Source organism: Giraffa tippelskirchi, chromosome 13 (assembly GCF_054371585.1).
Source record: "Giraffa tippelskirchi isolate mGirTip1 chromosome 13, T2T-mGirTip1v1.2.pri, whole genome shotgun sequence".
Taxonomy (NCBI): domain Eukaryota; kingdom Metazoa; phylum Chordata; class Mammalia; order Artiodactyla; family Giraffidae; genus Giraffa; species Giraffa tippelskirchi.
In genome coordinates, this window is record NC_137287.1 from 3,495,648 (window position 1) to 3,778,870 (window position 283,223).

Genomic DNA, 283,223 nt, shown 5'->3' on the forward strand with positions numbered 1-283,223 from the left:
TCACCACCACCACGACTTTTTGGGAGAGAGGGGACTGAGAGAGGGGTATTTTATTTTTATTCTTAGCGTGCGTGTCTAAAACTTTAATTTTTCGGTTTCTTTGGCTGTGCTGGGTTTTCATGGCCCCACGCAGGCTTTCTCTAGCTGGCGGCGAGAGGGGACCCACTGCTTGTTTCCGTGTGCGGGCTTCTCCTGGCGGTGCCTTCCCTTGCCGCAGAGCATGGGCTGCAGACACGAGGACTTCAGTAGCTGCGGCTCCCGGGCTTCGTTGTTCCACGGCATCCGGGATCCTCCCAGACCAGGGATTGAACCTGCGTCCCCTGCATTGGCAGACGGATGCTTATCCACTGCACCACCAGGGAAGCCCTGTCTAAAACTTTTTATTATGGGAATGTCCAAATATTTATTCAAGTAGAGACTCGGGAGTTCCCTAGAGGTCCAATGTTTGGGACTCTCCACTTGCCCTGCCAAGGACCTGGGTTTGATCCCCGGTCAGAACCAGGCTTAGTGGGCCAAAAATAAAAAGAGAGAGACTCACATAGGTCATCCCCACGTACCCACCACCCTGTCTGCAATAGTTTAAGGCAAAACCCAGGCAGCGTGTCATTTCATAGGGAATGTTTTGTCGCGGCTTGTGGGATCTTACTTCCCCAACTAGGGATTGAACCCGGGCCCTCGGTGGTGAAATCACCGAGTCCTGACCACTGGGCCACCAGGAAAGTCCCTTCTCCTGTGACTTCTGTGGGGGGACGCACGGGGGATGGGACAGTCCCCGCCTGTGCGTTGTGGGTAGGCACAGAAATTCTCCGAGGCTGTTGGATGGGGAGGAGTCCGAGTTTCTGGCTCAGAGAACCCTCACTCGGGGACCTGGGCTCTGGGCAGCCGAGCAGCCCCTCCTGGTGGCCTTGTTTCCCTTCCCCAGACCAGGTAGGAGGGCGCCCGGTGGCCAGCCCGGGAGCAGCTCAGGCCCGGCCCCAGCCAAGCACGTCCGTCCTCCCCAGGCCATGCCCTCGTTCCGGGCAGCTCAGGTGGCACCTGGGTTCCCGGGGGGCCCAGGGACACAGCGTCCGCGTTCCTGTCCTTCCCCAGAGGGACCCGAGGTGGAGCCTGCAGACAGGACCGTGTGGCCGCGTGGGACACAGAGGTTCCCTTTGTAACTGAAACTCAGGGAAGGCGAGAGGGCAGAACGTGGGTGCGGAGCAGACAAGCAGTTTTGAAAATGCTCTTTGGCTAAACTGACCTAAGATTTTCTTGCTACATTGACATTTCAGCAATAACTAATAAGAATAATTAAAAAAAAAACAAAAAACGACTGATTCACGTTCTTGTACAGCGGAAAGTAACACCACATCGTAAAGCAATTCTCCTTCAATTTAAAAAAATCCCGTAATAAACCATAATGGAAAAGACTATTTAAAAAAAAGAACGTATATATATATATATATATATATATATGTATGATCGAATCTCTTTGCTGTACAACAGGAACCAACAACATTGTAAATCAACTATACTTGAATTAAAAAAACAAAACCTCTGAGATGCTTTCCTTTCTCCTCATCTAAGGGGCTTCCCTGGTGGCTCAGTGGTAAAGAGTCTGTCTGCAATGTAGGAGATGCTGGGTCGGGAAGATCCCCTGGAGAAGGGCATGGCAACCCACTCCAGTATTCTTCCCTCGAGAATCGCATGGACAAGGAGCCTGGCGGGCTATAGTCCGTGGGGTTGCAAAGAGTCGGACACGACTGAGTGACTAAACAACAACAAATAGGCTTGAAACCCACTGGAGTGTGGGTTTACACAATTTTGTAAAGCTATTATCCTCCAATTTAAAAATATTCTGGGTTTGCTTGTCTTTGAAGTTCAAGGAGAGGAAAACAGTCTAATAGCAGTTATGCAGGCAGTGGGGCGGGAGTGGAGGGAGGTGAAGGACAAAGGCCTTTTCAGGTTTGGGGATATTTGAACTATGTGAATGTATTGTCTATTCAGAAAAAATTAAATAATAATCACTTAGCTCCACAGCTGTTGAAATTAACCTCAATTCTTCATATATTGACCCCTCCCCGCTCCTCCCACCCCCAGTCTCAGGACTAACCTGATTCCCCAATGCCTCAGGCTCTATTCTGTTCATTTGACCCGCCTGCCCTTGTCCATGGGGCAATCCAAGGTCCCCTTTCCACGTCCCATCCTCCGCATTGGTCTATCTGATGTTATTCAGCAAATTGGCACAAGGCTTGTGCTCCTGGCCAAGTGATCCTAAAGCTGTGCTCCACCATCGCTCTGACTATACGACTAGGCTCCTGGGAATTCCTGGGGACCTTAGCGGGCTGGAGAGAGTCTGGCCCGTCTGTGTCCCCAGGACCAGCTGGCGTTTATGAGCACCGACCACATGCCAGGCACTGTCATCTAGGTGCCTGGTGTGTGGAGTCACCAACCTGTCCCCATCTGCCCAAGACCTATCTGGTTCGAAAACAGTGCCACGTCCCAGGAAGCCGTAGGTCCCGTTCACATGTGCTGGCTCCTGTCCTCTTGGGTTCTCTCCTGGGGCAGATGCTATCATGATGCCCGTTTTAGAGATGGAAAAACTGAGGACCAGGATGCCCATGTGACTGCAGGAAGCCCAGTGCAAGAAGCCAGGGCTACCACCCAGCCGGGCTCTCCAGTATTTCCAGCCATCAAAAGCATAACCTGGGAAGGCCCAGACCTGCTCCCACCCCTGGCCTGAGAGGCAGGAGCCCCCAGTTCCAGCCCCACAGCAGGCGTGTCTCAGCAGATCCCAGTCCTCGCTGTCAGCACGGGACTGCTGCCCCCAGCTTTCAGTTATTCAGCATCCTCTCTATGAGCCATGGTACATGGCCAGAGAGTTGGCCCTAACTAGAGATTCTTGGGGACAGCAATGGGTTCTGAGGATGGCCATGGACAGGGTCTGAGCTCCAAGTCCTCAGGGACCTTCAGACCACCCTGAGATGAGGGATCTGCATCTCTTCTACAAAAGACGAAACAGGCTCAGAGAAGTTAAGTAACTTGCCTACAGTCACACAGCCAGGGAGACCCTGGGTTTCAAGCCTATTTGTCCTTGTTTAGTCACTAAAGTTGTATCCGACTCTTTGCGACCTCATGGACTGTAGCCTGCCAGGCTCCCCTGTCCATGGGATTCTCCAGGCAAGAATATTGGAGTGGGTTCCCAATTCCTCCTCCAGGGGATCTTGCCGACCCAGGGATCGAACCCACAGACTCGGGTTCGCCTGCATTGGCAGGGAAGCACCTATCAGGTCAGGTCAGGTCAGTCGCTCAGTCGTGTCCGACTCTTTGCGACCCCATGAATCGCAGCACGCCAGGCCTCCCTGTTGAAGCTGAAACTCCAATACTTTGGCCACTTCATGCGAAGGGTTGACTCATTGGAAAAGACCCTAATGCTGGGAAGCACCTATCAGATGACCTCAAAATGAGAAACTTGGTTTTTCAGCTCACCAGAGCTTTGTGGGAGGGGGTGCTATGGGCAGTGGCTGTCTGGGGCTCAAGGCCCTGCCAGTTAACCTACCTGACCTACAATAACGGAAGGTAACACAGAATTACCCTGGAAGATAAAATCCTCTGGAGGAGGCTCCCTGGGGGGAGGCAGCAGTGCAGACCAACCAGCCGGGAGCTAGTTCAGTGGCCTCTGCCTTTAGCCTTGAGACCTTGTGGGCAGCTTGTGGTCACGCTGGCATTCCAGGGGCTTGCCTGGCATGTGGGGAATGTCCCAGCAAAACTCTTGGCCTTTGGAGATGCTCAGAAAAGGGAAGTGCTCCTCTACTGGGTGGGGGTGGGGATGGGCATCTGTAAGAAATAACCCCTCCTGGGTACCAGGCTCAGAGTCCAGTGCAGTGGGACCTGGGGGTGGGTACAGAGTGGGAGGTGTGCTGGCCCCTGGAGCTGGAGACCCGGGTTGCCCCCCTTAGGGCTGTGCTTCCTGAGTCCTAGCACATCTCTTACCTGCTCCAGAAAAGGGCTCACTACTCACTCTATAGCGAAGAACAGGGATGTCTGGCGCGCTGCAGCCTATGGGGTCTCAAAGACTTGGACACGACCGAGTGATTGAACAGCAACTCGTTCTATGCCTGTGAACCTCACCAGAACCTGTGACCTCTGCAGCCTAGGGATGGGAACGCCATCACTACCCCGGAGACCGATTTGGGCCAGTGGGACTGGGTGCCTGGACCCCCGGGGAGGGAGGGTGCCTTTCCAAGCAGTGTTCTGCAGGGGACGCTTCGGGGAACCACAGACCCCGCTTTGGAGGCTGCACAGCCTGGGTTGGGTGAGTTGGGGTCGGCAGACCCCTTTCCAACTGCTGGCCGGCGCCCACCCTTCCGCCCACAGGCACTTGAAAGGTCCCCTCTGCTCCTTCAAGGCTCTGCGCTAAGTCCACCTCCTCTAGGAGCCTCCGGAGCGCTCCGCTAGTACTGATGAGCTCCGTGGTTTCCGAGGTCTCTAATCCACAGCCTCAAATCTGACTCGGGCCTTCCTGCCGACTGGGCTTGGGGTTGGCGGGGAGGCCTCCGAGGGGTCTCCTGCTCTGAGCGAGCCCTCAGGCTGCGGCGCCGCGAGGGTGGGGCTTTGGTATTGGGGGTAAGGGGGCGGTGGCCCCAAGTGGGGGAGACTGCAGAGGCCGGCGGTGCAGAAGGAGGGGCCGCTGCGAGCGCAGCCTCCGCCCGCGCCCCTCCGGGCGCCCGGCGCCACTCGGCTCGCTGGCTCGGCCCGCGCGCCCCCAGCTCGGCGAGCCCCGGGGCGGGGCGGGGCGGGGGCGGGGCCTGGTGGCGCTGACGTCACCCTGCCTATAAAGGGGCTCGGGCGCCGCGAGCCGGCTTTGTAAAGCTGCTGCTAAGGGTGTGCGCAGGGCTGCGGTCGCCGCCGAACAAAGGAGCAGGGCGCAGCCGCCGGGACCCGCCACCGACCGCCCGGGCCGCGCCGGCCCGCCGCCAGCTGCCACCATGACCGCCAACGGCACGGCCGAGGCCCTGCAGATCCAGTTCGGGCTCATCAACTGCAGCAACAAGTACCTGACGGCCGAGACGTTCGGGTTCAAGGTGAACGCCTCGGCCAGCAGCCTGAAGAAGAAGCAGATCTGGACGCTGGAGCAGCCGCCCGACGAGGCGGGCAGCGCCGCCGTGTGCCTCCGCAGCCACCTGGGCCGCTACCTGGCGGCCGACAAGGACGGCAACGTGACCTGCGAGCACGAGGCGCCCAGCGCCGACTGCCGCTTTCTCATCGTGGCGCACGACGACGGCCGCTGGTCGCTGCAGTCCGAGGCGCACCGGCGCTACTTCGGCGGCACCGAGGACCGCCTGTCGTGCTTCGCTCAGACCGTGTCGCCGACCGAGAAGTGGAGCGTGCACATCGCTATGCACCCGCAGGTCAACATCTACAGCCTGGCCCGCAAGCGCTACGCGCACCTGGGCGCGCGGCCGGCCGACGAGATCTCGGTGGACCGCGACGTGCCCTGGGGCGTCGACTCGCTCATCACGCTGGCCTTCCAGGACCAGCGCTACAGCTTGCAGACGGCCGACCACCGCTTCCTGCGCCACGACGGGCGCCTGGTGGCGCACCCTGAGCCCGCCACCGGCTACACGTTGGAGTTCCGCTCCGGCAAGGTGGCCTTCCGCGACTGCGAGGGCCGCTACCTGGCGCCGTCGGGGCCCAGCGGCACGCTCAAGGCGGGCAAGGCCACCAAGGTGGGCAAGGACGAGCTCTTCGCCCTGGAGCAGAGCTGCGCCCAGGTCGTGCTGCAGGCGGCCAACGAGAGGAACGTGTCCACGCGCCAGGGTGAGTGGGGACGCCGTCCCTCGCCTCTTCCGGGCCTTGCACAAAGCGCACCCCACCCCACCCCCGTCCCCACGGCCCCCCGCCCTTCCTCGCCCGCGGCAATCTCGAGCGACGCCCGGTGCGCCCCCGCTGGGCGCGCAGGCCACCCCACCCGGCCGCGGGGCGTGCGCTCCGACCCCGAGGAAGGGGCGAGGGGTGGGGCTTTGCCCATCCTTGGGGGCCGTGGCGCGGCCCCCACTCCGCCTTGGGGTTGGGGCTCCCTAGGCCGCGCTTAGGCCCCGCCTCGGGTCCCAGCCTCGCACCCCCTGCCCAATCTGGGTCTTCCCGACTCGTGCGGATCTCTGGGCTCCGTGGGCCCAGCCCTTGGGGAGGGGATGCCCCTCGCCTGGTGCCTCGTGCCCTTCCCCCCGTTAGCGGGTCTTCAGTTCCAGGGCGGAGCGAGGGGTCGCCACCGGCGCAGGGCGCGCCCGCGCTTCCTAAGGGCCGCCTTTCGCGGGCGGGATGGGGGGCGGGTGCCTTTGGTCTCGGCAGGGTGCGTGTCCACCTCCCCTGAGTCTGGGCCTCTCTCCACCCCGTCTGCTGGGAGGGGTTGGCCTCTGCTGGAGGGGGGCGCCCCGAGTGTCTGCCCTTCCCCCCAGCCCCTCCTCCCGCGTCCGCCCCGCGCTCGAGGCCGCGGCCTTTGTGAGCAGGGGGCGGGCTCCTCGACAGGGCCCTCCCTCGCCCCCTTTGTCCTGCTCGGTCTCTGCGGATGAGAAAACCAGATGAGGCTGGGCGGGGAGGGAGTCGGCTTTCTGCGGGTCCCCCCCTGCTGGGAACCCCCCGCGCCGCATTCCCCACCCCCAGGCCGGGTGCTCCGTTCGAAGCCGCCCCAGGAGGCGGCCTCCCTGCTCGAGCCCAGGTCCAGGACGGCGTGGCGGGGATGGCGGCCCGCCAGGCACCCCGCCCTGCGGCTCCTGGCCGGTGCGCTCTCCTTCGCTGGTGCCCGGAGAGCGGTCTCAGCGTGAGCCGGGAGACCCCAGCCAGGCACCTTCGGAAAGCCCCCTCCCACCTCGAGTAAACCCACCCCCTAAGACTCCAGCCTGGAACAGCTGGCTGCAACTCGACGCGTCCTTTCCCGGGGACCCCCGCTGGCCTGGCCATTTCCTACCGGCCTGCGCGCCAGAATGAGCCCCCACTTTCCCGTCTCAGATTCTCCCCCAGGCGGCTTCTCTTCCTTCTGGCGCCCTGGCCCCTCCTTTGGTCAAAAAGTCAGTCTGTTCCTTCCCTCGGGGGGAATCTCTAGATGTCTTGCTCCCCCCAGGCAGGAAGTTGGACCCGGGCCTCTGGAGATAGCTGGGTGGGAACCCCAAGCAATGGGCCCCCTTCCTTCTGATGACCACCCTCCTGACTGCACTCTGCCCAGAAGGTTGCAGCCCCATGGCGGCTCCCACCCGAGGTTGCAGGCTGCAGACTGAAGTGGGCCAAGCTTCTTCCATCCTGCAGATAGGCGGGTTTAGGCCCAGAGAGGAGAAGCTCTGTGCCCAAGGTCACACAGCAAGTATGCAGCAGGTAGAACTGGGTTTGGGTCCAGAAAGGGCACTAATCTGGACCCCCTGATGCCTCCTCCCAGCCTCTGGGGACCACAGGGCCTCCCCTATCCCGTCTCACACAGCACTCGGAGGGGCAGGACTCCATGTACTCCGCAAACGCTGAACCCCTAGCGAGTGAGGCATGCTGAGGCCTGAGTGGTGAGTAACTGGGCATGTCCTGGAGCCTTCCCTGCTGGGTGCTGTGTCCTCATTGGGACGTGAGCCACATCTTGGGCAACAGAGGTGTCTGGGACTCCAGGAGGTCCATGAGGGCCCCAGGTTAGATGGGTCCTTTTCTGGGGAGAACATTTGACCTGACCTGAGGATGAACAGAAGGTGGGATGTATCAGGTGTGGGGGACAGTGTTGCGGTTACAGAGCACAGCTTGTGCAAAGGCCCCGAGGCAGAGAGGAGCAGAAAGCCCAGTGCTGGCCAAGAAGCAGCTTGTGAGGTTGGTCCACGGGACTGGATCAGCCACCAGGGCTGCAGGACCCGGAGTGGGTGCTCATCAATGAAGGATGCTCCGTGCTTGCCAGCTGCGTCCTGCCCCTTCCCTGGGAAAGATGTGGCAGGAGCCCCCCGGGGTCAGGAAGGGGCAGAGAGGGCCTGGGGTATTTTTGGCTGGTACCGGGCAGTGAGCCTGGACAGACACCCTCTGCTTTGAGTGAGGCTCACCGTGGGTGTCATGCTGTGATTCAGGCCGATGGGGCAGGAGGAGCCGCGGAAATTGCAGCAGCAGGGGAGCTGCGGGCTCATCTGTGTGTTTAAAGAGGAGGGAGCTTTGGGGGTCAAGATTGGGGCTGCCTTGGCCTCAGGTTTTGGGGTCCGTTCTGACGTCGGGTCTCCCTGGCGGGATGGAGGGTGACGGGGGCCCGGGGCCTCGCGGGGTTGGGGGGCGTGCCTGCAGAGGCCATTTTGGACAGGCCTGCGTGGCAGGGAGGCGGGGGCGGCTCCTCCAGACACATGTTGGGGCGGCTCCTCCAGACACATGTTGGGAAACGCCGGCCAGGAAGGAGGAGCCTCCTGGGTTTTGCTAGCGGGGGATGTGAGTCATCCCAGCAGCTAGGGCCCGGTGCGGGTGGGGTGCTTCCTGCTGAAGCTGCAAACTGCTCTCCGGCCTCAGTCTCCCCATCTGTCAAGGGCTCCACCTGGGCATGTTCTTTTTGGCCAGACCGTATTTCTGGGAGGAGGTCATCGCAGCCACCGTTAGAGGCAGGGTCAGCCACCAGGGCGTGGGGGTCCTGAGAGCTGCTGTGACAAGGCAGATGCCACATGTCCACCCCAGGTCCTGGGAAGTGGGGTCGCCAAATGAGCTGTATTCATGCTCCTTTGGCACCTCCCTGCTCTGGGCTCCGCTTCTCTGGCGGCTCAGATGGTAAGATATCCGCCTGTAGTGCAGAAGACCTGGGTTTGATCCCTGTGTCAGGAAGATCCCCTGGAGAAGGGCATAGCTCCCCACTCCGGTATTCTTGCCTAAAGAATCCCATGGACAGAGGAGCCTGGTGGGCTACAGTCCATGGGGGGTTGCAAAGAGTTGGACATGATTGAGCAACTAACACCTACACACACTGCCCTGGGCTCCAGCCAGACCCTGGGCAGAGCCTCACCACAGTTCCCACCTGATCTCATAGCCCCTTTGTCTCTGGCCAGCTGTGCCCTGGGGACTCCGTGCTCAGGAAGTGCCCAGCCCCAGCCGCTAGAAGGTAAGGCTGGCTGGCTGAGGAAGGGCTGGATGAGCCGGACTTTGCAGGGTGTGTACAAGTTCTCTTGATAAGGCAGGTCATGTTGGCCCCAGAGAACAGCTCATATAAGAATGGAGTAGGGATTTCAGGTGGTCAGGTAGTGGCAAGAGTTGACAGCAAGGAGGTGAGGCCACAGAAGTTTCTGGGTTCCCTCCCTTAAACTGAATGGGGGTAGTGGAGAGCGCCTGATTTTCAACCAGCTAGGGGATTTGGGGACTGCTAAGGCTGAGGGGGGATGAGACCATGGAGTGTGCTGCAGGCAGGGCTGTGCAGGATGGCCCCGGGGCTAGAGACTGGGAAAGCCATGATGGGTGGGGGGCGGGGCCTGGCGTCTCCGGGGTGGGGGATGTGCCCGTGGGCCCTGGTGAGCCTCTGCATCCCTCTCCTTACTTCCCGGGGCTCCAATGGGCCTGTGACTCAGGCTTTCTGTGCTGCTGTTGATGAAAAGAAAAATCCCAAAGAAAACCCTGTTCCCATAGTAACTCAGCTCTAATTAGAGACTCCCAAGGCCAAGTGGGGCCTTTCCCGTCGGGGCAGGGCCTTGGAGCCAGGAGGGGTCCCCCTGTATGGAGTGGACACTCCCCCTATCCCCTCCTGTTGGGAGCAGAAGACCCCGTGTCTACTTGGCATCGGGCCCCTCCATGCTTTCAATCTCCTGGCAGAACGGAGAGACACCAAGCCCAACTGACAGAGAGGGAAACTGAGGCTGGGGGGTGTGGTGCTCACGCAAGGCGCCTGGCCCCCGCTTTGAGTACCTTGCTCGCTGGCCTAGGCCTGTTGATCACACCAGTTCCAGGACTGGATGCAGCCAGGCTGGACGGGGTCTGAGTGGCTGAGCAAACGGCGGTGGTCGTGTGGCCCCGGGCAGGGACCCACTGCTGCAGAGTCTTGCTTTGTCCCTCACCTCCCCCCAGTGGTGGGAGGGGAGTTGCTGGGAGGAGCAGGGGCGCAGAGCTGGCTGAGCGCTCAGGACCTGAAGTCTGGAGAAGGGCCCCCTGGGCGTGTCTGGCCCTAGCCTGGTGCCCACCCTGTGTCCCTGCAGGGCCGTGTACCAGCAGGTAGGCTGGCAAGCGTGGGAGGGCTGACTGCCATTCACGGCCTTCCCCTGCCCCCTGCCCTTCTCCCTGGGGAGCACCCCCTTGCCTTTTCTGCTGTTGAGGTGTGCCTGGTGGGGCTTCTCCCCTGTTCTTTCCTTGGTATCAGCCGGCCTCTCATGCGTGGGGCGTGTGGTGCCCCGTGGCGTGGCAGGTGGGGTGGGGCAGGCTGGCTGGACGGGTCTGAGCCAGGAGGGACCCCAGGTCTGAGCCAGGAGGGATCCCAGCCCCGCGTGCTGGGTGTGGCCCCAGGACGGCCCACCTCTTGGGGACTGGGAATGCTAGCAGGCCCAGCCTTTGCTGCTCTGCAGGGGTGTTGTGGTGGATGGCGGGTAGACAGCTGATCCCTGACACTGGGGCTCAGGGGATCCCGGGGAGCTGGGGGGTCGAGCCCAGGTGTGGTGAGGGTCTGTTCAGGGTGAGCCGTGGAGGCTGTGGCCACCAGTCCAGAGAGGAGAGGGAGGGTTGGGGGACAGGGCTTGGCAGGAGGCCTGAGTTTGCCCCCTTCTCCTCCTGAGAGCCCAGGACCCCCAGCTTTCTCTCTGGGTGACCTTGGGCAGGGGCACTATTTCTCTGTCCCCCTCTCTCTTGTGAGGCAGGGTGGCGCTGATGTGGGACACGTGGTGGGCGCAGGGCTGACACATGTCAGGCCCTCTGGGTGGTGCCTAGAGAACCAAGAAGAGGTCCTGGGTGGGGGGCAGGGCACCCAGCCCCCAGGCTTTGCCACCCACCAGCCTCATCTCATCTGAAGGGGCACCTGCCACCGGCCCCAGCTTCATAAAGGCCTTGAGGCCCACCTCACCCGATACTGAGGCTGTTAGACCCACGGTGCTTGGGGACGTTAACTTGTGGTTGTGACCAAAGGTCGTATTTCAGGTTTTAGCTGGAGGAGTCCACACGGGTGTGCAAAAGCGATGGGGCTGCAGCTTGTGGGAACAAAACCCCGAAGCCACCCCCTTTGCAGACGATTTCAGGATGTGGACACGTGTGAAGGTGTTAGGCAGGTCATGTGCAAATCGCAATCTGCCACCTGCATGCACTTTAAGGTCAAGAAAACGGGTGTGTGAATGCAGGGGAAATGGTTCGGAGGCTGTGGTCGCCCAGCGTTCACAGAGGCTCTCCGGGGGTGCGGTGGGCATGGGGGTGTGTGTGTGACTTTGCTTTTAGAGGAGTTTTTTAGATTTCCTGAAAGGAACGTGTGCAATTGCTCTTTGAACTTTTACACGTACACAGAAGCAGGAGGGAACAATGAACCACCGCATAGCAATCCCCCTGCTGCCATATTCTGCCATACCAGCTCCCTGGGCCTCCATTCATTGTTTTTGGTGGTACTTCCTGCAGATCCCTAACATCTGGGCATTTCTTTTTTGCCTGTGTCTCTAGAAACAGCAAGGCATTCTCTTACATACTGACAACATGATTCGCAGTAATTAACCCTTCCCCTCTAACCCCAGGCCACATTCAGATTCTCCCGGTCGGCTCTACAGTATCTTCTTGCATCTGGTTTGTTGCAGAGTTTTTCGTCTGTGATCAGAGAGAGGGATGTGTAAGCGGACCTGGCCGGCTTTGGTCCTTGACTGGTCCTGCCCAGGGTCCTGGGTTCTCCCTCTGAGGTGGAGGCTGAGGGGTCTGAGCTATGCGGTGGGTTCTCAGTAGCCCCCCCGCCCCCCACTGTACTGGTGTGAGGGCAGGGCTGAGGGTCAGCCAGAACTGGAGGGTGTGGGGGTCCCTGGTCCTAGCTGGAGGCTCTCCCCGCAGGTATGGACCTGTCAGCCAATCAGGACGAAGAGACCGACCAAGAGACCTTCCAACTGGAGATCGACCGCGACACCAAAAAATGCGCCTTCCGCACGCACTCGGGCAAGTACTGGACGCTGACGACCACCGGGGGCGTGCAGTCCACCGCCTCCACCAAGTGAGTGCCCGCTGCGCGCGCTCGCCCAGACCGGCCCTTCCTGGCGGGGCCACCTCTCCTGACCCCGTCCCTCCACCCTGCCCCAGGGACGCCAGATGCTACTTTGACATCGAGTGGCGTGATCGGAGGATTGTTCTGCGTGCGTGCAATGGCAAGTTCGTGACGGCCAAGAAGAACGGCCAGCTGGCGGCCTCCGTGGAGACGGCAGGTAGCCACCTTGGGCATACCTCAAGCCCCAGTTCCCTGGGGGCGGGGTCTCACTATGCCATGGTCACTTACCAACCCCACCCGAAGCCCACCCTGTGCCGGGCATCCTCCCAGACTGCCCCCATCCCGCCTCCCCCAGGGCTGGCCTGCTGTGTGACCTCAGGCTTCTGCTGTCCCTCTCTGAACCACACCCTGGGCATCGCACCCCCCGCCCCGACCCCCGCGAGGCTCACTGCCTTTCCCACCTCCTGGGACAGGGGACTCAGAGCTCTTCCTCATGAAGCTGATCAACCGGCCCATCATCGTGTTCCGCGGGGAGCACGGCTTCATCGGCTGCCGCAAGGTCACAGGCACTCTGGACGCCAACCGCTCCAACTATGATGTCTTCCAGCTGGAGTTCCGAGATGGCGCCTACAACATCAAAGGCAGGTTCCCCTGTGGGCAGGGCTGGGCGGGGCCCCCGGGTCCGGGGGAGGGGCCAGTGTTGGGCACAGGGGGCACCTCCGCGCCCCACTTGACGCTCTGACATGGCTTGGGCCGTTCCAGGCCCCACGTGGCCACCAGGAGCTCAAGCTGGGGGGAGCCCCTTCCTTCCACTCTCGTGGTTACAGGAGGGAGAGCACAGCAGACAGAGCTAGGGAGCGAGACAGGATTCTCGGAAGGGTCGGCAGGGGCGCCGTCACACACTTGAGCTGTGGGTGGGAGGCGGCCGGGAGGGGCTCCATGCATCCAGGCGGGTGGACAGAACAGACCCCAGCCCCACTCTGGGAGCCGTGATTGGAGGGCGGGGCCTGACAGGTCCCCCCGACTCCCTTCCAGACTCCACGGGCAAGTACTGGATGGTGGGCAGTGACTGGTCTGTGACCAGCAGCAGCGACGCCCCCGTGGACTTCTTCCTGGAGTTCTGCGACTACAACAAGGTGGCCATCAAGGCGGGCGGGCACTACCTGAAGGGGGACCATGCGGGGGTCCTGAAGGCCTGCGCCGACACCATTGACCCCACCACGCTGTGGGAGTACTAGGCCCCGCGCCCGCCGCCCCCTCCCTGCCCAGACCCCCCCGCCCCCCGCTAACTCTCTTCTCCAGGGGGGCTCCGCTGCGGGTGGCGAGCCCCTTGCCTTTCAAACTGGAAACCCAGAGGAAATGGTGCCCTCACCGGTCGTCCCCCCGGCCCCCCCCCGCCCCGGGCAGGTGGGTGCTCTGAGCCGGCCCTCGGAGGGCTGTCCCGGCCCTCTGCCCTCTCCTCCGCGCCCTGGGCGGGGCTGGAACTTCTCTCTCCTGACCTCAGACGACTCTGAGCCTTATTTCCCCAAAGAGGCCGAGGAGGAGCAGGCGTGCTGGGAGGCCCTCCCGAGCCCCCGCCCCCCGGAATGGTGGGGTGCGTAACTGGAATCTCCTGTCCCCTCCTGAGCCTCCTCCCACCCCGCCCCCAGGAGCCACGCTCTTGCCTCAGGCCTGTCGGTGGCCCCCCTTGCGTCAGGACAGGTGGGGCCTGGCTCCTACCCCTGCACACCCTGCTGTGGCCTGGGGACCCTGCCCGTCTGTCTTTGCTTTTCCTCTGGCCTGACTGGAAGCAGAAAATGACCAAATCAGTATTTTTTTTTTTTAATGAAATGTTATTGCTGGAGGAGCCCCAGGCAAGCCTGGTTGTAGCCATGAGTGGTCTTCAGGGGGTCTTGAGACGGCCTCTCCGGGCCTTACCGCCCTCTCCTCCCACTAGTGGTGGGGCAGGCCGGGCGCCTCCCGAAATCCAAACTCGCCCACCTTCCCAGGGGCTTTCTCCCGCCCCGCCCTCCCGAGTGCCCGCCCCAGGCCTGGGTCGCACCTGGTGGTGCTGGGCCCCTCACCGCCTCAGCCAGGGCCCCTGGGCTCGGTGCTCCCCCTCTGACCGGCGGAACGAAGCTGGGCGTGGCCCTCAGCCGGGAGCCCCCTGGAAGCCCCGCCCCCCCCCGCCCCTGGCTCCCAGCCCCACCCCTGCCGGCTCCCCCCCTTCCGGTTAGTGTCCACCATGCATCTCACTCTGGGTGTCTTGGTCTTTTATTTTTTGTAAGTGTCATTTGTATAACTCTAAATGCCCATGATAGTAGCTTCAGACTGGAAAGAGCAAAATAAAATAACGCAAGTCTGCAGCCCTGAGGCTGTGTGTGTGTGTGCGTGTGTGCGCGCGTGCGTGCGTGCGTGCGTGCGCTGGGATGAAGGCAGTCGGGAGGGGTGGGCCCCGGAACCCAACTCTTGCACTTTTAGGGGTTAGAAGTCAAGCCCACACAAACCAGCACACCTGGGCAGGTGTGCCTTGATTACAGCGTGGAGGCCTGGGTCGCCCCCTTTCCATACTGAAGAGGCCTCCTGTGCGTCCATCCACACCCCCAGACCGCAGGCTGGCACAGAGGTGGGGACTGGCCCTGAGAGGAGTCAGCTGGGTGGACTAGGCTTGCGGTCCAGGGTGGGTGCCTGGGTCAGAAGACGCCCGCGCCCAGCTTGCGGAGGGACAGAGCTACTTCTCTGTCTGGCAGATAGCCCAGGAAGTTTCCAGCCTTGAGGGGTCACCTGGGTCCCGAGTCCACCCTGCCCTTCTTGGTCCCTGGCAGACCACGTGGCCAGCCCTGTGGGGACCTCCAGAGAGACAGGCGCTGGGCGGGCCCTCCTTAGCAGTCCGTCTTGTTACCCAGAGCCTGCCTCTTCCCATCTTACAGAGGGGCAGACTGAGGCTCAGAGCAGCAAGGCGCAGCCTTGAGGGTGGAATGGGGTGCCCCACTGGTGTCCAACAGGCAGGCGGCGACTGAAGACGGACTTGGGCCTGCGTCCGTCTCGCGGGGACAGAGGGGGCCTGAGCGGTCAGCGGAAGCGCTGATTGGCTGCCGATGACGAAACTGGGATGCCTGCGCTGTGATTGGTGGTCCCTGGGGGCGGGAGTCTCGAGATTGACAAGGACAGATGGCGGCCACAAAGGGATGGTGAGCTCCCAGCGGGGTCCTGGCGACCAACCCCCACCACCGTTCAAGCCAGGCTGGAAGCCAGAGAAGTCTCTGACTTGCAAGGAGCAGATGAGGATTCCGGAGCCAAGCTCTTACAGACCACTGGGGCGGGGGTCCCCAGTTGGGCAGTGGAGCGAGGTGGAGGTGTTCCCCGCGGTGCCCGGGGAGGGGGCTGCCCAGAGGCGGAATGACCTGTCCTGGAGCGATTCCAGGGACCCCTGCCCGCATCCTCTGAGCCAGGCCCAGGGGCTGATTCTAAATTCCACGCATTCTGCAAAAATGAGCACCGGCTGCGCGCGCGTTCCAGGGGCTGTTCCCTGCCCCCCATCTTCTCCGCAAACGAGGTGCAAAGTCTGGTGGGGGAGGCGATCACACCTAGGGAGGAGGGGGACCTAACCCAGTACCTGGGACGGGAAGAGCGGCCAGGCCAGGGAACCGCGCAAGCAAAGGTCGGGTGGGAGGAACCAGGGCAGGAGTTAGGGCCAGGGCCTGGCTGGGTCCCGAGGAGGAGTGGATCTGCTCGAGTGAGGCCGTTGTCTCCAGGCCCCGTGGAGGCAATAGGATGCTATGGGAAGGAGGCAGACACTCCCGTGGCGCACAGGAGCAAAGTGGGGACCTCCAGATTCACTCCTGCGCACCCGGGCTCCCTGGGCTCCCTATGTCTTGATCGGAAGGTGTTGGCCCCTCCCTCCCAACCCCCCTCGCGCCTCCGCCCCCCATCAGAACTGGCTCTGGGGCCCCACGTCAGATTCCAGGGCAAAGGATGCAGTTCTTTCTTCAACCAGAAGCACGTTTGCCTCCTCAGCAATTTCCAGTTCACAGGTCCCCGATCACAGGGCCCTGCACACACAGGCACACGGGCTTGTGCACACGAGTGGGTGTGTGCACACAGGAACACATGCAGGCACATACAAGAGCCCAGTGCAGACAACACAGGTGCACACAGACACAGAATGCACACCCAACACAGACCAGCCCCCACTCAGCCCACAGTTTGCCACCCTCTGTCCCTGGGGACGCCTTGCCCCGGGGGTTCTCCCAGACCCTGACTGGCAGCTCCTCCCACTTCCAGCTGGGTGGGGAGCCAGCAGGACCCCACAGTTCTGAGGGTGGGTCCCCCCAAGGCTGCTGTGGAGGACGAGCAGGAGTCCAGCCTCCCATTGCTCAGATGGGGAAACGGAGGCCTAGAGGGTGCCCAGCGAGTCTGGGCAGGTGCAGCTGGTGCTCCAAGCTACTCCACTGGAGTTGATTGTGAGCCCAAAAGAAGAACATGCAGCTGAACTTGTAAGGAAGGAAAAAGCAAGGAGAGGTGAGCTTTCTTCCCTTCTGTGAGTCTTCCCTGGCAGGGGCAGGACTGCCCAAGGCTGGGTGGGGCAGCTGGGGGGCAGCTGCGGTCCCCAAGAGGCAGCCCGGCCACAAAAAACTGGGACTTTTTTTTCACATCCTTTTGGGGTGGGACTTCCAGCCCCGCTGGGGGCTCCAGCCCCGGGAAGACGCAGGTGGGTCCTTCAGAGCTTCCCAGGGGCATCTCCACAGGACACTTCAAGCCCAGTCCCCCTGCACTCCCCAGCGCAGCCTCTTCCCCTGTTCATCTCTGGGGAGACCTCGTTGGTGGACACCCCAGACCTAGCTGGGCCCCTCTTCTTCCAGGGACACAGTGGCTTCAGCCAGGATTGGGGAGGGGGCTAAAACTCACACTGAAGTGTAAGGGGGCGGACACTACAAAGAGACCCCCATCCCTCTGGGCTCCCTGGGGCCCCTCTGGGCTCAGTTTCCCTCCTTCCGGGGATGGGACAGCAAGACTGACGGAGGAGGGGCTCTGAGACCCCTGGGGCAGCAAGAGGAGAAGGGGACAGATGGGGGCTCCCGGCAGAAGGAGGCCCAGAGAAGGGGCCCGGCCTGCCCACAGGGGTGAGGCGGGGCTGAGCAATTGGCCTGAAGCCCCAGCCCATTCGTGTGGGCCCCTGAGCTTAACCAAGAGGAGGCTGATCCTCCCTGAGGTGTGAATAATTAAGACCAAAGCTGCAGGAGGTGGGGGAGAGGACCCTGCACTCCTCTCCCTGCCCCCACCCCCACCAAACAGGGATGACCTCCAGAAGGGGAGGGAGACACACCTGCCAGGAACCTGGGACTGGGCAGGCTGCTCTGAAAGAGCTTTGATCCCTATCACAATTGTTGCTTTAAGAATTAAGAGGAGCCAGCAAGCAAGGGAATCTGGTTCGTTTGTTCTCACTTCCCCTTGCTGCAGCAGTGGCCCCAGTAAAGAAAGCCTTGCCTGAAAAAAAAGAATTAAGAGAATAGGAGGCTTTCCTGGTGGTCCAGTGGCCAAGACTCTGCACTCCCAGTACAGGGGGCCCGGTTTCAACCCTTGGTCAGAGAACTAGATTCCCCATGCCACGAGTTAAGAGTTTGCATGCCGTGCTAATAGATCCTGAACGCCGAAATGAAGATTGAAGTTCCCACACGCTGAACGAAGACCCCATGCAGCCAAAGAAATAAATACTAAAAAAAAAAAACCCAAAACTTTAAAAAATGTGTGGCATGTATGTGTATGTACACACACATACATGCAATGGAATACTGCTCAGTCATAAAAAGGAATGAAATTTTGCCTTTTATGACAACATGGGTGGATCTAGAGGGTATGTTGCTAAGTGAAGTAAGTCAAAGACAAAGATTGTAGTAACAAGACAAGAACAGACTCACAGACACAGGAACAAACAGGCGGTGGCCAGAATGGAGGACTTGGGGGGGATGAGCGAGTGAAATCGGTGAAGGGGACTTAGAGGTACAGACAGCCGGTTACAAAATGAATAATAGTTCACCACGATGCAATGCACGACATAGGGGGTATAAATACTGTAACAGCTCTGTAAGGTGGGGGACACATGGTAACTAGACTTATCCTGGTAGCAACTGTAACATACAGTACATCTCTGTGTAACACACACTATGTATATGTGTAGCGTATACTAGGTTGTGCAGGTGAAACCAACATAACAGTGTGAGTCGGTGATGCTTCAGTAAAGAACCGACAAACCTAACATGTATGTCCAGGCACTGCAAGTCATGTGCTCAGTTCCCCCAGAGACAAATGGATACAAGCGTTCAGGCCAAAGTGGCTTCTTTGGGAGGTGACCCCAGGATGGGGAGAGGAGGGGACGAGAAGGAAGGCAAAGCAGCACCGTGGGCACTGGGCTCCGAACCCCGCTGGGCGGCTCCGGAGACCAGGGCGAGCACTGCAGACAGAGCCGTCCCTGATGAGCACCTCCCCATCGTGGCGGGCTGCCTTCCAGAGCTGAGGTTCACAGGCAGCGCCCCTGTGACGGGGGAGCCGAGGGGATGTGTTATGCCCTTATTATCATGACACCCACTGTATTTATTTTATTCCAATTAATTAACTAAATAACTTTTAATCGTGGTAAAATACATGAGCATAAAGGGGGCTTTCCTGGTGGCTCAGGGGTCAAGAATCTGCTTGCCAATGCAGGAGACGTAGGTTCAATCACTGGGTTGGGAAGATCTCCTGGAGAAGGAAATGGCAACCCACTTCAGTATCCTTGCCTAGCAAATCCTGTGGACGGAGGAGCCCAGGGGCTACAGTCCATGGGGTCGCCAACGAGTCGGACACGAGTTAGCAACCAAACAACACCACCAGCCTAAAATCTACCATCTTAACCGTTCCCAGTGGTTCAGTAGTGCTACCTTTATCCACATTGTTGGGCCATCATCAAATCACCACCATCATCTCCAGAACTCTCTCCACCTTGTGAAACGGATGCTCTGTCCCGGTTGAACACTGACTCCCTGTCTCCCAGCTCCTGGCCCCCACCCTTATACGGTCTGTCTCCATGAAAGTGATACTCGGGACCTCATCCAAGTGGAGTCCTACAGGGCGCATCCTTTTGTGGTGACCTTGTTTCACTTAGCATAATGGTCCCAAGGTTCACCCATGCGGTAGCAAGTGCCGCAATTTATTTTTTAAGGCTGAACACTGGGACTTCCCTGGTGGTCCAATGGTTAAGAATTTGCTTTGTAATGCAAGGGACACAGTTTCAATCCCTGGTCCAGGAATATCCCACATGCTGCGGGGCAACTAAGCCCGTGTACCTTAACTAAAGAGTAGCCCCTACTTGCTCCAACTGGAGAAAAGCCCAGCCCGAGCAGCAATGAAGACTCAGCACAGCCAAAAAAAAAAAAGACTGAATCCTGTTCGGTTGTATTGATATGCCACATCCGTCAATGGGCGTTTTGGTGGCTTCCGTTTATTGGCTATTGTGAGTAATGCTGCTGTGAACATAAGCAAGTGTACAAGACCCTGCTTTCCATGCTTTTGGGTATAGACCCGGAAGTGGACCTGCTGGGTCATGTGGCCATTCCAATTTTAAGGTTCTGAGGAACTGCCATAATGTTTTCCATAGCGGCTGCACCATTTTCACTCCCAGCAGGGGTGTACGAGGGTTGTGTTTTAGTTTCTGACCCACAGAGCATCAGATGTGTCCACTGCTCCCTCCTCCCCTTGCTGCCACCTAACAGATGCCGTTTGCCTTATCTGCGCAGACAGACCTCCCTCTGTCCTGTCGTGTAGCCCTGCCACATCCCGTCTTATCTACCTCGGCCCCTGCTCACCGACCTTCACATCCTATCTTACACGTCATGACTGGCACGGACGCTGCTGAATGGAACAACGGTGGCAGGAGCCTGTTTACAAGTCCCTGGGGTAGATCCCTGGAAGGATAATTCCTGGGTCACTTGACATTCTGATCGATGCGGTCTGATGGCCTCCCCCAAAGACCTTCCCCAAAGCCCCTGCCCAGCAGAGGATGAGTTTTCTTTACACCCTCCCCAACCTGGATGGAATCGCTCTTGAAGCTTCCGGCCAAGCCAAGAGATGAGGAGCAGGGTGCAGTGCCTTGGGGAGTCTGTGCTCCCTGGGAGCACAGGGGTCTGCCCTGGGGTCTCCTGCCTGCTGGGTTTCCTTCTTCCCCGAAGCACCACGGGCCGATTTGAGGGGTGTAAATAAAAGCCTCCCGCACCTCCCAGGGCTCCAGATGACGTCTCATCAAAGCGCTGGTAACCAGGGAGGCCCTGGGTCCCTGCGGCTCCCAAGGTGCCCGTGGGGGCTCAGAAGTGGCTGGGGCACGGCCAGTCCCCCCACTCACCTGGCCCAAGGGTGAGGCCCCCTCCTCACAAAGGCCGTCGTCCCTGAGGCTGTAGGGTGGGCCCCCTCTGGCCCTCTCCTCTTTTCTCTTGTGTTTCCGTTGCTGTCTTCAAGTTCAGTAACATATTTTTTGACCCCCTGCAGCATCTAATCTGTCATGAATTTCACCCGAGGTATTTTTAAAAATATAAAACATTGCATAGTTTCATCTTTATTAATTTTTAAAATTAATCCGTTTTGGCTGTGCCGGGTCTTCGTTGACCCCGTGCGGGCTTTACTCTAGTTGAGGCGAGAGGGGGCTATTCTTTGCCGCAGAGCTCAGGCTTCTCCTTGCGGTGGCTTCTCTTGTTGCGGAGCTCAGGCTCCAGGGCGCGGGCCCAGCAGCTGTGGCTCACGGGCTTAACTGCTCCATGGCCTGTGGGATCTCCCCCGACCAGGGATCAAACCTGTGTCTCTTGGCTCTCCTGCACTGGCGGGTGGGTCTGCCACTTTCTTTACCACGAGCGCCACCTGGGAAGCCCTTCCTTCCTTTATGACCAAATACCATCCTGAGGTCTGGATAGACCCCATTTTGTTTGTCCCTTCATCAGACGGTGGACATTTGATTTGGATGGTTTCCACTTTTTAGCTGTTTAGCTGTTTATGAATAATGAGAAATTATCGTTGTATGAAACACATTCTAGGCAAACATCTCCGTAGACTTATAACTCCAGCTCTTGATACCTGGGCCATTAGGACACCTGTGAAACCCCAACCCATTAGGGCGAGGAGGGCGTTTCAGGCTACCCAGCCAGCCTCTCACCCACCCCTGCCCCGGAGCTCACAGATGGGGAAACTGACACTCCAGCTGGCAGGTGATTTGCCCTTTCCAGTTCAAAGAACACTCACTCACAAACCAGTCGATCCTAAAGGAAATCAACCCTGAATATTCACTGGAGGGACTGACGCTGAAGCTGAGGCTCCAATACTTTGACCATCTGATTTGAAGAACCGATTCACTGGAAAAGATCCTGATGCTGGGAAAGATTGAGGGCAGGAGAAGGGAGTGGCAGAGGATGAGATGGCTGGATGGCATCACCGATTCAATAGACATGAGTCTGAGTGAACTCTGGGACATGGTGAAGGACAGGGAAGCCTGGAAGTGGAGCCTGGCAGGGGAGCCTGGCGTGCTGCAGTCCGTGGGGTCACAGAGTTGGACATGACTTGGCGACTGAACAACAGCCACAAAGATCAATGAAGGTAAAAAAAAAAAAAAAAAGATCAATGAAGGTGAGCTTTGTGTGGCTCCTGTGGGTCAGAGTGTGCCTTCACACACACAGTCTCATTGGGTGCCCGACCTCCCCCTTCTGAGGTGGCTCTTTTTATCCTCATTTCACAGATTTCTTCTTCCAGCAGTTATTTCCTGAACACTCCAGACTGTGAACTGGTGCTGGAGATGGTGAGCTGGGCAGAACGGTGCTCCTAGAATCTCAGGGAGGCACGAGCTACGGAAAATCTTCCGAAGGTAGGGTATGAATCCAAGACGGCCAGCGCCTCAGGAGAAGAGAGGTCTATGTCTCAGAGGCAGGAAACGGCAGAGCTGGGTAGGAACGCCCAGCTTCGAGGTCGCCCTGGGCTTCCTTTTTGGCCTTACTCCCCATCAGGAGGGAGAGGAAGGAGATGTCTGTGGGGGCGGTGTGGGCGCCCCGAGGGCTGAGGCTGGGAGCAGGCTGGGCCCCCAGGGGGCCTGGGACAGGGCAGCCGGGCAGGCCTCCAGCAGGTCACAGAGAACTGCCTCTGCCCGCAGAGCGTCCTTCCCTTGAGCTGCGGGCACGTCTCCACCTTCCAGACACACTGACCCTCCTAACTGTTGCTTGTCCACCCGTGAGGTCCAGCTGCCTTTGAAGATAAGGGCGGGGACACCTGGTGAAGGCGCGTTTCAGAGCCCTAACTGGGCTGTGCTAGTGGTCACTCCGCTTGTGCTCCAATTTGTATTTTCTATTTGTTTTTACATCATGTGTGTTTTGGGTAATTTGGGATCGCTCAGTTGCGTTCGACTCTTTGCAACCCCATGGATTACAGAGCCCATGGAATTCTCCAGGCCAGGATACTGGAGTAGGTAGGCGTTCCCTTCTCCAGGGGATCTTCCCAACCCAGGGATTGAACCCAGGTCTCCCTCATTGCGGGCGGATTCTTTACCAGCTGAGCCACAAGGAAGCCAGTATTTTGGGTACGTGGCCTTAAACTTGGTAGAAAGGAGGAAAAAGGGAGAGACAGAGAGAGAAACCGAGTAACAGAGAGGACAGTCACTCGAGAAGGCTGCAGCCACTGTGCCCCAAGAGGCGCCTCTTCCAGCTGAAAGGGGAGCTGCGCACAGTGGGGGCAGGGACAAGGCTTGTTTTGGGGTGCGTGGGCCGAGGTGGTTGATGAGCACTGAACCTTGGAGAGCCCTTGACAGCCCCCGCCCGCCGTGCCGGGGGAAGCGGGGGCCACCTCGGGGCTGCCGTCTCAGCCAAGCCGCAGGCGGGCTCAGAGCTGTGAGCTGTCCGCGGGCCGGCAGCGCGGACGGGGTGAGACCTGCCGCGGCGGTTTCCAGCCGCTGTGCTCATCGGTTCGTTCGCTGCTCGGGGCGGTTTCCTGTGGCTGCAGCGGCAGGGGCAGCTGCTCCTGGGGTGGGAGGAGCTCGGCTGGGCCCTGCTGGGGGGCTTGCAGGGAAGGAGGAGGGACAGCTCCCAGGAACCAGAGGCCTGAGACGGGGCTCGGCCCAGAGCTCCTCTCCTTTCCCCTCCTCCCCCGTCGCCGCTCCCTGATTTCTTCCGGCTTCCAGGCTGCCCTCCGCTGCCTTGTAAGCGAGCCCCGCTGGTCCCCAGCCTCAGGCTTTCTGGACCCGTCTGCAGGAGAGCCTCCTGGACAACGCTGGGTGCTGGGCGGCACACCTCCCCCAGGCCTTCACTTGCCCTGGACGCCCCCAGGATCCCCCAGTTACCCCCACCCCGCACCCCAACCCCCGCCCCAGGTCCCTTAGGACCCTCTTCCCTCCTCCCTCACGTGCTACGGCCTCCACTAGTCCCCAAGCTCTGTAGGCCCAACACTGATGCGCGGATTGAAAATACAGAGCCCCTGTAGACCGACCCCCTGCTCCCGTGATGAAGAGGAGGGGTGAGCCTGGGCCTTTCTGTGGCCTCTTGCCTGGAGGCTCCTCCACGTCACCTCCCCAGCCCCTGGCAGCTCCTGCTGTGTCCGCTGTTCCCATGGTCTGGTATTTTAGTGGCATGTCTTTTTGTCACCCGTGCTGGGGAGCCTGAGAGCCCAAGACCACCCAGTTGGGTGGCACCTTCCTGAAGCCCAGGGCAGGCCAGTCCCACTTTAGTGGCATGTGCACAGGTGCCCACTGGGTGCAGGGCCCAGGGCATGGTCTCCATGCCACAATGGTTTTAACTGGCACCTTCTAAGGCCAAGTCCAGCCCGGCCCAGCCCAGCCCAGCCAGGGATCAATCTTTGCCAAAAATGTGCTGATCCTGACCAAGGGGGATGACACAGATGGGGTTTAGACATGACCATTACCCACCAGGGGTCACGGAACAGAAGGCCAGCCAGCTGGGCACGACCAGCCTCCAGGAGAGAGACTTTAGTAAGTCCAAAGAGAACAAGAACAGAACCTGTAGCAAGAGGTTATAAAAGAGGGAGCTAATTAAAAGCCACCTTCAGGAAGCCCTTGCTCGTACCTGTTCCTGCTCCTGGTAGACAGAAAATCCGCACATCTGGTTTACTAGTTTTCTGAACTACATCATGTATATCATAGGAAAAAACACACTGGAAGGAAACGCATCAAAACCAACACAATACTGCGTATCAACTAGACTTCAATACCTAACCCCACCGCCCACCCCCTGCCCCAACCTTGACTCACAGCTCTGCTGCTACTGTGACATCAAAGGGAGTGTCCACTGAGGTGGTGTGTGTGGTGCAGGACATGGAAAACACCCAGATTTTCCTTAATGGGGGAATGGCTGGATCACTTGTGGCAAATCCATACACAGAAATACCACGGAAAGCATAAAAGGCACAGGTTAGAGCTATCTGGACCCACAGACCTGGAGGGGACACAATGATGGCAAAGAGAAAGTGAATTGCAGCCAAAGGTATGAAACCACTTTTGTGATGACAGAGGCTGGCAGCACTGATAAGCAGGTGCCTGTGGAGGCGTGCTGGAGGGTGAGGGGGTGAAGAGGGAGGAATGTGACTCTGGTTACCTGGAGGATGGGAAAGAGACAACTGCGGATTGGGAGAGAAAGCATGACATATCTACCGATGGGAACTGTAGAGCAGTCTAGGACATTGCTGCAAACATGTAAATATGGAACATGTACAGGAACGAGAACTAGATGGCATAAGTGAAGTTTAAAAAGACACCAATTTAAAAGCTGGGAATGCAAATTAAGTTTTGTTTAGCATTTACTTCAGTACGCCTTTTTCAGACATGCAAAAAAAAAGACGTCATTCAGTAAAAAGTTGTGAATGCAGACGAGGATAGCGTGGTCTATCGACACTCTGAACTGGATTTGAGCCCAAGCGTGCAGTGTCCGCCCAAGACCCAGTGGCCTCCAGGCCTGGCAGGCGTGGCAAGCTAAGGAAGGGGCCGTACCCGTGGCTCCTCTGTCTTATCAAGACGGGCCTCCTCTCTTGAGTGAGGTTTCTCCCTTCTGCATCCACCTCCCAGGCCGAGTCAGCGGCCTGCCTGCAGAGACCTGGAAGATGGACTGACCACGCTTTGTCAAATGCTATTCTGTGCTGAAAAAACAATCATTGACTAGCCCGGTGGTCCAGTGGCTAAGGCGCCACGCTTGGTCCCAATGTAGGAGGCCTGGGTCCAGCCCCCGGTCAGGGAACAAGAATCCACATGCCACAACTGAGCCCCGGGGCAGCCAAATACATAGTAAAACTGGACAAAAGTACCCCGTGCCCCACCTGACCGGGGTTAGTGTGATGGGTCGCCAGACCTCCTTCCTGGGCAGGCCCACCCCTCAGGGTTGCTCTGGAATCAGATCCTGCAGCTCTTGGGCGGCCTCCCGACCTCCGCTCTGGGAGAACAGTTAGGTGAGGCATTATCCGTCCTAGGAACCTAGGAATCTGCGGGCTTTCTGTCCGAGCAGCCCTGTAACCGTGGGGGGTCGTGGGGGCCTGCCTGATCCTGCCGTGCGCGGAGAAAGGAAACCAGAGAGCAGTCTGCACAAACATCTATTTACAAAAAAACCAAGTTACATATGATACAGGCTTTTTACACACAGTAGTTTAAACAATTATGTATTTTTACTACCAGAAAGAAAAAAAAAATGTAATAAACTAATCACTTTTGCTGTTTTTATACAATGTGACTGGTCATGCACGCTTGTTTTAAAACCTTTCGCTAAGTGCAAATACTAGACTCCTCTCTCCAGTTTTAAGGCAAGAACAGGACTGCTGCTGGGCAGGCTTTCGCTCTGGGGAGCAAGCCCAGCGGCCCGGAGGGGAAGGTGCCGGCTGCCTCTGGGACTGCTGTCCCCAGACAGGGGCTCATCTCTGCAGGTGTCCTGGCGTTAGTGTCTTGAGGCCACTGTCTGTCTTGTCAGATGAGGATGTCCCATCCGCCCCCCGCCCCCCCCCAGGATAGACCGCTTCTCCAGGAGACCGAGACCCAGGTGCTGCCTCTGGGACACAGGGACACCCACAGGCTCATTTAGCAGACATGTGGGGACTTAACGCTTGGTGATGGTGCTATGTCCGCTGACCTGCCAGCCACTCCACACCCCGGCTGGAGGAGGAACACTGGAAATTGGGTGCCCTTGGCTCAGAGAGGAAAGAGTGGTTCTCTAGCTGCCCTGTGTGGCCAAGAACTGGCAGAACTCGTCTCAAAAGATGAGCCTTGAGATTGGCCTCGAGGGACCATCATTCTGGTCTCCCTGTGCCAGGAGACCTCTACATGCCAGGTCCTAGGGCAGTCGCCGGACCACAGTGTCAGGGTGTCACATGACACCTGCCTGAGGTCTGCCCTTGCCTCTGCCCCAGGCCCTCCGTGGAGCCTGGCTCCCCCACTGGATGATGCATTGGGTCAGAGACCTAGAAGGTTCCGGCGGGCTGGGGTGAGACTGTCACTAGTTGGGCAGGCAGACGCCTGGGGTCGCCCTTTCCATCTGGTAGGATACCTGTGGGTAGTTCACGGCTCTCAGAGACCCTCCTGTGGGGAAGCGGGGGAACGTGCCTTCCAGGTACGGGAAGAAACCCTGTGGCTGCACCCCGAGGGGCAGGGACGGGGAGTCAGGCAGGGAGGGCCTCCTGGCAGCAGAGGGTTGGTGTGGCCTCTCCTCAGGCACTCGCCCCCCTCAAGCCCAAGGAATCCCCTATCTGCAAAGCCCAAACCCAGAGAAAACAGCAAGGATGGGCAACTCGGCTCACCACGTCTCCAGTTTAATCTCTGAAAAACAGCTGAGGCTGGTGGCAGAGGGCGACCAGACATGGAGCGTGTCCCCTGCACCGAGGTCTGTGTGTGCTCCGGGAGCCCACACCCATCAGAGTATCACCAAGAGAACGGAGGCCAACACCAGGGGCCGCAGCTCCACACGCAGGCTAGAGTGTGGTGACATGCTGCAAAGCGCATGCCCGGGTGCCACGAGACACCCGGCTGGGGCTGGACAGCAAAACGCCACAGGCAGCGTGGCGGGGGCTCCCAAACAAGCCCACAGCTGGACTCTCCTGACTTCAGGACAGGTCCCCTGCCCCTGGGGACAGCCAGTGCCCCCGCCACACCTTCGGGGAGAACCTGGGGGGTGGCAAACGTGGCTCCTAGGAGAGCCACCAGGCTCTGTCACAGCTACCTCAGAAAGGCCTTGTGTTTGGCGAAGATTTCGGGACTCCCCACCATCAACTACCAGACATGGGGTAGGTAATAAGAATTGAGGGAAACTCGAGTAGGCCACGGCAAACTGAAAACTGAGTAAACAGCACACGTTTCTTCAGATAAACCACAAACATCCCATTGCGTGAAATGGCTCTCTGGGGTCTCATCTGAGAGGGCCAAAGAGGGAAGGAGACCCTGGAACTCCCATGGCAGAGGGGGCCTGGAGGACACACTCCACAGCCTGCCCCTAAGCGGTGCACCCAGGCCTGTGGACATTGCTCAGTCACCCCCTCATTGGGAGCAACTGGTCAGGGTGGCGGGGCACACCTCACGCTGGGCTGGCCTCGGAGTGGGCGACGGGAGAACCAGGCCCTCCAGACCCAGGTCCAGTCTCGCGGCTCTCGAAACTGCGCTGTTACTTCACTTTATTATGGGCCACACTGCTGCGGTGAGGAAGGCTTACACGGTTTTTAACTGACCGACTTTCGTCTGCCAGGGGCTGGGGATGGAGGCAAACATTTCCCTGCATCTACTCCTGCAGGGATATGAGTGACAGACGGGTGCCCTGTGGCCAGGGCCCCCACCTTGCAGCTAGAACGGCAGGACTCTTCAGGAAGAGGGCTTCACTGCCCCTGATCTCTGCCCAGCGAGTACCAGACCAATCCTCATGGGCACCCACAGGGTACCACCACCTGCTGGTCACTCTTGAAGGAGCGGTGGCCCTTCTCAGGAAGAAATCCCACCCACCCTCCCGAGAGCCAAGTCCACCACCCCTTCTTGGCAGGCCCAGCACAGCCATTGGCCTGGGTGGGGGTGGGAAGAAGCATCTACATCCAGCCTCCACTGCCAGGAGCTCAGCAGGGCTCCCTGGAGGGGCAGGGCCCAGGCGTCAGAAGCGATGCCGAGGCTGGGGGCCAAAGTGCATGGGCAGGTTGTGCTCCAGGGGCACGTGGATGGGGGCAAATTCGTAGTTAACACGCATGTTGGGCAGGGGCGGCACGTAGGGCGCCGGGATGGGGCCCATGTTGAGGGGGAAGTTGTTGAACATGGGCCGGACGGGCGGCAGGGGGAAGGGCGGGTGCACAAAGGCGTAGGGGGCCATCTGCGGCTGGTGCAGGTTCTGGGGCACCAGCCTCAGCAGGGCCTCGGTCCTCTGCACCTTCTCGGGAGGCTTCTCCAAGGGGGGCCCGATGCGTTTGAAGGTGTTCTCTGAAAAGGAGGCGGGATTTAGTCGAGAGAAGAGTTAACCCCACTGTGTGCAGAACTGCTGGGGACCCAGCAGAACTGCAGGCTAAGTGCCTGGAGCAGGAGGTCAGGCCAGGCACCGCCGACCTTCCTTCTTCCCAGTGGACACAGGAAGGGTGGCCAGGCCAAAATAAGGCCAACTGAAGTCCCCAAAGCAGCATGCACGCACGGGTGCAGCCCCCTGCCCAGCAGTCACCAAGGACAAAACCACACGTACCTGTGAGCATCAGAGCCCACAGGGGTCTCCTGAGGGGAAGGTGGCTCATATCAGCTCTGAACAGGTGGAGCTGGTGTGGGAGCATCTCTTTTAGAGCCAAGGCCTGGGTGGCCACTTACAGGAGCTCCGTACCCTTCCTCCAACCTCAGAGGGACCTCCTGTCTTTTTCAGTTGGCTTTGGCTCCTGTTTGCTTCCTAAGTTCAATCTCACCAGCTGGGACCTACCTCCCAGCCTTCACAGGGCTGCTAACACTGCCTCTAAACTCTCAGGACCTTTCCCAGAGGCAGCTGGACCTGTGGGTGGGGTAGACTGGGGCCTGCCTGAGGGACAGCCCTCCCTGGGGGTCCCTGGTAGGTAGAGGGCCGAGATTCCCACAGCAGCAAGCAGTGGGCGTCCTTTCCTCCCTGTGGATACGGACTGCTTGGGCGCAGGGCCTGTCCTGGGGAGAACTTGCCTCCATTCTTTCTTTTCTGTTCCTCTTCGGCCTCCTTTTGGATTTCCTCAATTAGCTTCTCGTCATCTTCCTAGAAGAAAAGCAAATGATGACAAGTTTGCTCTCAGCCAGCTCCATGCAGGGCTCAGGCCCTGCTGGGACACACAGGAGGCCATGGGTCTGCACAACCCTTGTTCCCAGGTCTCCAAGAGCTTTCTTCCTTGATCGCCAGATGGTGCTCCAGTGAGGCTGGGACAGAGAGCGGGCCTGGGCAGGGCAGATGGCCATCTAGGGGCCGGGTTGAGAGCCTGCTCCGTTCACTCAGCTGAGGGTTAAGATCTTGGTGGAGGGCTGATAACCCAAGGGCTTGGGATGGGCTGAGTCTGGAGTGGACAGGGCCCGAGGAGCTTTAGATCTTGAGTCTACAAGCCCTGAGCACAGAAACCCTTCTGCACAAAGCACACAAGTCTTGCCGACTCCCTGAACTGGGCCAGACAAATGACCATGCCAGCCTGCTGACCCTGAAGCTGGCTCTCAGCTTCTAGTCAGCGGTGGGCGACAGACAGAGCAACCCCCTGCCCACAGAGCACTGGCTGGGCCATGAGGAAGGCACAGCAGTTTAGGAACAACTCCCCGCCAGACTCAAGCTCGGGAGGCCTGCCTCACTAAGGGGCGACTCAGATGTGGATGGAACCAGCCTGGGGACAGGAGCCGAAGAGGGCTCTGGGCACAGGCAGACACGTGGGCTTCACCAGGGACGCTCTGGGGTCCCTGCCACGCACGGTTCCCCCACCTCCAGCTGCCCCAGGCCTATCCTGTGCAACGCGCTGGGGTTCGACCCGCTCCTCGGCAGCCCTGCAGAAGGGCTGGGGCTGAGAGGACACTCACTGGACTGAACACCCATCAGCACAGTGCAGGTCTTTGCTGCTAGCCACAGGGCTGCCACTGCACCGGCATGGCCACGGGACTCACGCCCACCCCGGGAACTGGGGCTGGACGAGGAGCAGAGTGGACGCTGCAGTCCCAGCCTGACCAAATTGAGTGACAGGCAGGCGTGCTCTGTCTCCTGGGGTTCAGCAGCAGCCTCTCCAAGAGTCCAGGGCAGTCAGGCTGGGAAGGAGTAAGGAGAAGGGCAGGGGTGCCCAATATGGGGCGGGGAAGTCCGCTGGAATTGAGCGCTGCCCCAGATGAGGCACGAGACAAGGCCTGGTGTGGTCTGGGCTGGAAAACTCGTCAGTGGTTAACTGATTTTTCACGCCAACTGGATGCTGCCTGGCTGACATCACCCGTCGAACTTCGGGGATGTGAATGGAGGCGATGTGAAGAACACCTGGAACCCTCGGACCAGAGGAGAGCTTGGAAGTCTCACCGTGGAGCTGGGCCGTGGGCAGTTTACTAAGGTCACAGCCAAGATGGTCACTTGTGACTTCAAACAGTTTCAGCCCTGCCATGATCCCGGAGCTACAAGGGTCACTTCCTCGGTGTGCATCTGACACCTACTCTACAAAAATCTAAGACGTGGCCACCCAGCCTCTTTGCAAACACCCCAGGTGAGGAACCGTACTGCCCCGAGTAACACAGCAGGTGTTGGTGGACGCAGACTAAAGGTCTCCATGTGAAGGTCAAGATAAATTCTACTTATCTAGGCTACGCGCTGGCCAACACCTGCATTTTGTTGCCAGTGGCCAGCCTAGGAAGAAAGATTAAGAAAAGAGTCATCTAGAAGAATGGAACGTGGGAGAACTGTTGCTCTGCCCTGCACTGAGAGGCCTGGGCCCGCACATCCCTGAACACCCGAGTCTCTTCTGTGAAACTGGCTGCTGTAAGGACTGCATGCGCTTAGTGTGTAAAAGACCCAGCACAGAGCAAGCGCTCCTCATCAACAGGAGGAGAGCCGGCAAAAACGCCAGGGATAAAGGTTTCAGAAAGATGGAAAGTTTCAGAAAACCCCTAGAGAGCTACTTTGATGGTTCCCTGCCCCTGTCGTCTGACTTGAAAACGTGGCAGGTGTAGGAATTCTTTCAGTCAGTAATGTGTACTGAGCGTGCTGGATGCACGGCTCAGAATAAGGGAGACCTGGCCCCTTCCCCAGGGAGCTTATATGGTTGTGCTGCGAACAGTTCCAGCTGGCATTCCATTGTGGTCTTCTCCGTGGGCTTCAAGAGGACTTTCACAGCACTGCAGACCAGCCCGAGCCCACCCCCTCTTCCTCCTCAGACTCTCACTTGTCAGGGTAAATGAAGAATGAGGGGTGCTTTCTGAGGAGAGACCCCAGGTCTCTTACAGCACTGTAAATGGTATGGACGTGCAGGGCACCTGCCACATGTTTATCAACACCAAGTCTCCTGTGATAAATCCGAATGCTCCTGGTACAAGTTCGCCCCTGAATAAATAAATAAATGGTGTGAGGCACTTGCATAGTGAGTGTGAGCCGAGCTTCCTGAGACAGGTCTGCCAGCTCCGGACGACAGGACGGCCGGGCCACGCGCTGGCCGGGACTGCTGGGCCGGCACTGGGAGCTCCACAGGAGCTGCCGCGAGGCTGAGCTCGGTGCCGTCTGGGAGCCACCTGGAGCCTCCTTCCTTCCTACCTTTGCTCCGGTCACTCTCCTGATTGCTAAGTGGACTCAGGACCGTTTGTCCTCAAGTTCTGGCATTCCCTGGTTGGAGAGTGCTCTTAAGAGTCTAAATACAGTCTGTATTTCACCAGAAAATGCCAGCACTCAACTATTTTGAGCAGTGATTGTTATCATAAATAACGAGTAAATTGTCAGTTATACCTAGAACATGGGTTAGGTGTTTCAGATTTCAACTTTTTCCAACTGGTTGGAGTCACAGGGCACTATGTTTAGAAACTAAGAACTAAAACACTTTTCAGTATTTTTTTTTAAAGAAAAAAATTACGTTTTCAGCCAAATATGTTAGACTCTAAGGCAGAAGATTTTTCACTTCATCTGGGGTGGAATTCCCTTCCATAAGCACTTTCCCTTGGGCCCTTAAAATTCCTCACGAGTTAAGACAGGCTGAATTGTACACTTCAAAAACGTACTTTATACATATTTTACCACAACTTAAAAAATTAATAATGTTAAAGAAGAGAGAAGGCAGGTTTGGGGTTGATTCCGAGATAACACATGAAGACTGGCCCTCATCAGAACACTCCTGGGTTTGGGTAAGCGGCACGTGGGGCTACTGAGGCTTTTCTAGGGGTGAGCTCCCTTGGGAAACACTCCAGGCACCCCAAGTGTTGTCATTCAGTCATTAAGGACAGTGGTGAAGAAGGCTTGACCTTCTGCAGAGCTAGGGCACACCTAGGCTGCTGGAGACTGGGAACAATGGGAGGGAAAGATGCTGAGGGGGCCGGGGGTGGGTGGGCTGGATCACAGAATGAACTGTCCTTCAGCCCCCACAGGGGCTGAGTCACTGACAGGAAATCCAGTGGGATGGAGGGCTCGCTCGCTCCCCCCCCCCCAACTAGGGAATTTTATCTTAAACAGCATTGGCTTCCTAACAGAAAAGCAGTTGGCATGATGGAAGAACTTGAGGCTCCACACACCTTGGCCTGGAGACCCCTCTGGTAGACCCAGCACGACCCAAGCTGGGGTCTAATCATTTCCATAGCAGGTTTACTGTGAGAAGTAAATGACCTCACCTTTATAAAGTGCCAAGCACAGTGACATAAGAACATTAACACTTACTGAGTGCTTACTATGTATCAGCCCCTGTGCTAAGCACTTCACAAACATTTCTTAACGCGAAAAGTTTGGTACTACTGAGTAATCCCCATACTACAAATAAGGAAACTGAGGCACACACTGTCAGTTTTGAATCCAGACCTTGCAATCTCAAACCCTCTCAAGAGCTCTTGAGAGCTCTCAAGCACTTAAACCACCCGTGTTTGAACAAAAGCTTCTGGAACACTGGGACTGGAGGCAGTGTGACTGCCTGCCCTAAGAACTGTCAGAGGTGACTATTTTTAGGCCCTGCTTTGTTCTACAAAGAGTGTATCTTGCCCTCTTTGAAATATAAGAGAGTTCCTTCTCTTTGGGATGGACACAACTCTGAAATCTTCTTTCTCTACTAAATAAAAGAACGGAACAGGGCAAAATAAAATACCTCTATTCAAGGTGGTGAACAGCCAGTACAGCAGGGAGGGAGACCCTTCCCTGAAAATTCTGATTTTTCTTGAGGTCTGCTCACCCAGGAGTGCCTGTGACACCACTTGAAACATCAGATCTCTGACTGGCCTCTGAGACCCTCTCACCCACAGCAGAAGCTGGGAGCTCAGGGAACCCACAAGCCAGGAACCGAACGTGCAGGCCAGGCTCCATCACCAAGGCCACAGGACTCACTAGCTCATGGTAACAGAGTCGCTTATCGCTCCTGACCAGGGTGCTGTTTCAGGCCATCTCCGCATGTCCTTGCCTTGCTGACACGGTTCCTCATGAGGCCACCAAGTTACCTGTATACCTTGGGGTCCCATGGGATTTTCTCCCTATGCCACAAAAGGCCAGGGTTTTGATTCTCACACACATTAAAGCCATCTTGGGAAAAAGAGTTTAAAAAAACACAAGTAAATCTCACCAAGTTATCTCAGCAGAGAACACCTAGGAAGAGTTTGGCCTAATTCCCTCTGGCTGTTTCTGTATCCATATCTCACTTGCAAAACCTGAGGTTCCCAGTGCTGCACACTCGGATTCCACTTGGCTATGTGTGCGCTGCTCTCGCTCACACACGCCTGCACACCACGTGTCTCTCCCGGCCACGAGGAAACAGGCTCTGCAATGCAGTTACAGGCTGAAGGTCACCACGTAAGTGGTGAGGAGTGAGACCGGGACCAGGGTGCCCCTCCTGGGCTTCCTGTCCCCAGGGGGCCTGGGCAGGTCTGGACTCTGCAGGCAGGCGGGGGCTGAAGCCTTGGGAGTGAGCGTCAGCGCCGCTCTGACTGCTCCGCCCAACTGGGGGTGGAGGCTGAACCGCGCCGCCTCGAGACCTGAGTGCCCCTCCACACCCTGACTGTCAGTGGGGAACTGTGGGAGGAACAGACCGCTCTGCCCAGATCACCACACTTGACACCTCGACAGGCCCTAGTGAGAGGCTATCTAAGGCAACATGCCCACCCCAGCATTCCTCTCTGTGGCCTTTGGCTCAGGGCTTAATGATGGACCCTACAGGCCTTCTCTGCCTTCTTTCTGCCCCCTCCTAACCTTGGTGAAACCTTTCAAACAGATCCACAAAATGGGCACATAAGCAAGTCTCAGACTGAGTGTAACGAAACAGCAGGCTTGAGTAAAGTGACTCTACAGCATTTCCATCACTACTCATGGCCACACTGGGAGGGGAACCCAGACGCCCCCCCGCCCCTGCCCCACATGCAATGAGAATGCAATGAGAACAGGGAAGAGAACACGTCTGGTGCTCGTGGTGGGCCAGCACACCTCAAACAAGGTGCTGAGGACAAAGGATCAAAGCAGAGAGGGACACGGCGTTTCAACGCCCAGCAGATCTGGAAGAACACTTTATATAAAGAAACGGAGCGGCTGCATCTTAACAGGGGGAGGGTTTTGTTTCCTTCCGCTGAATTCCTCTGAGCTCAGCAAGATACAGAAATGCTGGCCTAACCCGGAAGACTCTGACGCGCCTGCCTCACATGGTGGGTGGGGAGTGAGGCGAGCGAGAGCATTCGGGGGCTGGCAGTGGGCGGCCTCTCCCAACACCAACTCAGCATGCTGGCAGCTGGCAGGAAGTGAGGGAGAAAACCAGAGAGGCTTTCATGAAGAAAAACAACCCCAAGCCCCAACTCCTTAAAATGTGTCCCCCAGCAATGAAGCCCTACAGCTCTCCCCATGGAGCAGGGTCTGGATGGGAGAAAATGGAGAGAACCTGCAACTGGTTAAAGGGAAGAAGAGAAGGTTTCCACCCATCAGATATTGACAACAACTGCCACCACAGGCTGGAGGTTCGTCAAGTAGATGTCTGAGCACTTAGTGCGAAGCTGTTCTTGTGAAGCTTTTAAACTCATTTAACTTTTTTTCCCCTTAAAGAGGGGACTGAGAATTATATGTCAACTGCTGCTCCCCTCCTGCCATTTTGGGAGTGAGGCTGGGGCTGGGATCCAGGTCATGTGTGGCCACAGCTGTTGTTAATAAACTTGCAATGATTTCATAAAAGACTTCCAAAGAGCTGAGGATTTAGTTTCAAATTATTCCCAGATCGGCTGCAGATCGCCAAGCAACACCAGACCCTAACCCCCCAGCGCCAGCTGTCCCCCTGCAACAGGAAATTGGGGGGAGGAGGGTGCAGTGCATCCAGGCACCACGTGCTGTGCAGCTGGGGTCTGGAAAGGCAGGGAGGGGGCGCGGAGGAGGCCCGGACAGTGCGCCGGGGAGGAGAGAAGGCTGGACGGCTCTCGGCTGGTTCTGTGAAGACCTCCTTGGGTCAAAGAGGCCTGGAACCCAAACCTCTCTGTCGAGCGCTCCCTGGCTGGAACCTGGAGGCGCATGGAATGTGGCCATGCTGTAACTCCTGTCAGGCTCAAGTGCGCAGCCTGGGGCCTGCTGGCGGGTGCTGAACATGACCCAGGCCAACAGGCCGTGTCGAATGGACTGAGCCACACTGCTAGCCTCCTTGGTGCCGTCCTCGGGTCACCTCAAAACTGACTGGGGACACTGTCGAGGCCCCTTTCTACATGTGCAACTTGCTCACTGAGGGCCTACCCCTCTATGGAGGCCTGCCTGCTTCGCTGGGCTCAGGGACCTGTGGGCAGCTACTGGCCAGCTCCTGTACTTGTGACCTCTCTCGCTCCAGAGCGCGGAGACTTTGGGACTGGAAGGAGCTAACATCTGCCTGAAGACCTGAGCTTGCATCCTGGTTTTAACAAGTGACCCGAATCCTGTTCCTCATCTGTAGGATAAGAAAGTGTTCCCGCCCCCATGATGTAACAGCAACAACAGTATTTAGACATGAGGTTCACCTTACCATCTTGTTTCTTCTACAGAAGAAAAGTTTTAAAAGTTAAGGAAAAAAACACTGAAACTAAAAATGAGTTATCGACCTAAAGTCTGGAATATCTTTCTGAAGATATTCCCTAAAAGGCTCTCCACCTTTCACTCCTCAGCCCTGACACACTTTTACTTCCTCTTCTTTTCCCGGCCACTCAAACCAAAGTCTCCAAGAAGCCCGGTGCCCTCAGTGCCCCTGACCCGTCAGGAAGACAGATGCTGTCCAGGCTGGGTGCTGCTGGAGCCAACTGAGGGCAGAGGGCCGGTGGGTAGCTCTGTTTAAGATGTGGAGAGGACAGAAGACCTGAAATCAACACAGGCCACTTTTTTTATTTTTTAATCTGGCTGCACCACACAGCTTGCAGGATCTTTTGTTCCCCAACCAGCGAGTGAAGCCGGGCCCTTGGCAGTGGGAATATGGAGCTCTACCTACTGAGGATGCCCCATGCCACACTTTACTGACTACAATCTTCTGCAAGTTTCCACATTTACACAACTGGGATGATACAGCTGCCTTCGAGCAAAGTCACAGAATTAAATATATTAACACATATTAATGTCAGGTTCAATCCACTGCAGGTTTAGGAAAAATAAATAAAGTCTCCTGACCAAATGGCTAGGCGATAATGGTGCCAAATTGTAAACTGGTTGTAAAAGCCCTAGGGTTTTACTTGAACTGAACATGCCTCAAATTCTTATATTTAAAAAACAAAGAAGTTGTAGAGAACAATTCTCTGCAGTTTTGGGTAGCCAAAACCCAAGATAAAACCAACTTTGTTTTGTATTTAAAGAGAAAATGCTCTTATGAATTTTGTCCCACTTCTAGAATCCAGCCTGCCAGGTGACTGCTCTGAACACGGCTTCTAACAGTAAGGTGTAACTTGTTAACCCCATTAGGTTACCACTCATGGACAAGAAAAAAGCACATTTGGGTCCAGTAAAGTCCCAGGGCAACCCATCCCCCACTGCAAAATAATGTCTATTCATTTACAGGTTGTGATTTGGCTGTGCATTCTGACCCCTAAACTAGAAAACTGTGGTTTGTTGTGACTGGCTTGCTTCTGTTACTTTTTTCCTTCCTAAAAAGACAACTTGTTTTACAAGACTCTTGGTTGAATGTTTTGAGCTTATTTTCAACAACTAACAGATAACTGACAGCTCTCTAATATGGAGTTAGTTCAGTTCCCAAGCAATCCGTAGTCATTAAGGACAGAAACTCAACTTCCCTCCAAACCACGAAGGGGTAACTCCCTCACGGACAATGCGAGCTTCTTCCTGGCCCTGCTGGTTGATTAAGCCGGAGAGCAGGGTGGACGACAGGGCATCCTTTGTTTCCCTGAACTTCTGAATGGCTTTGTGTTCCCAGAAGCCCTAACAGATGCTGGGCTGGAATTCAATCGGTCTCCTGGTGAGAATCAAGGAGACGGGGCTGATCCCAGTTTTGATGGGAACAGGACAAGTGGAACAAAATCTCTGGCTGTGGCTGCCCGAGCAAATCGCAGGGATTTGTGTTGGCCTGACCTTCCTTTCAAACTTTATTTTGAGCAAATACAGAACCTTTCTCAGGGTAGAAGGCACCACAAGAAAACGCAGGGCAGTTGCATGCTGTGGCGCCCAAACACGGCAACAGGAGGAAACCTTCATAATCACATCCACGTGTGGGGAGAAAAGAGGTGGCGGGAGAAGCAAGAATGAGAAGGAGCAGAAAGGAAAGCTGGGCTGAGAGGAGGCTAGACCGCCGGCCGCTCACCCTCCTGCACGCGGCCACTCCCACGCTGCTCTTTGTTTCCGGAGAGGAGCCTAGGAAATGCTTCCTAAGAGCTCCAGCTGAAGAAAAAGACCTGATTTCTTCACCAAGTTCCTAGAGATGCTCAGGCACCCAGCTGCTGGCTGGCTGGGACCCAGGAAGCGAGTCAGTGAACGGCCAGGTCCGGGGAGGGGGGTTTTGCTACAAGGCAGCGTGGGGCACTCTGGAGAGCACATCCTACTGCGCCCGCACCTCCCCCCGCTCAACCACCAACAGGAGGGTGACGGTCTCGCTCCAAAGTCACCCCTTAAGTTGATTACTTCCTCAGCGACAGGAGGGTAGGCTCGCTAAGGGTCTTGCTGGGTCACGGGGCTGTAGAGTGAGGACCGTTCCCGGGTTCCTCAGCCTAGTTTTCCACCCGGGAAGGGGACTATTCCTGACGTGCAGATACGGGATTTTCAAGAGTACTCAGTGCTTTTCTGAACCTGTGGGGAGCTCTGAGGAAGAGGCCGCCAGCCTGGTTTGCCGTGGCTTTCAATAGGGGCTGGCCCAACACCCCAGCACCTTTTCTTACTAGGGATGCTGGAGATGTTCTACATCAGGGTAAAGACTGGTAGCTAGCAAGACTTTCATCTTGGACTTATAAAGTCCTAGCTTGAACTAGGACTGTTTTAGATTTGGATTAATGGTCAATCTTTAAAAACTGGAAGATTTCACATTAAAATACAGATTTCTAACCTCTCTGGGGAAACAGAAGCCATGGTAACACTGAGCACAGTCTCATCTGGCAACGAACTATGGGGGCCAAGTAGCAGCCCCGTAGATGGTGTCCGTCTCTCTCTGCGCCACAGCCCCCACATCCTGCTGTCCCGCAGTCCTGGCCTAGTCAACATTCACCATCGTTTACGTTCCTGCCCCTGGGCTAACTTGGGTCCATGACCCCATCTACTCGCTATTTGTGTTCATGGAAGTCTTTCCACGTTTTCCTTTTTCCCTCTCTCCACGTTGTTATAGACAGATACACTGCATCATCACTTTTTACAGCTATATGCCGTACTGGGCCATCCACCACTGTACTCAGTCAGGAGGGAGAGAGAAACATCTGTTATGTCTAAGCCACTGTTATTTCTGGGCTTTCTCTTACCCACATCCAAATTGATCTTTATTACTATAGGGGTATTTACTGATTTCTAAGTCAGTCATATTACTCTTTACATATTAACAATATACGTATCTACATAAGTTATGTGTGACAACTATTTCCTTCAGTTTTTCATATATCTTTGTTTATGGTGTCTTTTGTCAAAGAGGATTTATGTTTTCTCAGCTTGGCCTTGAGGCAGCGCTAAGGAGGACCTTGCCTTCTCCAAGACTATAAAAGTCATCTCTCCTTTGTTTTCTCGAAGCATTTTCAGATGGCTTGTTCAGTGCCCTCCAAACAGCTACTGAATGTTTCCCTCTCCACATAGCAGCCAGCATAACCTTTAAAACTTAAACTAGGCCGAGTCACTTGTGTCCTTCGGGCCTGTGACAGCTCCTGCCACTTGGTGAGACCTGCGGGCTGCTTCAGCACCCACCTCTCTCACCTCCCTCCCCTCGTTCACCACCTGCAAGCCACACTGGCCTTTCTGTTCCACAAACAGGCTGGATTTGTTTTACTCCTTCAGCCTGCTCGCTTCTCCTCTGCCTGCAGGTCTCACTGCAGACGCTGCCTCTCAGAGGTCTGCCGAGATGCCTTCCCGCTCCGGCACCTATCACTCTCCATCACATTGCTCTCGCTCTTCCTGCAACTTAGTAAGACTGTAAACTCCATGAAGACTAGTCCTAGCAACACTGAGTAGTTACAAATGAAAGAATGGATGAATCTATCATTTCTCTAAGGATATGAATGAAAATTTTATCACTTCAAATTCTTATGGGGCTGTTCCTGTCTCTGCTGTCTCCCTTTGATCTATCTGCCTATTCGTGCATTAGTCTACATGATTTTGATTAGTGCAGCTTCATAGTAAAAATTAAGTCTCATTTTCAAAATTACAGGTAATTTTTTGACAAAAAAATCCTACTGAATTTACACGAGAATTGCAGTCAACTTCTAGGTGACTTTGGACATGTGTGAAGTGAAAGTCGCTCAGTCATGTCCGACTCTTTGCGACCCCATGGACTATACAGTCCATGGAATTCTCTAGGTCAGAATACTGGAGTAGCCAGTAGCCTTTTCCTTCTCCAAGGGACCTTCCCAACCCAGGGACTGAACCCAGGTCTCTGGCATTGCAGGCAGATTCTTTACCAGCTGAGCCACAAGGGAAGCCCAAGTATACTGGAGTGGGTAGCTTTTCCCCTTCTCCAGGGGATCTTCCCAACCCAGGAATCGAACCAGGGTCTCCTGCGTTGCAGGCGGATTCTTTATCAACTGAGCTATCAGGGAAGCCCTTTATACAAGGTAAATGCTATAGCAATAGTTGCTGGCATTTGGCAAATTCAAGTTTTGCTTTTTGGAACTTTCTGGAAACTTTTTTTCCTTGAATATTTTTGATACATGGTTGGCTGAATCCATAGATGTGGAACCTGTAGATATGAACGGCTGACTGCATTTGTCTGTCATCCAAAGACATCATATAGTAAAAATTGTATAAATAGCTATTAATACTGAACCATCTTTGAACATCTGGAACAATCTTTCTTGGTCATGGTTTCTATTTGGTGATATTTTATTTATATTCATAAGTGAGATAAATCTGTAGCTTTCTTTTTCAGGGTTACCTCTGAGAGGTTTTGGTATCAGCATTTGGCTGGCTTTGTACAAATACATGTAAGACATTCCTTTTCGATGCTCAAAAATATTTTGAATGGCATACAAAATTTTATTCCCTAAAGGATTAAAAGAATTCACTTATAAACTATAAGGGAATGCTGCTTTCTGCAGAGTAGCTTTCAGCTACTTTTTCAGTTTCCGTGTATTGTTATCAGTCTGTGCAGCTCCGTATCTTTTCATGGGTCAAAATGTACTAGGTATGTGTAAAACCTCTTTTTGTTGTATTATAGTATTGATGCCTTCCCCCTAACAAAGTGACAGGCAGCTGTTCATTCACTTACAGTGGGGTCGGTCCAGAGAGAGCATCGTGAACACTCCTGGCAGGGGGCTCCTGGGGAGCGAGGATGCTGGCAGAAGTGGTCGTAGCCACTGATGGACACTCGACAGAGGTAGCACATTTGGGCACCACAGCGGCAGGACATGCGGTTGCAGCCTTCGGATTTGATGAGGCCGGTCCCACACTTGTGGCATTTCCTAATGCGGGCGGCAGTCATTTTTTCTTCACTTAAAAAAAAAAGAAAACATGATTATAGATAGCAGGGAATATGAAAGAAAAATATTATGGCTGTTAAAGTATTTCTTTTCACAGATAATGACTGCTTGGCTCGTCTGGTGACATTCAAAGGGTGAAAAGAATCTATGTTTTGGAGTTACAGAACTGGCTTTGCTTTTTCAGTTGTATGACTCTGAGTAAATTATTTACCTGCCTGGAGACTCAGTTTCCTCATTTTCATAGTGTTTTAAAAGAGGATTACAGACAAGATACAAAGCACCCTGGGGAACAGTGCCTGGCACCAGGTGTTTAGAAAATGATTATTCTGTTTGTTATAGGAGTCCCTAACAGGCTTAAAATAGAGAGAAAGAAAACTCAGGGTTTTCCTATAGAATGTTTTTTATATACACAAAGCTGGATAATGGAGAGCCAGTAAACCTTAGTTATAGACACACCTTATATTTTTAAATACCTGACACAGGGCCAGGGTAGACATACCTGGGGGCCAGCCAATAGCCACTCTATGACTTCTTCCTGTTGGCAGAGCCCGTCTCCTCTGACAAACTGGCATGTTGGAATCCTATATTCCCAGGTCTCTTGCAGCTAGGCTATGGGCATGCATATGACTCAATCATGGCAAATGGGAAGCTTGAAGGGAGGCTATTTGCTTCCAGAGGCACTTTAACTGATATCTACAGTCAAAATGACAGGTCTTGGCTCTTTTTCAATAGCCGGCACTGCTGAATTAGTTACTTCTAACGGTACTGTTCCTAACTCTAAAATAACACGGGCCAACTTTGCCTACAATGTTCATGCTGTCTGTCTTCCTCTGCTGCGCTGAATTCCTGAAGGTAAGAGGGCAGAGGCTGTGCTGCCTGTACGCAGGTGGCATGAAGAAATATGGTCCTGATGGGAAGGAGCCAAAGGTGTCCCTGCTGAGACCAAGTAGAGCACCAAGGAGCCCAAGGGTGCAGAGCCCTGAAGGACTCATCCCGTTGCTCGAGCACATCTCTCCTCTCCAAGTATGAACCCAGGGTGTTAACCAGGGAACTGCTTCAGTGTAAGGACTGTAACCGTCTGGGGATGAGCTCTGATCCATTCTCTCCCTCCCAAAGCTGAGATAATGCAACTTTCTTCCTTCCACCACTCCCAGCTTTTCTGCTAATTAAGAAGGAGTAGCCAGGTGAGTGTGGGGCAGGCAAGTGTTTTTAACCACTGATGTTCAGAAGACTATTGTGGTATGCTCCTCAAAAGCCAGATCCTGTGTTTAAAAATAGAAAAATGCATTAGAAAACTGGCTGCTATTCACTGAGGTCTAATTTCTGAATGGTCCAAAATGAAGGCAGAACTCTGGCTTGAAAAGAATTTAAATCCAGTTCAAGTTACAGAAGAACTAATGAGTTCTCAGTTTTGCTGAATAGGAAACAAGGTCAAGGAGACAAGGTTTTAAAAAAGTGAATTTATTACTGTCAATACTGTATACATGTTCATGATTTCAGTGAGCTCAGCAACTGTGAACACATTTCTCAATCCTCCATGGTAAGACTCACAAGGTTCTGATGAAAAGGCTTGCCATCTGAAAAGCTGTGACCACAACACAACTGCCATTTTCTATACAGCAGGAGCTTTCTGTGTAAGCACGCCCTGGAGACTGAGGGCTGGCCTTAAGCCGCTGCACTCTGGTGGCCTGGGCCTGGCTCACTTCTTACCTGGGCAGCTCCTCAGGCTCCAGTGTGGGAGAGGAGTGGCTCAAGAGTACACTGTCCTTTCTAGGAGGAAAGCACAGGCCTGCTGTGCTCACCAAGCTGTGAGCCATCAATGTGCAATAATACTGGGTGTGGTGGGGGGAAGTCAAGGCAGTTCTAAATGGATAAATGGATGGAGGAATATAAAGAACACATACAACTCAACATTGTTGTAATGTTCAAACAGCTGTTCATATTGTAGGAATATTTATTCAAATCCGTTTCTGCAAAAGAACAGTAGTAGATGCGGCCAGAATGACCTTGTCCCAGAAAAGGACTGCTCTTAAGGGATGTGGTGACCACCTATCCGGTAATGTAAAAGTGGAAAATGGCGCTGGGGAGAAATCATAGTTGGCTTTTTTGGGAGGAGGGTGATTTGGCAAGTCAATCTAAACTAGGCAGGAAGCAAACAGGCCCACAGGATGTGATCGTTTGCAGGAAAGGAAGTGAGGCCTGAGCTGCAGCTGTGTGTGCTGACCTTGTGTCCAAACAGGAAGGCCCACTGCCCCCCCGCCCCCCAACCAATCGAGTTCGTGATCCTGTGCTTTTCTGTTCTCACCACTGCTGAAGTACGCTGGGAGCACCTTCTGGGCACTGTCTATTTCTGGTGGCACATGCTATCTGAAATCTTAAGCGGCTTTCCTTCATGAGCATGTGTATGTACTTTGTGGTGATGATTTACCCAGGTTAAGGCATACATTCAGGGACAGTCAGTGTATTCCCAGTGCTGCACACCCATCACCCTTATCTGGTTCCAGAACACTTTCATCACCCTCCACGGAGGCGCGGGACCTACGGAGCAGTCCCTCTCCCCAACCCCCTTTCCACTGCAACCCTTAATGTGCTTTCTGTCTCTAATGGGTTTGCCTATTCTGCACAGAGGCAAATATTCATATGCCCATGAGTACTTTATATACATGGAATCACATCAGATGTGGCCTTCTGAGCCTGGCTTCTTCCATTTAGCCTGTTTTGAAAGCTCATCCATGGTGTAGCCAAGTATCTTCATTCCCTTTCTATGGCTGAGTAATACTCTACTCTATGGACATAATACACTTTGTGGACCATTCATCAGCTGGTGGACGTTCGGGCTGTTTCCTTCATTTGGCTAACACAAATAGTGCTGCTACCAACATTTTTGTACAAGTTTTGCTGGAACACCTGCCTCATCTCATACCACTTATTATGCTCTATGTTATGATTCAGCAATAAACTGCTCGTTACGCCCTGTGTGTACCCTGCTGTTGCTTACTTCTGACAGTAAGTGACTGGGGGTTCCTTAGCTTTCTGGTCCACGGCATTACGGCTATGGGGGGCGGGCAGCAGAGATGAAGTAGAAGCCCCTGGAGCACCCTCTCCCCACAAAAAGTGACACCCGATTCCTGTGAGCATCTTTGAGACTGGCGCCACCATCAAAACTTCAAAGACGCAGGGCTGTTGATTCCCAACATACCTCCTTTACTCCTCTGACTGGCCTGTACCGAGGAATGGGTCCTGGAGGACACTGCACCCCTACAGGCCTGATCAGGTGCTAGCTCTCACTGCAGCTGCTGTTCCAGGTGTCACCAGAGCAAACAAACAGAACCTCTGGCAACTAGTATGCAGCTATTGATCCGGAAAATGCTTTTATTTTCTGTCCAATAAGCTGAGAACACCAGAAGCAGTTGGCAAGGACCTTGATCATCTGTCACCCAACAGATAACACACTGGACCACTATTCTAATGACACGCAACTAGAACCCAGGGAACAGAAAGCAGCAGGCACTCTAGTATACATTAATATGGTGTATGTGTGCCAGACGATGGGAGATAAATCCCTTTAAACTACAGATATCTCTAATCTCCATGAATCTCTGGTGGTCTGGAGGTCAGGTGTGTATATAGCAGGCTATTATTCCTCCCAAAGCTAACCACACATTGCTGTATTTTGTATTCCCACCATGAAGAAAGAAGTCAGACATCTGGGAGGCCTTTCTGGGTTTTGGAATTAACATGTATCACATCTGGATATGTGGTTCTGATCCATTTACTGCTGAGACAAAAGGCCAGGTTTAAGCAGGGCCTAAACCAAGAGAAGGAAATGGCAACCCACTCCAATGTTCTTGCTTGGAGAATCCCAGGGACGGCAGAGCCTGGTGGGCTGCTGTCTATGGGGTCGCACAGAGTCGGACAAGACTGGAGTGACTTAGCAGCAGCAACAAACCAAGAGAGGCCTTCCAAGCTACGTTCCAAGTGTCCACAGCAGACTAACATCCTGAATGGAGCTGGTAGCAGGAACTGACAGGAGAGTCAGAATGGGGCCTGTGCTTTCAAAAAGTAACCAACTCTGGGAATTCTCTGGGGGTCCAGAGGTTAGGACTCGGTACTTTTACTGCGGGAGCCTGGGTGAATACTGGTTGGGGAACTAAGATCCTGAAAGCCACACAGTGGGACCAAAAAAAAAAGTAACCAACTCTTCTAAGAAACACCTCTGGGTCTGTGACTGAGTCTTGGAGTCCACATGCCCGATCAGGGGGCCATCAAACACCAGCTTACTGAGCTGGGCAAAACTGCATCACCAAGTGCACGTAGAATACACACCACCAGGCCCGAGCAGGCCTGGAATGCAAGAAAGTGTCTGTCTATGTGCTTTGTCACATTTATAAGTCAGGGCCTTCTACTTAAAAAACACCGACAAAGAGCTAATACTTATGGAAAACTTCATGTGGCAAGAACCATCATGGATGCTTTAATCTGCACAACTCTACAAGTAGATATGATTATGCTCTATACCTTACAGATAAGAAAATTTTTTAAATTAATTTAATTGGAGGATAATTACTTTACAACATTGTGGTGGTTTTTTCCACACATCAACATGAATCGGCCACAGATATACATGTGTCCCCGCTCCTGAACCCCCTCCCACCTCCCTCCCCATCCCATCCCATCCCATCCCTCTGGGCTGTCCCAGAGCACTGGCTTTGGGTGCTTGCTTCATGCGTCGAACTTGCCCTGGTCAACAGATAAGGAAATTTTTAGGCACAGAAAGATTGAAAAATTTGCTCCAGGCTCTTAACTACAGGTAACCCCAATCTGATCTCATGACTCCTTAAGAGCAGAGTAAGCTTATCTCTGGTCAGACAAAGATGGAATGATGGACAAAGGAATCAGCGAGACATGAGAAGAATTCCACCGCCCTTGGCTGGCTTTGAAGACAGAGGAAGAAGGCCCTGAGCCAAGGAATGTGAGAGCTTCCAGAAGCAGAGAATAAACTTCTACTCACTGCTGCTGAGAAAATGGGAACCTCAGTCCTATAACCCCAAAGAACTGTATCCAGTCACCTGGATAATTCAGGATATTTTTCTCAAGTTCAATAACCTTACATTTGGAAAGTCCCTTTTGCCATGTAAAGTAACATATCCACAGGTTTACAGATTCCACAAATTAAGGAGACATGGGACACTTCTGAGGAACATTATTCTACCTACTAAACTTGTGGCAAACAGCAAAGCCAGGGCGCTGCTTGCCTGGATCCCAGCTCCTGCTCTGCCAGTCACTCCTGTGTAAGCACCTTTACTTGGGCTCTCTGTGCCTCGGTTGTTGTCATTCGTAAAATTAGGATAACAGTACCCACCTCTGGGGGAGACTTGGAGACTGTTAACCGCCCTAAACAGCCATTTCCCACTTCATTTTCTTGGTTACAAAACCCACTCCTTACCCTTCAAATTTAAGCTGGACCAAAAAATCAGCCAGTTAAAGACTACATATGGAGTCTACATATGGGGCCCGACTGTGACCACGTGGCTCAGTCTAGACCAATAGGGTATGAGCAGAAATGATGCCTCTCTCTCCTTTCCTATGGGCTGGAGTGGAAATATGGTTGCAACCTCGTCACAAACATGGAGGTGAGAACACTCCTCTAGGGAATGACGAAGTGATGAGATAAAGGCAGTGAGGTTTCTGAATGACCTCATGGGACAGATGTGCCCTATCTGCCTGGCAGGGCTGGACTGTTATGCAAGAGAAACAGATGTCTGTATTACGTAAGTCAATGCATTTAAAGTTAGTATCTGTTAAGTGCCCCGATACGTAAGGAGTGCTATACAGTAATGGTTCTGACTGAGTTGCATCCTAGAGGTTGTAATGGGGTTAGGTTGCTTCCTTGAGCTTATTCTAGACTGAAGTAGCTTGTTTTTTCACACAGCATTTACTGCCCGCCATCCCCCGCCCAAAAGACAGGTTAATGGGGGAGTTGAAAATCAGTCAGTAGGCTTCCCAAACCATGTTACTCACATAGACGTTCGGTACTTGATGTCATCTTTTTCAGCCAGCTCCTCACAAGTGAGGCCGTTGTGCTCTTTCCAGAGTCCTTGACACTTCCTACAGGTTTCCTGGGAATAAAGGAGAGACACAAAGACAGCTCTTGGTGAAGAAACACCATATAAGTTTCCATTCAACAACAGGGAATGTGAAACAAGCTTCACTTGGCTTGAATTCTTTTGGAGGATCGCTCTCCCTTTCAGCAGGGATATTTCTTAAGACATCTCTCAACAGAAGAAGTAAGAATCATTAGAAGGAACCATGGGGAAATTTTTCGCTCTTTAGATCAAAATAAAGCACTGCTCCCATCACCCAATTTGTATAAAGGCTTTCTAAAAATTCCAAGAGTCACCTGAAAAAACCACAGAGGGATAGATTTATGTGGTCTTGGGCTTTTAAAATTAAAATGCTGTGAGCTGTTTGAGGGCTGGTTCCACCCACTATTCCAGCACTGGTCTGACAGAGACCACTTGTGTTAAACTGAACCGGAGGACAGTCTAGATTAGGATCACTAGGGGTCGTTAAGGGAGATGTCCCCTCAGCCACCCCTCACTCAAAAAACATGGCTATCATCCTTCACAGCTTAACTTTATTTATAAATATAAATTTTAAAAAGTATTACTTTTTATTCTAGGACCCTTCATAGTTTACAAAATATTCTCATATATGCTGGAAACCATCTCACATCAATAACAAGAATTTAAAGAAACATGAATCCAATGTAATTTCCATAAATGGAAATCACCACCCTAATAAGTACAATGAAGGAAAAGATGGTGTTATCAGCTTTGTTTGGCCTGGGGGCCAGTGAAGGCTTGAGGAAGTGGAGCCTGAGATTAGGAAGATGAGTCAAAGAAAGCAAAAGGAGAATAGCGTTCCAGACAGAGGAACAGTAAGAGAAAGACGCTGGCAGATGAAGCTGGGTAAGTTTGGTTCCTGTAGCTGGACTGCAGATACTGAAAATAGGCCTGGCAAGGCCCACTGAAGCCTGTCCATGTGAGGCTTTGTAGGACATGATTATTGGTCTGACTTTTATCCTAAGAGTGCTAGGAGGCATCAAAAGGTGACAAGCATGGAAGTGACACGAGCAGGTTGCTGATTTTAAAAGATGATTCTGTGTAGGAGCATTTCTACATCAAAAAAGGTGGTGGTGGGAGAATACGGTGATCTACAAAAATCAACCTGAAAGGGTCCCAAGAATTGGTAGGACTGATTATCCTGAGTGGCTGGAAAGCGGGCTGTAGGCTAACTGCATCATATATTATACAAATGCACTACCTAATTAAAACATAAAAGTTTAAAAGAGAAACAGAATGGACTGCATGAGGAATGGAGAACCTGAATAACTCTTCCTCATGAAAAGGCTTCAATCAATGGGATGGGGTGGCGGTGGGGTTGAGAGGAGCTGGTCAGAGACTGTCTGTTAAATGCCGTTGCTTCCAAAAGGTCCTGATGCTCTCTGGTCTACTACCTACATCTGTCAGCAAACAGAAGCTAAGTCAGTAGTGACTTCATTATTATACACCCAAACACAAAGCAGCACAAAGTCCATTTTTAAAAGACCTTGTGCCTGACTATTCTAGGAAACAGGAGGATAAACAACAGCTGGAGAACAGAGGAGCTGGTATCTAGACCCTAACCTTCAAAACAATACCGACCTAGCCACCCACCAGGAATAACAGCTCGAAAACAATGCATAGCATTGAGAGAGTGCCTTCCAGCATTCCTGGTGACCCAGTTATTAATTCATGGGACCTTCTTCACAGGGAAGAACCCATCTTCTAGGTGAGGCACAGGTCCACAACAGTAAGGTGACCCAGTCAAGCCGACTCAGCTGTGAGTGAAGGGTCACCGTGAAGCCACTGCTCACTTCCAATGTCACAGTGGCTTCCCTGTGGGTCCACGTGTGGATTTTCAGGCATGTACTTCTCGCTGAAGGGATCAGGGGCCCCAACGAATAAAATGAAATGTCTTTTGAAGAGACTGCTGCTGCTGCTAAGTCGCTTCAGTCGTGTCCAACTCTGTGCGACCCCATAGACGGCAGCCCACCAGGCTCCGCCGTCCCTGGGATTCTCCAGGCAAGAACACTGGAGTGGGTTGCCATTTCCTTCTCCAGTGCATGAAAGGGAAAAGGGAAAGTGAAGTTGCTCAGTCGTGTCCGACTCTTGGCGACCCCATGGACTGCAGCCCACCAGGCTCCTCCGTCCATGGGATTCTCCAGGCAAGAGTACTGGAGTGGGGTGCCACTGCCTTCTCCAATTGAAGAGACTAGAAACCCACAATTAAAATATGACAAGCAAATGGCAGGCTGGGTGAGTTTTACATTTGGAGCTTTCTCTGTGTTGTTTCTTGACAACATACCCTCTCTTCTAAGCACAGTGTGCATTTGACTAAGAGGTAATCCTCTCCTCTCAAGTACAGCTAGGCTTTGCTCCTAAATGCAACGAATGCTTAAACACTATTAGAAGGAATGTTCTGGAACATTTCTAACATGAAGATAAGTCAATTCTTCAAAGTAAGGTTAATGAAAGTCCCCAGGACCATTTGGAAGGCAGAGTATATGGTTGACAAGGAACTTCAAAACACGAGGGACGTGCACATCCTGGCTCTCAAATCTAATCAGGGAGGCTGTCCATCACCTTTGTGCATTTTCAGACCAGGAGGAAGCAGCTGAGTTCATCACCATCCCAAATACACACAGAAGTCAGTTCCTTCCTTTTTGATGAGGAAGGCATGCACATACTGGTTACCTCGTTAAGGAGCAGCTAGCAGTCCGTGTTCCTCATGGTATCAGAGAGATTTCTGGTTAAGTTTTCATGCTGCCCTTTAGCACTCAAGATGCATCAAGGTGATCTGCCTATTCATTAAGGTCTCAACTTCGCACTACAAAGAAAGCGCTCGATGGCTTCTCTTCATCCATTTTCTGTTGCTTAAATGTTTAATGGGTAAAGCAGAAGATCACGTTTAGTTTCAGATGACCCTGTCAGGGAGCTGACATTTCTTTATAGAAACAGGTTCCTCAAAGGCTAGTGGATGGTGTCCCAGGTCATCATCTACACACAGCAGGGCCTCCTGCTGCTGGCAGAGAACCTGAGAGAGACAAGGCTGTCGAGGATCCAATCACCAGACTCAGCGCTCTGTGCTCGCCCCCCTCCCCAGCCTGCTCTAAAGTCTCTGGGCCCTTGTGTACTCTGCATCTTACCTGCCTGACTCCAGCTTTGTCTCAGAAGCAGAACAGAGTATAAGCTGCTCCCTTACTTCTGAACTGTTCCTCCAGGGAAACTTCCAGAGTTACTCTCCAGGGGAGAGATGTCACAGGCCTAAGATATGGGGCATGGGGCTGTGGCCAATTCAAACAGAATCTCTGAATTCCAAGTCTCTGCTCTACCATCTCAGGTACTCAAAAAATGATGGGGCTGTAAATCCTCAGAACTCTTAAATAAAAGATGAGGCTCAGGCATGTGACCATTCACAAATGCTTAGCATACTCTGGAAGCCACAGGGCTGTGGGCATTCAGGCCACATGTGTCTTCCAGTTGTTGAAGTCACCGGTTCTCCCCACCTCAAGACCCAAACGACACATGGATATTAGCAAAATCCACTAAGAGTTTCACAGTAAGACAGAAAAACAGACAATGAGATGGATGCTGGAACCCCTGGGAATCAATAAAACTTGGCAAAGTCAAAGCTCAGGCACAATCAGTGGGCTTTCCTTCCTATCACTAAGGGAATTTGAGAAGTTCTATTTTCTCTATGGTTGGATACATGAGCAAACCAAGGACAGCACAGTGGAGGTAAGTGTAACAGTACACACATGTGTGCGTGCACACACACAGGCACACGAGAGACAGCAGAGTAGGGGGAGGGGCTAAGTCGGACAAGGATTCTTTGAGGAGCTGGCATCTTCATGGGACTGAATAAAACCAGTATCATGAGTGGAGAGAACATACAGGCAACCAATATCCCATTTGGACTGACATCTCTCAGTGAAGAGTCTTTCCCAGCTACAACAGCCATCAAAGTATGTAAAATGTAGAACCAGGGACTTCCCTGGTGGTCCAGTGGTTAGGACCCCAAGCTTTCACTTTTGAGGCCATGGGTTCAATCTCTGGTCAGGGAACTAAGATCCCATAAGCTGCACAGCATGGCAGAAAAAGAAAAAAAAAAAAAAATGTAGAACCAGACTTTTAAACATTTCAACTATCAAACATACTCAATGTGCTAATATTTTAATGAGCACGAAAGGTTTTCATATCATTAAATAAAAAACTTTTTTAAAGTAAAATTATTTACAAGTATTTATTTTATCCTACCCTTTAAAATTTTCTATATTTATGTATATTTTGCAGTGTATGTTACAACAGTAGTACAAACACGTAACTTATAAAACACACACTCAGGGGGGGAATTCTGCTGTATACATTTTTTTTTCCTCCAATAGAGAGAGCAATCACAAAGTCGTACATCTGCTGCTCTAGAGATCGCACAGTCATGGAAGAAGGGAACTAGACAGGGCAGCAACCTGCCTGGGCTTGCGTTTCCAAAAGCTCTGATGGACTGAAGAGGCTGAGACAAGAGGCAGGAAGACAGTTAAGCAGAAACTGGACGAGTCTGCGGGACCGGGTTGCTGGAAACATGGACTTGGATCAAGTGTTGCAGAAGGAGAAGCAGATCTGAGTGAGGGTGGGAGGTAGAGGTGAGAACACAAGTTTAATTTTAGACTAGCTTATTTATTCACTCTCAATATGTGCTGAATTTTTATCATTTGTCAAGGGCTATATCAGATGCTGGGGATATAGCAATAAGCAAGTCAGACTCAGTGCCTAACTTCTTGGGGTTTATGTTCTGGTGAAGAAAACATTAAAAGAACAGGATATATAGCTACAACTGCGGTAGGAACACTTCAGAGGAAACGCACTGGGGGCTGTAGAGCAGCAGAGCGAAGAGTCAGCCCAGGGACCGGGAAGCAGCAGGAAAGCCTCTCTGAGGATCCAGTGCTGAAGCCGAGCCCTCAGGGATGAGCAGAGAGAGCCGGATTTGGGGGAAGGGTGTTCCAGGCAGAGGGAAGAGGCGGGGTGAGGGCTCTGGCATGGGGTGGGGGATGGCCTGTCTCATCTGAGGGGTACAGGGAGCTGGTATCAGCTGGAGCCCAAGGGGGAGAGCTGAGAGTGGACAGTGGTCAATCCTGCTGCAGCTGCTGAAGCAGGAGGGAGGCATTTAGAGAGCCAGGCTGATGGGGGGGAAGCGCAATGATCTAATTTACATTTTTTTTTTTTAAACATATATTTTATTTATTTAGGCTATTTTATTTATTTATTTAGGTTGAGCCAGCTGTCAATTGTGGCATGTGGGATCTAGTTCCCTAGTCAGGGATCGAACCTGTGCCCCCTGCATTATGAGCACAGAGTCTTATCCACTGGGCCACCAGGGAAGTCCCTAATTTACATTTTTGAAAGACCATTTTGGCTGCTCATGGTGGAGGGAGGGATGCCTTGCTAGGCAGCAGGACCTTGCAGGGACACCCCCTCCAACACACACAGAAGAAGGGCCCTATAAACAACTTGGAGAACAAGCCCTAGAGTCTGGATTCAGTTCTGGGCCTAACCTCTTCCACAGCCCTCTGCAACTCTGTTCTTGAACCCAGCAGGGCCAGCGATGAGCCGGCAGCAGTGAGGCTGACCTGTGACTGGCAAATGGCTACATGCCTATCATTTCTGGTCAGGAACAGGAGGGTCAGTTTTCCTACATGATTTCAGAAAGGGACTTTACTTTAAAAAGCAGCTTGTTTTTTCAGCTTTGGCTCTTTAGATGAGTTTCTCATTGAAATGTCATCTATATGGTAGGGAGCATCTTTAAAAAGCATCTTGAACTCAGATATCCCACTCAAGGTTTCCCTGGCTCAAGGTTTCAGACTTATACATCTTCCGGTACAGGCTGTTCACATACACATTTTATTCAGTCTTCACAGCAATACTGCTTGGCCGTTATCCTCATTTTTGTTGTTGTTGTTGTTAAGTAAATGAGAAAAGGAAGGCTCAGAGAGGCAAATTAACTTGTCTATAAGGTTACAGAGCTATGGATGCAAGTCTGCGCAAATGTATTTCTACTTCCCACTCTACTCTCACTGCTTCCTGGTATGGTGTTGAGAGCAAGAACAGGTCACTGTTCCCTGGAAACCCAAGGGCATGAGGGTATGAGACAAGCCCTGAGGTTACAATGGGCATCTTATGTAGGGAAACCACAGAGGAAAGGTCAGTGAGGTCATGTAGAACCCTGGGCATCAGGGCACCGAGGTGTGGACACCCAGCTGCAGCTGCACAGGATGCCTGCTTCCCCCATTTCCTGGAGAGTTGGGAAGGACCCATGAAGGGGCAAGATGGACCAGGAGGAGACCTGAGGACACGATTTCTTAATAATAATGATAGGAATCCGCGAACCACAGAGCAATCCCGGACTGGACACATGTGAGGAAGCAGCTGTTCTGCCACTTTCCGCCAGCTGCATGTCTGAAAGTGTGCCTTTGGATTCCTATTAGATGTACACACATGAAGCTTCCACACCAGAACCAACTACCGATGACCTGGTCCTTCCCTCAACTAGCCCCAGGGCCTTTCCTTGCAAATACTTGCCACTCACTTCCCCAAAGGTGGCCAGGATCAGGATAGGTGAAGACCTGCTAGTGACAATGGCTGAGATCATCAGCATCACCAGCACTGCTCTGGAGCAGTCTGCAAAGGAGTAAGGACACCTCCCCTTTCCCCCTTCGCCTGAGATCTGCCACGTGGACCAGGCACTGTTCTCAGCAATCCACCGGTGAACAAATGAAGTCCCTGCCCTCCTAGAGTCTACATTCTGGGGGGGTGGGAGCGGGTGGACCACCAAACGGATAAAATGTCCACTCTGTCAGAAGACAAGGAACATCCGGGGAACTAAAGCCAGGTGAGGGGCAGGAATGCGGGGAGGTGTGCACAGGCGGCGCTGCAGCTCACAGCTGAATGGCATCTGCTGGAGGAGGGGGAGCAGGGCGGTGCAGGAGAGACGCTGAGACAGGCTGCCGTCCAGGCTGCGCCTGCTCCGAGCCAGCACTCGGGCTAGCACGCTGGCCTCCTGCCAGGGCTCCACGCCTGACACTTCAGCCTCGCAAAGCTCTGCGAGGCGTCCTTTCTCTGCTGGCAACACCTACTCATCAGCTCTCATTTCAAACAGTGGGGGTTCCGGGAAACCCAACTGACTAAGTCAGAAGCTGGTACTTTTTCTCTGCACTCCTAGAGCCCTTGGCTCCAACGCTATTACAGCACCTTTAATAGTGTCTCATGGTTATCTGATTACATCACATCTCCAAGGAGCCAGGCGCTACTTGAAGGCATAGTCTATGCCCTGCTAATCACTACAGACAGGCTTACAGTGGAGGGTTCATCTATTCAAAAAATGTTATCCCTTGAGTGCCTGTTATGTGCCACATGGGGATACACTGGTGACTAAGCCAGAAAAAATGCCTGATTGAAAGGAGCCTATAATCTTTCATACTATGTCTCAATTATCCTCAGATTTCTAGGGCCTTGCACTAGGTCTGACACACACAAGGGGCTGAATGGATGAAAAATTACAGAGATGATGGTGGGCAAGACAAAGCATATTCCTCTTCATAAAGAGTTACAAATGTAGCTAGCCCTACCCTGTTCTAGGGGCTTCTGCATTTTACGTGGGAAAAGGCACCCAAAACCTCCAAGTAAACTGATCCCTTCCCAAAAGAACCCTATCACATCTTTTTCTTTAAAATTACACAAAACGTGGCGATGGTTTTACGACAAAGTCAAGTTACGTGTGGGACAACTTCAAGTTAGTCCATTAAAGTTAATGCCTTAAGGATATGGGTTATGCTTTCTCCACTGCATTACTTTCTTTGCTCCTTAAAACCTTTCCCCAACCTAATGCACAAAACTTAACAGATAAATAAGATATTCTTGGTCAATTTTCTCCTATAGCTTCAATATGTGGAAATGGATCTCTCTTCATTTCCAATTAAAGGAGCTTCACCAAGTACACTGCCTGTGAGAGCCTCTAGTTTAGAGGGATTAGAACTCAAATCACAGTCAGTCAGGCTCTTCCCTTCTCCCACCCAGGGGGTCTGGAAGGTCAGTGACCACCTGAGGTCAGATCACAGGTTCCTCCTGCCCACCCCTCATCCCAACAAGACAAGTCCAGCCTGCCTGGGCCTACTTTTCTTAAGGATGAACAAAATTCAAACATTAATTCTTCTGGAGATGTCTTGTAATTACTGGATTACATCATGCCTCTACAAGAAGCTAAGCTCTTCTAGGAGATTTCTCTCTATCCTTCAAATTAAATAATCTCTCTGAGACAGAAGAACCTTTTGATTTTTAAATGTAGAAATTCAAATCTGGGTGTGGCCAGGCAACAGCTCTGGGCAACATTACTGCAGAATGGGCTTCTCTGGGGAAGATTCCATAGTGTTCTTGCTTTTTGATGGACACATACACACACACAAAACAACGGGAATTTTAAAAAATGTGTGCACTGGATGCACACCCTACCACTTCTATGCAGAGAAGGAGATTCTGAAAAAAGAAGTTTCCAAATCTCATTCCTGCAGCTTAGAAGGAAGCCAAACACTCCTTTCCTTCGTATTCACCAAGATCAGGTGACGGACAAATCAGAACAGGAGGTTCCTAGCTGGTTTCTGTGCTGACGCTGCCCCCTAGAGACAGAGAGCTGTAAAGGCACGGAGACCCACAGAGAGCTGGGCTGCTCGGGAGAGCGCTGGGTGTGCTCAGTTGGGTCCGACTCTTTGCAACCCCGTGGGTGGTAATCCACCAAGCTCCTCTGTTCGTGGGATTTTCCAGACCAGAATACTGGAGTGGGGTTGCCAATTTCTTCTCCAGGGGATCTTCCCTAGGAGAGGGTAACTCTGAGACACTGACTAGGAAAGCCCATCATACCAAGGCCATGGTTGCCTGCTTTTCACTACACTACGCAGCCAGGGGTTCTAAGAGACAGTGGGATGTAATGTAAATGTAAATTATTCCCGGGTGTCCAGGAATAACATAAGTCCAATTTTACCTTTATTGAAATAACCACAGAAATACCAATTTCCTCATAGTATTAACAGTTATTCAAATACGACTTTCTCTAGAATGTCCACTTAACAGAACCGTGGGGACAATATAAGCAACACCCATGGCGGTGCCAGCAGGTGCGTACTAATATACTCTGATGACTGCTCTCGGTACTGGGGAATAAGATGGACAAACACAAGTCGCCCACCTTTCCAGAAGTTGCTGAGGGAAAGGTCACGTATGTCACGTAAGTGAAGCGCACAGTGAGACAGGACTGTGGGTGCTCGGGAGGAAGTACAGTGCTGGGCTGCAGAGAGGGGCACTGTTCATGATTTGAAAGTGGGTGGTGGGGGAAGGCTTCTCTGAGAAGGTGTGTTTAAGCAAAGACCTAAGAGAGGAAAAGAAAGTCGACTTTGTGATATCTGGGGGAAGAAATTCCAGGCCATGGGAACAGCAAGGAGGGAGGTGGAAAAGCCAGTGAGCTGAAAGAAGGGCGGGGTGTCTGGGGCCTGTGAGGCCGTGATCAGGACTCTGGCACGCACCCAGAGTGAACAGGTTAAAGCAGGTTCTCTGTAAAAGGACTTAGATGCATGAAGTCCTCAAGCCCCCTCCACTGGCCCCCCTTCCCTGGCAAGCTCACAGGTCGTGGAGCCACACCTCCACCTGGGCCCCAGGTCTCTCGGGCCTCGTGCTGTGCTCACAGCTTTGAAAGGGCGGGAGGGCAGAGGCTGTGACTAAGCCCTGCCCAAAGGGCTCTGCTCACCGTAGACGTGAAACACAAGGCAAGTCTGGGGAACAAGCTCCTTACAGCTATGATTCCTACAACTATGGACTAGAGTCCATTGGTGGGTTATGAAATTATTTTAGTAAAATACAGTAAGTGGATTTTAAAAAAACAAAAACTAGAACAGAAAAGATACGAGAGTGCATTCCATATGCCAGGTATTTATTTCATAAAACTATTGCTTTGGTTATATGTATACGTGTTTTATGTATGCATTGATTTTATGGTAAAACATATTCCTACTATAAGTCACAGTCAAAACAATCTGAAAGCCATCAACTTAGGATTCAGTCGGTCATCCATCCATTCAAACACCAAGAAGTTTCTTTAGAGGATTACTTACAGATGCACTGTCAGCCAGAAAAGCAGAGAAACCAGGCCCCGCCACGCAGGCCTGAGTCGGGATGAAGGCCGCCTGGGCACCGCCCCCCTGTGCCTGGTCCAGCAGCAGGAGGGGAGGTGTGTGCAGCTGGGGTACGAGACCAGGCAGAGGAGGCGCCAGGAGGTCTGAGCACAGGAGGAAGGAGGGGCCTCAGGCGCAGGTGGCTCAGTGGAAGCGCTGAGTCTAAGGCGGGTGCAGTTCCAGGGGGCACTCTGTACAGCTGGCAGTGGTCCCAGCACCAGGGCCAGTGCTCAGGGTTCACAACACCCTTGGTGGACACTGGGCGGGATGGCTCACGAAGGTCTGTGACCCCAGCCTTCCATCTGAGGAGCAAGAGTCTCCACAGAGGGAGGCCCTGCAGGCCCCTCACAGGGGCCTGTGTCCTCAGAAGGCGGCCTGGCTGCTCCCTGGGCCTGTACCGCCCCCTCCTTCCCACCCCCCAGAGGTTCACACCCTAGCAGAGGAGCCCGTGAGGTGAACAGAATTACAATAAAGTGAAAAGTCATCCCCCAGAGGCCTGGACTGACAGCTGGGCTGCACAGGTCAGTCAGGCTCTCTAAGGCCGGGAAGCCAACCTTCTCAGGTGTTACACCTGACAGAAGAGAATGCAGACAAATACATGCTCTTTCGTGAGGGAGGATTTCCTAAACACACCCCCAACAGTGCACACTACCAAGGCAAGCTGAGTGAACGGAGCAGTTTCATCCTAAGGAGACACTGCAGACAGGGTAACAGATGCGTGACTGACTAGGAGAAGATATCTGGCGCACTTAAAACTGAAAGCAGATTAATATCTTGAGCGTACAGAGAACCAGCAAAAATGGGGAAGTAAAAAAAGTAAGAAATCTGATATAAAAATGGGTTAAAGATATGGGAAGAGAGGAAGGCAATTTTAAAAGTTACCAAAGATAGATGACCAACAGGCACATGAAAAGATGCTCAACATCACTAACTAGAGGAATGCAGATCAAAATTACAAGAGGTATCACCTCACACTGGTCAGAATGACCATCATCAAAAAGTCTACGAATAATAAACGGTGGAGAGGGTGTGGACAAAAGGGAACCTTCCTACATTGTTGGAGGGAAGGTAAATGGATACAGTCTCTATGGAGAACAGGATGGGGGTTTCTCAAAAGACTAAAAAAATAGTTATCATATGATCCAGCAATCTCACTCTTGGGCATATATCCAGAAAAGACAAAAACTTTTAATTTGAAAACACACACGCACCCCCAAGGTTCACAGCAGCACTCTTCACAAAAGCCAAGACATGGAAGCAAGCTAAACGTCCGCGGACAGACGGGCGGTCCAGGAAGGAGTGCTGCAGACATACCCTAGGGAAGACCACTCAGCCGTAAAAAGAATGAAATAATGCCATTTGCGACAACATGGATGAAAAGTGCCATTTTCACTTTTTAACCATCTGGGATGAACTTCTTAACAGTGAAGAGGACACAATTCACCCTTTTGTTATAACTCGCACTATCGTCTCAGTGTACGCCAGGTGCTCTGAGCTGCTACCAGCAAAGCCGCAGGCGTCCACCACAGCCGTCCCTCCCCTACCCGAGGGCTGCTGGGCCCCTGGAGTCCTCATGTCTGTTTTGGCCAGATGGTTTCTTCCCTTCCTGCTGTTTCTATGACTGCCCCCACATACTCCTCCTTTCTCCCCTTCTATGGTTAAGGAGTTGAAGACTAGATAACGAAGCATTTTAGAACCGGGTCTCACATAAAAACAGACTGATCTGAAGGTCAATCTCCAGGGTGAGCCCTGGAGGACAGAGCACAGCAGGCTGGGATGTTAACTATCTTGGAGGCTTCAAAGGCTATTCTGATTAGCTCCTGCCACTATTTCAGTATGGAAGTTGAAAAAAGGCAGCTGTGAGAAATTCTTCTCAAAAACGGTAATGATTATGAAATCTGCCCTGGCTTGACCTTACGGCCCTTTGCCAGCCTACTGAGCCAACACGGTATGGCGAGTGGTACCCTCTGTCCCCAGAGAGAGGTGCGAGGAGCTGCAGGGGGACCAGGTCAACCCCCTGACTGTGTTCAGTCTCCCCGAGGGTGGGGCTTCCAGCCCATACAGACCAGCACCCATCTTTAGATACCAGGGTGAAGGAGAAAAGTTCCCACATCTTCTCGTTTTACCAGATGACTAGCTTCTCTGACCAGGACATATTTAGTCAGTTCTCATTAACAGGCTTTCTCACAAAACCCAACCCATGAGATTAGTGCAGGAGGAGAACAGGCAGGTTACAGCCTTTTTAGATCTGGTGTGCAGGTCTCATCATACCCATCTTAATATGTTAGGATCCATGGTTTATGAGAAGTCCGTGTACTCTTATGAAACTCTTGTCAAGAAAACAAGACCTAAAGAGACAGACATTACAGAGACGAAGTATCTACAATTGTAATAGCAAACGCCATGTTTCCTGACGGGATTAATCACGTGGAGTCTGGATTTATCTATATTCCTGTATTTGATGAACTAGAAAATGGGAACATTGTTGTAATCATGCTGTTTTCCCCCCAGGACTCAAGGGGAATGGAATTATTCCTGAAAAACACATAACAGATTTAGATTTTATGTGGTGGATTTGGAGAGTTTTTGGTGGTATGGTTTGAACTTGTTAGGCTAGGAGCTTGGGGAGTGTTGGGGCTGGAGTCCAGATGTGGAAGGCTCTGGCACGCAGAAGGAATTTAAGACAGCCTGGATGAGGTCACCCCGGGCAAGTGGGGACACACATGAAGGGGCACAGGTCAGAGTCCCGGGGTGCTCCAGGGGTGGCGTGCAGGGCAGAGAGGGGAGACAGGAAGCTTCTGGGGTTTCTTCAATGGGAAGATGATGGATGAAAGAGAGTGGGTAAGACCGCTGTGCCTGAGGGACTGGCAGTCATTCTTCTGGGCTAGCTGACAACATCACACCCAGCTCTCTCTGCCGGAGCAGCGACACACATCCTACTTGCATTTCTCTCTGGTGAAGTCTTGCACAATTCATGACAGAATTTCTGGCATCCTGTAGCCCTACAGGGATAGGAATCCAAAGCCCTGCTAGCGTCAGGCTTCCTGGAACCAAGATCTGGCTCAACTCTGAGCCCCATTCACCACTAGGTAACACTCAGATAATTCCTGGCTCACATTTTGTTCGTTATTGATGGCTTAGAACTGCATCATTCACATAACGTAAGACCCCTCGTTGGTAGCAGCTTCCTGGAACTACAAACTTTAGCTCCGATTTACAGCAAAGGAACTCCTAGTGGATACCCACAGCGGTGTGTCAGCACCGCCTCCCAGCACAGCTGGGCTGAAGGCAGGCAGTCAGGCCTCTGAGTGCGTGAGGAAGGAGGAGCAGCCTCCACAGAGCTGTTACAACTGGCAGTCACAGCTCCTATAACCATTTCTGATAACGAGATTGGTAATGATTTCTGGAAAACCTGAGAGGAGAACAGGTTCCTGGAGGGGTGGCGGGGGTTGGGGTGGGAACGGCCAGAGAGAGCATCAGAGCAGGACAGGGAGCAACAACTTCCGTGCTGACTCCTTCCAGGGGCCGCCGCCTCCCCGCACGCCTGCATGGGCTCTGCGCGTCGGCATCTGTCCATTTTCTTGCTCACCTCTCTGCTGATCCCTCAATCCCACTCTTTCTCCCGTGACGTTCACGTCCCCTTGCAGAACTGGACTTTTATAAGAAGCAGAGGTCACACATGAGCCTTCCCCTGTAGAGGCTGCGGTCCTGTCCCCTTGAACGTGGCCCCCACTCACTCATTTTTGCACCCCTCGGGACAATGAAGTCTCTCTAGTTTCCTTTTTCTTCCTTTTCCCTGAGACACACACACAGATTTGCTCTATTGGAGAGATTTTATGGCTTACCATGCTGGGTGGACAGACTGGAGGAAAAAAAATGACATATTCCTGTTATTTCAGAAACTCCAGTAAAAAAGAAAATGATTTGGTTTCAGGTACACTTCCAGGCTGGTAACCGGAAAGTCCCATTGGATTTTCCTCCACATTTAAAACTCAAGGCCCGCCCCACCTGGTGCCCCAGGTGAAAGGAATAAAGATAACAGTGTAGCAGAGGGTCTGGAGAATAAAAGGAAGCATTTGTTGCTATTTCCTGCTATTCTCTTCTCAAAGATGACCGCTCTTCAGATCTCCCTGCGGGAGCACAAGGATTCAACAAGAGAATGCCGAATGCCGAATGCCGAATGCCGCAGCTCAGCTCCAGCGGGCGCCTGGCCAGCAGAGGCTCTCCGAGTGCTGACCTCCCCAGTGGGGCTCCCCTTCTCCCTGCTCCTCCCCCTCGGCCATGTGTGTGCCAAGGCCCTGGTGATAGGAGCGCCAGCGCAGCCTGATGTTCCTCAGGGCTTGTTTTCTACATCGGCACAGAGTTCAGTGCAGTCGCTCAGTCGTGTCTGGGCCTTTGCGACCCCATGGACTGCAGCACGCCAGGCTTCCCTGTCCATCACCAACTCCTGGAGCTTGCTCAAAGTCATGTCCATTGAGTCAGTGATGCCATCCAACCATCTCATCCTCTGTCGTCCCCTTCTCCTCCCACCTTCAACCTTTCCCAGCATCAGGGTCTTTTCCAGTGAGTCAGTTCTTCGCATCAGGTGGCCAAAGTATTGGAGCTTCAGCTTCAGCGTCAGTCCTTCCAAAGAATATTCAGAACTGATTTCCTTGAGGATGGACTGGTTGGATCTCCTTGCAGTCCAAGGGACTCTCAAAGAGTCTTCTCCAACACCACAGTTTAAAAGCATCAATTCTTCGGTGCTCAGTTTTCTTTATATTGTCCAACTCGCACATCCATACATGACTACTGGAAAAACCATAGCTTTTACTAGACGGACCTTTGTTGTCAAAGTATTCTCTCTGCTTTTTAATATGCTGTCTAGTTTGGTCATAGCTTTTCTTCCCAGGAACAAGCATCTTTTCATTTCACAGCTTCAGTTACCATCTGCAGTGATTGTGGAGCCCAAAGTCACAGCACATAGTGCCCTGTGGGTATGTCTCTCTCTTTTTTCGCTCCTAAGGTTTGCAGGGCAGATTCTATGCTGACATCATCCACTTAAAAAATTTATTAAGTACCCACTGAGAGCCAAGCAGAGGGCCAAGTAACATCAGTAGTGCTTGAAGTTATCAACCTGTGTGCTCTCTTCAGGCTTCACACACTGGGCCTAAACTCTCCTCTGTGGACCCTGCAGTACTCTGCCTGCGCCCTGACCACAAAGCTCTTTTCTTCAGATTTCGGGGCCTTCCTTCTTCACTGCCGAGGGAGAGGATGCCATTTATAAACATCTCGTGTGCCCACAGCCATACAGTCAGCTCCTGGAAAAGGGATGGGAATCAAAGGCACCACATACTCACAAAGGTTTTTGGAATGATTTTCCTCCAAAGAACCCAGAGTTTTCCCAAATTCTGTACATCCTAAAGAGACAGAAGGCTCACTGTTTTCCTGAAAAGGAAGGAGCAAACAGTGGTAAACAAATGAAAGGGCGCCGTCACCTCTGATCTTCACGGGCACTTTCACCTTCCCTCTTCCTGTTCTGCTATCAACCAGGAGGTGCGATCAGGGCTGCTTGATTCGGTTGAAGCAGGTTAAGAAAACCAAGAGGGACGTGGCTTGCTGATGTGCTGCCGGTGCTGGAAGGAAGGCTCTCTCCTCAAACTTGACTGGAGGCAGTTATACCGCTTTCCTTTACTGGGTCACACAGCAGGCTTGCAGAGAGGATCCGCTGCCGAGCTAGGCGTTTCTCATATTCTCATTAAAAACAACCAAACAGACCCCTCCTCAGAGTAAATAGCTCGGGTGGGCTTTCAACCTTTCCCTCCTTGCTCTTAAGTGTGACAGAAAGGAAGGCCTCTCTTGGGCTCAAGCAACATGACTGAGGACAAGCATCAGAAAGAGGAGGAAGAAACGTCCCTCGACACGGGCATGATGAAAAATGCAAGTGGAAGAGTTCCAGCTCGCAAGGCATCGGAACAGGAAAACAAGACCTGTCTCAATACAGAAACAATTGGCGCTGTCTCCCTCCCCATGCTGCATGCCCTCCACACCCCCACTTCACGTGCTTTGGCCACTCCGGTTACGGAGTGAATTCTTTCAAATATTTCTGTTACAGCAAACAGTAAAACACTATGTATTTGTTAGCACGCTAACCATCTAATGTCTCCTGGCACTATTACCCTTAGACCCCTACTGACATGCCCACTCGTCCTCTCCCTTAGGAACAAGGGCAGTCTAACCAAGGATTTTTAGTTCAGTGGGACAGAGTACTGTAAAGGACATCGGAGAACATTCTCATGCAGACAAGTGGCTGCAGCTCGTCTCCTCAGGGGATGGTTACCCACTTGCTCCTCGGAGGAGCAGCAGCAGTCTTTCCTGTGAGCATGTTAGAAAGGCAGAACTTCGGGCTCCACTCTAGACTTCCTAAGCAGATCGGCGTTTGACAGGGTTACTAAGTGATGCGAATGCACATTAAAGTTTGACAAGGCCGGGCCTCTCCTGACACGGGTCTTGGTTTTGCTGATTTTTTTGATACTTCGGCTCAGACAAGAAAGTATCAGGTAATCTGAGTTCTTCAGGAGATCAATTTTCACCACTGACAATTTTTAGGGAAGCTGACTATATATTTTTATTTTTTTAATATGAATGTATTTATTTTAATTGGAGTCTAATTACTTTACAATGTTGTATTGGTTTTGCCATACACTGACATGAATCCACCACGGGTGTACATGTGTTCCCCATCCTAAACCCCCCTCCCACCTCCCTCCCCATCCCATCCCTCTGGATACATTATCCATTCTTTTCAACATGGCTAGGAGACTAGCAGAGTATACTCAAATGCTCATAAAACTATCACTTTGTCTTGCTTCAAGTTAAAGGCCATCAAAATATTTAACAGCAGGGGACAAAGAAGCAAGAGAGAGTGAGGTGACAGAAGGGGCCAATAGTGAAATCTACAATTCTTTATGTCTGTAAATCAAGATCTAAAATGATCAGATTTGCTAAATATTCTGTTGAAGACGAGATGGCGAGCAGTGCATTTTGGGAAGCACCGTGCAAACAATGCTGGTGCAGGATCCTCAGGGCTGCATATAAACCATCTGCATCGAGCACACACTCGCCTGGCCACAACCATCTGCATCGAGCACACACTCGCCTGGCCACAAAGGCTGCCTGCTAGTGCACAGAAGGACCCAGCCAGCGGCAGGCAGGGCTCGCGTGATGCCATGTAGAGGATGCCGCCCAGAAGGGACATTCAGAGCCAGGGGTGAGCGCGGAGCTGACCACTGATGAAGACAAACGGCCCTTCACTTTCTTGCTTACTTATTCTTGGACTAAGATGTTCAGCGCAGTTAGTCACTCAAGTATAAAACAAACCTTAGGATACCACTTTCTGAAACACTATGAAAAAGTGTTTGATCAGGGAGAAGTTAACACTGTGTCCTAACCACCACCCCCACTGTTTCATTTGTTTTCTTCATGCCGAAGGTGACCTCGGCAAGCAAAAGTGCAACTAAGGTGTTGAAATGGGCCTCGTAACACAGTACGTTGCAAATGTGACTTCCCTCTCAACTTTTTCAAGCTGTCTTTAGCTTTTATCCACGGCTCCAACTCTCAGTTCCAGTTACGTGGCATATCGAGGGGGAACCTGTACTGCTGGCCATAAGGAGCCTGTCCACAGCCTTCCCTGAAGGCAAGACGAGCCCAGCCCAGGAAGGGAGAGCGGAAGGTCACCCAGTAGGACCCATGTCCCTCACCCCCCCTTTATGCCCCTTCCCTTGAAAGGCTACAGCGACTGTGTGAACACCTGGCCCTGCAGAGAGCTGCCAGAGTGGTAGCCTGCACTGGTGTTGCATCTTTGTTTTTCATCCTTAATTCCTTCCGTACAGCAACCACTCAAAACAACAGCAGATGGACAACAGGATAAACCTCACCAGAAGCCATGTGCCTTTTGTCACGTTTCCCAAGCTCTGCTCCACTCACTCGGGCTCAGCAGTAACCGCCCCGTGTGCCCGGGTAAAGGCTGGACAACCCGGAAACACAGGGGGCGCCCTGCTCAGGCTCTGACGGACCCGTGTGTGGCTTCCTGTGAGCTCAGTCATAACCACTCCAGTTTTATGCGGCTTGCTCAACTGAATCACACGGGCTAAAAAAGACACATTTTTGGGGGGCAGCTATTATGGACTGAATTCTGTTTCCTCCTACATTCAGAAGTTGAAGTCCTGACTCCCAGTAGCTCAGAATCTATCTAGAGAAGGCCTTCAGAGTGGAGATCAGGCTGAAATGAGGCCCTCGGGGCAGACCCTAAGCCAGCCTGACTGCAGTCCTCACAGGAGAAGGGTGTGTGGACACAGGGACAGCAGCGATGTGTCCACAGTGGAAAGGCCCTGTGAGGACACAGGGAGGAGGCGGCATCTGCAAGCCAAGCAGAGAGGCAGAGAAGAAACCAAACGTGCCAACACCTTGGTCCTGATCTTTTGTTACGGTAACACTAGCAAATTAACAGAGTGGCTTTCAATGGTGATCAAACATTAGACTGTGGTGGATCCAGAGAGGTTCTGACCTTTGTGCACAAACCGCTGCCCTCCGACCTTCTTCATACACGTTGAGACTCTCAGTCACGCTTTTGGGGGACAGAAGGGAACAGGCTGTGGAGACTGGGACTAAGTCACAGAAAACCGAGAGTGCCACCAATTTATTTTCCATTCAGATGAACACGTGGCTTCCTAGAAGTAGGGCCTCTAAGTACCTGTTGGCTTTGGAGGAGTAACAATCCTTTTTTCTTGGCCATGCTGCATGCCTTGAACGACCTCAGTTCCCCAACCAGGGACTGAACCTGAGTGGCAGCCTGCTCTGGTGCTGTCAGTATCTTTGTTTTTCATTCTTAATTCCTTCCTTATAGTAACCACTCAAAACAGTAAAGGGCCCCCTCAGTGAAAGCACCAAGTCCCAACCACTGCACCACCAGGGAAGCCTCAACAATCGTGTAGTTGTATCGGTTACTTCTGTCTTTACTAATGATCTCACTTCGCAAAATGGTCAAGTTGAAGAGTTATGTTCGCTGAACTTAGAAAGAAGGAGCAAAGCAACCAGCCTCGGAATATACTACCTCCCAAGGCAATGTATGAGGTGAGCGCTTGTGCTGCTGACCAATTTCAACAGAAGAAAGACGTGCAGGAAAGGAGCCGGGTGAGGCCACCCTGAGCCAGGGCCATTCACGGAAGGCCTCCTAAGGTGCATCTGAAGAGCCATGGGGACTGTGGAGGTTTAAAACAGGGAGACATGGCCAGGTTTGTTCTGTATGACGATCGCTCCAGTGCAGGTATGGAGCTTGAGACCAGAAGCAGAAGACTTGTGAGGAGGCTCCTGTGTTGATCCAGCCAACAGCACAGGGTGGAGGAGGGCAGTGGGGAAAACCTGGTGACAGGCTGCAAGGAGAGCTGGGAAGGTGTTCTAGACAGGAAGTAAGAGGGCCTTTGTGCATGGGGTCCTCTCTCTGGATTCTATCTGACCTCTGGGGATCTCTTGGTCAGAAAATCTACAGGACAGCTGAGACTTCCTGGGCCTCAGCCCAAGAAGCGACATTTATAGGTCTGTTCTGTCTTAAGAGAGACACGGTGTGTGGGGGGGTACCTATAGGCCTCCACCCACTTGCAATGGGACGGGGACATGCACGCACGGTGTGGGTGTCCACTCTGCTCTGCCTGGGCTCCCTGAGACCAGTCTCCTGAACAGTCTGCGCTGAGAGAGATGCCTTCTCGCCAACACCAACCTCCACGTGCGGGCAGCACTGCATTTGGTGCCTGCCTTACCTGAGTGGGGGAAGCAGGTTGAAGTCAGAGAGGTTACTGAGATTCTCCTGTGGAGCGCCAGAGTATACAAGGGCCTCTGCCTGCTTACCTGCCTATCTACCTACTGACTGCCTGACTATATATGGAAATCCACGTGGAAAGGATCCACAGAGCAGGGTGGGCTGGAGAGGGCTTTGTGGAGACAGCTGGACAAGAAGGGAAGAGAATGGTCCAGGGGGAGGTTCAGGTAAAGGCATGTGTATGAACAGAGGCAGGTGGGTGGGGGACCTGGTCTGGCTTGTGAGAAGTCAGGAGGAAGAGGCTGGACTTTTCTTTTGAAAGAGTGTCAAAGGCCCAGGCTCTAGAAGCGCTGCATGTTCTAACTGGGTGACCAGAGGAACAGCAAGGCTGGCAACACTACAAGGCAGACTTCGAGGAGGAACAGAGGCAGGGGCTGAGTGCAGGAGGCCAAGGCTACAGACCACAGACAAAGTCCGGATCAAGTGAAATGGGGAGAGAAAAGATTCTGAAGAAATTCTTCCATATGGCTAGGTTTAGAGGAAAAAAAAGAAACCCTAATAACCCTAAGTCATCACAGGCTACGAGAAAAATCTGCCCGACAAGGAAGACTGTTCAAAGAAAGGCTGACACCCACTTGCAGGAGCACAAAGAAGGGAGCCTTGAACGCAGTGTGGCTGTAAGATGGCTCATGTCTGAACACGGTAGCTTCATATGAACAGCAGAACTCCCACAATTTAATTGAAAGGTGAGAATTTTAAAATAATAGCGCCTCTTGAACACTTGGCTATGGCACCGCTTATGAAGCAGCTGCTACGTGCTAGTTACCGCACCGGGTTCTTCCCGGCCATCAGCTTGTCAATCCCGGGCCCCTGCACGGATGTGGGGGAGTCACAGAAAAGGAGCTGAGGCTCCTGCGAGGGAAGTGGCTTTTCTGGGCTCTACCTCCGTGGATGGAGGAGAGAAGCAGGCCCGCACAGATCATAAAGCGCACAGCACCACCTCTATCTCAAAGAAATTCCTTTTCCCCCAGCTTCATACCTTAAAAATCTATGCAAACTTAAACACAAAACAAAGCTGACAAGAAAAGTGTTTGATAGCAGGTGCAAAAAATGAGTACGACTCCAAGACAGAATCACTCCTGACAGAGTGACTCCTGTCAGAATCACTGCTGCGGAATCTCCCAGCAGCAGCTGCAGCACAGCCAGTGAGCCACTTCCCGGCAGCCTTCATCCACACAGCACGTCTGTGTGGAACAAAACACAGTCTGCTGCAGGCCTTCTGCCTCAGTCCCGTCTGCATGGCCACCACAGCATCAACGGTGCTCTGGGAGCCCAAAGAACACCCCGGACGCCCCGAGAGGGCACAAAGGAACAGGTGCACAATCAGGACGGACAGGCTTGTGCCGGAAAAAGCTGGTCTAACCTAAGTCCTTATTCTTATGGAAGAAGGGCACTTCAGGCCTAACAGCCAGGGAAAATAAAAGACCCACAACAGTATACTGGGAGAGCCAGGCGGCACAGAAAAGCCTCTAGCCTTCCTTGCGCTCTGGTTCAAAGTACTTCCCCTCCCGCTATTGTCCTGCGCTAGTATTCCAAGGCTGACCTTGGGTCTGTGGCAGGTGTGCACCCAGCTGGGATGATCCAAAGTGGACCAGTGAATGCCGGATATACTCTCATTTGAGGCCCATGTTTCCGGGGTAGGGGTTATTGTTTCTTAAAGACAAAGCCAGACAAAAGCAAGCCCAAACAAAGCAGATTCTGCGCAAAGATCTTCCTAAGAAAACCTAACTAGCAGGCTAGTCTAAATAAATCACTGACACCTCTCTCTCTCATACACACACATGCGTGGAGCCCACCTGCCCAAGTTTCAGGACACTCTGATGTTACCTAGATGGTGTAAGAAGCTAAAAACGATCTTATTTTGTATTGGTATTATTTCCTAACTGTCAAAGTGTTCATTTCAGGGCAAACATGTATTATTCAGAGACATACTATTAATCTGGCTCGGGGGTGAGGGAAGGAATGAAAATAAGATCCAGGCCATGACTCAAAGGTCCACATGCAGGGAGTTCCCCAGCCGTCCAGTGGAACGTCCTGCTCTCACTGCCAAGGGCCCAGGTTTGATCCCCAGTCAGGAAACTAAGATCCCACATGCTGCGTGGCATGTCCGGAAAAAAAGAAAGGTCCATATACAATTTTTGGTCGATTATACCAACAACAAGCACTTATAAAGACACTGTTCTAAGCACTTGTCGCTACACCTCCAATCAGGATCCAATAACCAGTCTGGAATCTGGCCACTCAATTGCTAACACTGAGGGCTAAGAGCCCAGTAGCTTCATCCTCTTCTGGGTGTGTCTGGTCACCTCATTCCGCACTCACTGTCCACAGTCCCGGAGAGTTGTTCAGGACTTCCCAGGAAAGGGTCAGCCCAGGGGGAGGGTCACTCATGCAGAGGCCATGCAGGTCACTGAAGCAGAAACCAATACAAATCAGAGCAGGGAGAAGCAGCACTGTGAAGGGGTTAGATAAACCGCTTCCCGTTCCCTTCCGGGTTCCTGCAGGAGCCAGTGGGTTCCTCTTTTACACACAATGGCACACCACACAATCCTCTGCCCCACCCTCAGAGCAAGACTACACGTGTTCCCGACTATCAGGTCACCGGATTCTGCATCGGTACTTCTGAAATTACTGGCTCTATCCTGATACCAAAGCTGCTTAGGTTTCCTCCCAAGTTCAGAGATGGGCCCGCCAGTTTGGGCTGGCCTCCGGGAGGCCAGAATCTAGGCTTTATCTGTGAGGCTCGGTGGCCCTCTGCTGGCTGCCTGCTGTAATTGTTAGTTCCTCACCAGACCAGTGAGAAAATGGCCCTCAAAAACCTTCTCAATTCACTGACAAGGCTTTAGATTTACTGAAAACATCCACATGCACAAAAAATATGCAATACAATTTTGTGTCATCTGAGCTTGTGCAGCGTAAATACTGTTATCCACATTTCATAAGCAGGATCTACAGAACATTAAGGCTTGAGCTCAGGAAGGGAACTCATATGTGGCCAAGGATCTGCCCGATATGCCCTGAGGAGCAGCACTGCAGCCCTCAGCAAGGCATACAGTTCATCTCCTTCTGCAGCTGAGCAAAGGGAGAAGCAGACAGGCTTCCCACACAACCTGCTGGTCAAGAAACTGGCTCTGGGCAGATCTGGATGGTCTGCCCAGGCCATTCACTCAGTGGTGACGGTAGGCTAGTGGCGGCTCACCTCCCAACTTTAGTCTCCTCGTCTAAGAAGGGGCCATGACAGAGTTACAGGACTGAATGAGATGCTGCCCTTGCAGCACCCAACAGTTGACTAATCAATGTTTCAGCTGCCGCCTGGCCATCGCAAACTTCACAACTGTCACAGCCTGGCCTCCGGGCTTCCTGCCCTCCCAGCACAGCTTCAGGAAAACCCCGGAGCAATAACAGGAGTTGGAGAGGCCCCTCACAGAGAAGGCGCAGAGCCTACTGCCGGTCACCAGGTTACAGGCAAGAGATGGCTTCTCTCACTTGAAAGGTAAAGGGAAACGGGGAAGACAGAGTAACGAGTACATAAAAGAACCGAAACCGAGGTCTGCAGCCAGTGTTGGGGAGACAGACGATGACACAGGTGAGCGGAGGAGGAGCCCCTGGAAATGACACGGGTGATGTGGCTGGTTCCCAGTTATCTTCCAGTAACCATGACCAGAATTGGAATGGCCCTTGAAAAGCAACAGGGAAATTTACGGGAGCCACAAGTATAGCTTATTGAAAAGATTACTGAGTAAAGTTGCCAAATCTAAGAGTAGGAGAAGTGAGAAACAGTGCAATGAATAACAGTAACAGCTAACATTCATCGAGCGCCTATGGACTAAACACCTTACTTATATCAAGTCATTCAGTCCTTAGAGCCAATCTCCTAGGAGGGGGCTATTCTCCTCCCTATTCTTCACAGTAGGGGAAACTGAGCCCAAGGGTGAGGCGGGCTGTGTAAGGCCACAGACTAGTTAGTGGAGGGGCTGGGATGTGAACACAGACACTGCTATTCCAGTTGCCCCGATGAAGGGTGCCAAACTAACAGCCTGCTTTGCCACCGACTAGTGGCTGTAGGCAAATTCTTTAGGCCCAGAATGGTGCGGCACAGAGAATATACTACATCAACAAATGGCGTTTATCAACACACTGAAGAGACGTATTTGTTGGAAGAGATCATCAGGAAACCAGAACCTGGGAGAGGCCTCCCAGTTTCGGAGAGCTAACCGGAGACTCCCTGGACAAATCAAAGTGCCTCCTGTTCCCAGGAGCTGTGGTCTTCACCAGACACAGTTATCTGATAAGGCCTTAGCTCCAGGCGCTGGGGCAACAGACCACAGAATCAAACCACTGAAGTCAAGCAAGTGAAAGAACATTCCTGTCCTGGAATCTGCAGGGGAATGTGCTGTTGCAGGATACAATTTAAAAAAAAAAAGAAAGGAGAAAAGCCACTGAAAGAATCAGAGTATTTGTGTGAGTGTGTGCATTTTAAACAACCTGTCTCATGGGACCAGGAATAGGAGTGTATTTAGAACGGCCCGTGGTAAGACAGAATCTGAGCAGCTAGATCACCACATGAAGAGCTAGCCCTCCCATGGCACTGGGGTCCACACAGCGGGCTGGCCCACTCACACCCCACTTCCACTGTCACAGCCCGAGCCCCGGGCAGGGAGCACAGCGGCTCCACCGTCACCCCGAGGACGACAGCAGCTGCTCAGACTGCACCGCATCGGCTGTGGCCGAGCTGCATCCCTGCGCCGTCCCCTACTGCCCTCCCTGCCTTCAATCGCTTCTCACCCGCACACCTTTTTACCAACTGCTGCTGGAATAATCTTCTGAAAAACTTGATTTGATCACATCACCCCTATTTCCCACCCTGGATGGACTTCCTACTGTCACTAGGAAGAAGCCCACACTCTTCCACAGGGACTGTCCCCTTCCCTAGCTGGCTCATCACCTGCCACCGGCCCAGCCCTCCCTCAGAAACACACCTTAAATATGCTGCGTTCTCTTCTGGGAGGCCTCTCCCCACCCCTCTGCCCTCGCTTCCCAGCAGCCTTCCAGGTCCAATCCTGAAGTCCCTTCTAGAACGTGTGCTCCACTCTCCCGGCTCCCCACTCCCCCTGCAGCCCACAGGCTCTCAGGCTCCCCTGCGGTAGACAGAGTTGGGCAGGACCTGCAGGCAGGCTCCGCGGGGCCTGGCTCTACTCCAGCTCTGATGGCTTCTCTAGGCAACATGCCTGTGTTCACCATTTCTACCCGGAGGTCTAAAAGGCATTACAGACCTGCGTGAAACATGGATTTTGATCCCCTTCTCTCCCCGAGAGCTATGCTTAGTCCCTTCTGTATCACTGAGGGACACCACCACCCATGAGCTGCTCAAGGATAAAACCCCGGATCCTTTTTCTTCACCCCCCACACTCACGCCACCAGCCAGTCCTCTCTCTCGTGTGTCCAGAGTCACCGCTGGGCTGGCCTGTGGAAGGAGCTTGGATTCTGGTTCTTCTCATCCCCGAGGGCCCCAGCCTGGCTCCCGCACGCAGCCTGCCTGCCCACCACACACACAGGCCTCACTGCTCTGCCCCTCCCCTGGACGGTCCTCCCCGACTCCTCTAACCTCTCCCCCGCACCTCAGTTCGGCCGGTTCTCCCCAGCCCTCTGTTCCCCAGGTTGGGCACTCTCCTAGAACATGTGGACTGTAACCAAAGTGTGTGTGGCCACACTGGGGCACTGAGAGCCAGCTCAGCCATGACCAGTGCTCTAGATGTTTCCTGCTACCACGCCTAAAGCAAACCCTATCTTTGCCGTTTAGGAGATCTACTATTATCTGAATTCTAATCCTGTTTTATCTCCCACTGTTTATCTAGAGTATTTTAGGAAAACACACAAACTATTGTTAGCTTAACTCTGAAACAGAAAAGCCATCTTTGGCTTCAAACAAGTGTCACATTTCATAGCTCGGATTACTAAGTCCAATGGCTTCCCCGGTGGCTCAGACCCTGAAGAATCTGCCTGAAAGCGGGAGACCCCTGGAGGAAGACCCCCTGGAGAAGGAAATGGCTACCCACTCTAGTGTTCTTGTCTGGAGAATCCCATGGACAGAGGAGCCTGGCAGGTTACAGTCCATGGGGTTTCGAAGAGTTGGACAAGACTGAGCGACTAAGACTTTCAATTCCACAACGGCTTTTAAGCCTCTGAAAGGAAAACCGCTAGCCCTGCTCCAGTGCACGTCTCTTTAAGTGGCCAGGAAGCCTCCTCAGCGCCAAGGGCAGGCGTTCCCTTCCCTCCTCCCCAAGCCCCCCAACTGACCGTGTCCAGGACCGTTCTGTCCTTTCCCTCAGCAAGCATCAGGAACAAATCCTGCGTGTCGACCTGTGGCAGTCTTCTGTCTGGCGCACGGGTCCAGGCCTCACTGGTCACAAGTGACACCTGCCACGGACAGCACTGCCCAGCTCTGGCCCTCACTCCCTGGCCCTGGCACCCAATCCGATGCCACCACTCCATCCTGATTTTACAAATGGGTAACAGATCTAGGACAGGAAAGGAAAACACCAACTTCAAAAGCGAGTTCAGAGCTGAGACAGAATATGTGTGGCCTCAAAGGATGGTCTCCCAGGATTCTTCTAAAGGATGCTACTGAGGTGACTAAGGGAGACAAACTTCCTGAGGCAACAGCAGCCACAAGGGAACATGTCTGCCCCCCTCATGATGATGGCTTCAGATGCACACCCCTTTGCAGTGGTTCCTCTCCTGCTGCTTCTTTACCCCAGAAGCTGCTCTCCTCATGGCAGGACAATCAAGAAACGCCTGCACTAAAATGCTGGCACAACTGTCCACTCAGAGGAGGACAGTGAGACCAGAGTGGGTGCCCGGCTGACAGAAGTGTGTGTGTGTGCCCCCTGGTTTCCTGAACTGCGAAGTTGGTAGATTCTGTATCTATGTGCTGGCCCACACTTGCTTCTGCTCAAATCTGGACTCCCCAAATTCCTGTTCTGTCTCGAAATTCTCTGGATTTCAAGTGAAATCCTCCCCTCAAACCCGGGGCCTGAGCCCTGGCTGCGGAGCGGAAGAGGAGGGAGGGACACTAGTGCAGCTATTCCAATGGGCTCCCAAGCAGCCTGTGTGCGACAGGTACCTCACAAATAGGAAGGAAAAACAGAGCTTTTACTTTTGTACCTCCTTTAACAAATCGAATGATGTGCCTCATTAGAAGGAAAAGTGGGCACTGCTTTTCATCCACAGACTCTGGCTGCGTGGGGAGGGCCCTCACCCCGCAGCCTGCGCACCAGGCGGCCAGGGTACTGAGGTGAGTCCGCCCCTGGTGAAGCCAGCCTCTGCTGGCCAGGCCTCCGCCAGCCCTCCACCAGTTGCTCAGGCCACACTCTGCTGCTTACAGGAGGAGCCAGACAGAGCAGAAAGAGAGGTGCGGCTTCGGGGGCTGGGCTCTGGGTTCAGGCACCAGGGACGCTCCCCCTGTCACCCCCCACTGCAGATGTGCAGATTAGGGGAGAGGGGGTGGGAAGGGGGGCCCACTGGCAGAGGTGGCTCGAGAGGGAACAGGATCCAGTGCACCTGAACAGCTGCTGCCCCTCTGCCCTGCTGGGTCCCGGGCCTCCTCTGCCTCCAGAACTAGATGGATAAATGTGACTGAAGTTAGGAGAGGGCGACTCCCTCCCACTGACCCGTCTCTTTTGTGGGCCTGGGCCTACTCTTCTCCTTCAGGCAGGCCACCAAGGTTGAAGGAACCAGGGTGCAAGAGAGGATTTTTAAGTCTGGGAGAGCATGGCTGCAGAAACTGTTCTGTTACTGCATTTTCCTGGACACAAGGGAGGCACATTAAACATTATTACTTTGAAAATGCAGCCAGATACAAGATGAATCTCATACAGGCAAATTCTATCACTTTTCTTCTTTCCACCCAAAATGAAAAGGACAAAGCGATGAGCTGAAAATGAGAGGGGAGGGTGTATAGTGGGAGGGAAATAAAAAACCAAACGCTGAACCTGACAGAAATCATAGTTGAGCCACTCTCCCCTCACAGTCATATCCAAATGGCAAGTCACCAAGGCTGCAAACGTCTATCCCAGGAGTAATTAAATCAAATTAATCTTAGGAAAAGAGCTTTAAATGTTCAAAGCCCCATTAATTCTCATGACTTGCAATTAAATATGTACGTTAAGAAGGCTTGGACAAAAGCAAAACATTTTCCAATGTGAATTCTTTCTGTTCATAGACAGCATTATAATGTGTTCTAATTACTGATCTTGCAGAAAACTATGTAAAAAATTTAGTGAAGCACACACTGTAAACCCACGGCACGAAGAATGCAGATGTGATCTCAGTCCATACTGAGCTTTAGAAAAATGTGTCTTGATAAACATCTTCACTTTTAAGGCTCCGCAGAAGTCATTCAATGATAATCTCCACTTGGCTTTTTAACTCTCCCTGATCCTTGCCCCCTCTGCTCCTGAGGCGCGGCCCTCAAATGCATCTTGGAAAAGCCCTTGGCTTCTGCTGCGCTGGGATCTACTTTATTTCCTTGTTCGTGTCAAGCTCTCAGGGTTAACCTTCTCTTAGATCATCAACCATGAAAGAGCCAGGTCGCCCCGACACGCTGTGTGTCTTGAAGGGAAAGTATCCAATCCTGCATTTCCAAAACGGGGTGTACTCGTCGAAAACCTCAAGAACACTACTGCTGCCACGTGGCCTCTCAACAGCTCTTGACACTCCTTTGTCAAAGTGCTCTCGCCTCACAGAACTTCCTTGCTTCTCACAACCTCAGTACTTCAAAGGAGGTGGAAAAGGAATTACTTGTCCATTTTTCTGATGAGAAGAGTCAGAGTAAATGATCTGCTGACAGTCAGACAGTAAGCAGTTTAGAGTCTGACTGTTATCAGTTTTCTGATTATGTGCTACTGGTCAGGATCGCCAGTGCCTCCAGTTAAGCCTGTCACAAGGAAGACCATAACCCCCACAAAAAACTCTGCTCCCATGATTTGTCTACACTGCTTGGTTCTGTTAGTTATCAATTATTTTTTTTAAAGCAATGTGAGTTGGTGTTATGGACTGAATGTTTGTGTGTCCCCATATAATTCACACATTGCAATCCTAATTCCAACGTGATGGCATTAGGAGGTAGGACCTCCGAAGGCCCTTGAGGGTGGAACGCTCATGGATGGGATTCATTACAAGGAGAGGCAGGAGAACTTGCTTCCTCTGCTCTTCCTCATGTCATGATATACAGAGAAGAGGGCCCTCATTCGAACTGAATCTGCCAGGGCCTTGATCTTCAGACTTTCCAACCTCCAGAATTCTGTGAAGTAAATGTCTGTTGGTTAAGCCACCCAGTCTGTGGTGATGTGTCAGAGCAGCCTGAGTGACGATGGCGGAGTTTGGAACATTTATGGACAAAGTTTTCAAAGACAGGGATGTTTGTGCTGAAGTAATTCTACCTACAGAAGATCTTAAAAGATGAAAGCAGAAGCCCTGATTATTTCAACTGGATCCACGATCATGGTCAACTGAATGTATCTGTCAGGACTATCAGGTTCCAAATCAAAACCTAGAAATTAAAGGAAGAGGCAGAGCTTTCAGACGCGAAGGAAAGGGTCTACTCACATGTGTCTAAGTTTTGGACAAAGATAATGTGGAGAGACTGTCACAGTGACACCAGTGGATCTAACTGACATTTTAAAGTGTCTTCTAGTCCAAAAGTCTGTGTGAGGCTCCTCTGCCGCTTGAAAGACTCTGAGGTAAGTAGATCTCATTCCAGGAGAAATCCAAGTGATTCAGCAATATCATTTCAGAGAAAATTAAGTAAAGAAATCAAATGCCCCAACTGTGGTGTTGGAGAAGACTTTTGAGAGTCCCTTGGACTGCAAGGAGATCCAGTCAGTCCATCCTAAAAGAGATCAATCCTGGGTGTTCATTGGAAGGACTGATGTTGAAGCTGAAACTCCAATACTTTGGCCACCTTATGAGAAGAGTTGACTCATTGGAAAAGACCCTGATGCTGGGTAGGATTGGGGGCGGGAGGAGAAGGGGACGACAGAGGATGAGATGGTTGGATGGCATCACCGACTCGATGGACATGGGTTTGGGTGGACTCCGGGAGTTGGTGATGGACAGAGAGGCCTGGCGTGCTGCGATTCATGGGGTCACAAAGAGTTGGACACAACTGAGCAACTGAACTGAACTGAAATGAGGAAGAATTCGTAACAGCAAAAATCTCGTCTTTTGTTTATTTCCTAAGTCTGAGGGGAGGGAGAAGATAAATGAACCTACCTACATTGTCAAGATTAAGGGTGCTGTCTTGGAATTTTACTAACATCCCTTCCTTCAATCCTCAGATAGCCCAGAGTGTCATCATATGCGCTCACATGTGAGGAAACCAAGTCACTAACAGAATGAAGGACCTGCCTAGATCATGTAGGTCATGCCCAGAACTCTCACTAGCACTTCAGTTCAGATGAAAAAGATGGCATTTTACTACCTAAACAGCACAAAGTCCTGCCAGGTTTTCCTGAAAGAGTCACGAGAGTAAACAGAAGACACTCCTGCTCTGAGTCCTGGATTCCTCCAGCTGACCTGCGAGGACATCAGGCTTTCTATCATGCTGTTAAAGTACAGAACCGTATAAAACCGAAATCATTCAACAAAGATTGTCTTCTTTCAATTATTTTTATCATCTATTGAGGGAACAAGCAGAATAAGAAGGTATGAAAAGTACAAGTAGACAGTAAACAAAGTAGGGTAAAAACTGTATGTAATACAACACACTCATATATTCAGAAATGAAAGAGAAAGAGAAGCAGGAGCTAGCTGACTGGTTCATTCCAAACAGACTGAAGATCAGGGGAAAAAGTGTTCAGCTAAAACTCAGAATTCCATCCTGGAGTAGTTTTTGTTTTTTAAATCTCTGTGGACAATGGTTAAAGAAAAAAAATACACGTACGTGCTGAGAAACACAAAAAGGCATAATGAGTGAAAGCCTGACTTTTAGCCCAGAAAAAAAGCTTAAATTGCACCCATTTACCTTGCTTTTTGTACCCGACAGTGTACTTCTTGAAGAGATTTCCTGATCCGTACTAATAGGTCTTTCCTTATTTTAATTTTTTGGAATGGGTTGCAAAATTTTGTTGCTCACTCTTTCTAGGGGTGGGCCAACTCTCAATTTATCTATCTTTATTATCAACAAAAGGGTTGCTTTTGATAAAGTATGACTCAGGCTCCTAAATGAAGATAACAGCCAACATTACTATGCAAATCACCACCTTTTAATCTTTTTTTCCCCCCCCTGCTCTGCAAGGCTGGCAGGATCTTAGTTCCCTGACCAAGGATTGAACTCAGGCCCTGGCAGTAAAAGTGCTGAGTCCTCATCACTGGACTGCCAGGGAACTCCCAGATTATTGCTTCTTAAAGTAAAAACTGAAGAGACTCCAAAATCAAGAGTTGATTGAGAGAAGAGAAAAACAAGTGAAAACATTTTAAGAACTGGATTAAAGAAACAACCCTTCTTCCTCAAGTGGGTCTGTCGAGGCTCCATTCTTCATGAAAGGGCAAAAGTCAAGACCTTAAGACAAAACTGAGTTCCTAGGAGGCAGCCCGACCAACAGGACCCCGAGGGCCCACCGGGGGAGCCAGGGCCGGGGAGGGGGAAGGGGTGCCTGCCCTCCCCTTCGGCCGCTTCAGCATCTTGCTGGTGTGTGTGACATGGGAAAAGCCACGGGACTCACTTTCAGTTTTGAGAATCATGACTCACTCTCCCTACATGCTCTCAATGCTGGCCATATTTATAGTATATAAAAGAAAAGAGAGGCAGCCCATGCGACAGAGAACATAGAAGCCCACATCCTTTCAGTTCTACCATCAAATGATTACCAATTCCTCCCCTTCCTGAAGCCGTTTTCTTTTCAGGAGAAGTATAAGCTTTGTGTCCTCTCAAAATGGTTTTTCCTGCTTTTCAACAATTAAAAAATATTATTTCAAAGCAGTTTTTCTTTTCCCCTGGACTCAACTCAGGGCTGTAATTCCATGATAGCACTCTTCGGTAAAATAACTTAGACGTAAAGAGTTCAAGAAAATGAGGGGGCAGGTAACCCATGTAACCCATGTTTGCAGAGTTCAACCGCATCACGGTTTACTAGTATCTTTAAAGTCCCTTTCTACTTCCTGTTCCAAGAGGACATGGTCAGTGTTCTTCAGAACATGGACAGGCTTTTGATTAGAGATCAGTTTGCTAAGGTTCCCCAGGTAACATTAAAGGTGGCTCCAGCAGCATGAAGTTCTCTCCGTGAAGCAACCACGGGAGGACATGCCGCCCTTGCCTCTCAGAAGCCACTACACCAGCTCAAAGGGGCCTGTCCACCGAGCATGTCCTCCACGTGGGCAGGGCGGCTGTTCCTATCACCTGCTCCACAGGGAGGAAGGGCGCTCACTCCGACAGGGTGCGGGTGTGTCGGGAGTGGGGAGAGACACCTCCCCACTGGGGTGATGCTCTGCCGCCCAGTAGTTTGTATGTTAGGTAAGCGCATGTGCTCACTGCCAGCTCACGTCTTCCAACACCACAGATGTATCTCACTTGCCGTGGAGTGCGGGTCTGGGGGCTGGTGGAGACTTGACTCAGGCAAGCAAACCAGGGCCCAGAGGGGAAGGGCTGATGCCAGCACATGTCTCCGCACCCCCTACAATGCCTCTTCTGCCACCTGAACGCAGTCCCATCTGGCTCACACCGCAGAGCGCAAAGAACCTGGCTTCAAAGGGGTTGCTCTGCCATAATGAGTTCTGGATGTTCCTAAGTTCTGAGAGAAATGAACCCTGTTCTCTGACCCTGTGCACAGTGAGACTGGGGTGACCCATCGATGAGGTGTGAAGAGCACCTCCCCACCAGCTGACAGGGTCTCTGCTGGGTCGGCTTCTGGTGAAGACCCATCTCTCCCCTGAACAAACAAGCACAGACTCCAAGCAATTCTGCCTGACAGCAGTATTTTATTGTTACGACACCGTCTCGTGACCCACTTTACTCCCTGCTCCTTACTTCTCGGTTATAAGCAGTAATTAGTAATGTCAGTGTTCTGGCTGGATTGCTCCAGGCCTATTAATAATGCACGAGCAGAACAGGATGAATGCATAAGTGTACAACAGAGGTTTCAAGGTTAAAAGCAGTAATGGAGAGAGCTGGAGAGAGGCAGGTTGTGTTGGTAGAAGAGGAAGGCGTGTGTGTGTGTGTGTGTGTGTGTGTGTGAGAGAGAGAGAGAGAGAAGAGAGAGAGAGAGAAAGAGAGGGAAGGAGGGAGGGAGGGAGAGGGAGGGAGGAAGAGAAGCGAGGAGGGAGGAGAGGTGATGGGGAGTCAGTTTTAAATCTGTTTTCTAAAACGCCCAGCTTCCCCCTAGGGGCAGTGTGTACGGTGAAGCATAACTTCCCAGGGCCCTTCATCAAGCCGGGCACCGCCTCTCCTCTCCTCGAGTGGACACAGGCCTCTGACTGCCGGTGGGGAGGGTGTCAGCGTTAGGTCTCAGGCACTGAAGAGCTGCTAGTGTATGAAATTGCGGTCAGAGGAAACTGTACCCGTATCTTTCAAATATATTTTTGGTGTTTTAAATGACTTCTCTTATAAAAGGCAGTGTTTGTTCGTTCAGCCGAACTAGTACCTTCCCACTGAAGCCTTATAGGAAAGTCAAGACAAGCGATGCTGGGCCCTCCTCGGTGCACGGGACAGAAGATGATGTTATAGCTGCTTCCCCATCTCTGCAAGTCTCCATCCCAACAATACAACATCCAGCATTCCCACACAGAGCTTTGTATCAGAACTGAGTGATAGCAAATAAGCCTGCAAATCAGGCCTAGGCAAGGATGAGTCTGGCTATTTGAAAAATATCTGCCTGGGAGATGGGGGCGGGGCCCTGAAGCAAAGCAGACAGTCATATGTGACTCCTGCGCTGTTTGAATCTACTTGACCTTCTAAGTAGAGACAGCCCTTCACTTGTCCCTCACCAACCAAAACTGAACTGCTTTACTTACTAGGAAAGTAACAACTTTATCTGCTGGTTTCACAACCAAAACCAGACATTTTAAAAGCTGGTCACAGTGATGCTTGGGTGAATCAGATCCCATCCTTACTTGTTAGTCAGAAATAGTCTCTGTGGGAAAAGGAAGCAGTTGGAAGCAGTCTTGAATCATAATTACTGAAAGCTGTATTTATACCCATGGGGCTCTGACTTCTGCGCCAAGGTTTTCTCACTGTGCTGGAAACGGGGCTCCTGCAGAAAGGCCAGTGAGAAGAAAGGCAGAACTGTCAGAGTTCTAGCTCTTTCCACTGGCTACAAAGTTGCATCACCTCACCTACAACCTGAGGCAAAAAGCTCCCCTTCTGAGGGTGCTGAAGTCAGCCCTCCTAGGGATCCAGGAAGAAGGTCGATAGGTTTGAAAGTGGGCAAGCATATTTTCAAAATGATGTTTATCATTTTTTCCCCCTCAAGTTCCCTAAAAGCAAAAAAAAAAAAATCCTTTTGTTTTAGAAGTTCAGAGATGACTAGGTTGATGAAAACAAGTGCAAGTATTTTTTAACTGGAAAAGTAACACACGCATAGTACTTCCCCTCTTCCCTTCAGAGAAACCCTTCCCCAAAGCAATTCCTTGCAACCAATTTCTTATCTATCCTTGCACACAGAGCTTCTGCACATGACCACATACAACTCCTCCTCCTCCTCCCATTTGAGATCCAAATATAAGCATACAATATCCACTGTTCTACCCTTTGCTTTTTCTTTTTTAAACTTAATGCGTCTTGGTGATGGCTTCAGATGGGCCCAAGCAGACCCATGTTACCCCCCACAATGCCGTGGTGTCCTGGCTCACAAGTCAGATCTGGTCTGTTGCCTCTTGTTGTAAACATGATCTTAATTAGATCACAGTCCTGTTCCTGTTCACTTGTTCACGTACGGTCTATGGCTATGTGCAAGCTACAAAGGCAAAGCTGAGCATCTGTGATTGATCCAAAATTCCTAAAATATTTAATATTTACTATCTTGCCCTTTATATATATAAAAAAAGCCTGCCCACCTCTGGTGTATGTCCTTGTATGAATATCCACATGTGGCCTGTTCTGTTTCCTGTTGATGAACACCAAGTGGAAAATGGGTGTCGTTAAGAATAAAACTGAACTGTAAGTGCTGGGAGGCACTAAGGAAGAGGAGGAGGAAAGAGCAGGAACTAGCTGGAAGAAGCTGGCATGAAGAAGCAGGCTTAAAGAGGGAACTTCAGGGTAAGCCATAACCTCCCAAAGTGTTACTTCTTCTTTTTAGAGGAAGGAAGAGGCAAACTGCAGGTCTCTTGATAAAAGGAAATTCCCCTTCGCTGTATCAAAGCTACTCCCTGTGTTCATGCTTTTCTCAGTTAGGCAAGGCTGCCTGAAGCATACTCTGACCAAATTAGGAAGCGAGCAGGCTGATGTCTCCAAGCCGGTCACCACACGGCCAGGACTCCCAGGCATGCGTAGACAGAGATGGATGGCGAAGGGGAGACTCAGTCCGAGAGAGAAGTGCTGCTTGCCTGAGAAATCAGCCTTTTCACAAGTACACTTACTAAGAATTAGTAATTGTTCTTGAAGATGAAATCCACTTCCTGCTTCTCACAAAAAAACAAGGGCTTCCAAGGTTTCTAGAAGGAAAGACAGTGTGAGATGCAGAGTAGAGAGGAATTCTGTGCGGATTTGTTCCGTTTACTCCAAGGGCAGTGAAGATCATGAGAGGCATCAAGGAAAAACATATCAACTAGCTCTCTGGTAGATTAATAGGATACTCAATTTTACACTACTGAGAAAAAAAGAACTTAGGAAGGTCATACTAAGAAAGAATTGTGTAAATTTCCATTTGAAGACCTGACTACTCAACTGCGTTACCTCCTGGAAGGACAAGGTTTTAAACTAGTCGTAGGCTTCCTAACGAGGTCGGGGGTCAAGGGATACGATACTGAATCGTTCACACTGAGCTTGTTTCTGCCACCTCCATTCAATGACATTCTCCTTCAGGAATGACTTCTGAGTTAACCTCTGGTTCTGAGCCAATGACCTCAGAATCTACTCTGACCACCAGCACTATCTGGGCAATAAAATTAACCTTGAAAATCCTCACTTTCCTCCCAAATTTTCAGATCAGCACGATTTTTGGACATGATTTTTATTCCCTTAGGAATGTGCTCAGCTCAGTCTCGGCATTCGTTATGGAATCAGATGTGCAGTTAGAGTTAAGGTATGTTTAAATGATCAAACAAACCTCAGTTCTCCTTTACAGGAAAATCTTTAAGGGAGGCAGGCTAGAAGATGCGGGCTAGAAGGTGCTCTTGGCTCAGCCTGAGCACCTGCTCTTTCCAGGGCAGCGGCCGCTCCCCTTGGAGAAGGCAATCTGCACGGGTGGTCATGCCCTGGCGCAGGGCTCCTGCTCAAACACTGCCTTCTGTGCTGCCGCTCAGTTTGTGTTGAGCTGGCATCCGGGTCCTTTGCCAGGTTGTATGGGGCAGGAAATTCGCAGTCAGTATCTCTGGAGTGCTCCGCATGTTGTCAAAACTGCTAAACGTTTGCTTTCCATCTACCCTTTACCAACTCTGCACAATTAATTACAATCACCTAAAGGATCCATGAATTTTACTTATGAATTTAAGGGATCCATGAGTTAACACTATACAGCACAGGTATTTTTCGGAAACCCTGGTTGACTGACATACAAACCCACCAATCAGGAACTGTGTTTCTGTTAGTCAAGATTTCTGCGACTCACCTGAGTCAAACTGTGCACGAGTGGACCGCTGAGGGCACAGAGAGATCAGAGCGGCCCCTGACAAGGAGCTCACATGTGACTCAAAGACGACAGTTTGAGCGCTTCCTCAAGCTGTGTAAACCCCTTGTTTCACCTGCACAATGAAGATGCCCAGGCTGTATGACTCCCCTCTCCCCCCTTATAAATCCAGCGTCTACAGTTACAGATGGAGAGAAGCTAATGCCAGTAAGAGAGTCGCCTGCGTACGCTCAGCGCTGTCCCCCCAAAAGGGCCTGGACGACACCCTTGTGCCCCAGCAGACGCATGTGAGTGCTGATGGCACCCAGGCGGTTGGCAGGCCCTCCCCGCCCTGCTCCCTGCGACGGAAGCTGCTGCTCGGCAGCCTGGCCTCCGCAGGGACGTGGGCCGCGCCTCCCGTGGCGCGGTCCTCTCCCAGCTCGTCTTCTGCTTTCTCACTGCAGTGCAGAAGGCACACGGCTCTACGCGAGCTTCACTGCCCTTTTATGGTAGAAAAATGAACTGCCTGCCCAGCAGTGGAGCTAAGAGATGACAGAACGGAAAGTTGTCATTTGTTGTGGTTTTGGCAGCAAGCAAGTGTTCTCCTCTCAGCCACCCTTGGATGGACAGTGCATGCCCGGCATTCGGCGAGGGAAAAGCAAAGCCCCAGCCACACGGCTCCCCAATGAGGGCCTAGCCTGCACAGTGATATATTTACTGAGGAATGGCATCAAGCCTCATTTTCATGAAAATGCACCTTTTACAAAACAAGGCATCAAAAGGTTTGTGTTTGTAAGCGGAGGAGTCCCAGAAAACACGGTTCCAATCAGATCACATCTGAGGAACAGACCTCACTTCCTTGTACAGCGAGGACATGGGCCTGGAGCTGGGCAGCAAGGTGACCTCACTCTGGAGGAGGGGCTGTGGCTCTCATTGCAGCCCAGCCCAACCTGGTCCCTGTCTCCTGGATGGCAAGGGGGACAGGGGAGGCGCCACAAGCCCAAGATAAACACAGCTCCTGGGAAAACACACCGAAATCCAAGTCCCTGTGGTAATAAACAGCAGTTGGTACCACAGGGCCGTAAATAGTTTGCATTTCTGTCAGGAGGCCCACAGGAAAAAAGCAGGCCTCCCAGCAGCTGGGAAAACATGCTGCAAGAGGAAAATTTGGCAAATCTCTGTATGTACATCAGAGTTAGGGAAATTAGGCCCATCTGAGTGAGAAATTAAGCTTAATCCAACATGCTTTCGGCTGGAAAACAAGTCTTTTTAAACGTGTGGGGAAAAAACTCTGATGGTTACGTGGTTTCTTCCATGTTTAAAAAGCACCCAGGACTAAAAAAAGCAAACACGCTGGTGTGGAGCCACCGCAGAGCAGCAGCAGCTGAAGGACGCGCCTGGCCTCTCGTCGAGCTCCCTCCCCCGCACCCCTTCAACCCACCCACGGGGGGCTGCAGGGGGGAGCCTCCCGGCCGATCCCGATCCGACAGCCCCGGGCAGGCGCCTCCACCGTCACTCCTGACCGTTGCTGCCCCGCCCCTGCAGCCCCCGATCAGCCCTCAGAAGACCACGTTTCTTCAGGCCAATCCAACCCCACTGAGACCTTCTGGAGAAGGAAATCACACAAGTGCTCGAGGCACCACGTAAAACAAACTGGCTTCAGGACTGAAGGGACTGTTAACTGAGGGCCAGGCGAGCGCCGTGCGACCCCAGGTCTTGGGTCACCAGGTCACTAGAAATGACCCTTTATGATAACAACACTGACAAGACTTCCCAGCTCCCCTCACATTCTGTACCTCATCTCTCCCCACTTCGCACTCCCTCCTTCATGGCGCTCAAGGTCCACCCTTCTTGCACTGTGATCACACTGTCCTAACATCAGGGCTGTCAACAGCTCCCTGGAGTGCCCAGGACCAGATCCACTGTCCTCACTCTGCCCTGCGAAGCCCTCGGTCAATCTGGGGTCTACTTCTCTTCCTGGTCCACGTCCTCCTGCTCCGTCACACCGTCTGCTGGCTAACCACTCATGCTGCTTCGCTCACGTCAGAGGCCCGGTCCCCTGCTCCAGACCCCGCTCCTGCACAAGGGTTTCCTGACAGTGTGCTCTCCCGACCCTGAGAGCAGCCACCGTCACATCTGCCTGTCCTCACAGGGCTGGCCTCCCCTGCTCAGACCGCAGGCAGGGCTGTGGCTGCCCCCTTTGCGTTTCTTCAGGCCCAGCAGCGCTCAGTCAGTATCTGAATGACCAGATCTGACCAGAGCAGTGACGGCCCACCTGCCCTGCCACAAGTCTAGGCGGAGGGGGTGGCCAGCGAACATGTTCAGAGAAGAGGGAAAAAACGTCAGGGACGATGAGGGGCAAGACCCTGTCAGGGGCTTCTGCACGGTGACCAGACAAAAGTTTATAGCAAGGACTGAGTCCAGAGAAAGAGAGGGAAGGACCCACATGCAGGCAGAGCCCTGGAATGAAGGCTTTAGGGGCAAGGGTGCCACCTGGAAACAAAAACCCCAAGCCAGCAGAGATAAGGTCAGGTCAGAGTGGGTGCTGGCCTCAGAGAACAGGAGGCCAGAGGGCTGTGGTAACAAGACAAGGAGCAACAGAGGTTTTTAGCAGCAAAATGTGACAGAAGAGGGGAAAGGAAGGCAAAAGGACAAGCTGTTGTCAAAGACAAGAGGAAGAAACCCCTGATCTGTTTCACTTTCTTTGGGCTAAAATGTGTATCAGCTTAACTGACGTAGGGAGCTTTTGAAACTTAAAATGCTTTTTATATTCGCGCTTCTGATGGGAAATAAAACTGCAAAGTGCTTTTATGGGGCTACAGGGGTCTGATCTGAGACATGCTCTTAGCCTACTCTCTGTGAAAAGCAAATGTCTGTGCCAGTTTGAAAGTCCTCAGTATTCTAGAAACCAGAACCTCTGCACTGGAAGGACACTCAAAAGGGCATCTGGTCTCTCTCCCGGCCTCAAGGCTGGACTGGAGGTTGCAAGGCATCCCAGAGGAAGAGAATCTGTTGAGGCTGTGCCTGGGCCTCTGGCAGGGCTGTGTGCCGGGCCCCAGGACCCTGGAACCCGTTTCACTGGTTACGGGACGGTCCAGCGATCCATTCTGGATTCCTGACGGGCAGCTCAAGTCTGTTTTCCCAGGGAGGCTGGAAAACACCAGGTCTCCACCACGTGTACAGAAGAAATCTTATACCCACAGAGAAACCCCACACACGCAGCCCTCACTCCTGCTGACATTGTCCTGTTCTGTCACGAATTTTCCTCATCTCTTAAGGAAGTGACTACACCATGAAACAGAACACTTCAGTGAAGGATCTCATCCGTTTCCAAGAGTGAGGTGCCCTCAAAGCAGCAAAGCAAAGTAGGTCAGAGCACAGACACAGAAGTCAAACCCATCTAGATTTCTATTTGTTTTTCAAATTATCTTGTTATGAAAAAATGGAACTACAAACATAAATAGTAAGTGAATCCCATGTATCCATCACTGGTGTTTATAAATTACTAGCTCATGGCCAATCCTGGCTTCCCTAAACTCTGTCTGCTCTGCCACCCTCCCCCTGCTAGTACAATTTCAAAGCAAATCCCAGACTACACATCACTTCATTTGTAAATATTTCAGTTTGTATCTCTAAGAGACAAGGACTCTTAAAAAACCAACCTATCATACCAAAACCACACCTAAAACCACACAAATAATAAGAAAACCCCACATTTGATTCCTGATGTCGACACCTGCTGGCTATGTGACTTTGAGGGGACAAGGGGCAGGAGGCCCCTCAAACCCAGAAGGAGCTCTACTGGCAGGCACCAGGACTTCTGCGGTCTCAACTCTGATGCTTCTGGGGCTTCCCTGGTGGCTCAGCTGGTAAAGAATCCGCCTGCAATGTGGGAGGACCTGGGTTCGATCCCTGGGTTGGGAAGATCCCCTGGAGAAGGGAAAGGCTGCCCACTCCAGTGTCCTGGCCTGGAGAAGTCCATGGACTGTACAGTCCGCTTCCACCTCAAGGAGCCCTGACAGGACGGGCTCTGACTCTCAGCAGGGCAGGGCGCCAGCTTCGCCTGTGCTCCTCCCGCTGACCTCGGCGCACTGCCCTTGGTTTCCCAGCTCTGCTCTGAGTTACCAGGGTGACTCCCAGTCCATCTTCTCAAGGGACATTAGCATGTAATACAGACGCAGAGCACACAGCTGCCATGCGGCTTCCAAAGAGATGGCAGAGCTGGCTCCTTAGGCTGTTACACTGGAGACGAAGGGCAGTGGGTGACGTGGGTCTGGGTGGTCGATCCCACTTGGCCTCTGGGGACGAGAGAGGCCCTTCTCATTCTCAGTATGTTTGTCTCAAAGTCAGGGAGGACACCGAGGAGTAAAAGACCATTTACATTCTCAGCGGCCACACAGCAATCAGAAAATGACCTTGAATTCAACAGTAAACACAAGAAATTCCACCCAGAGGCTGCAGCCGAGGCTCCATTCTGATTTTTCCTGAACATTCCTCTCTGCTACCTCTTCCCTTGCCTACATTCCTTCTCCCTGACAGATACCCAGGAGGATACAGGGTGTTTTCATGCTTGTGTTATTACCATAGCAACAATTTCTCTTCTACCTGGAAGGCTGGAAGCCCTGCAGTGCTCTGTGCTGAGAATGTAAAGAGGGGACACTACTGCTTTGCACTCCAACACACATGCAACCCCCCTCCCTCCTCAAGGACATCACGATGAGGATCACTAAAATTAAGATGCTGACGGCTACTAACACACAATTAGTGTAAAAACAAAAAGGAGGCAAATGACTCTATAAAAAGACATTTTGTAGATTATCAATTCTTGAAGGATTTTTAACAGGCGGCCTTTTTTTTTTTTTTTTTAACATGAGATTTCTTAAGACTCTGACTCGAAATGCATCTTTTCTTTGCTGAGGCCACAGGCACAGAAAAATGCATTAAGTGATCTTAGCAAAATGTCTGAAAGCACTAAACAAGTAATGCAGTTTCCAGAAAGAGAGGCACTCTAGAGCTTCTGATGCCTTAGCGGTGTGTGAACAGAGGTAGGCTGTTAGGAGTCTGATAAGCAATGGCCAATGGTGGCCAGAAAATCCACGAAAAAGGGTCAGAGTATCTATTTAATGAAGTGTGTAAACAGACCTGTTAATCCACAGAATCTTTTTAAATACCACAGTGTATTTTAGTAAAGACCAAAACAACAATAGACAGACAAGGAGCTGTGTCCTTCTGCTAAAGGACAGTGAAAGGAAAGGCAAGCAGCCGCCATCTGCAGGCCTGCCGGCTGCACTGCTCGTGGGGGTGACGGTCAGGGCACAAAGGGCAGCGCCCTCCTATGAAGACAATTACCAATGAATGGGTCATGGAGCGAACCACAGATTGTCAAAATCTTCCCTTTGTGACTAACTCTGAGTTCTCCAGCAAAACCTACTATCTGTTTTGTCTCCAGGCCTTTCCCACACGCATCTCTTTGAATATCATTCCCTGGGATACTAATCCTTCTGAACAGGGATAAACAAAAAACTGACAAGAACCCTGAAAGGAGGGGACAGAGCAGCGGAGTGGCTGAGACACGGAGGGCAAACCCCGGGGCGGCCCGCTCTCAGGCACAGCTCTCCCCAGGGCAGACGGGGCTCTCCTCTCAACCCGAACACTGCAGGCTCACGTGACAGCAGTCATTTCTGATGGAACAGACGGGTCAGCAGAAAATTCAGCTTCAAAATCTATCCCCTCTCCATTGTGGCATGCTAGTAAGAAATGAAACTTCTGAGTACAGGATTTGAAAAATTAAGTTTTACTGTTCAGTCGCTATGTTGTGTCTGACTCTTCGCAACCCCACGGCCTGCAGCTCACCAGGCTTCTCTGTCCTCCACTGTCTCCTGGAGTTTGCTCAAACTCATGTCCATGGAGTCAGTGGTGCTGAGGTAAGTGAGGAGTCCTCCTTTGGCCCTCTGATGGGACTTTACAACTGTCCCCGGTAGGGGGACTCTGTGCTTCTGTGGTAGCAGATTCTACAAACCTGGGGGAGGAGGCGCCTCCTGTCTAGGAGTTCCTCTGCTCACCCGAGTCTGCATGGCACCTGCACACACTCTCGGCATCCTTCTCTACCTTCCCTGAGGGGCAGTGGCTGCTTTACTGACTGAGACAAGTGATGGCCAGTGGGGTAAGCACCTCAGTTACATTGTGTCGTTTAATGCGGCCCACCCACCCCCAGCCCAGGGTATAGACTTATATAGAGATACAACTGACAAGCCATTTACAAAAGCTCCATCAAACAGGTGGCAACTGTTCTCATTTTACAGATAAAGGAAATGTGGCTCAGGGAGGTCACGATGCCGAAAAGAGGAAGAGCTCCGATTAAGCAAGAGAGGTTTAAGAGCGAGACCCTCGTGTTACCCACTGCTCCAGGCTCAGCTCAGCTGCCTGGGGGACAACGCCAGGGCACCCAGCAAAGGGCTGGCCCTGGAGCAGGGCGTCGAAGAACACTTCTCGTGCAGCTGTATTCAAAAAGAACTCTCAAAACAGAGAACTCACCAATACAGCCCAGCTAAAAAAGTACTCGTCCCATGCAATGCGGACACAGGAGAAAGGAAAGGCTCTTCATCCTGAACTGAACAGGAAGCTCTGTCATCTGTCCCCTAGAAGGTGGCAACATCTTAACCATTTAAAGTGGCTTCACTAAGAAGCGGTGAATGTTCTCCGAGGGCATGACAGAGCGATGCCCATTTCCTGGGGGTGAGGAAAGTTAGCAAAAACCCAAGGCCCAGGCTGCTGCCCCGTCCTTAGGCCCTGAAGTCTACGATGACAGCTCAGCGTCTGGACCACCTTGGCTCTGAAATGCACTTCACCACCTGCTGGGAAGTCAGCAGCTGCCTTCTCAGTGTCGAGGGGAGAGATCTGAGGGGCCGCGCCAGCCCCCGCCGAGAAAGCAGAGACGGCAGCGCTGCTGGTGCCAGCTAAGCAGTCCCCTAACTTTGGACACTTCACGGGCGCTGTCCAAGACCGCCGCAAAAGCAAATACGCAGCAAAGTGAGTCACGTCAATGTTGTGATTTCTCAGTGGATATAAAAGTTATGTTGACACTACACAATGTACTATTATGTGTACAATGGCATTATATCTAAAAAAGTTATATACAGATTCAATTAAAAAATACTTTATTGCCAAAGAATGTAACCATCACCTAAGCGAGTCATAATCCTCGTGTGATAGTAATATCAAAGATCACTGATCACAGACCACCATCACAAATATAATAATAAAAGTCTGAAATAAGGCAAGAATTACCAAGATATGCCGCAGAGACACAAAGTGAGCAAATGCTGTTGGAAAAACAGCAACAGACTTGCTCAATACAGGGCTGACATAAGCCTTCCATTTGTAAAAAAACAAAACAAAACAAAACAAAACTGCAGTATCTGTGAAGTGTAATAAAATGAGGTATGACTGTATCAGAATGAAAACTATTTCTGTACAGTTGAGGGGAAGCAAAAATAAATGTTTCATTCATATTGGCATTTCAGTTTAATGCAAGCATATTTTTACCTTTCCCTATTTTGGGTACATATCTATCTCCTTTTAAAATAACTATTGCAAACAGCAGCAGAGATGGTATTTATTTAAGTTTTATTAGGGAAGGCAGAGTAGGAAGAGATAAGCAATATTTGCTTTTTGTTGCCTTTATTCTTCCTGGAAACACACAAACACACATCCCTAACTGGAAGATCTAGCTTCTCAAACACAATGTTTAAGGTGCTAAGATGTCAAGTAAAGAAGTGTGTGGATCTGAGATGCCTATGATGAACAGACTCACTATGCTATTCACTATGGGGAATTTTAAAAACTGGAAGCTGACAAAAATATTAAGACAAAAAGTTAAATCCTGAAACCTCGCTGCTGTAATGCCAGCTCTGCTCAGCGCTCAGCGGGGGATGGCTCACAGGGATGGCCTTTGGGATCCACTCTGGGCTGTGTGTGGTGGTGGCGGGGAGGCCCCACTTTGGCTTCTCAGCACCACCACTTTCCCTTGAAGGACTCGTCCTTGGATGACTCTGGGACCTACGGAAGCCTAGGGGCTCGCAAAGCATCCTTCCCGTCACACCCGCACACCGCTGCGGCCGGAGCCCCCGGGCTCGGAAGGGAGTGACACCTCGCGAGAGGTGGGGGCAGCTGGACGCCGAGGAGGAGTTCCCACCCCAGCTCGCTCTGGTGGACTTGCACCGTGCAGCGCGGACTTCCACGCCGGTAGATGAGCCCTCATCTGGTGATTTAAAAATCCTTTTGTTATCCAGACATTTGGTTCTTCTCAACATTACTCCCTGAATAAAGGTCCTCCCTAAGAGTGGGAACAAGAAGATCAGGCTTCATTCACATCTAGATAAATGTAAAGGCCTGTGCTCAGCACAGGAGTCAGCTGACTGGCTGGGCCTCAAATTACAGTGTGGCTAGTAAGTGCCAACCGTCCACTGTCACAGCTGGAGCTGCCCTGGCACTGACAGCTGGTCCAGGTTCATTTACATTCTCTCCACGCAGCCACTGAGCTACTGCAGGCGGCTGCAGATGCCTGTTTTTTAGCAACAAACTGGTTCATTGCAGATGCGAATTTTGGTGATATTTTACTGCTGTCGAGTCAGTTAACACTGAATGCTACCAAGGATAGGATGGGGCCTGGAAAGCATGAACAACGATGAGCAGAGAAGCAGCTGGCAAGTGAGAAAGCTACATAAAAACAAGGGTAAGTGACACTGGGAAAAGATGAGAGGTTCACGTTCACATTCTCGGGCTCCACTAAAAGACATCAAGCAAGGGGGTCTTCACAGTTTTTCTGATTAAAGTCTCACCACCCAGCCATCTCCCTAACAGCACCAGCTTCATGAGTATTCCTAAACCTCTACCTTGCGGCCCTGGTTACCTTTCCGGAAAGCTCTATTTACACCTCTGAGTTTATGGAGCAAAGTCATGATTCTAGACAGGCAGAAAGAGGCCCAACAGGGAAATTTGTGACTCTAAAAAATAGTCCAGAAGCATCACTTTCAACTCTCTTAATACCCTGCAGTCCCAACTCAAACACAGACACTCCAATCCACTCCTAAAAGCAGCATGTTAAACACAACCTGGTGGATTCCTTATCTGAGAACACACAGGACGCTGAGGGCCTTGACAAAGGCATTCTGTCACATCAATGAAACAAAGACTCTCTCCCCATTTCATCAAAGATACAGTGTCGTGTTCTTCGGGCTCTCAGGGGAATGATTCCAGGCATTCAAGCCCTCCCCCAGATAATGCACTCATATAAACACCTCATCTCGGAGTGACAAGCTCCTGGAAGTCTCACTGGAGTCCAGATGACTGGCAGTGACACTGCCATAGGGGAGCAGACGCCCTCAGTCTCAAAAGGGCCAAACTGGCTTGTGGCTGATTTCTTGAAGAGGAGGAATCCTCAAGGATGAATGGTTGCTTCAGCCATCTAGCTGAAGAGAAAGTACGTCATCAGGAGAACAGGTACAAGTGAAAAAGGTAACAGCATCTGCCCTAACAACAATGACATCTCTGATGTTAAATTCTGAACGAGCAGAGTGGTCTGCTTTGGTACTAAACCTAAAAGAATTCTGTCAGTTTTCCTTCCAAGACTGTTTCGCTGACACACACACTTTTGAAATGCCCAAGAGAAAACCTTCCTCATGGAGTGTTAGTGCCACCTTGTGGCGAATCTCTCCATGGCTCCTAGAGGAGGAAAATGACAACCTACTCCAGCATTCTTGCCTGGGAAATCCCATGGACAGAGGAGCCTGGTGCGCTACACTCCATGGGGTCACAGAGAGTTGGACACGACTGAGCATGCGGACATACACAGTAACATTTTACTTTAAAGTTCTCCCTTCTTTTCAAAGGACAGGTGGCAAGTTCTTGGTGAGCATTAACTGTTAACCGGCTGTCACTGCCTCCGGTTCCTTGAGAGAGCTTTCCCTTCATTTTTCACACTGGGCCAAACACAAGTCTAGAACATGAACGCTCCTGTGCGCAGGTGAGGATTACGTCCTGAAGCACACTGGAACGGACAGACTGTGCGATGCAGTCTCTTCACTGTAAAGCACTACTGAGGGATATCAAAAGTTGTGAACCACTGGAAAGATCGTTTTCAACTTAGATAGCAAGACTCTTAAGGTCATACTTTCCCCAAACTCGCCCATAAACTGCCTCCGGTGACCTAACTCCTACAGGGCCTCACTCCAGCCTCCTCGACTCCCCACACTCCATTCCTTTTTCCCCGAGGACCCCCTCCTTTCAGTGTTTCTGACTCCTGACTTCAAAACCTTCCTACAGCCTCGATCTCCCCTGTGCTCCTGACCGCAATCACGTTCCAAATAAATACTGAGCACCTGATGTGTCCCAGGCCCTGGGACAGGAGATGCAGGTTCAGTATGTCATATACTTCCACTCTCAAACCTCAATATGTCCAAAACAGAGTTGATCGCCTCTCCTAGAACCTTTTTCTAATCTATTTCCAATTCTGTGTGAATAGTATCACCATCCACTCGGAGGTTCAAACCAGAAAAATGAGTCATCCAGGTTCCTCCCCACCCCCACAGTCAAACCACCTCTTTCTAATCCTATCTCCCTACTATCTTTCCTCTTCTCCACTCCCACTGTTAGTTCTGGTTCTCATGATCTGTACCAGTCAGAATGTGCTAGGTTTGCTGCTGGAACAAACTCAAAATTCAATAGCTCAAAACAAACTTATTCCTACCTGTCTATCTTGGCAGAAGGAAAATACAGTGAAAGATATGCTCTCTCTCCTTTTGAAATTGGGGTAAAAACAATGTAACATGGACTCTACCTCGTTAAAGGTAGAGTGAAAGACTGAGGGCAGGAGGAGGGGACGACAGAGGACGAGATGGTTGGATGGCATCACCGACTCAATGGGCGTGAGTTTGAGCAGACTCCAGGAGATGGTGAAGGACAGGGAGGCCTGGCGTGCTGCCGTCCCTGGGGTCGCAAAGAGGTAGCCCCAACTTAGTGATTGGACAACGACCTCATTTACACATTTTAAGTGTACAGTTCAGTACGTTCACTACATGGGCACTGCTGTGTGGCATATCTCTAGAACTTCTGCATTTTGTGTGACTGAAATTCAGGGAACCCGTGTCTCCTGCACTGGCAGGCAGATTCCTAATCACTGGACTGCCAGGGTTGTCCTAGACTGGCCTTTTCCAGGTAAAAACCTTCACCAATCAATCAGGCAATAGATTATGGAGGACTCTCAACTTCTCTGGATGCACCTTCTCTAGACTTACGCGTGTTATTTTCCAATTGAGAGGGTTCTATTTTCGGGCGTTTGCGATCTCTTGCTCCCTCTGGTGTCTGTCTGCAGGACTGCAGGTTCTCTGGAGCTGCTGTCAGACGCTCAGCTCTTTTTTGTTCTCAGTAGCCTTTATGTGTTCTTGCCTGGAGAATCCTAGGGACGGGGAGCCTGGTGGGCTGCCACCTATGGGGTTGCACAGAGCCGGACACAACTGAAGTGACTTAGCAGCAGCAGCCTTTATGTGAGCTTCCCAGACGGCGTGGTGGGTAAACAATCTACGTGCAATGCAGGAGATGCAGGTTCAATCCCTGGGTTGGGACCATCCCCTGGAAGAGGACATGGTAACCTTCTCCAGAATTCTTGCCTGGAGAATCCCATGGACAGAGGAGACTGGCAGGCTATGGCCCACAGGGTCACCAAGAGTCAGATGCGACTGAGCAAGCAGCCCTTGGGCATATAGAGTATGGTGGGTCTCATTAGCGCTCTGAGTTGGGCAAGAGAGGAGCCAGCCCCTTGAAGAGCCCTCCACTCCCCAAAGCTGGACACTGGATATGTATGTCCCCCTGTTCGTTTCCCCTGGAGGCCAAGGCCACAGAGATGTGACGGCCTCCACCTGCTACACTCCGAGGCCTTGGGAGCGGCAGCAAGCCTCTCAGCTCTCTTCTGTTCCCAGAGGCCTCCAGGCATCTAGAGTCTGTAGGGCCCTGTCAGGGCTGAATCAAGCGAGACAGAAACCAGTCCCCTGGGCAGTAACCCAAAACACTGGAACACTGGATGCACGTTCCAGCTCTTCCCTTTTCCAAGCAGAAGCTGGGCCCTGGGGCTCTCTGCTGCCCTCTCCACACTAAGCCACGGCAAGTGGCAAAGGCGAGCGAACATCTGCTATAGTCCAGACCGCTGCCTTTGTCCTCGGTGGTCCGAAACCCGCTGCTCCCTCTTGGCCATCCTTCGACTCAGGAAAGACACAAGCCAGCCCCTTGGGGAAGTTCTCTGAGAAGTCTGAGCATAAGATGTGTGTCCCAGTCTGCGTGTCACCTCCCCAACGGGCCGTGAGGAGCTGGGTGTTTCCTCCATGTGTGCCTCATGTGCTGGGGAGGACTCTGGGGGTGAATTCTGTTAATTTCCCTACCAGCTGGCTGCACTGTCTGGAGTACAGGAGCCGTGTAACTGGTTTTGAGATTTCTCACAAGGGTCTGGTCCATGTTTTGTTAAATCACTGATTCAGGAGGGGTGGGGGGGGGGAGAGTTTGGGGCTACCTATTCCATCACCTTGCTGACATCACTTCTAAGCGTATGTTCTACCATGTTTCCTGCAAGTGACCTTTCATCCACACTCACACTGCATTGGCCCACAGAAGCTACACAGCCCTCTCCAAGTTCAGCAGGGGGTATATGTTCCTCCCACAGAGAGGAAGCAGAATATTCAGTTTTTCTGCCTAGGGTCTTAAGAGCTTGAAGGAGGCTTTTGCTGACATCCCAGGTTGGATGATCTCAGATACTCACGGGGCACTGTTTCAGACTCCCATGTACCCTGACACCTTCCTGTAACTGTCTTTGGCTTCCCAAATCATACACAAGCATTTTCACTGGCAGAGTCTTAATTTGGCATCATACCAGGAAATGTAATTTCTAGCTCAAGCTTAGCAATTCATGGAGACTCCCGAGGTGGGCAGGTGACAGCGATGTGCAGCTCTCACCTAGATCACTCAACAGCCAGACCAACATCTGCTGTTTCAGCCCCGAGCCCCTGCCTCAGGACAGTGCTGAAGGCCTGCATGCAAGGCCCTGGTCCCTCCCAGCTCGTGAGCCTGAGCCTTTCTCGTCACACTCTCAGTACCAGACGTGTCCAGGAGGGGACTGCTCCCTGGACCCGGAACATTCCACATCTTCACTCTCACTGCCACCCTTTCCTTCCTGTGGCTGCTGCCTCCTTGCTCGCTCTTAGTTCAGGCCCCCCCTTCCCAGGCACTCTAGTGGTGGACACACTGGGACCACGCAGGACAGTCAGCTCCTCTGCTTTCTTAGTTCCAAGATGCCAGAGACTACAGCCTGGGATGGGGACAAATTACTAAATGGATACATCAACTGTAAGAAAATATCTAGATTTTACACAGAAATATTAATGTTGAAAACAAAGTGAGTAATCAGTCTGTCAGTCTAGCTTCCATTTCCAACATCCACTTTCATTCCCTCACTTTCCAAAAGGGCGGGGGGTGGGGGAGATTTTAACATTCAACTCTGCTCATTCTATTTTAGGAAAATGGCTGAAAATATACTTGTCTAGCTGGATGCCAATACTATATTCCTTAAAAACTTTTAAGTGGCTTATATAAACGGTTGACAAATTTCAAAACACTCTCAGCTCACGAAGTAGGAGTCAAAGAAGAAAGACTTTCAGCAGCAAGGTGACTGGACAGCTTTGGTCTCACCCTACACGACCAGTCCATATGAGAAGAGCTGAGGAAGTCGTCTACTGGGTTTAACAGAGATGCCACCACATGGTGCCCAGTTCTGTTAATCAAAGAAATACCATGTGGACTTTGAAGGTGGCAGGATGTGTGTGCACACACATGTGGAAAGAAGTGTTTGAGCACAACAGGATGGTGAGAGCGCGCGCAGGAGAAATACTGGCACAGTGGAAAACACACACAGTTCTTCACGTTCGACAGTATCTGCCCTTGGGGAAGACGGCATAGACCAGGGATCCAGAGCTATGCGAGTCAATTCCACAGGTGGCCCCCACCTCTGAAACAAAGTCAACCACCTCACAAGGTACCAAATTCATCTGCTCTCATGCAAAGGAGAGCACTCCAATCCTTCTCAGGGGTCAGCATGCAGAGGACCAGCAGGGACTGTGCCACTAAGGCCGTCCATAATACCAAATTCAAATGTGAGTCTGGAAAAGGCATTTGCCCCCCTACCTTTCGACAGCGAGGATTGGGACAACTGAACCTCTTCACATCACTGTCCAACAGAGCAGGAAAGCTGCAGGAGGGGCACCTAGAAGCGGAACAGCAGAAGGAAGGGTGTTCAGAACACTGAGGTCTTCGTTCTAAGACGGGGTTTTCAGCTGGAGAGCCACACCTCCCTTTACTCCTTACTTTTCATTAAAACACAGACTGAGGCTCTCCTTCGTGCTGGCTCTCACCAGGAAATGCAGGGGCCATTCTGAGTCCTGCCTCAGTGCAAACCACTCAGTAAACATACCTTTCTGAGAACTCTACACACATCACCTCTCTTCTAACTCAATGCACAAGAACTATACCTAGAAGCCAGATGATTAAGAGGTGCCATGGAATGTAGGTAAAAATGTGAACAGCAGATTCTTCCATTAATAAAATTATTTTCTTATTTCAAAGTAAGAAATGCCAGAAAACCTGCGGCCAGGGCTCTGCCATAGAATCTCACTGTCAAAATGAAAGGACCCAGGCAGTCTTAGTCCTCCTAATGGGGAACGAGTTGACAGATGACATTCTCTGACTCTGAGAACTCACCTGACAAGCTCATCAGCGTAGGCTGCCGCAACCTCTTCCTCTGCTTTTCGCTCATAGTATTTATACAGGACGGTCTGCGGAAGCACCTTCTCCAGTTCACTGGCTGGGAACGAGCATGTGCAGCTGCCCTCCATGCAGCTGAGCTCTGACTAGAACGACACCGCCAGGAGAAAGAGGGGAAAAATTAACCCAAGTTTTCAGAAGCACACGCAAAAAATTTCAGTGGTTAAATGCATCTTTCAATGGAAAGAAAATAAACAGTGGTTCAGAACACAGACTCTGAGATGGTGACGGTCCCCTCTTCTTTGAGAAAGCACTCTCAAAATAAGAAAACCATGAAATAAAAACACAAAGTCCATCTCTGATTCCACCTGAGGACCTCTACCAGCCTAAACCAGAATACATGAAGATGGGAAATAGATGAGGACGGGTAAATGGCTTAGCAGACTGAAACAGGAAGTTCCAGCTCAGGTCTGAAAAGAAGGTACTCAAGATAAGCAAGCTGACTCTCCCTCTAGTTCCTGGAAAAGCTGGAGGTCCAAACCTCTCGCCTGGCAGAGGTGAGTGGGAGGAGGGGCAGGGACTGACACAATGCTACTGCACACTCCAGAGAGGATAGTACAGTGTAAACACGACTCTTCTGTGCACTGGGAAATTAAAAAGTTCCGTGACTCATTTTATTGTGATACATATTTTACTGCAGTGGCCTGGAACTGAACTTGCAATATCTTTAAGTATGCCTATATTCTGCTAATCACAACCACTCTCTTGGTAACTGCTACTCAGCCCTTGACTAAACTACAACTGATTTTAGAATAACTGATGTCAAGTGGCTTGATTATTGGTGGGGCACTTATGAAAAGCAATTGTGGTTTTCGAGTGTTCGTTAAGACAGAACAAAACTCTGAATTCTATATTGTTATGTTGGTGTAAAGAGAAATTGACTTTGCACAGAGAAATATAATCTGGCATAAAATATTATTCATTTTGATACAACCGTATAAAATCTTTTAAAATTTTTGTTAAAAAAATACTAATTTACAGCCTCATATATTCAATAAGGGCTGCAGGATTCTCTTTTGGTGTTTATCCTCCATTTTGTTTGTGAACATGAAGGTGAGTGAAGACGCTGGTGCTCCTATGAGCCAGGCATGAGAGCATGAAGAATCAAACCACTCCCTGAAAAGAAACCTACTGTGCTGAGGACCAGCATAATGACACAGATCAGAGGCTGTAGAGGAGTCACACACATCGGCATGTCTTAGCAGAGCTCCACCTCACCCCAGAAAAGGCACTTTCACGAGGCATTTACACTGGTCTATAAATGTGCCCTCCACAGACACTGTATGGACACACTGCACCATTCTTACCTTTCCAGATCCAAAGACTGCCTCTTGGGCGTATCTGATGAGACACTCTTTGCAGAATAAGTGAGCATCAGCACACTGCGTCAGCTCCTCGAATGGGAACTCCCCATAGCAGCAGCGGCACTCAATCAGCTGGCCATCCTGGAGGTGGTCAGAAACACATGAAATTCCCTATACTCAAGTACAGGGGGCAGCCATGCTTCATGTCCCCCCACCCCAAACACATTCTGAGGTGAAAAGCAATCCCTAGAAGCCATAAAACAACGATGAGCTGTTTTCTGCTGTAGAAACCTAGCTTAAGATGCCAGCACAAATATGAATACATATTAACAGCCCAAAGAAGTACGATTTTCATGTTTTTTGGGGGGTATTCTTTGGCATCATCCTTTGTATATAGTTACCATATTCATGAATTTCATTGTACTGGCAGGATTAAAACATCTGTAATCAGATGCTAACAGTCAGGAACAAGTGGCATGTAGGATCTTATCTTTTCTTTTTTTTTTTTGGGATCAAACCATTTTATTGAGGGGCTTCGGAGGAAGATCGGAAAGCTGGGAACACAGTGACATCCGACGTCCTTCTCCGAGCCATCTGCCCAGCTCCTCGGCTGCTGAAAAGGCGGATCTTATCTTAAAACGTTTCAAAAGTTGCGTTTTGCATCTTGTTATAAGACAAGAGTGCGACGGGGTTGTGTCTCAGTCCAGGTTTTATCTTAAGGGACTACTGAAGCCATATAAAGCAGCATTTCAAGCACTGTGAGTACCAGGAAACTTCCTCTTTTTATTAAGGGCAGTGACTGATCCAGTCATTAGTTCATTTCTACCATGTTAGAAACAGCCACTATGTGAGGATGGCTGATATCACACAAAATCCATCTGGTCCTGAGGTTAAACATCTCTCTTCTTTCTAACTCTCAAGTGACATGTGGATTCTAAATTTTGCTCTAAGAGTCTAACAGATTCCAGGCAACGTTTAAGAGAACCACTCTAACAATATTATCTTCCCTCCAAATTGAATCCAATTTGGAAGCAATGGTTTAATACCTGATTTTAACTTAGCTGAACCACAAACTCGGCAAGTCAACAGCAGAGGTTAAGGGAACCAATTTGTCATCAAAATGCGTAGGAAATGTGACATGAGAAAAACAGCTAATGAAAATAGCCAGAATAAAAAAGAAAAAAAAGAAAATACCCAGAATAAGTTAATTAGATGAAATTTGAATTACCTTTTGATACTGTTCTTCATTCATCTGCAGGGCAAGCAAAAAGTCTTCATGCTGAGGAACAAAAAACCAGACACACAGATGCAAATTTACTCAAGAGGCCATAAACCATTTAGCATTTACTTTCATAAACGTGAAATAACTATTAATAGTCATCTCTTCAGTTATATAGTTTACTAGTTTAAAAAGTTAACTGATAATAAATTTAAAATGCATCAGAGTGCTGCATGTAAAAAAGGAAACCTTACAAGTACTAGAACATATGGAGAAAACCATCTTAAATCTGACTCAAAATATAGAAGGAATAAAAGACTGACATAAAACACTTATGAAGAGTGTAGAATAGCATGTAAGTAAACAAAAAACTGAACGGGTAAAAACCAAGTTTGACAACATGCTTTGCTGGTACGGCTGGCAAGCAACAGGCGCTCTTCTACATTACTGGTGAGAATGCAGAAGAGTACACCCACCATGGTGGGGAATTTGGCATGATGTTAACAGTGACGCAAGTATTTATACTCTAATTCACCAATCGCACTTATAGGAAATCTATCCCAAAGTTACCCTGGGGCATAAATACGAAATGATATATGCATACAGTTATTTATCATGGCACTATCTGTAACAGCAAAAGTCTGGAAAGAAGCCTGAATGTCCAGCAAGAGGGCAACAACTGAGTCAATTCTGGTACTGCAGACAATGGCACACTAGGCAGTTTTTAAAGGAGAAAAATCTCCATGGATTGCTGTGGAGTCATCATCAGGATGCACTGCTAAGTGAAAAGGGTAAGGGCAGAACAGTGTGTACCTTTTAGGTAAGAAAGAAATATTCAAAAAATATATATATACACACACACATGCTTTTACATAAAAGAAGGCAAGATAAACAAAAAACTATAAAATGGTTATGATAAGAGATCTGACCTCGCAGATATCCTAAAGAGTCTTGGGGAACTCAGGGGTCCATGGGCCAAATTTGAGTTTCTGGTCTAGAAAATACATACAGGCACACTTCACTTTATTGCACTTTGCGGATAGTGCTCTTCAAAAAAAAAAAAAGAAAAAAAACCCCCACAAAAACTGAAGTTTTGTGACTTGCATCAAAGCAAGTCTACTGGTGCTTTTTCTCCAACAGCCATTTGTTTACTTCATGTGTCAGTGTCCCTTTGTAGCAACTCTCACAATATTTTAGACTTTTTCATTATTATTACTGTATCTGTTATGGTGATCAGTGACCTTTGATGCTACCACTGCAACTGTTTTGGGTGCCACGAACTGCGCCATAAAAGACAGCGAACTTAATCGATAAATGTCGTGTGTGTTCCGACTGCTCCACTGATGGGCCATCCCCACGCCTCTCCCTAGTCCCTGAGACACAACAATACTGAAAACAGGCTAATTAACAACCCTACAGTGGTCTCCAAGCATTCAAATGAAAGGAAGAGTGGTCCCTCTCTCACTTTAAATCAAAACCTAGAGAAAATTTAAGCTCAGTGAGGAAGGCATGTTGAAAGTCGAGACAGGCCAGAAGCTAGGCCTCTTGCACTGAACAGTTAGCCAAGTTGTAAATGCAAAGGAAAACTTCTTGAAAGAAATGTAAAGTGCTATGGCAGTAGCATGAGTGATAAGAAAGTGAAACAGCACTACTGTTGACATGAAGATACACTGGTCTGGCCAGAAGAGCAAACCAGCCACAATATTCTCTTAAACCAAAGTCCAATCCAGAGCAAGGTCCAAACTCAATTCCAAGCTATGAAGGATGAAAGACATGATGAGGAAGCTGTAGAAGAAAAGTCTGCTGTCAGCAGAGGCTGGTTCATAAAGTTTAAGGAAAGACGCCATTTCCGTAACATAAAAGTCCAAGATGAGGCAGTGGGTGCTGATGTTGTAGAAGTTGCAATAAGTTATGCAGAAGACGTAACTGACATCATGAATGAAGGTGGCCACACTAAACAACAGATTTTCAAATGTAGACAAAACAGCCTGCTATTGGAAGAAGATGCCATCAAGGACCTTTACTGATAGAGAGAAGTCAATGCCTGCTTTCAAAGGACAGGCTGCCTCTCTTGTTAGGGATTAACGCACCTGATGACGTGAAGCTGAAGCCAGTGCTCCTTTTACCGTTCCAAAAATCCTGGGGCCCTTAAGAATCAGGCTATCTCTATTCCACTTGTGTTCTATAAATGGAACAACAAAGCCTGGATGACAGCACATCTGTTTACAAGATGGTTTACTGAATAATTTAAGCTCGCTGAGAACTACTACTGAGAAAACGATTCCTTTCAAAATATTATTGCTCACTGAAATGCTCCTGGTCACCTAAGAGATCTGATGGAGAGGAACGAGATTAATGTTTTCATGCCTGCTAACACAACATCTATTTTGCATCTCATGGATCAAGGAGTAGTTTTTAACTTTCGAGACTTATTAAGAAATGCATTTTGTAAGGTTTATAAGCCATAGTGATTCCTATGAAGAATCTGGGGCAAAGTCAACTGAAAACTTCTGGAAGGGATTCACGATTCCACATGCAATAAAAAAAACATTTGTAATCTATGGGAAGACATGAAAACACCAACATTAACAGGAATTTGGAAGAAGCTGATCCCAACACTCATGGTTGACTTTAAAGAAGGAATTAATTGCAGATGTGGTATAAACAGCAAGAGACCTAGAATTAGAATCGAATAGCTGCAATCTCATTAATAAAACCTTAAAGTGTAAGGAGCTGCTTTTTACAGATGAGCCAAAAAAAAAAAGAAAGAAGCAGTTTCTTGAGATGGAAATGACTGGTGAAGATACTATGAAAATGGATGAAATGACAACAAAGGATTCAGAAAATCGCACAAACTTAGTTGATAAGGCAGCGGCAGCGTTTGAAGGGAGACTGACTCCAATTCTGAAAGTTTTACTGTGGGTAAAATGCGATCAAACAGCATAGCATGTTACAGAGAAATCATTCATGAGACGAAGAATATCGATCAATTCAGCAAACTTCATTTTTGCCACATCTTAAGAAATTTGGACAGCTACCTCAACCTTCAGCAAGCACCACTCTCATCAGTGAGAAGCCACCAAATCTGGGGCAAGACCACGCCCTCCCCACCAGTGAAAAGATTATGACTTGCTGAAAACACAGATGACGGTTAGCACTGTTCAGCAATAAAGTATTTAATTAAGGCTTGGACATTGTTTTTTTAGACATAACGCTATTGCACACTTACTAGACTACACTGTAGTGTAAAGATAACTTTTCTATGCACTGGGAAGCCAAAAAACTTTTATGATGAGCTTTACTACAATATTCATTTTACTGTACTGGTCTGCAACTGAACCCACAATATCTCTGAGGTCTGCCTGTATTAAATAACCAAATTTGTATCTTCTAGCTGACTCGCACATTTGATAGTACATTTCTGGCCTGGAGAATTCAATGGACTGTAGTCCATGGGGTCGCAGAGTCAGACACGACTGACTGACTTTGACTGTCACTTTTGGAAGAATTAAAGAGCTAAATGGCATCTGTTTTTTCCTCTCCCACTAGAGGGTGAAGAAGGTAAAACAGATGTGTTTACTAAGTGCCAATTAAAATAACGAAAATCTGATTTGTGAAACTGTGAATTTTAGTCAGTATTATTACAAAACCTAGCTTTGTTTTCCTTTTAAAAACTTTATGGCTTATTCAAATTAATCACTTAAAAGAAAAGGCAAATCTTCAAAGACAGCTTTACACTAAGCCCTACCAGCAAATCAGAATCCTAGAAACACATTCCAAACACATCTTCCTACCTCTGCCATCTCTTTGATTTTCTGCTCGTAGAACTCCTGCTCCTGCTGCACAGCTGGAAGGAGGGCACGCCGGTCATAGGACCTACAGTGTCGCCGCTTATTTTCCAGAAAGAACATCCTCTTCTCTATTTTTTTGTCACCTAGAAGATACGGGTCAAAGCAGAATCATGCAGACAACTGTTTTGCTAGGAATCCAGGCAGCCATCCCAGTCTTATGTGGCCTGGTCCCCCGCCTATTCCTACCAGGATGTTAAGTTACATGACTTTCCCATAACGTTCTTTTTGGGAAAACTGGGCTCCTAACCATTCCCAACATTCCATGCACTTTCTGACATTCTTCCTCTCCATACCCATCCCTCATTATGATCCAACTGGAAGAGCTCCCCTATTCTGTCCGTACGGCACTGTGTGTATACACCGCAATTCATTATGCCTTTACTACTGAGGACGAGGGGTTTACGGTGCGGGGTAATCATATGTCTGCAGTTCAGCGGCGCACATTAAGAGGAGCAGAACCGCTGGGTCAGCTTTAGGAAACAGTGCTGGTGTTCTGCAGTGCTTGTTCCAATTTACACTCTCCCTCTGCCAGCAATGTCGTCAGTTTTTAATCTAAGTTTTTAATCTAAGCCACCCTGGTAGGTGCACATGTGTTTTATGTATGTTTTAAAATTTTTTTGTTTTGAAAATGCAGTACCCAGATTTACAATAAGTAACACTTAGAACACAAGCTAAGAAAACGACAAATGTCAGATTTTGCAGCTGGTCTTACTTGGGCTTTGTATTTCTTTGGCTGATTTAGTAATGTACATTTTTCTAGAACACTATCCATCCCACCCAGATTTCCTATTTACTCACAAAAGCCTGTTTTTTGGTAATCTCTATACCCTGATACGTTTTTTTTATTTTTCTGCTTTTCTCTTGTTCACTCTACTTTTAAAAAACTAAAACATTTTTTCATTGACTATTTAGAAAACCAGTGTTTGGTTCTCTATTCTGTTCCATCTATCTGACTATATTTCTGCCAAGACCACCTGGTCTTAATCACTGCAGTTATGGAGTAAGTCTTGAAATCCAGCAGACTGATTTCACCCACTTTACTCTTCTTTCAAAAGATTATTTTAGCTATTCTAGTACCCTGCCTCTCCATATAAACTTCAGGATAGTTTTAGGATACCTTGCTTGTATCTGCAAAAAAAAATCTTGCTGGGATTTTGACAGAAATCATACTAGGCATGGGTATCAATTTGGAGAGGATTTATATCTTCATTGAGTCTTTCAACCCATGAACATAGTACATGTCTTCATTTATATCTTCTTTTTTTTCTGAAGAAAAAAGTGTTTTGCAGTTCTCATCATAAGTCCCATATATGCTTTGTTAGATTCACACCTAAGTATTAAGTTTTTTCAAAATGACTTTAAATGGTATTGTACTTAAAATCTTGATGTTCATATGCTCACTGAATGTTAACTGTATGTTAGCATACAGACAGATGAATACACTGGTTTTTGTAGGCTGATCTTATACCCTGCAACCTTACTGAACTTCCTTGGAGCTGTTTATATCTACAATCATGTCATCTGCTTAGGAGTAGTTTTGGAAGAATTTTCCAGTGAAACCAAGTGGGGCTGGAGATCTTTTTGAAGATTTTAAATTATGAATTCAATTTCCTTAACAGCTATGGGGTCATCCAAATTATCTATTTTATATAGGTAAGTTTATTGGTAGTTTTTTTTTTTGAGGAAACGGTCCACTTCACCTAGGCTGTCAAAATTACTGTAAAGATGTCCACAGTATTCCTCCTTGGATGTTTGTAGGGTCTACAATGAAAGCCCCTATGAAGAGTAACTCCAATTTGCATCTTCTTTTTTCTGTCAGCCTTGCTAGAGGGGACATGCTGTATTTTTACTGATGTTCCGTTTACATGCAAGTACTCCTCATGAGAGGCTATGTGGTGGTCAGCTCATAAAACAATGAAACAGGACACTGGAGGGAGAATCTGGTCTCTCCCTTTGCCAGCTGATATACAGCTCAAACAGTACTGCTTGCATGGAAAACAGCCGAAAAGGTAAAGAATGGGATTCCCGGAACAAATGAAGGAGTTGAAGCTTATGTACTTATAAACCCATTTCAAAAAAAGACTATGTATAAGTCACAGATAAAAATGTAAATCAAGTGTATTTTCTATTTCTAAACTTTCAGTGTCCTTAAAGATGATCTTGGTAAGATCAAGTTAAGAATCAGAATCTTGGGACTGCCTTGGTGGTCCAGTGCTTAAGACTCTGCACTTCTACTGCCACCAAAGGCACAGGTTTGATCCCTGCTCCAGGAACTAGGATCTCACATAATGTGCGGTGTGATCAAAAAAACAAAAACTTCAGAGGTATACCGGAAAGAATGGGCTGCAACTAATGAGGTGATGTTCACAGTGAAAAATATCAAATGCATCAAAACTGAGAGGTCTGTGACTTAAAAAGCAAGGTGGGTAAGAAGATGAAGGTTTAATGTGAGTCAATGGCAGGACATAGTTTGATTTTAAGAAGTTAAGGTGTTCTCAGGCTGTATGGTTGAAATTATAGAACCTAAATCCCAGCTGTTGCCTCGAAACAGCAGACCTCATTTGGAGTACTCTGTCCAGCCTTGTACACCCAACCTCTCAAAGAGATAAAGACAAGCTAGAGAAAGACAGAAAGAAGGGCAACTGGGAAGATGAAGAGGCAACAGATTTTAAATTCTTTCAGAGGCAAGAACTACAACCATGGCAGGAAACCTCAGGAGGTACATTCCTGGTTTGATATAAAGGAAGAATTTTCTACAAGACACAGCTGACCAAGAAGGGAGTAGACCACCTTGGGACATGATACTTCCTTTTCTCTACCACTGAACATCGGAAACAAACCCTGAACGACTACGTGTCAGTATGCCTAGTTAGGCACGCCTAGTCTAAACATGGATAAACTCAGCAGAATGAAAAACTGCCTATACACTGTGCTCACTTTCATTCTGCCACAGATCTGTGAGAACATCATGTCAGGAGAGCCCTGCTTCCCAGAGCAGCTTGGTGACCTCAAGTCAGAACTTAGGACATTTTCTTTTAGATCCTAAAGAGTTCAGAAATTCAAATACTTTCCAACTCTGTAGCTATCTCATGGATTTTCCATTTAGACACACTTGGAGTTATGAAATTAATTACAAGTGTAACAGAAAGACACATAGGAGAAAAGGGAAACATTTATGAAATAATCCACAGGAGAAGTTGAAGTGGACTCTTTTCTTGGACACAAGCAACTACGATCAAATCTTTTGCAAAATTCAGCAAGCTTACCTTTGGGAGGGTGGCAGCGAGGAGGGGAATTAGATCGGAAGTAACCTCTTCGAAAGAGCTTTCAGCAGTTATTTCATCAATATGAATGACAGAACTTAAAGTTTAAGTGGCACCTTCAGAGCTGTGTGGCTTTTGCTGTGCAGAGCCCACCCTCTCAGGTGACCATGACCCCTCTGCAGTGAGCAATCAGCACTGGTCCACTTCTTACCAAGCAGTCATAAGGTTAATTCTTGTCAGACCTTCAAGACCCATTTTCCCCTCAAGCTTAAAAATGTCCCTACACACAAATCTCTAACACTACACACAACTTTCCTTTCATGGCGTATCCTAAGCAGAAAGACGATGACAAATGCAGCCACTTCCTAAACACACCGCCGTGCCATCAAAGCAGTCACGCCGGTGACGCTCCTCAGACCGCCGTGGCAGGGCACTTTAGGCAGCCGCACCACGAGGCCCCTGTGGGTTGTGTGGGAGGGGACCACTCTGTAAACACCATCGCAACAGTCACATTTGAGCATTACCTTGTTCAAATTTGAAATCTATGTAAGAATACTGATTCATTTCTTTTCTCTTTTTTCTTTTTCCACTGGTTTCTGGCGATAGCTCCTGCCATTTTTTAATGGCGTCAGAAAAGGCCTAAAAATTGAGAAAGGGAAAGGTTACTGCTGTAAACGGGACACAAGAATACGTGAAACACAGGCAATCCCAAACCTCATTGTGACTCAGTTTCAGCCACCTTCCCTATGTGGCTTACCAGAAAAGGTAGTGGCAAAATAAGCAATAGCATTTCGTTACTTCATTTTCTCTTTCAACAACTGCTATAATGGCAAAACCAAGATGCTGACTGATAATAAAGAGATGCATGAGGAACAAACTACCAAAGGTGTCCATGAATAAGCACAGGTTAAACCATGTAACAAACGGCTACAAGTCACGTTTCACAGGCACCATGCTGCACGGCGTTTCTCTGGTCAGCAATCCCTCCTCCATTTCCCCCACGTTCTCACTGCTTTCACTCACTTCCCCACTTTGTACTCAACACTGGAGTGCAAAACGCTTGTGCCAGAGATACTCCCTTCTCTTCCACGGCTTCAGCTTCTCCCTCTTTTTATATCTTTCCGACAGGCATTTAAAGGTGATCAAGTCTCTGCTATCTTAAAAGAAAACCTTTCCTCGCAGACCTCCTTCCTCTTCCAACTACCAGCTCCGCTTTCTTCCCTCGTTTGTAGCCAAGCTTATCAAAAGAGCCGTCTGCACATACCATCACCTCGCCTCCCAGGAGCGCCAGCCCCCTCTACCTTGGCCTCTACCCCGCCTTTCCACTGGCTCACCTCCCTAACACAGGGCCAAGTCCAGTGCTTCCGCTTCGGCCCTCGCCTCCCTGGATCTCTCAGCGGTGATACCGACGTGGCCTGCCCCGCTCTCCTGACCTCCTCTTCCTCGCTGCCTGCTCCTCTGCCTAGTGTTTCCAGCTGGGAGTCCTCAAGGCAGCCCTGGCCCTCTTCTCACCTGACAGTCTCTTCAGTGCACCTCATCCAGGTTGGTGAGGTCACTTTCTATACGCTGACGCATCTCAAAATCCCTTCTCCAGTCCATTATTTCCCCCACTTTTGGTCCACTCAGCCACTCAATGAATTGTTTTTACTCTGGTATCTGAGGCCCACCCAGCATGCTGGCAGTTCTGCGCTTCCTGGACAGAATTCACTATCTTTTCCTCCAAATTAGCTCTTCTATGGGAATCCTCATCCCAGGAAACGACATCCCTGTCTTCCACGCCCTGCCCTCCCTCTCTACTGACCTCCTGCTTATGTAACACTTAGGGGTGTGATTAAATGTCACCAGAGGCCCTCCTGGAGCCTCTCAGACCACCCTCCACTTATGTAACTGGGGCCTCCAGTTATACACTCTTTCAGAATAGTTATCACAGTTGTAATTATATACTTGTGATCTGTTTCACGTTATTTCCTCCCCTAGAGTCTGAGCCTCTAGGACAGGGACTGTTACAACAGCTCATAGTGTACCTTTCGCAACATGCACAGTCTGGATCTAACACTCATTTGGTAAATAAAAGGTTACAGGGATGTGCATGTGTTATAGGAATGTTGCTAACAAATCACATTCTGAAGCTGTTTACCTTAAACAGCTGTGCATCCCTGTGATAAAATGGTAACAAAACAAGTATTTTAAGAGAGAGGATCACCCCTGAATCTTAACCTATCTCCTATCTCCCTTCCTTTTCAAAGCTCCTCAGTGTGGGAACCAGAAGGGAATTGACATTTGCTGTACACACCTCCTATAAGCTAAGCACTGCATGCAGCCCTTTTAAGTCCTTAACTTATCCCATTGAATTCTCACTGCAATCCTCTAAGGGAGGTTATTATTTACTTCACAGCAGAGGGAAGCAAGGCTACAGAGAAGGCAAACCTCAATTAAAGCGAGGACAGAACTCAGGCCAGTCTTGGAACTACAGCTCCTCCCTTTGGCGTCACTGTGTCCTCAGTCAGATTCAGTGAGACTCCGCCACGTTTCATCTTGCTACCTCTCTAGATCCCTGATCAGTGTCCCCCACAGCTATAGTGCCTCTTCCCTTGCTTTCCTTCTTTCTGGAATTCCCACTATACAAGGTATTCCTCACAAATTCTTAGGCACCAATGTTTGTACCCAGCTGCAAGACTACTAATTTATACCAAATTTTATCTACAGGTAAATACCCCACCCTCTTCTCTAAAACCCAGGAAAGGGAACAAAACAAGTTATTATGACTTGCATTTTATAAATGAGGTAACTCACAAATCAAATACCCAAAGTATTAGTTTTAACAATCAAGGATTCAGGCTGGTTTCAATTTTCAGGGTATCCGTGACAGCAGCCAAACTTCCTTTAAGGGATGACCTAAAAACACGACAACTGGCATCTGATGATGCAGAAGCTGAGAAGCAGACAGAGACTCCTCTGTGGAGCCTGGTGGAAAGGTCAAGTCCAGAGACAGGGACACGTTACCTGTATGGAGATAAAGGTGACCACTCAAGTACACGGAGAGAGAAATCAAGAAGCCTGGGTAAGACCCTGAGAATGATCACCTCACACAACAGAAGTTAAAGGATGGGTTAAAGAAGATGCCCTGTCCACCAGCATTCAGTTTCATGAGGGAAGAAACCTGTTATCTCCACGGTGACATTCCCAATGTGTGACCTATGGCAGGCACTCAGCAAACTGCCTGAAAGAAAGAGGTAGTCACATCTGTGGCAGAATTACTGAGAAAAACTAGGAGGGGAAATTTTCAATCTACTTGAACCATCGGTTAAGTATGAGTGTGTAAAGCAAGACACAGAAAGTTGTCAGGATCTCCAGGCTGGCCAAAGAGCTGGTTCATGTTTTTCTGTAAGATGGTACACAAATACCTGAATGAACTTTTTTCTGAACTCAACAAAGTAAAGAAAATTTATCTTTGTCAAAAGGCAAGGCAGGTGTGGAGAAAGCAGCAGGAGTGACGTTCTGCACGTTTAAGACCGACGAAAGGCAGAACTAGAATGAAAATACAAGCGAGAAATCAAATTGAAGTTTGATCAAAATTCTGGATGTAACCAATTTATAGGAAACAGACGTACTGTTTAATTACAATGCAGGGGTGCAGTCAGAAAAACTCAGACTGTGGAAGCCTGTAAGATAAAACAACCCAGTTTTTTCTGAACAAATAAGCAGTAAGGAAAAACAAAGGAGAGCTTGCAGATTAAGAGATTCAAGAACTCACCAGCGACACACAATAAACGTATTTTACTTGGAATTCTGTGACCAAACAAGCTGTTTAAAGATTTATGACATATTCAGAGAAATCTGAATGCTGACTCGATATCTGATGATGTTAATTTCTAAGGTATGATAATGGTATTTTGATTAGATTTTAAAATATTTTGTCTTTGCCTTTATCTTTTAAAAATTAATACTGAAATCTTATGGATGAAAAAAATGAAATGAAGCCTGGAATTTACTTCAGGTAGGGGTAGGCGGGTAGGGGTGGAAATACAAGACTGGGCAGGAGCTGGCAACTGCTGAAGGGGAGTGACAGTATGCAGGGGCTTGTTACAATACCATTTCTGCTTCTGTATGTGTCTGATGTTTACAGTAGACAGGGAGAAAAACAGCAACCCACGGAGAACTGCCTCTGCCTTCGTCAGCATGCCTTCCCTAAGCTGTCCCCATGTTTGCGACGTGCTGCAGAGAAGACATGCTACTGCTGTAACCAGGAAGCACCTCAGGGTGCGTTTTCTACCTCCCTGCCCATGTGAGTATGACTTCCTACAAGGCAGAAGTATTGTGCACCACGTGTGTCCAACAGGAAGACATTCTAAAAGGGCACATCAGATTTTAGCTTTTGTCAAACATTATTTCCCCTTAAATACCTGATGTTCATTCAAGTAGCCCAACCCATCTCTTTTCAAAATCCTGTAAAATCTTAGATTAACCACCCAAACAGACAGACACCACAAAAAATATAAAGGGCCAGACAAATGAGGAAAAGGATATGGAAGCTATGAACAAGAACTGAGCCATAAAACTCTACAATTTCCACCCAAATAATGACAAGCTGGGGGATGATCAGACCTTCAATGTGGAGAAGCATCTGCTAGCGAAGTCACTTTTACTGACCTCAGGATGGAGGCAGGGACATTTCTAATGAGGAGCAACCCACCTCGAGACCACGGGAGCTGTCTCCTGCTGCTACCCTTTTACTTTTCATCTAGGCTTCCTGGCAGCTCAGAAAATGTATAAGGCACCACAGGATCAATAAAGCTGCCACACACGGCCCTAAAGATGAAAGAGCCCCTTCTTTCTCAAGGTCATTAATTTGGAGGGGGGAAGCTCATTCATTTTTGAATGACAGTACAGACAGTCCCTCTTCAGCAGGGGGAACGAGAAGGCATTATATATCAGAAATAGAAGGCATAATCTCTGTGATGCCTTCAGAGTATTTTAAACTAAAATGAACCTGTAATTAGGAGTTTGCTGACAGTTGCCTGGATCTTATCAAGGTAAAGGTAGAAGGGGCCTAGACTCAGCACATTCACCGACGTTCACCTTCTTTCAGGTTAAGACCCAGTGGGTGTTTTAATAAGTAAAGTAACTCCACATTGGCTTGTCTTCTGGAAAGAAAAGCACACTGTTTGCTAAGAGTCAAGAGAAACCGATCTAAACGCAGGAGAGAAGAAGCAGGTCAAGGACCTGCTGGTGCCTGCTCCTCTGTGCCGGCTGTCGTCAAAGTGCCAATGTACAGTGGGCTGCACTGAATGAGGCATGTCTGCTGTCACTAGCGGCCAGCGCCCTTCTAAGATCTGGAACAGAGGCCCTTAAATGGAATCTTACTTAAGAGTCCAGAAAGAAAGAAAACCTTGAGAGCTTTCAGGAGTTGCCCACTCTCTTCTGAAGCACACCACCACTCCCTGGACAGTGCTGGGCTCCTGGCCCTTTGGACTCTACCTCATGTTAACTGGTCACTGAGCCATCTTGGGGAGGATCGTGGGACCAGCCCCAAGACAGAAGGTGCACCAGGGAGGAAGAGCGCTGGAACACACCCTTACATTCCACATTCCAGAGGGAAACTCATGTCCTTATGGTCGTAGCAGAACTTCCCTGCTTCTGTGTTTCTTTTCATTCAGCTCTTTCTGATCAGCAAATACCTCTGTCTACATATCTTCACCCTGACAAACTCCTTAGCTCTTTGCCATCATAACCCATCCCAACTTCTGCAAGCTTAACCCTTCATCCTGTTACCACGGGAGGAAGCAGTCAAGAGGTGTGACCAGAAGACTGAGTAGAGCACCTTTCGGGTGATTGCATAGTGTCCTTTGAGCTCGTGCAGGGCCCACTTGATGTCCTGACTGCTAAGCATTTTGAAGTCAGCCATCAGGAGGTCAGCAGCTTGGATGAAGCAGCGCTGGTCAAGAGGAGCCAATTTAGAATAGTCAAAAAAGTCTACTGTAGGCAACTGAAACGAGAGAGAGGCACAACATTAAAGGCCAGACAGCACATTTCCAGGGGGAGATCATTTGAAGAATTACTTACTAAAGAATAGAATAATCTGACTTGTACTAATTACTCTAAAGGAGGACACCAGCCCTGAACACAGACGAAGAAATGATGTTCAGAGAGGTTGAACAAGCTGTCTGGAGTTTGGAGACCAGTTTTGCTAGTTGGAACTATGAAAAGTATAGTTGGGGGTTTGAACACAAGTTTTTAGCCATTTTCTTTTCACAAAATGTTTAGAAAAAACTGAGTTTCTTTTTTCCCAGCTACAAAATACAGGCATACTTCAGGAATACTTAGGTTTGGTTTCAGACCACTGCAATGAAGTTAACATCACAATAAAGCGAGGCACACAAATTGTTTGGTTTCCCAACTTTTAGAAAAGTTAAAATTACACCACACTGTAGTCTAGGAAGTGTGCAACAGGGTATGTCTAAAAAACAACACACACATACCTCAATTAATTCTATAATTTATTGCTAAAAAATGCTGACCATTATTGGAGCTTTCAGCAAATCAATCTTTTCGCAATAGTAACATCAAAGGTCACTGATCACAGATCATCATAACAAATACAATAATAATAAAAAAGTCAGAAATATGGTGAGAATTACCAAAATGAAACAGAGACACAAAGTGAACAAAAGTTGTTGGAAACATGGCACTGACAGATTTGCTCAAGGCAGGGTTGCCACAAACCTTCAAAAAACAAAATAAACCTTTTGTAAAAACAAAAAACTGTGACATCTATAAAGTGCAATAAAATGAGTAATAACCATACATGAAAGAAACAGTCAAAAAGAATTTGTGGGAAGTGGAAGGATGGTGCAATAGAGACTGGTGAAGCAGTTCTGAACTATACTTTCCTTCAACCATTGAACATACTAAATGCTAGTCTGGACCACACATGAAGACAATGATTAAGATTTTTAAAAACCAAACTGTTTATATCTTGACACAGGATTTGGTTACATAGGTGTATGCACTGTATATAAACCTTACTCAAAAAGAAAAACAGATATTAAACTCTAGGCAACAATCTGCATGCTGAAGTATTTATATGGCAGAGTAATGATGTTTTTGCAATGTACTCTGAAGTGGGTTATAATACAACATAAGAGGGATGTGCTGATGGACAGAGGGATGGATATGGGACAAATTGGACACAGTAAAATGTTAGCTTTTAATAGTACTGGCTGGTGTGTATACAGGAAATCAAAAGAACGTTTTTGGCTTTACTGTGTGTTTGAAAATTTCTTTTTTTTTTTTTAATTTAATTTAATTTATTTTTTTTTAATTTCTTAATAAAATGTTAAACCCTAAGATGATACAGAGTCCTGGCCAATTCTTGATTCATCTTAGGAACTTGCTTTGTAGGATTAAAGATATGGAGGATTTGTTTAATTCCTTGTGGGAAGGGAAGATGGAATTACAACGAAACGAGTCAAATACAGAACTCAAGGTGACTCAGAGGGGGAAATCCCACTAAAATATGTATTCTGAAAAACCTATTTTCCTGGATAGTCTTAAAAAAATGTATCTTGACAAGCACTTTATTCCCTTAAAAATGATGAAAAGAGGAGAGAATTTCCAAGTAGACACTGCAAAACAAGAGCACCACTTGCCTTCATCTCATCTTGGCCGGCAAGCAGGCTGCTGCTGGGATTCATAAGGACTCTGTCTTCTCTCTTTGGATAATCTGGATTTTCCAGGAGAAAATTACAAAGTCTGTAAAAATAAATGATGTTACTGTCACACTGCTTCCAAATGCCATACTTGCTCACTGATTCAAACATAACGTATGAAAATAAAATCTCTAGTCACATTGTAATTGACCTATCAGGGAATGCAAATGTTTGCAGAAGAGAAAAACAAATGAACAAATAAGACGTTACACTGAATTTCTACTTTTACTTGCTAATGTGAAAAGCAATAAACATACCAATAACGGTAAACTCCTCTGAAATTTCTCTATTAGTTCTTACTGGTTGAACTGTATGGAACTGGAAAATTTAGATGAAAGTATCTATCATTTGTCAGGAAAACTATTAACAAATAAGGGATGGGGCAAAAGTCTGTATTCACATTCACAATTAAAAATAGTTTTCTAAGAGTTAATAAACAGAACATAAAAGACCTGTGCTAATTCATTAATACTTTTTTTTAACCCTATGGTAAATAAATCCCCATGACGATTTGAGGGATGCTCAGTTTACTGTAAGGCTGAAGGAACAGACCATGTTTGCTTAAGAAAAAACTCTCTCCATTCCAAAATCACAGCCTTGTCTCTTTAATCACTACCATGATTTCAAAAGTAAGGATAAGGAGAATAAAATAACCCATAAGATGTATCACTGCCCAGATTTACAAATTTAACTAGCAAGGCCCTTCAGCCTATAAAAACCAAAGGCGGCAACACTCTGTGCTCTTGGGACATTCCACAGCGACAAGGACAGTTAGGGGTGTGCAGCGTGAGCCACTTGAGCAGCAAGAAAGCTGCCCAGTCACAGGGCGAGTGGGGCTTCCCCTCTGCTCCAGCTCTCCTCCCTTCTCCTGCAGGCTGCCTCGAAGGTGCCCCACCATGACTCTCCCCAGGTCTTCTCCTGTCCGGGGTCAGGAATGCAGCCTCTAATTAAGACAGGTCTAGCAGAAAGCAGTCAGAGAGAAAGTGCTCACCTCCCTCTCCTCTTCTCACAGGTGCCAGTGCTCAGGGACTGAAAACTGGGGAGGCATGCCTCTCGTGCAAACCCCTCAGGGCCCTCAGCACTGGCCCAACTGCAACGCACCCTCCTCCTGCTCCAGGACCGGTCAAGCACCCCTCAACACCCTTTTCTTCATCATCACTTGCAGGAACCCCACATGCACTTTCTTGTTAAGCTCTCTTCCTATCACCATGCCTAGTTCTCTGGACTACATTCCAGAAGGCGTGAGAGGGAAAACCCCTTTCTCATATTACAGCAGTAGCAAGGGGAGACACCCTCCTCATGAATTCTGAGCACATTTCCCTTTAAAATCATGGTCACTGGTGGTGATTCTTTGTTCCAGTACAAACTGATGAGCACCACAGGTTATACAATCTCTGAAGGGTACCTGAGAATCGGTCACCATGAAGAACTCAGTATTTGTGGAGAAAGGAATGGAGTTACAAATAACCCCTCTCATGCACATCTGGACATATTATAAACCAGGTATGGAACAGCTGCTCCATTTCAACCTTAGTTGTTTGTAATGTTCAGATAAGTGCGGCTATCATAGGCCAACAAACGGGCAAAAACTAGGAATTTGGGGAAGGATAAAAAGGTCAAAGAAGAATCTTTGATAGAATAGCCATGCATGAATGAAGCCAGGTGGCTCACATGGGGTGTATGCAAGATGATCTTGGAAGAAAGCATTAAAACTCCCTGCTTCTGGTTTTTAAAATCTCATCCTTTAAAATTTTCTATTTTTATACATTTTCTAAATGCATTTTCTAAACCCATTTTAGAGGTTCTTTTCTTAGCAATTCATTTTGTATTTTCAACACTATGAAAAACTTGGAATGTCCACCTGTTGGGTATCAGAGGCTTCTTTCACTGTGAACTGTCAAAATTCATTTCCATTTTAAAATCTCCTCTACCCTCACCAACACAACTTTTCTGGAGTTAAATGACATTCAGTGGCACAGATAATTAGGAACAGAGTTTCCTTTCTACAGATATATGCTACAACCAATTACATTAATATTTACAGCCTGGGGCAAAGGCAGCTGGAGGCTTGTCAGAACTCAGGTCTGCCCACCTACTGATATTATTTCATGCTTGATCTGACCTGACAAGCTAAAGGGTTTCGAGAAAGCACTCCCACTAAGTAAGCCAGGCTAATACTTCTAGCTTTTGTTAATAGTTGTTGCTGCCTCGATCCAATTTAAGTTGCATCATATGTGGGTAAAGTCTTAGTTAAAGAGAGTAGGTTACCATCACAGGAGGTTCTCTGGGTAACAGGCTGCTCCTGCTAAAATGATCAGCTGGTTACAATTAATGGTGACAAAGACTGTACACAAAATGTTGGAGAGTCAGCCTCACAAAATATCAGCCTGCTCAACTCTGCTTTGAGCCTCCTTTCAGCCCTACATTAACAACATTTAAGTTAGTTGTGAGAATTAACAATTCAGTCTCAAAAGTCCAGGGACAAAAGGAAAACGGTATCAGGAAAATCAAACAGTAGGACTTCCGTGGTAGTACGGTGGATAAAAATCCGCCTGCCAATGCAGGGTGTATGGGTTTGATCCCTGGTCCAGGAAGACTGCACATGCCACAGGGCAGCTAAGTCCATGCGCCACAATTACTGAAGCCTGAGCACCCAAGAGCCTGTGCTCCGCAACGAGAAGTAACTACAATGAGAAGCCCAAGCACTGCAACAGAGTAGCCTCCACTTGTCACAACTAGAGGAAGTCCCTATGCAGCAACAGGGACCCAACACAATAAAAAATAAACTAATAAATAAATTATATATATATAAAAAATCAGACTGTAGGTTTGAAAGTATTCAATACAATTACTGAACATTCCCTTTCCTCTGGAATTCATAAGACTGTTTAAGGATGAATATCTGCTTCTCAGTGATGTGTAAGGGACAGTCGGTAAGTCCCAAGAGAAAAGGATGTGTGCGAGACTCTGGAGGAAGGAGGACAGAATTGTCACAGGGTCTGTCAATCTGATCATGTTTTCCTGATACTGCAGACAAGTAACCTTGTAGGTATTTAGAAAACAATATATTCCTCTACAGAATGAGAGGGAAACATTAAAGTATACTAAATTTCTCAAGGGTCACTTTAAAATTTACTAAGAGAGTCAGACACAACTGAGCGAGTGAGCACGGACCACCAGAAAGCTATTTGGAAATATGTTTCAAGCATCATGAATCTGTCTATAAGCCCTGATTCCAAACTTTTAACTTTAGGGTTTCAGGATCTAGAGTATAATTTTAAAAGAGGAAATTACTATATGGAATAATGTAGAAAAACGTTTATCAGAACATTAGCGAAACTATGAACAAGGAGAATAACAAAGAGGAGAAAAATTAACAAAGAGGAAAATTCAATAGAATAATTTTTAATTAAAGGTGATCATTAACACCATGAAGAAAACAATGAAAAGTATTTTTTACTTAACATTACTTCATTAAAAATGCAAAATTATATTTGCTCTGAAAAAAAGTATGTTTTCATTCCAAGAACTAAAAAGGTACATTAAAAAAAATCAGTTATTTTTTAGTTGAGTGGAAGTCTAGGAGATATTTTTCACTATAAAAGTGTAGTGATTTCTGGTCAATTTTGCCATGACTTTAAAACTGCTCCAAAAATCAAGTTTATTAATTTAAGAGCTCCTACTGGTCAAATTTAAGATAATCCACTATCAAAAAGAAAAATAATTATAAATTATTTAATTTATATAATTATACCTTTATGTCTACAGTAATTTAAAAAACAACCAAGTGGGGGAAAATAGCAAAATCTTCCTTACAGCAGAATATCAGATAATAATCTAGGTGGTGGATATAGGGTATTCATTTTAGTTTTCAACTTTTTATGTTCAAAAATTATAGGGGGGAAAATCTGTAACAAAAAAAAAAAGGAAGAGGGGACTATACTAGATCAAGAAGCTAAAAAGGTCAACAAATACGTTATGAAACCTTGATTCCAACCTGGCTTAAAAAACTGAAAGCAGTGGCTGCCCCTCAATGGAGGGGACAGACAGGGCTACCAATGGCACCAACAGTGCCTTGGTATGAATCAGAAAAAAGCATCTCATCTGCTAATCTCAGAAAGAGGGCCCTTCACTCTTGGTCATGGCAGCCAGCTCCCACTCACATTCCTGCTGAATTCTACGGTACATAATACAATCTTTGAATACTCTTTTGTTTAATTAAAATAATCTGTATTAAATAGTTGAAAATATAATTAAATTCAGTATCTATTGTTCTTTATAAATTTACAACTGTTCCACCTTTGCAGACTAGAAGGAGGTGAAAGAGTAGAAGCAGAAAGAGACTCGGCCGACTCTTTTGCGACCCCACAGACTGTAGCCCACCAGGCTCCTCTGTCCATAGGATATCCCAGGCAAGAATACTGGAGTGGGTTGCCATTTCCTCCTCCAGGGGATGGAGCCAGCATCTCCTGTGTCTCCTGCACTATAGGTGGATTCTTTACCCACTAAGCCACTGGGGAAGCCCCGAGCAAGACACATGTAGTATCAATGCTCAGAATTAACTAAACATCTTAATTCTATAACCATACATGATTTTAAGACCCAGAAAACAGTCTGCATACAATTAAAATTAGAACTCTTCTAACAGGATGATTAAAAAAGACATAATGCTAACTGAAATAAGCCAGCCATAAAAGGACAAATATTGTGTGATTCCACCTACATGAGGTCTCTAGAGGAGCCAAACTCAGAGACAGAAAGCAAAAACAGTGGTTGCCAGGGGCTCAGGAGAGGGACTGGGGACACAATTCCAGTTTGGGAAGATGAAAACATTCTGGAGATGGATGGTGGTGACAGCTGTGCAAAAATGTAAATATACTTAATGCCCCTGCGCTGTACACTTAAAAATGGTTGTGCATGCACATGCTAAGTCGCTTCAGTTGTGTCCAACTCTTTGGGACTCCATGGATTGCAGCCCACCAGGCTCCTCTGTCCATGGGATGCTCCAGGCAAGAATACTGGAGTGGGTTGCCATTTCCTCCTCCAGGGGATCTTGCCAACCAAGGGATCCAATCCTAGTTTCTTGAGTCTCCTGCATTGGCAGGCAGATTCTTTACCACTGAGCCATCTAGAAAGCCCTACAAATGATTAAAATGGTAAATTTTTATGTTAAGTACATTTTACAACAATAAAAAAAAAAAAGCACGGTAGTATACTTACACATTCAAATCATAGTAATTCTTCAAATGAATTATTTCCTCAACATACCCATTTGCTACATCAGGAAATCTTACTTCCTAGGAAGGAATAAATACATTATTTATATGTCACCCCCTAGAATGATTTCAAATTGCAATAAAAATCAGAGAACAAAAAGCGTACGAAATGACTAAACGCTAGAAAAGGACTATAAAGCAGGTGTGTGTCTGCCTTAAAATCCCACACTAGGTGCCCAGACTTATCTGTCTACACAGAATATGGACAAAGGTCCCTAGAGATCACCGGGTCCTCTGCCCCCATTCTATGTACTCATTTTCCTCTCTCAGTCAATACTGAGCATCTCAGCCCAAGCACAGAGCACCTAAAGATGGATATGGCACTTTCTAGTGTATATATACCCTTAAGAAGCACACGATCCCACAGACCAGATGGAAAAAACCCAGGGAAGAATGGTTACAAGACTGTTCAAAGGCAAATGGCCACCCACAAAGCCCTGCGGTTCACTTTCTTGGTCAGTGCTACCCAACACAACTTGGTATAAAGACAGAAATGCTCTATTCCGTGCTTTCCAGCATGGTGGCTGTTCAGACTCATGTGGCTATTGAGCATTTAAAATCTGACTGGTGCCATTGGAAACGAAATTTAAGTTTCATTTAAGACATTTAAATTTAAACAGCCAAATGAGGCTATCATATTGGACAGTGCAGCTCTAGGTCATCTTGTAAACCTGCTTGAAGGGTTTGAATTTGGAGTAACTCAATTCCTTTTCAAGAACTGGGGGGACCACTCTTATGACAGCACCAGGGCATCCACAACGCGCAGCTAGAACCCCAGGGGGCATAATGAGGGGGTTAAGGCTAGATTAAGGAATCCTGATTCAATTTTTGTACCTTCACTTTTTCTTCTAGTCTATAAATCTAGGAAATTAGGAAAATGAGTCCACACACACAAATAACGCTTTAGTAATAAAAAGAACCAATATATTTGGTGTGTATAATTACTTACTTATCAAAATAAAACTTACTGTCTCTTTCACCAACAGTGCAATGAGTTCCTGGTCTACGTCAGAAGCTTCTTGCCCCCAAAGGTTTTCCAAATTGGGCTCCTGAGTTTCTTGTAGTGGAAATGCTGGGCCTGGCTCTTCATCATCTATCGCTAATTGGTCTTCAAGCTCTCCCAGAGGATGGGCAGGCCGAGGAGAAGCAGGCTCTGGTCTTGCAAACGCCGGTCTTGGAAAAACTGACCCCCGGGGCTTATGCTGATACAACAGTGGGCCCAGTTCTGCTTCAGGATGCCGCTCCTGAGGTATAACCTGGCTTGGTACCTCATGGGGCTGCTGGTTCAGAGACTGGAAGTAAGGGTGGTGTAACCAGCAGTCTTCTTCGATGGCCTGGTCATCTGGGTTATCAGTTGATTCTCCGAGGTTTGATAAAAGCTCTGTCTCTGACTCTTCAGATGACTGGTTCTGAGTGTCCAAAGGATCAGCTTCTGGAAAAAGATTACCTTCTTTTAAGATAATGACTTTATGCTCTGATCTGGGGTTGATGAGGTCATTGGTTGCTTGGTTGTGACTTGGTCCAGGCTTAGGTTCTCTTTCTGTTTGGCCACTTGGCTTCATGAATCCAGAAACTCCAGGAGGCCCAAGATCTAGAAATTCACCGTAGTCATCCTCAGAATCATCCTGCGTCCCAGAACCAAACAATGAGCTGTTATACACGGGAAAATAGCCATTCGTATCTGATTCAAAGGCTGCTCTAGATTTTTTAGGCCTTTCTTCTCCCAATTTTTTGAGATCTTGCCATTGGGCAGCTGGTTTGATGAGATTGGGTCGTGATGTCTGAGGTTTGCATGTCTAAGAAAAAATGAAATTTTAATAATAACAATTCAATTTTTTTCCTGTGTCTATACCTCCTTATGTATTATATTGAGCTTCTGAGGTAGGACAGGTAAGAAAGAAAAACACCCTCCCCCATAAGACCTATTCTTCACATTTATCCTCATGTTGAAATCTGATCACACTATAGCAACTATAAGAATCAAAGCAGCCGTTCAGAGATTGAGGCCTGACTTACAGTTTGAATCATAATTTCACTTGCGACCACTAAAACAAAAATAACTGCATAGCAGAGAAAATAATGAAAGAATGACAACACAGCAGAGGAGTGAGAAATGGTCAATAAGCACATGAAAAGAATCTAAATCTCATTAGTAATTCAGCAAAAGTGTTTAATGCTGGACAGATATGGGAAAACTTACTATCACTCATTCCTGGTGAATTCAGGAGAGGAATTTGGTATTGCTTATTTTTTAAAAAATGTATATCCTTATAATCTATCAATATCACTTTTCAATATCAATCCTATACACCCTCATGTATCCAAAGGGGGCATATGTAAGGGTATTCACTGCCACACTGACTGCATCATAAAAAGAGAACACTAGAGACGTTCTTAAGTTTGTCCCTAAGCATACAGTTAAGTAAACTATTTATCTGCTTTACAAAATACTCTCCAACTCTCCCCCACTCCCACCCCAAGAGGTAGTTCTATATGTAATGAAATGGAAACTTCACCAAGAAATGTTAAGTGAAGAAAAGTTACAAAACAACACATACAGACTAATTTCTATTCTTTGAAAAAAAATGGAACACAGACATAAGCACACCATTTCTAAAAGCATTTATGTGTATACATACATACATGCATGAACCCACACATGTATGAATTCAAAGAAAAAGATTTGGAAGGATACATGCCAAACTTGTGACAACAGTTCCTCTGGGAAATCTCTGGGGCAGAAGGGGCTGGTGAAGAGAGACTAGTTTTCTCTGTATTGTATCAATTTCTATAGAGAACACACCAATGTGTTACTTGTAAATTTAAAAAGTAAAATGCCAATTTTAAGACAGCAGAATAAAGATGTCTCTGACCCTGATCTTCTCTGAAGTCACCCCAATCCAGAGAGGACAATGAGACAAAGAACTGAAAATCTCTGAATAAACCAGCACACAATTATATCTTGTGATCCCGAATCACAATATACGTGAAGAGGAGCTGATAAATGCAGTGGGAGAAGTACATCCAGATTTCAGGCAGGCAGAGAAAGCTTCAGAAAGTTCTCCAAAGCAGGTGGTATGGCCTGCAGAGGGAAAACCAATAGTCCCTTGTTTGAAACACTGGGAATCTGCACTCTGTTTGGCAGCAAGGATTTTCCGTGGAGGTTAGAATGAATGAAGACAGACGTCCCTGCTGAAGGTAGGCTGTCAGTGAGGCAGGACAGAGAGAACTTTGACCCGGGCTGCTCTGGAGGTGGCAATCATGGCTAGGCAGTAAGAAAGAAATAAGCTTACGTGCACGTAAGCATGCTTCCCCGCCCCACGCGGCCCCAACATCCTCTGTCATAGGAAGAATTCCTGCTAGCCGTGAACAGTGCCTGAGCCTCTCCCCAACATAAATACCTACAAAGAGCCAGTCCAGCAAAATTTCAAATGCATTCCAAGTTGAGCAGTAATAAAACACAACCAGCACAGAAACGACATGAGGATATCAAACCATTGAAAAAAGAAGTGGCAGATGAGTGACACGTATGATGAAATCTGTGCCACACAGTGAGTGAGATAAGGAGAGAGATGCAAGAATACAATGGAGGGTGAAATAATTAGCTATTTAACATACATGTTTTAAATCATGGTTTTGTAGAAATACAGTAGCAATCAAAAGTTGGGAGGGGAAATAAGAGAAGCTGAGGATCAAAAGATACACTTAAAGCTGATAAATCAACATGTAAGGACATATGTAAGAACAGCATCTGAAAGTATAAAAAGTACTAGAGTAACTGAAAAAAAAAAAACAAGAAACCAAGGATAAAAACCTTTCAAATCACCAGCAAGAACAGATGACCCCAATATAAATAAAACAAAACCTCAAAGATGCAGGGAGCATAGTGAAAGATCATTTTTAAAACCAATAAAAATGTAAAGCATATTAAACACTATGAGAGAACTAAAAGCAAAGTATCATAGTCAAGTTAATAAACAAAAATTAGACGAATTCACTCACTAAATTTAAGTCTCTTAATTTAAGTAGAACCACTAGGCAAAACCCAAGTATATGATCAACTACAGGCATATGTCCACAGGAAAACTTCCACATGAATGTTCATAGCAGCATCAGTTGTTAACAGTGAAAAAGTAGAAGCAACTCAAATGTCCATCAGTCAGTGAAACAACATGTGATACAGCCATGCAATGGAATAGTATTAAGCAATAAAAAAGGAACTGAAGTACCAATTCATGCTACATCATAGATGACCTTGAAAACTTATGCTAAATGAAAGAAGGACCAAATAGTATATGATTCCACTCATATAAAATGTGTAGAATAGGCAAATGTAGAGGCAGTCCATGGAATTCTCTAGGTAAGAATACTGGAGTGGGTAGCCATTTCCTTTTCCAGGGGATCTTCCTGACCCAGGGATCAAACCCGCGTCTCTTGCACTGCAGGCAGATTCTTTACCATCTGAGTCACCAGCGAAGCCCTATCAGACAGAAGTGGTTAGTTGTTCTTAGGACTGGGTCAAAGAGAAGAGAGGAGGGAAAATAATGGTTAACTCATCAAATCAAGAAAAAAGGCAAAAAATCCCACAAGTACATTAAAACAGAAAAAGAAAATTGGAGGAGCCATAGATTCAGAGTAAGTAGAGTAAATAGAAAGAACAGGCTATTTTGTTTAGTTCTATTAAATACATTAAAAAAAACCCTGAAAAGTATCAGTGAACAAAACCGATAAAAAGCAACGGAAAATCTAGACATGTCGATCACCACAGAGGAAGCTGAAACAGTTTCCAAGAATTGTCCTTCATGAAAAGAACAGCCCAAATGCCTTTAGGGCAAATCCTACCAAATCTATAAAGAATAGGTAATTCCAACATTATTTAAATACTGCTGTAAGAGTGCTCTCAGCTATTCTATTAATACTGAGTGTCCAAAGAACCAAATTCTTAACTTGAAATGTATTTCATCATGGTAAATTTCAGAAAACTCACTTCTGCCAGGATGACATCATCATCTAGGTCCTCTTCATCATGTTGCTGAGGAGCTGGGGTGACCAGCATTGGAACCCCTTCCTCATCAGAAGAGTCAGATATGGTGATGGGTCCATCTCTGAGATTGATCCAGTCTAAAAGCAGGCAAAGAACACTGTTATCAGGAGGTAGGCATCATCATATTCAGTCCTTTAATTCAACTTTGGCATGAAAAGGGTCAAATCTAAAGCCAAGTTCATGGCTACTGGAGTGTTAACTTACCTCCTCAGGCAGCACAGGCACCTAAGCATTGACGCGAGCTATTTTTCTGTGCTGATCTTTGCCGATCATGCCTTCTGGGAATCATCAGAGAAAACCTGACAATTACTGTGCTCAAGACTATCAACCTTTTCTTATACTAGACTGGAGGAGTCTGTTGATAAAATCTTCTTGACTGGCAAGTAAACAGTGAAATCAAGGCCTCCCATCTCACCTCTACTCCTCCAAGGGAATATAAAACACTGTTTTATTCAAACTGATAGGTCTGAAAAAAATCACTCAGAAACAGTAGAATTTTCACTTAATATTTGATATTAAAGTTTGCTCATCTTAGATATAAATCTTAACTATTATTTATGCAAATATATTTCAGTGATGTAGTCAAATACCCATTTAGCATCTATGACAGTAAGCAATTTAAGCTTTCTAGTTTCCTTTTTAAATACAATCAGAGTTCAACTAGCCATCTAAATGTAATAATTCTGTTCAAGGTCTCTAACTCTTTTTATTCGTTTGAAGATAGATCACATTTGATATGAATTACTGGATAACACAAACTGATAATTCCTTCATAAAGTGCTATTATTTTTCTCAAGGCTAATGCCTCATGCACTTTTATGGTATCCAACAATTTGAAAAGCAATATAAAACCAATTACTTCATTTCATCTCTGTAACAGGGCTGAGGTGATGCCAAGGGCTGCAGTTTAAAATAGGTTAAGTCCATGGAATCTAAGGTCAGACTGCCTGGATTCCAATCTCAGCTCTACCACATACTAGCTACATGATGCCATTATTTACTTCTTTAGGCACCCATTTCCTCATCATTGAAGAAAGGTTAACAATAGTGCCTACTGGAAGTAGCTGTATTAGCTTAGAAAACCCACATAAAATGCCTATTTATTATAGTCCTTGACACACAGTAAAGTTGTCTGATTCCAAGTCCAACGCTACCTACAGAGCAGACTGATTTATCTAACAGCTGACTGAACTGAGGGCCTGCAGAGGTGCACTGCAGGGGCTGGCAGGATGAATCCAAGTGACCGGCACCACTGCTTTTTGAAACCCCACTTAAATGACAGTAAAGGAACTTGTAAAAGTAAAAAAGTGAAAAATTAAAAAAGTGTCCTTTTTAGGACACAAAGAAGAAAAAAGGAAATGATAGCTAGCAAGAGATTTAAACAAAATTCTGGAAACAGCAGATTTTCAGAGGCAAGAAATCTAGGAGTGGAGAAGGCTCAAACCCACAGCCTGCAGAGGGGGCAGCTGACCAGAGGTGGCTTAATTCATGTTGCAGAATCATAGATTTCCTTGAAAAATATTCTCAATTATTTGTTCATTTCCAGCCTTTGTTCATTTCCAGTCTTTAAATGGTTATTTTAGACAATTCTAATTTTACTGTTAATTCTGGGGAGAGGATTTGCCAAGTTTCTCATTCAGCCATTCCAGAAGACCCACCCTGTGGAAGTCCATTCTGAAGAGTCCCCGACACAGAGAGTCATGAGACACCAGGCCAAGAGAGAAAACGCGTGTCACTGAAACAGCCGTAACGAGTAAGACTCTGGCTGCCTTCTGTTAACCGGCCCCTTCAATGCTGGCATACAGTCTCAGATTCTATATGCAGGAAACTGTAGGTTCCTCTGAGGAAGAACTGGCCCAGGAAAAAAAGACAGACAACAAGCCTGGGGCACCCAGCAAAAAAGTTGGTTTTAAACCTATCACCTCACAGTGAATCCCAATGGTTGACAAGATACTCCCCAAAACACCACATATAGACATGCTAGCTTTACAATACATACTTTAAAAACCTAAAGTATAACAGAACAAAGTTTATGATTCATACAAAAGGCTCACCTGTGTGACCATCACCAACATTGGTAAATACATTTCTAGCACATTAGGAGCCTAACTTCACAGATCAATTTCTGAATATATATTCTTTCGTTTCTGGCTTCCATGCAAATAACATGTCTGAGATATATCCATGATGTTGATGTTGCATTATGTAGTTTCCTCTGTATGTAATCTACTACATGAATATGTATGAACAAGTTACTTATTTTTCTGTTGACATTCGACATTTGGGCTGGTTCCAGTCTTGGCTATTTTGGATAATACTGTTATGAATATTCTTGTGTATCCATCTTGGTATACTCATTTCAGCTGGGTACATTCCATAAGTGCTGAGGCACAGGGAAACCATAAGTTCAATTTTAGTGGACAATGTCAAACAGCTTCCTAAATTGTTTGTGCCAACTTACACTACCACCAGTAGTGTAGGAACTTGAAACTTGTTTTGTACCTCAAAATGTGGTCAATTTTGGCAAACATATTAGGCGCAACATTCCTATGTCTATTATATCAAATTTGTTGATCATGTTCTTCCAATGTTCTATATTCATACAAATGTTTGTGTGTGTTTGCTCTGTTATTGAAAGAAACATGCTAAAATCTCCCATTTTGATTGTGGATTTGTCCAGTTAGCCTTTCAGTTCTGTCAATTTCCTCTTTGTATATTTTGATATCATATTACTACACATATAGAGATTACAATTGCTTTATCTTCCCAGACTCTCTAACTTTTTAAAAACTTTTATCTTTATTGACACTTCTGGCTGAATTGTGTATGTTATCTGATAATTTAGACTTACTTAAAGGCTCTGTTTTGAGGGTTACTATTTGCATAATGTATCTTCTATTCTTCTTGTACTTTTAATCTTTATTTCACCTTCATTTTTAAGCTTACCTTCACTGGGTATAGAATTTCCAGGTGAATAATATTCAGCAATTAAAAAGAAGTGAATTACTGCTACATGCAACAATATGGATGAATCAAAAAACTGCTGTGCTGAAGAATTCGGGTACAAAGAGTACATACTGTATGGTTCCATTTATATGAAACTGTGTACTGACAGAAAGCAGGTCAGGAGTTGGGTGAGAACTGCCTACAAAGGGGCATAAAGGAACTTTTCTGGATATGTTCTACATCATGACTGAGGTGGTGGTTATATGGGTATATTCATATTTCAGAAGTCACTGAACTATATATACAGTTAAAATGTGTGCGCTTATTATATGTAAATTATACCTCAATAAAGATGATTTAAAAACTTAAAAAACACTTCAGGGATGACACAATAGAAATTATTAATACAACTAATAAAAACAACTCTATGTCTAAACAAATCCTCACTATGTGTGCAAAATAAAGTTTGTTGAACAGAATAATATATGTCCAAAGTTAGGAGTTTTCCAGCATTAGTTGTTCTTAAAGAAACTTTGTTCAAGTATTTTAAGATTCAATTTAGAAAAAAAAACACCCCACAACATTAATTTGAAATGCATGTTTGGAAAATATGGAAATGATCATATATACAAATACAGCTAGGATTTAAAATCTCCTAAATAACAACAAATTATGGCTATAATCACTACCAACTTAGAATACACTATTAATAATAGCTTTAAAAAATTGGTATTTCTTGTTTTTGTAATTTGCATAGCTTAAGCAAATTTATTTTTCTCTACTTATCTGCTTAATAAAATTTGCTAAATTTTTTTTATTTATTCTTTGGCCGTGTCTCATGGCATGTAGGGCCTTGGTTCCCCAAACCTGCGCCCTCTGCAGTAGAAGCACGGAGTCCTAAACCACTAGACCACCAGGGAATTCCCTGCTCATTTTTAAATGCTCTGGAAGCTGTATATATAAAATTTATCTTTTGCTGGGAAAAAAGTCTTCATAAATACCAAGTACTATCAATAGCAAAACATAAAAAAAGGTACAACCTCTTCTATGGACTTTATACTTATTATCTTCTACTCCTCAGCGTAACTTTTTTCCTTTTAGCCTAGGTGTAACTGTGAATTAGGATCTGATAGGAAATTTCATATGCATTTAAAAATCTTAAAGAAGTGCAGGGTCCCTTCCCTTTATGAATCAATGAATTTCCCCATATTTTAAACACTGTGAAGTCAAGGAATACATGTCCTAAAATTCCCTGTAAGGGTAAACCAGAGTCTTCCGGCAAAAAAGAAGCTAGGCCTTGTATGAGGGGCCAGAAATGCATCAGCAGCACCTTAAGTACGTTCAGAACATACAGGCCTAGAGGAACTGCACTCCTCTGCGATCACCATTCCTTCAAAAACTGAGAACTACCACTGTTCCCACCCTCCTATCTCTTAAGAGTCAACCTTCTTGTCATGGAATACTCTTAAGCTTCACTCATGCCAGCAGGTACCACCATGTAACACAAAATTCTATTCTGATGAGTCCATTTAAATCTGATGTTCTGAGGTCTGAAAATGAAACATTTCTGGATTCTACATGGTGCAAAACAGATTAACTTCAAATATGATACAACAGGACTGAGGGAAAAAGCAACGATGAAAGAGAGGAAACGGGCACCCTCACCTTGTCCCCGGTGGCAGTGGAAACTGTTCAAGTGAATCACCTCTTCATTGCTGTTTCCCTCGGCCATTTTCCAGTGCAGACACACACCTATGTGCTTGCTAATATCTAAACATGGCGACCACCTATTCCAAAGGGTGTGAAAAAGAAAAAGAAAATTATTAAGAATGAAGGAGTATCAAAACCCTTCCCACATATCTAGTCAAGGTAGCACTCTCAGCTTATAAAGTGAAAATACCACGAAAAAGAAAAATTTTTTCAGTCTTTTGAATGAATAACTGAAGTTAACAGAAGAGAAAAACTAAAAATTTTTAAAAATACCTGCAAAAGAATATACAAAAGATGAACAAAGGATCAAAGAATAGATGGGCTATACATTTTTAAAAAGTGAAATTAAACCAAAAAAAAAAAATAAAAGGAAATAAAAGATTTTCTAAAAAAGTAAAATTAAAAACTCAATTACTACAACCTGTTGAATGGGAGAAAAATATTTGCAAATCATAACCCCTAATAAGGTGCTAAAATCCAGACTATGTAAAGAACTCGTACATCTCAATGGCAAAAATCACAAATAATCCAATATCCCAAGTTAAGATATTCAAACAGCTAACGGGTATATTAAAAAATGCTCAACATTACTATACATCAGTGAAAGGCAAATCAAAAACACCTCTGCCTGTTAGAATGACTATCATTCATTCAAAAAGATGAGAGATAACACTGCTAGCAGGATATGGAAAAAAAGGAAACTCTGTACACTGTTGGTGGGATTATAACTGGGACAGACACTATGGAAAAGAGTACAGAAGTTCCTCAAAATTTTAAAAATAGAACTACCACATGATCCAGCAATTCCACTTCTGGGAATATAACTGAAGGAAATGAAATCACTATTTCGAAGATATATGCACTGCCATGATCACTGCAGCACTATTTACAATAGTTAAGACATGGAAACTACCTAAGTGTCCAATGACAGATGAATGGGTAAAGAAAACGGAATAATATTCAGCTACAAAAAAGAAGGACATCCCGCTGTGACATGGATGAACTATTCTGTCTCTCCACAGAAACTGTAAAACATCACTGAGAAAAATTAAAGAGTAAATAAAGGAAGAGACATACCACACTCATGGGTTGGAATGCTTGATTATGTAAAGATGTCAGTTCTCCCCAAATTGGTGTACAACTTTAACACAGCCTTACTCAGATTTTTTGAATGGATACACACTAGGTGATTATAAAATTTACAAGAAAAAGCAAAGATCCCAGAATAAGCAAAGCATTCATAAACAAAAAGACGGAGAATTTATACTATCAGATATTAAGTCTTGTTATAAAGCTATAGTAATTAAGACAATGTGGTATTGGCAAAAAAAGACCAATGGAACAGAGTCCAGAAACAGATTTGTTCACGTGTGGACATTTATGACAAAAGTAGCCCTGCAGAGCAATGTAAAAATATGGTTGTTAAACTGTATGACACTGTACTCGAAAGCTATATTTTGGGAGGATAGGGAAAAATCAAAGAAATAGACCCCATCTTTATGCCTTAGACAAAATAATTTTTATGTGAACTGTTGATTTAAATGGTAAGGTAAAATAAACTTTCTGGAAGATAACAAAATACCTTCAAAAATCAGAGCTGGGAAAGATACCCTTTTTTAAATAATAATTTATTTATTTTAATTGGAGGCTAATTACTTTACAATATTGTGGTGGTTTTTGCCATACATTGACATGAACCAGCCATGGGTGTACATGTGGCCTCCCTGCTGAACCCCACTCCCGCCTCCCTCCCCATGGAAAGATATCTTAAACAGGATAGAAAAAGTGTTGTCCACAAAAGCAAAGACTGAAATATTGTACCTTAAAATTAAAAAAAATTCTATTCACCAAAAAATTATTAAGAGTGGTGGTCCAGTGGCTAAGACTTTGAGCTCCTTACGCAGGGGGTCCAGATTCAATTCCTGCTCAGGGAACTTCAGCTCACATGCCGCAACTAAAAGGGCCCACACGCCACAGCTAAGACCTGGAGCAGCCAAACAGATACGTTTTTTTCTTTTTTTGTAAATGGCAAGGTTAGAGAGGAAAAAAAGTCACTATCAGGGAAAAAACGAGAGTTTGCCTCTATGAAACAGTATTTGGGGGTCAAGAGGGGAGGATTATTTAAGTCTGTAGTTCGATTTTCGAGCCATTTTCTTGCTTTACTCTGATGGATATCAGAAGAATGAAAACCAAGTAAGAACCAAAGGGGGACAATTTTAACTGCTTTAACTGCTACGGCACCTTTTTAGTTCCAAGATTCTATCTGTAACCTACTGACTCAAGGTTTTTCTTCCTAAGAAAATCTGTTTTCTTTGTCTTCCTGAGAGAAACCACGTGCTTCAAAAGAGGTAGGCCCTAGACTATGTCTTCTCATTATATGATGTCTACAAAGAGACAATCAAATAATGTCAGCATTTTTCAACTTAAGATACTACAGTTTTATAGCAAGACTGTGTTTAAGTATTATGACAGAACTTTCTGGTATCTATAACTGGACAAAGGTACCTCAATGTTTAAAAATTATAAATCCAAGCATAAGCTTAGGTATCTCATCTGAAATAACAATAATATTATTTCCAAATGGCACAGTAAAAACGAAAGAGCTCTGGTGTCCAGTTTCAACTGGCTCTATTCAAGTGCTTTTCTTTCCAATACAACTTTCAAAAAGTACTTTGAACACTTAATTCCGATAGCCAAATTTCGTATTTCTTCTTTTACCACAACTAGATTCCTTCAATTTTACACTGGAAATCAAAGGAAAATGTGATTTATTTTATATCTAATTTGGTTAGACTGTCAAATTTGCAGTTAAGCAGACTACCAGTGCTGCTTTAAAAGCAAGATTCCTCATGAATGGCATGTACAGTGGCCCCCAGCTGCAGTGAGAAAAGAAGTCTGATAATGAAATTTCTACTCCTGACTAGCTTCTCTGTAAAGGTCATTTAACTCCCAGACATTCAGTCCTCTCATCTGGGCTCAGATCAGATTGTCTAAGTATGAACCCAGGTTTCACCAACTAGTCAATCAGTGACTATATATAAACTGCTTAATCTTTCAGGCTTAATTTCTTTATTCATGAAATGAGAATACAGCTGTTCTGAAACTGAGTTAAATATGTATAAAGTGTTTAGTATAGCGCCTGGCACACAGTAAGGGCCACATTATGACTATTATTACTTGTGAAATGGAAACAGCAGATGTAGAGTTTTTGTTAATAATAAAGGTTGATAATACAGCCTAACCGGGGTGGGGGTGGGGGTTATTCTCCTCTTCCAAGCTACTTTTCACTAGTACTATAACTATTCACATAAAACTTTTACCTCCTTCTTCAGGAGATTTCATTTTCCCTCTGCAAGTAAAAAGAACCTATATATGTCTTTTCACTTATTGATCAGACACCAAAGTGGAGTTCAGAAATAGGAAATGCCTTCCAGGAAAGAACAGTTCAATTATTTCTTGCCTTTAATTATAAAAATCATATACATTTATGATTATGCTTTATAGTCAAATATACCAGTTAAAGCCTCCAAATTAGAACCAAAAATTAGCATGTATTCATCAGTTCTTTACTCAGTGGAGAATTCTTTTTTTTTTAAGAATCTTACGTGGTAATATTGAAATAGTTTAAGAAAACAGGATGGTACTTCTTCTATGTTCTCTTCCACCTCCCACAACTGTCCTAATGATCTTTTTTTAAACCCTTCTCTTCCTTGTATGAATGAATCAACACACGATGAGGAAAGAGTTCACATTTTGTTTTCTCCACATGCCCTTGACTCTGTCTTATTCGTAAGTGTACTTTCAGTGTCTCACAGTTGTTGAACGAACGAGTGATTCTGAAAATATCTTCTTCTGCCAGAGACTGGAGCTGTTCATAACAGCCATATTTAAGTAGTCAAGTAACGTGGCTTACTTGACAACAACCCGTTTCTTATTCTCTTCTTCAGTTATAAAGTATCACACAATGTAGTGTAATAAAAAATTACATCATTATAGAAAATCTGGAAAACAAAGGAAGTCAGGAAAAGATGGGAATCATCCATGGTTCTCTCATACAGTTTTATTATTATCGAACCTGCATCTGCTTCCTTGTGCCCAGAGTCCTTAGGTTTGTCTTAAACGAACTATTTCCTTCCTATTCCCTTCCTATTCCTCTATTTATGTCACTTCTCCACTTTTCCTTTCATATGCTCCTAATATAATACTGCATGGTCCTGGGGTTTTGTGGTGTTGCTGCTTTCCAGAATAATCTCCAAAAATATGCCCATCACTTTTGCAACATTGATTTTGGGGTAATAAAGCAAAGGAGGGCAAAGGAGAGTCAGGCCAGGCTGGGAGAAGCTGACATGCCCAGTTTATACCAGCCCCCACAAAACCGCTTCCAAGCATATTCTTTTAAAATGTCCATAAATGATTACTGCTCTTCATTCAACTACTAGTTTCTCATCTTAATATTTAGATAGCCATTCTTTGTAATCCTGTACTAATATGTAATCAATATCAAATTAACACAAAAAAGTTGATAATGGTTATTTCTAAGCAGTAGGTTTATATTTTCGCTTCCTTAAATTTTGACTTTTCTACACTAAACTGGTATTATTTACTTAACACTTAAAGAATCTGTGTTATGCATCATGGGGAATAACAAGGAAAACCCAACATGGATCTTGCCTCACAGAACTTCATCAGTGAGAGAAAATATGCACACAATTGAGTATACTACAAAGTATAGTCTTTACTGCAATACAAAGACTATCAGTTAAGAGAGGGCAGGCAGTCAGGGAAGGCTTAGTGGAGACAGCCGTATTTAAGCTAAACTGAACGCTCTGCCAGTTCCACGGTTAGTTTCAAGACAGTAGTACTTCCATCAGGGGCTTTGGAAGCCCAGAGTGACCATGTAAGAAGTCTGACTACCCCGTTGGAGAGACCACATGGAAAGCTCTGACACTACATGGGGAGAGAAAGGCAGCTGGGCTATCTTCCAGCAGTCTCAGACAAGGCATTTGAATAAAGAAGTCATTCTGGAAGTATATCCTCCAGTCCCAGCCAGTGTGGCTGACAGCATGTGAATCAAAAAAACAAAAAAAAGTCCCAGGTGAAATCTTCCCAACTTCCTGACCCACAAAACTGCCAACAAATAAAACTGTTGTATTAAGTCACTAAGCTCAGAGGTGGTTCGCTAACAGAAAAGTGAAGCAGAGCTCTGATTTTTATTTTCTAACCCAATGGGAAGCAACGCGGAAAGTTGTGTTTTAGGAACAACGACCAAGCTGCAGTGTGTCAGACAGACTGCAGAAGATGTCTAGAGGCAGGAAAACCCAGTAAACAAGAGCCAGTGAAGCTGGAACTAAAGGTAAAAGGTAACAGCAAGCAGAAGAAGGAAAAGATTTAAGATACTAATTACAAAGGTTAGATTCAACGGGATTTTTTTTTTAAGGACACAGCACATGGCATGTGGGATTTTAGTTCCCCACCAGGGACTGAACCTGCACGCCCTACAATGGAAACTCGGAGTCTTAACCACCGGACCGCCAGCTAAGGGCAACAATGGAACTTCGTGTGTAACTGGTCATCAGGGCAAGAGGAAGCAAAGAGGCGAAGTTGACCTCGATGTTGAGATCAGATGACTGGACGATGGTGATACTATAAAGAAAGAACAATGAAGTTGGTGAGTTCAGAATAAGAAAACGCAATGCACGTTAATTTCAATATACATACAAAATGAAAGAACCAAGGTAAAATAGCATCCATAATTAGAGATGATATGCAAACAATCAGTCTGGAGTTCAAGTGGTTTCAAAGAGCTCTAAAAATTCTGTTATCAGTATCTCGTTACAATACGAAAGGTTTTAAACCAGAAATTATTCAAAATTTTCAGTGGGTAGGCTAATGAACTTAACATACAACATTAAGATTTTTTTCTCCAATTGTCAACTGAAAATTGGTTCGGAAACTGGGATGGATAAGCAAGCATATCCTCAATCCACAAGGAAGAAATCAATGTTTTCAACGATATTTTTACAGTTGAATCCTCTGTGAACTCATGACATCCTGCCCCTTCTATACCAATCCTGTCTACAAGTTATACCCCCCAATAAATTTTCATATAGCATGGAGTTTTGTTTTTGTTTTTTAAACCACAAATCTCTTCATGGCACAACCAAAATCCTCACCATGGCCTATGAAACACTGCCTCACATGACCTTGCTGACATAGCTAGCCCCACCTCATACTTCTTCCCCTATTCACCATTCTGCAGAAACCATGGCTAAGATCCTAGAAAGTGCCGTTAAACTTCAGGCTCTTCTCTCCGCCTCTCTTTGACCAAATTAACTCTATTTATTCTTCAGTTCCTCATCTTAAAATTTCACTTCTCAGAGAAAAACCTTTCCAGACTATCCCCAGTGTTTGTTCGTGTCTCTCACTCCTTCCAAGTACTACCACAATAAAATATGTAGGAAGCTATGCTTAATCTCCACCTCCTTTGCTAAAGAGTTCCAAGAAGGTAGGAAACTGAAAGTTGAAGTGTTAGTTGCTCAGTCATATCCGACTCTGCAACCTCATGGACTGTAGCCCACCAGGCTCCTCTGTTCATGGGCTTCTCCAGGCAAGAATGCTTGAGTGGGTTGCCATTTCCTTCTCCGGGGGAATCTTCCCGACCCAGGGATGGAAACCCAGTCTCCTGCATTGCAGGCAGATTCTTTACTGTCTGAGCCACCAGGGAAGCCCCAAGAAGGTAGGACTCTTGTGCAATTCATTTCCACAGCCTCAGGACACAGCACACAGCCTGGCAAAAGTAAATACGCCAGAACTTCTTGAATATTCACAGGTATAGCAGGATAATTAGGAGTATGAACTCTGGAGCCAAACTGGGTTCGAGTCCCAGCTTAGACCCTTACAAGGTAAGTTATTTTTTCAGCACCTCATTTTCTCCCTCTTGAAAATAAGGGACGACAAAAGCCATGTTATCGAGGATTCGGAGTTAATATATGGAAAATCCTTAGAACAGTATCTAGCTAAAGAAAATTATGACGTCTGTAAAGCTCTTACCACAGCCTAGAACACTGTAAATATTCATTAACACGAGCCACAGGCTGTCTCATCCACCCTATTTCAAAAACTTTCAGTCTTCCAGACTCACAGCTCAACTTCCTTTATTACACTTCTCCAAAGGGGTTGCAAGGTTTTTCTTTCTGTAGTTGCTGCGTGCCTTCAGGAGGAAACTATAAAGCCTCTAATTACGTTTACAGGGAGCTCCGAAAGTCTGGCCCCAGGCTCTCGAGCTATTTCCTTAAATCCAGCCACTTCCTACTCCCAGCGACGATAAACGACTTCTACAACAAAAAAAAACTAACGGAGCAAGGCCGTTTCTCCGCGGTCTTCCTGCAGGCCAGCGTTCTGAACGCGGCAGTGCCCTCCCCCAGCAGCGCAGGTCATCTTCTCGTGGGATGAAAAGCCTAGGGCCAGCCCCCTCCAGGCGCTCCTCACGACGTACCCCGAGCGATCACAGCGCCCTACTCGCTGAGGTCGGCACCCTGCCTTGAGAACGTCGCGGAGACCCCGCGAGGCTCTCAGCGAGCTGGGTCACGAGACCGGAGCGGCCCAAAGTTTTCGACAATCGTCCCACGCGGCATTCGAGCCACAACCCACGCGGGAACAGCGCCTTCGTTCGCCGCCCAGCACTCCGGGCACATCTGGGGGGGCGGGGGGCGCGTCCCCTGCGCTGCCCGGGGTTCGGGGAGTCCTCACGAGGGTGGGCCGCAGCGAGCGGCAGCCTCCTAGGGGAGACGCCCCTCCGGAGACGAGCCGCGAGGGCCTGGGGCCGCGCCCGCAGCTCCACCCCCACCCCCACCTCGGGGCGTCGGAGTTCAAAGTCACAGCGCTGCGCCCCCCGCGCGCTCCAGGCTGCGCTCGGCTCCACAGCCTCCGCTCCCCGGGAGGTGCTGCCGAGGAAACCCGAGTCTTGCGGCGCTTTCGAGTCCTCGCGAGGCGGACCCACCGACCGGCCCGCGAAACTTCCCGAAGTAACGGGACCCGCGGCGGGTCCGCCGGCCGCCCGTGCCTTTGTCGCTCTTGCCTGGCCGCCGGCCCCGCTGCTCCGGCCGCTCCGCGCGGCCCGGAACCTGTCCTGGGCGCTCGCGTCGGGGCAGCCGCCCGGCCCGGCCCGGCCCGGCCCGCGCCCCCCCGGGGCCCTTCACGGTCGAGCCCCCGCCCCCACCCCCGGCTTAATGGAGGCGCCCGGTGAAGACGCCACTCGCCCCACACAGCCGACCGAGGAGCCGCGGCCGATACTCACTCGCCACTCGACTCGCCGGCTCGCGAGGCAGGCTCGGGGGCTCCTGTCGCCGCGGTTTCCAGTCAGCAGGAGCAGCTGCCACGGCCCGGTCGCCGCCGCCGAGGCCGCCGCCGCGCTCCTTCCGGCCTTGCAGAGGCGTCACCGCGCGCCTGCGCACAGCGCCCCCTCCCGACTAATGACAGGAAGAACCATAGAGGCACGCAGGGGGCTAGGGAGGAGGGGTCCGGGGAGTAAGACCATAGAGAGGGACTCCTGTCCATCCCGGCTCGCCGTGGGCTGAGTCTTGACTTCGCCACTAGGCGGGAGGACGAAAGGAGCCCCGTGAGGCGTCACTATCACTCTGCGGTTTTCAGCTCCAGGGCGTGAAGCGGGTGACCGTGGAAACCTCCTGGATCTGCATTTATTTGCACCCATTGCCTTTGGCAAATCATTCAGGGAACATATTTTCAGAGGGCTTCCTGTGTGCCAGGCACTGTTCTAGGAATTGGAGCAAAAGCAGTACAAAAAGGTCCCTGTTCTCGTGAAACTTGTATTTTAGTGGGCAAGTCAATAACTGGTGAACTAACGAACCAATTCAAATACCGGCTCAGGCAGGAAGTGTTTGGAAACACGCACACACACGGATGAAAAATAAAGCAGAGAAAAGGATAGAGTGATGGGGATAATAGTTGTTTAGTCACTAAGTTGTATCCGACTCTTGTGACCCCAAGGACTGTAGTCCACCAGGCTCCTCTGTCTATGGGATTTCCCAGGCGAGCATAGTGGAGTGGGTTGCCATTTCCTTCTCCAGGGGATCTTCTTCACCCAGGGATCGAACCCACGCTTCCTGCATTGGCAGGCGGATTCTTTCCAGCTGAGCCACCAGAGAAGCTGCAATGGAGATAATAGTGTGGTCTAAATAAAGTGAGGGAGTGAGCCATGCCGACCACCTGCAGAAAGAGCTCCAAGCAAAGGGTATAGAAAGAGCAAAGCCCTGAGATTGTGAATACGCCTGGTGTGTTAGAAAAACAGGGTGATGCCACGTAGCTGCAAAGCAGTGAGACGGCCTGGTAGGGAATGGGCTTGGCAAACTGGTTAGGAGGCAAATAGTAGATGGTATTAAAATGAATTTGGATTTTATTCTAAGTATGATGGAAAGCTGCTGGGGAATTGGGGACGGGTATGAGTTGATTCGCTTGTGTTTCCCGAGAGCACTCTGGTGGCTATTTGGACACAGATTATAGAAAGATAAGAGCAGAATCAGGAAAACCAGTTAGGAAGCTATTGCAGGATTCTAGATGATAAGAGATGGTGAGTTGGATTAGCACAGTCAAGGAGGAGGTGATGAAAATGGTCAGATTAGGGATTTTTTTTTAATGTAAAAAAGATTTGTTGATGGATTGGATGTAGAGTAAGAGAGAATGAAAGGAATTGAGGATAACTAGAGGTTTTTGGCTTGTGCAGCTGGGTGAATGATGATGCCATTCACAAATATGGGAAAAATCAGGAGGAACAGATTTTGGTTGGAGAAGGGAGAAGTGAATGTTTTTTTTGCACGTTACATTGCAAACTAGACCTTCACATAGATACGTCAATAGGCAATTAGATCTATGAGTCTGTAGCTTCAGAAAGATAAGAACTCAGAGGCTGAGGACTTACATTGGGATTTACTAAGATATAGATAATATATAAAGCCTCAGGACTGGCTATACTTATACCGGGGGAATGAGTGTAGAGAGAGGAGAGAGGACAACTGAGGGAGGCCACGGTCACCTAACATTTAGGATCTGGAGGAGGATGTCAAGAAGGAAAGGGCACTAAAGGAGGAGGAAACACAGAAGAGAGCGTTACCCCAACGCTAGAGAAAGAAAATGCCCTGAGGAAAAGGGAGTTATCAACAGTGCGAAAGGCTGCTCGGAGATTCAACACAATACAACTGAATTTCATTACAACCAGAAGGAGAGCCGTTAGCTGAGAGTGAGGTCAGGGAGAGGGTCTTGGAGGTTTGTGAAAGAAAATGATGAGAGAGTGAAATAATTAGCAACGGCAAAGGGTTGCTGGTCTGGAGTTCTGGGATTATAAACTTAAAGTGAGGCCAGGTAGCAAGGAGATGGATCTTTCTCCAGCCACTTGCTTAGATACAGAGGGAAGAAAGAGATAGAGAGATAGAAGGGTGTCAAAGAGAGGGATTATTGAAGCTGAGGTCTTAGAAACTGGTGAAGTTTTGGTAATGATGAAGCCTAGGGTGTAACTATATTCTTTGCAGCCAAAGATGGAGAAGCTCTATACCATCAGCAACAAACAAGACCGGGAGCTGACTGTGGCTCAGATCATGAACTCCTTATTGCCAAATTCAGACTTAAACTGAAGAAAGTAGGGAGAACCACTAGACCATCCAGGTATTACCTAAATCAAATCCCTTATTATACAGTGGAAGTGACAAATAGATTCAAGGGATTAGATCTGATACAGTGCCTGAAGAACTATGGATGGAGGTTCGTGACACTGTACAGGAGGCAGGGATCAAGACCATCCCCAAGAAAAAGAAATGCAAAAAGGAAAAATGGTTGTCTGAGGAGGCCTTACAAATAGCTGTGAAAAGAAAAGAAGCAAAAGGCAAAGGAGAAAAGGAAAGATAGACCCATTTGAATGCAGAGTTCCGAAGAATAGCAAGGAGAGATAAGAAAGCTTTCCTTGGTGATCAATGCAAAGAAATAGAGGAAAACATTAGAATGGGAAAGACTAGAGATCTCCTCAAGAAAATTAGAGATACCAAGGGAACATTTCATGCAAAGATGGGCACAATGAAGGACAGAAATGGTATGGACCTAACAGAAGCAGAAGATATTAAGAGGAGGTAGCAAGAATACACAGAAGAACTATACAAAAAAGATCTTCACAACCCAGATAATCACGATGGTATGATCACTCACCTAGAGTCAGACATCCTGGAATGTGAAGTCAAGTGGGCCTTAGGAAGCATCACTACAAACAAAGCTAGTGGAGGGGATGGAATTCCAGTTGAGCTAGTTCAAATCCTCAAAGATGATGCTGTGAAAGTGCTGCACTCAATATGCCAGCAAATTTGGAAAACTCAGCAGTGGCCACAGGACTGGAAAAGGTCAGTTTTCATTCCAATCCCACAAAAAGGCAATGTCAAAGAATGCTCAAACTACTGCACAATTGCACTCATCTCACACGCTAGCAAAATAATGCTCAAAATTCTCCAAGCCAGGCTTTAACAGTATGTGAACCGTGAACTTCCAGATGTTCAAGCTGGTTTTAGAAAAGGCAGAGGAACCAGAGATCAAATTGCCAACATCTACTGGATCATCGAAAAAGCAAGAGAGTTCCAGAAAAACATTGACTTCTGTTTTATTTACTATGCCAAAGTCTTTGTCTGAAAGAGATCACCTGACCTGCCTCTTGAGAAATCTGTATGCAGGTCAGGAAGCAACAGTTAGAACTGGACATGGAAAAACAGACTGGTTCCAAATAGGAAAAGGAGTACATCAAGGCTGTATATTGTCACCCTGCTTATTTAACTTATATGCAGAGAAACACTGCATGAGAAACTTATATGCATGAGAAACGCTGGGCTGCATGAAGCATAAGCTGGAATCAAGATTGCTGGGAGAAATACCAATAACCTCAAATATACAGATAACACCACCCTTATGGCAGAAAGCAAAGAAGAACTAAAGAGCCTCTTCATGAAAGTGAAAGAGGAGAGTGAAAAAGTTGGCTTAAAGCTCAACATTCAGAAAACTAAGATCATGGCATCTGGTCCCATCACTTCATGGCAAATAGATGGGGAAACAGTGGAAACAGTGACTTTGTTTTTTTGGGCTCCAAAATCACTGCAGATGGTGACTGCAGCCATGAAATTAAAAGACGCTTGCTCCTTGAAAGAAAGCTTATGACCAACCGAGGCAGCATATTAAAAAGCAGAGACATTACTTTGCCAACAAAGGTCCATCTGGTCAAAGCTATGGTTTTTCCAGTAGTCATGTATGGATGTGAGAGTTGGACTATAAAGAAAGCTGTGCGCCGAAGAATTGATGCTTTTAAACTGTGGTGTGTGGAGAAGACTCTTGAGAATCCCCTGGAATGCGAGGAGATCCAACCAGTCAATTCTAAAGGAAATTAGTCCTGAATTTTCATTGGAAAGACTGATGCTGAAGCTGAAGCGCCAATACTTTGGCCACCTGATGCGAAGAGCTGACTCAGTGGAAAAGACCCTGATGCTGGGAAAGACTGAAGGCAGGAAGAGAAAGGGACGACAGAGGATGAGATGGTTGGATGGCATCACCGACTCAATGGACATGAGTTTGAGTAAACTCCAGGAGTTGGTGACAGACAGGGAGGCCTGGCGTGCTGCAGTTCATGGGGTCGCAAAGAGTTGGACACGGCTGAACGACTGAACTGAACTGAGAGTGTAACTATGAGTGTGGATTAACAGGTGAAGAAGGGGAGGGATCAGAAAGCTAAGAGCCTGGGAGTGGAGAGATAATTTAAAAGGATGTTAAATCATCAAGAAAGATGTCAGAATGGCAGGTGGAGGGCATGGAATAAGACAGGTCCTAAAATCATCAATGAATGAGAAGGAGTGACCTGCTGGCCAGCAGACAGCAGGAAAGAGAATGGCCCCTGCGTCCAAAGATTCAGTTAGTTGTCATATTTGTTGTTGTTTTTGGCTGTAGCACCTGGCTTGTGGGGTCTTAGTTCCCTGACCAGGATCGGACCCGTGCCCCTCCCGTGGAAGTGCGGAATCGTAACCACTGGACTCTCAGGGAAGCCCGATTGTTACTATTTATTTGATGCTGCGGACTCAGCCCCCACCTGCCTGAGACGACACAGGTGAGCCCCCACCCGCCCTCTCATCACCCACAAAGCAGCAGAGGTGAGAAAAGGGCACATCCCCAAATCTCAGATACTTGAGCAGCACTGCCACAAACAGTGTTCGCCTAATCTACTTGTTGCCCATTAATAATGTTTTTCTTTACACTGATTCACTTTTGTTAAAATATGTTTATTTAAGATCGACTGGGAGTCTGGGATTAGAAGATGCAAACTATTATATATAGAACGGATAAACCACAAGGGCCCACTATAGAGCACAGGGAGCTGCTTCCAGTATCCCGTGATAAACCACAATGGGAGAGAATATAAAATATCTATATACACGTATGACTGAATCATTGTGCTGTACAGTAAAAATTAACACAACATTGTAAATCAACTATTGAATATATTTTTAAAATACATATTTATGTAGAAAAGAAACAGACTCACCTCATAGACATAGAAAACAAATTTATGGTTACCAAAGTTTAGGATTAGCAGATGCAAACTACTATATATAAAATAGATGATCAACAAGGTCCTATTGTATAGCACAGGGACCTATATTCAAAATGTTATAGTAAACTGTAATGGAAAAGAACCTGAAAAAGAATATATATGCATATATAATATATATATAAAACCAAATCACTTTGCTATACACCAGAAACTAACACAATGTTGTAAATCAACCAAAATTCAATAAAAAATAGAAAGGAAACTTTATTTCACTACTATAAGTAAAAAGTCTCACTTTCTATAAGCAGAAGGTAATCAGAAAAACAGATTCCATGTTATTAAAATTTTTAAATTTATAACTAAAGTAATGACTTACAAGTAAAAGTTAAATCAACGTGCAAAATATGAAACTTAAAACATGCTTCGTTAAGAGAAGAAGTGGCTGTGGGCCGAGATCCAGGAGGGTTTGCAGGCCCTACGGGTGTGCTCTCTGGGTCATGGTGAAAGTAGTGGAATTCCCTTATTGAGACTGAGGTGATGTAAAAACCAGGGGCTCCAGTTGTGTTACAACATTATGTTCATTTCTGCTGTACAACAAAGTGATTCAGATATACATTTATATATATATGTATGCTTTTTCATATTATTTTCCATTATGATTTATCATGGGATATTGAATACAGTTCCTTGTGCAATACAGTAGAACCTTGTTGTTTATCCATTCTATATACAATAGTTTGCATCTGCTAATTACAAACTCCCCATTCTTCCCTGCCCTGCCCTGCCCCTGCTTGGCAACCATAAGTCTGTTCTCTACATCTGTGAGTCTGTTTCTGTTTCCAAGATTTGTTCATTTGTGTCACATTTTATTTATTTTCACTGAGGACGATTTACAATAATTTGCTGGGAGCACCCAGACACTAGTTTAACCAGGACTATGTCTACACAGAAGCAGGCAATAATAGGTAGCCATTCTGCGGAGCACTGTGTGCACTTGATGCTTCATTTTCTTGATGGATGGCTCGTGCCTCTCAGTTTCTCTCTGAAGGCACTCAGTCTCCTTTGTGTGATGAGAGACCTCATTTTCATGGTGTTTCTTCAAGGCTGCGAGCTGTAATTCTTGAGCACGAGCTCAGAAGGAACGCTTCTCCTCTGCCTGCTCTCTTTTTCCCAAGGCCCCACCTGCATCCCAGACCCAGCCGGCACTGAGTATCTGCCAGTTCCAAGCTGAAGCTTTGGGCCTTGCAGGGCCCAAAGGCTCCGCACACAGAGCTGCGTTTGTGCCTCCAACCCCGTCCCTGCCATCGCTGTCAGGGAAGTCCGCCGCTCCTGTGACCTTGTGTCATGTTTTAGATGATACGTATGTGCTATCGTATGGTATTTGTCGTTTTCCTCCCGACTTACTTCACTTAGTATGATAATCCCTAGGTCCATCCATGTTGCTTCAAATGGCATTATTTCATTCGTTTTTATGAATGAGTAATATTCCATTATATATATACATCACATCTTCTTTATCCACTTGTCTGTCAATAGACATTTAGCTTGTTCCCATGTCTTGGCTGCTATAAATAGTGCTGCTATGAACATAGAAGCGCGTGTATTTTTTGAATTAAAGTTTTGTCTGGATGTGCACCCAGGAGTGGGATTGTTGGATCACAGGGCAACTGTATTTTTCACTTTTTTGAGGAGCCTCCAGGCTGTTTTCTATAATGGCTGCACCAATTTACATTCCTGCCAGCAGTGTGGGAGGGCTTCCTTTCTTCCACACCCTCTCCAGCATGTTATTCATAGACTTTCGATGCTAGCCATTCTGACCAATGTGAGGTGGTACCTCAGTGTAGTTTTGATTTGCTTTTCTCTAATAATTAGCTATGACGAGCACCTTTTCACGTGTCTATGGGTCATCTGTACAAATCACGTTCCTATAAGTTACTGACCATGTCTTTAGCTTGGCTGCAATGTCATGCAGATTTACATGGTTGCTATTTTTACTTGCTTTGTATTATTTGGATTAACACTCTGAGTGGCGAGTCAAACACTCCCTCTTCACTGACCAGAATTGGCCCTTTAACTACAATAGGAAAAATTAAAATATGAAACAAAAACCATTTTGTGTGAAACTTGGTGATAACTGGCACTTAAGTTCAAAAAAAAATAGTTCTTTATACTTGCTGCCTTAAAATGCTGTCTGCCCAAAGCTCTGAAAGACTTACAGGCAGTAATACTACAAGACTACCGAGTTTTTGTAGAATGGTTACATTTGATAATAAAACTTGCCTATTTAAAAAAAGAGAGAGAGAAACGAATGGAATAGTCAGTGATCAGTCAGCAATCAAGGAATATTTGCTCCACGTTTGCAAGGCAGGGGACAGGGGTTTGATCCTCAGTCAGGGAACTAAGATCCCACAAGCCTCGGAGGAACAGAGGCCGAGTGCTGCAACTCCTGAGCCCACGGACCAGGGGCTACAGAGCCCCTGAACAGTAATGAAAGATCCCGCAGGATGCGAGGAGGATCCTGCACGCTGCAACCAAGACCTGATGCGATCAAGTAAAAAAAGAAATCAAGAAAGAAGAGGAGTCCCTGGTTTCCTTTGCTTTTCGTGTTAACCAGCACCACAAATCAGAAAGGGAAAAAGATACCTATCTATCTATCAACAGACAAAACTATTGACAACAAATGATGTTTTCTTATTTTCCTGCGAAGAAGCATGGACATTCCTATCAACTGTACTGGCTATACTTCCATGTAACAGGGCAGACGTGACACACACCAACCCTCCAAACCTTCCAGAGAGCTGTGGTACAATTTGTACATCCCTGTGAGTCATCACAGCAGTGTTCCCTTGATTTCATTATCTGGTTATAAGCAGTTAATGTGGCAGTGACCTATAAAACAATTTATACCAGCAGAGGATGGCGTTTTCTTAATTTGTGCGTCATCACTTTGTTCCCAAGAGCTGGAAGTATCACCAACAGCTTTATCTAGATGAGGCTGTGCTCATCTGGCCGTGAAGGAAATTATTCCTGAACTCTGTCTGCATTCAGAAGTAGTCATCTCCTGCCATTTGGGCCCAATGCAGTAACAGCATAATTTGTATTCAACACAATGCACCTGGTATAAGTGTACATTCCTGTGAGTTTTGACAGATTTATATGCCCATGTAACCCTCACCATAATCAAGACCATCTCCATCACCCCAAAACATTCCCTGTGCTCCTTCCTTGCCAATCCACCACCCCCATCCCTGGTGCTAGGCAACCACTTATCTGCTTTCTATCACTTTAGATTAGAATTGCTTTTCCTATAGCTTCAGATAAATGAGCTCATAAGGCGGGTACTGTTGCGTCTGGTTCCTTTTGTTCAACATAGGTTCATTTGTTGGTAATTTTATTATAGTAAAATACATATAAAATAGAATTTACCATCTTCACCATTTTTAAGTACACACTGCAGTGGTATTAAATACATTCATAATGTTGTGCAATCACTGTCAGCACCTGTCTCCATAACGTTTTTTGAAAAACCAGAATTCTATACGCATTCAACAATCACTCCCCATTCCCCCCCGCCCCTGTCCACCACCATTCTCCTTTCTGTCTCTAGGATTTTGACTACCCTCAGTACCTCACTGAAATGTGCTCAGGCAGTATTTGTCTTTTTGTGACTGATTTATTTCACTTAGCATGATGTCCTCAAGTTTTATCCATATTGTAGTAGGTGTCAGAATCTTCTTCCTTTTTAAGGCTGAATAATATCCCATTGTGTGTGTTTCCACGTTTTGCTTATCCGGTCACCTGTCAGTGGACACGCGGGTTACTTCCATGTTTTAACTATTGTGAGCAATGCAGTTGTGAACACGGGTATACAAACATCTCTTCGAGACCCTGCTTTCAACTCTTTTGGGTGTATGTTTACTATTCAGAAGTGGAATTGCTGGGTCATATGGTAATTCTGGTTTTCATTTTTGAGGAACATACTGTTTTCCACCATTTTGACATTCCCATTAACTGTGCTCAAGAGTTGCAACTTTTCCACATCTTTGCCAATATTGTTATTTACTGTTTTTTTTTAAAAATATTTCCCATTCTAAGGGAATGAGGTGGTATCTCACTGTAGCTTTGATTTGCATTTCCCTAATGTTTATGATCTTCAGCATCTTTTCATGTGCATGTTTGCTATTTGTGTATTTTCTTTGGAGAAATATCTGTTCAGTCTTTTGGCCATTTGTGAATGAATTTGTTTCTTCATTGTTGAGTGGTTTCTATATATGGTTTCTATATGTTCTGGATACTAATTCCTCATCAGATATATGATTTCTATATATTTCTCCCATTCTGTGGATTGCCTTTTTACTCCATTGATATTGTCTTTTAAATTTTGTTAAATTTATTTTTATTATATTTTATTGTTTTAATAATAATATATTGGGTCTTAGTTGTGGCAGGATCTTCACTGCAACACGCAGGCTTCTCTTTACTTGTGGCACCTGGACTGCTGCCCCAAGCCATGTGGAATCCTAGTTCCCAGATCAGGGGTTGAACCTGCATTGGAAGGTAGATTCTTAACCGCTGGACTGCCAGGAAAGTCCCTACATTAGTGTGGTTTAATTTTTGTTTCCCTAATGGTGAATTATGTTCAGCATCTTCTTTTGTACTTATTGGCCTTTTTATTTCTTTTGTGAAATTTTTGTTCAGTTTTTTTGCCCATTATTTAAATTGAGTGCTTCATCTTCTTACAGTTGAGTTATGAGAGTTTTTTATTTTCAATAAAAGTCCTTAGTATTGTGCATATTTTCTCTCAAATCTCTTGCCTTTTTGTTTACTTGATGGTGTCTTTTGAAGAATAAAAGTTTTTAGTTTTCATGTATTTCTTAAAATTTCCATTCAATTCAAACATTTTATTATTTCCCTTGTGATTTTTTAGTTGACTTGTGATTATTTAGGATTGTGTTTTAAATTTCTTTATTATTTGGAATTAAATTTCTTTATTATTATTAGGTATCTTTCTCTAATTGACTTCTAATTTAATTTTTTTGTGACTAGAGAACATATTCCACATGCTATCAACCTGAAAAAAATTTTCAAGAATTGGCCAATGATGTTATATGGCCAATGATGTGGTCTATTTTAGTGAATCCATGTACATTTGGAAAGAAAGTGTATTCTTTTGTTATTCAGTAGAATGTTCTGGACAAGTCAGAGAGGTCAGCGTTACAATATCCATCCTGACTTTCTGCCTCTTTGTTCTTCCAGTGAGAGGGAGGGGAAGTCTTGAAATTTCCAACTAAAACCTTAGGCTTGTTGACAGCATATAGCTGGATCTTGCATTTTTATCTCACCTGACAACCTTTGTCTTTTAATTCTAGTGGTTAAGCCATTTTGATTTAATATAATTATTTATACGACTGAGTCTAAATCTCCTGTCTCATATTTGTTTTCTATTTGGCTCTTTTATTCTTTGTTCCCTTTTACTGGATTTAACTGAGTAATTTTGAGATTTCCATTCTACCTCTACCGTTGGCTAATCAACTGTTCTCTCTCTATTAATCTTTTAATGATCTCATTAAGGTTTATAACATGAATACTTACCTTAGCATAACCCATCTTCTTATAATGTTATTCCCTTACGAAAAATATACTTTCATTTCCCCCTCTCCCATCTTTTATGCTTTTTTTAAAAGTCTCTATTGAATTTGTTACAATATTGCTTCTGTTTTATGTTTTGGTTTTTTGGCCACAATGCATGTGGGATCTTAGGTCCGCAATGAGGGAGTGAATCTGCACCCCCTGCCATGGGAAGGCCAAGTCTTAACAACTGGCCGCCAAAGAAGTCCCCACTTTTATTCTTTTACTTCCACACGTAATTTGAACCACAATTCTACTCTTTCCAGAATCGTGTCCTACAATTTCTGGCTGCCTGAGTTTCCCTGAGTTCTGATCTCTATCTCCTCCACTCAACAAGGCTTCTGAGTTGATTAGGTCTCCCCTCCCCACGCCTCTGGTGCAGAAATTGCTTCTGGGCAGACGTTGGGGTGGTTGTAGGCCTCGTTTCCTCTGTCACCTGTCTCTCGGGCATCCAGTCCTGTGCTCTGTGCTGTCCAACATCCGCAAACTGCTGTTTCGTATACATATATATGTATGTGTGTGTGTGTGTATCATATATAATATGCATATATATGTTATGAACCATAAGAGGTTCTTGGCATTCAAGGGATGCCATCCAAGCTCTTATAGTACCATAAGAGGTGGAAGGCTCAGCACTACTTACTTGAATCTTCTCCTGAGCAGTAATGTTTTTGAAATCACGGGGGTTTTATGGTACTTTTATTATTTGTATTCATTTTTAAATAAATGAATACAAAGTTCTGTATAGTCAAAGCTATGGTTTTTGTCCAGTAGTCATGTATGGATGTGAGAGTTTGGACCATAAAGAAGGCTGAGTGCTGAAAAACTGATGCTTTTGAACTGTGGTGTTGGAGAAGACTCTTGAGAGTCCCTTGGATGGCAAGGAGATCAAACCAGTCCATCCTAAAGGAAATCAGTCCTGAATATTCATTGGAAGGACTGATGCTGAAGCTGAAGCCACCTGAGGCGAAAAGCCGACTTATTGGAAAAGACCCTGTGATGCTGGGAAAGACAGGACAGGAGGAGAAGCGGACGACAGAGGATGAGGTGGTTGGATGGCATCACTGACTAAACGGACTTGAGTCTGCGCAAACTCCAGGAGACAGTGAAGTGCAGGGGAGCTGGTGTGCTGTGGTCCACAGGGTTGCAGTCAGACAAGACTTGGCGACTGAACAACATGCAAATATGTATCAGTTAAAATGGTTTTGTTACTGCAACTAGAGAAAGCCTGCGTGCAGCAACCAAGAGCCACTGTGCCGTGAGGGACATGCAGTGCAGCCAAGATCTTTTTAATGTTTTTGCTGAGCACAGTGATCTATGTACCTGCTTTGGAAAACCCTGAGCCAGTCTAATCTCAAAGTGTTATAACAGGTGGAAAATAGAGGGTGAGTGACATGCCCAACATCACACAGGTTGTTAATTTCAGATTCTGATCTAAAACTCTGGAGATTTTTGGGAATTCCCTGGAGGTCCAGTGGCTAGAACTTGGCACTTTTCACTGCCATGACCCATGTTCAGTCCTTGGTTGGGGAAATACGATCCTGCAAGCCACAAGGCGCAGCCAACACACACACACACACACAATTTAGGAAGTTTTTCAATTTCTAGATGATATTTACTGTACACTTTGCCTCCATTGCTTTTTCTTCTGCTTCCTCCATCTCTTCCCACATTCAGATTTGAAAAGGAAGCATCTAGGGAAAGAATCAGATTCCACAAATGCATACTGAGTGCCTACCATTTACTTAGTCATAATTCAGTTATCACATCAAATGCTATTTTTCAGACAACTTTCTTTGACAATTAGGATTAGATCAACCTCCTCTTTGAAATATTCCTTTATAGCACATTTACAATTTGTAGTCATGTATGTATACAACTAGCTGTGCTCAGCTGGTGGCTCAGTGGTAAAGAATCTGCCTGCCAATGCAGGAGACTTGGATTTGATCCCTGGTGGGGAAGATCCCCTGGAGGAGGAAATGGCAACCCACATATTCTTGCCTGGGATATCCCATGGACAGAAGAGCCGGGTGGGCTACAGTCCATGGGGTTGCAAAAGAGTTGGACCTGACTTACTGACTAAACAAAACATTTGTATCAACACTCCATTATAAATGATAAAAACAATGGATATGCACAAGGATATGAAGGCTGAGTAGTAAATGATATTTTTTTAAAGGTTTTATTTTGTTTTCATTTCTGTTTTAATCTAAAGGGTTAGATCAGTGAGCCCTTTTGCCACTGGGCTTCAAAGGATCAAAATTCTGTGATTCTGTGTTGCTATGGGGATGAGAGTACATGACACAAATGCACAGCATGTTCCGTTGCTAAGGTGATTATGAGCGTCTTCACCCTCTCAATCAGGGCCTGCTTTGTCAAAGATATTAGCCATGGGATAAAATGAGCCTAGGGCTTCAAGTGCCACGAGACAGAAGTGAAAAATCAAAGTGTGGAAAATTCCACTTGCTGGTAGACTTGGCTGGCCTCATGGTGACAGTCGGCCCCATGGATGGATGGTTACCACTGTCTGGCACACTAGCTCCTGGGTAGAAGGGGGATTGCCATTTCACAGGTGCCTGGTGGCCTGAGGCTTATTCAGAGGCTTATTCAGAAGCAAGTAGAGAGATCCAGAAAGCTTGAGTGCTCCAGAAAATGTCAGACTTGTGATGCAAAGGGGTGGAGATTGAGTCAAAGGGATCTGAGGGAAACCTCTATAGTGTTGCTAAGTCATGTCTGATTCTTTGCGACCCCATGGACTGTAGCACACCAGGCTTCCCTGTCATTCACCATGTCCCGGAGTTGCTCAAACTCATGTCCATTGAGTTGGTGATGCCATCCAACCATCTCATCCTCTATCGTTCCTTTTCCTCCCGCCCTCAGTCTTTACCAGCATCAGGGTCTTTTCCAGTCAGTCAGCTTTTCGCATCAGGTGGCCAAAGAATTGGAGTTTCAGCTTCGGCATCAGTCCTTCCAATGAATATTCAGGACTGATTTCCTTTAGGACTGACTGGTTGCAGTCCAAGGGACTCTCAAGAGTCTTCCTCAGCACCACAGTCTGAAAGCATCAATTCTTCGGCACTCAGCTTTCTTTATGGACCAACTCTTATGCTGTACGTGACTACTGGAAAAATTATAGCTTTGACTATATGAATATGATATAATGGGTTAAAAAAACACCTGCTGTAAGGAATTCCCTGGTGGTCTAGTGGTTAGGACTCTGCGCTTTCACTGCCTAGAGCATGAGTTCGATTCCTGGCAGGGGAACTAAGATCTCACAAGCCCTGAAGCACGGAAAAACATAACCCAGAAAACTCTGCTATAAACTGGCATTTAGTAATATAATCACTCGTTGTTCAGTCACTAAGTTGTGTCCGACTCTTTGCAACCCCATGGATTGTAACATACCAGGCTCCTCTGTCCATGGGATTTCCCAGGCAAAAATACTGGAGTGGGTTGCCCCTTCCTACTCCAGGGGATCTTCCCGACCCAGGGAAGCCTGGTGGCTCAGATGATAAAGAATCCGAGTTAACTATTTCTCGGGTTAACTAGTTTCTCCTGAGGGCAGACCTTGTTAAGAAAACCAGAATGCTCTGGTGTATTTAAAATGGCCATGTCTCCCCTTCCCCTGCAGGAGGTATGAGGTGATTTTTCTCCTATCTTTGCCTTGAGAAACTGGTCGAGCTCTGGAGGTAAAACTCACAGAAGTGTGGGGACCGCCCTGGAGATTCTGAGTCTCACACTTGTCCACTCTAAGCCTCCAGCAATTTATCAATTATGGCTCAGGTTTTCATACCCTGGATTGGTCCACATGGAGATTTCTGCTCTGGTAAGTTGTGATTCTCTATATTCACCTGTCTTTCCAATTTTGGGGGGCAGTTGTTTGCCCTGTGACCTCATTTTTCTGATGACTCTAAGACTGTTGATTTATCGTTAGTTTTGCTTTTTACTTGTGTGGATAGAGAGGTGACTTCTAAGCTCCTTACAGCTGCCATGTGTTTTTAATATAAACAGTTGACTTGTTGGGAACACAAGTGGGACACAATAGGCCTGGGGGAGAATTAATCCACCTCTGGAGATATTGAAGAAAACATTAACTTTAATGGAAGACAGTGCAGGTTTTAAAAGAAGGAATACAAATTTTATCTAGGCACTTGAGACCCACATGAATGGGATTTTGCAGAGTTTTCTTTGAAATTAAGAATTAAGAGATTTAGTTATTTCAGTTTTTCTAAGAGGAGATTTTATTATGGGACATTGATTTCTCTGTTGAAGCTTAATGCTAACAAGGGTTCATATTACTGAAGTCTGGGAGTTTTTTTTTTTTATAGTGTTGGCATTGTATTATTTTAACTGTGCTGTCATTGGTTAATTGTTAAATAATGTCTCAAGACCAAAAAATCAGAACATAAACAACAGAAGCAATATTGTAAAAAATTCAATAAATTATTTATTTAAACAAAGATTTACTTATTTTATTTTTTGGTCCCTTCACCATCTATTTTAAACTACTTTCCATGGAATCTTGATGTGAGAAGGTGATAGCTTTAATAGTTTTATTCTCAAAAGAAGAAAATAATAAATCTAATGTTACCTCTTTGGGGAAAAATAAGTGATAAAATTCTGGTTGTGTTGATCAATACAAAAGAGATACTAATTCTTGGAAAACTCTCTAGAAATACATCTGGAAATTTTAAATAATTCAAACTAATAGATACGGTAAATAACAGTAAAAAACTTGAATGTACTGAATTAAAAGAAGTTTGAAGGAAAAATATATTACCGAAGTCAATTAAACAGGAAGAGAAAAACAAAAGACATAAAACCCTCAAACAATTATCCTATAAAAAGTTCTGTACTCAGAAGGTTTGCAAATGAGTCTTTTCAAACTTTTTTAAGGAGATGATTTCTATTGTTTATAATTCTCTCTAGAACAAACCAAAAGCTATTAATAGAAAGCTATGTAGCTGAATCTGCAAAGGACTCAAATCCCTGATGTCCAAATCTAATACAAGAATTAGAAACAAAAGGAAAAGCAATTCCATGTTACAAAAGAATAAGATTACTTTCTCTTTTTTTTCAAAAAGAGCGTGAACTGAATCTAATGATATATTTTAAAAGTTATTATGCATTTTATTCAATAATGAAAACAGGCTGATATGAAACTTACTGTTTGAACATATTAGTAAGTACCTTAAATGATAATAATAGGTTTTTCATAATCACATCGTGACATTCCTTACCCCTAACATCCTCCTGCAATACATACATACTTACAAACACACACACACACACAGTATATGTGTCATAGAGAATATCTGTTTTAGACCAATATCATATTTGGTTTTTCAAACTCTACAGGCAATTCTAGCAACACTGTAAAATAAGTCAAGTTTATTAACACTGTTATGTAATATAGGATACCCTAAAGTTTTAAGATTTAGTAACTTTAGCAATATAAATTATAGATCATATGAAAAGCATCATTTTGTTGTACTGTTTTATTTAACTCAGTATGTCCAAAACATTGTTCCTTCAGCATATAATCATTATAAATACGCTAATGAGATATTTTCTGTTCATTTTTTTATACCAAGTCTTCAAAATTCATGGTATTTTACAATTAAAGCACATTTTAATTTAGACTTGGGCTTCCACTAGTGGTAAAGAATCTCCTGCCATGCAGGAGATGCAAGAGATGTGGGTTCGATCCCTGGGTCAGGAAGATCCCCTGGAGGAGGAAATGGCAATCCACTCCAGTATTCTGGACTAGCCACCTTTCAAATACTCAGTAGTCAGAGGTAGTTAGTGGCTACTAGTGCTGACCAGCACATAACTACACAATCACAAAGGAAAATTTTCTTCCAAAATGACCCTCCACTTGAAACATATTACACTTTTCAACAGCTCTAGGAATTGGGAAGTTCTTTCTGAAAAGCATCATTTTAAGTTTAAATTCTTCTTACTTTCACTTAGAGAATTTTGAATAATACATTTTAATGGCAAATAATGAGGGAAGCCACACAATACAGTAGCTAGTCAAAATATGCAGAATGTACAGAAAAGTATTTACCATTGACTGCATCTTTGAAAATAGATGAAGACCAACCAAATGAGGACAGCCCAGACTGTTTATTCAGAGCTTATTAGAGGAAAGGAGCATAGACTTGGATTACCGTGATGTTGAATGGTTTGCCTTGGAAACGAACCGAGATCATTCTGTTGTTTTTGAGATTTCTGTGGGCACAGGACTGGAAAAGGTCAGTTTTCACTCCAATCCCAGAGAAGGGCAATGCCAAAGAGTTTCAAACTACCATACAATTCTTCTTATTTCATATGCTAGCAAGGTAACGCTCAAAATCCTTCAAGCTAGGCTTCAGCAGTATGTGAACCGAGAACTTCCAGATGTATAATCTGGGTTTAGAAAAAGCAGAGGAACCAAAGATTAAATTGCCAACATTTGTTGGATCATAGAGAAAGCAAGGGAATTCCAGGAAAACATCTACTTCTGCTTCATTGACTACACTAAAGCCATTGACTGTATGAATCACAACAAACTGTGGAAAATTCTTAAAGAGACGAGAATACCAGACCACCTTACTTGTCACCTGAGAAACTTGTATGCAAGTCAAGAAGTAATAGAACCAGACATGGAACAATGGACTGGTTCAAAATTGGGAAAGAAGTACAACAGGCTGTATATTGTCACCCTGCCTAGTATTTAACTTACATGCAGAGTACATCATGGGAAATTCTAGATTGGATGAATCATAGCTGGAATCAAGGTTGCCAGCAGAAATACCAACGACCTCAGATATGCAGATGATACCACTCTGATGGCAGAAAATGAAGCAGAACTAAAGAGCCTCTTGATGAGGGTTAAAGAGAGAGGGAAAAAGCTGGCTTGAAACTCAACATTCAGAAAACGAAGATCATGGCATCCAGTCCCATCACTTCATGGCAAATAGATAGGGAAACAATGGAAACAGTGACAGACTTTATTTTCTTGGGCTCCAAAATCACTGCAGATGGTGACTGCAGCCATGAAATTAAAAGACGCTTGCTCCTTGGAAGAAAAGCTACGACAAACCAGGACAGCATATTAAAAGGCAAAGACATCACTATGCTGACAAAGGTCTGTGTAGTCAAAGCTATGGTTTTTCTAGTAGTCACATATGGATATGAGAATTGGACCATAAGGAAGGCTGAGTGCAGAACTGATGCTTTCTAACTGTGGTGCTGGAGAAGACTCTTGAGAGTCCCTTGGACTGGAAGAAGATCAAACCAGCCAACCCTAAAAGAAATCAACCCTTAATATTCATTAGAAGGACAGATGCTGGAGGTGAAACTCCAATACTTTGGACACCTGATGCAAAGAGCCGACTCACTGGAAAAGACCCTGATCTGGGAAAGATTTAAGGCAAAAGGAAAGATTTAAGGGCAGCAGAGGATAAAATGGTTAGATAGCAACATCAACTCAATGGACATGAATTTGAGCAAACTCCAGGAGATAATGGAGGCCAGGGGAGTCTGGCAGGCTACAGTCCATGAGGTCAGAAAGAGTCAGACAAGCCTTAGGGACTGAACATCACCAGCAGCAGCAACAAAAGCTAGGGAAACTCAGTAACTGACAAAGTCCTGGTCATTTGGAGCTGACTTCTATAAAAGTTACTACTTAGCTCCCTGGAGGTTGGCTAGAGGTAGTGGCCTGGCTTACTAGGCTTTTTATTGTAGTTCAAGGAGTTGATTTCTTGGGTAGATCATGGGGGTGGTAGGTCAGCGTTCCATTGTTTTTTTCTGGCTCGCCATGGGACAAGTGGGGTCTTACTTCCTCCACCAGGGATAGAACCTGCGCCCCCTGCATTGGCGGCAAGGAGTCTTAACCACTGGACTTGCCACGCGATATGCCTCCTCCTGCCACGCGTGCCTGCCCACGCCAGCCACCGCTGTGAGCGAAGCGCCTCACTCACGCTGACCGGAAGGGCCTTGCCGCAGAGCCTGCCGGGAATTGTAGTTCCATCCCGATCCAGAGTTGCCTACGTAGTGCAGGGGTGGAGGGGCGGGGGGCGGCTCAGATCTGCGCATTTTCGGACATCGGTGGTCTTGTGGTCTTCAGACTTGAGAGCACATCGGACCTGGCCGGTTTTGAGGTCTGCGCGGCACCTCGGACTGGTGTTTCCCTCGGCTCCTGGCTGTAGAAGGGATTCACGTGACCGAATCCACGGTTGCAAAGCCAAGCGGGCACTGGGAGGGGGTGCTCCGCGCGGGGGTCCCTCCGTCCGATGTCTTCTTAGGAGGGTCAGGGTTTCTGTCTGGTCCGAGGTAGGGGCCGCAGGCTGGCTGGGTTTCACTGTTTCTCTGATCTGCAGCCCCTCAGCCTCGCTGAGCCCACCATCCACAGGGAAGCTACTCGAGGACACGGTAGTGACAGCATTGGCCCCAAAGAGCTGGGGACTAGCTCTCCCTCGCACGGTCGCCCCTTTTTCCTGACGGTGGATTTGTTTCTGATGTTTAACTTAGAGTTTCTCTGCCTACCCAGATCCCTGAACTCCACTTGGGTGCTCAGACCTCCTGTGGGTGAGGAAAGTCTCTTCTGACACCGCCCCCACCCCAACTCCTGCGGACCCTATATCCAGCCAAGGGTAGGCGCTGAACTGTGAGGGCAATTAAGGAAGGCTATGAAATGACTGTTATTTCAGAAGTCTACAGTGTCAGTCTTTAGAGTGTCTGGCCTTGGGGGAACACCGGGTCACATCCGCGGCCAGAGACTTATGGACATGTCAGTCAGATGAACAGATAAGGGCCCCTCTGGGTGTGAGTGCCCCGATATCTCTCCTGGATGAACGGGCCCACCCCCACCTCCTTCGGAGGGAGGGAGGTTCCTACTGGGGGAGGCGGGACTAAAGATCAGACTTGAATAGGGTCTGCTAGGTGGAAAGATGCAAAAGGGTATTCCCAGATGAGGGACCAGCATGCCAAAGGTAAGAGGCTTAAACCGAGGGGGTACTGCTAGGCTGGGTGCTATGGAGGAGCCATTGCAAAAATCTTGACTAGAATTTGATTGGATCTAATGTTTCTTTGATGGGTGTATTTTTGAGTATGGATCTATTTCAGGTAAAGTTTAGTGGTTTATTTGGTTTTCTGTTGCTTTGTCAATTTGACTAATTTATATATTTTCTGGAAAGTTGTCCAATTTAATTTCAGTTTATGGCATATATTTGTAGTACTCACCTGATTAAAAGAAAACTTCAGTATATCTGTAATTGTCTCCTTTTTCATGTCCAAAAATTGTTTCTTTTTTGCCCACTCTTTTCTTGATCAGTCTTGCCTGCAGTTAGTCTTTTATTAGTTTAAAATACAAAACAATTATTTTATTAGTTGTAATAAATCCTTTCCAAGAGTTGAATTTAGTTTCTTGTTTAATTTTTCATTTGGGCACAATTTCAGAATTAAAGTCATAATAGTAGAATAGTACAAATAATTCCTAAATAGATTTCATCTAAATTCCCTAACATTTTGCCACATTCGTATAGGAGGTTCCAGAGGGATTTCAGAGCCAATTAAGGAAAAAGATGTAACCATGAATTGCAGGAGCACAATGACATTATTTGTGCATGCGTATGAGGGATAAGGGGGCCTCTTTCAGCATGAGACCACCTAGAGGCTAGGGCCCAGGGGCCATTTCCCAGAGGAGAGGAGAACAAGGGAACCCCTGGGGTATATAAAGCTACTTGCGGTCTTTATATCTTTATAGCCACTCATGGCGAAGGAGTTTGTGTAACTCAGTGAAGCGATAAGCCATGCCGTGCAGGGCCACCCGAGACAGAGGAGTTATAGTGGAGAGTTCTGACAAAACATGGTCCAGTGGAGAAGGAAATGGCAACCCACTCCAGTATTCTTGCCTGGAAATTCTCATGGACAGAGAAGCCTGGCAGGCTACAGTCCATGGAGTCGCAAAGAGTTGGACACAACTTAAGCAACTGAACAACAACCACCAGAAACTGGGTGCAGTTTCACAGGGCAGGTAAAGTGTGCAGCTTCTAAATGACTACAGATGTGCTGATGTTTATACTGTGTTTAAAACATTCACGTGTTGATATCTGAGTTTGAGGCTGCTGGTCTTTTGAGCTAGAGATCTCAGCCAGCTGTGAAGAAATAAACAACCCAGGGGCCAGTCTACAGAGGACCTCTTTGGCTAATTTATATGACAATTTGCTTTATCCTGCTTTTCCTCCCTCTTCTATATATTTGTGTATAAATACTTTAATGTGCATTTCCCCGAAACAAGGACATTCTGTCACATAACCACAATATAATCAGGAAATTAGTATTTGTGTAATGCCCTTGTCTAACCCATGGATCTTACATTTTACTAGTTGTCTGAGTAGTACCTTTTCTAGCTAAAGAAAATCTAGTATCACACATTGCAACCCCCTTCCCCCTTTGGTCCCCTTTAATCTGGAAACTTTTAAAGCATTGACATTTTTGAAGAATACAGGCCAGTTATGATTGTTCCTTAATTTAGGTTTGTCTGATGTTTTGTCATGATTAGATTCAGGTAATACATTTGGGGCAGGATTTTTTTTTAATATCTGCTTAATTATTTCTTATAAAATTTCTTCTCATACTTGTTAATTTCTTTTTTTAAACATCTTTTAAGTTTATTGTTCTTTTCTGTGCTAGCTTCCTGCATTGTATGTCATCAATTTCCATTAATTTAATGCCTATCTTAGGGCTGTAAATTTCCTTTAAATATATGTTTTTAAATATCCACCAATTTTGGTATGTAGTATTTTTGTAGTCGTTATAAATATTTCTGCATTTTTATTTTCTAATTTTATTACTTTTTGGTTTAGAGAGTAGCATCTATGCAATATTGATTTTTTAAAGGTTTGTTGAGGTTTATTATTTTTTTTTTGAGGTTTATTATTTTAGCTTAATTGTCAGTTTTATAACTATATCAGATGGCACTTTTAAAAATGCATATTCTCTAACTATTGAGTTCATTCTCTGATCCAATGTCAAGCTTTTAAATTGTTTATTCATATCATATGCTATTTTTTTTGTATCCTAGATCTTTGTTTCTAGAAGTATATACTAAAATCTTTTTGCTGGGATGACGACTTGTCAGCTTCTCCTCGTTGTGTCCAACCAGTGTTTTTGTGCATTTAACCTTCATCATGTGCCTTTGCTGGGGCGCACTGGACCCAGGATCGAGGGAGCTTCGGGTCATTGCTTTGTCTCCTTCCAGTGGGTTGTTCTTTCTAGCTTTTTGTCTGTCTCCTAATTTTTTTAATGAATGCCAGACATTGTGTGTGGGAGACTTCTGTTGGGCTGTTTCTGTGTCGGAGCTGGGAGGACAGGAGTTGTGAGTTGCGCAGAGCTGGCATTTCTTGTTGCTATGGTTATCGTGGGTCTCTGCTCTGGCTTACAGCTGGCTGGTTACTTACTGGTTTCCCACTCTGCCCACCTCCTTACAGCTGGCTGGTTACTTACTGGTTCCCCACTCTGCCCACCGCCGGCCTCCCCCCCTTGACTCTCTCCTCCTGCTGTTGCTCCCCGCCTGCTTCTTGTGCTGGCTGACCAGGGGAGGAGGGGCAGGGTACTCTTTCCCTCTCAGTCTTAGGAGGGCCCTGGGCCCTGGGGATGTGTCTCTCCCATGGAGGTAGAGTAACTGAGTTACTGGTCCTGCTCACCCCCTGGTTCAGTGCAGCAGTGGGCCCCGCCTCCAAGCAGCCAGCTCAGTAGAGTGAGGTAAGAGGTGGATTCTCGCCTTCTCCAGGGGGCCCTCCAGCTCACCCAAGCTCAGGCCAGCAGGTGAACTGGGGGGCCCAGGGAATAGGCTCCAGGGCCCTCCCCAAGGCCACCCCCTAGCCAGGCCCAGGCCTTGAGGTGGCAGGGACCCTCTCCCCCATCCCCAGCTCTGACCGAATAGCATGAGACTCAGTCTGCGAGACCTGGTCCCTGCCAACTGGGTGGCCTGAAGGCTGGCCGGGTCCTGGGCGCCTGGCGCCTTCAGTGATGACAGCTGGGCAGGGTCTGAGGACCTGGCTTCGAAGGGGCCACCCACTGAGCTCTGCCTTCTCCTTAGCCAGGACCGAGACCTCAGAGGCCGAACTTGTGCCTGGTGACCTGGCCCTTTCTTGTCAGGACAGAGAGTAACATTCGTTTGGTAGAGACATACAGGAGCATCGTTACCTGACCTCAAGAACAAAGGATGTGATGCCGAGAAGTCTGCATCAGCTAACCATGCTCCTCCCTCACCTTTCCTAGGAAAGGGCTTTGCTGAGAGCTTTTGAGGAGTTTGGGGTTTTTAAGGCATAAGCCACCCATCTCCTTGCATGGCTCTGCAATAAACCTTCCTCTGTTCCAACCTCTTGACATTTTGGGATTGTTTGCCTCATTGTGTGTTGACGGCATGAACTTGTGTTTCAGTAACAGTAGGAGGTGCCAAAAGTCTGAGCCCAGGACCTATGTCTGCCCCTCACCCATGGGGAACAGGGGTTTTTTTTTCTGCTGCTTCTTCCTCCTGCCACATGTGGTAGGTATTACCCATGATCTGGGTGCAACAAAAGGGTTTTGCTAACCCTTCCTCCAGCAACATAGGACTTCTGTTCCTCAGGAGAGAAATTTCTGGAAGGATGGGGCTTCCTGCATTCCCAGTGCCCTCCTCTGGCCCAGGGGAGACTCCGTGTGAGCTCCAGCCCCGCCCTGTGTCCCTCGTCTCTATCCGTATCACAGATCACCACCAATTCAGTGATATAGAGCAGCTCACAGTTTTGAGGCCACGTGACCCGGGGGAATGGCCATGCACTCTGCTCAGGTTTACAAGCCAAAATCAAGACGCTGGACCGGCTGGCCTCTTCTCTCGGGCTTCCGGGGAGAGTTCACTCCTGGTGTTCACAGTCAGGGGAAGTGGGTTTCTGGCGGTCTGGGCTGGAGGCCCCTCCCCCGCTGCCTGCTCTGGGCTGAGGTCCTCCCTCAGCATCTTCTCACACTCACGTCCACCTCCAAAGCCAGAGATGATGGACGGGCTCCTTCTGGGGTCCTCACTCTTCCTGGCTCCCCTCCTCTGCCCCCATCTGTTTCCAACTCAGAGATGAAGTGTCCTGCTGACATTTGCACATGAGTCTCACCATGTCATCTGTTTATTTCCAGGTTTTCTTAGTGTCTTTGCAAAGGCTTAGAATCGGACTGTAGCCAAGGCGGCTTGGTCCTGACTGCATAGTCAAGCTTGTTTCTACCCCTAGAGAGTCTCGGAGGCCGGAGCCGAGCCTCCAGCTGATGGTAAGTTCTCAGCAGGAGAGCAGAGCTTTAGTGCTCAGAACAGGCCCCAGTCCTCAAATGCCAGGCATCCCAAATTAGAATAACTCTCCTAAGAAAGGTGACCCAGGGAGCAGCCTTCTCCTTGGAAAGAGGGATCCCTTTCTTATCCCACTTGGTAGCTTAGGGCTGAAGTTGGAGGCTCACCATGTGGGGCAGCCCCCACCCCCTGAAAAGGGCCCCTAAGAGCAGCCTGGGACCCGCTTGCAGGCAGAACTGGGTGATGTCATTGCCTTAGGGGATCACCTAGGATTCGGTCTAGGGGAAGATTTCCAGGAGGAGAGGGGGTCTCCTGCCTTAGCATGTGAGAAGCATGAACTTGAAGGGAAGGGCCTCCCATGGTTCTGAGAGTGACCCCCCCACCCCCACCCCCAGCCACCGATTTCTCTCCATTCATCTGCGTTAACTTCATTCTCTGCTGTCCATCCAGCTAGATTTCTAGCTCATCATCTGATGTCACCTCCATACCTGACTTCTAGTGACCCGTAACCTTCCCTCCTAGTTGAGTCAAGGCCCAGACGTTGCTTTCTTAAACACATTTCATTTTTCCTTCTCCCGTTAAAGACAAAAGAAAATGGGCGTGCGAGAGGTATTCATAGCCGCCCAGCTTACAGAAGGCCGAGCCAGCACTAGTGCCCAGGGCTCCTGTCTGGAGCAGGCCTGGCGGGGCCCTCCTCACTACACCCTGCCCCTCCTCTCTCCACCCCTTCAGAACTTCGCATGAATTTCAGCTCCTCTGGGCACAGGACTCTGATAGGAGGTCACGGAGAGAGGACCCAGTAAGATGATACATGTAAATTTTTATGAAATACGTAAGTTTTAAACAGCGAGCACATTTTACTGTTGAAAAACTTAGAAAACAAATCCTGAGATGCGAAGGTAACCACTGTTAACATTTTGCGTGTTTTCTACAGAAGTTTTTTCTTGATGTGTTTATGAAAACCCATTCTACAATAAAGAAGCAGGAAATGGGGTAGCAGGTCACAGGCCATAGAGTGTAGAGGGTTTTTGACCTAGGCTTTTGACCCAGACTGTTCGGTCTGCCTTCCCCAGTTAGCTTCCTGGGGCTGCCATCACAAAGCACCACAAACCTAGTGGTTTACACAGCAGACACTGCATCTTGCCCAGTGCTGGAGGCCAGAGGGCCCTGCCCCGGGCCCCTCTCCAAGCTCCTGGAGGCTTGCCAGCCCTCCGTGGCATCCCTCGGTTTCTGCCGCATCATCGGACCTCCGCCTTCCTCCTCTGTGACCCGTCTGTGGATCAAATGCTATGTACCCTGCTTTTCTCCACTTGCTGGTATTGTTGGAAGATCATTCCATCTCAAATATTTATACTATTTTATGTTGATTCATAGCTTAGCATGCTTTAATTAGTATCATAATTTATCAACCATTCTCTTATTTTTCAGCACTTCAGTAGCCTCCATTTATTTAAAAAAAACCCAAAACACCCTCAGAATTCTTTATGGAGTTTCCTGTCATTCTAGAGTTTTAGTATCTCTGCAGAATTCTTGGATCAAACTCCAGTGTGTCTCTGTCCTGAGTAGGAACATACGTAGGACCAGGAGAGAGATAGGTGTGGGGTCCAGTTGATGCTTCCAGCCACAGTAAATTTGCTCTGAACCTTCGTGTTCCTGTTCCCTGGGAAAATGAGGAAAGGAGGAGGAGGGCTCAGGAGAAGCCATCAGATCTTGTCCCGTATTTGGTAAGTGGCAGAGCCTGACCAAGACCATTTCCTGTGCAGGACTCAGCACAGTTGAGCCAGGACGGGTCTCAGTAATAAAAGTGACTGTTGACAAGCTGCAGCCATGAGAGGAGAACCAAACAAAATGTAGCAGGATCCACGGATAGAACCAAGCGCCCCAGGTTAATAGGCTTCCATTGCTTGGCTGAGCAACACTGAACGGACTCTGCCTTCTGGGACCCATTCCCATTTTTTCCCTGTGAATTTCCTCAACACCCGGTGATAGAAGCTTTGGGTTAGAAGATTAGTAGGCTACAGATATTTTTAAAATAATAATTCAAAAGACATGATGATACACAAAATGCCTATTTGTCATAGAAAAGCTTAGAAAATTTATCTAAGTAAAAAGAAAAAAGTAAAAATGGTTATTATCCAACTATACAAAGCTAACTACTACTTGCATTTTGTCCTACATCATTTCAGAGATTATTCTGTGTGTGTGTGTGTGTGTGACAGAGAGAGAGAGTTCAAGATGCTTTCAACTACCTTTTTCAGTTGCCAGTATACTATCATAAATAGTCTTCTATGATTTTATTAGCTACATCATGTTTATTTCCCTTTGGCTGTGGTACATTCATTTAATTAGTCCTCTATAGTTGGATATTTAGTTATGTCTGCTTTTTTGGAGTTTTACCAAATTGTAATAAATATCTTGGCTGCTGAATCTTTGCCCAAACTCATGATTGTTCCTGCAGAATAAACTACTATGAATTAAATTTCTGGGTGATGGCGGGGGAGGGTAGTAAACTGCATGTTGATGACTGAGACGCAGAGATGTATATTCTGTTAAGCGGAAAAATAATTCAAATTCAAACCTCAAGGTCAGGTCCCCATCACATTCCAAGGTGAGGGCTTTGCTCTGATAAACGGGGTTCTTGGGAGGAGCCCCTGCCCCCCTGTGCCTGGGGTGTTAGAGCAGTTGATTCTGAGGCTGGAGGCAAGGTTGGCCTCTCATGTCCTCTCCTCCCCCGCCCCAATCTCTGCCTCCACAGGTATCTGCTTTTCTCAGACCAGCAAGGAAGGACCATGTGCCAGGTGAGTGTGGCATTTCTTTACACTGTGCTTTTCGTTTTACCATGGATTTCAGAATGCTTAAAAGAATTCATCCAGTAAAACACAGAATGCCAACAGAAATCAGGACCAGTGACAACAGGAAGGGAATGGAAGATCCAGTGGGGAGCGCAGGGTGGGCACACCACACAGGCTGCTGGAGTTACTAGCTGCCCTCTAGACTTACATCTGACATGTCTGTCACTTTGAAAAGACAGAGTCCACCCAATACATGACTTGTGTTGTCTGGGACAAGCACATCACCCTCTCAGGGAACATAAAGCTTTGCAGGGTTTTCAGACATTTATGTGATGGCTCTTTACACATCAGATGTAATAGGCAGGGTCCTCAATAACAACATTCAAATAAACGCAACACCAGATCTCCTGGTCCCCCCCGCCCTCACAGTATCAAGTACATACTAAATCAATACAGAAACTCTGTGATTATAGTGTGGGGGGAGTCAGAATACTCAGGTCTACATAAACAGCCTTGTTAGGGTTCACACTGACCTAGATAAAACACTCCATGATCCAGAGGAATGAACGAATGAGTGGTATGTTCTTCCAACTGCTGTTTGTGATAATTCTGGACACAGATAGAGCCTGAACAGCTCAAAGCTTCCGTTTTCAGCAGGGGCAGGGGAAAGATGGTCTGAGCTGTCCTGACTCCTCTCTCCGTGACTTTGACCTCACCCACTGCCCTCAACCTCACCTGTGTCCTTTCTCAGTGGCCATCCATGTCTTTCTTCACACACCACGACATCATGTATTCTATTGCCGGTCACCGTCAAATGCCTCCAGTCCTAAACAGCCTACCTTACGTAAAAGGCTCCAAGGATGCATGAAGTTGAAGTACTCTGGTCAGAGTCCCGGAAGTTACAAAGCCTGAAGCCCAGAGCTAGCTGAGGACAAAGCCAAGCTCGAGGCAGCACCCTGAGCTGTGGGAAGAGCAGGCATGACGCTGGGACTCGGAACGTGCCGCCCAGGGACCCAGACCTCGCCAGGGGTCTCCCTCATTTCAGTGACTCCTTTTCTCATACCGACTTATCCACGTGACCAGAAATAGGGCTGCCACAGCTCACATTTACAAATTCTGCCACAGAGCGAGACCAAGTCTCCTTCCTCAGTTGGAAAGATCTTTGAGAAAGGTTGGGATAGGTTCAGCTTAGTTCAAGGGCTGAGGGGCTGAGTCTGCAAAGGGGAGTTCCCAGGAGCACCAGTGCTTGGAGTGGGGGTGGGGGGCGGGGGAGGGAGGAAGATGAGACCTGGTAGATAAACATCACAGCGGTCCACACCAGGAAGACAAGCATTCACAGGTTTCTGGTTCAGGGATCTCCCTGTTAGGGTTATGTGTGATAAAAACAACAATAAAGCTTGTAAATGTATCCGCTGAGCACTTACATGCCGGTCTCTGTGTTTTTAGTATATTATTGCATGAATAAATCTGTGAGATGATATCATTAATCCCTTCCTCCATTTTACAGATGAACCAACTGAGGCTAGAGATATTAAACTCCATTAGGTGATGGAGTTGGGATCTGAATTCAGACAGACAGACAGACCTAGAACTGGGCCTTAATGATTAAACTAGTTTTATCAGCCAATAGCAAATCCCCAACGGAGGAATCCAGTAGTATTGATGTGTTCTAGACACACACTGTCCATAGTGGCTGGAGATGGAAATGATAATCCACTCCATGATTCTTGCCTGAAAAGTCCCATGGACAGGGGAGCCTGGTGGGCTACAGTCCATGGGGTGCAGAGATGACTGAGCCCACTCTCACACACAGACATGCATCATGATAGCCAGTAACCACAGGTAGATACTGAGCATTCAAAGTGTGGTTAGTGTGACTGTGGATTTGAATTTTTAAATTATATTTCAATTTAAAAACTTCAGAGTAAAATATTTTTTCAGGAAACACAACTTTGTTTTCATAGGACTACATTTCACCAAAGTGAAATTGAAAACTGTGTCTGAATTGAGATGTACTTTAAGTGGAAAATACACACCAAGTTTTGAAGATGTGGTATTTAAAAAGGATGAAAACTGGAGCTTCCCTGGTGGTCCAGTGGTTAAGACTATGCTTCCAGTGTGAGGGGCGCGGGTTCCATCCCTGGTCAGGAAACTAAGATCCCACATACCACACAGTGCAGTCAACAAATTTTAAAAATTAAAAAAAGAATGAAAACTATACCTGTGTACATGGAATCTTTTCTCTACTTTCCTCTTGTTAACACCTTAACTTTGCCCATATCTCATGGTTATGATTATAACTGTGCCTGAATTTTATTTATTCTCTCCATGATTCCCACCTCAGTGATAACAGCAATCATCTACATCAGATTGTCTTTTATAGCTCCCCTTCTTAAGTAGTGTGATGGAGACTCTCTTGCCTGCAGGAAAAAAACTTCATTTGTTGAATGATCTGATCCCTAGGCCCACCTCCCCCCCCACCCCCCTTATACACACACCTCTACACTATCATTCCCAATTTATTCCTACTTCCTACCGAATTTCCCCATTTCTTGGGCTGTGTTTCTTGATAGGAATATCCTTCCAACATCAGAACATGCTTTTTCATGATTCTGCTCACCTACAAACTCCAATGAAGCTTAACATCAGGATGTTGAATCTGGCTGCTGTCTTTGTGTCCTGTACATAAATGTCCTTCCATCATTGCCTTCAGTGTATTGTTACCATACAGCAGTCTCTTACATTCATCTCATGCCACCAGGCAACAAGCACCCTTCAATAGGAGCACTGTGGCATTCAGCTTTCAACCCCAAGCATCATGCGGAACACCAGTAACATACCTGGTCCCTCACCGATGCTTGCTCTCTAAATGGAAGGATGGATGGATGGATGGATGGATGAATAGAGATGCAGAAGGCAGATACTTTCTAATGATCTTTTTTTCTCTCCCACAAAATGCAGTACAAAGTTAGGGGCATGCTAAGCTTCCTATGTAACTTAACATGGGGAAACCTGCCCTCCGAAGGTGGTAAGATCTGTCTCCTTTACACCTTTGCCGTAATACCCTGTGCCGAGCATTCCAGATTAATCAGGAATGTGCTGTTCCAGGGGTCCTTGTCATTCAGAGACGTGGCTGTGGGCTTCACCCGTAAGGAGTGGCAGCAGCTGGACCCTACACAGAGGACCCTGTACCGGGATGTGATGCTGGAGAACTACAGCCACCTGGTCTCCGTGGGTGAGGAAGGCTTCCAGTTTCCCCACCCCTGCTTATGTCTGAGCTCCTTCCTTTCCGGTTACATAAGACCCCTTAAGTACTCAAAATGTTTGTCCTGAGGTTTCAGTCATCAACAAGTCCTGTTCTAATCTCACCTGGATTATTGGTGGATTTTCCTTCCAAGTGAAACAGCTATTCTTTGGCCGAGAGGTAAATATTCATTGTGCGGCCTGAGCCTTCTGCTTCCTTGGGTGTCCCAGATGGCTCAGCATAAAATTCTTTTTTAAAATAATCTTTTGGCCATGCCACAAGGCATGTGGGATCTTAGTTCCATAACCAGGGATCGAACCCATCTCCCTGGATAGGCAGCATGGAGTCTTGACCACTGGACTGCTAGGGAAGTCCCTCAGGATAAATCTTGTAGCTGTTTCTTGTGAACAGGATGTCAAGTCACCAAACCAGATGTGATCTCCAAGTTGGAGCAGGGGCAAGAGCCGTGGATGGAGGAGGAAGAGATCCTGAGATGGAGCTTTCTAGGTGAGAACCAGTGTGCAGGGGGACAGAAGACATGGGGTTCCAGAAGGTCACAAAGCAGAGCCTCTATTTTTTTGTTTGTTTCAGGCAACTGTGTTAAAAGCCTTGAATCTTTGCAAGCAACTGTGGACAGTTGGCCGAAGACTTTGATATGCCCAAATGATTTCTGCTACCTACACCCATCACATGTCACTGCATGATCACTTGCCTTACCATGGATTTTAGAGAAAGATATATTCTTTTAAAATTTATCCTTTTTCTACTCTGCTACCCTCTTCTAAGACCTTGCCTTCTCAGTCTTTCTCTAGAATCTTTAGGCTTACACTTGTCCCCCTGGTTATGAAACAGGCTTTCTCAAGCTCTCAGATATGTGTCGATTTGCCCTATTTTAAAGTAACTTATATTGTGCCACTCATTTTTTTTTGGCCATGATGTGTGGCATGCAGGATCTTAGTCCCTAGATCAGGGATCAAACCCACGTCCCCTTCAGTGGAAGCAGAGTCTTCACCACTGGACTGCGAGAGAATTCCTGTACCACTCATTTTTATTTTTATTTTCTCTGCTTCACTGTGAAATGCCTCAAAAATGTATTTGCTATTTTTTATATGACTTTAAATTCATGTTTCAAGACTATGCATGTATTGATAACATGTTCCCATTTTGTCTGATACATTATAACTAAAGCTTTTCCACCATCTCAGTGTATTCCCATGGGGAGAGGAGCTTTTGTTTTATTCACCCTTGTTTCTGCAGGATACACATAATGTATATCAACTAACCCCTTCTCCCTTTTAGGACAAGGATCCCTTATCAAGCATCCATTCAGGGTGTGTTTTTAATCAGGGGTGTGCACCAGAATCACTGGGGAAGCTTTAAAAATGCTCCTGACTGGTCCCAATCCAGAAAATTCTGCTGGGAAAGATCAGCCAAGGGAGTAGAAGTGTGTGTAGTAGGAATAGGATTATCATAATTTAATCTGGGCACTCAGGTTTGAAACCACAAAGTTAATCCTCCTTCCAAACACTACTCTTTTTTTTTTTAATTTATTTTACTTTTTATTTTTTCCCAAACATTTCTGAAATAGTTTAGTCCTACCATGTGCTCCTGAAGGCTCAGTTGGTAAAGAAACTGCTTGCAACGCAAGAGACCCAGGTTCCACCCCCTGGGTCGGGAAGATCCCCTGGAGAAGGGAATGGCAACCCACTCCAGTATTCTTGCCTGGAGAATCCCTTGGACAGAGGAGTCGGGTGAACTATGGTAGTCCATGGGGTGGCAAAGAGTCGGACACGGCTGAGTGACTAACACTTTCACGGTGTTCCTGGAAAGATGAACACGTCTGTGTCCATGTTTTTTTTCCTAGAAGTTTCCCAAGATGACAGGCAACAGGAACACCGAGAGGAACCTCTGAAGCAAGCTGCAGCCCCAGACAAGAAACAACTGACCCCAGAAGAGCACGACGCACGTAACACGGTTGAAAAAAACACCTCTCAGGACACAGACGTCGTCCCTTCAGAACAACAGGGCCCTCGGTGTGAGTCATGCGGCGCCGCCTTGCCGGGTAACGCGGACGTCACTGTCACTCCCAGCGCGTACCTCGCAAGGAGGAGGTTCGAGTACGATGCACAGGGGAACCTGTTTCTCTACTCCGGGGCGCGCCCACGCCAGTGTAACCGGTGCCGAGCAGCTCCAAGCCCTGCCCAAGCCCTGCACGCTGACCAAGCAACCCACAGTAACGAGGAACCCCGCAAACGCACCGCAGGCGGGAAGGGCCTCTCCCACAAGCCAGGACTCAACACCCGTCGGAGAGTCCGCAGGGCACGGCCACCCTCCAAGCGGAACGACCTGGGGGCCAGCGGTGCCCTCCGGCAAACATCCCGGAAATCACGCGAACCGGAAACGCTGCCGAAACAGGAAATGCGGTAGAAAGCTCTCGGGGGAGACGGGCCTGTGTGTCCTACAGGCCGTTCTGACTGGAGAGAAGGCTTGCAAGTGTTCCGGCGGTGAGGAGCTCTCCCACAAGTCGCGCTCATCGGACACCACAGATGTCACACGGGAGAGAAGGCCTACGGTTGCCCAGAGTGTGGGAAGTGCTTCTGCCAGAAGTTCTGCCTGATCATCCATCAGAGGACGCACACGGGAGAGAGACCCTGCCAGTGCGGCCAGGGCGGCGAGGCCTTCTCGCAGAACTCTTGCCTCCTCATCCACGAGAGGACCCATAACGGGCAGGAGGCCCTACGAGTGCTCCGCCTGCGGGAAGACCTTCGCCCAGGAGGCGAGCCTCCTCCGACTCCACAGGATTCACACCCGGGAGAAGCTGTACGGACAGGGTGAGGCAGAAGGCTTTCCTCACGAATTCCCAGCACACCGAGGAGTGAAAACCCTGTGGACTTTGTGAAAGTGGAAAACCCCCTCCCCAAGAAGTCCAGGGCCAACTGTGGCCAAAGCGTCAGACCAAAGGGAAACCGTAGCAATTTAGAGAAGCAGGAAAAGCTGATTCTTTTTTTTAATTTTTTAATCTTTTTGCCACACCGCCTTGGCATGTAGGATCTTAGTTCCCCAACCAGGGATCAAAGTCGCGTGCCCTGCATTGGAAGTGCAGAATCTTAACCACTGGACCCACCAGGGAAGTCCCGAAAAGCTTATTCTCTTAAAACTAAGGATAGAAGGTTAATGACGCTCTAGAGGGATCTGTTCTTATAGGATAAACTCAATTATAAAGTGTATCTGTATCTCATAGTAACTATGGCTGTTGAGCTCTGAAGTCAATGAATAATTTAAACCGTTAAGACAACATACTGAATAAGGCTGAATAAGGCACAGAACAAATCCCAGAGGTATGCAGGGGCTATGTTCCTGGAGATGCTACATAAAAAGAATTTTATCTTACTTATCTTTGAATTGCATTTTTATTTGAACACAACTGTGAACTTGTAGATACCATAATATGGAGGATGACATCTATCAAGACTTTCCATACTAATAACACCCTTTTGTCTTTAATATATGTTATAACTGGAACGTTCCGAATTTACTACTCAACCAGAAGTCCATACACGGTACCACATACCGTTTGGCTTTTTGCTTGCTGGCAGATATTACAGAGCACCCCTTGGATCAGGAGGCCAGCAACTGCATGACGTCCCCTCATCTCTGTCATCTAGTTCATAAGTCATGTTAAATGTGCAAGGTTGGGGCTCCTTTTTCTGGCAGTATAGTGGACCCTCTAAAGGGAAAAACGTTCCACTAAAAGAAAAGTGAGCCTTCAGATGTATTGGCTCAGATTTAACAAAAGACATGCATTAGCATGCATATATGCGTGCAGTATATATGTGTAAATATGCATATGCATATACATGCAATATATGCCTAGCTGAATAATTAGAAATATTCACACCTAGATGTACTCGATGTATATCTGTCGCGAGTTTAGCTACATTGCTCTCTGGTTTTGCTGCCTCGTCATCCATCATATTTGGTCAAGAGGCTGCAGGGGCCTTAAGCTGATAGTAGCCCCTTGAGCAAGGACACGCCCGATGGCAGCAATCGGCCACAAGCAGATATAAGTCCCTGGTGTGACTTCCTCCCGGCCCTTAGGATCAGCAGCCTGCCTCCCAGTGTCTGTGTGCCTTACGCCCCTTAGCCAGGACCCCGTGACCTCATCAGAACCCTGCTCTGTGGGTTTGAATGGACTGATCTGGTCCTAACCCAGGAACCCCAGTGCATGCCTCCTGTGGACCCTAATAAAGGCATGTGTGCCAAGTCCAGTCTGTCTGCACTCCATCTTGACTCCCCTCCAGGCATGCTGTGGACTCAGTCCAGGCTCTGTGAGTGTTAAACGTGTCTACTTCGATTTCTCTGTGGTCTGTTGTTCAACCTACTACTCCTTGTCCTGCACCCTGTGCTCCACTTAACAAGTGTTAATTTAACAAAGTCTTGACACCTGGGAACAGAAGGGTAACAGTTGACAATGGGGACAGTCTTGCAATTGGGCAGTGGAGAAATGCCTTTCAGCTGTGAGAGCTCCAGGGCTCCCCCAGGTGGGATGTTCCATCTGGGGGGCCCCCCGTGCTGCCCCTCTGATCCCCATGTACAGATGCCCCAGAATCCCCCTGGAACAGTGCTCCTGGGGGCTGGTTTGAGGGGCTGTGTGTTTCCCGCCTGTTACCGCCCCACAGAGGGTGAACTCCCCCAGTTGAGTGTTAGACTTGGGGTGTGTTTCCCCACTTGAGGCACAGACCCAGCTGTCGACTGACAGCAGAGCTGGCTTCGGTTTTCTGAAAGGTCCGATTGGGGCAGGTGAGGACTGGAGTGCTCAGCGCCCTGGAACCAGCAAGTCACCAAAGCATGGGTTCCAGGCTCCGAGGTCCCAGCTCTGGGGACCCTGCCACCTCTGCCCTGGTGGGGGTGACCCTAATCCTCTGGGGCTGATAGGACCACCCTGAGGGGAGCGGCCACCTAGGAGCCTGGCTGCCAGGGAGCCCACTGCGGACCTTTATGGTGATGTGTGTTGCTCAGTTGCTCAGTGACTCTTTGGGGCCGTAGCCCACCAGGCTCCTCTGTCCATGGGATTCTCCAGGCAAGAATACTAGAGTGGATTGCCGTTCCTTCCTCCAGGGGATCTTCCCAGGGATCAAACCTGAGTCTCTTGTGTCTCCTGCATTGGCAGGTGGATTCTTTACCACTAGTGCCACCTGGGAAGCCCTTATGGTAACATCCCTAAGGCCAAATCGTGGGTGGGGAATGGGAGTGGCAGGTAATAGAGAATTAGAAGCCGAAATCTGAAACTGGATTGCATCTTTGAAAGCTGCTAAGACAGTAAATCTTGAACATTCTCATTACTAGAAAATAAAATTCGGCAGCTACATGAAGTGATGTTAACTAGAGCTATCATGGTAATACTTTCTCAGTGTATACAAATCTCGAATCATTGTATGCCTGAAACCAATGTGACGTTATTTGTCAGTTATCTCTCAATAAATAAATAAACTGAAAATTGAAACCTGATGTGTCTCAAGATTCAAAATGTTCTGAAAGACTTTGTCCAGCAGGAGGGAGAGAAGGGGTGCTGCTACTCCACACCATGGAATTCAGCCAAAGACCCACAACGCATAACCTTCTTAAAGAGCTCAGGGGACCTCCTGTGGTCCAGCGGCTAAGACTTTGAGCTCCCAATGCAGGGGGCCAGGGTTCAAGCCCTGGTCAGGGAACTAAATCCCACATGCTGCGACTAAGACCTGGTAAAGTCAAATAAATAGATACTAAAACAAAGAATCCTGGGATGGAGGACCACCATTAGCAGATGCAGGCTGGGTCCCCACACGGACTCATCTTGGCTCCAAGGCAGCTGCAGCCACCTGTGCTCAGCATCTAGACAGCTCCAAGGCCCTTGCTGGCCGGTCAAGGACCAAGGCTTCCTCGGCGGTGGCCAACACCCTCATCTCGTGCAGCCTGGATAACAGGGCCGCTGGTGGTCCTCGGGACTAACCTGGTCCCAGGAGACACGCTGAAACCAATCAGCCGCAGACACCAGGCTGTTAGAATGGCCATCCCTCAGCATCTCTGGAGTGAGGACTTCCTCACAGCTGTGGGATCTGGGGAAGAATTGTGGGAGGGGGTTTCCTACGTGCCTAGGGTTCCTGAGCACCGGCCTCAGAGAAGCAGGAGGTAAGAATGGAGCTGGCACAGACAGATGGCCGGGACCCCCTTCCATAAGATCGTTTTTCTTTCTTTCTTTTTCAGTCTCTTCCTCATGTCCTCCTCTCTTTTTTAAACTGAAGTAAAATTGGTTTACGATGTGGTGTTTCAGGTGTATAACAATGTGATTCAGTTATAGGTCTATTTTTCAGATTCTTTTCCCTTATAGGTCATTACAGAACATTGCGTTGAGTTCCCCTGCTATACAGTAGGTCCTTGTTGGTTATCTATCTTATGTATACTAGGTGTGTATCTGTTAATCCCAAACTCCTAATTTATCCCCCCCCCATGCTTTTCCCTTTGGTAACATTAAGTTTGTTTTCTGTAATCTAGAGATGATCATACTAAGTGAAGTAAGCCAGACAGAGAAAGACAAATACAGAGCTCTTCGGGGTCTCTCTCTCCTTTTTTAAAAAACATGATTTTATTTTAAAATTGTTTTTATTTATTTACTTATTTGGCTCCATTGGGTCTTCATTGTGGCATGTGGGATCTTTAGTTGCAGCATGTGGAATCTAGTTCCCTGACCAGAGATCGAACCTGAGCTCCCTGTATGGGAAGTGTGGATCCTTAGCCACTGGACCACCAGGGAGGTCCCTGGGTCTCTTTCATAAGGGCACTAATCTGATTCATGAAGTCTTCACCCTCATGACCTCATCAGCTCTAGAGACCCCCCACTTCCTAATAACAGACTAATAATGGGGAGCAGTTTTCAACATGTGAATTACGGGGTAGGGGGGACACATGCAGTCTACAGCGGATGTGGTGATGGGACTTACTGCTGAATTATACAAGGGATTGTCATAGACGGAAAAAAGCAGCACAAAGCAGTATGAGCACAAGTGTGATAATTTGAAGCTTATGTTGGTGAATGGCTTGAACCAGTCGCAGTTCATCTCACATAAAGCAAACTCCACAGATCTTAAGGATGCATCTTGATGAAGTTTTGCACATACATACACCCATTGAATCACCACCCAAGTTGACAAATAGAATGTTGCCAGCATCCAGGCAATCTCCCTGTGCCCTCTGCCAACCCAAACCCTTCCCCCAGTTAACCACCACAATGACATCAAAAGCCACACATCAGTTTGTTGTTGGCCTTTACTTAAACGGGAGCATCCAGTATGTGTTCTTTGCATCTTGCTCCTTACACTATTACATCTGTGTTGATCTCATTTTTTGCCAATAGCAGTACTTCATTCTTTTTTGTTGTTCGTAGTAGCCCATTGCATGAACATGCCACAAGCTGGGTTTTTTTAAAACATTTTTTTGATGTACACCATTGTTTAAATTCTTTATTACGTTTTTTTTTTTTTATATAATATTGCTTCTGATTAATGTTTTGGTTTTTTGGCCACAAGGCACGTGGGATCTTAGCTCCCCAACCAGGGATCGAACCCGCACCCCCTGCAATGGAGGCGACCTCTTAACCACTGAGCTGCCAGGGCGGTCCTGCCACAAGCTGTTTGTGTCTGTTCTGTGTTCATGAACATCTGGATCATTTCCAGATTTTGTCTGTTATAAACAGTGCTGCCATAGACTTGTCCTACATGAGTACTCACTCCTTTTCAAAAGATACTCTGTGGCTACGACTCAGAGCAGTAGTTCTCAATCAGGGGTGACTTTGTCCCCAAGGCATGTTTGCCAATGTATGATGACATTTTTGATAATCACAACTTGGGTAGGGGAGTGCTGTGTGCCCCATGGGCCGAGACAAAGGATGCTGTTGAGGGCCCTACAATGCACAGGTCGGTACCCCTCTCAGAGAGATCTATCCACTCAAAATGTCCATAGAAGCAGAAGAACCAGGCTGGAGCCTGATTTTGGGGTCCTTGTCTGCTGCCTCCAGGTTGTATCCACTAGGCCTTGGGGAATCATAGATGGTTCTGGAATGTGAGGTTTCTATCCAGGAGAGGGGATTTCAGAAGAGACCCCACCTGGCATCAGCGTTAGGTGACATCAGCATGGTGGGCAGTGCCTGGCGTCCTGGGGCCCACGGCCCGCCACAGGGCGCCCTGCACGTCGCGGTTCCGCAGCGTGTAGATGGCCGGGTAGAGCAGGGGGGTGAGGTTGATGTAGACGAGTGAGACTAGCTTGTCCTCCTCCAGGGAGCGGCCGCGCAGGGGCCGGGCATACATGGCCGTGGCGCAGCCGTAGTGCAGCACGGCCACTGTCAGGTGGGACGCCACGGTGCTGAAGGCCTTGCGGCGGCCCGTGGCCCCACCAACCCCGAGGATGACCACCAGCACCCGGGTGTAGGAGAGCAGGATGAGGGCCAGCGGCAGCACCAGCAGCAGCAGGCAGGCCGCCAGCAGGACGCGCTCCTGCAGGTCCCGGTCGCCGCAGGCCAGCACCAAGACCGCCGGGAGGTCACAGAAGACGTGGTTGACCAGGCCCCCGTGGCAGAAGGGCAGCTGGAAGATGGCTGTGGTGAGGCCCAAGGCTAGGAGAGAGCCCCCCAGGCCGCAGCAGGCCAGGAGGCACCAGCAGAGCCCCGCGGTCATGAGCTGGGGGTAGTAGAGGGGGTGGCAGATGGCCAGGTAGCGGTCCAGGGCCATGGCCGCCAGCAGCAGGCACTCGGAGCCCCCCAGCGCCACAAAGAGGCCCATCTGGGCGGCGCAGGTGGAGGGGCCCACCGCCTGGCCCCCGGGCGGCAGGAGGAAGCCGGCCAGCATGGGTGGGGTCAGCACCAGCGTGTAGGCCACCTCCACGGCAGACAGGGCCCCCAGGAAGAAGTACATGGGGGTGTGCAGGGCGGCGTCCACCACAGCCAGGCCCACGATCAGCAGGTTCCCTGTCAGCGTGGCCAGGTAGAGCAGCAGGAGGAGGGCAAAGAGCAGCACCCGGAGCCCCGGGGGCCACCCTGAGAAGCCCAGGATCACGAACTCCCATGGGGCGCTCCCGTTGGATGTGGGCCAGTGACTCATTTCGGGACCTGGGCAAGAAGCAGCAGGGCCTTCTCTTCTCCTTGGCTCGTCCTATGCCGCCTTCCCTGGCCCACCCATTGCTTCCCCTTCCTGCACCCACCCTAGGGATGCAGCGCTTTCTCCCCAGCCCAGTGTTTTCCACCTCATTTCCTGCAGCCCAACATCCTCCAGGAAGTCAAGACATTCAGAGCCATGGTCCACCCTCCCTTCTGGCCTCCTACGCCCCATTGCATTTCCAGGCACCCAGGGGTCTCCTTCACCCCTGCCCACTGCCCTCTGGTTCTATCCAGACTTCTAAACCCCACACCACCCGTACCCCGGGGCCAGCCTCCCGGGTTCCAGCCTATGGTGATGACAACCCATATGTTGGGGCTGAACCCCAGACAGGAAGACTGAAGGAGCCCCTGTTTCCACCGGTTGACCCTGAGCAGCATTAACATCTCAGGTTCGCAGAGGCCCCACCTTCCTCCCTTACACAAGGTCACAGCTCCTAGATCCCTGATAAGACTTGTGTCCTCCTCTCTGACTTGCCGCAGCCTCTGTATTTTGTTGTATTTATTTTCCACTCCTTTCTCTTGGCAGGACTTGGGACAAACCCCTGGCAGTCCCCGGCCTGTTGTTTCCCTCTGACGCAGTTACAGGGGTAAAAAACGGGCAGGGAAGATGGCCCGCCCCCTCTGAGGTGTGATGAGCCTTCCTGAGCGACACATCCTGTTCTCTGACTTAAGTGAGCCCTGGATCTCTCTCACGACCCACTCCCTTCTCTTAGCAGCAGGCCCTAGGCATTCCACCAGCACTTCCAACCCAACCAGTCCTGAACTCACTGCATTACTTCAGACCCAAACTCCCCCTCCTTCTGTGGATGGAGCTGGTCCAGCACTGAAACTGGAAACCAGGAAGGCATGGCTGCTGGCTCCTGGTTCACCCTCTCCTGCTCCTTCAAGTACAACAGGGCATCGTGTCCCGCTGGGCACTACTGACAGCGTCCAGAGGCTCTTTTCTCCCTAGACTTCTGTTTTCTCTTCCCTGAATGATCCCAGCGGATCCTGCCTGGCCCTCCTGCTCTCGGCTGTGTCTTTCTAACCACTTTTTTGGTACCACCAATGGGAATGGCCCTTCGAAAGGATGGATGCCAACTCTGCCTTCTTACCTTCAGGTTTAAGTCCACAGAGTCCTCAGCACAGTGTGCCATCCAGCTTCACGTCTTGCTCATTCAGGATGCCCTGGAGTCCCAGCATCATCTTCCTAAAAAAGATGGGAGGTTCCATTCTTCCTTCAAGGAGGAACTCACGAGGCACTTCCCACGTGGGTGAAGACTACCAGCCCCCAGGCAGGCTTGGTGTCATCCCTTCATTCCATGGTTGTTATGGCAACACCACTCAATTCAGCCTCCTGGAACCAAAGATTCGAGCTGTCCTTGCTGCTGGGCCGAATGATTGTAAGTGAAGGAGTTAGTTGCTCAAGCCTCATTTGTCCCACATGTATGCCTCCATGTCCCTATCACGTCCCTAACCTGGGTTTCTGGCCCTGGAACCACAGAGAGTCAGAGGCTCCACCCATTTTCACAACAGCCACTTGCCCCAGCTTCTGCGGCCTCCTGTCCCCAAATGCTCCCGGCCATTTGAAATCCACATTGTGGTTAATCTCAGGTGGGGCCCATGCAGTCAGCCGTCTTCAAGGTCAATGTTGTTATTGTTGTTCAGTTGCTAAGTTGTGTCCGACTCTTTGTGACCCTGTGGACTGAAGCATGCCAAGATTCCCTGTCCTACACTGTCTCCTGGAGTTTGTTCAGTTTCATGTCCACTGATGAATTTGGTCCACTGATGAGTTGGTGATGCTATCTGACCATCTTATCCTCTGCCACCCTCTTCTCCTTTTGCCTTCAATGTTTCCCAGCATCAGGGTCTTTCCCAATGAGTCGTCTCTTTGTCAGGGCAATGCTCCCCACCCCCTAAAAAACCTACTAGAATCATCGTTCATCTCCCCACCCTGGTACCAAAGGTCCAGTCAGAAAAACAAATATTAATGCATAAAACAAACAAAAATGCTTATGTGTGGGATCTAGAAAAATGGTACAGATGAACCTATTTGCAAGAAATAGAGACACAGATGTAGAGAACAAATGTATGGGTGCTAACAGTGGAAGGGAGGTGGGATGATTTGAGAGATTGGGATTGACATATATTGGGATTTAATATGTATAAAACAAAAAACTGATGGGAACCTACTGTATAGCACAGGGAATTCTACTCAGTGCTCTGTGGTGATCTCAATGGGAAGGAAATCCAAAAAACTATGGATATATGTATATGTATAACTGGTTCATTTCGCTGTACAGGAGAAACTAACACAACATGTTAAAGCAACTATAACCCAATTTTTTAAAAAACAGGTCAGTTGTTCTACCATCTGAAATAGCTCAGCTGGAATCCATCACCTCCACTAGCTTTGTTCGTAGTGATGCTTCCAAAGCCCACTTGACTTCGCATTCCAGGATGTCTAGCTCTAGGTGAGTGATCACACCATTGTTGTTATCTGGGTCGTGAAGATCTTTTTTGTATAGTTCTGCTGTGTATTCTTGCCACCTCTTCTTATATCTTCTGCTTCTGTTAGGTCCATACCATTTCTGTCCTTTATTGTGCCCATCTTTGCATGAAATGTTCCTTTGGTACCTCTAATTTTCTTGAAGAGAACTCTAGTCTTTCCCACTCTATTGTTTTCCTATATTTCTTTGCGTTGATCACTGAGGAAGGCTTTCTTATCTCTCCTTGCTATTCTTTGGAACTCTGAATTCAAATGGGTATATCTTTCCTTTTCTCCTTTGCCTTTTGCTTCTCTTCTTTTCTCAGCTATTTGTAAGGCCTCCTCATTTTGCCTTTTTTACATTTCTTTTTCTTGGGGATGGTCTTGATCCCTGCCTCCTGTACAATGTCATGAATCTCCGTCCACAGTTCTTTAGGCACTCTATCAGACCTAATCCCTTGAATCTATGTGTCACTTCCATTGTCTAATCGTAAGGGATTTGATTTAGGTCACACCTGAATGGTCTAGTGGTTTTCCCTACTTTCTTCAATTTAAGTCTGAATTTGGCAAGAAGGAGTTCATGATCTGAGCCACAGTCAGATCCCAGTCTTGTTTTTGCTGACTGTATAGAACTTCTCCATCTTTGGCTGCAAAGAATATAATCAGTCTGATTTCAGTATTGACTATCTGGTGATGTCCATGTGTAGAATCTTCTCGTGTTGTTAGAAGAGGGTGTTTGCTATGACGAGTGCATCATCTTGGCAAAACTCTCGGAGAAACAATGAAAACGGTGAGATACTTTATTTTGGGGAGCTCCAAAATCACTGCAGATGATGACTGCAGCCATGAAATTAAAAGACTTTTGCTCCTTGGAAGAAAAGCTATGACCAACCTAGACAGCATATTAAAAAGCAAAGGTCTATCTAGTCAAAGCTATGGTTTTTCCAGCAGTCACATATGGATGTGAGAGTTGGACTATAAAGAAAGCTGAGCGCTGAAGAATTGATGCTTTTGAACTGTGGTGTTGGAGAAGACTCTTGAGAGCCCTTGGGACTGCAAGGAGATCCAACCAGTCCATCCTAAAGGAAATCAGTCCTGAATTTTCACTGGAAGGACTGATGCTGAAGCTGAAATCCAATATTTTGGCCACCTGATGCAAAGAAGTGACTCATTTGAAAAGACCCTGGTGCTTGGAAAGATTGAAAGCAGGAGGAGAAGGGGACAACAGAGGATGAGATGGTTGGATGGCATCACCAACTCGATGGACATGAGTTTGAGTAAGCACTGGGAGTTGGGTATGGACAGGGAGGCCTGGCGTGCTGCAGTCCATGGGGTTGCAAAGAGCTGGACATGACTGAGTGACTGAATTGATCTGAACTGTCCTGCCATCTCAACAAGAGACATATTCTTCCTTCTCTTTTCTCTCTCCATACACTCCCATTCTTAAAATGTCACCCCTTTGGAGGCTAATTCAAGCTCACCTTTCCCAAGGAGCCCTACCCGGCTGGGTCCAATCACTGCTCCAAGGCAATTACATACGTTAACAGCACAGCAGACATCTGTTGACACATATTAAACCAGCCGGTCAGGCTGATCCTCATGTGGACACTCCAGCATCCCTGAGCTCTCTCTTCATATCTAACCAGTGTTTCCTCTCCTTCTGCACTGAGGTCACTTTATAGAATCCAGACCAACAGCCAGCACGCTGTGAACCATGAAATCCATGACCATCCACTAAGCTGGTCACAACGTGTCCCTGTCTGGTTCCTCACCCTTAACGTAACAGAGTTGGACCAGATGGTCTTGAAAGTTCCTTCCTGTTCTGATACTATCTGGTTCTATCAAAAGATGAGTTTGTGCGTATGCTTTTACTCCCAAGCAGAGCTATTTTTTGAAAGACATTTTGATGTTTTAGGAATTCATAAAGAAGTTGTAAGAGGTCAGTCGAATTTAGAATCAGTAAAGGAAGCATAGTAGATGTCCATTTATGGGTCTTAGAGGGGCCTTAGGCCAGTGCACTTATCAATATCGCTTTATCTAGCTACACCCATGTGTTTGTGTGTCCATTTGCACACTTGTGTGCCAGGCAGTTTTGGACGTGTTCTGCCTCATCATTCAATTTTGGGGGGCGGTGCTCAGATAACAGAGATGTTGGGAGTGAAGAAGGAGGTCTGCTCTCTACTCCTCTGTGATGCTGCCCAAGTCACGTCTTTTCTCTGTGGCCCAAGAGTACCCCCAGGTATCAGGGTCTGGTTCCTTTGTCCTCTTGAAGCCAGGATGGTGTGAGGACACACACCAGGCTTCTCTTCTCGCTGGTGGAGAGAGCCTGGAGAGAGTTTTGAACCTTTGGGAGCACCAGCGGCCTTCCCCAACCCCAGAGAATGGTTTTCATGATGGACGGCAAGTGTCTGGCATAGCAGTCCCTGCTATAGCAGGTGTCACTGGAAAAAATAGCAGAATATCAAGACACGCTTAGTCCTGCCATTTGTTCCTGCTGCCTGCGCATCTGGCACGTTCGGCCCTGCTGAAGCACTCTGGACGGAGTGTTACCTGGAGAGGTGGGGTAAGCCGTGGAGAGAGGAGAGGCCCCGTGTGGACCGGGGCGGCAGCCCGTGCCGTGGGTCAGTACCTCTGCCGTCTGCTCTGATTCTGAGACCGGAAATGCCGGCAAGCTGGGGCCTGGGCCTCTCTTCTCCAACCCCTCGCCCCAGCTCTTCCTCCACTGTCTCCTGGAAAGTTGTCCAGAGACCCTGACCCTACCTGACTCTTCACTGGCATTGCCCCCTCCCCCCTACACCATTGCCTATAAACACAGATGGACGTGAGGGACAGCATCGAAGTCATCTCTGTGGCGGGCGCTGTTACGGCTATTGGTTGAATCCTCGTGAGGGGCAGGCTGTGTCCTCAGCCCTCAGCAGGAGCCGCATTATTTAAAATTCACGAGACCACCATGGAGCCGTAATCATCATCATTACTGCTCATTTACAGGGGAGGAAGTGAGACTCAGAGACACTGAGCTGCTGAAGGGGTCACACAGTGTCCTTTGGAATCAGGATCTGTCCCCCGGGGCTGGCTGGCTGCAGCCTGTGCTCTTAAGTGGGGGCACCCACTCTTCTTCCGGGCTCCCACCTGTTGCCCCCCCACCCCCGACACACACACACAATGAGGGTAAATAGAAAGGCACGGAAGGAGGGAGAAAACAGCAGACCCAGAGGCTGAGGCAGCTGCAGAGACGCAAGACCAGAAACGGGCAGGGCTGCACCTGCAGAGGGGCTGCCGACGGGTGAGCGGTGAAGACGTGAAGCTCGGCCGTGTCCTCAGCTCAGGGGGTTCACCAGGCTCTGGGCTCACAGAGAGAGATGCAGCAGAGAGAGAGAGAGGGAGAGACGGAGAGACAGAGACAAAGAGGAAAAAATGGGAAGAGACAGAGAGAGGGGAGAGAAAGAGAGAGGCAGAGACAGACACAGAGGGAGACAGAGACAAAGATAGAGCTGGAGACAGAGAATCTCCTACATCCCCAGCTTTCTGGACCTCAGACTCACCCCCTCACCACTGCCAGCAGGGTTTCCTCTCCACTGCAAACGTGGATTTCAGGTGGTGAATTCTAGCAGAGCTCAGCACTCGGTCCTTGCCACCTACACCCACGAGGTGCCCTCTTCCCTGGCATCCCAGAAGAAGAGAGACCAGAATGTGGAGACTGATTTAGAGGAGACACCCAGACCCCAAATTCCAGCTGCGTTCAATCCTTAGTTCCTCAGTTGGCTGGGTGCATGGCCCACCCTCTGATCCTGGAGGGGATGTGAGTCTTAGCCATGACTCCTGACAGGGAGCGATCTGGCTGGCGTCGTGCAGAAGGTGGCTTGAATTCTGGTTGGAAAAAGCACAAGTTCCAACTATCACAACGTGGACCCAGCACCCCTTTCTGGCCTCCTCTCCACCATCCTCCCCCCCAGCCACCTGCACGTGCCCCGGCCACTCCTTCCTCCCTGACCTCACGCATCCTTCTCCGTGTCAGAATGTCCCTTCCCCACCTGGAAATCTACTCATTCAAGGCCGGGATCAAACACCAGCTCCTCTGTGAATAAAAATGATGGGGTACCAGCGGAGACTGTAGAGGGGTTTTGTAGGAAGTGAGGCACCTACAGCCTCCACCTCCTCATCTTCCCTCTTCGCCCGTCATTTCAACTTCTGTTCCCAGGGACTCTCAACAAGCGAAGGGACACTTAATAGGTTTCCCAGGGCCCACTTAAGGATCTGGCTGGATCCAAAGCCCCAGGGCCTCATTAGTGATCTTCTCTGCCCGCTGGGGCACCTAAGGAGATTGATGGTCTCAGAAGGCTGGAGAGGGAATTGGGACCCGGAACTGGGGTAGTCCTGAGAGAGGCTGAAACTTCTGGGCCAAGGGGACAGGAAGCCACCACCCTGACACGATAAAGAGCCTGTCTGCTGCAAGAGCTGGGGTAAACTTGAACCCAGGGGGATGAACAGTCCAAAGCAGGTTGGCAGACAGCTCCCTGGAGAGAAGAGAGGGAGGTTCCTACTCGCTCCGTGTTTCCCCAAAGTTTGAACCAAGGGGCGGCCAGGAGACTGAAGATCTCAGGATGGGCTGACTGGTGTAACTGGTGGGGGTAGACATTTTTATCCTTATCCGCATCCTCAGCATCACCACCACCATCCTATGTTCAGCATCAGACGCTCTGGACAGCAAAATTCAGCAACACAGACTTCTTGTGTTCTCCTGCCCACTTAGACAGAAAATCACAGCATTGCAGAACACATGCTCTTCTCTCTTGCTGTTCCCAATTAACATTGAGTTACATACATTTCCCATGTTGCTACCTATTTTTATAACTATGGGTTAATTTTACTTCTTTTGTAAAATACGAAATACTTGTCTCAAATTTCAAAGGCTACATATGTGTGTGTTATTTACTCTGAGATTTTTCTGACCATTTTAACAGTCTGTATTGAATTTGTTATGTTGCTGCTTCCGTTTTATGCTTTGGTTTTTGGCCATGAGGCATGGGGCGGGGTCGTAGCTCACAGATCAGGGATGGAACCTGCATCCCTGCATTGGAGGCAGAATCTTTAACCACTGGGCACTAGGGACGTCCCTGATTTACTCTTTTTACTTGACAAAACACGAGCACTATCCCCAAACTATTATGTATATATCTTCTTTCATTTAGCAGTGTATCCTGGAAATCATCCTGTACAATCATCCTGTAAAATTTTAGTTATTGAACAAACACTTATATCGCTACTGCACAGCAACAAAGACCCAGAACAGCCAAAAATAAGTAAATGAAAATTTTAAAAAATTCTTGCCTATGTTTTCTTATTAAACATTTATGGTTTGCTTTAAAACAAACAGTTAAATGTTTAATCCATATGCAATTTATTCTTAAATTCAGGACTATAAATATAACTATTTTATTTTTACCAGATGTTAGCCATCATTTAAAATATACATTATAACTGATACATAACAGACCTACAGAAAAGTGCACAAAATGATGGCAGAGTTGAATGAATGCTCACAAAGTGATAAAACAGAATATTGCCAGAATTCCAGAAATCCTTCTTACCCCCTTCCTACTGTCACCCTCCCTCTTCCCTGAAGGAAAACAGTATTCCGGTTTTTAGCACCATATATTAGTTTTGCTTGTCTCTGAATTCTACAGGACATACTATTTTGTGTCTGACATTAAAGAAAAACTTAAAGACATATGGTTAGCTATCAGTATGCTATTTACTCATATACAACAGAGATCACAACCATGGATTGACTTCTAAGTAACTAAAAACAAAACCCAACAAGATTTAAATGAAAGAGAGAAAGGAAGGAATAAATGCTGCAGATAGTCTTGGAATGGTAAATCTTGTTTGCACATTTTTTTTCAGATACACCAATTCGCTGTAATCTAGCAAGGAGGTCAGAAAAATCTGTCATTCATTAGGTGGATTAATGAGTGGTATCAGAGAAAACAATTTCAGTGGTTTGTAGATTCACCAGAAAACCTTGAGAGTTTAGCTATGGAAAATAAGTATAAGCTGACTTTCTGTAATGTCTTATCTGCAATCAAAAATTACCCAGCATGCAAAGAAGCAGGAAAATATTATCCATAATGAGGCGAAAAATCAGTCAGAACCAATCCAGAAATAACACAGATGATAGATTTAGCATCCAAGGACATTACGACAGTTATAATAACTGTATTCCATATGTTCATGAACTAGAGGAAAAACTGGACATGTTTAGGAGAAACATGGCATATATTAAAAAGGTGAAAGACAAAACTTACAGAGGAAAAAATAACCATGTCCAACGGAAAAAATACACCAGATGAAATTAACAGCAGATTAAACAATGCAGAAGAGATTAATTGAACGTGACAATACTGAGATAGAAACTATCCAAAATGAAAAGAGAAAATAAGGACTAAATAAATTTCCAAATGTAAAAAAAAGAAAACTAAGTCCACAGATCCAAGAAGTTCAAAAAACCCCAAGCACAAGAAATATGAATAAAACAATGCAATAGCTTTAAATCAGTGACAAAATGGGACTTCCCTGGAGGTGCAGTAGTTAAGGCTCTGAGCTTCCAATGCAGGGGGCACAGGCTCAACCATTACTCAGGGAACCAAGATCCCACACGTCGCACAGTGCAGTCTAAACACCCATCAATCAGTGACAAAAGGAAAATATAAAAATATCTATAAAGATACATTATATAAAGGGTGATAAGCAGAAGAGTCACGGCCAACTATTTGTCACAAACAATGCAAGACTGAAAAGACAGTGGAACAACATCTTTAAAGTACAAAAAAATCTGTGAAAATATCTTTCAAAAAAGATGACAAAAATTTGAAATTTACTAGATGTAAAAAAAAAGCAGAAAGAATTATTACCTGCAGTAAATCTTTTAAGATGTGTTGCAATTGACGTTTGCAGAAGTATCTGTAGAGCAGAAAAAGGCTCAGCTTGACAAATAGATAAAGCGTGTGAAAATACAAGACATTTAAAGTCTATGGTCAAACCCAAAGCCAACATAATACTCAACGGTGAAAAGTTGAAAGCCTTGATGCTAAATTTTGGAACAAAGCAGGGATATTTTCTCGTTCAACACAGTACTAGAAGTCCTAGGCATAGCAATCATTTAAGAAATAAAAAGTATCCAAATGCAGGGAAGAGGTAAAATTGTCATATGCAGGTGACATGACACTCTATGAGAAAACCCTAAAGACTCCACACAAAAACTAACAGAGCTAAGAAATTAATTCAGCAGTTAGCAGGATACAAGACTGACATGTAGAAGTCTGTTGCGTTTCTTTATACCAACAATGAAATATCAGAAAGAGAAAGTAAAAAAACACCCATTTACTTAAAATACCTAGGAATAAACCTAACCAAGGAGGTGAAAGACCTACACCCCGAAAACTATAAAACACTGATAAAGAAAACTGAAGGTGGTTCAAAGAAATAAAAAGATACACCATGCTCTTGGATTGGAAGAATTAATACTGTTTAAATGGCCATGCTACCCAAAGCAATCTACAGATTTAATGCATCTCCTATCAAAATAACCCATGACACTTTCCAGAGAACTAGAACAAATAATCCTAAAATGTATATGGGACCAGAAAAGATCCAGAATTGCCAAAGCATTCCCAAGGAAAAAGAACAAAGCTGAAGGCATAACCCGCCAAGCTTTCAGACAATACTACAAAGCTACAGTAATCAATTTAATTTGTATTTAAGACACTTAACCTACCGAACATCACAGCTTAGTCTAGCCTACCTTAATATGCTCAGAACACTCACCTTAGCCTACAGTTGGGTGAAATGTTCTAACACAAAGCTTATTTTATAATAAAGTGCTGAATATCTCATGTAATTGATTGAATGCTATACTGAAAGTGAAAAACAGAACGGTGTCTGTGTCCAGAAGGGTTGTAAGTGTATCGGTCATTTACCATCATGATTGTGAATGTGTGGCTGACTGGGAGCTGTGGCTCACTGCCGCTTCCCAGCATCATGAAATAGTGTCACATTGCATATTGCTAGCCTTGGAAAAGATCAAAATTCTGCGGACCGTGTATTGCTTTCACACCACGGTAGAGTCAGAAAATGGTAAATCAAACCATGATATGTCAGGGATCATCTGTAAACCTACAATTAACATCTTAATTTAAGACAATCTAGCTTGCCGTCTATGGGGTCGCACAGAGTCGGACACGACTGATGCGACTCAGCAGCAGCAACTTGGATTACTACCAACCTAATTCGGTAGGATACAAAAACACTCTGACAACATACCAGTCTCCTCTACCACATCCTTCGTGCTATTTTTTGCCAAACAAATTACATCTGGAAGGAAATCTGTCCCTACAAATTACTGTCTCAAGTTCCATGTTCGCCTGGTGGATCCCATTGGGCCAGAGACTTTATCAGATCAGTGAGGGAGCATAGTCCTTCCAGCCCCCAGGACCAACAGACGGCTTTTGCCCAATGGGTCATGGTGGAGAGATACTGGGAAGACGCAACTCCACACTTTGACACCAGGGGGAGGAGCTCTGCGCTGTTCTCGGGGGAGGAGGCATTTCCTCCAGACGTGGAAATTACGAGACCTGGAAGGATCCCATTGCTTTAAAATGTACCTGGAGGACTTCCCTGGTGGTCCAGTGGCTAAGACTCCACGCTCCCAAAGCAGGGGGCCCGAGTTCCATCCCTGATCAGGGAACTAGATCCCACATGCCGGCAATAAGAACCTGCATTCCACAACTCTCACGCCGCAACTAAAGATCTTGCAGGTTGCAAGGGAGATTGAAGACCCCACGTGCTGCAACTAAGACCCGGAGCAGTCAAAATAAATAAGTATTTTTAAAAGTCTTGTAACAAATAAAATAAAATAATTGTATCTGGGATTAAACTGATAGGTATGACTGAGTGATAACATGGAGAGGTCAATGGCATTGACTCGAGTAATAATCGAGGTTCCCCTCTAAACCAGAGGGACATCATGCCCTCCCGGGACAAACCCCAGAACACCTTTGGTGGGTAGTTTGGCCCTATGATCAGCAGAGGCCAAATCATCTATGATAACACCTATAAAAGCTGATTAGCACACCCCTTCTTCACATGCCCAGACTTCACGCTCCCATCAGACACAGCAGCCCAAGACAACGGGGATCTGCCTTTTGCGGGAGGAGCCACTCCTGTTCCCATTTTGCAGGTGGGGAAATGGAGACCCAAAATTTGACCGGGAAGCAGTTACATCTCAGCAGAGACCATTCTGGGGGAGGACGGGAGCCAGGTGTCTGTTCCTGAACTCTCACCTTCTGCTTTACTCCTGACCTGTGCACATTCTCCAGCTGGCAGGGCTTCCTCGGGCTCCCAGTCTTCCCCACGCTTCTCAGGGGACACTGCCACTCCCTCCAACCCAGCCCTTCCTTTCCAGGGGCTCTGGAATTCTCTCCAGGGCGGATTGACCTGGGGGTCACATAGGGGTCTCTCGGGCACAGGTCTTGAGGCTGGAACTCTCGCCTCCCTCTCGGTCTTGGGGCGGGTCTATGGCATCAAGGAGAAGAGGGTTCAGTCCTTTTGAAACTGAGGGCAGTCTTCAGATCCATTAAACGATAACTTGCTTAATAAATATTCAACTGTACCCTGACTTCAGCACGCAGCTGGCTTTAACCGTTGCTACAAAACACGTGAACATCCTCCAAGCGGCCTACACAATAAGATGTTTGCCTGAGTCGCTTCTCAGGGACTTGAAGCCAGTGGTTAGAGTCGGTTGAGCCCGCGGACCCTCCACGTGGGCAGGCGCAAGCGTGCCTTCTGACGTCAGAGAGCCACACGCTCCACCGGCAGAACGAGCTGGAGCCGCCTCTGGGCTTCCAGGAAGAAGCCGGAAGCTCAGCCGCGCCTGCGCAGTACTACGACGACCGCACCTTTACCTTCTCTCCAATCGCCTTCCCCCACGTGCCTCCCCACGCCGCAGCTTTATCCCCCAAATATCCCAAGCCCCGCCCCTTCAAGCCGTTGGGTCGAGTTTTATTCTTTTCTTCCCTGGAGGCCTCGTGAATAATAACCCTTTTCTTTGCTGTACGACTCGCACGTCGCTGTTTGGCTTGTTGCGCATCCGGAAAACGAAGAACTTCCCCCAAGACTCTTTGCTACCCGAACCCTGATCCCTTTCTGGGGAGAGAGGAGCCCAGGCCCTGGGAAGTGGCAGCCCTAAAGGCCCCAGCACCGGGGGGCCTACAGCCCAGCACTCAGAGCTTGGGAGGAGGAGGAGGAGACCAGCTTGAGGCGCCCAGCGAGAATCCCTGCTCTCCAGCCCAGAGTAGCCCAGGGGGCAAAGGTTCTAGCCCCTGGAACCCAGAGGCCAGCTTGCAAACCTCATTAACGTCCATGGTCTTCAATGGCCCCTCCCTTATCACCTCCTTCGGAACCTTGCTTCATTCACAGCAGTAATTGTGTGTGTGTTTTTAATTAATTTATTTTTATTGAAAGATAATTGCTTTACAGAATTTTGCTGTTTTCTGTCAAAAAATGTGGAAGGCTTCACAAGAATTTGCGTGTCATCCTTGCGCAGGGGGCAGGCTAATCGTCTCTGTCGTCTCTGTACCCTTCCATTTTAGTATATGTGCTGCCGAAGGGAGCACTACAGCAGTAACTGTTTTAATCAAAGTGTTGTCTGTCTCCTTCTTTGGTTGCTAGCCTGCAGGACGCTCACGACTTGGGTGTCCCCAGGTCCCCAACACGGAGAGGGGGAACAGTTCCGTAAAGAAGGAACGCGAGGTGGCGGCGCAGTTCCGAGTTCTGCCGCCAGAGGGCAGGGCTGCCCTCCGGTCCCGGGACCGCGGTGGTTTCCGCCCCCGGAAGCCCGCCTTCCCTCGTGGGTTCAGTTCTCCACCGAGAATCTTTCGCACCCCTGCCCGGGGTGATCGGCGAGCCGCTCTGGAGCCTAGGCGTGCCAGTCACAGGTGACATAGTGATAGATGTCTTTTGTGAGGGGAAGAAGGACCCGAGAAGAGGGGTCCTCGGAGAGACCGGGTCGGGTCTGCTCAGTGCACGCAGCGCCTCTCCAAACTCACAAATATTATGCGTCTGGGGTGTGTGTGTGTGTGTGTGTGTATTATGCGTCTGGGGTGTGTGTGTGTGTGTGTGTGTGTATTATGCGTCTGGGGTGTGTGTGTGTGTATTATGCGTCTGGGGTGTGTGTGTGTGTGTGTGTGTGTGTATTATGCGTCTGGGGTGTGTGTGTGTGTATTATGCGTCTGGGGTGTGTGTGTGTGTGTGTGTGTGTGTATTATGCGTCTGGGGTGTGTGTGTGTGTATTATGCGTCTGGGGGTGTGTGTGTGTGTATTATGCGTCTGGGGGTGTGTGTGTGTGTGTGTGTGTGTGTGTGTGTGTGTGTGTGTGTGTGTGTGTGTGTGTGTGTGTGTGTGTGTGTGTGTGTGTGTGTGTGTGTGTGTGTGTGTGTGTGTGTGTGTGTGTGTGTGTGTGTGTGTGTGTGTGTGTGTGTGTGTGTGTGTGTGTGTGTGTGTCGCGCTCAGTCGTGTCGGACTCTTTGCAGCCCCATGGACTGTAGCCCGCAGATTCTCCAGGCAAGAATACTGGAGTGGGTTGCCACGCCCTCCTCCAGGGGATCTTCCCGACCCAGGGACTGAAACCAAATCTCTTGTATTGGCAGGAGGGTTCTTTACCAGTCCAGGTGAGCAGGGGGCAAAGGAAGTGGGAAAACATTCTGTGCTTCCTGAGAGGTCTTTCTGGAAACGAGGAGAAAGGAATCTTGCCCACAGCATAAGATTTTTTCAGATCTCAATTTATATACCATGATGGTGAAACCCACTTTTGGAAATAAAATAGTAACATCCTTGGCCTGTCCTCCTCAGATAACTGGGCATCATGCATCCCAAGTATGGTCGATGGAATTGATGGGTAGCAAAAAGTACCGCTCTAGTGAAAAAAGCATAGAGAGATTGCTGAACCCCCAACTGCACTGAAGAGCTGCTGGCCAGGGACCTAAAAATCTTTGATTGTGTACACCAGCAGGCTCATGGGGAAGACAGAGTTAGTTTTCTTTTATGAGAAGCAGAATGTACAGGTCATATTGGTATGTTTACATGGGCCAGAGTAGGATTATTTACACTGTAAATATTGAAAGGACTTCCCTGGCAGTCCCGTGGTTAAGACTCCATGCCATTACTATAGGGGACACAGGTTTGACCCCTGGTCGGGGAAGATCCTGTATGCCACACAGCCCAGGCAAAAAAGAAAAGAAAATTGTCACGCATTACCAATCAGGGTTCTGTTTATTCAGAGAATCAGTTGTTGACACTCAGCGTCATATCACGGCCACAGTGCAGGCGGGGCAACCATCACACTTCCTGTAGGGTTTGCTGCTCCATCTGGGCCCTGTTTCTTGCCACCCGAGATCTCCATCAGGCATGGTCACTCCAGGCCCCTGGCGCATCCCACCCGTGCCAGCTACAACCCTACCATTGCTGGGTCAGTTTATATTCACCCGTCTTGCCTTCTTCTGCCAGCCCCAGGCTCTCTGCCCTTTCTGGCCTCCAGCTCTGCCCCTAGCTCTTTTCCTGATGCCCAGGCATTTCCCTCCACCCACCTGAAGGCAGATGTCACTATGGGCCAGCGCCTCCGGCTTGGATGGAGTAGGGGTCTCTCTAGACAATAGTTGGGATCCCCAGAGCTGGAGTTACGGCTCCTGCTGCCCACAGGGCCCACACAGCCCCGTGGTCTGTGCCCCCCACCCTGGACCCCAGAACACAGAACAGAGCTGTCAATGAACACGTCATCGCTTTAACCTCAAAACAACTTTAATAATCCAAAAAGAAGCAAGAGAGGGTACATGTCTGTCCCTTGCCAGTGCTCTGAGGCCCACGCCCAGCCCCTGATGCTGAGCCTGGGGAAGGGGGACTCAGAAGTGGGTCTTGGGGGGTGTTCGCTGGGGTGGGGGAAGCCCCAGTCCCCCCCCCCCATAACTCTGGATGCTTCTCACAGAGCCACAGTCCTGCCGCCTGGGCTTCCGGGCTGCACCGTGGTGGCAGCCACCTCATGCCACAGGAGGACAGCCAAAGTGAGGGAGGTGGTTTGCGACTGCCCGCTGGCCTCTGTTTTCTCCAGCTTGGGGACCTGGGGAAGAACAAGCCGGCTCCAGGTGTGGCTGGAAGGGTGCCCTCCCTAGCCAGCCCCCTGGTTCTCTGTGCTGGGCAGTTCCTGGAGCGAAGCCACAGGCAGATCCCCTGGGCTTGGAGCAGGTGTGGGGAGCGGATCTCCGACGCTCCTCCAGACCTGTTCCCATCTCCCTCCCACCCCATATCTCTCCATCCTCTTGACTCTCAGGGCCGGACTAGTCCACCCTCATCCTGTCCCCTGTTCTTACCCGTCCCTGCCCCCTGCCCCACCTCCCTTCTGTCCCATCATCTCTTTATTCCTGCCCCTCATCTGTCCTGCCCAGTCGCCTCTGTCCCTCAGGCCCCTTCCCTGTATGTCGTGTCTATGTCTCTCCCTTCTTGGTGTCCCTCTGGCTCCCGCCCTTGCTGTCTGCCTCCGCCCCTCTTCCCTGTCCTCCTCTCCCCAACCCCGGTGGGAGGCTGTCGCGACCTTGGAGGAGGCTCTGCTGCAGGCTCTCCTGGATTTTGGTTTCCGGGATGGGAGCGGCAGTGGCGGCGGGGCCGGGGGCGGCCGGCAGGAGCAGCAGCAGCAGCAGGACCAGCGGGCGCCACATGGCTGGGCAGGCGGGGCGGTTAGGAGGGGGCGAGGGGTGAGTGGTCAGAGGCCCCGCCCTCTTTCACCCGCTTCCACGGGCCTGGCGCCTCACTCACACGCCTGAGCGGCTCTCCCCTGTGCAGCTGATGCGCCTCCGAGCCCAGGCAGAGCCCCACTGCCGACCACGCCCCCGCCTGGCCCCGCCCCTCGACTGTTACGCCCAACCCCAACTTGTTACGAACGCCACGCCCCCAGGACAAGGCCACGCCCCAACTGCGGAAGCCCTGGTTTCATCCATAGTGTTCAATTTTTTCGTCGTTCGAAGTGTTGTTTAGCAGGAGATTAAATCTGTTTCCTGTTACTCCACCGTCGAAGGCACAGCTGTACTGTCTCTGTTCCCACTCCACACCCTTTGCTCACAAGTCAGCGACTCAATGGCCGTTCCCCAGTCTGGAAGGAACTATTAATATAAGGGTTTTGAGTTCTTCAATGTGAGCCGGAATTTCTTTTTTGTCGTGATTACCTGTAGTGACCGGTGAGTCACCTTTTTCCCTTATAGCCCTCATATAACTTAAGTTGGGAAACCTGTGACATTATCACCACATGTCACGTGTCCCCTCTAAAGGGCTCAGGTGGTTGGACAACAAACCTGGACATAATTTGGGACGGAAGAAGGATCCGTAGGTGAATTCTTGCCCTCAGGCGTGAGTGGTCTTGCATTAAGGTCTTTTGCCCTATTTAAGAGATTTAGAGATAAGATCTGGAGTTAACGGGCTCCAAGTTGAACATGGGTAAATATGTGAAGTGGGCTTATGATGCAAGGGGTGGGTGTGACCTGGGTTGACCACATACCTAGTGCTTGAGCCCAGCAGACAAGAGGGAACAGTGAGCCAATGTGAGGGTCACACCTCCATTGGCCACACCTAACTCCTTGGTCACGCCTCCACCAGCATACAAAGCACTAATACACAGCCCACTCCATCCTGCTATGCGCGAGACCTGGGCTTGATACCTGGGTTGGGAAGATCCCCTGGAAAAGGTAATGGCAACCCACTCCAGTACTCTTGCCTGGAAAATCCCATGGACAGAGGAGCCTGGTAGGCTACAGTCTATGGGGTTGCAAAGAGTTGGACGCACTGAGCGACTTCTCTCTCACTCCATCTAATGTCATAATTCTTCATTGCTGTGCCATACTCCCAGCCAACCTTCCCCACTTCCCATGCTGAGGGTTTTTACCTTTTATGCTGTAAGGTCTTAATTAACTATATCCTTCACTCAGTGACATTTGCACTGTTAACTGCGTATTTTACGTTCGTTGAAAGGATAGCCTGAAAACTTAAATTTTTCATCACATCAAACTCACCATTGTATTTGACCTCAAGGAAAGGCCACCTCTGTGACAAGGTGATGGTTAAGATGCACCCCAAACTAAGAAATATAAAAAATACTTCACCTGAGAAAACTGGAAAGGCTTACACACTTCAGTTCTTTATTGAAGAGGTGGTCCAGACCTATTTATACGTTCCAGACCCATTTACATATGCCAAAGGGGAGCATGACAATGTATCTAATAGCCCTGTTCCTTTCCAAATATTTACTGAAAATATACATTATACTAAGCTTTAAGGTCACAGTGTAGGAAATCTTAATAGTGGCCCTTAAAAGTATTTCCTGCACTGTTATGCAAAACCTACCATTTAGTTCCTGTTATGCAGCATATTCATGTACATCTAGAAAAATATGGCTAAAAGGCTGAGCAACAAAAATGGTAGACATCTTTGATTTTTAAAAACGTTTTATGGAAGTGTAATTAATATACATACAGAAAAACACATATCTTCAGTGCACTGAACACTCAGATAGTCAGCACCTGGATTTAGAAACCAATTATCACCAGCACCAGATAAATACTCCTTGTCACAAGCCTTGGCTAAAACTGACTGCTATCCTGATTTCTAACTGCATAGACAATTTTGCCTGTTCTTACACTTTATATGGATGGGATCATAGTCTGTTTGCTTTTGTGTCTGGATCCCTTCACTCAGTGTTAGATGTGAAACTGTTATTACCTGCGCTTATTGCTCACTCATTCTCCTTGCTCCCTGGAGAAGGGAAAGGCTACCCACTCCAGTATTGTGGCCTGGAGAATTCCATGGACTGTATAGTCAGTCCATGGGCTAGCAGAGAGTTGGACATGACTGAGCGACTTTCATTTTTCTCTTTGCTTTATGGCATTCTCTGATGGAAACACCACTGACATTTAAGGTTCTATTGCACAGGTGCCTTTAAAGTTGTTTTTCACAGTTTTATGCCATGAACATTCCAGGACATGTCCTTTGGTGGACATCTACATGTACAATGGACACGTGCATGAATGACTGCTAGGCTCGAGTTAAAAGGGTAGACACACAGGTTTGGCTCCAGCTTTCCCAAATGGCTCTATCAGTGGGCTACAGCAACAGCAGTGTAGATGGGTTTCTGTTACATCCTTGCCAGAGCTTGATGCTTTTTTATGCTTTTCATTTTAACCACTGCAGAGGTGGGCAGCAGTGCCACATGGGGTTTTAAATCTGCCTTCTCCAGATTAGGAATTCCCTGGTGGCCCAGATGGTAGAGTCTGCCTGCAATGCGGGAGAACCAGGTTCAATCCCTGGGTCAGGGAGATCCCCTGAAGAAGGAAATCGCAACCCACTCCAGTACTCTTGCCTGAAAAATCCCATGGATGGAGGAGCCTGGCAGGCTTCAGTCCATGGGATTGCCAAGAGTTGGATACAACTGAAGTGACTTCACTTCACTTTTCCAGATTACTAGGAAAAGTAACATACCTTTTCATGTGTTTATTCGCAGTGCAGAGAAGTCTATTTTGTGATGTCCAAGTCTTTCGCCCATTTCTTTTTTCTTGTAGATCTGTAGGAGTTCTTTTAATTTTACATCAGGGAGTCAGTAACTGCAGCCTGTTGGCCAAATCCAGACCCCCACCAGTGTCTGCAGATAGTCTTACTGGGACATCTCTGTTCAATGTTGAGCAGTTGTAAAGGAAACCGTGCAGCCTGCAAAGTCCCAAATATGATCTGACCATCCACCGTGCGTTCTTCTACACTGGATTCTGCTGCCAGGTATCTGAGTTGCAAAGTTTATTATTTTACATTTCATACTTAAATCTGTGTCTCCATTTCAACTGGTCTATTTTCTATTAAATTATAAAACTTAATCAATAAGCCATTTATTGGAAACAATAGCCTTCCCCACATTATGACACATTATCACCTTTGCCAAAAGAGACTGAATTATGTATGGGTTTTCTGGAATCTCTATTGTTTCACTGATCAATTTGTTTACCTTTGTGCCAATACCACAGGATCGTAATTCCTATGGCTTTCTAACAGCTCTTGATATCCGGCACTATAAGTCCTCTACTTCTATCTGTTCTAGAAGATAGCTTTGACTGTTACTGGTCTTTAAATTTTTCACAAGAATTTGAGAATTCATTTCCATTAAAAAATCCTAGCATTTTAGGATCGCATTGAATATATGAATTTGGGGAAAACTGATATCTTTATAACACACCATTGACCACGGGATTCTTGCAGAAACTAATGCCTGTGGCATTAATAAGTCTCCAGTCAATAATGTGTTAAGATTGTCCTGGAAATAATTAACAGTTATATCCCACTGAATCTTCTGGAATTTTTTTTTTCTGGACCCAATTCTTGAAAATACAGTGTTAGATAATTTCCCCCCTCAGGCACGTAAGGATTTCTGTTATTACTGTAAGCGGTATTGCTTTAAACTTTTATGTTTGTTGCTCGTATATTAAAAACCAATTTTTGCATAATGACCTTGTATGCAGGGATTCTGCTCAATTTACTCAATTTTAATTATCTGAATATTCGCTAGGACTTTCCATGTACAAAAGCATGTCATCTGCAAACATAAGTTTTACTTGTAATCCTTAAGCCTTTTCATTCTTTCGCTTCCCTTGCTTCCCTGGCTAGGTCCTTCTGCACAATACTGAATAAAGCTAGGGAGAGCAGATACCACTCTTTTTTTTTATCTTGGGAGAAAAGTTCCAATATTTCACTATTCAATATGCTGTTTGTTGTAGCAGAAGATATTCTTTACCCAATAAGTGAAAGTGAAATCGCTCAGTTGTATCCGACTCTTTGTGACCCCGTGGACTGTAGCCTGCTAGGCTCCTCTGTCCATGGGCTTTTCCAGGCAAGAATACTGGAGTGGGCTGCCATTTCCTTCTCCAGGGGATCTTCCCAACCCAGAGATTGAACCCAGGTCTCCTGCATTGTAGGCAGATGCTTTTACCGTCTGAGCCACCAGGGAAGTCTAAGACCCATTTGATCACTCTTTTGTTATCTTTTTTCCAGAACCGTCTCTGTTATGTTAGCCCAGGATTCAGTCATGTGACCACTATAAACAAGTTACCAATAATCAGAATGAAATTATCATGATTGGTTTAGATCACTCAGGATTCACCCTCTGTCATGTGAAGTAATAGTAGATACCTAACTTCTTCCAGTGAGTAAAGAGGGGAGAAAGAATGCTGCATTAATCAACCAAAAATGACTGCTAGAAAGTTGCATTAATTTGTTTTTGAAATTCTGGAATAAGAGTCAGTGCAGAAAGTAATGACACCAGATTCATAACAAATAAAAGCACAGGCAGAATTTCTGGATTACATCATAGTGGCAAACTGCACACTCAAACCTGTGGGTTAAAAAACAGGAGTGGCAGGAGAGATGGGCATATTTTATAGAGTGTGAGCAGTGCAGCTGACCTTCACTGAACAGACTAGATTCCAAGTGACCTATGCATGGCTTATGAAAATAGTATTTTTAAGTCTTTTTTGCTCCAGTGCAGTTGGAAACTGTACAAAAGTCACTGGCTCCTTTGTTGATGAAGTACTCATTAAAAGCCCATTTGAAAATGCCTCAAAAGAATAGAAAATTACGGATTTTAACTATTTGGTACCTGTCAAACACCTCAACAACAATATGCCTACATTAGTACATTTTGCCAGCTTAATACTCAAATAAGAATACTGCCTTTTCACAAATTATTGAAACTGAGACTTGCATAGGATTGCATAGAATTAATATTAATCACATTTTGGAAATGTGATAGAAACTGCCATGTACATATTTAATGCCAGAGTCCTCATTATCAACTCCAGAAGATTTTAAAACTTCATTTTCTGCAATGAAGGTTTATTCAGAGCTGATAGCTTCTGATACTGTTCCTATAAACATTAGATTTTATGTCAGAAATATGGCTTTTAGTATAACAACTGCCAAGACAATGTATTTTCCACATTCATCGCTTCAAGAGATTTTGCCTCGGTATGATTCCCTGATATGTAAATACAATTGGAACCCAAAATAAATATTAAATATTTATAGAGTTTTACTCTTGTATAAACTGTCTAGTTGTCCAATGAGTTGCTGAAAGCTTTACTTTTTCTGTTTTTAGGGATTCGTCTTTGTGAAAATTCGGATTAGAATCAACCCAATGCCTAAACGCTTTTCCTCATTCAGAAACAGGAACTCTCAGTCAGTGGTATCTGACTCTCAGCTGGACTTCCCACACCCACTATGTGCAGGGGGTTTTCTAGAATGAGAACTGACTTCAGAGGAGACTTCCCATGTCAAGTACATTCAAGTTCCCTCTCCTGTGAATTCTCTGATGGCTGTTGAAGGCCGACCTGTGGTGGAATTTTTTCCCACACTCATTACATTCGTACGGCTTCTCTCCTGAATGAGTCCTGTAATGCACAGTGAGGTATGACTTCTGAGAGAAGACTTTCCCACATTCATTACATTCATAGGGCTTCTCTCCCGAATGGCTTCTGTAGTGCACAGTGAGGTTTGACATCCGAGAGAAGACTTTCCCGCACTTGCTACATTCGTAGGGTTTCTCTCCCGAGTGGATCCTGTGATGTATCGTTAGATAAGACTTCTGAGAGAAGAACTTCCCACACTCGTAACACTCGTAAGGCTTCTCTCCCGTGTGGACTCTCTGATGTCGGAAGAGGGACGAGTTATGGGAGAAGGTTTTCCCACACTCGTTGCACCCGTAGGGTTTCTCTTCCGAATGACTCCTATAATGTATGGTGTAGCACGACAGCTCAGAGAACACCTTCCCGCATATGTTACATTCATACGACTTCTCCCCTGTAGGAAGCGGCTGGTGCCCATCGAAGGCTGAGTTTTCAAGGAAGGTTTTCCCACACTCACTACATTCATAGGGCTTCTCTCCGAGATGAGTTGTGTGAAGGCTGGTGAGGTGTGAGAGCTTCCCACACTCACTGCATTGGTGGGGCTTCTCATCTGTGTGTACTTTCCGATGTCTGATAAAGGCTGAGTTGAGGTTGAAGGTTTTTCCGCACTCATTACATTCATAGGGCTTCTCTTCTAAGTGACTCCTGTAATGGATAGTGAGGTATGATACCCGAGAGAAGAACTTCCCACACTCACTGCACTGGTAGGGCTTCTCTCCTGTGTGTGTTCTCTGGTGTGTGATGAGGGTGGATTTCCGGTAGTAGGATTTCCCACATTCATTGCATTTGTAAAGCTTCTCTCCCGTGTGGGTTCTCTGGTGGTCGCTAAGAGCTGACTTGCGGGAGAAGGATTTCCCGCATTCACTACATGGATAGGGTCTTTCTCCTGAATGGTTTCTCTGGTGTAGGGTGAGATGTGTCTTTTGGCAGAACGTTTTCCCACACTCATTACATTCATAGGGCTTCTCTCCTGAATGAGTCCGCAGGTGTTGTGTGAGGTGCAACTTTTGACAGAAGGTTTTTCCACACTCATTGCATTTATATGGCTTCTCCTCTAAATGTGATCTCCGATGCACGGTGAGGGTTCCTTTTTGGCTAAAGGATTTCCCACATACGTTACATGCATAAGGTTTCTCTCCTGTGTGAGCCCTCTGATGTATAATGAATTTTGACTTTTTGCAGAAGGATTTTCCACACTCGCTGCATTCAAAGGGCTTCAAGTCCATCTGCGATCTCTGGTATATATTAAAATTTGACATCTGGATGAAGTCTGGTCCAGAATCATTCCACTCATAGTGCTTCTCCTCCATATAAGTGCTCTTATGAGTAATGAAAACGGCTTCATTGTCTAAGGCTTCTGTGCATCTATTATATTCAAAGGGTTTCTCCAAAATACTAATTTTCTGAATACTTTCTTCATTTTGAGAACAGGTTTCCCCATTTTGATGAAATTCATAGAGTTTCTCTTCATATGTTTTCCCACATTCACTACACTCATCAGGTTTCTTTCTTGCATAGCTTCCATCACTAATAATTAATTCCGAAGTAGATTCCAAAGTCTTCCCACATGAGACACAATTATGAGACATTAGATTTGAAGGAGCAAGACTTGTTTCCATGTTATATGTTTTATCAAACGCATCCTCTCTCTCCTCGCTCAGGGTTCTGTTGTTGATATAAACAGCTTGCCTTGAACATTCATCTTCATTTTCTTGGATTCTCTCTATCAGGTCACCAACTTTCCAGACTTTTTCTAAAAAAGAATAAAATTAAACAAATCTTCTGAATCCGAACACACCAAATTACAGGATGAGAGCAGTACTCAAGGGCCTACTGCAGGCTTGACTCTAGCTTTAGGGTCAATCTCCACACGTAAAACTAAGTGACCATTTACAAACATCACATCCCACCACCTCACCTGGATGACGCTGCTGCAGGAACTTGCTGTCTGCTACCCATGGCTCTTCTCCTTGCTCCAACTTGATGATCACATTGGGTTTGGTGCTGTCATACCCTGTGAATGAGAAAGAGCCAACATGGACCAGCTGCTGGGTTCTGGGTCCCTAAACAGAAGCTGCTGCCTCAGGAGCTGCAGAATAAAGTGTCTATTTTTGCACTTAATCAAAACTAGAGCCTTTCAATGGAGAAGCAAAGATACTCTACCTGGTGCTCAAAAGGAATTAAATGGTCTTATCATTGATCTCCTCAAAGTGAAGCATAAAATCCTTAAACTGGAAGCCCCCACAGAGCAGCAACTCAGAAAGCAGTTCTCCTCACCCACGGAGACGAGGTGGCTGTAGTTCTCCAGCATCACGTCCCTGTAGGTCATCTTCTCATCAGGGTCCAGCTGCTGCCACTCCTCTTGGGTGAAGTCCACGGCCACATCCCTGAACGATACTGACCCCTGTAATGGCACCATGATGGGGACTGGGTGATATGGACCTGACACACAGGACAGGAGCTCACCCAGCTCACCGGGAAAGGTAACTGAGAAGAGCAAAAGCCTCATTTGTGTTAACAGATGTCGAGAGGAAAACAAGCCATGTTAGAAACACACTACCTTTGAGTTCTTCAATGTGTCAAAAAACAACACTTCCAAAAAACTCTCAAACCGAAAGAAATAAAAAGAGTTCCAACTTTGCATTTAAAGTATCTGAGTTCTCTGTCAGAGAATGAAGAAAGATGAAACCCCACTCCGGCTCGAAAAAGCTTACAGCCCATTGGGAAGACACGGGGTCAGTGATCACATGCATTCCACTCCCTGTCATTCCCTTCAGTGGCCTCTGTGGGCAGGGCCTCTGCCTCCCACCTCCTCATGCTGGTGCAGCCGGGCACTCAGCCATCCCGGTTCAGTGCTTTCATTCTCTGGCCCCTCTTGTTCTCACCAGTTACTTGGAGCCATCTGCTTGGCTAAGTTTTTTATTGCCTTCAAATGATATCTCAAGCATCTCATTCTGGGAGCAATGAAAATGTGTTGCTTGAATGACTGCCCAAGGTATTATTAGAGTGACACATACGAGGTGGAGAGTGGTCTAAGGAGAGAAGTGAACCATTTTAATTATCTGTTGGCAGACCAGACTTTGCAGGTTCAGCTGAGTTCAGGGGAAATCCTCTGAACCTAGGGAATCCTCTACAATTCACAAGAGGTGGCGAAAGTGGAACCTTTACACATTGCTAGTGGGAAGGTAAAATGGTACAGCTACTACAGAAAACAGCATGGTGGGTCCCCAAAAATGAAAAACAGAATTAACAATTCAGCAATTTCACTTCTGGGTTTCCACCCTCCAAAAAAAAACGAAAGCAAGATCTTGAAGAGATACTGTATACCCAGGTTCATAGCAACGTTATTCACAAAAGCTAAAAGCATGAGAAAAAAAAAAGGCTAAAACACAAAAATAACCATCCATTGATGCATGAATGGTTAAGCAAAATGTGATAATACACACAATGGAATGTGATTCAGCTTTAAAAAGGCAGGAAATTCTGACACATGGTACCATATGGATGACCTTTAAGGATATTATGCTGAGTGAAATAAGTCAGTCACAAAAGGACAAATACTGCATAATTCCACTTAGATGAGGTACTCAGAGTAGTCAAAATCCTAGAAATAGAGGGAAAATGGTGATCGCCAGGGGCTGGGGAAGGGGAATGGGGAGCCAGTGATTAATGGGTACAGAGTTTCAGTTTTGAATGATGAGAAACAGGTGGAGATGGATAGTGGTGATGACCGCACAACAACATGAGTGTCCCTGAGACCACTGTCCTGTACACTTAGAAACGGATACCATACTAAATTTTGTTATGTGTATTTTCCCACAATAAAAAATGTGGAAGAAAAAAATGCAGTAATGCCTCTCTAATGACACACCCCCACCCACTCCCTTCCACAGCTCTGCAGCCACCCCCTCCCTGAAGGAAAGAGGAATGAGGTGTGGTCACTGGTTAAGTGTGTTCACACTGTTGTTGCCATTTAGTCTTAAGTTGTATCTAGCTCTTTTGTGACCCCATGGACTGTAGCCCACCAGGCTCCACTGTCCATGGGATTTCCCAGGCAAGAATCCTGGATCAGGCTGCCATTTCCTTTCCTGGGGATCTTCATGACCCAGGGATCTAACCTGTGTCTCCTGCACTGATAAGTGGATACTTTAGCACTGGGCCATTACTGATTAGAAATTATTTTCTCAAAAGATGAAATTTTTAAAAAACCAAGAATTGTCAGCTGAGGAAAACAACATAAATAAAAAATAAGCATCAGGATAAACAAGTCAACAATGATGAAACCAAATTCACACAGGAAAACAACTCACACTGACTTATATTTTAAAATACGTTAAGCAGAATATCGCTTCCAGAAAATGAGAACATTCTGCTAAGAAAAATCAACTGGAGATACTTAGACATTGAAGACTGGATTGTGGAATTTAAAAAAAATCCTGAAGTAAGAAGCTTGATTATCAGATGGGACACAGAATATATAACTTAGAAAATTTCTCTGAAAACAAGAAATTGGAGTGATGAAAGAAAAATCCTAGGTATGAAAGCCAGATCCAACATTTTCAGAAAGAGATTATAGAGGATGAACAATGAAAAATCATCAGAGATTCCTCAACCAAAGATGATAAAAATAAACAAAATAAACAAAACATCCTTAAAAGGGGCCATATAATCTACAAAGAACACAGAGAGAAAAATAGATCAGGAAATTTTCAGATAAAATTTCTAAAACTTTATAATTAGAAAAAAAAATCCTAAAGTTATAGAAAGGAAAAAAAAAAAAAAACAGTAGTTACCCTAGTTTAACTATAGCCCACTCCAGTATTTCTTGCCTGAAAAATCCCATGGACAGAGGAGCCTGGTGGGCTATTGTCCAAAGGGGCTCAAACAGTTGGACCTGAGCACACACATAGGAAGTAAAAATCTTCTGGGTTAAGTTAGTTCAGAAGACAAGAAGTGGCAGGGGTTAGAAGCTGAGCAATCAAAAAAAAAAAAGTAACAACTAAACGGGGCATTTTCTAAGCATATTGTCTGGTTTAATATTTGGAAATGCATTAATACAATCTGCCGTTGTAACACAGCTAAGAAGAAAAGTGTCACATTTCCAAAGATGCTGAAAAGACCTCTGAAAATATTCAAATACATCCTAGTTAAAAAAAAGACCCTCAAGAAAATAGGAATTGATGGGTACTTCACTAAGATGAATACGTGTATGTGTTTTTGTTGTTTAGCTGCTAAGCTGTGTGGGTCTTTTGTGACCTCATGGACTGTAACCCACCGGCTCCTCTGTCCATGGGATTTCCCAGGCAAGAATACTGGAGTGGGTTGCCAATTCCTTCTCCAGGGGATCTTCCCAACTCATGCTGAACCCAAATCTCCTAAATTGGCAGGCAGGTTCTTTACCACTGAGCGATCAGAGAAGCCCTGTGTATATACATACTCATATCCTAACGTGCATAGTACGTGTGATATATACACATACAACCACATATGTACACTTTAAGTTTATAAACACATATTTATGCTTCAGTCCTCTGAGTTCTACAGTCAGGACTAATTTAATGGGGAAACAACAGACACATTCCCACTAAGATTGCACTAAGATTAGAAACAAGGCAAAACACTCATCATCTCCAATTAGAGAAAACAATTACAGGCCTAACAAAAGGTCAGTAAAAGTATTTCTATTCACAGATAATATATTATACCTAGAAAACTCAGAAAATCAACAACGGAACTAAATCAATAAAAGGAACTCTGTTGTGTAACAGAATTTATAGTTAACACACATAAAAGCAACAGCCCTCATTACATAAAAAGGAAAAAGATGTAATTCAGGCATACATGCAGTTTACAATAGCAACAGAAATGTACAAAATCTATACTAGAAAAATTTAAAAACATTCCTGAAAGAGAATGAATGGAATGATTCTCTGTTCTTGGACAGGCTGTGAGGCATAATAAAATGAGATGTGCCTTTCCCAAGACACATCACAATCCAATGGCTAAAAACCAGTGATAAAGAGAATAAAAGCAGCAAGAAGAGGAGAAAAAATAAAGATTTTATACACAGAAGAACAAAGTTAAGGATAACATCAGATTTCTGGTGGAAACCATGTAAGCAAGAAGCCACTGGAGAAACACATGTAAAGTACTGGAGGAAAAAAACAATAGCAGCAATGATCCCTTTAAAAGGGAAGGTAAAATAAAGACATTTTCAGACATACAGGAGCTGAAAGAATTCATTATCAACTAGACGAAATAGCTGCAGTTCATGGGGTCGCAAAGAGTCGGACACGACTGAGCGACTGAACTGAACTGAGACGAAATACAGGGATTCCTGTTGGTTCAGACAGTAAGGAGTCCACCTGCAATGCAGGAGACCCAGATTTGATCCCTAAGCCAGAAAGATCCCCTGAAGAAGGGAATGGCCACTCACTCCAGCATTCTTGCCTGGACAATTCCATGGACAGAGGATCCCAGTGAGCTACATTCCCTGAGGTCGCCTAGAGTTGGACATGACTGCTGCTGCTGCTGAGTCGCTTCAGTCATGTCCGACTCTGTGCGACCCCACAGACGGCAGCTCACCAGGCTCTGCTGTCCCTGGGATTCTCCAGGCAAGAACACTGGAGTGGGTTGCCATTGCCTTCTCCAATGCAAGAAAGTGAAAAGTGAAAGTGAAGTTGCTCAGTCGTGTCCGACTCTTCTCGACCCCATGGACTGTAGCCTACCAGGCTCCTCCGTCCATGGGATTTTCTAGGCAAGAGTACTGGAGTGGGGTGCCATTGCCTTCTCCAGACATGAATGAGCAACTAACAGTATGGTACGGTCTAGAAGAAATATTAAAGAAAGCCCCCCAGGCAGAAGGAAAATGACAGCAGATAAAAATGTGGATCAAAACAAAGAAGCACCAGAAATGGGAACTATGCATTTTCTCTCATCACTTAAAACTCTTTTAAAGATAACTAATTAAAAATAACGATGTATTGTGGGATTGGTACAACCTGCAAAAATAAAATGCAACAACAGTGTAAAGACCAAGATGGGAGAAATGGAACTGCAGCTTCTTATACTCTAAGTGAAATAGTATATAACTTGACTATAAACTATGATAAAGTTACATATTATAAACCCTAAAGTACCCAGTAAAATAACAAGTGTTCTAACAACCCAATAAAGGATATAAAATGGAGTCATTAAAAAAATCAATCCAAAGGAAGGAAGACAAAGAAGATGGCATGAATAGAAAACAAATACACCAGACTATAACCTAACTGGTTGTGTTAATACTTACATTATATGTAAATAGCCTAAACACCCCAATTAATAGGACTTAATTGTCAAATTGGATAAAAAACAAGACTCAACTATATGGTGTCTTCAAATGCTGTATTTTGCATATAAAGATGCAAATAGGTTAAAAGTTAAAGGACAGAATAAGATATTGCACATCGCATGACTCAAAAGAAAACTGGAGTGGCTTTATAAATATCAGAGATTCCATTTCACAGCATACATTCTTACCAGGATGAGAGGTCACTGAACAATGACAAAGTGGCTAATTAATCAAGAGGACATAACAATCTTAAATGTTTAGGTATCTTTTAATGAAATTCATGAAGCAAAAACTGACAGAACTGCACGGAGAAACAGACAAACCACAACCACAGATTTCAACAGCCCTTGCTCATGATCGATGGGAAAATCAGCAGGTCAGAAAGGACACAGTATACCTGCACAACACTAGGAACTGGATGTGAATGACACTCACAGAACACTCCGAGCACACAACAGGCACCCTTCTCACGTGCACGTGAAATTCTCCAAGAAATGGTTTCTCCTTGTAGTCAACACAAATCACATAAGGGATGGGTGGTATTTTCCTTTTTCTATACAATTGATCATATTTGCACCTGGATTCCAGGAGTCCTAAAGCATCATACTACCTATACATGTGAACTAAACAGAGTCTAGGTGCCAATCTGTCCCTGTAATATGTATTTTACATGACAGTGTCTTTTATTTATTTCTACCTGCCCATTTTAAAAGTATGGATCCTTATACACTTACTTAAAGGCATTACAAAACAAAGTGTGAGTATATATAAACAGACAAGAAAACTCACCTGGGATTCATTCATTTTCTGCTGCTCTTGGAAAAAGCCTAGACTGTGAATTGATGTACCTGGAGGAAGGGAAGCAATTAATTGAAGTCGTGAGTAACCTGGCCTACCTATGCAGGAACCTCCTGGAAACATTCAGAAGAGCCTAAAGGGATCCTACAGGAGAAACACACACCCGAACCCCTGTAACTCCAACAACATCAGGTTACTCTCACTGAATATAAACACTGACTCACTTTTCAAATAGTTGCCACCATTAAATAAGTACAAAAAAAAAAAAAAAACCCTCCCTGTGGCACTGTTTAAATACACCTCTGTCTCTTTAAACTGATTAAAATAAAACATTCCATGGGAATGGAGAATGTGAAGCTTTCAAAAGTGAGATAAATGCGCATCAAGACATGGCATTATAGATGATCTGACTCAACCTGGTTACCGCTGTAAAGAGCTTTTTTTTAATTAAAAAAGCTGCAATACAGTCGGACAGAGCACTTACCCCAGGAGTCTGATCTTGCTAACGATCCCACCTGCAGACCCGGTGACCTGGGACAAGTCACCTCCCTTCTCAGGCCCAATCACCTCCTCCCTCAACTGAGGCAGCAGGACAGACGCCTCGAAGACTCATCCCGCACTAACTACACGGTGCGAGTGCACCCGGCAGAACCCGCGGAGGAGCGGGGCGCGGCGTGTCAGCGGAGGCTTAGATTACAGAACCAAGGGCTGATGAGTCTTGACAGACACGTGCAGGATCGCGAGAAGGCGAGAGAAAGAGGAGAGGCCTCGGGTTTGGAGAGAGGGGTGGACGCAGCTCGTCCGGGCCAAGCCTGTGGGCCCCACTGCCCCAGGACACCCAGAACCCACAAGCCCCGGGGGATTCCCATCGGAGCAGCCGGCCCTGCCCTCCAGCCCGGCCCCTCGACCTCCGCAAAGCGGTCAAACCTTCCCAGTCGCTCTCTCGTGGGGTCCAGAGCGGGCTCCTCAAGCCCTGCTCTCCAAAGCCCGCAGGACCAACAGCCGCCTGGAGGCCGCAGACGCACCACCTACCTCGTCGGGACTCGCTGACAGGCCCCGGGCTCCCCAGGCTCACGGCCGGGGGCTGCTCCTCCGGCGCGCTGCTCTCGCCGAGTCCCTCCTCTCCGCCTCCCGAGGCCGCTGCGGGCGAGTAGACGGCTTTGGGCCTACGGGACAAGCTCCCCTCAGGCCAACGTCCCTCCCAGGGCTTCACAGTTCAGTGCGCAGCAGACGATCGGGCCCGAGCCCCGCCGCTCCTTAGCTGCCGCCGCCACCTGCCCGGCCTCTCCAGCCCAGCCCGAGGGCTCCGGGGCTACAGCTTGAGGGTCCCCGCTCCAGCCTCCGCCCGGCCCGCGAGAACCCTCGCGCGCACAGCCCGCGCCCGCTGGATGCCGGCCCGGCTGGACGGCGTTCCAGCCCCGCAGGCCCCGGAATACCCGCCTGCCGGAGGCCAGCTCCTGGGAACGAGGGTGAGCAGTGACCCAGGCAGCGACAGGAAGCGACAGAGGCGCCGAGGCGGTACGCGTGCGCGAACACGCACACCGGAAGAGGCGCCCCGGCGCTGGAGGACGCCGGAAGTCCGCCTGGAGAGCCCGCCCCCGGGAACAGGGCAAATAGCAGGACTCTATTTCCCAGAAGTCTCCGCGCCCCATGAAGTTAAGGGAACGTCTGAAGTGTCTCCACCTCGTCAGGCTGTGAAGAGGCGCTGCGTTGAGAGGATGGGCCTTTTGGACGCGGGAATCAAATTTCCTTTTAATTTAAGGGGATGTCTGTAATGTCACCGCTTCTTCAGGCATCTTGTCGTTCATGTCCTGGTGCCCTAATATTTTCCTTGTGCGTGCTCAGTCGTTCAGTCGTGTCCTACTCTTTGCGACCCCATGGACTGCAGCCCGCCAGGCTCCTCTGTCCGTGGGATTTTCCAGACAAGAATACTGGAGTGGGGCGCCATTTCCTCCTCCAGGGGATGTTCCCCGACCCAGAGATTGAATCCACGTCTCTTGTACCGGCAGGCAGATTCTTTACCACAAAGCCATAATATTTTCCTTACCTTGAGTGTTTTAAGTCTTAGGATCAGTGTCCACAGACAACTGTGGTAAATAAGGGAAAGGGATTTATCATGTCTGCTTCTGATCGTATGAGATATCTAATGAAAGTATTAATAAACAGAGCTTAGCAATAACAGAGTTTTAGCCTAGGATACCTTCCTTTCCCTTCTAGGGAAAAAGAAATCTAGCTTTTCCAAGCCATTAAAAAAAAAAAAAAAATTTAGTCGGCTGCCCTGGGTATTAGTTGCAGCACACAGGACTTTCAGTCTTTGGTGTGGTATGCAGACTGTTGCAGCATGTGGGATCTAGTTCCCTGACCAGGGATTAAACCTCAGGCCTCTTTCATTGAGAAAGCAAAGTCTTGTGGTCTCGTGCCTGGAGGTTGATGGTGTTCATTTCAAATTACCAACAGATGAAAGGAATGTCCATGAACTGATCAGTCACCCCATAACCGGCTCTTCAGCATGTAGCCCCTTCCTTTACTCCCTTTACAATCCTTGAGCAAAACTTGGGGAGGGGAGAGTTGGTTTTTTGGAACGTGAAGCCAACTTCTTTGCAGGGTTGCTGGCTTCCTCAATAAAGCTATTTTTACTTTTACCCAGCATTTGTCTCTCAGTATTGAATTTTTGAATGATGTGAGATCTGCTTCATCTTCTATTGCTTCTTCTACATGGAAAGTAATTCAGGATTATCTTTCAGAGTTAAGAAATGTGGTTGGATAATCACAACGCCATTAAGCAACATAACATCTCGTTTGACTGCAAACAGGCAAACCAAACTTGTTATGACCACACACATCATGACTGTGAGAAGAGTTTCATCTTTATTATATTTCCCTAAAAGCTACACAGCATTATCCTCTTTAATAATCTAAAATAACATACAAACATCTCAAGACAAGTTAAAAAAATTACAACTGAATTTCCACAATTCAATAATAAGAACTTTAGAAGTTAAAATTTATGTTTACAAAAATTAGGGGGAATGACCCACCTAACTGTAAGTAGAATCGATATATTATGTAAATATAATAGATTAAAAACACAAAAACTTCTTGAAAATGTATACAAAATTGTATTTACCTATCCACAACAGCTATAATATCCATCACAAAACTTTGTAGGAATAATATGTTTTCAAAACAAAGACTATTTCAAAATTATTTAAAGTAGATATATAAAAATAAAATATAAAAATAAATACAATAATTTCACAGGCAACATTCTCAAAATAAGCCAGTGATAATGATGGCAAACTTTAAGTCATCTATCATGATGCTATGGCTGTAATTTTATATTTTAAAGTAATTCCTTCCTATTCCAAGCCCCTACATTTCACCTTCAAATGAATCTAGATTAGGGCAAACAAGTATATAAAAATGGGGCCTCCAACATCTATCTCAGGGGAGATTTGAATTAATCTGAAAATTGGGGTGGTGCCTTAGGAAAGAAGAGAACCTGGAAAAAACCCTGATTTCTCATTGTCCCGCCAAAGACTCCTGGAAGCACACTCTGCTCCTAGGAGTACGACCCGAGAACTCTCTTCAGTTCATTCTAGAAGAAGCTGCGTTCTTTCCCATTATCTGCACAGAGGCTTCTCTTGTCCTTCCTCGTGGCTGTCCTCAGTGTCTGAATTGACTTTCTCTTGAAAATCCGCATCTCCTCTGGGTGATCTGGAAGTGAGAGAGCTAGGGTGTCAGACTTCAAAGCGGCGACTCTCCAGATACAAAGATTATTTACGGGCTTTCCTGCTGGCTCAGTAGTAAAGAATCCACCTGCCAATGTAGGGGACATGGGTTTGATCCCTGATCTGGGAAGATCCCACGTGCCAAGGAGCAACTAAGCCCATGCGCCACAAATGCCGAGCCTGTGCGCCACAACTACTGAAGCCCGAGCACCCCAGAGCCTGTGCTCCACAGCAAGAGAAGTCACTGCGATGAGAAGCCACACACCGCAACCGGAGAAAAGCTCTCACAGCAACAAAGAACCAGCACAGATAAAAATAAGTAAATAGGTAAAATTATTACAAAAAGATTATTTACATTCTCAGTCAATTCTAACCAGAGTTTAGGCTAATTAATAATCCGGTAATAATAAAACCAGTGTTTTCAAGTGCGATTCTTGGACTTCGGTGACCCCAGCTCCAGAAGTGACTGAATACACCTAAGGTCAGGCCCAGGAATTTGCTTTATGGCCACGATTCTAGGTGATTCTGCTCAGGGAGTTGGCACTCAGAGAATGCTGCTGTAGTCTTAACTCACCTCGGTCCTTTTGCATCACTCAAAATCTGAACTTTCAACCATGCTACAAACATTACTAAAAAGTCAACATTATGAATCATAAGACCGGATGCCTGATCCCTAGTCCTAAGCCTGGATCCTAATGTTTAAATAATACTTACTCCTAAACTTGGTTAGTGTTACGGTCTGAATGTTGTGTCCCCCTAAAATTATTATGTTGAAATCATAAACCTTAAGGTGATGGTATTGGGCTTCTCTGGTGGCTCAGACGGTAAAGAATCCACCTGCAGTGCAGGAAACCCAGGTTCCATCCCTGGGTCAGGAAGATCCCCTGGAGAAGGGAATGGCTACCCACTCCTGTGTTCTTGCCTGGGAAATCCCATGGACAAAAGAGCCTGGTGGGCTATAGTCCATAGGGTCTCAAAGAGTTGGACATGACAGAGAGATTAACCAAAGCAAGGTGATGGCTTTTGCAGGTACAGTCTTTGAGAGGTTATTGAGTCATGGGGTAGAGTCGTCATGAATAAGATCACTGCCGTCATAAAAAGGCCTGTGGTTTTTGTTGTTTTTAACCCACTCAGTCTGTAGTATTTTTTTTTTTTTTTTGGCCACACTGCACAGCCCGCGGAACTTCCCCAACCAGGGACTGAACTCACGTGCCCTGTATTGAAACCACGGAGTCTTAACCACTAGACCTCCAGGGAATATCTCCAGCCTATAGTATTTTGTTAGGGAAACTTGAATGGACTAAGACAGTTAGTTTACAATTTAAACCAAACCTTTGCTTAATTCTCTGCCCACATCTATAACTCCATTGGTAGCTCGTAATAAGCCAGGCTGAAGATAACATTTCTTAACCTTCACTGGTTCTGATAAACTCCCTTGACCAAAAACTTCAGGGGGGAAACATGTCATTGTACAAGAGGAGTGACTGGTCCAGGAGTGGTGAGTCAGAGGAAATAATCACAGGTGATCTGGTGGTAAGGAATTTGAAAGTAAATTTGGATGAAAATAAAGCTAGTCATAATTTCTCTTTTATCATTGAACGTGTAGGCTGTTCTGTCTAACATCCTATTTGTAGAAACTGACTTTGTGGAAGATAAATTCCAAGAGCCACTATCCCAGAGTGATGAAGGGCCACAGATGAATTAAAAAGAGAAACTCAAAACACAATATATGGAAAAAATTGGAAAGATTCACTTTTCACAAAAATCAACATCCCATCAAAGCTCTTATTTGGACCCCGTTGTTTTGGGTGAAATGATTGCAGCCAAACCCATGCCTCTGTGACAAGGAGTTTTCCCTGAGGACTGGCTCTACTGCACTGTGTCCATGTGTGGTGGTCAGGCTGTTCCCCGGGAACGGAGTCAGCATCTGATTGTGTGCCCGGCTGGCCTGAGTCAAGGGATGGAAGGTGATGGTGGTCCACAGTTGGAATCTTTAATGAACAACACATCATTCTGCCCGCATCTGTGAGGACACAGACCTACCTTTCCTTAGGCCGACGATCTCAGGCCCTCGTGGTCCTGGGGGGCCCCTAAGGCAAGAGGGCACGATCTCGATCCCACACCCAGAGCCTCGGGTGAAAAGCTTGGATCTGGAAAGATGAACAGCCCCTTGAAATGACGGTGCCTCTCCAAGCCGACCCTTCTCCTCCCCTTGCCCAGTCTCCAATTCTTTCCCCCAATCCCCATGACCCCTCCTCTCCTCACCACCCCCACTTCCAAGCCCCCACAGCCTACCCACCTTCTCACACTCTTCCTGGGTGACCCTCATCTTCCAGTTCATGGAACAGATGAATTGGAAAAGCAGTTTGCGGAACAAGGGACGCTGGGAGTGGTTCCTTCCATAGAGGAATGAAAAGATGATCTGTTTGGGGGCCTGGTTGTCCTCTTCCATCTTACTGGCCAGGTAGCTGAAAAGACATCAGGTGGCTGTCAGGAGCAGGACAGGAAGGGCCTCCGCCTGAGGTCAGCTTTCTAGAAAGGATGCGGGCTGAGCATCTTCACACAACCTGTCCAGCCCTCCCCAGCATCCCCCGTCATCAAGGAGCCACTGCTGGGCGGGACCTTCAGAAGGGCATCTCTCACACCTTGTTGATGAGGACAAAATCCCAACCTCTGTTGCTTTCCGTTGGTTTTCTGTGCACACACCTGACTTCCTAGGTTTTAGGTACATGTACAGTTCCTGAGAGCCGGAGCTGATCTATTTCTGCATTCATCCCTTTCCCACTAAATGATGTGTTTAGGGCTTGGCTCTTACTGATGCATTAATTCAGCAGCCCTTCTTGAGTCTCTCTTCCCATCACCTCATATTCCCAGCACACTGTTGTTGTTTAGTCACTATGTCTGACTTTTTGTGACCCCATGGACTGTAGCCTCCCAGGCTCCTCTGTCTAGGAGATTTTCCAGGCAAGAATACCGGAGTGGGTTGCCATTTCCTTCTCCAGGGGATCTTCCTGACCCAGGGATTGAACCCACATCTCCTGCACTGCAGGCTGATTCTTTACCACTGAGCCTCTGGGGAAGCCCCACCCACATAGGGTGCCCTTTATGAGGTTTCATTGAATGAATGAAAGAATGTTTTATAGCCAAATGCAATACAGATTACCTTGGAGACTCACTATTACAAACTGTTGCAAAATGATAAGAATTGTGCTGAGGAAAATATCAGTGGGTATTTTGACAAGAACTGCCTTCCCCAGTGGTTAGTGTAACAGGATTGGGGAAGGGGTAGGGGAGAGAAGAAATGATTATAATGCAAAACATCACAATATAATAGGATTTTAAGGAAAGTGTTAGTAGGATGCAGAAGTTAGGGAGCTCAGGCATTGTGAAGGTTTTGGTGTTTGAACTCAATTTAAGGATAAGATCATTTTCTTTGGATAAATATGTGTGGGAAAGATACCTGGAAAGACAGCATATGGATATAAAATATAAAATAGAGGGAAGGGCATTTGGAGGGAACAGTGAAACAAAGGAATAAAGAATCGGGTCGGTAAGCAAGTGTGATAGAGATTTTAGAGAGGGCTGACTTCCAACCCTGAACCCTGGTCTTGGTTTTGGCGCGTAATTAGCCAATGAACACAGGTCAGACCTGTGTCTTTGGAAGAATATTTTGTATTGGAGAAGGAAATGGCAACCCACTCCAGTGTTCTTTCCTGGAGAATCCCAGGGACAGGGGAGCCTGGTGGGCTGCCGTCTATGGGGTCTCACAGAGTCTGACACGACTGAAGCGACTTAGCAGCAGCAGCAAAGCCGACTGGCTTGGGAGAGACTTGGAAGAAACATCAGCGGGGAGGGTTTTACACCGGATTTGAGTTTTGTAATGAGGACCCCAATTGCGGCCTTTGTCTTCGGAACCCAGAGATGGAGCCTGGTCACACTGATGCTGATGTGGGAAGGAGTGAGACGAACAATTCAAACTGGAAATGAAACTCTCAAGCCTGTTTGCCTGGAGGCAGGATGCTGTCAGTTCTTCCTCTCCCCTTAGGAGGGTTTCTCTGTTTCTCTCAGTCTTTTGACTGACATTAGGGTTGTTTGTTTTGACAACAATATAAAAAACATACTTCATATATATATATATGACTTTTATCTAGCTTGTTTCACTTTTTCTATTTCATATTCAGTCTTCCCACTTCATCCAGTTTGTTTTCCAATTTCTCCATTTCGTTTTTTTCTGATGTTCTTTCTCAAGATTTTATCAAGCGTAGTAGAAAAGCTTTTGTATACATACACATATCTATAAATAATATGTATATATATCTTAGAAAACTCATGAATTTTGGCCTAACTAAAAAATTTTATGACATTTTGACTACATTTGTTTGACTTAGTATGACTAGAATCCTAGATTTCTAATTTTAAAAAATAGACAAGCAACAGGAAACCAAGGTTTACTTTATCGACCAGGGATGGACACAGGAGCCTGGTGAGCTCCAGTCCACGGGGCCACAGGGCTGGACACGACTGAGCGACTAACACAGGGAGCTGTAGTCACAATACTTTGTAAAAACGAATAATGGAAAATAATCTGAAAAAAACGTGTATGTGTATAACTGAGCTTGAAACACGGTAAGTCAACTGTACTTCAATAAAACATATATATTAAGGAAAAAAATACCTCAATTCAAAAAGAAACCACTCCACCACAATCCTATCATTTTCGCACACAGTGTAAACAGTACAAATAGGTTTTTAAAAGAAAAAAACAAAATATGAAAGGGACGAGCCCCATACCGGTCCCTCCACCCTCCCTGGTGCTGAGCATTGATGGGGAGATGGAGCAAGCTACTCACAGAGCTATGAAGAAATGGATCCTCCGGTATTGCCAGGAGAAGAGGCCGGCTCGGCTGAAATAAGCGATCACCATCGCCAGGAGATACTGATGGACAGAAAGGAAAAACAGAGAGAGGTCACATCCCAGAAGAGGAAAAACAGAGAAGGGAGGGAGCGGTAGGACTTCCCAGATGGTGCAGTGGTAAAGAGCCCACCTGCCAATGTAGGGGACTCGGGTTCCATCCCTGGGTCGGGAAGATCCCCGAGACGGAAATGGCGACCCAGCCCAGTATTCGTATCTGGGAAATTCCCTGGACAGAGGAGCCTGGTGGGCTACAGTCCGTGGGGTCGCAAAAGAGTCAACATGTCTTAGCGACTAAAGGGCAACCACAAAGAGCGGGAGGTGGGGACAGGGTGGTGCCCCTCGGAGAAGAGCCCCCACCCCCCGTTGGGTGAGTCTGATTATTTCAGAGGAGGAGAGGATGAAAAGTCCACGATGCTCCCAGGACGGGGGCTGCGGGTTTGAGGGCAGCCGGCACTGTACGGTTTTGATGAGCTGGAGCAAAGATGAGTCTCCTCTGAGCAGAGGGTGGGGCTTAGGTGACCACCACCAATGAGCTCGCCTGGGGCTCAGACCCCACCGGACACCTCCAGGCCCCCGGAGGGAGTAGCTGACAAGGCATCAGGTTGGAGAGGGGAGTGGAAATGTGGGTTTAGAGAGTACCCTCACCCCACCCCACCCCGGACAGGTGCTGGAGCAGAAATCCCTCTCAGAGGATGACTCACCTTGTCGGATACCTTCAGGTTTCGGTCCCAGGCCAGGAATCTCTTAATGACATGATCCTCTGTGAAAAGAGGGCAGATGTTAGACAATAGGGACAGGGCTGCTGGGAGAACATTCCAGAGCAAAGAGGGAGAACCGTGCCTCCAATGGGGAAATTCTGGGATGTGGCCCAGGGTTGGGGGAGGGAAGACCTTTCACTGGACGAGGAAAGGGGGTGACTCCCCTACCAGGGGTGGCGAATGAGAGGGACTGGTGCCCCTTCGTCACGCATGCATGTACCCCTGCAGAGGCCATCAAGTTATCACAATTTCTCACCTGACAGTCATGTCAGGCATGTAGATTCAAACAGCCTAGATTCAGTCAGGGCTAAGAATTCTCAGGGGTGCAGCTATCAAGTTACCCTAACCTTACAAGATTATCATTTCCAAGTCTGACCTCCGCTGTGCCGTGCTCGTCACTTCAGTCGTGTCCGACTCTTTGTGACCCCATGGACTGTAGCCCACCAGGCTCTGTCCATGGGATTCTCCAGGCAAGAATACTGGAGTGGGTAGCCTTTCTCTCCTCCAGGGGATCTTCCCAACCCAGGGATCGAACCTGCGTCTCTTGCACTGCAGGCGGAGTCTTTACCGCTGAGCCATCAGTATCATTTCTAAATCTAATCTAATCCTGCCTCATTCCTAAGTGTCCCTGGTGAGTGATCAGTACCGAGTCCCCCAGGGACTGAGAGCTCATCAGCTCTCCTCTCCCTTGGAAAAATGTAGTCATTGGAAGTTTTTTTTTTTAATTATAGAACAGGAGGTTGTGAGGCTGATGGGGAAGGGTCCTTACCAAGCATCTTGTTGAAGACCACGTGGTATTCAGGCAGCACCAAGAACACTTTCTGTTTCTTCAACTTCATCCTGAGCCCACTCAGCGAGTTCACAATCCAGCTGTCCTGGGCCTCATCCTCTGCCTCTGCTCCAAATGCCACTGACCACTTCCTCTTATAGCCGGGGCGCCAAGGCAGGGAGCTGGAGCTGGCCCAGAGAGCTGAGAAAGGAAAAAAGGCTACAATATGAAGCTTTTGTCTTTGGAATTCAGCCACTGGCTCCCCAACCCCTAAACCATTCCCACTCCCATCCCCAGCTCTCCCCATCCAGCCTCTCCAGTCTCATAGATCGTTGTCCTACCCATCTTTCTCTGTAGAGATCCATCTACCTCTTCCCCCATTTTGGGGGCCATTTTTCAAGCTTCCCATCCTGAAAATCTCTTCCTCATGGTAGATAATTTCTCCCACTGTGTTATTCTAGTTGCCAAGTCATGTCTCTCTGTGACCCCATAGACTGTAGTCCATGAGGTTGCTCTGCCCATGGGATTTCCAGACAAGAACACAGGAGTGGACCCAAGTCTCTTGCATTGGCAGGTGAATTCTTTACCACCGACCCACCAGAGGAGCAATTTCTCCCACTCGGGGAAAAAAAAAAAAGGAAGCCTCCCTTTGTTTCCCCTCTTCCTCTCTCTCATCCGTGGACCTCAGGTCCTGACCTCCTTCCTTGCTTCTCAGGTTTTCTGTGTCCAGCTTCTGTCCTCCCCTCCCCAAGTCTCTGACTTTCTGAACACCTCCTTCCTTCCACGTGCACCCCATACAGGGGCTCCTTCCTGACCTCTGTGCCCTTTCCTCCCCAGTGCTAACCCCGTGAAATTCCCTCCTGTGACCAGCCCCTCACCTGAGGGTCCTGGGCTTTCTTCACTGACGATCACCTCCATGGAGAGCCCCAAAGAGCTGGACTGGGGGCTCTGGTCCTCAAACTGGGAATTCAGGTGACAACTGGCCATGATCTCTCCCGAACTTTTCTTCCACGCAACCTAGACTCTGTTCTGTCTCAGCTCTTCTGGATCCTGGCCAAATGCTAGCGTGATGTCCCTTCTTCAAGCTGAGGATGAACTGGGAGTGGAGGATGCTCTGGGGAGATGCTACTGTCCATCTCCACCGTCAAGCACCATGGGAGTTAGTTCTTCCAATCAGGAAGGTCAGAAGCCTCTGATGTCACTGGTCATTCCAATCTGGCAACCAGCATGAAGAAAAACACAAGTAACTGTTTGACCGAGGTGTCCACTTCCCCTGGAGATTGAGGGGAAATTGTATCTCTTGCCACTGACCCAACTCCTGGCCACCCTCCAAAACCATCCTTCAGGCGTTGGATTCCCTGTTTATCCTTTCCCAGCAGGTTTGCCCTTTTTAAGGGTACAACTGAGTGGTATCAAACACTCACGTTGTTGTGCAACCATTGCCACTGTCATCTCCAAAATGTGTTCATCTTCCCAAACTGGAACTCTGTCGCCATTAAACACTAACTCCCCATCCTTCTCCCCCAGCTCCTGGCACCCATCCTTCCACTTTCTGTCTCTTTGAATCTGACCCCTCTAGGGAGTTCATAGAAGTGGAATTGTATAACATTTGTCCATTTGTATCTGGCTGATTCACTGAGTGTAACATCTTCAAGGTTCACCCATGGAGTAGCCTAAATCAAAATTTCCCTCCTAGACCCCAAAGCCAGTGTGGATGGTACACAGTGAGCAAGAAGGAAGCAAAACCCTGGATCTGAAGACATTCAGGTGTATCCCAAGTGCAATGGGAAACCAATGAAGGAGAGGAGCCATAATCCAATTTGCATCAAAAGGGAAAAAAATTATGTCAGTTGCTGTATTAATGGGTGGGGTGGAGGGGATTCCCTGGTGGTCCAGTGGTTAGGACTCTGTGCTCTCACTGCTGAGGGCCTGGGTTCAATCCCTTAATGGGGAACTAAGACCCCACAAGACGTGAAAAAATGGAGTGGGGATTTAGCAAGAGTTGGAACTAGGGAGACCTAGATGTGGTTAGGAGTTGGGAGGTGGGTAAGTCCAGAAAGGGGATGTCTGAAAAGATGGAGAGAAGTAGTCGGGTTCCAGGCATCTGGAGGAAGAACCAGCAGGTCTCATCGGGGGGTCAGACGTGGGGGAGGCTGGGGGGCTGTAGTCCTGTGTCCTCTGTGTTTTTGTGCCCGTGTATGCCTCTTCTGCACGTGTGCTAAGTCACTTCAGTTGTGTCTGACTCTTTGCAACACTATGGACTGCAGCCCACCAGGCTCCTCTGTCCGTGGGATTCTCCAGGCAAGAATATTGGACTGGGTTTCCATGCCTTCCCTCCTGACCCAGGGATTGAACCCGCATCTCTTACATCTCCTGCATTGGCAGGCAGGTTCTTTACCGCTAGCGCCACCTGGGAAGCCCCTTTTGCCTCTACTGCTGAAACTTGTTTCTACAGAGAAATACTAATTTTTCCTCTTAAAACTGGAATTATTGAATTTTCACTGTGTATAAAAAGAATTACCAAATAATCATTAAATAAATCAATAAATGCTCTCTGTATAGATTTTAAAAGTTTCCTACCCTTTTATGAATTAATTGTATCAACATACACACTACATTTTCTTTATCCATTCATCTGTTAACGAACACTTGGGTTGTTTCACAACTTCGGCTTGGAGCCCTGCTTTTGAATTATTGTTTGGGCTTTGATGCGAAGTACCTCTGTTGTTCAGGGTGTGCCCGAAGTTTTATTTTGTATTTTGATCACTTATGTGTTTCTGGTTGGTCATCTAGAGTCAGAGCAGTTCATCCAAGGGGTGGAGACTGTCTCTCTGGGCTGTTCTCCGTGACTTTCTGAGATGGACTAGGTCTCAGAGGCCCTGCAAACCTCAACTGAGGGCCTCCCCAGCTGCCACTGGACTGGTTCTCCTCGTGTGGGCACTGCTGGGAAAAGCACTGCTGTTTGAGGACCTGTGTCCTTCTGCTATGGATGACGTTCAATTGTTAGGAGGCAAATGAGTTCAGGTTTGCATTCATCAGGATTTCAGCCGTCAACGCTGATTAGGTCTCTCCATAACAAAACAGAAATTCACTCTCTCTTCCAGTTAACAGCTTTCAAATATTAGAAGATTGGTTTTCTGTCTTCCTGAAAGTGTCTCTTATGAACAGCAAAATGCCTTGATTGTTGAATCTAATCTTCAAATCTGGATTTGTATAATCCAATCTTCCCCTGCCCACCTTGTCCAATCAGGCTACAGTTGTGTGGGGTCTGTTGCTATGTTGACCAAAAATGGCATAAACAACCCAGATTGAATCTGCTGCTGTAGCTAAGCAGGACCTCAGGGTCTTCTGGGACGAATTCTCCTCCTGTCTTCCCCTGCCTCTTGTCTTTAGAAAATTTTAGCTTCCTAGGCCTTCTCCAAGTTCAAAAGAGTAAATCTAATCAAAGAAGTGACAACACGCATAAAGAAAGAAAAACAGCCTAAAGGAGACAATATAATAATAGTTTAGCCATTAAACAAAGTCAGCGTCCTTTAGTTCCTCCTCAAGGGGTACAGATAATATTCTGGGCCAAGCCCTGTGAGCTGTTTCCCAGATACCGAAGACCCCATCAGGTGGAAGAAGTCACAAGCATGTAGACCCCAGACCAGTAGGCACCAGAAGGTTAATGATGCTGACTCCCGGTTACCTCAACACCAGCCAATCAGAGGAAGGTCCACAAGCTGATCACATAACCCCAAGACCAACCCTCCCCCACTCTTCTTCCTTCACTTACATTTTTTTTTTTTAATTTTACATTGGAGTATAGTTGATTTATAATGTTGTCTTAGTTTCAGTTAAACATTTATATATATCTATTCTTTTTTTCAGATTCTTTTCCCCTTTAGGTTAATACAGATTTTTTTTTCCCCTGTGCTATGCAGCTTATGGAATCTCGGTTCTCTGATAGGGGACTGAACCTGGGCCACCGTGGTGAAAGCCTGGAATCCTAACCACTAGGCCACCAGGAAACTTCCTGGTTATTACAGAATATCGTGTAGAGTTCCCTGTGCTATATAGTAGGTCCTTGGGGATTGTCTATTCTTTTGGCCTTACCATGTGGCATGCGGGAATTGTAGTTCCCTGACATGTATGGATGTGAGAGTTGGACGGTGAAGAAAGCTGAGCGCCGAAGAATTGATGCTTTTGAACTGTGGTGTTGGAGAAGACTCTTGAGAGTCCCTTGGACTGCAAGGAGATCCAATCAATCCATCCTAAAAGAGATCAATCCTGGGTGTTCATTGGAAGGTCTGATGTTGAAGCTGAAACTCCAATACTTTGGGCACCTCATGAGAAGGGTTGACTCATTGGAGAAGACCCTAATGCTGGGAAGGATTGGGGGCAGGAGGAGAAGGGGACGACAGAGGATGAGATGGTTGGATGGCATCACCGACTCGATGGATATGGGTTTGGGTAGACTCCGGGAGTTGGTGATGGACAGAGAGGCCTGGCGTGCTGCGGTTCATGGGGTCGCAAAGAGTCGGACACGACTGAGTGACTGAACTGAACTAAACTAACTGACCAGGGATCAAACCCACGCCTCCTGCCTTGGGAGTGAAGAGTCTTAACCACTGGACTGCTGGGAAAGTCCCGATTGTCCACTTTATATGTTGTAGTGTATATATGTTAACCCCAAACTCCTAATTTATCTCTCCACCCCTCACATTTCCCCTTTGGTAACCATAAACTTGTTTTCTATGTCTGTGAGTCCATTTCTGTTTTGTAAATAAGTTCATTTGTATCATTTTTTAAGATTCTACATAGAAGTGATATCATATTGTATTTGTTTTTCTCTTTCTGACTTAACTGACTTAGTATTATGATATCTAGACCCACCCAGGGTGTTGCAAGTGGCATTGTTTCATTCTTTTTTAAGGTTTTGTAACATTTCATTGTGTATATGTACCACACCAACTTTATCCATTCCCCTGTTGATGGAAGCGTAAGTTGCTTCCGTGTCTTGGCTATTGCAAATAATACTGCTGTGAACGTAGAGGTGCACGTATCTTTTTCAGTTATGGGTTTCTCCTGATGTATGCCCAGGAGTGGGATTGCTGGATCACACAGTAGCTCTATTTTCAGTTTTTTAAGGGCCTTCTATACTCTTCTCCATAGTGACTGCACCTTATATTCCTACCAACAGCCACACCCCATCTTAAAAACTTCCCTGAAAGTCATTGGGGGAGTTGGGGCCTATTGACCACTAGCTGCCTGGACTCCTTGCTTGTCACCTTGTTCCACTTTCCTTCCTCATGACCCAGTGTCAGGAGACTGGCTTTACTGTGTGCATGTGAGCAGACTCAAGTTTGGTTCAGTAACAGTGTATTCAGGGGGAAAAGTAAAACTATCACTTCTCCTCTTCTCTCTCCCTCCTATGAATGCAGTTTACGATAACTATACTGCAGAAATTTCTGCAGTGTGAAACGAAAGTGCTTTGTCAATACAATCCTTTCAGCTGAGAATCACATGGAAAAAATAATAAACAGATGCCAGGACTCAGGCTCACAGATTCTAATTCCACAGCACTGAGTAGAGGTTAATTTGAACTTTCTTTCTGACACATTTCTGATGGAAATCTCTGGGTGGGATGAGCTGCCCAGGCTGGTGCAATTGCTGTTATTTGGTCCATAAATTGTGTCTGACTGTTTGCGACCCCAAGGACTGTAGCCCACCAAGTTCCACTGTCCATGGGATTCTCCAGGCTAATACTGGAATGGGTTGCCATTTCCTTCTCTAGAGGATCTTCCCAGATCAGGGATCGAACCCACCTCTCCTGCATTGGCAGGCAGGTTCTTTACTACTAAGCCACCAGGGAAGCCCCGCTGGTGCAGTAGGAAGTCCTAAAGAAAGCACGTCACCATCGAATGAAATAAGCAGGAAGGGGTGAACCATGACCTAGACTCTAACGCGGCAGGGTTGTGGCCAAGCTGTGGGTCCAGGGCTGAGCAAATATCTGAGCCAGCCTCTAGTCCTCCTGCCAACAGGTCCACGACAACCCCTCAAGCAGCCTCGTGCTGCTGTGGATAAGCAGACCCAGGATCGGAGTTCCTGACGAGCACCTACCTGGTACCTACCTCGTACCTACCTAGTGTATATGTAGTGAAGAAACTTCCCCCTCCACCTGCAGCAGATCTTCCCCTACAGCTCTTGGAGAGACCCACTTCTGCCAATGCCTCAATTTGGACTTGCAACCTGCATAACTGTCAGACAATTCATTTCTTTTGTTTAAGCCCGCTGGTTTGGCACACTTTGTGACGCAGCCCAAGAAAACTGCCACAACCAGGATTTTGTTGTTGTTGTTGCTTTGTTTTTACTTTGGCTGTGCTGGGTCTTCATTGCAGCTTGAGGGGGCTTTTAGTTGTGGCACGCAGGCTGGAAGTTTGCCAGGCTCAAGCTCAGAGCACTCAACTGCACCACTGTTGATGTCATCTATGATGTTGTGGGGGTGGCAGCCATCAACATCGCAGCTCACAGACTGGGCAATCCCCAGGATCTCTTTAATGGTTCCAGAGAGCTCTCTAGCTGGAGATCGATGACACATCTGCCTGGCAATGTTAACCATCTCATTAAAACCAATGTTTCCAATGTATCTAGTGTTTTTCTGCTTCTTTCTGTCCCTTGGCAGTTCCTTGAGGGCTTCAGCAGTTCCATAAGAAGTAGAAGGTACCACTCAATCTGGGCCTGTCTGTTCTGAATGATCAGTTTCACTGTATCCTCAGACCCTTCCAATCGCCAGTTGCCTTGGTGATGTCATCACCAACCTCTTTTGGAGACAGACCCTGGGGCCAGTCTTGGGCGCCAGGGCACACATAGTACTGGCTTCCGCCCTATGCACCTCAGTATATGACTCTGATCTCGTTGGTGTTGAATTTAGGCGGCATGGTGGAGGCAGCTGGTGTTTAATCAACCCGGAGTCCTGATAACGCAAGGAACTAGTATCTTTGCCTCCTCCAAGCCGAAAATGTTGTCAAGTTTTTTCACAGAAGACAAATTACTGTTATCTTAAACATGTATGCAATGGATTCTATCTCCTGAGCTACATAAAAAGATGAGGTTCATCTCATTTACACAAACATTAATGGTTCTCTTGTGATGCACAACATAGTCTGCTTTTTTTTTTTTTTGGCCAGTCCCACAGCATGCCAGATCTTAATTCCTCCAGGAGGGACTGAACCCAAGCCCCCTGTGTTTGGACAGCAGAGTCTTAACTACTGGCCCACCAGAGAAGTCCCACAGTCTGCTTTCATGGTTATTCAACAATAAAACTGTTTTCTTTATTTCTACATCTGGGAAGAGGATTTTCTGGATTGGCAGAAGATTTTATTTTTAATTTTGCCCATACCAGCTTATGAGAAGTAACTGGTCAAGAACACGGTTACATGATTTCACCCCCAAAATAGTGATAAATCATTGTCCTTATGATTCTATTTTTGAAAAATGACATTTTTATCTAACATAAACAATATCCTGTTTAAAAGGTAAGATTGCAGGTATCCATTTTCTTTTTTCAATTTGTATGTACCTTCTGATTTTTCTACTGTTTTTAATGCATTGATTGTGTAATCTAGAAAAGCTACAATTTGTATTCTCTTTTCCTTCCTTTGAGAAACCATATGCCCATGATTGAACATTTATTATCATGGCTGAACATTTATTATATCCTAGCATTTTAATGAAACATAGTATTTCAACAGTTAAAACTGGACATGGAAAAACAGACTGGTTCCAAATAGGGAAAGGAGTACGTCAAGGCTATATATTGTCACCCTGCTTATTTAACTTATATGCAGAGTATATCATGCAAAATGCCAGGCTGGATTAAGCACAAGCTGGAATCAAGATTGCTGAGAGAAACAGCAATAACCTCAGATATGCAGATGACACCAGCCCTATGGCAGAAAGTGAAGAAGAACTAAAGAGCCTCTTGAAAGTGAAAGAGGAGAGTGAAAAAGTTAGCTTAAAACTCAACATTCAGAAAACTAAGATCATGGCATCCGGTCCCATCACTTCATGGCAAATAGATGGGGAAACAGTGAGAGACTTTATTTTGGGGGGCTCCAAATTCACTGCAGACGGTGACTGCAGCCATGAAATTAAAAGACACTTGCTCCTTGGAAGAAAAGCTATGACCAACCTAGACAGCATGTTAAAAAGCAGAGACATTACTTTACCAACAAAGATGGGTCTAGTCAAAGCTATGGTTTTTCCAGTAGTCATGTATGGTTGTGAGAGTTGGACCATAATGAAAGCTGAGCACCGAAGAATTGATGCTTTTGAACTGTGGTGCTAGAGAACTCTTGAGAGTCCCTTGGACTGCAAGGAGATCCAACCAGTCAATCCTAGAGAAAATCAGCCCTGAATATTCATTGGAAGGACTGATGCTGAAGCTGAAACTCCAATACTTTGACCACCTGATGCGAAGAACTGATTCACTGGAAAAGACCCGGATGCTGGGAAAGACTGAAGGCAGGAGGAGAAGGGAACGACAGAGGATGAGATGCTGCAGCTGCTGCTGAGTGAATTCTGTTGTATCTGACTCTGTGTGACCCCATAGACGGCAGCCCACCAGGCTCCTCTGTCCCTGGGATTCTCCAGGCAAGAATACTGGAGTGGATTGTCATTTCCTTCTCCAATGCATGCATGCATGCTAAGTCGCTTCAGTCGTGTCTGACTCTTTGCGACCCTATGGACAGCAGCCCACCAGGCTCCTCTGTCCACGGGATTCTCTAGGCAAGAATACTGGAGTGGGTTGCCATTTCCTTCTCCCAAGGATGAGATGGTTGGATGGCATCACTGACTCGACGGACATGAGTTTGATCAAGCTCCGGGAGTTGGTGATGGACAGGGAAGCCTGGCATGCTACAGTCCGTGGGGTGGCAAAGAGTCAGACAGGACTGAGTGACTGAACTGAACTGTTAGTATTTCAGTTAAGGAAACGGCAACCCACTCCAGTATTCTTGCCTGGAAAATCCCGTGGACAGTGGAGCCTGACAGGCTCCACTGTCCATGGGGTCGCAAGAGTGGGACATGACTTAGCCACTAAACCACCACCACCACCAAACAGGATACACTCCTTCCCCTCTCTGGTTTGTGGGAGATCCTCAGATCTAATCTAAAATACCTCTGGGCAAGCAAAGGACCAGGGATCCAGGAGGCAATCACACAGGACCCCACCTGAGGCCACATCTTTCCTTGATCCATAACAGGAGTGAAGACAAATGGGGTATTGATTCCCTGGTTCAGAGGGTGCATCCTCTCAGCACAGCATTGCTTCACCTCTAGATGAGGTGGGGACATTTAAGAGGTTCCCTAAATTCACGGCGCGGAGACTTCTGGGAAATAGAGTCTTGCTATTTGTCCGGCTCCAGGGGACGGGCCCCGGTGCCCGGACTTCCGGCGTCCTCCTGCGTTGGGGCTCCGCGTTCTGTGTGCGTGTTCGCGCACGCGCACCGGCGCTGTCGCTTCCTGTCGCTGGCCAGGTCACTGCTCGCTCTCGTTCCCAGGCTTTGGCCTCCGGCGGGCGGGGATTCCGGGGCCTGCGGGACTGGAACGCCGTCCGGCAGGGCTGGCATCCAGCGGACGCGGGCTGTGCACGCGAGGGTTCTCGCGGGCCGGGCGGAGGCTGGAGCCGAGACCACGGGGCTCGAGCCCCGGAGCCCTCGGGCTGGGTCGGAGAGGCCGGGCAAGCGGCGGTGACGGCTAAGGAGCTGCGGGGCCCGGTCCCGACCGTCTGCAGCGCACGAGACGGTGAAGCCTCGGGAACGACGTTGGCCTGAAGGGAGCTTGTCCCGTAGTCCCAGAACTGGCTTCTCGGGCCCAGCGGCCTCGGGAGGCGGAGAGGAGGGACTCGGCAAGAGCAGCGCGCCGGAGGAGCAGCCCCCGGCCGGAGCCTGGGGAGCCCGGGGCCTGTCAGCGAGTCCCGACGAGGTAGGTGGTGCGTCTGCGGCCTCCAGGCGGCTGTTGATCCTGCGCCCCTCGGAGAGCAGGGCTTGGGGAGCCCGCTCCGGACCCCACGAGAGAGCGACTGGGAAGGTTTGACCGCTTTGCGGAGGTCGAGGGGCCGGGCTGGAGGGCAGGGCCGGCTGCTCCGATGGGAATCCCCCGGGGCTTGTGGGTTCTGGGTGTCCTGGGGCAGTGGGGCCCACAGGCTTGGCCCGGACGTGCTGCGTCCACCCCTCCCTCCATCCCCGAGGCCTCTCCTCTTTCTCTCGCCTTCTCGCGATCCTGCACGTGTCTGTCAAGACTCATCAGCCCTTGGTTCTGTAATCTAAGCCTCCGCTGACACGCCGCGCCCCGCTCCTCCGCGGGTTCTGCCGGGTGGACTCGCACCGTGTAGTTAGTGCGGGATGAGTCTTCGAGGCGTCTGTCCTGCTGCCTCAGTTGAGGGAGGAGGTGATTGAGCCTGAAAAGGGAGGTGACTTGTCCCAGGTCACTGGGTCTGCAGATGGGATCGTTAGCAAGATCAAACTCCGAGGGCAAGTGCTCTGTCAGTTTCTTAATAGATCTTTTTTGAGCATTGCGATTAAATTTATACAAATAATTGAAAGACTGAGCCGCACCGGAGTGTGTCGCGTTACTCAGAGCATCCTGTGGATTTTCTGATCTTAACAGAGTTAGTAAGAAAACTGTAACTTTATTTTTATTAGCTTATATTTAATGATGGAAGTTTATTTTAATAGGATTCGATGTTCATCCACTGATGAAAAAGTTGTTTTCCCCGCAGTACCGTAATCAGGTGGGAGTTACAGGCCTGTGGGTGGGTACTCAGTCTTTGTTCTTCCAAGCCCTACTAGAAAGTGAAAGGGCGGGTTTCCCACAAGTGTCTAGTGAAGTGCTGAGCAGGGCTTGTTCACACTAGCTCTTCCTGGGTCGCTTCACTACCTGCGTTTCCTCCTTCAGGTTCGCCTCCGCTTTCATAGTGCTGCAGGTTATTCCAAGAGCAGCGGAAAATGAATCAATCTCTGGTGAGTTTTGCTGCTTACTTATTTACTCCCTACTCTGTTTTGTAGGCTTCCCTCGTGGCCCAGATTGTGACGAATATGCCTGCAATGTAGGAGACCTGGGTTTGATCCTTGGGTCAGGAAGATCTCCTGGAGAAGGGAATGGCAACCCACTCCAGTATTCTTGCCTGGAGAATTCCATGGATAGAGGAGCGTGAATTGACTCCAAAGAGCGGCTAGCACTTTCACTGATTTGTAATAACACTTTAGGAGGCCCACTAGTTCAGAATTTAAAATGGATGAGTAGGAATAGGTAAAAGATAGGGTTAGACAAGCATAGAGAGCAGGTCAGCACCAAGTGTTTCTGGCAAGTTCTATGTGTAGATCCCAGGATCCTCCAGAGTTCTTAAAGCCACAGAACAAGCCTCGAGTTCTTGACATTCATTGCAAAAAATGACAAACACCATCTATTGCTTGCCTTACATTGTCCCTCGCAAACACTTTTATCCTTGGGTGTTAAAGGTTTCCTTCATGTGATATGTGGTGGGGGGCGGGTGGGGGAATCAAGTCAGGGGGACTTGGGGCTCCAGCTGGTTGGCAGACAGGCAAGGGGGAGGCCTCAGTGAGTTCCCACTGCTGCTGGTCCTGGGCCCCAGTAAGTAGTGCATGTCCGTGCCCTTGGGTTTTTTCTCAGTCATGAGTGAGGTTGAGAATATTTTCATAGGTTTAGAAGCTGTTTCTTCTTTTTAATTAATAGACTTTTTAGAACAGTTTTAGGTTTATGGAGAAATTGCGCTGACAAGTACAGAGTTCCCTATGACTGTCCCTCTTGGTTTCCTCCATTGTTATCATCTCACACTTGTGTGGTGCATCCTCTCAATTGTTGATACCTTATTATCACCTGGAGTCTGTAGTTTATATTAGGGGTCACTCTGTGTGTTCAGGTCTTGACAAATGTGTAGTGAATGACCTGCAGCCACCAATGAAGTACAGTGTAGAACTGCTTTGCTGCCAGAAACAACCCTGGGCACCTCCTGTTTGTCTCTCCCTCTGCCCCCAGCCCCCAACAGGTGCTCATCTTATTACCATCAATGTATTTTTGTCTTTTACAGAATATCACGTAGTTGGAATCGTATGGTATGTGGTCTTTTCAGATTGGTGTGTCTCTCTTTTTATATGAAGGGCCTGTTCATGTCCACAGTCCCATCTTCCTGTCTCAGTACTGATCTGTTTTGCTTGTCTTATTGACTAACAGAGTAGCCTTAAGTATTTATAAATGTTTCCAGTTGGAGTCATGTTAGTGAACATTGTTTTCAGGTTTTTTTGTCTTTTTACTTGATTTTCCAGCAATAGCATGTAATTCTTTAATTTTTTTCATTTTGAGAGGTTGAATACTATTCATTTAAAAAAATTTCTCAAAAATTTCTCAAAATCACAAGATTCCTAGTCTTACCCACACAAGTGGATAAGAGCACCCTCCTTGGTCAGTACTGGAGTACAACTTCTTTCAAGGAGGTGGGTGGAGGTGAAGTGGGAGGAATTCATTGGTCCCATGCTTCTCTTCTGGTTCTTATCTTCTCTTTCTGGTTCTGGGCACTGCGTCAGCCACTCTCTTGCACTTGGTAAAGACTTTTAATGTGTGAACGTCTGGACCCCCCAGTCCTCAGGGGGCAGACACAGGTATGTCTGGTGATGTCTGGATGGAGTATGGGCTGAGTTCTGGAAGATTTGCTGTTGCTCTCTGAGACAGGCTTCTCCAGGCTAGACCAGGGCAGTGCTGTATAGACCTCTGTCTGCCTTGGGGCAATGACTGCTTCTACTTGTGTGTCTCGTTGGCAGCAGGGTATCCTCAGCCTTCCCAGGCCAGCAAAGTCTGGGTCCCAGTCATCTCTGCATGTAGAGCTTGGGGTCGGGACAGGAGCCATCCTGCCTCTTTGATTGTTCCACATGAAGAGCCTTGATTTTCAGTCAACATCAGGAGTTCATTGTCTCTGATAGACCCTGAGCTTGACGAAGTCGTTTCCGTAACCTTCTCCTAACCACTCCTGTCTCCATGTTCTGTTGAGAGGTGCTGCTGCTGCTGCTGCTAAGTTGCTTCAGTTGTGTCCAACTCTGTGCGACCCCATAGACGGCAGCCCACCAGGCTTCCCCGTCCCTGGGATTTTCCAGGCAAGAGTACTGGAGTGGGTTGCCGTTGCCTTCTCCGTCTGTTGAGAGCACCTGAACCTTACTGGTTTTAACACACTGGCACTGTTTTGTAATCTTTTCTGGGCAATTGCATGAATTTAACAGACCCATTACGTTTAGTTATTTAAGTTTACTTCTATGTTTTCTGATTCATTGTGATTTGCAGAGTGATGAGTTACACAGTAGATAATCAACAATAATAGCAGGTATTGAAAAGCATGTTATGTCCAAAGAACTGTGTTAAGTGCTTTCCATGAAAGAACCTGTTTGCTACTGATCTGTATCTTGTGACAGGCACCATTATTGTCTTTATTCTAGAGGTGACGGTGCAGAAGGAAACAGGCTGTAATGACTGTGTGAGTGTGAGTGTTTGTGAATTTACTCAGAAGATCCGCACTCACATGTCTGGGTATGGCAGTTTCTGGTTCTGTTGTACACTCTGTGCCCCTCATCAGGAGTAAGTGAGTTCCTTCCCTGGAAGGTATTGGGGGATGAAAGGATTCCAAGTCCCCAGCTGTGCATTAGGGCAGGATGAACCAAGCTGTTTCTAATAGCTCAGGGAGCAGGCCAGGGTCAGGTCGAGGCAGGCTTATCTCTGTAGTAAAACACAGAACTGGGATGTGCTGCCTGGCTTGCTCTTCGCCTTGGTAACTGTGGTGAATACTACAGCTCGGTTCCTTCTGTGAGCTGTAGGAGGAGCTCAGGGCAGGAACAGAAGAGAAGCTTGGGCTGGTGATATACATTGGGAAATGTTGACGTGTAGAAGGTTATTAATGCCTGGAGAATCCCCATGGACAGAGGAACCTGGGAGTCTACAGTCCATGGGGTCGCAAAGAGTTGGACACGACTGAGTGACTATGCACAGCACGGCACAGCACAGGTTACTAAAGCCATGAGACAAGATGGGATCACTGTCAAAGCAAAGGGTACAAGAAAAGAACTGAGCCCCAGGGCCCTGTGATGACTTGAGGATGACTCAGAGGAGGGGAGGAGCCAGTGAAGGAGTGGCCAGGGAGGACAGAGGAGAACCAGCCAACATCATTAACGCTCTGGAAGCAGCATGAAGGAGCGCAGTGCCTCTCAGGTTTGCACACTGCCCTCAGGCCTGTGCTCCTTGAGGGCACAGGCTCTGTCTGCTGGTCTCGTCCTCAGCACTGTTCCTGGCTCACAGTGTAAAGCTGTATTTTCTTTTTTTCCTGTACATTGAGCAAACTCACGGCAGTGTATTATATTTATTTTCCTTCCATAAGGCCCATAACATAGAAAAGGTACACAGTGTAAACTTGACCAGTGAGCTAGGTGAGCTCTTGTCCCCGTGTATCTGCTCCATGTCACCCCGTCCCCACTACGGTGCCGTTACAGGGGTCAGTGTCATTCAGGGACGTGGCCGTGGACTTCACGCAGGAGGAGTGGCAGCATCTAGACCCTGAGCAGAAGACGACCTACAGGGACGTGATGCTGGAGAACTACAGCCACCTCATCTCTGTGGGTGAGGAGAGAGATAAACTAGATTTCCCTCTAACTTAATGATTTTAACTTCAACTTGTGGGCTTCCCAGGCGGCACAGTGGTAAAAGAATCCACCTGCCAATGCAGAAGATGTAAGAGATTCAGGTTCCATCTTACAAACCTGAATTGGGTTGGGAAGATCCCCTGGAGTAGGAAATGGAAACGCACTGCAGTATTCTTGCTTGGAAAATCCCATGGACAGAGGAACCTGGCAGTCTGCAGTCCATGGGGTTGCCTAGAGTCAGCTGACCAAGCACACACACACACAGACACACACACTTTAACTTTGAACTTGACAGAACAACTGGAATCATCTGGGGTACCAGGTAGGGCATGTGGTGTCTACCTCCAGGTAGGTTCTGATTCTGGTTACAGCACCAATGGCACTTCTGTCCTGTAGCTCGTAAGCCAGCCTTTTGCTTACATGACAGATCTGGAAGCCTAGCAGCCAAGTTCAAGTTCTCTCTTCTATCTGTTAACAGGGTGTCACATTATCAAACCGGAAGTCATCACCAAATTGGAGCAAGGAGAAGAGCCGTGGGTGGTGGAAGGAGAATTCCTGCTTCAGAGTCGCCCAGGTGTGTGAGGGGGGTGGCAGTAAGGAGGGTGGTCACTCAGGAGAGTTTCCCCCTGGAGCTTTTTAGTGGTGCCAAACCTGAGAAGTGACTGAAGAGAGTTGTTCTTGCATTCCGGCAACTTGAATCTCACTCCCTAAGGCTTTTTCCTTCCCCACAGCAGCTTGTGTTGGTAGAGCTTCCCACTCTGGCTTCTGCTCTGAACCAAAAACCTGCTCGCTTCCTTCCTCCTCTTAAACCTCAGAATTTCTTATGGCATTTTGTTGGCAGGCACATATATCGTCTGTCATTAGAGAATAACTCCTGACTCTCCATGTTCTCATTAGTTTCCTTCTTTCTTCTTTCCCATGAAATGCCTCAGGCTTGTTTCTGTCCCTGGCTTTACTTCTCACTTCTCTTTCTTTGAGGTCCGAGTTCACACCCCAATCCTGTGCATAAACCAATGAACCCAGTTCACCCAAGCTGTCCTGATCACAGGTGCTGGTCATTCCTGCTGGAGTTTGATGATAGCATCACAGGGTCTCTCTGTTCCACCAGATGCTCACTTTCATCTTGTCTCTTACTTTCTCTTCTGTCGGCAGTACCTTGAATAATCTCCTGTTGGAACAGGTGCTCAGTCAAGTAGGAGACAGAGAAACGAGTCCTGATTCATTTACCACCCCCACCCTGCCCCCTCCAGGAACATCCCTGAAGGGTCTGCCTCCCTCTGGTGGTTTATTCCCCAAGTTCTTCAGAAGGTCCTCCCATCTCGGGTATTTAAGACTTTCATGTGTTTCATGCTGTTCTGTCTACCTGTTCCTGGTTCAGTGTTTCCTGAGAGAGCTGTAGGTGCTGCTACATTCTCACTGGATTTGTTCCCCTGACTTTTGAATCCATCTTATCACTAGTCTCACAGGATGAGCCTACAGCCATTCCCTGTTGATTCCTAAAGGCAGTTTAAATTCCTCTTCCTTTCAGAATCATACAATATTGTCCCTGTGTTGCCTGGAAATTTTAATTTTGTAGTTTCTTGAAATTCTGGCTAAACTTCATTTGGTCCACACTTCTAAAGGTCTCTTCTGTTTCACTGAGGTGTGGGTTATTTGTCCAGATTACGCATTCTTTAAGTCTGAACTCAAATATTCAACCCCTCCTTGAAGTTTTCCCTTTCAGCTGTAATCATCATACCAGTCTCTTCCTTCCCTCGGCTTTGACTCCATGTCAAGGTGATGCTTTAGGAAAAAAATCGAGGTCTGATCAAGAAGTCTGTTGACTATGTTTTTCGCTTGGGCTTCTCCACCCACCCTCCTCAAGTTTTGATAGATTCTGAGGAAACCTGTCTTTTCTCAGATTTTCGCCTCAGGAAAGATAGATTTTGAGTAGGTCAAAGGCTGGAAGTCAGGCAAATTTAATAAAACAACAGGAGCAGAGACTTGCAATTGAAGATAAGCTGGGGCATAGTTGGTACCAGACCATCTCAGTGTAGGTGGTGCACCTTAGACTGTGCTCTGTGTCTCCACACGACATGAAGTGACTTCGTGTGAAGTGGAGACCTGTCTCTTGCACACTGAGTCCTCCTGGTCCCTGTGCAGCTGCTAAACTCATTGCTGCCCCATCAGTTGACCTGTTTGCCGTGAGCCCTTTCATATCTAAGAATCAGGCATTTATCCAGCATCCTCTGTCTTCAGATCATTGCTCCACATTTTTATTTTACCTTCTGTACCCAGTTTTGAACAAAATTTTGAAATATTATTGTGTGCACATACTCAGTCATGTCTGACTCTTTGCAACCCCATGGACTGTAGCCTGCCAGGCTCCTCTGTCCATGGGATTTCCCAGGTAACTGTACTGGAGTGGGTTGCCATTTCCTCCTCTTGGGGATCTTCCTTACCCAGGGATTAGACCTGTATCTGCTGCACTGCAGGTGGATTCTTTACCGCTTGTTTATATCAGCTTTCTTCACCACTGGAGATCGTGGAGCTTGTGTGTGTGCATATGCATGTTTATTCCAAACCAAAATAATAAGGGAGAAAAATACACTTGGAATGGTTTTCACCTGTCCAAGAAGCTAGCACCTGTGCCACAATGAAATGCTTATGTACAAGTCACATGTCATTTCTTACCTAGGAAGTTGCATAAAAATTGGTTAATCTTGCCTCTTTTTAGAAGAAGTCTGGAAAGTTCATGATCTGATGGAAGGAAGCCAGGAAAACGAAGACAAACATTCAAGGCAAACTGAATCCATTAACAACAAAACCCTGCCTGAAGGGAGAGGTAATGGTCTTGGTAAGACTTGTAATGTGGAAACAAGCCCTGTTCCTTCAAGAAAAATGTCGTATCAGTGTGACTCATGTGAAAAGAGTTTAAAATCTATTTCAGAATATATTAGTAGTGATGGCAGCTATGCAAGAATGAAACCTGATGAATGTAGTGCTTGTGGGAGATCACTTCTCCATGTGAAGCTTGAAAAAACTCATCTCGGAGATAAACCTTATGAATTTAACCAAAACGGGGAGGCTTGTGCTCTAAATGGAGAAAGTATTTATCAGAACATTCATATTTTGGAGAAACCCTTTGAATATATTGAATGCCAGAAAGCCTTTCAGAAGGATACAGTGTTTGTTAACCGTATAGAGGAGAAGCCCTACAAGTGGAATGAATCTGAAATAGCCTTTCTCCAAATGTCAAACCTCAGTGTGCACCCAACAACTCATTTGGAAATGAAACCCTATGAGTGCAACGCATGTGGGAAATCCTTCTGTAAAAAGTCCAAGTTTATTATCCACCAGAGGACTCACACAGGAGAGAAACCTTATGAATGTAATCAGTGTGGGAAATCCTTCTGCCAGAAGGGCACCCTCACTGTCCATCAGCGAACACACACAGGGGAGAAGCCCTATGAATGTACAGAATGCGGGAAAACCTTCTACCAGAAGTTACACCTCATTCAACACCAGAGAACTCACTCAGGAGAGAAGCCCTATGAATGTAGCTACTGTGGAAAAGCCTTTTGCCAGAAGACACACCTCACACAGCACCAGAGAACACATTCGGGAGAGAGACCCTACGTTTGTCATGACTGTGGAAAAACCTTCTCCCAGAAGTCAGCCCTTAATGACCACCAGAAAATTCACACAGGCGTGAAACTCTACAAGTGCAACGAGTGTGGGAAGTGCTTCTGCCGCAAGTCTACCCTCACCACACACCAGAGGACACACACGGGAGAGAAGCCCTACGAGTGCAACGAGTGTGGGAAGTTCTTCTCTCGGCTGTCATATCTCACTGTGCATTACAGAACTCATTCAGGAGAGAAGCCCTATGAATGTAACGAGTGTGGGAAAACCTTCTACCTGAACTCAGCCCTCATGAGACACCAGCGAGTCCACACAGGAGAGAAGCCCTATGAGTGCAATGAGTGTGGAAAGTTATTCTCCCAGTTGTCATACCTCACCATACATCACCGAACTCACTCAGGAGTGAAGCCCTACGAATGTAACGAATGTGGGAAGACCTTCTACCAAAATTCCGCTCTTTGTAGACACCGGAGGATACATAAAGGAGAGAAGCCCTATGAATGTTACATATGTGGGAAGTTCTTCTCACAGATGTCATACCTCACAATACATCACAGAATTCATTCAGGAGAGAAGCCCTACGAATGTAACGAATGTGGGAAAACCTTCTGCCAGAATTCAGCCCTTAACAGACACCAGAGGACACACACAGGAGAGAAAGCCTACGAGTGTTACGAGTGTGGCAAATTCTTCTCTCAGATGTCGTATCTCACTATACACCATCGAATTCATTCAGGAGAGAAACCTTTTGAATGTAACGAATGTGGAAAAGCCTTCTCTCGGATGTCATACCTCACTGTACATTACAGAACTCACTCAGGAGAGAAGCCATATGAATGTACTGAATGTGGGAAAAAATTCTACCACAAATCAGCCTTCAACAGCCATCAGAGAATTCACAGGAGAGGGAACATGAGTGTACTTGATGTGGGAAGGCTTCTCTGAAGTCAGATCTCTTATAACGTTGCAGAACCCTCTCCATATAATGAATAAGGAACTCCTACCATGCTGAGTTGGAGAGTTCACACAGGTGGGTGTGGACAAACCTGTGAGTATTTGTCAGACTTGGAACCTGAAAGTTTGCAGGTTAGAAACCACAGCTGTAACTAGGCCACGTGACATGCTGACAGGAGTAAAAATCTATCAGTATTTAAATTGGACATAGTTTCACTATGAATTCAAACTTTTACATATCAGGGAATTCAGACCAAGGGGATATCTCTCAAGGAACATGGAAAACATTTTGTTGGAAATTATTAAACTAAAATTTATGTTTCTGATAAAATGTCAAGCTTTTGTAAAAAAGAAAGAAACCACGGAGGATGGCTGTTTTGAATAAACATGCTCCTTATGTACATAGAAGCTGTAAAATCGTTGGGTAGCTAATTAAGATGGCAGCATGGCAACATTAAGCTCACGCATGAGTGGATCCTGAGGGTGCAGGACTCATGCTCTTGAGGGTGTCTGGGTGTTTCTGTTTGCTTTTTAGGATGCTGCATTACAGCAGTTGTATGTTCGGCTTGAATCATGTTTGAAAAGGCATTGTATCCTTATTAGAATAATTTCTAAGGTATTTTAAATAGCACCACTATGCTAGCATCTAAATATGTATAGATAATGAACTAATATTTGAAAGATACGAAGTATACTTCTCTTTGTGCTCTTCCCTGGCATTTATAAATGGATTTTATCATTGTTAATTAAGTCTTCCATAAGGAAGCCGATGTTTTTAATAGTGTTTTAACTGTATCTGAATCAGCAAGAGATAGAAATCTGTGCATAAAGTAGAAAATTGCATAGATAATTTAAAATGGTTAATGCCACAAGTCTCTGTAGTAAGGGACAGCTGTAGGACTTATTGCAATCAGTACGGTTTAAAAAATGTACTTAAAATAATCTCATTTTAATCTATTTTTTCACTTACTGTTTTTTATTTAGATGCCTTTGTAAGTGTGCAGAGCACATGTATTATGTAACCTAGAAATTAACTGTATTTTTATTTGATATGATGGTGTTTTTAAGCACCATGGTTTGTTCCTTCCTGAATGGATTGAGAGCAGGTTCGTACGGGTTGTAGCTGGTGTTGCTGAGTGACCAACCTAGTCACTCATTCCTTGTTTTTGGCTGCCCAAGTCTGGGTATCCATTCCTCTTGATGGAACAGGGGATAAATCCTGATTAGTTTCAACCAATAATGATAATCCCTTTCTCATCGTCAGTAATTGGTTTCGAGTATTCGGAGGACCCCATTCTAGACAGGTAAAGGAAATATCTTGAGCAGGTTATTTCTGGAAAAGGTTTCTTCAAAGCTTCAAAGAATCATGCCAGGTGAAGTGGGATCCTGTGCAACGTTTCCTTGCCTGGCTGTGTCTTTCAACAATGGTTATAATTTGTGCAGAGCAGAAAGACTGGAAGAACCTGGGACCTGGATGATGCTCTTGAGCCACTGAACCAGCCAGCCGTTTAGCCACTCTATCCCTGGACTGTTTCTTTTGTGAAAAACTGAATTGTAGATTGATTTAGGTTGCTTCTAGTGATGACTAAGATATAGAGCTTGTAGGAGTTATGCAACTGACAAGTGGGCTTTAGGCAAATCACTTTGAGGCGTTGATATAGAAATGATCTTATTTTCTGTAAATTTTGGTGTAAATATTACACTCAAATATTTTGAGTATTAGAAAACTTGAAACAATACAATGTGTATGTTTTCCTCAATTTTTACATTACTGACCTAAGAACTTTTGGAGCTTGATATGATGTCAGGTATATCTTTCTTTCCATAATGCATGACATAAATTCTGTTTAGGTTAACTTACGTTATTTATGGGCCATTGCTACCTTGTTGTTGATGACATATGGCGTAAGGTCAGGGCTCACTTGTGTTTCTTTTCCAGTGACTAGCCTGATGGCCTGTATGATTTGAGTCATCCACCCCTTTCTGTAGAGATGAGATGCTGTTTCTCATGTGTTTCTGTCACTCACGGCTCCCATTTTTGTTGCTCATCACTTTTCCATCAGATTTGTCTAGATGATCTTGAGTCTGCCATATAACAGGTACTGAGATTCTGGTACAGTGTATAGTTTTATGTAGGAACTATATATTCATAGTATACTTGCTGAAGGTTTCCCACACTAATGGGAAGTAGCTTAAGTGCCCAGTATGCATTTTAAGTAAAATATTTGGAAAGCTTATAAATGATTTACCACGTTCTTTTTCTGTTATGAAGTGCCTGACACCAAAGGGCCCTATACATGTGTATGTGGCCCTCAACTGCCTCTTCAGTAATACGGCTGTGGAGTTTCTCTACTGTTTCAGAGACACCAGTGTTTTCATAGTATTACATCTCTGAAATAGTGTAATACATTCTAATTTAACTGGTGTTTTTTCTTCCTTAGAGGTACTTAAAATAATGGTTTGTCTTATATTTGATGGATGGAATGCAATATTTGAAAAGTTTTTTAACTGTTCCTGGCAAGACCTGCATTCATGAAAGAAGGCACCATGGGAGATGGTGCACTCACCCATCCAGCAGCAAGGAGTGAGTGTGGAATTGGGGCAGAGCACAAATGCTTGTTCTTTATATGCACAGTGACTTCGTCTTGTGGAGCGTGAGCAGATTAGGAACTCCCGGTGGATTTCCAGGGGCTAAGCCAGGGGTTGACCCCCCAGCACCTACAGGTGAGAGATTCTCCAAGGTTCTTACCCTCCCCGCACACCCCCCTCCCCGCCAGCCAGGCCCCGGTCATCCTAGTGTTAGTGAAATGGTGGTTCATTGGTTGGCCTCTCAAACAGGTCAAAATGAAGACCATTGTTAACACCAGGGCAATAGTCCAAGACCATGGAGTGACCCTCTCTTTTTTATTCCACTGCAGTGACTGGTAATGTTTCTATCCTGGTGACTGGTAATGTTTGTATCCTGCAGAAGTGTGTAAAATTATACTGACCTGGACATACCTTTTAAATGTAATGCTCTATCATGCAGTAGTTCCCCCTGTTTATAAACCCCTGAGAAGTTCTATACACAAGAGAATGTGTATACAGGGAGTTTCACCACAGCAAGATTTTGAGGTATCCTAGGTGACTGTCACTAGAAGAGGTGGGTAAAAGGTGGATCATGCATCGGGGTGGTGTCTAGCAGTCAGAAGTGTGTGTTGTATTTGCATGTAGCACATCCAATTAGCACTTTCAGATATGAATGGAAAAAATGGATGGAATGGGACTTCATACAAGTAAACAATGCTTTTATCAATTAAAGTTACACACATCCTTACAGAAGTTACAGTGGTGAGTGCTAAAGGTCGTACCTTTATCAGTGAATGCCTGTGGGGGAAGAGATGTAACGGGTTTGGCATGAAGAACGGGGTCCACACAGAAACCAACAGTGATAATATATGTTTTGAGCTGAGTAGTAAAGTTAACATTGTGCCCAGGACACCTCCAGAAATACTGAAGACATACACGTACGCACTTAAAATCCTCAATAATGTTTTATTCTGTTCAGTTTTAGCCAGAATTTTATGACACAGTTGCCTAAATGATACCTGTGCCTTTTCTGGCAGAGCTGCCCAGCCAACATCCCCCCCCACCTCAGGTCAGCAGCCAGTGGGTGACAACTGGTGCTCCAGGTACAGGCTGCTGGGGCAGGCAAGAATCAGACTTCGTTCCCATAGAACTGGGCTGTGCATCTCACCTATTGGCCACTGTCTGTAAGATGGGAGCAGGGCTTCCCTTTGTTGTCTCCTGGGCTCAGAGCGGTCTTCCCAGAGGGCTGGTGCCAAAGGCATTTAAAGGCACAAATACTGGGGGCAGCAGCCTGGGGCAGGATAACAGTCAAGGTGAGCAGCAGACATAGTGAGAAGCCGGGGAAGGAAGAGGCTGGAAAACTGACCTGTGTGTGGGGATAAGAACTTCTAAAAGCTTCTATGTGCACATTCTATGTGCGCAGGGTGGGACATAACTCAGAAAAGATATGGAAATTCCTATGCACTCACCTAGCAACTCGGTAAGCTGGAAGTGAAGACTAAGGCAGAGTGGAACCAGCCTGGTCAAGCACTAAAGGCGCACCCAACACAGAGCCAGCCTGCAGAACTAGGGGAATGCTGTCACATTGCCTCATGTTTGACTCACATTTGACCTCTGACACATACCATTGATGAGTGCTTCCTTCGTTTTTGACCAAGGAGGCCCAGGGTCACCTTGCACACACTGGGTGTGACCTAAATTCAGCTCTTTCTCCAAGAAGTCCTGGTTCCTTGTAGGGGCCAATGTTGGGAACTGACTTTGCTCACCACTCTGGGGGGTGTTACTCAGTGGATAGAGCTATGAAATATGTAATTTTTAAAAATATTTTTTGATTCATATTTATCATCATAGGGAGGTCACATGAATTCTTTGATTTCTATGGTTGTCTTATCTCTTAAACTGGAAGTTTTGATTCCTAGTAACTTATAATTCTTTTAGCTTTCTCCTGCAGTGTACACAAAATAGATTCAAATAAACAGCAATATTATCAGGAAGAAAACTGATGAGTGATTTTATAATTTTTGGCTGGCGTTTTTGTCCTTAAACACTTTCCATTAAGGATGTATAATCATAACATGGATGCAAAGTTTCTTCAAATAATTACTTCTTTTGTGTGGTCAAGTTGCCAATTTGATATTAAGTTGATTTCAATTTCAGAATCTTTTATTTTTACTTTTGAGTATGTAAATCACTCATTTGTTCAAAGTTCAAAAATTCATTAAAAAGGTAAAATCAAAGAAACCTTGCTTCTACCCCATCTCCACAAATAACATTCTTGGAGAACCTCTATCCTAATGAGGTCTCTGATGTACATGAGCTCAAGTTTTCTCCCATGAATTTTCAAAGGTATGACACATATGACTCTACCCAGGAGGATTTTTCACATCTGTTGCCATTCAGGATATCTCTCATGTGTGAATCACTTCATATTTAGAGTTGACTTCTTGCAGAAGGATTTCCCATATTTGTTATATTCATAAGGCTTCTCCCCTGTGGTGTTTGCTGGTGTACTGTGAGGGTTGACTTCATACAGAAGGACTTACCGCATGTCTTACATTCATAGGGCTTCTCCCCTGTGTGGATTCTCTGATGATTAATGAGGTTTGACTTCACATAAAACCTTTTCCCACATTCATTACATTTGAAGGGGTTCTTCCCTGTGTGACTTCTCTGGTGCACAGTGAGGTATGATTTCATGCAGAAAGGTTTCTCACATTGACTACATTTATAAGCCTTCTGTGTGAGTCCTCTGATGCATGGTTAGGGCTGACTTAAAATAGATTTTATACATTTACTACACCCATGTGGTGTCTCTCCAGTGTGTGTTCTCTGATGTTCAATGAGATGTGATTTCTGGAGAAAATTTTCCCCACATTCTTTACATTGATAAGGTTTCTCCCTGTGTATGTTCACTGATGTTAAGCATGGTGTGACTTCTGAAAGAAAGTTTTACTACATTCTTTACATTTTTAAGGTTTCTCCCGTGTGTATTCTCTGGTGCTGAGTGTTGAGTTCTCACATTCATTACATTCGAAGTATTTCTCTTCTGAGTGTGTCCTCTGATAAATCAGTTAGGCTTGACTTCATAGAGAAAGCTTTCCCACATGCTTTACACACATGGGATTTCTTTCCTGTGTGATTTCTCTGATGAATATTAAGAAGCAACTTCACATAGAATGACTTCTTGCATTCACTGCATTTAAAGGATTTCTCCCCAGTGTGAGTCCTCTGGTGTATAACGAGGGTTGACTTCATACAGAAGGCTTTCCCACATTCATTACATTTGTGTGGTTTCTCCCGTGTGAGTCTTCTGCTGTTTTGTGAGGTCTGACTTTTTGCAGAAGGACTTCTCACATTCACTGCACCCATGGGGTCTCTCCCATGGGGTATGAGTTCTTTGATGGACAGTGAGGGTCAAATTCATAGAGAAGGATTTGCCACACTTGTTACATTCATATGGTTTCAACCCTGAGTGAATTTTATGATGTTTAGTGAGATTAGACTTCACACAGAAGGTTTTTCCACATTCAATAGTCATAGGGTTACTTTGCTGTAGGAGAGACCTGATGAATAATTAGGGCTGACTTAGAGCAGAAGGATGTTCCTCATTCAGTACATTTATAGGGTTTCTTCTCTGTATGTTTCCCCTGGTGGAGGTGCAATGCTGACTTACACAGAATAGAAGGATTTTCCACATTCATCACATTTGCAGGGCTTCTCCCCTGTGTGTGTTCTCTGGTGAAGAGCAAACTGTGACCTCTGTGAGTAAGTTTTCCCATGTCATTGCATTTGAAAAGTTTCTCCCCATATGCATCTTCTGATGTTTAGATTTGATTTCACACAGATTTCCCACAATCCTTACACTGGTAGGGCTTTTCTCATGTGTGAGTACTCTGGCTCAGCTTTAGGACAGAGATCTGATGGAAGGATTTCTTGCACTCATCACATGAAGCTTCTTTTGTTGGTCGGTAATGGCTGACTTCCCAGGGGCTTTGTCACATTCACAGGTTTTCTTTCCTGCATCAGTTCTTTGCTGGATGGCGTCTTGTGCTTTCTGGAAGGTTTTCCATTTATTATTTTCACATGGCTCCTCTTGTGTGTGTTTTCTGATGTTCAGTGAGGTGGGACTCCTGGTAAAAAGATTTCTTGCAGTGACTATATTGACATATTTTCTCTCGTGAGTTTTATGAGGTTAAGTAAGATGGGACTTCTTGCTGAAATTATTCTCATTTCCATGAAATTCATGGGTTTTCTCTACATTAATTTCCTGATGTTGAAAGAGGGCTGATGTCTCATGTTCATTAACTTCAGAGTGATTCTCCCTGTGCTTTTCCTGCTGGCTTTTGAGAGCTGACTTGTCACTGGTATCATGCCACTCCCTGTTCCTCATAATCCTGGGTCCTCTCTTCTGTTTGAGTCTTCTGTGGTGGGATGGTGGCTGCCTCACTGGAGGCAGCTGCTCTGCGTTCATGACTTTCCACAGGTGGTCCCAGAGGCTGAATCTTCTGTTCCCCACGAGGGTCCTCGTTATGACTTACGGGTCTCCCATCTTGGTTATGGTTGTCGGATTGCTTCCCAGTATGAATATACTCTTGATATATTATCAAGAAGCAACTTCCCACATGTATTAATTTCACCAGAGTTCTTATCTGAAACAATTTCAGCATGCCAGGCTTCCCTGTCCATCACCAACTCCGAGAGCTTGCTCAGACTCACGTCCATCGAGTCAGTGATGTCATCCAACCATCTCATCCTGTCGTCCCCTTCTCCTCCTGCCTTCAGTCTTTCCCAGCATCAGGGTCTTTTCAAATGAGTCAGCTCTTCGCATGAGGTGGCCAAAGTATGGGAGTTTCAGCTTCAGCATCAGTCCTTCCAATGAACACCCAGGACTGATCTTCTTTAGGATGGACTGGTTGGATCTCCTTGAAGTCCAAGGGACTCTGCAGAGTCTTCTCCAACACTACAGTTCAAAAGCATCAATTCTTTGGCATTCAGCTTTTTTTATAGTCCAACTCTCACATCCATACATGACTACTGAAAAACCCATAGCTTTGACTAGATGGACCTTTGTCGGCAAAGAAATGTCTCTGCTTTAATTTAATATGCTGTCTAGGTTTGAAATAGCCCAACTGGAATTCCATCCCCTCCATTAGCTTTTTCATAGTGATGCTTCCTAAGGCCCACTTCACATTCCAGGATGTCTGACTCGAGGTGAACGATCACACCACTGTGGTTATCTGGGTCATGAAGATCTTTTTTGTATAGGTCTGTGTATTCTTGCCACCTCTTCTTAACATCTTCTGTTTCTTTTATGTCCATACCATTTCTGTCTTTTATTGTGCCCATCTTTGCATGAAATGTTCTCTTGACATCTTTAATTTTCTTAAAGAGACCTCTAGTCTTTTCTGTTCTATTTTTTTCCTCATTTCTTTGCGTTGATCACTGAGGAAGACTTTCTTACCTCTCTTTGCTATTCTTTGGAATTCTGCATTCAAACGGGTATATCTTTCCTTTTCTCCTTTGCCTTTTGCTTCTCTTCTTTTCTCAGCTATTTGTAAGGCTTCCTCAGACAACCATTTTGCCTTTTTGCATTTCTTTCTCTTGGGGGTGGTCTTGATCCCTGCCTCCTGTACCATGTCACAAACCTCCATCCATAGTTGATCAGGCACTCTGTCTAGCAGATCTAATACCTTGAATCTATTTGTCACTTCCACTGTTCAATCATAAGGGATTTGATTTAGGTCATACCTGAATGGTCTAGTGGTTTTCCCTACTTTCTTCAATTTAATTCTGAATTTGGCAATAAGGAGTTCATGATCTGAGCCACAGTCAGCTATGGTCTTGTTTTTGCTGACTGTATAGATCTTCTTCATCTTTGGCTGCTAAGAATATAATCAGTCTGATTTTGGTATTCACCATCTGGTGATGTGTAGTCTTCTCTTGTGTTGTTGGAAGAGGGTGTTTGCTATGACCAGTGCGTTCTCTTAACAAAACTCTGTTAGCCTTTGCCCTGCTTCATTCTGTATTCCAAAGCCAAATTTGCCTGTTATTCCAGGTATCTCTTGACTTCCTACTTTTGCATTCCAGTCCCCTATAATGAAAAGGACACCTTTTTTGGTGTTAGTTCTAAAAGATCTTGTAGGTCTTCATAGAACCGTTCAACTTCAGCTTCTTCAGTATTATTGGTTGGGGCATAGACTTGGATTAATGTGATATTGAATGGTTTGCCTTGGAAACGAACAGAGATCATTCTGTCCACCCAGCGATGGTGGGATGAGATTTAGCACTTCCCTGTAGCTGAAATGGTAAAGAATCTGCCTGCAGTGCAGGAGATCAGGGTTCAGTCCCTGGGTTGGGAAGATCCTCTGGAGAAGGTTATAGCAATCCACTCCAGAATTCTTGCCTGTAGAATCCCATGGACAGAGGGCCTGGCAGGCTACAGTCGGTGGGGTTGCAAAGAGCTGGACACAACTGAGCAGCCTTTGTCTATAAGGTCATAAATAAGAAAAGTTAGGTGTACCTGAAAAAAGCTAACAAATTTCTTATGTAAATATAATTTATTATATCAGTGATTCTCATTTTTTAGTCCCAAGCTCCTAGGATGAAATCCTGAGCATATATTTTCTCTTTTGATCAGAAAAAGGAAAAATAGAAAACATCTGCTATATTGGAAAAGGGAGCATAAAACTATAATGAACACACATAGATTTGCTGTTTTAAAAAGACCATCAGAACTTAAAAGAAGAAACTAAAGCTGAGGGAAACACACAGATAACTGGGTGATTACCCCAACAAAAACCATGAACAGGAAGTAGAACAAGGAATATGAGTGTACATGGATGTCAGAAGACAGAGCAGAGGAAATCTTAGGTATGGGATAAAACATTGTATGTATTCAGATACAGCCCAGTACCTATAAGCCAATGGGAAAATAAGACATAGTACTTGTTCAAGATATCCCTACAAAAATACATGATAAAATATTTTAAAAATATTCACTCCCAATCACAAGTCACAGTCTGACAGGTTTTTATACTCACCAGTCTGCTTTTCAGCTTTGCTTCCACAAAAATTTAGAAGTCTTCCAGGAAATGTATCTCCCTTTCCCTCCCACTCTGCTTCTTTCTCTCCCCTCTCCTTTCCTCACATACTTTTTTCAAATGATGCCTCTTAAACTCCATTTTCTCCAACACTGAAGTAGTTACTACCTATATTTTTTATTAACACACTATGGAAAGGACTAACTTTATCCAATAGTACTTGATAACACTGAATTTCAATATATATCACATGATTTTGTTCCTCTCTCCAACTACATCCTATGCTCCTAGCAGGTTTTATTGTATCTCTATTTGCCTTTGAGTCCCTGAGTAGATGTATAGTTGGCAGCTCTCAAATAGTATCAGAATTACCTGGAAATTTTAGAATTTTTATTTCATACTGCAGTATAGGTGACTTACAATGTGGTGTCAGTTTCAGGCAGATAACAAAGTGCTTTAGCTATACATAATTGCAGCCATGAAATTAAAAGATGCTTACTCCTTGGAAGGAAGGTTATGACCAACCTAGATAGCATATTTAAAAGCAGAGACATTACTTTGCCAACAAAGGTTCGTCTAGTCAAGGCTATGGTTTTTCTAGTAGTCATGTATGGATGTGAGAGTTGAACGGTGAAGAAAGCTGAGCGCCAAAGAACTGATGCTTTTGAACTGTGGTGTTGGAGAAGACTCTTCAGAGTCCCTTGGACTGCAAGAAGATCCAACCAGTCCATCCTAAAGGAGATCAGTCCTGGGTATTCATTTGAAGGACTGATGTTGAAGCTGAAACTCCAATACTTTGGCCACCTCATGCGAAGAGTTGACTCATTGGAAAAGACCCTAACGCTAGGAAGGATTGGGGGCAGGAGGAGGAGAAGGGGACGACAGAGGGTGAGATGGTTGGATGGCATCACCGACTCGATGGACATGGGTTTGGGTAAACTCCGGGAGTTGGTGATGGACAGGGAGGCCTGGTGTGCTGCAATTCATGGGGTCACAAAGAGTCGGACATGACTGAGCGACTGAACTGAAACACATGTCTATTCTTTTTCAGAGTCTTTCTCCATATAGGTTGTTACAGAGTATTGAGCAGAGTTCCCTGTACTATATAGTAGGTCCTTGTTGGTTATCTATTTTACATACAGTACTTTGTGTATATTAATCCCAACCTCCTAAATTATCCCTCCCCCGCCCCAGAATTACCTGAAAATTTTTATTCAAAACACGGAGGATAAACTGTCATAGCCCGGTGTCAATCTATATGCCTTATGAATCAGAATCTGCAAGTAAGTGATGTAGGCCTATGTACTTAGGAAATGCTTTCTGAATAGATAGTCAAACCTATGAGTATTAATAGATGAGCATATCTGTTATGTATTACCCATCAAATGAAGGAAAAGTAAAAAAATATTTAAAAAAAAAGAGGCCCCACATGCTCTCCGGTGTCACAGTACATGGTGAGGTCTGAGTCCTTGTGGCTCAGCCACTAACTGAAATGTGAATTCTAAGAGGGGAGAGAATACAAAGCACTTCAAAACAGGTGTGAACTTGAGCTCAAACATCAACTAGTGTAAAACACACAAGCGTTAACTACACACCACGCACAGTCCTAAACCCTTTCTTCAGGGTATGGAAAGGCAAACCTCAAAAACAGGTGCAGGTGTGGGTAAGACATACATATGAGCAGTGTGTAGGAGGTAGATCAAATGGAACTTAACCGTAAGTCTTTGGGCAACATCAACAAAAAAGGATGAATATGGCTTGACGTGTTTAAGAAAAGGAGTCTTAAGTAATAGAGGGCAGCCCTTTATATAAGGCCAGCAACAAGACAAAACAGATGCTTTAGATTTTAAAATATATACTTAGAATTAGGAATGAAATAAGGCCTCAGAGAATAAGGTTCTGGTTTTGAGTGAGGTCACTGGAAGGTAAGAATAAAAGGTATAGAAGACAGTTTTCAAAAGAAAATTAAAAAGTAAGAGAAACTAGGGAGAGATCAGTACCACATGTGCTTTTTGTGGTCATCAGATACAGAAGAAAGGTGTTAGAGCCTAAGTAAGTGGAAAGAAGGAATGTGAAATTTACATTTTGGAAGAAAAGATTTCAGGGTTAGTCTCTGCCGTACTGACAATGAAAGGACTGTAACGCCTCAGGTAAACTGCAGCGTAGAGGGCGGATGAGGCTGAGATGGAGGAGGTGGAAGTTTTCAGTCACTGGGTAAAGCAAAAAGCTTAACTCTGAGTAACAGATGAGTACTGAGGAAGTGTTAAAGGGAAGGGACATTGGAAGCCTAGTTCTTAACAAACTTCCCAGGAGACACAGTGATCGAATGATCAGCACTATTTGCTAAAACGTCTTAATTACGACGTCATAATTTTTGGCAGATTTGAGGATAGAAAATGCTATCTCACTGTCACACTTTTTCTCTCTCTGATTCCCAGTGGAGTTGTAGATATTCTTATCTATCATTTGTGTTTTTGTTTCCCATTTGTGTCTCCGTTTCATGTATGTCTTGTTCACTTCTCTCTTGGGCTGTTGGACTTTTTCTTATGAATGGTAGGAATTTATTATTTGACAAACTTTTATTAAATGCTAAATATGAGACAGTGGAAACAGACATGAAAGAAAAAAAGACCCTGTTCCCATGAAGTTTACATCCTAGCGGAAGTAAAGAGAAATTAAGTAGAATAATGGAAAATGCCTTGTTTAAATTTCTATTTGAGAAAAGTGTATAAGCTCCAGGAGCTCAGGGAAAGTGTTGGTTTATCAGTGTATCTTTAACTCCAAGAGCATGGGTGGGACAGGATAGGAATATTTGCAGAATGAATAAACGAATACCTGGGCAGGGGCAGGAACTGAAAAGAAAATAGTCCATGAAAATGGAGGGAAATGAATACTAGAGAAGGAGAAACCAAGAACAAAGGTCTAAGAAGAGGCAGGCAGGCAGTCAGGCAGTCAATGCTGGGAACAAGAACGGTCACCTTCCTTAAAAGTCAGGCAGGAAAGGAAAGCACTGGTGTTTTAAGAGTGGTGGACGGAAGTGCAGTTCGGGTTATCTGAGGCAGGCTGGCTTGCCATTCAGTTCCTTTCAAAGGTCTGAGGCCCCTGAAGAGTATTACTGACACAGAGACCAAAGGTCCCAGCTTCTGAACCAAGCTACCTGGTCCACGTTTCCACTGGCTTCTTTTTTTCCACCTGATAATGGTTAACTCACCGGGACCACTCCAGCCTGGGAATTCTAATGGCCACAGCTCTTCTCCTTGCTCCAGCTTGATGATCACTTCTGGTTTGGCAATGCAGTACCGTGTGAATGAGACATGGGGTAAGACTTCTGACAAGCTTCTTGGACATCAGAGCCCCTGAAGGAGGAGGAAGGTGCAGGTGCAGAAGTCACATGATAAAGGTGCCCACTTGAACCTTTCTGTTGGAAGGTGAGAACAGCAAGCTTTCTGTGCCCAAGCAAACACTTCTGACCCATAAGATGAACACACTAATATCATAAAGCTTCACCAAGGGCTCATAAGTTTTGGCAGCTAATGAAAGAAAAACAGGCATTACACAGAGAAGACTTCTCACTCACAGATACCAGGTGGCTGTAGTTCTCCAGCATCACATCCCAGTATAGGGTCCTCTGATACCAGTCAGTTGTCACCACTCATCCCAGGTAAGTCCACAGTCATGTGCTTGAATGACATGGGTCCTTGGCCCACACACTTCTATTCAAACCAAAGAGATCAGTACTGAGTGACATGAAAGATACGAAAAATAATTCTTAACATGTTTATTTAAGTTTACCATAAATATTATACAGGCTGCCAATCTACACATTGTTTTGTGGTTTACTTTATAGATTGAAGTGGTATTGTGATAGGAAAATCCAGATGGTGTATTAACTTATTAATTCCAACAAAAACTCTGAAGTTCCTACCATGCATCTGAAATTGTCCCAGCTTGCCAAGACTGCTGAGTTAAGTCAGTCATTTTTGTTTGGCCCTCAAGGAGCTTAAAGGAGACAAATTCTATCTACAAATACTCTTCCTGTAGTAAGGTATTATTAGAGCTATGCTAAAAATCAGTGTTACATAATTGTAGAAAATATGACTCTATTTTGTGTTGTCTGGCCAGGCTTCACTGAATAATAGACCTTTATTAATGTGGTACCACAGCATATGCAGAGTCAAGGAGGCATGAAAAACGCACAGCAGTATGACAGAAACGGGAACAGGGCAGCGCCATGAGAAGATGAAAAGCTACAAAGGTGTTCGGGAACACACTGTGCAGTAATCCTGGACTCATCCCTGGAATCGAGTGTTCTCCAAAATACTCCATCATCACCCTGAGTGTCAAGTTTTGAGCACCCCCAATTTATTTTTAATAAGTAACATATTTCTCTTGTTGTTCAGTCACTAAGTCATATCCGACGCTGTCACCCCATGGTCTGTAGCCCAACCAGGCTCCTCTGTCCTCCACTATCTCCGGAATTTGCTCAGATTCATGTCCATTGAATCAGTGATGCTATCTAACCATCTCATCCTCTGCCACCCCCGTCTCCTTTTGCCTTCTTTCCTAGCATTGAAGTAATATATACATTCTCTTAATTCACACAATAATGATAAGCTTATCTTTCTTTCATTAAATGTTTAAATGTAACCAATCTACTGTCTTCTTCCCAGGAGAGAAGCAAGCACTGGGGTATCTTATGCCTCCACAGGTGGGAGGTGTGGCTACTGAAGACAATGAGGAGCCAGTGAAGACACGCATGCAATCTCTGTTGCAGCTGTAATGTTTACATTAAACAGCAACAAGGAGCTTCCCTGGTGCCCAGTGGTGGAGAGTCCACCAGCCAATGCAGAGGATATGGGTTTGATCCCTGATCTGGGAGGATCCCACATGCCATGGAGCAGCTGAGCCCATGCACCACAAGTATTGGGTCTATGCTCTAGAGCCCAGAAGCTGCAACTATTGAGCCCTCGTGCCCTAGAGCCCATGCTCTGAAACAAAAGAAGCCACTGTAATAAGAAGCCTGCACACCTCGACTAAAGGAGCTCCCACTTGCCGCAACTAAAGAAAAAGCCTGTGCAGCAACGAAGACCCAGCACAGCCAAAAATAAATGCATGAATAAAATACTAAAAAATAAAATTAAAAAAAAAAAGAAATGATGACATCTTAAAGGTAGTAGAGCCTAGACCCAGGATGAGGTGAGGGGCAGGAAGGACAGGATGAACCCCATTCTGGTAGCTTTTTATCCGTTTCTACTTTTCCATCTTAATATATGAACACACTAATAGAAGGCCAGGAAATCCACTGGAAAACAAAATAGGAACAGAGAAGAGAAACACTTCACCTGGCATTTGCTCATTTTCTGTTGTTCTTGGAAGACTGTCCAAACCTGGGAAGGCATTCCTGGAAGAGGAGGAAGAGGCAGCAGGATGAGAGCTCCTTGATGCTCCACACACCAGCTGGGTAACTGTGATCCTGGAGAAGGAGAGGAAGGCTAACAGCTACCCCTTAGTGACTCCTTAAATCTGCAACGTTCCCTTACTGCTTTAACTACTTACAACCCTACCCATTAACACAGAAACATCTAAAGCAGAATTATTAAGCAAATGATATTGTCTCAAAATACGATGTCTTTGATAAAACTGATATTGCAGGGGAGAAAACCTAAAGGCTGTGTAACTGTTTTACTACCAAGATATTAACCCTTGAGTCAGAATCCTCTTAGTTTTGAAAAAAGGGATAGGGGCCTTAAACTTAGGTGTTTTGTTTTGTTTAAAAAAAAAAAAAAGGAGAAGGAAATGGCAACCCACTCCAGTATTCTTGCCTAAAGAATCCTGTGGACAGAGGAGCCTGGTGGGCTTGTGTCCACAGGGTCGCACAGAGTCGGACACGACTGAAGCAACTTAGCATGCATGCATGCCTTGGAGAAGGAAATGGCAACCCACCCCAGTATTCTTGCCTGGAGAATCCCAGGGACGGAGGAGCCTGGTGGGCTGCTGTCTATGGGATTGCACAGAGTCAGACACGACTGAAGCGACTTAGCAGCAGCAGCAGCATAATACGTAGTAAATTATTAATATTGATGTAGCTTTGCCAGAATTTTCAAATATTTATCATGTGACCTTTTGATAAGAAAAATTAAAAATACTCATCTTCAAAAAAAAAAAAACCAAATAAACTGTTTCTTCTAACTTGCTGTTTTTCAAAAGGATTTTTTTTTTTTAAGGAAATATGTTTCTGTGTGATCGTGTGGAAAGCACACGCCAGGACTTCCATGTGCCTCTTACTGATTCTTCACTAGTCAATTCTCCATTCAAGCTTTTTTTTTTCCTTTCTGTCAAATGAGACAAAAATACACAATCCTGGCAAACCCTCCGGGAACTACTGCTACTCTTCATTGAGAGGAGTAACAACAGAAAAGCAACAACTTTTCTAAGAACAGGAACAACAGAAAAACACAACTCCAGATGCCGGACATGGTTACAAAGCTGACCAGCTTCTGGAAAGGAGTAGTGGGGAATGAAAGGAGGAGAGAATGGCCCAGCACCCCACCACCCCGGCCACATTGCTCATGCCTTCCGTCCCTGTCCCCAGCTCCCTTCTCTCTTCCCCTGAGCAACACGCTCCTTTTCTGGGTTTCTGCCGCTGCTTTCCTGGAGCTCGGATGGGGTTCGGGTCCGAGGGTGGAAGGCAGGGGTTTTTTCCCGGTGAGGTTCCCGGAGCCCCCTCCTTCTGACCTCGGTACAGATGCCTTGTTCCAACAGAGCCTAGGAGACTGATTCACTTCAGCGGGAAGCTACCTCGGGGCCTGCCTCTCAGATCACACAGCTACCGGAGACTCCGGCCGCGCCTCCACAACGGCGGGCCGGCCGCGGCTGGAGCGCCCCCGGCCCCGGACGGCTGCCGGACAGCGCAGCGAGAGGCAATGGACCACAGATCTAAGGAAACCAGGGGAACCGCCTGGCGTGCTGCAGTTCGTGGGGTCCTAAAGAGTCGGGTACGACTTAGCGACTGAACAACAAGGGAAACCCGGGATTCAAACCACCGCCGCCTCCAGTCTAGGGCACACGGACCCGTATTTGGGCCTGAAGGCCGCGCGCCGCGAAGAGGCCACGCCGGGCAGCGTCGGAGCTCGTCGCACCTCGCCGGGATGCGGGGGCCGGCTGGGGGTCAGTCGCTCAGTCCTCTGGGCCGCGCTCGGGCCGCCTCGGCGGTTAGGAGGATGGAGACGCCGCAGCCGGCGCGGCCTCTTCCCCGAACGCGGCCCTCAGGGGGTCTCCCGAGTCAGGGACGCGGCCCAGGCGGCAGTGCCTCTGCCCCCAACCCGTGCCCCTTTCCGCGGCCTCCGGCCACCCCCGCTCACCAGGCAGCCGACCTCAACGCGCCCCCGCCTCGGGACAGGCCGGAGACCACAGTTACGCCCCGCCCGGAACCGACGCGCGCTTGCGCGCAGAGCCCGACGCCAAGCACCAGAGGCCCTCGGGAGGCTCCGCCCGTTATGGGCGGGGCCTGTGCGGGCCCGGCCCGCCCCGCGCCCCCAACGTCACCCTCACTCACGAGTCGCCCGTCCCTCCTCTCCTCACCCCCGCCTCTCCTCACCCCCTTCCCCGGCCCCTCCCCCTCTAACCGCCCCCTGCGTCGCCCCCGCCCCAACTCCTCTGCGTCACCCTTCAGCCCCACCTGGAGATGAGGAGCCTCCTCGCAGCCGCCAGCGAGGGAGAGATTTAACAACACAGATGAAAAAGTTAATTAGCCCAGCCAAGCAATTTTTAAAAACATGAATGAAAAAGAAGGGAGGGGGCAAATGTTAAGACGCAATGCGCGAAAATCGAAGGTAAATACAAATGCACACAAATGAAGGTAGGGGAAAAAGTATCTCACATTCTTCCAGAGATGACGGTCCTGAACCGTTAGGCGCGTGTATTGCTGACATTTTACTATAAAGAAAAAATTCTAAAGGATCATGAGGAGTCAGAGAACCCACCTAAGACAGACAGGGTATTTAACACTTTACCACGTGGTAGAGGGGCTTGCAGATTGGTGGGAAGTATTCTATGTACTGTGTTTTCTGGGGTTGCAGGAATTGGGTTATCGCTCAGACACGAGCTTATCTAAGGAAATATAAGTACTCAATTATTAATGTTGAACAGTAATATCCTCTGTGCCAAGAAAAGCTACTTACTTGGTTCTCTCTCACAAACTTGTTTTCCTGGGAAAATTTCCCAGGCGATTCCAAAGGATTTGAAGGTGAAAGTGAGCGTGTTAGTCACTCAGTCGTGTCCGACTCTTTGTGACCCCACTAGGCTCTTCTGTTAATGGAATTCTCCAGGCAATTTAAACCAACGTAAAATGGGAATTATAGAGAATTTGGAGAAATTACATTGCAAGCATCCTATTTAACACTGAAATTAGAACTAGAATTGGCTTGGCTGTCAATAGGATTTTTTGACTTTTTTAAGCTAAAATTTCACTTTTAAAGAATAGAAAAAATGGATTTCAGAAAAACTAAGAAATTTTACTTTTACTTGCAAGTCATTCGATTTCTGTACTTTCCCCCTTTCTATGTAGGTGGTAATATTGCCTGCTTAGTAAGGAATTCGTTTCTTAAAACTTTCCTCTGAGCCTCCATGTTTGTATTGATAACATCAGTAAGAAATAACACATTTTGAGCCCTTACCACCAACAGGCCAAGAGCTGTTATACGAGTTTCTACTTATTTGATTCTAACAACAAAGCTGGAAGGTAGCCATTCTGTTCAGGCAGCAGAGGTACAGTTTTATTGAGGTAGAAGTGACATACAGTGTATTGAATGTGTACAAACTATACAATTTCATAAGTTTGGGCACTTGATATACCTATAAAACCATCACCACATCAAGATATCTCAGTTGGGAAAGAATCCACTTGCAATGCAGTAGACCCCGGTTTGATTCCTGGGTTGGGAAGATCTGCTGGAGAAGGGATAGGCTACCCACTCCAGTATTCTTGGGCTTCCCTTGTGGCTCAGCTGGTAAAGAATCCACCTGCAGTGCGGGAGACCGGGTTCGATCTCTGGGTTGGGAAGATCCCTTGGAAAGGGGAAAGGCTACCCACTCCAGTATTCTGTCCTGGAGAATTCCATGGACTGTATAGTCCATGGGGTCGAAAAGAGTAGGACACATCTGAGTGGCTTTCACTTATCATTTATATCACATCAAGATAATGAACAGATAAGAGCCCCCAAAGTTTCCTCATGCTCCTTTATAATCCATACTTCTTACTTATCCCTAGCCCCACTCCCACAAATTCCCAAGCAGTCGTTAATCTTTCAGTTGCTATAGATGAGTCTGCATTTTTGAGAACTTTTGAATTTTACATAAATGGAATCATACGCCTTTTTTAATGGCATCTTGAAGGTAACAATTATTTTAAGGTTCATCAGTGTTGTTGAATGTATCAATACTATATTCCATTTTTATTCCCAAGATGTATTCCACCACATGAACAAACCATTCCTTGTTTACTCATCCACCTGTTACTGGACATTTGGGTGGGTTTCACTTCATTCATCTTATGTAAATACCTAGGAGTTGAAGAACTGAGTTATATGGTAGATATATATTTAACATTTTAAGAAACTGCCAAACAGACTGTTTTACATTCCCGCCATTGATGTATGAGAGTTTAAGTAGCTCCACATGCTTGCCAGCATTATCTATAGTCACTCTGTTTAGTTATAGCCATTTTCGTAGGTGTGGTAGTATCCTATCATGGCTTAAATTTGTGTTTTCCTGGGAACTCCCAGGTGGTCCAGTGGTTAAGATGCCATGCTTCCATTGCAGTGGGGCTCACAGCATTGCAGGAGGGGGTCACAGATTCAATCCTTGGTTGGGGAAAAGGGATGTTGCATGCTGCATGCAGCAAAAAAAAAAAATTGTATTTTCCTAATGATTGGTAATGCTGAGTTTCCTAATTACATTCATGTGACTAATTACCATCCATATAACTGCTTCAGTGAAGTGTCCAAATCTTTTGCCCATTTTTAAAAATTGAGGTTCTTTGTTTTCTTATTATTGAACTTTCAGAGTTCTTTTTTAAAAGTTGAAATGCATAGTTGAATTATTAGAGATAATCAGTAAACCTTTACGTTCACTACTGGAATATACAGTCAGCAGAATTCAGTGCTTACAGGCTGTGAATATAATGCAAAACAGTAGAGAACAGCTGCTGAGTTAATTGAATATTTCCATTTTTATTAATTGCAATCATTTAAATTGAAAAGGACTGTATTTGGTGTATAATACATTTAATTAGTTCATATACTTATGAACTGAATTATTTATTATCATTCTGCTGTCAGATTATTTTTATTGTTGGGACTTTTTATTTAATTGAACTATGTTTCTAGATAGAACTCCTGTATCAGATATGTGACTTGTAAATATTTTCTCCCAGTTTTATCATCTTCTTAACAACGTCTTTTGAATTTCTTGATTTTACTAAAGCTTAATTTATCATTTTTTCTTTTATGGATCTTCTATCTAAAAAGACCTTTGCCTAACCAATTGTTCAGACAATTTTCTCCTCCAGGGACTTCCCTGACAGTCCAGTGGTTGAAAAGCTCTGTGCTTCCACTGCAGGGGGCATGGGTTTTATCCCTGGTTGGGGAACTAAGATCCTGCATGCATTGTGCTGTGGCCAAAAAGGAAAAAAAAAGAAAATTTTTTCCTATGTTTTATCAGAAGCTTCATGGTTTTAGGTTTTATGTTAAATATATGATCTATTTGGGTGGATTTTTGTACCTTGAGCGAGGTATAGATCAAAATACAATTTAATCCAAGATTCTCATAGGAATTCAGAAGAAGAAAACAGAATGATGGGAAGGCCATGTTATACAGTATTGTCTAAGAATTTTCCAGATTTTATGAAATGTGTCATCAAGCCAGAAAACAAAATCGGTTCTGTACAGGACAAATTTTCAAAATCCATACTTCCCCATTAGACTGCTGTCTTTATTATTATTATTATTTGCAGGAGTTCCTCGAGTATTTTAGACATTGCAAATATTTTTCCCCTCTGATATCTAAGTTTATCTCTAGAATCCTTCATAGTACAAATTTATAAAATTTGAAGCAATCAAATTCATCTCTTTTTTTTGTCTCATGGCTATGATATTGGAGTTTTGTTATTTCCTACCCTGAGGTCACAAAGATATCACGTACATTTTGTTCTGCTAATATTATGGCTTTACTTTTATATTCAGGTCTTTAATGTACTTGGCATGCACTTCTTGATATGAGGTTAAGCAGGGATCCAGTATCATCAGCCAATTGCCCTAATATCATCTGTTGAATAGTCTGTGCTTTCCTCCTATTGGTAGGGTAAGTTGCTCCCTCTTTACTCTTCCTCTCTCACAGAAATTTATCAAGGCTCTCAAAAACCTCAGCTGAAAATTTTATTAAAATTGCATTGAATTTGCAGATGAATTTGGGGAGAATTGACATCATTCCTTCCAAGTGCATAGAAATACCACTTACTAGGATTGCTGGATTGCAATAACAAATGCAACCGCAGGGAAACACTGCTGATATTTGTAGGTTGTATCACCTCTTCTATAAGTTCTAATATTTTACCAATGGGTTCTTATATTTTTCCGGATCATGTTATCTAAGAATAATGACATTTTTATCTCTTCCATTGCAAATCTTATATCACCTTTTCTCTTGCATGGAAACTCCAGCACTGTGTTAAATTATAGCAGGATGGTGAACACACTTGTTTCCAGTTCATATACCCAAAGCAAAGGGCTTCCTATCTTGGAGAAATAATTCAAGTCAAGCAGGTTGACAAGCACTAGGGAAGACTTTCTGTCTTAAGAAAGAAAGAAGAGGCTTAAGAAAATTCTTAAGCCCTCTAATCTAAATGATGGGTTCCAGCCTTTGCCAAGGGCAAGGTTCTGCTTGGTCAGAATTAGGGAAGGAAAAAAATCAAATCCTTATTTCCCTACAAACCTATTAGTTCACTGGGCATTTCATCCAAAATGTGTACCATTTTTTTTCTTGTCACACTGGCATCAAGGCAGAGGTAGGTCTTAGGTAATAATCTTCTTCAGATCAGTGGGATAAAATTTAGTCCCATCGAGAAATGTATCCAAAAAAATGTGAATTGATTCATGACCCTGGTCAAATTTTCCTCATCCGTTTTGCTTTGTTGACAGGAAACTCTTATGCCTGCACTCTGTTTATCAATGCTTATTAAGAATCTGCCCACACCTACTAGGATAGCTATAGTTTTTTAAAGGAAAAGAATGCGTGTTGGTGAGGATATGGAGAAATTAGAACGTGCACAAGTTTCTGATGGGAATGTAAAATGGTACAGCTGTGTTGGAATACAGTTTGGTGGTCCTGCAACAAGTTAAACAGAATTACCATGTGACCCAGCAATTCCACTCCTAGAATTTACCCAAAAAGATCTGAAACAGGGACTCACATAAATACTTGTACTTGAGTGTCCACAGCAGCACTATTGACAATAGTCAAAAGGTGGAAACAGTCCACATCAACAAATGAATGGATAACTAAAGTATGGTCTATACACACAATGGAATATTACCCTGCCTCAGAAAAGAAGAAGGTGCTGATACATACTACAATGTGGATAAGCTTTGAGAACATTGTACTAAGTGACATGACCAAGTGACTGTGGTCACATGTTGTATAATTCTGTTTATATGGAATTAATTTAAATATTTAAGCAGTTATTAAATTCTGTTTAAATATCCAGAATAGGCAAACCTATGGAGAGAGTAGATTGGTGATTGCCGCGGGTTGGGAGGGGGAACCAGGAGTGACAGCTTAACGGGTATGGGGTTTCCTTTCCAAGTGATAAAGATGCTTAAAACTGGATGGAGGGGGTGGTGCACAACATGGTGAACATGCTGAATGCTGCTGAGCTGTTCACTTCAAAATGGTTCAGTCAGTCAGTTCAGTCGCTCAGTCGTGTCCGACTCTGCGACCCCATGAATCATAGCACGCCAGGCCTCCCTGTCCATCACCAACTCCCAGAGTCTACCCAAACTCATGTCCATCGAGTCGGCGATGCCATCCAGCCATCTCATCCTCTGTCGTCCCCTTCTCCTCCTGCCCCCAATCCTTCCCAGCATCAGGCTCTTTTCCAATGAGTCAACACTTCACATCAGGTGGCCAAAGTATTGGAATTTCAGCTTCAACATTAGTCCTTCCAGTGAACACCCAGGACTGATCTCCTTTAGGATGGACTGGTTGGATCTCCTTGCAGTCTAAGGGACTCTCAAGAGTCTTCTCCAACACCACAGTTCAAAAGCATCAATTCTGCGGCGCTCAGCTTTCTTCACCAACCAACTCTCACATCCATACATGACACTGGAAAAACCATAACCTTGACTAGACAGACCTTTGTTGGCAAACAGTTGTCTCTGTTTTTTAATATGCTATCTAGGTTGGTCATAACTTTCCATCCAAGGAGTAAGCGTCTTTTAATTTCATGGCTGCAATCACCATCTGCAGTGATTTTGGAGCCCAAACAAATAACGTCTGACACTGTTTCCACTGTTTCCCCATCTATTTGCCATGAAGTGATGGGACCAGATGCCATGATCTTAGTTTTCTGAATGTTGAGCTTTAAGCCAACTTTTTCACTCTCCTCTCTCACTTTCATCAAGAGGCTTTTTAGTTCCTCTTCACTTTCTGCCATAAGGGTGATGTAAATTTTATCTCAATTAAAAACAAAAAAAAGAAGAAGAAAGAATCTACATGTGATTCTCCTGCAAGGGTCCAGAACGTTAGGAGGAATGTCTGGATGAAGTAAGTATGGTCCAGTGGGAGAATAGATGTGTTCTGACCTCTCTAGGGTTCCTTAGTTTCCCAATGACCCTCCCAGAAGAGATATCCCAAGTCTCTCAGATACACAAACAGATCCAGAACCTTCTATGTATGGAAACTGCAGTATTTGCTGGTGTTTGGCATGGAACTTCACACGTGGTCTCAGCAGGGCTGACGTATTTCAACATTGTGGACCAGTCAGTCACACCCCACAAAGTCTGGGACCCACAAGCAACTTTCTAGGGGGTTCCCCATTGATGACCAAGGGTAAGGATATGGTGAGCGGGCATAAATACCCCTTCTCACTCTGTCTAGTATGTTTTTCCATACCACTGAGGTTGGAAAGCTAAAAACTTCATTTCCCAGACTTCCTTACTCCTGGGGGTCTTGATTCAAGCTAGGCTCTACCAGGTAGATGTGCTTGTGCGCGATTTGGCTGATGGAAAAAGTAGAGTGGTCTTCCTGTTGCTTCGAGCACTGTGCTGGGAAACACACTCAAAGTGGGAGCAAGATCCTGGTTCCTCCCTGGTCCAATTTGTGCCTTAAGACAGTTCACTTCATGCCCCAAGTTGTCTGTTCCCAGTCAGTGTTTGTTTTTAGATTCTGGCCTGCCTTTCCCCACAGCTCTGCTCTCCCATGCCCGACTACGTGGTCATGGTTTCCACTCTGTCGGTTTCCCCTTGTTCCACACAAACCTCCTTCCTGAAGCTGCCTGTCCTCTAGCTCAAATTGGACTGGTGTGTAGCTGTTGGTCTGGGGAGCTCTCTCTCATGGACTGGCTCCGCTATTTCCTACATTCCAAATCTTTTTCGTTCTTCAGTGATTCTTTTCATTTCTGACCTGGCTCTGAGAGGGTAATAGGCAGGAAGGCCAGGGGTCTCCAAAGAGAGGAAATAGGCTGCAAGTGTCAGGCATTTTTTATCTCTTGAGCGGCAGGAGGAAACAAACAACCTGCATTAGATTTTTTTTCCCCCTTCTCTATACAAATTTAAAAAGAGATTTCTTTTTAAAATTCTGTGTTGCCATGACAACACCTGGTTCCACCTGAACTTAACTTTCTCAGACCTTGAGATGGCATCACTGACTCAATGGACATGAGTTTGAGTAAGCTCCAGGAGTTGGTGACGGACAGGCAGCCTGGCGTGCTGGAGTCAATGGGGTGGCAAAGAGTCGGACGTGACTGAGCGACTGAACTGAATTGATGACGACACCTGGTTCTACCCGAACTTAACTTTTCTCAAATCTTGAGATAACCAATGCATTTTTCTTATGGAAATGTTTGTCTGAAGCTATGTTGATGAACTATGTATTTACCCTAGACTCTGTCCTCAAGACTGTTCACCTAAGACTCAGAAACGACTTGACAAATCAGTATGTTTTACTCATGCAAATGTTCTCTTAAGCTATGTTAATGAGACTGTATTTGCTTGGAAACCTGCCTTTCTTCAAGATTCATGTCAATAATTTTATGGCCCAGGACAACTCATCTTGTGCCAATGTTATCTCAAAATGCATGTTGTGGGTGAGGGACTTGATGCCAGTCTCTGAGTTTTGAGACATTCTCTTTCTTTAATTAGCAGGCTGCTAGCAGGTATATAACATCCAGCTAAACACTAGCAGGGAGGCACTCTTTCTGCCACCTTCTGTTGTCTATGTCAGAAGCTTTCTCTATCTCTCTTATACTTTAATAAAACTTTATTACACAAAAGCTCTGAGTGATCAAGCCTTATCACTGGCTCCAAATAGAATTCTTCTCCTCTGGAGGCCAAGAATCCTGGCATCTTTCACAGCTCAGCAACAACCTTTCAGTTCCCAACCATAGTGAATGGATGAATACTTTCATCAGTGAATTTTCTGAATACTTGCATGTCAAAAAATATCATTATTTGTCCTCATAAGTAAAAGAGCTTGCCTGGATATTGAATTCCAGGTATAAAATTATTTTTTCCTTAGGGGAAAAAAAAATCAACCTAGTAGCATTGAACATCCCAGCACCCAAACTGTGGTCCCTAAATATCACTTCCCTTTAAAGGAATCAGGGCTTTTGGAGAATAGGCTAACTAGAGGTTTTGGGTAGGAAATTTTCAAGGTAAGCCTGGGACAGCCTGTCATATAAGGAAGTAAGGAAGCTATTAATGATTGTTACTGTTGAACAAAACAACATTGGAGTCCACTTCAAGAGGCTCCAGTTAGATATAGATGGAACAATTTTAGCATTAATAAGAACAGTAAAGAAACCAAAAAAAGTACTAAAGTTTAGATAACTCAAAAGGAAAAAAATAGTAACTGCAGTGGACTAAAACGATTCTCAAAAAATCATCTCTTTGAAACCTATGGAGAATGCTAGAGAATCAAGTTTTTTTGAAAACTGATAAAAGAATCCACTCAGAAACAGAGTAGAATAGTGGTTTCCAGAAATGGGGATGGGGAAATGGGGAGATATTGGTCAAAGGGTAAAAACTTCCAGTTATAAGTTCTGGGGATCTAATGTATAGCATTATACATAGTGATCATAGTTAACGACACTGTAGTGTAGACTGGAAAGTTGCTAAGAGAGTAGATCTTACATGTTTTCATCACAAAAAATAATAATGGTAACTATGTGAGGTGACTGATGTGTTAATACTGTTAACCTTATTGTGGTAATAATTTTGAAATATATATGTGTATCAAATGATCACATTGTACACCTTAAACTTACACAATGTTATATGTCAATTATATCTCAATGGAACTGGGAAAAATGAAAATGCATTAACTTATTTTAAAAAGAAAAATAGTCAAGCTTTTTTTTTTTCTGCCTTTCCTACACAAACTGTTCCTCGAGTTACAAAATAGTTGATGAAGGAAAGCTTCTATTTGGGGAAGTAAGCAGCTAATACATGAGAAAGAATTGGTCAGTTATTGCCATTGTAACCCCTAGTGAATTATCAGATCTGAGCACTAATCATCAATAGTGCTAATGTCACACTAGGAGAGACATCCAGACCTGTGCGTGCTTCCTGGTGGAAGTACACACCACCAGTGAAGTAGTCTTTGGACGGGGCATGGTAAGGAACATGAATCTGATTAGTTTTCAAAAATGTAGGGTAAACATATTAATAACATGACACATCCACACTCGGTAAAGTCCAGACTGTGGGAACCACCACAGGACAAAAGAGCTAATCTTCCCAACAAATAAATTCCAGGAGGAAAAAATAAGATTTGGGGACCCTAAAGATTAAGGGAGACATATGAGATAAATCAACAAGTTGCAATGTATGAACATATCTGGATCCTGACTCAGACGAATTATTAAAACACACACGCACACACTTACAAGACAACTAGCAATATCTGAATACTGCATGATATTGAACAATTATTGTCAGCAACTTTAGGCATTAAAGTGGTATTGTGGTTTGTGTTTCTTTAAGAATCCTTACCTTTTTGATTTAAGGTACTCCTTACCTTACCTTCCTTACCTATACTCAAATAGCTAACAGATGACATGATAAGGTGGCATCCCAGGTGGCACTAGTGGTAAAGAACCCACCTGCTAATGCAGGAGACATAAGAGACATGAGTTCAATCCCTGGGTGGGGAAGATCCTCCAGTTTAGGGCATGGCAACCCACTCCAGTATTCTTGCCTGCAGAATCCCATGGACAGAGGAGCCTGGTAGGCTACAATCTATAGGGTCGCAAAGACTCAGACACGACTGAAGCGACTTAGCATGCACTCACAACATGGTAAGATGTCAAGAATTTGTCTTAAGACAATCAAGGCACTGGAAGAGAGAGTGGTCAGTAGGCGTGTAAATGAAGCAAGTTTGGCCATAAGTTAACAATGACATAAGGTAGGTGATGGGCACAAGGCATTCAGTATACTGTTCTTTCAAGTTTTGCATATATTTGAAATCTTCCAGAATAAATCTCAAAAGGAGTACTTCCCATAAAAAGGTTGCAGGATTTACTTCAGTTATGTTAATGAGAAATCTGTATGTCAGTGTATTTCTGTTTTTCTACAAGGGACTGAATTTTTTCCTCTCTAGAAAGTTTTAAAATCTATATTTGTTAAAGTCTATAATTGTTGTCCTGGATTTTCACAAGAATGCATGTAGCAAAAGAGTCCCTTCACTCTGCTCAGCACTTGGTGTGCCCTTTCATTCTGAAGACCCAGGTCCATGACTGCTAGGAAATTATCGTCTGTTATTTCTGTTAATTTCTTCAATCACCATTTTTTTTTCTTTCCTTATGGAAGTTCTACTAGTCTGGTGTGGAGACTCTTGGTGGGTTTGCTTCATCTGGCAGGATTCTTTCAAACATCTGGTGGCCCTTGGTTGTCCCTTCTTGGTTGAATAATGTTGATAGAAATGCAGGAATATCTCTCTGCACATCTAAGGATTCCTGAAGTGAGTGAAGTGAAGTTGCTGAGTCATATCCGACTCTTTGTGACCCTGTGGACTGCAGCCTACAAGGCTCCTCCGTCCATGGAATTTTCCAGGCAAGAGTACCGGAGTGGGTTGCCCCTTCTCCAGGGGATGTTCCCGGCTCAGGGATCAAACCCGGGTCTCCTGCATTGCAGGCAGACGCTTTACCGTCTGAGATACACAAATGTTTCACACATGACAAGTTTCCCTTTAGGGAGAGCAGGGGGTGGGCAGCCACCCTGCTGAGGGTCTCCTAAACAGCCAAATAAAGATGGCTTCATTCTGGGGGCTAACACCCAACATGAGGAAGGATATGTGCGGCTGTTAAAAAATAACTGCAAAATTCTCTGACATCCCTGCTACTGAGAATTGGGGTTGTACACCCCTCCCCTCAAAAGAGCTTTGCCCAATGGAGTATGGTAGAAGTGACACAATGTGACTTCTCAGCTGAGGTCATCAAAGGCCACGCAGATCCTGCCTTGTGTTTGGAATGTGCTCAGGCCTGTGGTATCCAGTCATGTGAAGACAACCAAACCACACGGGGGTGGAGGGCACCTGGGGGCATGCTAGCCCAAGACCAGGTGTACGATTCCAGCTGCCCAGTCTGCCCCAGTGGAGGTCCCAGACCTCATGGAGCAGAGAAAGGCCAGCCCCACTATGCCTGTCTGAAGTCCTGACCCACAGAGTCCACGCACACGGTCAAATGGTGGTTGTGTTAAATCACTAAGTCTGGGGTTGTTTTTGACACGGAAGAAGTCATCAAAACATTGGACAGGAGACAGCTTCTACTCTTCTCCTCCATGGCCACCCATGTATCTGCAGCAAATATGAATGCATTCTGGTTGCCCGGCGCCCTGTGACCATCACACATGCAGTAACCTGGTCTCTGCACAGCCACCTCCGAGGGCACCTTCGGAAGGGCACATAGGCCCCCTGGAATCCCATGCCATGCAGGCCAGGATAGACGTCCTAGTCAGGGCCTGTGCCTCCCTGAGAGCTTGAGCCCTCCAAATGCGGGAAGTTGGGAAGGTGGACATCTAATCTCTGTAACCTCTACGAAAATTTTGAAAGTTCCCAGGCTCCCCCATACTGGTCAGACCTCTACCTGCTGCAGGTTATGGAAACCCACCTCCAACTGTCCTTGGGGCAAAGCGTTATCCCTGTAGGACTTGGGTAACAGCTCTCTCCAGGAGTATCATCAGCCTTCTCTCTCTGCAAATCCAAGCCAGGCTCTCCCCACATGACAAACACAGCATCTGCTTGAAACATGAAGCACATCCCACCAACCTAGCAAACAACACCCCCTCCAACTTGAAAGAGGACTTCTTCCCCCTTCACAGTGAAGAATGATGCAAAGAGCCGACTCATTGGAAAAGACCCTGATGCTGGGGAAGATTTGAGGGCAAGAGGAGAAGGGGCTGAGAGAGGATGAGATGGTTGGATGGCATCACTGACTCAACGGACATGAGTTTGAGTAAACTCTGGAAGGTAGTGAAGGACAGGAAAGCCTGCCATGCTGCAGTCCACGAGGTCACAGAGTCGGACACAACTTGGCAACTGAACAACAATGAAGGAACCAAGCTAATTGTTCGCTTAGGTCCTCTGCTCTCCCCTGAGCCATCATCATGGGGTCAGCTCACCCAGGACAGGGGAGTTAGGTTGCCCCTAGAAAGACGTTTTCCATTAAAGGAGGTGGTTTGTCTATCAGCTCGTTTCCAAAAAGGTCAGGCATACACTGGAGAATCACTGCCTGGGCTTGAATCATGGCAAACCTTAGGCAAGAGACTTTTCTGTGTCTCAATTTCCTCATCTGCAAAATGGGACTAACAATAATAGATGTGCTGTATCAAATTTAATTAATTCACATAAAACGCTCAGAACAGCATCTAGGACACATATGCTAGAGAGGTGTGAGCAGCTATTATGCCAGCCAGCTCTGGCATCTCCCTCTCTCTGAGAGGGGACAGGAGGAAGAGGACAAAAGGGAGGAAAGAAGGGCTCTGGGCTTCCAAAAAGGTACACTGTCCTGGCTTCCCACACCCCACCCACTGCCTAGGTCACCAAGGTCCACCTGAGTTCCCTCAAGACCTTAGACACAGGGGCTCAGAGGTGCATGTGAAACGGAAGTCTTACAGAGTCCCAGCCCGGTCTCTTGTCTTTGCTTGCCTGGACACTGGGAAAGCACCCCCTCCCATAGCTGGGGGAGGTCCTCACTCGGAAGGGGGCTGGAGTGTAGGGGAATTCCAACCATGGTTTCCACACTGCAGGTCATGAGTCATTATGGGGTGAGGTGTGTGTGTGTGTGTGTGTTTAATGAAATAGATTAAATATGGCAGGATAAAAAAATGCAAGGATTAAGTACCGGCTCATTAAAGTGCTCTAGGTCACAACTATGTAAGATGGGTTTCTCACTGTGGGTTAGAAGCCAGTTTTCAAAGCACTGAGTTAGAGGAGTAGAATGTTTTAAGGGCTTGAGCACTGAACATGCCCCCAGCATAGCCAGAGGGAGCCCCCAGTAGGGGTTTCTGCTCAAGGATTCTGCTGAATGAATGAATGAATGAACAGAAAGAAAGGGGACCTCATATTGGCCCCCTGCTTCAGGGCCCCCTAGGAACCATAGGAGAGGCTGCAGCAGGAAGCACAGGACACAAACACGAACAGTGAAGGAGCCATAATCCAAGATAAGACAACTCAGTCTTGGTAGAGATACTTTCTATCCACAGCCACAGAAATACCTTAGCAGAGGCCACAAGGTTTTGTTTTTGCTTCTAAAAAAGCTGTTTATATGTTAAAAAGAAATAGATGCAAGCCATTCAGCTCTCTGTAAAATGCAGAACCAAGTTAAATGGAATGCTGATGGCGCGTGTTGAGGCAGCCACAGACTGCCAGCACTTTCTCGCTGCCCTGGGAGAACAAGGCACCAGGCTGGAGTTAGCCGTGTTAGTGTTTGTCTCTCAGTCACATCCGACTCTTTGTGACCCCACAGACTGTAGCCCTCCAGGCTCCTCCGTCCATGGAATTCTCCAGGCAAGAATACTGGAGTGGGTTGCTAGTCCCTTCTCCAGGGGATCTTCCTGACCTACGAACCCAGGTCTCTACATTGCAGGCCGATTCTTTACCATCTGAGCCACCAGGGAAGCTGTCCTCCATGGCCATTTAGCTGCATCTCAAAATTTAAATATGAATGCCCTTTGACCCAGCACCAGCACTTCCAGGGTTTTATCTCATATCAACTGGTACCTTAAAAATCTACATAACTGCACAGATGCACGTACAGAAATCTATGTTGCAGCACTGTTTTCAACAGTGAGAAGTTGGAAATAAACAGCCATTGATGGAGGAGTTCCACAGGTGATGATGGTACATCCACAAAATGAAGATGCTATGATGGGGCAGTTCAACAAGTGAGGAAGCTCTGTCAGATAAGAAAGCGTGTATTGTGGCTAGATGAAAAAAGCAAGTGGTAAGAGCAAGTAAAGCATGTCTTGAGTTTTAAAACATTTCTACGTGAAGAAATGTGCTCCCACGCCTGCAGCAACGGTGGTGTCTGATGGCTGGATGTGGTAGGACTACAGGAAGAGTGTGTACTTAACTCATTTTTGTACTGTTGGAAATTTTGCAACTAGCGTGGGTTTTGAAATCAGGGGTAAAAATTAAATAATGAACAAGGATCATAAAGCTTTATTTAATAAATATAATCCAAAACTTCAAAATATTTTTATTCCATATGTAGCCAATTAGGAAAAGAAAAAAAAAGCTATAAGGAAATGTTTGAAGGGATTACGTGGAAGGGTGTCAGGAGAAAGGGAGGAGGATGGGAAGATTCAAGCAATAAAGGTTAAGTGAAGACCAGAGGGTGCTCAGGGCCTCACAATTCTCAAAGCACCGCCTTCATGGGCCATGTCTCATGGGGCCCTGGGGGCTTCCGATCCTCCTTGGCCATGATGCAAGATGCCAGATTGACATTTGTGGAATGAATCAGGACTCCAGAAATTTGGAAATCCTCTCAAAACGAGGGAGGCGGTCTACCTTTTCTTTTCTATAACCATCAGGATTGCCTTATTTCCCCCCTAAAATAAAGTATCTGGCTGGACAACTGTAAGCTCTATCAGGGAATAACTTAACTTTTCTGAAGAGACTTTAAGATCCTCAAGGCCATCCAGTTTACACTGTCTTAATGTCCATCTGCTACTCAAATACCGCGTTCTGTTCTGATGCTTCCAAACCACATTTTAAAAGAGAATTGACTTCATAGTTCATATTTTTCAAATCCTTGGGGAAAGGACAGGAGAGTTGGGTCTGGTCGCAGGGACACCGTGTGGTGAGAAATCAACAAATCAGTTCAAAGGACGGCGCCTGAGGTGCAGGGAGGCGGGCTCCGTCCTGGCACAGAGCAGGTGAGCCTGGATAAACCTGTGTGGTGCTGGGGCCTCAGGAGAGAGGTCTGGACTGCCAGGAACGGGGCCTGGCCAAAATAACCCTAAACGAGGCTGCATCCCAACATAAGTGCCCGTGTTACAAGGAATAGGTGGCTGTGTGCAGGCCCACTGGGGACTCCTGGAAAGGCCTGGCGGACATGGGCGGCAGGGGTTGAAGCTCTCTTGGGCTGACTCCTCACAGGCCAATTCTAGGTTCTGAAAAGAGACACTCCTAAGATCGTCTGCAGAAACAAGACGGGCCTGAAGCCCTGCAGGGCCTCCCTGAGGGGCTGGAGAAGGGGCAACAACACGGAGTCCAGGCACAAGGCTCGTTTGTCCACTCTTTATTAAAGCTAGCTCCTTCCTCCTGCCGACAGCTGCGGGGCGGGGCAGGGCGGCTGGGGCCCAGGACGGGTGCAGGTCTGTGCTCAAGGGCTGGGCCAGGATGGGCATGGACCGGACCCCCGCCACGCGGGGCTGGCCCACCTGGCCCTGGGCCCTTCCTGAGGCTCCTTCCCACAGGAGAGAGAGGCTAGGGACAGAGGGCACCAACCAGCACCACTGGCGCCTCCCTGGGAACCCCTGTCCTCCTCACCCCCCCACCCCCCCCACCCCCATAGGCCAGGCTAATTCTCACCACCACCATCCGGCCAGCCAGGCCCTCCTCCCACCCACCAACTACGGTGACTACGGTGCCTCCTACCGCCCAGCCTCTAGCAGCCTGGCTGCCAGCTCTCAGGCCCCAAGGCCACGTCTACACTAACACAGAAGGAACTAGGTCTAGAAGGGAATAAGGTTGCTTCAAAATTTCGGTTTTCTGACCCCACTCACATTGGCCCAAAAAACATCAAGGGGGGGGGCAGGTGTCTTGCAGGTGACCTGGTGGCTCCAAACGGCCTGGCCTGGAAGGCAGGTGCTGGCCAGCCGTGGGCCTTGCATAGTTGGATACTTGGTCAGTCACTGAGCCACCGGCTCAGGCTGGAGCCCCCCAAGGTGGACGGCTCACCGCCCACTCTGTGGAATGAGAATCTAAACAGAAACACTGCTGGCTTCTAGTGGAGAAGGATGACAGAGGCAGAGTGAAAGGAGCCTGGTTGGGGGTGGGGGTGGGCGGTCATAGCCCTGACCGTGGGATATAAGAAATGACCTTGCTACCGACCTCTGTCACTTCACACTGGGTTATTGGATCTAAGTGAGCCACGGGCGCAGAAAAGCAGGGCCCTGTATGTGCCCCCCGTGCGGGCAGAGAAGCAGAAGGCTGGGGCACAGTGCTGCGGTGGAATCTCTGAGTGCACGCCTCCAGCTGCCTGGGGTAAGGGCACCAAAGGATTCCAAGGGGAAGTTAAGACTAAACCCCACGCCGCCAGGCTGGATCTCGGCGCTCAAGTGGGGTGAGCAGAGTAAGGACCCTGGAGAGTAAGGCTTCAAGGTCCCTGGGGACCCTGTGAACATCTGCTACCTCATCCTACCCCATCCTGCATGGGGCCACGATTTGGTTTCTGGCTTTTTTCTCCTCCTTCCAGATTCTTCGGGCCATACAAGCAATGGAAATAAATATCCGCGGTCACAGAATAAAAGCTTTCCCAGGTGCATCTCTGCTTCCCCCGCCCCGGATTAGGGAGGAACACGGTCCTTTGAAAACCCACGAGGTCTCCCCTCGCCACGCACAGTCCTTAACGCTTTCCGGACATACTTGGACGGCCAGGAGGTCCCTGAAGTCTCCCGCTGAGGAATGGGAAGAAGTCGTCAGCCAAACCCCTCGACCACCCCACCCTCCCTTGACGCAAGGCCTTCCCCTCCCTCGCCTTTACGTTAAACCCCCCGTTACTCACTCACATGCCACCTCTCCCCGGGGCCACCCAAATCGAACCCGGGCAAAATAAATAACATCGCCTGCCGTCCCCACCGCGTGGCCTCACCGCATCGATCCAGGGATGTCGCAGTCTCCCGTCGGGGTGGCCGCCCCTGCCCCATCGGCTCCGCGCGCGGCTCGCCTCGCCCCCCGCGCCCCCCGCACGGCTATGCGAGCTCGGCAGCCGGTTCTCAAGGGCCGAGCAGGAGGGAAGCCCGAGGCCGGTGCACCGGGGCTGAGGGTAAGGCACCGCACCAGGGCTGGGGCCCTCGGCAACCCCCGAGGCCAGAGGAGCAAAGGGCCAGCGGCCTAGCGGCCTGCGCCTCCGTCACAGGCCCTCACAGGATGGTCTCCTCGTAGGCGCCCGAAGGCCCCGCGAAGGCGGCCGTCGGCTCGGAGCCGAAGCTCGTTCCGCCCGCGAACTCCAGCAGGGTGCTGCCGTGCTCCCCGGGCCCGGTCCCTGCGCCCACATTCGGCGGCCCCTTGACGGGCGCCTCGGCCTTGGGCGCGGGCGCCGCGGGCGCCTGGCCCGGCGCGCCCGCCGCGCCGCGGTGCGTCTTCATGTGGGTGAGTAGATGCGAGCTCTGCGAGAAGCGGCGCCCGCAGTTGGCGCAGGCGTAGGGCCGCTCGCCCGTGTGCGTGCGCTGGTGCGTCACGAGCACCGAGCGCTGCGAGAAGCGCTTCCCGCACTCGGGGCACGGGAAGGGCCGCTCGCCCGTGTGGCCGCGCCGGTGCTTGGCCAGGTTGGAGCGCTGCGCGAAGCCGCGGCCGCAGTCGGTGCAGCGGAAGGGCTTCTCGCCCGTGTGCGTGCGCCGGTGCCGCTTGAAGTCCGAGCTGTGACCGAAGCCCTTGCCGCAGTCGGGGCAGCGGTGCGGCTTCTCCTCGGCGTGCGCCCACTGGTGCCGCGTCAGCGCCGCGCTCTGCCCGAAGCGGCGGCCACACTCGCCGCACGCGTAGGGCCGCTCGCCCGTGTGCGCGCGCCCGTGCGCCGTCAGGTGCGCGCGCCGGCTGAAGCCCGCGCCGCACACGCCGCAGACGAAGGGCTTCTCCCCCGTGTGGCCGCGCACGTGCGCCGCCAGGTGCGAGCCGCGGGCAAAGCGCGCGCCGCACTCCGGGCACGGGAAGGGCCGCTCGCCGGTGTGCGTGCGGCGGTGGCGCGCCAGGTGCGAACCGTACACGAAGCTCTTGCCGCAGTCGGCGCAGCGGTGCGGCCGCTCGCCCGCGTGGTAGCGCTGGTGCTTGGCCAGCGCCGCGCGGCGCCCGAACGTCTTGCCGCAGTCGGAGCAGATCCACGGGCTCTCCTCCTCGGCCAGCGCGGCGGGCGCGGGCTCCGCCAGCAGCCCCCCGACGGCAGGCCCAAAAGCGCGCAGGCCGCTGGCGCCTCCAGGCCCGGCTCCAGCGCCGAAAGGGTCGCAGGCCAGCCCCGCGCCCTCCACCAGGGAGAGCCGGCCCCCCAGGGGTCCGGGCAGGGGGCGGCCGTCGGCCGGCAGCCGCTCCCCGAAGTCCGGGAGGCCCAGGATCGGAAAGCCATCCGGGTGGAGCCAAGACTTGGGGTGCATGGGAAAGTGGAAGCCGAGCGGGTGTGAGGAAGGACCTTCGCCCTCCCCCAGGCCGTTGCCCAGCCCCAGAAACCGCCTGTCTGGTTCGGGGTCGTCCTTGCTCCGGGGGGTGGGCGCCTCCACCACCGCCTCTCTCGCCTCGGCCTCTCCCTCAGTCTCTCCGTCCGCCTCATCGATCTCGGGCCCCTCCGGCCCCGCCTCGGCCTCCTCGGTCCCCGCCGCGGGCCCCGTCTCGCTGCAAGGCTCCCGCCGAGGGCCCTCACCCCCGGGCTCTGCGCAGCCGCCGCCCCGTCGATGGCGCTGGAAGTCGGCGCGGAGGCGGAAGGCCTGGCCGCACTCGGGGCAGCAGTGGGGCCGGTCGGCCGTATGCACCGCCTGGTGCCGCGCGAGCGCAGAGCTCTGGCTGAAGCTGCGGCCGCAGTGCGGGCAGGGGTAGGGCCGCTCTCCCGTGTGCGTGCGCTGGTGTGTGACCAGGTAGGAGCGGCGCCCGAAGCCCGCGCCGCAGAAGGCGCAGCGGTAGGGCCGCTCGCCCGTGTGGATTCGACGGTGCGTGACCAGGTGAGACTTGTACACGAAGCGCTTGCCGCAGTCCGGGCACGGGAAGGGCTTCTCGCCGGTGTGCGTGCGCTGGTGGATGGCCAGGTGCGAGCGATACACGAAGCCCTTGCCGCACTCGTCGCAGCCGAAGGGCTTGACCGCCGCGTGGTAGCGCTGGTGCTTGGCCAGCCGGGACCGGTGTGGAAACACCTTGCCGCACACGTCGCACGTCGTCTCCGGGCGCCCAGCTGGCGCTGCCACCGCGGCCGAGAACGCCCAGGGCGCCAGGAGGCTCGCACCCGGCTCCCGGCCCGGCAGAAAGGGCTTCGACTCAGACCCCGGGGCCAGGACCTCGAGCCCGCCGGGGTCCAGACCCCACCCCTCCGGAGTCTGCGCAGAATCCGAGTCGTCGGGGCCCCAGGTCCCAGGCACGTCGCCCACTCCGTAGGCCGCCGACCACAGCCCCGGGGGCTCGTTCTCCTCTTCGGCTACCTCTGCCAGGAAGTCTTCGTCGTCGTCCTCCTCGTGGTCCTCTATGTCGTCGGTCCAGAACCAGGCCCCTGAAGGTGACGAGAAGACCACGGGAGAGGTGAGAAGACCCCGTGCCAGCAGCCCCTTACCGGCTCCTGCAAGGAGCTGTTTCTGCGGGACCCCAGGCTTCCGAAGCACGGGCCGAATTCAGGATGCGTCCATCCCTACCCCAGGTAGGAGGAACAATGCAGACAGGAGATTTCTCCGTCCCTCCTAGGAAGGCTGGTGTTCCTTCCCTTCTCAAACTTGCCTCACATGGACTCAACTAATCCCTTTTCCACACCTCCAGCTCCCTCCAGGACTTGCCACCTCGCTGAAGACCAGGGACACCTACAAAGTGGGTGACATTGCCTGTGGGCTCCTGTGAGACTACGAGCCAGAAAAATAGATTGAGATGCCTGCTCTTTTTTCCCAAAGCCCCTTGTCTCCTGGAGAACCCCACCTCCTGGCCTGCTTGGCCCAAGGCAGCTGAGACCCCAGTCCCAGGACGCCCCGCCACGGAGAACTTGACTTTATGAACACCTAAGATTTGCTCAGCATCCCTCCCGCTCTGGGTCCCTCTCCCCCAGCCTCAGGCTCCCACTGCCAGAGCAGAACCAATAAAGGCTGCCCTAAGCCAAGGAGACCTACAGGGGCCTGGAGGCCTCAGTTGTCTGCACTCACCCTATGTTCCAGCTACTGTGTAGGCAGACCAGCCTCCCTGAAGTCTGTTTTTTTTCTGAGCCATTGTGCACTTGAAAAATGGTCCCAAACTGACTAAGACTGGGTGAGCTACAAACATCTTCCCATCACAGAAGGCTGAGGACCCGCCCCAGGACCCTGCAATTCTGTCCCTCCTCCACCAAGCAGTTTCCTGACCTCACCCTTCAGTGAGGAGTGCGGACACAGAACTGGTTTATGGGGGTGATATGCCTGCCAGCATGATACACCCAGGAGGGAACTGGTATTTACAGAGCAGGCGCTACGTCACATGAGGAGCCTGGCCCGCAGCACCTCAGGCATTCAGAGCACCTGTGGGCACCGTCACTGTGCCTGCGTCTGCCCACCACGGCCACACACCATGCAGTCCGCCTCCGAATTCCAGCACCTGGAAGGGTCACTCCAGGCTGTGGTGGGAACAGGGTTCCCCCAGTTCCCAGATGCAACCCTGTTTGGGATCTGAGTGAGGACCCATCAGGTCTACTGGTGAGGCTGGAGCCAGGGCGGAGGAGGTGCTCTGAGAAAGGGCTGGGGGCCTTCTCCACCACCTCTTCCAGAACCCATGGCAGGGAGTGGACAAGTGCACCCTGGGGAAGGGAGGCTGGCACCTCGTCTCCCTGACACTTCCACTCCTGAGGACTCTAACACCGGGTGAAGACTGTCTCAGCTGGGGCCATGCTCCAAGCCTGACAACCCGCCCATACTTCCCCCCGAGACACGTGAAGGGGGACACACGCCAACCACATGTTCAGAGACCGGCCAATAGAGGCCTGCAGTCCCTCTGTCCCCAGGTAGCGTTTCAGAGCTGGACCCCAGAAACCGGGCACACCTCCCGCTAAGACCCTCTGAGAAACATCACATCCCAGTCTCAGCCTGGAGGCAACAGCAGCATTTCTTACCAGCCGGAGGCCCGCCCACCAATCCTGAAGACCAGGAGACATTCCCACAGGGACCCAGAGAACTCGGGGACCCAGGGCAGGAAGGCTGGCCCACGGCACGGTGGAAATTAAGGCCTGAAGCCTGAGCCCACCGTGGGCGAGTGACTGAATCACTCCTTTAAAGGTTGATTTCCTCCACTGTCAAGTGAGGCCAGTCGCCCCTCCTCTGCTATGTCACAGAGCTGTCATGAGAATACACAGTATACAAGGAAACACTCTGAAGGGCACACGTGTAGGCACAGCGCTCTTTGTGTCTTCCTGTATTTTATTTAAAACATCTACACGCTATTCCAGGTATGTGAGTGGCATGAGACATCCGGAGCCCGCACAAGGCAAGCATCACCCGAGACCAAAGCCAAACACACGCACTGTGCACGGGCCTCCACTGGACCTCCCAACCCCCCGAACAGCTCACAGACCCCGCGGGGCACCTCCATAGAACCAACAGTCTGACAGCCTCGGGGCAGAAAACTACGGGTTTCCTTCAAACTCTTTATTCTCTACTCGTCTAAAAAACGAGGCCCAGAAAGTTGGAGGAACAGAGCTGGGTCCAGGGTCTCAGGAGAAACCCACCACCCTGAACACTGTCCTCTGCAACGCTGCCCCGCCCCCCGGTCCTGGCCCCAGGCCTCCCAGCGAGATGGCTGAATGGGTAGGGAAGCCACGACAGCTGACCCTTAGGCACACAAAAAGCACCAGAGGCCAGGGCAAGGAGAGAGCATTGTTTTTAAATACTTGTAACAGGAGCCTTGAGGTTCGCTACAGACTCCCCAGCCCTTGGGCCTCTGTAGACTGGAAGCAAGAGGAGCCAACCCTCAAAGGCAGGGGTGAGCCCCCAGCGCCATGCGGTACCCACGGAGCCCCCCAACAGCACAGATCAACAGCACTAGGCCCCTCTCCGGGGCTGCAGCGAAGGTGCAGGCTGAAGTCTGGCAGAAACCATGCGAGACTCTGTGTCACGCTCACCTGTGTAGACGCCAGTGACGATGTCTCCCTCCTCGGGACGGGGGCTGTCCGGGACCCACGGCTCCTCTCCTTGCTCCAGCCGGAAGATCAGATCCGGCTTGGGGACTGGGTATCCTGCCCCGAAGAGACCAGGCAGCAGCTGCAGGGCTGCACGCACACCCCGACCCGCACAGCACTGCCTGCACCGGCTCCGGTCCCGTCCCTTCCAGAACCGGCCTCCCCACCTCCTCGCTGGAACTCCCACACCCCCAGCTCCCCTGCCAAGCCCCTTTCACACACCACCCTCTGCAGGGGGCCCCACCCCTCTCCTCTGCCTCCGGACTCCTCGCCCCTCGAGGCCTCTAAGGGGAGCACAGAGACCAGCGCTGGGCCAGCCACTCCACAGGACATGGAACCTGGGTCACGGCGCTGCTGGGCCACAGTGAGCCCCTCATGACACACCCTGGCCAGAAACTAGGCTGGTCCCCAGGGCTTCCCTGGGAGGTGAGTTGGCACCAGCACTCCGTCCTCTGGGACCCTCGGGCTCCACAAACCACCCTCAGACAGCTAAGCCCCAGGCAGCCGTCGAGCTAGGATGCCTCCTGCAGACGGAGGGCTCTGCTCACCCAAGGACACCAGGATCCCGTAGTTTTCCCGCATGACCTCCTTGTAGAGCTCCCGCTGGTCTGCGTCCAGCCTTTCCCACTCCTCTAGGGAGAAGTACACAGCCACGTCTTCAAAGGTCACCAACCCCTGGGAAACAAAGCGTCCTGGCCTCTGCCCTCTCTGCCCTGGGTGAGAGGCAGGGGCACACCTCCACGAAGACAGGACAGGAGATCGCTTCGGCGGGAAGTGGGCTCGCCCTGCAATGTGGGGCTCATGGAGACACAGCCCAGCACCCTATCACTGGTGAGCCTACAGATGCCCAATGGAACTACGGGCTCCCAGGCCTCGCACAGGCCAGTCTCACTTGGAGATCAGGACCTCAGGCTCAGAGAGGGAGAACGCTCAGCTCAGGTGGGGTAGCACAGGGTCTCACGCCGAAGCCCAGGACCCCTTGGCTGTGCTGCGTGGCCACCTCACCCCTCCCGCGTCACTGTCTGCCTCAAGCCAGGCGTCACATCAGCGGTGTGAGAGCTCATGCCGGGGTGGACAACTGGCACTAACAGAGTGTGGGCATAGGCGCCCCATCAGGACAGTGGCCTGGGAAGGGTCGGGCCCAGGATGGCAGAACCATAAACCCTGGGCTTCGGGCTAGAGACGGCCAACTGCTTCCTGCAGCCCTGACCTGGCTCACAGCTGGGGCTCGGCCGGGGAGCCACAGAGCCACTGCCCTGCCAGCAGGGGGTTTCCACAACAGCAGGTGCGGATCCCACCCCCCACCCGGGAACCCCTGCCCAGTTAACTGAGCCCCAGACCAGGGGGCAGCTCACCTGAGACGCAGACGTCAGGGAGTCGTCGTCGTCCTCCTCCTCCTCATCTTCGTCCCCCTCCCCCTCCTGCTCCAGGTTCTCATCCCTCGGCGTGGCTGGAGCCCGGGAGGCCTGCAGGGCTGAGGGGGGAGACTCTTGAGGGTCGGGCTTTAGTCCTGGACAGACACGTGTCCATCCAGCTACCAGGATGGGCAGCTCCCTGCCATGCCCCCTCTGCAAATGCAGGACGCTGACCCCACAGCCCCAGCTCCGCCCTGTCCAAGAGCTCTTCCCGGCTGCCCCCTGGAGCCCCCCGAAACTTCCTCCCCAGGGTCAGCTCCTTTCTGTTACCCTTCTCCTGAAGGCCCAGCAACTCGGTGTCCCTGCCACCGCAGGGGCACTCCTGGGTCCCCGACGCTGGACTCTGCTCTTCTTCCAGCGCCTCCTCCACCACGCCGTCCACCTCCACGTCCACGTCCACTGCCACCTCCTCCACCAGCCGCTCCTCCAGCGCCTCCTCCTGGTCCTCCTCCAGCGCCTCCACCTCCTCCCCCTTTCCTTCCTCCTCTCCTTCCTCCTGGTCAGGACCACACTCTGATCCGTCCAGCCTCTCCAGCTGGGCGGCCGGCGAGTCTGGAGTCGTGCGCGGGGCTGCCATCGCCTCTGCCAGGAGCCTCAGCTCGGCCTGAAACACAGGCGGCAACGGTGACGGTGACGGTGACAAGCCGCCCCCGCGCATCTGCTCTGGGGCCCCGCAGCCCTCCGGGGGAGGCGGGGTTGCTCTGCCCTGAGATGCAGTAACGGGCACCAGGCACCAGGACAGGAGCGCTTTCTATGATCTCAGGGGGCTCAACCTAGATTCTGTCCCCAGAAATGCTGCCAAAGAGCCCCTCACTGTGACTCCCGTTAGGTGGCCTCGGCTCTTTCCTGGGAGCAGGACAGGCCTGCTGTGGACCACCGTGCTTTCCTGGAGTAAACTGGGGGTTAATCCTGCATTTTTTATTCTCAAGGACGTGGAAGCATAAAGTCCAGGCAACATGCTGGAGGGTGGTCCAGCCTGTGTTTAGCTGAAAGGGGTGCACGCAGCCTGTGAGGAACAGCCCACCTGATATATGAGTGGAGAAGATGCTCACCCAGCTCTGGACGCACAAACTTGGCAGCAGGGTGTATGGGACCCAAGGTCTGAGCATGCAGGCAAGCCCCCTGGGTGGGGAAGGTGAGACCACCCTGCCCGGAGGACCTGCTCTGCCAAGCCAGCAGGTCAGGCCCCTTCTGGAGCAGGCATATGGCACACCCCTCACCCCTCATGCTATCCAGGGCACCTGGAAAAAGCTCAGCAGGTCATAGAGGTCTGGTTCATTGCTAGACCAGCAAAGGTGAAATAAAACGCCTGGTGACCCTGTTCATGTTTAGGGATCAGAGAGCCGTAAGTGTCAAGTCATCAAAGCTCTGGGGACTCACAGCACCTGCAACTCATGTGGATGTCACAGACAGCTCAGCCAGGCACTTTGGGGGGGACATGGCCACACTGCTTGGGGCACAGAGCCTGGGGCTGTGGTCCCAAGAGGGACGGGATGCCAAGAGCCTTGGGGCCACTCCTGCCTTCCACCTGCGTATCCTTCACCAAGCCCAATGGAGCACCAAGGACAAGACAGGCATGGGCTTTGAGTGCAAAGCGCAGAGGCTAAGGGCCATCAGCCAGCATGCCTCATCAGTCTCTCAGACCTGAGTGGGGTCACTTCCAAAGTGAGCCAGTTCAGTTCAGTCCAAGCCTACTACAATCACAGCGACCCCAGGATCCTGGGCAGAGAGTGGGAACCCCGGAGGATCAGGGGACACCAGGGCCCACCCCAGCACAGCCAGCTCTACCAGCACACGGCGTCCGCCGCAGAACCCCTAAATCAGGACGGGGCCCCACAGAAAGGTGCCCCCCAGTCATGAGAACAGTCCAGACCACTGGGCACCTCCTAGGAGAAGTGCTCAGGGGTTAGCTCCTACCACAACTCCTCACGTCTCTGTTAATAAGGCAGCGTGCACTTGTTTTTCTGAAGTGCTCTGCGCTGCTGCTTTAAAATCCACACTGGAACTGGGAGGGAACTTGGAGCATTCGCACAGCTCCTCCCAGAGACCAGGACCCAAGTCCAGGGGCGCACGGGCACCCAGAAGCCACCTCTGTCCTGACCCTCACGGTGACCCCATTCTAGATCCCGTATCACTGGACCAGATGTGCCGGTTGTGGGAACTACACCCAGGAGGGCCACCCTCCGCCCCAGTCACTCCCAGAGCCCGTGTCCTTGGTCTCCGCGGCTCTCTGGCCACGTGAAGGTGCCCGAGCTGTAGAAACACGTGTGCCATGTGTCACCTTGGCCACCTGCAGGAGGACGGAGCCCTGCCCAGCACTCGGGGTGTCAGAAATGCTCGGCAGAGGTTTCCCAATCGCCACCCACCTCAGGCCCAGAGGGAGGCTCTTCTCATCCAGGTCTCAGGCTGCAAATTCAGGCTGAGCCCAGATGCCAGGCCAAGCCCAGCAGAGCCCCTCCTGCCTAGCTCTCTCCCAGAGCAGACGCCCCCTGGCGGGGCCTGCACCTGAGGACTCGTGGCTTTGGAATAAAGTGACCCCGTGCTCGTTCCACCTCGGGACCTTTGCACATGCTGCTCCCGTTTGGAGGCAGCCCCTCGGGCTCCTGTGACACCCACAGTTCCCAGGACTCTGCGCTCTCAGCACCTATATTTTAATACACTTATTGAATTGTCTGCTTATTGCTTGTCTCCCCAAGTACACAGTCAACTCCAGGCAGGCAGAAGTTCCCTCTGCTCCTCTCTCAAATCTCTTCTGTGCCAGATACAGAGTGAGCACTCAGATATTTACCAAAAGAATGATTCTGAAGTCTGTGGTCAATGCGATGAACATAAGATTTTTAAGACTCAGTATTCTGGCCCCACTATCACGTTCCGGAACAGACTAACTGCTGTTGAGGGTCATTCACCCTGGAACTCACTGGCGGTGCATCTAAGGAGGTCAGGCCCTGAAGTCTCTTCTCCTAAGAGGTGCACCTGCTGGTGACCAGGGAGGGAAAGACCCGGCTGTCACGGAGACAGGCAGTCACCCTGCCGATGGCACAGCCAGACATCCCTCCATCCTGACCCAGCATCTGGAACAGAACGGTTCTGAAAAACAAAGTAACTAAGTAACTTGGGTGCCAGGTTCCTTCTGCTTCCCCAGGCCAGGTATGTGCTGCATAGTCTCCTCTCTTCTCTTTCCAGCCTGCCAGCCCATCAGACACTCACCTCCTGGCATCCCGCTCAGGTAAGCCAGGTAAGCAACCTGATCAACATAACCCCATAGGTCATCCCAGACCATTATTGCCTGGGGGGTGGGGCGGGGCTGCACCCTAGGGTACGGTGCTGCAGAATTTGGAACAGAGGCGCGGGGGTGACAAGATGCCTGCCACGCAGACAGCAAGTGGCAAACTTGGGAAACTTTCAGCAACTCTCCACTGAGATCCCACATCCAGGGAACCTACAGGGAGCAGCAGGAGGAATGGGTGGGCGCAGGGGCAGCTGGGCCCCTTCCTACCCTCTGGTGGCCTCACTGGCCACACCCGTTATTCAAGGCCTTCCAGGCTTCCATCTTCTTCCTTGACTACCAGGATCCTCACTGCTTGGCCACGATTTGGGCCCCTCTACACTCCTGGTGTGCTCCTGGTACAGGTGTCTCCACGGGCCGTGCCCGCTGCCCAAAGGCAGCCCCTCACCTGGCAGCCAGCTCCCCAGACCTGCCGACACTTGTTGAACCAAAACCCAGCACCAACCTCTCCCCTACACAGG

The 283,223-nt window shown here is 47.6% G+C and overlaps 8 protein-coding genes, 3 long non-coding RNA genes, 1 other non-coding gene and 2 pseudogenes across 40 annotated transcripts in view; 5 read left to right on the forward strand and 9 right to left on the reverse strand.

Annotated features, from left to right (window-relative positions):
- Nucleotides 1–4,845: 4,845 nt before the first annotated feature.
- Nucleotides 4,846–14,461, forward strand: FSCN1 (fascin actin-bundling protein 1). Its single transcript, XM_081552758.1, has 5 exons — nt 4,846–5,799; nt 11,962–12,118; nt 12,205–12,326; nt 12,583–12,750; nt 13,145–14,461. Exons 1-5 carry the CDS (start codon nt 4,968–4,970, stop codon nt 13,345–13,347), a joined length of 1,482 nt encoding a protein of 493 aa, XP_081408884.1. The 5' UTR covers nt 4,846–4,967; the 3' UTR covers nt 13,348–14,461.
- An 11,203-nt stretch (nt 14,462–25,664) lies between these two features.
- On the reverse strand, nt 25,665–139,783 carry RNF216 (ring finger protein 216). 7 transcript variants are annotated; one of them, XM_081552780.1, is made up of 17 exons: nt 139,661–139,783; nt 131,320–131,441; nt 126,652–126,785; nt 122,633–123,289; nt 121,609–121,685; nt 116,329–116,431; nt 114,501–114,665; nt 109,204–109,318; nt 105,360–105,499; nt 101,575–101,625; nt 100,350–100,487; nt 98,980–99,128; nt 98,407–98,485; nt 47,283–47,380; nt 41,051–41,273; nt 29,232–29,301; nt 25,665–28,523 (listed from the first exon to the last, which is right to left on the reverse strand). In XM_081552780.1, exons 2-17 carry the CDS (start codon nt 131,384–131,386, stop codon nt 28,204–28,206), a joined length of 2,586 nt encoding a protein of 861 aa, XP_081408906.1. In that variant the 5' UTR covers nt 131,387–131,441; nt 139,661–139,783; the 3' UTR covers nt 25,665–28,203. The 7 variants fall into 7 exon arrangements, with proteins under 7 accessions (XP_081408906.1, XP_081408903.1, XP_081408907.1 ...); XM_081552777.1 differs by having other exon boundaries at nt 122,633–123,460; XM_081552781.1 differs by having other exon boundaries at nt 139,657–139,783.
- On the reverse strand, nt 52,668–52,740 carry TRNAM-CAU (transfer RNA methionine (anticodon CAU)). The gene has a single exon. It is a non-coding gene; the product is annotated as a tRNA-Met (tRNA).
- LOC145531144 (zinc finger protein 33A-like) lies at nt 133,637–175,413 on the forward strand. Of its 2 annotated transcripts, XM_081552903.1 has the most exons (9): nt 133,637–133,712; nt 154,203–154,397; nt 159,108–159,210; nt 163,727–163,855; nt 164,604–165,595; nt 166,627–166,669; nt 169,772–169,898; nt 170,319–170,414; nt 171,772–175,413. In XM_081552903.1, the coding sequence occupies exons 5-9, from the start codon at nt 165,540–165,542 to the stop codon at nt 172,332–172,334; spliced, it is 885 nt and encodes a 294-aa protein (XP_081409029.1). In that variant the 5' UTR covers nt 133,637–133,712; nt 154,203–154,397; nt 159,108–159,210; nt 163,727–163,855; nt 164,604–165,539; the 3' UTR covers nt 172,335–175,413. The 2 variants fall into 2 exon arrangements, with proteins under 2 accessions (XP_081409029.1, XP_081409030.1); XM_081552904.1 differs by lacking the exons at nt 154,203–154,397; nt 159,108–159,210 and having other exon boundaries at nt 163,727–165,595.
- A 1,782-nt stretch (nt 175,414–177,195) lies between these two features.
- Nucleotides 177,196–191,373, reverse strand: LOC145531141 (olfactory receptor 10AC1-like). 6 transcript variants are annotated; one of them, XM_081552896.1, is made up of 5 exons: nt 191,227–191,373; nt 190,897–191,128; nt 185,101–185,425; nt 180,186–180,280; nt 177,196–178,902 (listed from the first exon to the last, which is right to left on the reverse strand). In XM_081552896.1, the coding sequence occupies exon 5, from the start codon at nt 178,847–178,849 to the stop codon at nt 178,058–178,060; it is 792 nt and encodes a 263-aa protein (XP_081409022.1). In that variant the 5' UTR covers nt 178,850–178,902; nt 180,186–180,280; nt 185,101–185,425; nt 190,897–191,128; nt 191,227–191,373; the 3' UTR covers nt 177,196–178,057. The 6 variants fall into 6 exon arrangements, with proteins under 6 accessions (XP_081409022.1, XP_081409019.1, XP_081409023.1 ...); XM_081552893.1 differs by having other exon boundaries at nt 177,196–179,043; XM_081552897.1 differs by lacking the exon at nt 185,101–185,425.
- LOC145531154 (uncharacterized) lies at nt 179,917–189,452 on the forward strand. Its single transcript, XR_014072232.1, has 3 exons — nt 179,917–180,473; nt 181,428–181,544; nt 187,463–189,452. It is a non-coding gene; the product is annotated as an uncharacterized LOC145531154 (long non-coding RNA).
- Nucleotides 191,374–192,111: 738 nt separating the features above from the next.
- LOC145533567 (U6 spliceosomal RNA) lies at nt 192,112–192,228 on the reverse strand (annotated as a pseudogene).
- A 2,161-nt stretch (nt 192,229–194,389) lies between these two features.
- On the reverse strand, nt 194,390–195,476 carry LOC145531148 (uncharacterized). The gene is made up of 3 exons (XR_014072224.1): nt 195,416–195,476; nt 195,195–195,320; nt 194,390–194,723 (listed from the first exon to the last, which is right to left on the reverse strand). It is a non-coding gene; the product is annotated as an uncharacterized LOC145531148 (long non-coding RNA).
- Nucleotides 195,477–196,166: 690 nt separating this feature from the next.
- Nucleotides 196,167–203,736, forward strand: LOC145531149 (uncharacterized). Its single transcript, XR_014072225.1, has 4 exons — nt 196,167–196,338; nt 198,205–198,415; nt 200,781–201,089; nt 202,818–203,736. It is a non-coding gene; the product is annotated as an uncharacterized LOC145531149 (long non-coding RNA).
- RBAK (RB associated KRAB zinc finger) lies at nt 199,889–210,762 on the reverse strand. Of its 7 annotated transcripts, none has more exons than XM_081552836.1 (6): nt 209,210–209,407; nt 203,365–203,491; nt 203,006–203,101; nt 202,726–202,840; nt 201,168–202,614; nt 199,889–201,095 (listed from the first exon to the last, which is right to left on the reverse strand). In XM_081552836.1, the coding sequence occupies exons 1-6, from the start codon at nt 209,339–209,341 to the stop codon at nt 200,937–200,939; spliced, it is 2,076 nt and encodes a 691-aa protein (XP_081408962.1). In that variant the 5' UTR covers nt 209,342–209,407; the 3' UTR covers nt 199,889–200,936. The 7 variants fall into 7 exon arrangements, with proteins under 7 accessions (XP_081408962.1, XP_081408965.1, XP_081408960.1 ...); XM_081552835.1 differs by adding exons at nt 210,251–210,384; nt 210,655–210,762 and having other exon boundaries at nt 200,502–202,840; nt 209,210–209,268; XM_081552838.1 differs by adding exons at nt 210,251–210,384; nt 210,659–210,745 and having other exon boundaries at nt 200,502–202,840; nt 209,210–209,268.
- A 1,730-nt stretch (nt 210,763–212,492) lies between these two features.
- SPDYE4 (speedy/RINGO cell cycle regulator family member E4) lies at nt 212,493–255,687 on the reverse strand. Of its 3 annotated transcripts, XM_081552905.1 has the most exons (11): nt 255,617–255,687; nt 253,598–253,656; nt 251,833–251,968; nt 251,467–251,611; nt 220,270–220,606; nt 219,392–219,592; nt 218,566–218,624; nt 217,800–217,885; nt 215,249–215,417; nt 214,993–215,099; nt 212,599–212,935 (listed from the first exon to the last, which is right to left on the reverse strand). In XM_081552905.1, the coding sequence occupies exons 5-10, from the start codon at nt 220,376–220,378 to the stop codon at nt 215,040–215,042; spliced, it is 684 nt and encodes a 227-aa protein (XP_081409031.1). In that variant the 5' UTR covers nt 220,379–220,606; nt 251,467–251,611; nt 251,833–251,968; nt 253,598–253,656; nt 255,617–255,687; the 3' UTR covers nt 212,599–212,935; nt 214,993–215,039. The 3 variants fall into 3 exon arrangements, 2 of the variants coding, with proteins under 2 accessions (XP_081409032.1, XP_081409031.1); XM_081552906.1 differs by lacking the exons at nt 220,270–220,606; nt 251,467–251,611; nt 251,833–251,968; nt 253,598–253,656; nt 255,617–255,687 and adding an exon at nt 219,733–219,818 and having other exon boundaries at nt 212,493–212,935; XR_014072223.1 differs by lacking the exons at nt 212,599–212,935; nt 214,993–215,099; nt 215,249–215,417; ... (2 more) ...; nt 219,392–219,592; nt 220,270–220,606 and having other exon boundaries at nt 247,754–251,611; nt 253,598–253,728.
- On the forward strand, nt 228,882–243,214 carry ZNF12 (zinc finger protein 12). 3 transcript variants are annotated; one of them, XM_081552860.1, is made up of 6 exons: nt 228,882–229,357; nt 230,330–230,394; nt 233,920–234,046; nt 234,548–234,643; nt 236,786–236,893; nt 236,999–243,214. In XM_081552860.1, the coding sequence occupies exons 2-6, from the start codon at nt 230,380–230,382 to the stop codon at nt 238,636–238,638; spliced, it is 1,986 nt and encodes a 661-aa protein (XP_081408986.1). In that variant the 5' UTR covers nt 228,882–229,357; nt 230,330–230,379; the 3' UTR covers nt 238,639–243,214. The 3 variants fall into 3 exon arrangements, with proteins under 3 accessions (XP_081408986.1, XP_081408985.1, XP_081408984.1); XM_081552859.1 differs by having other exon boundaries at nt 236,789–243,214; XM_081552858.1 differs by having other exon boundaries at nt 236,786–239,052.
- On the reverse strand, nt 242,162–244,995 carry LOC145532258 (uncharacterized; annotated as a pseudogene). The gene is made up of 3 exons (XR_014073111.1): nt 244,885–244,995; nt 244,292–244,717; nt 242,162–243,901 (listed from the first exon to the last, which is right to left on the reverse strand). The product of XR_014073111.1 is annotated as an uncharacterized LOC145532258 (transcript).
- A 15,566-nt stretch (nt 255,688–271,253) lies between the features above and the next one.
- The window catches only part of ZNF316 (zinc finger protein 316), a 12,897-nt gene continuing 927 nt past the window's right edge, over nt 271,254–283,223 (reverse strand). The window contains exons 1-6 of one of the 6 annotated variants that reach the window (XR_014072203.1): nt 279,747–280,183; nt 279,417–279,571; nt 278,610–278,736; nt 278,005–278,118; nt 272,842–275,430; nt 271,254–272,647 (exon numbers count right to left, since the gene is read on the reverse strand). Coding sequence is in view for 5 of the 6 variants with exons in the window: in XM_081552776.1 (XP_081408902.1) it covers nt 273,113–275,430; nt 278,005–278,118; nt 278,610–278,736; nt 279,417–279,571; nt 279,747–280,134 (3,102 nt within the window). In the remaining variant the exon portion in view is untranslated. Of the gene's footprint in view, nt 275,431–278,004; nt 278,119–278,609; nt 278,737–279,416; nt 279,572–279,746; nt 280,220–282,264; nt 282,383–283,223 lie in introns of those variants that run through there. The other 5 variants (XM_081552772.1, XM_081552775.1, XM_081552774.1 and 2 more) reach the window with 5 other exon arrangements.

What these genes read in the sequence shown, in the direction of transcription:
- SPDYE4 (XM_081552905.1), bottom strand. Translation starts at nt 220,378, where the DNA reads ATGGCCAGTTGTCACCTGAATTCCCAGTTTGAGGACCAGAGCCCCCAG. An exon ending in AGAAAGCCCAGGACCCTCAG is followed by an intron (nt 219,593 to 220,269) that starts GTGAGGGGCTGG and finishes TTCCTTTCTCAG; the next exon opens with CTCTCTGGGCCAGCTCCAGC. An exon ending in ATCCATTTCTTCATAGCTCT is followed by an intron (nt 215,418 to 217,799) that starts GTGAGTAGCTTG and finishes ATGTCTTTTCAG; the next exon opens with CTACCTGGCCAGTAAGATGG.
- FSCN1 (XM_081552758.1), top strand. Translation starts at nt 4,968, where the DNA reads ATGACCGCCAACGGCACGGCCGAGGCCCTGCAGATCCAGTTCGGGCTC. An exon ending in CAGTCCACCGCCTCCACCAA is followed by an intron (nt 12,119 to 12,204) that starts GTGAGTGCCCGC and finishes ACCCTGCCCCAG; the next exon opens with GGACGCCAGATGCTACTTTG. An exon ending in GGCCTCCGTGGAGACGGCAG is followed by an intron (nt 12,327 to 12,582) that starts GTAGCCACCTTG and finishes CTCCTGGGACAG; the next exon opens with GGGACTCAGAGCTCTTCCTC.
- LOC145531144 (XM_081552903.1), top strand. Translation starts at nt 165,540, where the DNA reads ATGAGGAAAGGAGGAGGAGGGCTCAGGAGAAGCCATCAGATCTTGTCC. An exon ending in CAGATCTTGTCCCGTATTTG is followed by an intron (nt 165,596 to 166,626) that starts GTAAGTGGCAGA and finishes CTGCCTCCACAG; the next exon opens with GTATCTGCTTTTCTCAGACC. An exon ending in AAGGAAGGACCATGTGCCAG is followed by an intron (nt 166,670 to 169,771) that starts GTGAGTGTGGCA and finishes GTGCTGTTCCAG; the next exon opens with GGGTCCTTGTCATTCAGAGA.
- RNF216 (XM_081552777.1), bottom strand. Translation starts at nt 131,386, where the DNA reads ATGGCCGAGGGAAACAGCAATGAAGAGGTGATTCACTTGAACAGTTTC. An exon ending in CCACTGCCACCGGGGACAAG is followed by an intron (nt 126,786 to 131,319) that starts GTGAGGGTGCCC and finishes GCCTGCTTTTAG; the next exon opens with ACTGGATCAATCTCAGAGAT. An exon ending in AGATTTCAAATTTGAACAAG is followed by an intron (nt 105,500 to 109,203) that starts GTAATGCTCAAA and finishes CGTATCTTCTAG; the next exon opens with GTGACAAAAAAATAGAGAAG.
- LOC145531141 (XM_081552894.1), bottom strand. Translation starts at nt 179,035, where the DNA reads ATGAGTCACTGGCCCACATCCAACGGGAGCGCCCCATGGGAGTTCGTG.
- RBAK (XM_081552833.1), bottom strand. Translation starts at nt 209,341, where the DNA reads ATGTTTCCAGGAGGTTCCTGCATAGGTAGGCCAGGTTACTCACGACTT. An exon ending in AGAAAATGAATGAATCCCAG is followed by an intron (nt 203,492 to 209,209) that starts GTGAGTTTTCTT and finishes GTGCCATTACAG; the next exon opens with GGGTCAGTATCGTTCAGGGA. An exon ending in CCTGCAGCAGCGTCATCCAG is followed by an intron (nt 202,841 to 203,005) that starts GTGAGGTGGTGG and finishes ATTCTTTTTTAG; the next exon opens with AAAAAGTCTGGAAAGTTGGT.
- ZNF12 (XM_081552858.1), top strand. An exon ending in CAGCCACCTCATCTCTGTGG is followed by an intron (nt 234,047 to 234,547) that starts GTGAGGAGAGAG and finishes ATCTGTTAACAG; the next exon opens with GGTGTCACATTATCAAACCG. An exon ending in CCTGCTTCAGAGTCGCCCAG is followed by an intron (nt 234,644 to 236,785) that starts GTGTGTGAGGGG and finishes GCCTCTTTTTAG; the next exon opens with AAGAAGTCTGGAAAGTTCAT.